General features: G+C 41.1%; 7 protein-coding genes across 15 annotated transcripts; 3 read left to right on the forward strand and 4 right to left on the reverse strand.

Annotated features, from left to right (window-relative positions):
* The first annotated feature begins 17,323 nt into the window (after nucleotides 1-17,323).
* On the forward strand, nucleotides 17,324-188,064 carry Dbp80 (putative ATP-dependent RNA helicase Dbp80). Of its 4 annotated transcripts, none has more exons than XM_041776432.2 (11): nucleotides 17,324-17,446; nucleotides 17,506-17,585; nucleotides 36,966-37,097; nucleotides 37,177-37,372; nucleotides 56,105-56,219; nucleotides 56,281-56,458; nucleotides 84,938-85,039; nucleotides 151,185-151,320; nucleotides 162,627-162,789; nucleotides 162,851-162,964; nucleotides 187,940-188,064. In XM_041776432.2, the coding sequence occupies exons 1-11, from the start codon at nucleotides 17,399-17,401 to the stop codon at nucleotides 188,047-188,049; spliced, it is 1,374 nt and encodes a 457-aa protein (XP_041632366.1). In that variant the 5' UTR covers nucleotides 17,324-17,398; the 3' UTR covers nucleotides 188,050-188,064. The 4 variants fall into 4 exon arrangements, with proteins under 4 accessions (XP_041632366.1, XP_041632365.1, XP_070141004.1 ...); XM_041776431.2 differs by lacking the exon at nucleotides 187,940-188,064 and adding an exon at nucleotides 174,233-174,459; XM_070284903.1 differs by lacking the exons at nucleotides 84,938-85,039; nucleotides 187,940-188,064 and adding an exon at nucleotides 174,233-174,459.
* LOC138928265 (uncharacterized) lies at nucleotides 44,610-58,895 on the reverse strand. Of its 2 annotated transcripts, none has more exons than XM_070284906.1 (5): nucleotides 58,273-58,895; nucleotides 57,706-58,204; nucleotides 57,328-57,644; nucleotides 44,917-45,195; nucleotides 44,610-44,866 (listed from the first exon to the last, which is right to left on the reverse strand). In XM_070284906.1, the coding sequence occupies exons 2-3, from the start codon at nucleotides 57,764-57,766 to the stop codon at nucleotides 57,391-57,393; spliced, it is 315 nt and encodes a 104-aa protein (XP_070141007.1). In that variant the 5' UTR covers nucleotides 57,767-58,204; nucleotides 58,273-58,895; the 3' UTR covers nucleotides 44,610-44,866; nucleotides 44,917-45,195; nucleotides 57,328-57,390. The 2 variants fall into 2 exon arrangements, with proteins under 2 accessions (XP_070141007.1, XP_070141006.1); XM_070284905.1 differs by having other exon boundaries at nucleotides 57,020-57,644.
* LOC138928395 (uncharacterized) lies at nucleotides 80,252-82,358 on the reverse strand. The gene is made up of 3 exons (XM_070285466.1): nucleotides 82,163-82,358; nucleotides 81,547-82,048; nucleotides 80,252-81,471 (listed from the first exon to the last, which is right to left on the reverse strand). The coding sequence occupies exons 1-3, from the start codon at nucleotides 82,217-82,219 to the stop codon at nucleotides 80,630-80,632; spliced, it is 1,401 nt and encodes a 466-aa protein (XP_070141567.1). The 5' UTR covers nucleotides 82,220-82,358; the 3' UTR covers nucleotides 80,252-80,629.
* On the reverse strand, nucleotides 115,553-117,361 carry LOC138928651 (putative leucine-rich repeat-containing protein DDB_G0290503). Its single transcript, XM_070286017.1, has 2 exons — nucleotides 115,757-117,361; nucleotides 115,553-115,701 (listed from the first exon to the last, which is right to left on the reverse strand). The coding sequence occupies exons 1-2, from the start codon at nucleotides 117,221-117,223 to the stop codon at nucleotides 115,690-115,692; spliced, it is 1,479 nt and encodes a 492-aa protein (XP_070142118.1). The 5' UTR covers nucleotides 117,224-117,361; the 3' UTR covers nucleotides 115,553-115,689.
* A 30,250-nt stretch (nucleotides 188,065-218,314) lies between the features above and the next one.
* Nucleotides 218,315-275,017, forward strand: LOC108071213 (transcription elongation factor 1 homolog). Of its 5 annotated transcripts, XM_070284864.1 has the most exons (3): nucleotides 218,317-218,527; nucleotides 219,638-219,804; nucleotides 219,921-220,570. In XM_070284864.1, exons 1-3 carry the CDS (start codon nucleotides 218,412-218,414, stop codon nucleotides 219,968-219,970), a joined length of 333 nt encoding a protein of 110 aa, XP_070140965.1. In that variant the 5' UTR covers nucleotides 218,317-218,411; the 3' UTR covers nucleotides 219,971-220,570. The 5 variants fall into 5 exon arrangements, with proteins under 5 accessions (XP_070140964.1, XP_070140965.1, XP_070140967.1 ...); XM_070284863.1 differs by having other exon boundaries at nucleotides 218,315-218,527; nucleotides 219,638-220,036; XM_070284866.1 differs by lacking the exons at nucleotides 219,638-219,804; nucleotides 219,921-220,570 and adding an exon at nucleotides 274,762-275,017 and having other exon boundaries at nucleotides 218,325-218,527.
* LOC138928259 (uncharacterized) lies at nucleotides 236,959-253,307 on the forward strand. Its single transcript, XM_070284862.1, has 2 exons — nucleotides 236,959-237,230; nucleotides 237,297-253,307. Exon 2 carries the CDS (start codon nucleotides 244,228-244,230, stop codon nucleotides 244,627-244,629), a length of 402 nt encoding a protein of 133 aa, XP_070140963.1. The 5' UTR covers nucleotides 236,959-237,230; nucleotides 237,297-244,227; the 3' UTR covers nucleotides 244,630-253,307.
* Nucleotides 275,018-276,860: 1,843 nt separating the features above from the next.
* On the reverse strand, nucleotides 276,861-282,240 carry LOC121502749 (uncharacterized). Its single transcript, XM_070285504.1, has 2 exons — nucleotides 281,572-282,240; nucleotides 276,861-281,489 (listed from the first exon to the last, which is right to left on the reverse strand). The coding sequence occupies exons 1-2, from the start codon at nucleotides 282,238-282,240 to the stop codon at nucleotides 276,861-276,863; spliced, it is 5,298 nt and encodes a 1,765-aa protein (XP_070141605.1).
* Nucleotides 282,241-288,358: the final 6,118 nt, after the last annotated feature.

Here is a 288,358-nt window from a genome sequence, read left to right on the forward strand (position 1 = left end):
TATATTATTTTTATGTACGTGAACTGATTAATGAATTGATTTATTACCAATTGCTCCTAGACATTGGGGAAATCCAATTTGTTCAAAGCCCCTGACACACTCCTCAACTTTTTCGAGAACTAATAGTCAGGGGACATGAATTCACCGGCAAACTCGACAATGACAGCCCGGCAAAATTCATGGAGTATTTTGCACACAGTGTTTTGTGCAACACGGAATAACCTTCCAATGGAACGATACTCCGAGGATGATCCCAAGGTGTACAAGGCGAAAGCAATTCTCTTCTCCAAAGAAATTGCAGTTCGCCAGTTGGTATCCTTCTTTCGGAGAACTTCTAGGCGATCCACCAAAAAGGAAAAGGTACGCTTCTCCATCCGAAAGCTCTCTTTAAAGAACTCATCGTTGTTTTCCGGTACATCCTTCTCCCAAAATGTTCCGAATCGCTTCTATTTAATATACAAACCATATTTAATCTGTATTTAATTAAAGTTTGGTAGCACCTACCACCATCCACACTCTTCGTGGCATTTGCTCTTCGGTAAAGTAAAGTTCAAAAAGAGCTTCCATGTCGTCGTCGTCATTTACATTTAGCGACATGAAAACCTGTCGCAATCTAAGATTTTGCTGTTGTACAACAGCCAAAATAGTTGGTAACTGCTCCATTTCAATTTTGCGACAGCCAATTCGACAGCCTTTGTTTACGTTTTCATGAGCCACAGCTGATCGATCAGCTGTTCGGATGGTGAATGTGCTTTGACGGTGTGTGGGAACACGAGTTTCACTTTTTTTTTTTTAAATCCCAAACGTTCCTCACAAATGTGCTGTGTGGGAAGACATTATTATACTGTTTATATTAAATAGTAACAATTGGGGACATATTGGGGAAAGAGTATACAGAAAAAACAACTAATTTTGGCATGCAATCGATTTTGACGAATTAATAAAGAATTATAGATGTTTGACCAATTAATAAACAAATATAATTAATTCTACTCAAAAAGTTTTTGTCAGTGTATTTTCTTTGCTCGAACATTCTGTGTGACGCGTGGCTGTGACGCTGGGGGTTGTTGTTGTTTTTTTTTCTGGCTGAGCTGCTACCCAAACCGTTAGATTATGTGCCTGTCTCTGTTTTAAGTGACACCGACTGCAATATGCCCTGTTCTTATCTCAGTAGATGAATTTATATTCATTCGAATGCATACATATATAACGGAGAAGGAGTATTTTCGGGTTCTGCCATATTCGATAGCCTCGTCAGTCCCGATCGCGCCAAGAGTCAAATTCAAATGTGTCCTCATTTCACAATACCACGTCTTTTATGGTAGGTAGGTAGGTATAAGTGGTGAGGCGGCCCTGGCCGCCTCCAATTAGAGCTGAGCTCCGTTTTGATCCACACCCTCGATTAGAGCTGAGCTCCGTTTTGATCCACACCCTCGATTTGCTGTTGTCTGCGCCCTTCTTAGTACCAGCCCGTGTCATTCAGGTAAGCTAGGATGGCCGCTACTGGCTGCCTTCCAACTTCCCCTAGTGACTCGAGTTGGTGTGCTCCGAAGTGTCGGGCTCTTTGTCTGTTGAGTGCCGGGCAGTGGCACAACAGGTGCTCTGGTGTCTCCTGCTCGCTTGGTTCTTTGCAGCTTCTGCATTGTGTGTTGTAGGGTAGACCCATCTTAGAGGCTTGCGTGCCTACTGGCCAGTGGCCTGTGATGGTTGCTGTTACCCTCCTGATGTCCTTTTTGCCCTTGGATATCAGTTCTGCGGTTCGCTTCTTATTGAATTCTGGCCAGCATAATTTCGATCTTCTGTGCTCTGCCTTCGTCGACCATTCCTTGCTGGCTAGTTGTTTGAAATGGTCGTGAATTTCCGTCTGGACTGAGTTCAGGGAGATCTGGATGTCTGTTGTTGCCGCGTGTTCTTCTGACCCTTTTCTGGCTTTTATACTCTTGCCACTCTTCGATTCTCTGTCCCTTTCTCTCTTGGGCGATCGGGCCTCACTCATCGGCCACGCCACTCTTTAAGAGAGCTGGCAATGCCGTCGCGCTACGAATACAGCAGCAAGGAATACCCAGAATCCATGTCTTACCAGGAACCAATGTCGCAGCTGCGTATACTCAGCGACAACCAAAAGTAAGCGCCAAATATCGTTAGCGTTCATGGAATTCAAACTCTTCTGAGAACTGCGACATAATGAAGCCAACAGCCAGACGGAAAGGAATTTTGGGTCGCAGGAGGTTGGACCGGTTGGACCGGTTGGGTTGAGTTGGGCTTTGGATGAGATCGTATCGATCTGTTCCAGGAGCTGGGCGGCACACCGTTCGTAAATAAAATAGGAGTAGTCGTATTTTTCCTTAAGAGTAGGCAAGGTGTCCTCCGCGCCCTCTAAGCCAGTTGAAGAAGCCATTCTAAATATTTTTTACAAAAATGTACTATAAATATATATTACAAAATAATTAAAAGGTCGAAGTTGGATTGGGAATTTAAGAACCAATTTATTTATTATTTCAAAAATATTTATTACTTTGTGGAAAATTATATTTTTCCGGTATGGAATTTAAATCGGGAATGTTTGAATTAATTTAATAATTCCGGCCAGCAGCGAAAATACGGTCACACTAATGAGGATATGGAAGCACACTTGGATTTCTAACTTAAAGCCTAGTACTCTGATGACGAAAATCCGCTGTATAAATTAATACAGCGGAATCGCTATTTATTTGGCTCGGTAACCAGTGTGACCAAAAAATTAAAGGAAAAGCCATGAAACGCCATGAAAATGTACCTTTTATAGCGTTTAAGGCTTTTCTTTGGTCACACTGGACAGCTGTTTGTAAACAAATATTCAAAGAAAATATTTAATATATTAATAAATGTAAAAAGGGAAGTGGTCGAAGCAGGCGGAGAGCTTCGAACTGACAGCAGCTAAGTAGGAACAGGGAGAGATATATTCATTGTGTTTTGTGAAGTTCAGCAGTTCGGTTGAAAATTCAGTAGATACGACAGCAGAGAGAATAATAACGAAAGCTGAAAATTAAAAAAAGCAGAAAAGACGCAAAACTTGCAATAATCAAAATAAATATAATTTAACAAAATAATAAAGAACAAGCTAAGAGGGGCTATCAACCCATCTTACATAAATATGGCATTAAAATATCCTTTGTGGGTTAAATTTCATATTATGGGCTTCGCCTTGACAGCCCCTATCAATGCCACCTTTTTCCTTCAACTTTCAAATTAAATCAAATTAATTTTTTTTACAGCACGATATCGGCAGTTTACTGTCGTGATCTGGCAACGCCATTCAATTTGCACAGGCATCACTTTCGTCGTCAGAGTACCGGAAAAATCGACGAGGCACAAATTTCTTCTTCTTCCCTTTTTCACACAGTTTTTTTTATATGAAGTTTGGCCGTTATAACACGTGTTACAGCGGTTGACCGGTGCTGTGTTTCGGAAGCAATGCGTGTGTTACTATGTTTGTGCATTAGCCGTATGCCAATGCAGAATAGCGGAGATAACGAGAGGCGGAAAAATTGCCAAATATCGGAACATCGACTTGCAAACGATTATGTATGTTTTTATAATTTCAGTCAGAAGTTTGCAACGCAGTGAAGGAGACGTTTCCGACCCTATAAAGTATATATATTCTTGATCAGCATCAATAGCCGAGTCGATCTAGCCATGTCCGTCTGTCCGTCCGTCTGTCCGTCTGTCCGTTTCTACGCAAACTAGTCCCTCAGTTTTAAAGTTATCTGAATAAAACTTTGCATATAGTCTTCTATATACTCTCACTGCTATATATGTCGGAACGGGCCGGATCGGACGACTATATCATATAGCTGCCATACAAATGTTCGATAAATTTTTGGAAAAAAACTTATAGCTTGGCTGTTTTTCAATATTATTCCACCATTTTTGGGATATAGCCTTTTTTTATTATTCCAGAATTTTTGTAAAAATTTTATGAAAATCGGACCACTATATCTTATAGCTGCCATAGGAACGATCGGGAAATTAATCGACAAAATTATAACTTCGTTGTTTTTCAACGTATTTTAATCTTCTTTGACACATGAGCTTCTGGTATTATTTCAAAATTTTGGTATAAATTTTATGAAAATCGGACGACTATATCTTATAGCTGCCATAGGAACGATAGGGAAAGTAATAGAAAAAATTATAACTTCGTTGTTTTTCAACGTATTTCCATCTACTCTGAGATATGAGCTTTACTTATTATTATAGAATTTTGGTATAAATTTCATAAAAATCGGACAACTATATCTTATAGCTGCCATAGAAGCGATCGGTAAATGTATAAAATATATAAAGCTGGGAATGTAAAACTGTAACTGTCAAACTGTAAACATAATAAGTATAGGTAAAATGTTATGAAACTCTGTTTGGTGTTTGTTTTCGGCATTATAATTTATAATATAAATATGAAAACAAATCTGCAAGGGTATACAAACTTCGGCGTGCCGAAGTTAGCTTCCTTTCTTGTTTTTTTTTATACCCTTGCAGGGTATTATAATTTCAGTCAGAAGTTTGCAACGCAGTGAAGGAGACGTTTCCGACCCTATAAAGTATATATATTCTTGATCAGCATCAACAGCCGAGTCGATCTACCCATGTCCGTCTGTCCGTCCGTCTGTCCGTCTGTCCGTTTCTACGCAAACTAGTCCCTCAGTTTTAAAGCTATCTGAATGAAACTTTGCATATAGTCTTCTATATACTCTCACTGCTATATATGTCGGAACGGGCCGGATCGGACGACTATATCATATAGCTGCCATACAAATGTTCGATAAATTTTTGGAAAAAAACTTATAGCTTGGCTGTTTTTCAATATTATTCCACCATTTTTGGGATATAGCCTTTTTTTATTATTCCAGAATTTTTGTAAAAATTTTATGAAAATCGGACCACTATATCTTATAGCTGCCATAGGAACGATCGGGAAATTAATCGACAAAATTATAACTTCGTTGTTTTTCAACGTATTTTAATCTTCTTTGACACATGAGCTTCTGGTATTATTTCAAAATTTTGGTATAAATTTTATGAAAATCGGACGACTATATCTTATAGCTGCCATAGGAACGATAGGGAAAGTAATAGAAAAAATTATAACTTCGTTGTTTTTCAACGTATTTCCATCTACTCTGAGATATGAGCTTTACTTATTATTATAGAATTTTGGTATAAATTTCATAAAAATCGGACAACTATATCTTATAGCTGCCATAGAAGCGATCGGTAAATGTATAAAATATATAAAGCTGGGAATGTAAAACTGTAACTGTCAAACTGTAAACATAATAAGTATAGGTAAAATGTTATGAAACTCTGTTTGGTGTTTGTTTTCGGCATTATAATTTATAATATAAATATGAAAACAAATCTGCAAGGGTATACAAACTTCGGCGTGCCGAAGTTAGCTTCCTTTCTTGTTTTTTTTTATACCCTTGCAGGGTATTATAATTTCAGTCAGAAGTTTGCAACGCAGTGAAGGAGACGTTTCCGACCCTATAAAGTATATATATTCTTGATCAGCATCAACAGCCGAGTCGATCTACCCATGTCCGTCTGTCCGTCCGTCTGTCCGTCTGTCCGTTTCTACGCAAACTAGTCCCTCAGTTTTAAAGCTATCTGAATGAAACTTTGCATATAGTCTTCTATATACTCTCACTGCTATATATGTCGGAACGGGCCGGATCGGACGACTATATCATATAGCTGCCATACAAATGTTCGATAAATTTTTGGAAAAAAACTTATAGCTTGGCTGTTTTTCAATATTATTCCACCATTTTTGGGATATAGCCTTTTTTTATTATTCCAGAATTTTTGTAAAAATTTTATGAAAATCGGACCACTATATCTTATAGCTGCCATAGGAACGATCGGGAAATTAATCGACAAAATTATAACTTCGTTGTTTTTCAACGTATTTTAATCTTCTTTGACACATGAGCTTCTGGTATTATTTCAAAATTTTGGTATAAATTTTATGAAAATCGGACGACTATATCTTATAGCTGCCATAGGAACGATAGGGAAAGTAATAGAAAAAATTATAACTTCGTTGTTTTTCAACGTATTTCCATCTACTCTGAGATATGAGCTTTACTTATTATTATAGAATTTTGGTATAAATTTCATAAAAATCGGACAACTATATCTTATAGCTGCCATAGAAGCGATCGGTAAATGTATAAAATATATAAAGCTGGGAATGTAAAACTGTAACTGTCAAACTGTAAACATAATAAGTATAGGTAAAATGTTATGAAACTCTGTTTGGTGTTTGTTTTCGGCATTATAATTTATAATATAAATATGAAAACAAATCTGCAAGGGTATACAAACTTCGGCGTGCCGAAGTTAGCTTCCTTTCTTGTTTTTTTTTATACCCTTGCAGGGTATTATAATTTCAGTCAGAAGTTTGCAACGCAGTGAAGGAGACGTTTCCGACCCTATAAAGTATATATATTCTTGATCAGCATCAACAGCCGAGTCGATCTACCCATGTCCGTCTGTCCGTCCGTCTGTCCGTCTGTCCGTTTCTACGCAAACTAGTCCCTCAGTTTTAAAGCTATCTGAATGAAACTTTGCATATAGTCTTCTATATACTCTCACTGCTATATATGTCGGAACGGGCCGGATCGGACGACTATATCATATAGCTGCCATACAAAGGTTCGATAAATTTTTAGAAAAAAAATTATAACTTGGCTGTTTTTCAATATTATTCCATCATTTTTGAGATATGGCCATTTTATATTATTCCAGAATTTTGATAAGAATTTTATGAAAATCGGACCACTATATCTTATAGCTGCCATAGGAACGATCGGGAAATTAATCGAAAAAAATTATAACTTCGTTGTTTTTCAACGTATTTTAATCTACTTTGAGACATGAGCTTCTGGTATTATTTCAGAATTTTGGTATAAATTTTATGAAATTCCGACGACTATATCTTATAGCTGCCATAGGAACGATAGGGAAAGTTATAGAAAAAATTATAACTTCGTTGTTTTTCAACTTACTTTCATCTACTCTGAGATATGAGCTTTACTTATTATTATAGAATTTTTGTATAAATTTTATGAAAATCGGACAACTATATCATTTAGCTGCCATAGAAGCGATCCGTAGATGTTGAGAAAATGTAAAGCTGGGAATGTATAACTGTAACTGTCAAACTGTAAACATAATAAGTATAGGTAAAATGTTATGAAACTCTGTTTAGTGTCTGTTTTCGGCATTATAATTTATAATATAAATATGAAAACCAATCTGCAAGGGTATACAAACTTCGGCGTGCCGAAGTTAGCTTCCTTTCTTGTTTTGTATTCAATTTATTAATTATTGATTATAACATAATAACAATGTGTAGTAACGATAGATGTTACTCATCCTCTCTCGCGGGCGAGACCATGGCCCTCACTGTGCGGTACGGCCGCAAAGCATTGCTTCGCACAGTGGCAGGCCGCTTAGCTCATCCGCTCGTTCCTGCCCCTCTCCAAAAGCCTAAGTGACTTCTTCACCTTCGCCGCGAATTTCGCCGTCGCTTCCCACGTCCTTGGGCTCTCCAGCATTTGCGGCACCAGCGTGCCTACACCGATCTCCGCTCCTGCTACCGCCTCCAGCGCTACCCTTTCTTCGGCGAACCGGCGGCACTCGAAGACGACGTGGCGCGCATCCTCTTGTACGCCGGATCCGCACTCCGGACTGCCATCCTCGTTCTCGTGGCCGAACCTCTTGAGATAGCTACGGAAGCAGCCGTGCCCGCTCAGCAGCTGGGTCAGGTAGAAATCCACCTGCCCGTGCATTCTCTCCATCCAGGCCTCAATATTGGGGATCGGGCTGTGCGTCCATCTCCCTTTGGACGAGGCATCCAATCTGGTTTGCCAGCTCCCGTAGCTCGTTCGTCTAGCCGCCATTTTTGCCCCGGACTTCGCGGTGCGATCAGGTCCATAGTGCCCGCGGAGCGCGTTGCGCAGCTCGACTGCTTAGGTCCTCTGGTGTTAAGGAGTATCCGCGAGAGGCTTCCTGCCGTCTTGCTGGCCTTCTTATGCGCGTACTCCAAGTGCTCCTTGAACGATAGAACGGGTGTCGATCAGAACGCCGAGGTATTTTATTGCCCTCTGCGATCTGATCACGGCTCCGCCAACTCGGATCTCGGCCGTTTCCACGATCTTCCGACTCGATATCAGGACTGCCTCCGTCTTTTGCCCCGCTAGCTCCAGGCCCGCACTCGCGAGCCACGATTCTATCGATTTGATCGTATCGTTTGCCAGAGCTTCTGCTGCGGTGCGCTCCTTAGCGACTACGACCACCGCTACGTCGTCAGGGAAGCCCACAACGGTCGTGCCACTGGGCATTGGGAGCCGCAGGACGCCGTCGTACATGGTATTCCAGAGCAGGGGTCCCAGCACGGAGCCCTGAGGGACTCCGGCGGAGACTTCATATGCTCTGGAACCCATATCCGTGACCACTGTGAGCACTCTCTCACTGAAATAGCTTCGTGCTATCCTCATGAGGTACCCTGGGATATTTAGGGCGGCGAGGGACTCCAACGTTCGGTTCCAGTTCGCGGTGTTGAAAGCGTTCCTTATGTCTAGCGTTACCACTAGACAGTAGCTTTTGGAGCCGCCTTTCCACCTCTTACCAGCGATAGCCGATTCGGCTATTCTCGTCACCGCCTCGATGGCGTCCAGCGTTGACTTCCCCTTCCTAAACCCAAACTGGTTTGGGGAGAGACCACCGCGGTGCACCGGCCTCCTCGATGGCAGCAGTCAGTCTGGCTGAAATGATCCGCACGAATACCTTTCCAGTGGTGTCGGTGTGGCAGATGGGCCTATACGAGGATGGCTCCCCCTGCGGCTTGCCCGGCTTGGCGAGTAGCAGTAGTTTCTGCCTCTTCCACCACTCCGGAAAGGTCCCCTCCTCCAAGCACTTGGAGTACAGGGTGGCGAACGCCCTCTGGTGTAATGCGATGGACAGCTTCAACGCTCTGTTAGGTACAGCGTCCGGCCCCGGCGCCTTCTTGGGGGGCACGCTGTTACCCATCTGGATCACCTCCGCTTCCGAGACTTCGCAGGCGTCGTTTGGGAGACGCTCCGCACTGGGCTCCATGGTCACCGGAGATCCTGTTGGGAAAAGCGCCCGCACGATGCCGTCCAAGGCTTCGGGGTCCGATGGAGCTGTACTACCGGCTCTCAGCCCTTTGACTACCATCCCATACGCTCCGCCCCAGGGGTCGTCCTCCGCCTGGTCGCAGAGTTGCAGGAAACGGTCCCTCTTAGCGTCCTTTATGGCCGTCTTGAGGGCCTTCCTCGCCGTCCTGTAGGCCTCGCTAAGCTCTGCGACTCGTGAGGTGCCGCACGCAAGGGTCAGCTACCCCTGGGCTCGAAGGCAGGTGCTCCTGAGGTCGCCGATCACGTCGCTCCACCAGTACACTGGCCTATGGTTCCTCCGGAACGAGCCTGTCTGTCGCATGCTCTGGTCAAAGGCATGCTCCAGGGTTGTTGCGATGCGGTTCGCCGTCTCGTTGGCTCCACCCGTCACTTCGGCCGCCATGCCGTCCAGCGCGTTTGTGAGCGCCTGCGTGCACAGCGTGTCTGGCCGGTAGGCTTTGCTGGGCCGCAGTGCTGCACGGGTATCTTCCGCGAGACTTCCCACTGAGCATAGGATAGCCTCGTGATCGCTCCCGGTGTATGCGTCGCAGATTCCCCATCTAGCGGTTTGGGAAATTGCTCCGCTCACATATGTCAAGTCGATGATGGAGGCGGCTCCTGCTCTGACGAACGTGTGCCGCTCACCGTCATTAAGGAGGACGACGTCCGTCGATGCAAACGCCTCGAGAACCGCGCGTCCTCTGGCGTTGGTCGAGACGGATCCCCATTCTTGGACCCAGGCGTTGAAGTCGCCTCCGACTATGACTTTGAGCCTCCCACGAAGATCGGGGCTTAGGTCGTCCAGGATCCTACTGAACACCTCTAGTGGGAGACTAGGCGCCAAGTAGCAGCTACAGATGCAGTAGCCGCCAACTTTCGCCCGGACGAATCCGTCTGCTGCCAGGATGTTGGATATGCGCAGCCGCCTGTCCCGCGGACCTCGCCGCGCCGTCTGACTTCCTTTGCATTCGAGCATGGCAGGCTGAAGACCGCCGTTTTAGATTCCCCGTACCCGGGGCGGAGGCTTCGTATTATCACTGTTCCGTCGCTTAGCTGGTATTGCTCAGCAAGGGAGGTACGAATCTGCCTCTCCGTCGTGATCGCGTCGAGGTTACGTATCTCGAAGATTATGTATGTATGTACATATGTATGTAATTGCAATTACTTAGGTGGAGTTCAGCTCAGGATAGAGAAAGGGAGTAAATAAACAAATATATTTGTACGAATTAAATAAAATTATAATTGTAGTAGGTGCGGAACGTTATTGTTGTATGTATGTAGTTATATTGTTGTAAATTTGTAAATATAAGTTTCGGAGTGAAGTGGACTGTATTTGTAGTATGTAGGTAATGTAATAAATGCCAGCGGGAACACAGTAAACGAGAAGGAATTAAGAATAATTCGGGATTGGAAAGTTTTACTGGAGCTTAGGCATTTATTTGAACAACATTTCCGGAATTTCGTAACCCGTATTTCTTTTCTAGAAATTACTTGGAGATAATTTCTAGGATTGGGGAAATTTCAATGTTGACAGCGATTGTAGTCTTGTGGAGTGGACTGAATTGAATATGTATGTAAATGTAAATAAATGCTAGCGAACGAAACGGAATTGAGAACTATTCTGAATTAAATTCTCACTGTGGCTATTGCATTTATTTAAACACACAATTTGGATTTCGGCACAGAAATTTGAAACAAAAATCCGTCTGGCCCCCGCGAGGGGGCCGGCTTTAAGCTGAAATGCACTCGAAATAAGAACACGTAGACTGTTCGGGGTTTTACGCGACGTGCGTCGGGATGTTCATTTAGTCGTAGGTAAAATCGAAAACCGGCATGCTTTAAAAAAATTCATTTATTTATAAATCGATTTTTAGAAAATCAATATTTTTTTAAAATTCAATAATTGATTAAAACCGAAAGTAATGTTAATTGGTTTTAATTTTTAAATATATATATAATATGTAAAGAACATATTATCTATCGATATTTGTATTTAAATTTATAGGTGTTTTCTCCTTGTATATGACATCGGAAATATTTTTTTTTTTTTTTTTTTTTTATGCTTTGCTTTTATTTATTGAATCTTCTCATTTATGAGACTAACAATAAGTGTATCAAATCTTACAATACTACCTAACTAGCAGTCATGAGACTGGTACAGAGTAGATGGCCCTGAGTAATTATGGCTGGGTTGGATGGTCGTTACGTAGTAGGCGGCTTCTTCTGGAGACTCGTATCAAGTCCCTTGCTAAAGGATTTGGATGGGTGGAGAGTTTTTCCTTGTAGGACGCTTTTTGTTTTTCTATTTCGTTCTTAACTGCAGGAATGCCGAGATCCCTGTGGATGTTTTCGTTGCGAATATACCATGGTGCCCCAGTGATAGTTCTCAGGATTTTTGATTGGGCGCGCTGTATGATGTCTAGATTGGTACTGCACGCGTTCCCCCAGAGCTGGGAGCCATACGTCCATATTGGCTTTAGTGTGGAGTTGTAGAGCAGGACCTTGTAGTCCAGACACAGGGGCGATCGGGAGTTTATGAGCCAGTGGAGGCTGCTGGCTTTTATTTTTAGATGAAGTTTCTTGCATTCAATATGTCTTCGCCATGTTAGGCGTCTGTCCAGGTGGACGCCCAGGTACGTTACCACGTTGACTTCGGGGATCAGTGTGCTGTTCAGGTAGAGCGGGGGGCATGTTTGTCTGTTGAGGGTGAACGTTATGTGCTTACACTTTTGTTCATTTATTTTAATACGCCAATCAGATAGCCACTTCTCGACTACCTTGAGGTGGTTGGCGAGCTGGGCTGTTGCACGGACTGGGCATCTGGAACGGCTGAGGATCGCAGTGTCATCAGCGAAAGTGGATAATGTTAGCTGGTCGCTTGTGGGGATATCCGCTGTGTATAGAACAAATAGGGTAGGCCCAAGTGCACTTCCTTGTGGGACTCCAGCTTCGATTGAATAGGTGCCGGATGTTGTTGCGTTGCACCTCACTGCGAAGACTCTGTTGTAGAGATACGACTCAAGTAATTTGTGTGTGTATACCGGCAAGAGTGTTTTTATTTTGTGCATGAGGCCGTTGAGCCAGACGCGGTCGAATGCTTGAGAAACGTCGAGAAATATCGCGCTGCAATATTCTCGATGCTCGAAGGCTGTGCGAATTTCTGATGTTATTCTGCTAACTTGCTCGATAGTTCCATGTTTTTCTCTGAAGCCAAATTGATGAGCTGGGATAATATTGTGAGCTCCCAGATAAGGGATTATGCGCTTTAGTAGGCATTTTTCAAATAACTTGGACAAGCATGATAGTAGACTTATTGGTCGGTAAGATGACGGAATCGTGTGGTCTTTTCCGGGCTTCGGTATCATTATAATTATAGATTTTTTCCATTTCGTTGGGTAATGGCCGAGACTTATGATCCCATTGAAGATTTTACAGATGACCTCAATAGCACAATTCGGAAGTTCAATTATCATTTTTTGAGTTATTAGGTCAACGCCGGGAGCCTTTTTCGGCTTCAGTTCCCTGATGACCTTCGTTATCTCGTTCGGACGAAATGATTCTGGAGTAGATTCCGTTTCAGTGTGGATTTGCGGTAGATCAAATGGATTTGCAGCAGGGTTCGGCTGGAAAACGCCCTGGAGATGTGAGGCAAAAGTTTCGGCTCTGTCTTTGTCGCTGCGGGCCCAGCAACCAGATGACTTTCTTATCGGGGTGATGGTTTCAGCCGGTGAGCTTAAATTTGGGTGAGCTCTCCATAAGGGATGCTTTGTGCTGGTTGGCGAGAGTTTTTCAATATATCTTAATTGTGCTTTTTCGGCATCTTGCTTCAGGGCCCGGCTTAGTTTGCGTGTGGCTTCATTTAGACGTTGCTTTGTGCTTGGCGATCTATTGGTTTGCCACGCCCGTCGCAGACGCCTCTTTTCTTGGATAAGCTGTTCAATTTGCTGGTTCGTTTTGAATTTGATTTTTTGCACATCCGTCTGTTGTGGTGTTGAGATTCTGGCTGCAGTCACAAGTACCTCTTCCAGTGCGGAGGTGGAGGAGTCGATGTCGGTTTCAGTATTGAGCTGGGGGGCTAGCTCAATGTGGGAACTCACAAACTTTTTGTATTTCATCCAATTGGTTCTGTGCGACGTCAGCCTATAGGGGCGATCCGTAGATTCTGGGCTTTGAAGGAGGGTTATCAACAGCGGCGAGTGATCTGAAGAAAGGTCTGGAAGGGCCTTGGCGTTTATTAGATTGCGTGGGATGTTTTTTGTCACCGCGAAGTCAATTAGATCGGGTATCTTTCTGGGGTCTGCTGGCCAATATGTGGGGCTACCAGGGGAAACGTAGTCCAGCTTATTTCTCACATTGATGAGAGCGTTGTACAGTTGTCTTCCCTTGGGGGTCACGAGGCGGGATCCCCAATGCGTATGCTTGGCGTTGTAATCTCCTGCAGCTATAAATCGATCTCCAAGTGAGTTGTAAAAATCCATGAATTGACCTTCAGAGATTGTAAAGCGAGGTGGGCAGTAGACAGCAGCAATGCAAAGGTTGCCGTTACCTGACTGCACTTTTATGGACGTAGCTTGCAGGTAATTTGTTGCAAACCTTTGGTGGAAGTGGTGTTTGATGCGTTCTCTGATAAGGATGCCAGTCCCGCCGTGGGCTTTACCATCTGGATGATCTGTGCGGTAGAAGGTATAACCTCTTATATGAAAGTTGTATCTGCTTGTGAGGTGCGTTTCAACCAATAGCATGGCGTCGATGTGGTTTTCGTTTAGAAATTGTGTTAGTTCAAGTTTATGCCGTGAGACGCCGTTGGCATTCCACGTGGATATACGTAGATTGGACATTGATTATTTTGACTGTTGTGCTACGAGCAGCTGTATCACCATATTCTGATTCTGGACGAGCGTTTGCATGGTCGTTTTCATAAATGACATGAGTTCCATCATGCTTTGTTGCATGGTCACCATCATGGATTCCATGTTGTTTTGTGGCTTCTCTGGGGCCTGCTGAGCATTTACTGAGTTTGAGGGGAGTGGATTTTGCATACCTGTCCGTAGAGCTTCGGCGTAGGAGATGCCCGTGGGGGCATTTAGCGGACCAAAAGAAGATCTGGCTGCTTTGGCAAAAAATACATCTGGAGTAGTTTTTGAATTAAAATACACATTTTGTGTATTTTGTTGGCGTGTAGCTGTCGCTCTTCGCATGCGACTCTTCAGCTCCTTGTAGACCTCACAGCCTCTGTAGTTAGCTGTATGGTTTCCTCCGCAGTTTCCACATTTTTTCGTGTTGGGGTCTTCTTTGTTCGCAGGGCAGTGTGCGGAGTTGTGGAAGTCTCCACAGACTACGCAGACTGACCGAAGGGTGCAGTATGTCCTTGTATGACCATACTCCTGGCAGTTTGTGCATTGCACAGGACCGTTGCGTTTGTGAGGTTCTTCCACGGTGATTCTTCGATGCAGTAGGAACTGCAACTTGTAGATCGGGTGAACTTCATTCTTCTTTAGGGCTTTACTGTCTGGCTCAAGTTCGACTTTGAAAAGAGGTTGCGGCTTTTTGTTTTTGTTGATAATGTTGCTAACATTCTTGGCAAAGAAACCCTTGCCTTTCAGGGCTTCTAGTATCTCGGAGGGGGCGACATCTGGTTCAATTCCTTTCAGCACTACTTGCAGTCCCTTGCTGCTTTTTAGTTGGTAGGTGTAAAAGCTCTTTTTTGCTTCCTGCAGGTAATTAGACACAGCTCGAAAGTGTTCTTCTGTTTTGGTTTGAACTTTGGTTTCGCAGATGTTCCCTTTAATAATCGGAACAACATGAAAGTTTCCGTCCCCGACCACCGCAACAATTTTGTTGACCAGGGCGTTTGAACTTTTCTCCCTTATATATATAGGTGGGGGCTTTGGCTGTTTTTGAGTCTCCTGCTCCAGCTCTGCTTCATTATTCTCACCAGCTGCTAGCGGAGAAAATTTGTTGGTGTTGTTTGGGTCGTAGCTTTTGGTGACACGGTTGATCTTAGGCTTGTTACCAACCGTGTTATGGGGGCTAAGCTTACGCTTAATTTGGATGTAGCGATCCATGCCAGTCTGTATGGCCGGAACCGCTTGTTGCTTATCGGAGCTCACGGTTTTTGTTACCATTGTATTTTGCGCTGCGGCCGTTGGCACCGATTTCGCAATATTGGTCGTTGGTTTAGTTGTTGCTGTTGCTTTTGATGCGTTTGCAGAAATTGCAGCTCTGCTTGTTGTTGGTGCGTCTTCCATCGAAGCCGCTGGTGGTGGGGTTTGGCATTGGGAGCTCCAAGATGTAGGAGCTGGAATAAGTAGGGCGGGAGAGCAAGAGCGCGCTCTCGTGCCGTCGGCGGTCAGTAGAGCCGGGTTGGGCTTGGTAGACGTTTTTTCTGCTTCGATATCGCGAGTTGAGAAATAAGAGAAAACACCGTTTCTTTGGTTTACAGAGGTTCTACGCTCATTCTTTTGATCGCCGCTCATTATTTTGAGCTTGTTACGCGTGGCACCATATAAATGAACTTTGCAGCTCAAAAACACGTCTCACGCACTAGTGTCCGTATGTCATACGCACTGTAGGGCTTGGCCTAGCTGACAGTACGTAGTTTAGAGTTCCGAATTTACTTTTTCACCATGAAAAAACACTTCGAGAATAAACCCCGCGTAGCGGTCGTCCGTAAGCACGTCTGCACTCGATGAAGGTCGAATGCGAAAGTTGAAATATATATCGGAAATATAACTCCTAATAAATTAACTATTATTGATTTCTAAATTATTACAATTAAAAATAATAAATCGAAAATGTTCAATTTTTGTATTTGATACGGTCTTCCCACATAGCGCATCTGTGAGGAACGTTTGGGATTTTTCGCAGATGCGAAAAGTCCACAGAGCGTCAAAATGCATCTGGCATCCGAACAGCTGCTCGATCAGCTGTGGCTCATGAAAACGTAAACAAAGGCTGTCGAATTGGCAGATGTAAATTTGAAATGGAGTAATTACCAACTATTTTGGCTGTTGTACAACAGCAAAAGATTGCACAGATTGCGTCAGAATTTATCCGCAATAAATTTAAATGAATTAAATGACAAGGAATTTTAGTTTTTCTAATGATTTTTCTCTAACAAAGAGCAAATTCACCGGAGAGTATCTATAGGTGGTATAGGCATCCAAAATCTTTAAAATAAGGTAGAGGCAGGCAGTTTATATTAAATAGTAACAATTGGAGACATATTGGGGCAAGAATATACAGAAAAAACGCCAACAACTATTTTGGGCATGTTTGTAGCTTTGGCGCCACGTTTTAAATTCCATATCTCATTTGTTCCTCGCAAGTTTGTTTACATTTTCGTAGTGAATGGTCAAATTAAGAAGAAGAATCAGAGTTGCACCTAAAAACTATCGCCTAACTATCGCCAAAAAAACAGTGGAAAGATTTTAACGAGTTCTAACGGCGGTCCATTTGGGAAAATTCGGAACGGCAAAACCATATGGACCGTTTGTTCAACGGACGGTAGATGCGCTTTGACGGTGTGTGGGAAGACCCTATAAGTTATAGGGTCTTCCCACACACCGTCAAAGCGCATCTGGCATCCGTTGAACAAACGGTCCATAAGGTTTTGCCGTTCCGAATTTTCTCAATTGGACCTGCATCAAAGCGCATCTAAATGTAACGACCGTTTGTTTGGCGATAGTTAGGCGATAGTTTTTCGGTGCAACTCTGAAAATTTGACCATCACTACGAAAGTGTATACACACTTGGCGAGAAACAAATGAGATTTGGAATTTAATATGTGGCGCCAAAGCTACAAGCATGCCCAAAAACTCTTTTGTGTTTTCCGTTATATTCATGCTTGCTTATTTAGTGTAATCTGCTGTTAGAAAACCCAAATAGATGATAAACTATTTATTTTACTCCCATATCAGCGCTTCAGCCATCTTTGCTTACGTGTTAAGTGTGACACAGCTGATCGATCATCTGTAATCGAATGTCGGATGCAAATGTACCTCTATGGAACACAATTTTCACATCTTCGAAATTTCCCAACTGTTTCATTTAGATGACAGTATTAGTCGTATGGAGAATACCCTAAATAATATGTCATTTAAAGAATATATCGATATATATTTTTCATATTAAAACACTTACATCCCTATGTAAACGTGGTCACTCTAAACATTTTTCCGGTGTTTCTTGGATGCCCTCATCTAGTAAAATATAACATGGCAGATTGGGTTAAAAAAGCTGAAGACCAGGAAGTTTCAAAGCTGGTATTAATTATTAGATTCACAATTTTATAAAACCTAATGATTTGTAATATATATATTAGGTCAACCAACTAAACATAGATGGTATCCTTCCAGAAAAATCTGGTTCTAATAGTGATGGAAATGAGCCCGATGTTGCAGAGTAAGTTTTTTATAAACCTTTTAAAAAGTTGGTCTTACGCACAATTTAGTATACATATGTACACTTGCTCTCATATCTCTGCGTACAGGGCAATAAAAAATCATAACATTGACTTTAATGTCAAATAACTCTGCAAATATTTTGCACTGCGAATCAAAAATTGGTTCAATCTATTAGTCATTCAATTGACGTCGCCTCCTTATTTTTGCAGAATTATGAGCCTAGCGGTTTTCTTATAATGACCATTTTACCCAAACCCATTTAAAAATAGCAGTCTCAAAAGTTTGCGTACAGCAAAGAATATCGCCATTTATTTACTGATTAGTAACTTGTCGGGTAGCCTTTAGTCTTCAAAACTTCCCTCAGACGTTTAGGCATCGATTCCACTAGTTTTCTTATATCCTCTGCTGTTATTTTCTGCCATTCCTCTAAGATTACAGCCTTTAGCATAGGTTCGGATGTAATGATGCGTTTCCGTATAGGACGCTCCAAAAGATCCCACAAATGTTCGATTGGATTCAAGTCTGGTGATTATGGAGGAATTCGCAACTGTTTTTTTGTATTATACAGAAGCCAAAGCTTGATATTGTGGGTAGTGTGTTTCGGGTCATTATCTTGTTGAAAAATAAAATCCCCTTCCAGACCTAACCGTCTATCACTTTCAACCAAATTAGCCTTCAGTATGTCAATATAGGCCCTATGGTCCATAATTGAGTCTATAAAGGAAAGATTTTCAACGCCGTTGGCCGCCATACATCCCCATATCACAACTTTGCCTCCTCCATGTTTTACGGTAGGCATTAAAGTTTGCTTTTCAAGACAGTACCACTCTTCCGCCACACTAATTTTTTTCCCTTAATGCCGAAAATGCAGAACTTGCTTTTGTCCGAAAAAAAGACTTTATTCCAAAACTCGGATGGCTTCGTTATGTGGTCATTTGCAAAATCCAATCGCTTTTTCTTATTAGTTTCGGAAATATATGCTTTCCTTCTGGCCACGCGGCTTTTATATCCACCTTTTTTTATTGCCCGTCGTATGGTATTATCTGATACGGTTTTGGAAAACCATTCCTCACCTTTCAATTTAAGCTTGTGCGCTGTTAATTTTGGATTGTTCTGGACTAGTTGGAGAATTTTTTATTTTTCTCTTTTCATTAACTTGCTTGGACGGCCAGATCTGGGCGCTGATAAGATAGATCCCGACTTTGCGTAATTGGTAAAAACTCTTTGAACAGATGAGTGCGATCTGCCAATGGTTTTTCCAATCTTCCTGTAGCTTTTGCCTTTAAGATGCAGTTTAAGTATGATTTTTCTTTCGTAAGCGCATATCTGCTTTCCCTTAGACACCATAGTGACAAATGCATATATTACCCATTAAAAATTGATTAATCAAAGAATCAAAGCGAACTTTAAACAAAAATATAATTGCATTGGACATTAAAAGACGATCTTCTTTGCTGTACGCAAACTTTTGAGACTGCTATTTTTAAAGGGGTTTGGGTAAAATGGTAATTATAAGAAAACCGCTAGGCTCACAATTCTGCAAATATAAAGAGTAGACGTCAATTGAATGACTAATAGATTGAACCAATTTTTGATTCGCAGTGCAAAATATTTGCAGAGTTATTTGACATTAAAGTCAATGTTATGATTTTTTATTGCCCTGTACGCAGAGATACCTCAGGGAAATAAGTATATGTGCATTAAAATTTTTTGAAAAAAAAAACATAAAATATTGATATTAGGTTTTTGATTAAATTTATTTATATTGCTGGGAAACATATTAACAAAAAAATAACAATATAGTTTTCGTAAACGTTTTGTTTAACTTTAAATTAAATAAAGAATATTCATTTCATATGAAATAAGTATATGTGCAAATTGGGATTATTCTGTTATTGATAGCGAGTAAGCTAAGAAGTGTGATCTAAAAATATTTTTTAGTCAGCGGAACGTAAGTAAAATATATTTTTTATCCTTGTATAATAAAATAATTAATATTAAGTTTAATTTAACGGTAGAATGCCCGTGGTTTACATTTGTCAAAGGACGATCGCGGCATGATCAAAGGACTTGCTGAATCTGGCCAGACCATTTCTTATATTGTTGCCAGATTAAATAGGCACAGGAATAAAATTAGTAACTTCCTTAAAAATCCGGAAAGTTATGGAAAAATAAAGCGAAGTGGCAGGCCCACTGAAATCGACGAGCGGTGCAAGGACGAATTCGGCATCTAGCTGTTCAAGACAACAAGTCTTGCATGGAGATAAAAGGTCAACTGAATCTTGAGATATCCAAACGACGTATAAAAAAAATTTTAAACCAAAAAAAAATGGTTACATATGGTTCACGCGACCCTATACCAAGGCTTTTAAAGCGCCACATAACCGCTCGTCCACAATTCGCTGAGCAATACAAATTTTGGTAGGAGTTTAAAAAAGTTTTATTTTAATTAAAATTAAATTTTTTCCGTCCGAAAATAAAACTTTTTTAAACTCCTTCGACCAAAATTTGTATTGCTCATCGAATTGTGGACGAGCGGTTATGTGGCGCTTTAAAAGCCTTGGTATAGGGTCGCGTGAACCATATGTAACCATTTTTTTTTTTGGTTTAAAATTTTTTTTATACGTCGTTTGGATATCTCAAGATTCAGTTGACCTTTTATCTCCATGCAAGACTTGTTGTCTTGAACAGCTAGATGCCGAATTCGTCCTTGCACCGCTCGTCGATTTCAGTGGGCCTGCCACTTCGCTTTATTTTTCCATAACTTTCCGGATTTTTAAGGAAGTTACTAATTTTATTCCTGTGCCTATTTAATCTGGCAACAATATAAGAAATGGTCTGGCCAGATTCAGCAAGTCCTTTGATCATGCCGCGATCGTCCTTTGACAAATGTAAACCACGGGCATTCTACCGTTAAATTAAACTTAATATTAATTATTTTATTATACAAGGATAAAAAATATATTTTACTTACGTTCCGCTGACTAAAAAATATTTTTAGATCACACTTCTTAGCTTACTCGCTATTAATAACAGAATAATCCCAATTTGCACATATACTTATTTCATATGAAATGAATATTCTTTATTTAATTTAAAGTTAAACAAAACGTTTACGAAAACTATATTGTTATTTTTTTGTTAATATGTTTCCCAGAAATATAAATAAATTTAATCAAAAACCTAATATCAATATTTTATGTTTTTTTTTTCAAAAAATGTTAATGCACATATACTTATTTCCCTGAGGTATGAGAGCAAGTGTATGTACATGGAAACAAAAAAATTGTATAAATCTGTACGTACATACGTACAAATGTACACTTGCTCTCATATCTCTGCGTACCGGACAATAAAAAATCATAACATTGATTTTAACGTAAAATAACTGCTAATATTTTGCACTGCGAATCAAAAATTGGTTCATTCTATTAGTCATTCTATTGACGTCGCCTCTTTATTTTTGCAAAATTATGAGCCTAGCGGTTTTTTAATAATGACTATTTTACTATGATTGTATCATGCCCCAGCGTCGCGAAGCGTCGCACCCACGCGACACACAGAATGTGCGAGCCGAGAAAATACACTGACAAAAACTTTTTGAGTAGATCAATATCTTCAGCCTTTTTTACGTGCATTTATGTCCGCCTAAGAAAAACGACTGCAAAAAAAGTCCAATCTTTTTTCTTTAGTGCAGAAGTCAACGCCAGCCGCACAGGTCCCTTTAAAATTGTTCTTGTTTTTGGGACGATGTGCGAGTTCGGGTCGCTTGTGTTTTGTTGTTGCAAACTCGGGATCGCGGCGATGGGCTCGCTACCTGCGCCAAAGGTCAGTGTGGTTGTTTTTGTATATCTTCACGGTTCGCTGGTCGCGAGCACTGCACTTGTGCGTCTGCAATTGTGCGACATGCTGGCGCCTCCGAAAAAAGATAACGGTTTGAGCAGCGTGAGCAAATTGAGCCACTGCGTGCCCATCGCTGTTTTAAAACTTAATTTTAACGATTGCCCATCTCTTAAAAATTAATATAAACCAGCGATGGGCACGAGATCTAACGGTTTGAGCAGCAGCTCGCTGAAAAAAAAAAACAAGAACAACCCCCAGCGTCGCGAAGCGTCGCACCCACGCGACACACAGAATGTGCGAGCCGAGAAAATACACTGACAAAAACTTTTTGAGTAGATCAATATCTTCAGACATTTTTGCGTGCATTTATGTCCGCCTAAGAAAAACGACTGCAAAAAAAATCCAATCTTTTTTCTTTAGTGCAGAAGTCAACGCCAGCCGCGCAGGTCCCTTTAAAATTGTTCTTGTTTTTGGGACGATGTGCGAGTTCGGGTCGCTTGTGTTTTGTTGTTGCAAACTCGGGATCGCGGCGATGGGCTCGCTACCTGCGCCAAAGGTCAGTGTGGTTGTTTTTGTAAATCTTCACGGTTCGCTGGTCGCGAGCACTGCACTTGTGCGTCTGCAATTGTGCGACATGCTGGCGCCTCCGAAAAATGATAACGGTTTGAGCAGCGTGAGCAAATTGAGCCTCTGCGTGCCCATCGCTGATATAAACGATTGCCCATCTCTTAAAAATTATTTTTTTCGATTGCCCACTCCTTAAAACTTAATTTTTTCGATTGCCCATCTCTTAAAAATTAAAATAAAGGATTGCCCATCTTTTAAAAATTAATTTTAAAGATTGCCCATCCTTTAAAAATCAATTTAAACGATTGCCCACTCCTTAAAACTTAATTTTTTCGATTGCCCATCTCTTAAAAATTATTTTTTTCGATTGCCCACTCCTTAAAACTTAATTTTTTCGATTGCCCATCTCTTAAAAATTAATTTTGAGGATTGCCCATCTTTTAAAAATTAATTTTAAAGATTGCCCATCCTTTAAAAATCAATGTAAACGATTGCCCATCTCTTAAAAATTATTTTTTTCGAATGACCATGTTTTAAAAATTAATTTTACAATTGCCTTCCGTTTAAAAATAAATATTTTTAGGAAAATAGTTTTCCCACCTGATAAATTTTTACTTTACCATCCCATCCCTTAAAAATAAATATTAAAAATAAACGTTTGCCCATCTCTTAAATCTAAATACTAAAAATGTACACCTGTTGTGTTAAAATATCGCTTAACGAAATATAAACCTTTTAACATTAGTATGAATTATACTATAAAATGTTTAAAAAATCATGTTTGGACATGATTAAAATTTCTACCTGCTATAAATACGCTTTTCAACATTTTTACGATTGTAATTTTCGTTTATCTAATTATGCACCTACAATCATTCAACTACTTCCGCATAATATCATAAGGCAGGTGTCGGAACGAGACAGCTATACCGGGAAGAACCAGGAAAAAAACAAGCGCCGCTGTTAAAAACAGGAGCCAGACGGAGTGGCGCGCGATCTCAAAACTCAAGATCTAGGAATTTTTGTGGTTTACCCCGCCTCTCTGACGCCAAATTTCAGTGGCATTGTTTTTGTAAATCTTCACGGATCGCTGAACGCCTGTATTATAAGGAGGCGCCAGCATGTCGGCCTTGACGTCCACGCACATTTTTTCAATTCGCGGAACTGTACAAAATACAGGCAGAGGCGCCAGCAAGTCCTCTCAGAAATTCGTTACTTGCGATCCGTGAAGATTTACAAAAACAATGCCACTGAAATTTGGCGTCAGAGAGGCGGGGTAAACCACAAAAATTCCTAGATCTTGAGTTTTGAGATCGCGCGCCACTCCGTCTGGCTCCTGTTTTTAACAGCGGCGCTTGTTTTTTTCCTGGTTCTTCCCGGTATAGCTGTCTCGTTCCGACACCTGCCTTATGATATTATGCGGAAGTAGTTGAATGATTGTAGGTGCATAATTAGATAAACGAAAATTACAATCGTAAAAATGTTGAAAAGCGTATTTATAGCAGGTAGAAATTTTAATCATGTCCAAACATGATTTTTTAAACATTTTATAGTATAATTCATACTAATGTTAAAAGGTTTATATTTCGTTAAGCGATATTTTAACACAACAGGTGTACATTTTTAGTATTTAGATTTAAGAGATGGGCAAACGTTTATTTTTAATATTTATTTTTAAGGGATGGGATGGTAAAGTGAAAATTTATCAGGTGGGAAAACTATTTTCCTAAAAATATTTATTTTTAAACGGAAGGCAATTGTAAAATTAATTTTTAAAACATGGTCATTCGAAAAAAATAATTTTTAAGAGATGGGCAATCGTTTACATTGATTTTTAAAGGATGGGCAATCTTTAAAATTAATTTTTAAAAGATGGGCAATCCTTTATTTTAATTTTTAAGAGATGGGCAATCGAAAAAATTAAGTTTTAAGGAGTGGGCAATCGAAAAAAATAATTTTTAAGAGATGGGCAATCGTTTATATTAATTTTTAAGAGATGGGCAATCGTTAAAATTAAGTTTTAAAAGATGGGCAATCGAAAAAATTAGTTTTTTAAAGGATGGGCAATCATTAAAATTAAGTTTTAAAAGATGGGCAATCGAAAAAATTAATTTTTAAAGGATGGGCAATCGAAAAAATTAGTTTTTAAGGGATGGGCAATCATTAAAATTAAGTTTTAAAAGATGGGCAATCAAAAAAATTAATTTTTAAAGGATGGGCAATCGAAAAAATTAGTTTTTAAAGAATGGGCAATCGTTTAAATTGATTTTTAAGGGGTGGGCAATCCTCAAAATTAATTTTTAAAAGATGGGAAATCCTTTAAATTAATTTTTAAAGGATGGGCAATCGAAAAAATTAGTTTTTAAAGGATGGGCAATCATTAAAATTAAGTTTTAAAATATGGGCAATCGTTTAAATTGATTTTTAAAGGATGGGCAATCCTCAAAATTAATTTTTAAAAGATGGGCAATCCTTTAAATTAATTTTTAAAGGATGGGCTATCATTAAAATTAAGTATTAAAAGATGGGCAATCGAAAAAATTAGTTTTTAAAGGATGGGCAATCCTCAAAATTAATTTTTAAAAGATGGGCAATCCTTTAACTTAATTTTTAAAGGATGGGCAATCGAAAAAATTAGTTTTTAAAGGATGGGCAATCCTCAAAATTAATTTTTAAGAGATGGGCAACCGTTTAAATTGATTTTTAAAGGATGGGCAATCCTCAAAATTAATTTTTAAGAGATGGGCAATCGTTTAAATTGATTTTTAAAGGATGGGCAATCCTCAAAATTAAACAATCGAAAAAATTAAGTTTTAAGGAGTGGGCAATCGAAAAAAATAATTTTTTAGAGATGGGCAATCGTTTATATTAATTTTTAAGAGATAGCCAATCGTTAAAATTAAGGTTCAAATGATGGGCAATCGAAAAAATTAGTTTTTTAAAGGATGGGCAATCATTAAAATTAAGTTTTAAAAGATGGGCAATCGAAAAAATTAATTTTTAAAGGATGGGCAATCGAAAAAATTAGTTTTTAAAGGATGGGCAATCGAAAAAATTAGTTTTTAAAGGATGGGCAATCGTTAAAATTAAGTTTTAAGGGGTGGGCAATCGAAAAAAAATCATTTTTAAAGGATGGGCAATCGAAAAAATTAATTTTTAAAAGATGGGCAATCGAAAAAATTAAGTTTTAAAGGATGGGCAATCCTTTAAATTAATTTTTAAGGGGTGGGCAAACGTTTATTTCTAATAATATTCAGTTTTCGGAGGTGGGCAATGCATTATTTCTTTGGTAAAACGGACCAAATTTTTAAAGTGTCATATCTTCTAAAGTTGAAAAAATTTCAAAATTCTAAAGGGTGGGCAAACGAAGTTATTGCGATTTCCATTTTAAAATTTTGAAAAAAGTCAAATTTTTGAAGTTCGAAAATTTTCGAACTTTTTCGAATTTTCATATCTTCAAAACTGGACGTGGGCAAAAAAAACTAATTGGTGGGCAAACATGGGCAACCGATGGGAAAACGTTTCCAGCTTTCAAATTTCGAAAAAAAAAATTTTCCGAACCTGGCTTCTCTGAGCTCTCTGCTGTTATTTTCTGTCATTCCTCTAATATTACAGCCTTTAGCATAGGTTTGGATGTAATGATGCGTTTCCGTATACGACGCTCCAAAAGATCCCGCAAATGTTTGATTGAATTCAAGTCTGGTGATTGTGGAGGAGTTTGCAACTGTTTTTTTGTATTATACAGAAGCCAAAGCTTGACATTGTGGGCAGTGTGTTTCGGGTTATTATATTGTTGAAAAATAAAGTCCCCTTCCAGACCTAACCTTCTATCACTTTCAACCAAAATAGCTTTCAGTATCTCAATATAGGCCTTATGGTCCATAATTGAGCCAATAAAGGAAAGATTTTCGCCTCCTCTATGTTTTACGGTAGGCAATAAGTTTTGCTTTTCCAAGGCAGTACCACTCTTCCGCCACACCAATTTTATATCCTTAATGCCGAAAATGCACAACTTGCTTTCGTCCGAAAAAATATCTGATACGGTTTTGGACTTCCAGTTTAAGCTCCTGCGCTGTTAATCTTGGATTGTTCTGGACTAGTTGGAGAATTTTTGATTTTTTTCTTTTCGTTAACTTGCTTGGGCGGCCAGATCTGGGCGCTGACAAGATACAGTGGATCGCAGCTTATTTCGTGCAGTCAAGAAACGAAAATTTAAAACGTCCCTGTGGCTAAACGATTGAAGATAATCCAAATATTTAAACGCAGTACTTTTAGTCCTTGTACTAACATTTATACTGAACAAAGACATTTTCCTAATTATAAAAACGATTTAATATTTAAACAAAAACAAATTTGAGGGCTTTTTTCACGCCGCAGCTTATTTTGTGCACTTCGTTTGATTCAACTTATTTTTATTAATTTAATATAAACAATTTTATGTGACCTCTTATCTTATTCTGAATACCTTTCAGATGATGTTTCAATTGAAATAACTAGTTTTTTTTTAGGTTTCTAGATTAATTTTGATCAATTCCTCTAAGGCACTACTTTTTTGATCATTTTGGTCAAACATTTTAATTTTTGGGATGGCTAGTCCAATATTTGCCAAAAATTTTAAATAATGATTATGTCTGGGTAACATTGATGTTGTTTTTTTGTCGTTAGGACCGTTTTGTGTGAGCTAAAGTTTCCGAATGTCCGATAAGTAGTAGGGACCGCTGCACTAATAGTTCTGCAAACTATCCCGTGTGACCACGTTTTCTACATTTTGAAAGAAGTTAACCTTTTATATTGAAGGGAACATATTGGTATCCGAGATCCTGCCAAAAAAAATTTGGTTTCCTACTCTACAAGAAGCCATTTAGGCCCAAATAAGACACGATCGCCGCCTTGCTTCAGAGTAGCTTGCAAGTGTTTGGTTTATTAGCTCAATATTGGGTCTCCGCCAATAATTTTGACTGTCATCAGGATTAAATTAGTTAAACTTTTACTCGTTGGTAAAGATAAAAACATTCCAAAAGAAAATCGGCCGAATTATAAGCTCCTATGAAAAATTTTGAAGTTGCTACTGTGCTGGTTTCCTTATAAATGACTCTTTTCATACTACTAGAGCATTAAAGATATATTTGTGCAACAAGATGCGCATTAAATCGGCACTACACTTGTTCCTTATTTCGTGCTCTACTTATATAACTAATTTGACAGACGTTTGTTAATGATTTCCCTTTATTTTTGGTCCATAAAATGAATCTAATATTCACTGAAAAGTGTATTCGGCGCATTACGGCCCTTATGTTTGGCCCAATCTTCACGGACAAACGATTAATTTATGTTTTTATATATGTGCGATTTAAGAATAACATTTTAGTAGTATCACGGTGATTTTTTTCCTGTCTTAAATTGAAAGAGAACTAATTATCGTATTTTAATAGATATTCGCGATCCTATTTTACTTATTTCCCCATAGCTTCATATTTTAATGTGATCAGGCCAAGAAACTTTTAAAATATACAAAAGCTACCAATACCAAAGCCAAATTAAAAAAAAATTAAAAATTAAGCCAAAAATTCATTGTTTCTTACATTTTAACTAGCTGCACGAAATAAGCTGCGGCGTGGAAAAAGGTCATAAATTTGTTTTTTTTTAATATTATTGTTTGTTCTTATTAATGGGGAAGATATATTTTTTTTAATTAAAAATGTAGGATATCTGATTCAAAACACTGCATTTAAATTTTTTCGATATCTCTAATGGTATAGCAGCAGTGACGATTTAGACTTTAGTTTCTTGACTGCACGAAATAAGCTGCGATCCACTGTAGATCCCGACTTTGCGTAATTGGTAAAAACTCTTTGAACAGATGAGTGCGATCTGCCAATGGTTTTTCCAATCTCCCTGTAGCTTTTGCCTTAAAGATGCAGTTTAAGTATGATTTTTCTTTCGTCAGAGCAAATCTCCTTTTCCTTAGACTCCATAGTGACAATTGCTGGAAACGCTGAAATAGGATGCCCCACCCGCTGTATTCCCCAGATGTCGCTCCTTCTGACTTCTACCTACTTCATTCGATGACACACGGCCTAGCAGGTCAACATTTTTATTCGTTCGAAGAATTGGAAAAATGGATTGATTCAAAACAGGACTCCTTTTTTCGAGCCGGGATCCGAAAATTGCCGGAAAGATGGGAGAAAGTTGTCCCTGACAATACTTTTAATAATACATCTGTAAGCACTTTTTCGCAATAAAGCTTCTAATTTTGGGAAAAAAGCTGCGGACGCAAAGTTGAACACCCAATATTACCCATTAAAAATTTATTAACCAAAGACAAAGCAAAGTTTGAACAAAAATAGAATTGCATTGGACATTAAAGGACGATCTTCTTTGCTTTACGCAAACTTTTGAGACTGCTATTTTTAAAGGGGTTTGGGAAAAATGGTCATTATAAGAAAACAGCTAGGCTTATAATTCTGCAAAAATAAAGAGGCGACGTCAATTGAATGACTAACAAAGCAAAGTTTGAACAAAAATAGAATTGCATTGGACATTAAAGGACGATCTTCTTTGCTTTACGCAAACTTTTGAGATTGCTATTTTTAAAGGGGTTTGGGAAAAATGGTCATTATAAGAAAACAGCTAGGCTTATAATTCTGCAAAAATAAAGAGGCGACGTCAATTGAATGACTAATAGAATGAACCAATATTTGATTCGCAGTGCAAAATATTAAAAATAATTTTTTTTTAAATACAATGCGATTAAGATAATTGCAAATGTAAATTGTGTTTCATTCACTTCAATCAATTTAAAGTAACATACATATTTGATTTATAAATAATTATTACCCACTAACATTCTGCAGTCCTTTTGGGGAATATTCAGCACGTAGTGAGTGAGTTTCCGTTGCGCTCTTTGCACATGATTTTTGATATTCTGCAGGTCTGGAGCGTTCTTAGGGAGACTCGCCAGTCCGACGCCTTCCTTTGCAAATCCGTCTGCGGTCTCGTTACCGTCCATACCTTGGTGGCTGGGAACCCAATAGACTCCCTGCTTGCCAGTACATTTTTCGAACTGACCGCTGATGATTGGATGGATCTTATTGCCGCTTGACCGCCTCATAAGGACGGTTCATGCTCTACGCAAGCTCTGCTGCTTTCCTGATGCCGAATACTCCAGCCTGGAATATACTGCAATGGCTTGGTAGCTTATACGACAGCCTCATTTCAGGGTCTGAACAGTATATGCCCGCTCCAACTCCTCCATCCATCTTGTGGAGCTGTCGGGGTATATATTGAGGTATTGAGCGTGGTCCTGGCCTGACTTCCAGTCATATGGTCCCATGAATACTGTTGTGTTTACATCCAGACTCGTGTTTTTTTTGGGGGCCAATTTTTGTGGGATCCATTGCGGCACCTTGTATATCTTGGTGAAGAGATTGAGCTAAGTCCTATCCGTCTTGATATTGAGTCCTACCTTTTCCGCCCACTCACATATCTCCCTGAGCGTTATTTCTAAGATCGAGCTGAGGGTCGATGGACAGACTCCAGTGATAATTATGCTTATGTCATCCGCGTAAGCTGTCTTTGGTGCTTTCCTCTCGAATCTCTTGATTATGTCGTCTACCACCAGATTCCATAGAAGGGGCGATAGGACTCAACATGAAGGCGGTGCCCCAATCTGATGGTACCCACCGGCAACCCAGAAGATTTCATATCCACAGGTTGATGGCGAGGAGCGCGTTGGTCGCTTCTTGGCGATCCATTATTGCGTCCGTGTTAACGTTGTTGAATGCCCCAGATATGTCCACAAACACTCCGAGTGCATATTCCTTATTTTGTAGGGCTCTCTCAATGGAGAGGGTCTCTAGGGACTTTTCTATGTTTCCCGCAGATTCAATTATGCCCGGATTCAATTATGCCCGCAGATTCAATTATGCTATACTTAAGATAATTGAAAGAACAAAGTCTAAGAGTGACTCACTGTCGTTTATGTCGGAGCTGCCCCATAGGCAGTGGTGCGAGTTGGCGTCTGCACCCACGAGCAGTTGCTGGTCCTTCGGTGGGGCCGTCCTCTTGTGTGCCATGCTACCAAAAGGCGCTTTTTTCCGTGAGGTCATCAGAGCTGTAATGGGACTTGTACCCTTCCGTACAAGTACGGCGGTTCTATTCCTGCTTACCGTTGCACTATGGTTTTTTTTCGCGTTTTTTTTTGGCATAAAGTCAATTTTTTTATTTTTATGTATCTTAAAATTTTTTTTATTTTTAATTTTTAAACACCGTAGATAGATAAAAAAATATGTAACTTTAACATATGGAGCAACACTGGCCAGCTGGCCAGCTGTTAAAGTCAGCCGATTATGTAGCAGTTGTTTTGTATGAAATTGGCGCGAAAAATTGTGCGACTTTGATAGTTTGTTGTGGCAAAAGTTTACGAAGAAGTTAAATGAATAAATATGGAAAACGATTGTCCAGGTATTTAAAACTAAAGTTTACCAATGTTTCTGTCGTTGTTATGTGTTTTTGTCCAATTGTACCGTCTTTTGTTTACGTGTATTTTTAGAACGAGCTTAACAAGTGTAGCTGTGTTTCGTGGATCAGTACTTTTGCATGGCAAAGAGTTGCAAAAAGTTGTAAATGAGAAACTATTAACCAAAGTGTGCAGATTAATGAGAAACTAACCGTTTTTGTCCGAATCCACACGTTTTCGAAAAAATCAAAATTTTCTAGTACCATATCAGTATGGTTTTTTTCCGTTTTTTTTTTGCTATAAACTCCAATTTTAGGCCTATTGTATTGAAATTTCGTTTGAATACCTTTTTTAAGCTCCCAAGAAGACATACCAAGTTTCAAATGATTTGGGGCACTATTTCATATAGCTGCTATATAACAGATCTGGCCGATTCGCCCAAAAAAGTTTTTTTGTTAAAATATAACCAAATCATTTGAAACTTGGTAGGTCATCTTGGGAGCTTAAAAAATGTATACAAACCAAATTTCAAAGCAATAGCTTGAAAAACAAAAAAGTTGGTGCAAATCGGCCAGATGGGTTATATGGCAGCTATATGAAATAGTGCCCCAAATCATTTGAAACTTGGTAGGTCATCATAGAAGCTTAAAAAATGTATACAAACCAAATTTCAGATCAATAGGTTCAAAATTAGAGTTTATGCCAAAAAAAAAACGCGAAAAAAACCATAGTGCGTTGGTGGATGGAGCATATTGTAATTTGCGGACTTCAGGCCGACGATGGCATTGCTTGAGGCTCTTGGACCAAAGCTATGTCGGCGGATCCTTGCTCCAAGGTATCCTGTGGGACGACAGATGTAACCCTAAGAACATTAGAAAGTTTATTTTTAAAAAGAATCTTTTACGTCCTGTCATTTAGATAACATGGTATCCAATTAAGAAGATCCATCGGAAATCCCATTAAATCGAGTTTCTGAACAAGAAGAGAATGGTTAACAGAGTCGAATGCTTTACTGAAATCAGTATAGATTACATTTATCTGGAAGTTATTTCGGTAGCCCTTTATAATGAAGGAAGTGAGCTCGAAAAGATTGGTTGTTATTGATCTTCTTTAAATAAAACCATGTTGACATAGAGAAATAATGACCTACAAAGGTGCTGCAAATGAGGAGTAATGACATTTTCGAACAGTTTTGTGATGGCCGACAATTTTTCCTATATACAGCTGTGTTCGATGAAATAGCAGTGCGACAGAGGAAAAACTTACATTTTTTGCATATTCCTTTTTGTTAGTTGATCTATTGAACTTTTTTTTGTAAAAGGGAACATAACGATAAGAATCGAGAAAAAATTCCGTTAGATTTGCTCTATTTTTATGATTTATTGGTATTTTTCACACATACAGCAGTTTATAAATTTCTTACGAAGAAAATGCCGAAATTTCTTTTTATCTTGTGAAAAATGAGTTTAATTAAGGTCGTTAATATAGTTTATACGATAATACACCTTTACAACGAAAAAAAAATATTTTAGTGGGTGCAGGACCTCACTGATCCATGAGAGAAAGGGATGAGATTATTTAGCCTAGAAAGAAGGGCAAAACATATAAAGAAACTCCAAGTCCTTCATATTGTTCTTTTAAAATAGTTTATAATCCCATAAACTATGAATCGAACCCAAAAAAAACCGAGGTGGAATTCGCAAAACTACAATTTTAGAGGCTCGACGCGTACTTCGCTTTAGCAAAGCTAGTCCTTTTGCTTCCTCTAGGGATATAAGAGAGGGAATTGGCATATGAATCAGTTATGTGACTATTCGTCGGGGACTTATTAAAAAAAAATTTTAGATTCGCGAAGTCCATGGAAGATGTCACTGCTAGGTTAAATGCATATCAAGGCCAGATTGGAGTTCGCCAATAGCCACTTGAACTGCCACTATTCAAATGGCGTAATATCCATTGGACAAATGAATCCAAACTGGTTTTATTTGGTGGAATAGGACAAGACAATATGTTCGGCGACCTCCAAATACTTAGTACCACCCAAACCATACACTGAAGACAGTAAAGCACGGTGGCTTAAAAATAATGGTATGGGTATACTTTTCATACAACGTTGTAGGTCCCGTATATATGATCGATGGGATCATAGACCATTATGTTTATGTCCAAATATTAAAAACTGTCTTGCATCCGTATCCTGAGGAAAATATGCCATTAATTCGGACATTTCAGCAGGACAGTGACCCTAATCATACCAGCAAGGTGGCCAAGGAGTGGGTTCCTAAAGAAAAAGTGGATGCAATGCCATGGCCTGCACAGTATCCGGATATAAATCCGATCGAAAACTTATGGGGGACATCAAGGGCTACGTATTATAGAAGTTTCCGACTTCTAAGCCGCAGCTTTGACAATTTGTGCAGGAGGAATGCGGCCATATTCCCCTTAAGCTTTGCTAAGGCTTGGTGGACTCCATGCCACCCAGGTATGAGGCTGTAATAGCTTCTAAAGGCTACTTAACAAAATATTAGATCATAGTCAATTAGTATTTCAGAAGAAATAGGTTTCATATACGATTTTTTTAAATTTACGAAGAATTTTAGTTTTTGACTGCTATTTCAATGAACAGCGTAATATAGACCTTTTTTTTGTTGTTTTTAGCTATATCTTCTAAAAGGTTTATGTTACTTAAATTAAATGATTGTGGTATTGTTAATAATTAAATACACTAAGCCTTTATGAAACATTTTTTTTATGAAAATAGTGTTTGTAACAGTATTTTCCAATCTTAAACGTGCAGCTCGTGGGCACTGCTATGAACACAGGTGTATATATATATATATATACATATATATATGTGTGTATATAGTATATAGGGTAGGGTGGGGCAAATCCGACCTAATAATGGTTTTGGCTATAAAATTATTATTTTATATCGGATCAAGTCGTTATATATACCAAATTAAAGGTTAAACTTTTGCGCAACTTTCTATGCATAGCATTTTATTCATACCTTTGAAAAATTTTGAGATACAAGCGTTTTACGAAAAAGTTCATTTTTGCTATTTTCAAAAATGATAATGTAAACCCGACCGCCTATGTTTTTGGTTGATTTAGTACAGATTTAACCTAAATATAGGTTTAGCAATGATAAATCAATCAATGTTATGTTATATAATGGTAATAAAAGACAATAGAATTAAAAAAATGAAAATAGCAAAATAATTAATCAGTATCATCTGATTCGCTGCTCAAATAGCTTGCTGGCGTTATTTTGGTTCGAGTTGAACATCTGGTTGCCTGCGATGTTGATGGTTTTGGTGTGATTGATTAAAAAACATTCAAAATTTAAAAAACATTCAAAATTAAATGAAGTAGGCGGTCGGATTTACCCCACTATTTAGAGGTCAGATTTGCCCCACCACGTAATTTTTCATAACAACGCAATTAAACAAAAATTATGAAAAAAAATTAACCAAACTTATATGCACTTTGTAGGACTTTATTCAAAGAATCTAAATCCACTTACCTTTTTCATGCGATCACTTTGACAAAAAGAAATATCCTGCAGTGCACAAAAATAAATGTCAAAATTGTCAAAACAAACTTGTTGTCGTTTGAGCATCTCAATGTTGACGAATAAAATGCTGTCATGCCACCATTTTGATTGTTTTCGATGCTCTCGAAAACAGGCAAGTGCTGTAAAGAAATTCGTACATGGTCGGAACTTCCTATTTATTGGAACCATCTTTCCGCTATTCAGTTGGTCTCCAAAAGACTTTCGGATAGTGACTATTTAGTAGATCTTGGGATTTTAGCATCGCAGGGGCTATTTGGTCCCTAAATAATTTCGCATAATTATCACCACAACATATCATGATTTTATTGCTGGCTTGTTTGACATTTCGCTGTCCCAAGTCAACCATATACGAAATTTTATAGAGCGCTTGCTTGATCTTTGTTTTGTCTCTGATCCGGCAAGAGTTAGATTAGCTAGCGTGGCAACCCTGAAGCAACCCGAAGATCCCTATCATGCTACTGTCGATGTGACTATTGACAGAGAGAGACTGTTTTACTGATTATATCTGATAGTCCAGCCCAAAAAGTCCTCTGCTTTCAGAAGACGGGCTTCGTACGGCTGAATAATTTTATAATTGATTATAATTGGTCTGATCTATGCATATGCACTGACATGGCTAAAGCCGTGGATATTCTTTACAGTGCTATGAATTTATTCGTCAACATCGAATAAGCTTCCTTGGTCTACTAATGAGGTGAGTTGCCTCAAAAACAAAAAATACAATTTGTATGATAAATATAAACGTAGCGGTTCTCAGACTGTCCTATCCAGCTATTTATCAGCTCTGTCAATTTTTAACGTGCAGAACGCGCAGTGTTACGGTAATTATTATTATTATAATTATTTAACTTGTTGCAGGGCCCAGTTTTTTGAGGATCCAAAACAGTTTTCTTATTTTGTTAAAACTAAACGTGAACTCATTACTCATCCTTGTTCGCTCTCTTTTGAAAACTCAACAGTAGATTAACAATTGGATGTGGAAATTGCCGATCTGTTTGTTTAGTTTTTCAAACAACTTACTCAAACTGAACACAATCAAATCAAACTTATTTTTACATCATCTCCAAATCGAACCAAAATTCAGTCCTACCTTAAATGAATGCTCTTTTCATCTGCATCGTGTTAAGCCATTTTATTTTGCCAGGTCCCGACGGAATACTTGGCTGTGGGCTTAGGCATTATGCCGACGCCCTGTGCAATCCCCTTCTGAAAATGTTTACCTTATCCCTAGAAACCTGCCACTTTTTCTTTATAAGGAAGGAATCATTTGTTATTCTTCTCCACAAAAAAGGGAGCAAATTGAAGGCCAACAATTTTAGAGGAGTCTCTGAGTAGTCGGCCATCCCAAAATTTTTCGAAAATGTCATTACTCCCTATTTGCTGTGTAGGTCATTATTTCTCTATGTCAACATGGTTTTATTTAAAGAAGATCAATAACAACCAATCTTTTCGAGCTGACTTCCTTTATTATAAAGGGCTACCGAAATAACTTCCAGATAGGTGTAATCTATACTGATTTCAGTAAAGCATTAGACTCTTAACTATTCTCTTCTTGGTCAGAAACTCGATTTAATAAGATTTTCTATTGATCTTCTTAGATGGATCTCAAATTATCTGAATGGGAGGACACAAAAGGCCCTTTATAAAAACAACTTATCTAATGTTCTTAGGGTGTCCTGTTTTACGACCTGCCCAAAGATCTAACCAACTTAACCAACAATAAACAGATCTTAGTATGTTAATTTTCAAACATGGTGCCGAGTAAACTTAAACTGTTCTAAATGCAGGCTAATGACATTATCTCTCAATATATATATAATTATATATAATTATATTTACAATATACAGGCTTACATCAAAGCTTCACATTTTTCTTTACCGATCGTCCGATTTTCATAAAATTTAAACCGAAAATATGAAATAATAGAAAATGGTTGTCTCAGAGTAGATAAATGTATGTTAAATGCAACATATTATCTAGTTTTAAGTTATAATTTTTATCGTAAGAATTACATATTACTTATACAATTTCATATTTTGGAACACATTTGTCGTTTGTTAGTATTCTAGCTATGACACATCATTTAATATTAATAAAATTAAAATTAAACGTTAAAAATCATTAAAACCAAATATATGTTATGTGGCAACGACTGCGTCTCGACGGAGCGCTAATCTGCGTTTGTTATGGTTCAGGGCATATAAATATAGAATATGTAAATTCCAGTCAAATTGGTAAATTGGTCACACATTTTAATGAGAAAATATTTTTATGGTTATCGATCGCAGACTTAATTGTCGGCTAACATTACTCTTAGAAAACATAACTTTTGTACAATTTCGTCAAGAAGATAATTGCTCGCAGCTGCCGCCAGCCATCTATTGATAAGATTGCATCTGGACGCTGCCCATCTACCTAAATAAACTCGGGAAACTCGCGATACCCGGGTCACGCAGGTCCGCGCACACATGTGTGATTACGGGTCATAAACAAGGATCCCGCGATCGGTCACGTTCTTCACACCATTTGCATGCAGACGTCACAGGAATTAGTTATCTAAGTAGTTCCCATGGCTGTATCCAGCTGTTTATATTTTTATAGGATAAACCCATGTAACCCAAAAGTAGACCTAAGTAAATACCCTTTGACCCGAAAACATGTATATAAACCCCATGCAGTATCCAATAAAATCAGTACGAAAAGAACTCTTTGCGTATTCACTTCTCCGCAGCCCAATTTGTATTGTACTTATTGCGGCGACCATTGCCACTGGTACTGAACCTGAGGCACGCAACTAAAACCTATTTCAGCATTAGGATTTATCCTGAATCCGCACAACTTTAATGAACAGATTTAAAAACATAACGAATAAAACCATAAGGAAATAAGTAAATAAATAAAGAACAATATATATATTTTTTTTGTCTTTCAGTCCAGCAGAAACCAGTTTGCTTATTAAAATTTTAGGAAAAGGATTGGTAAACACAAAGTTGTCTCTTGACATTCAGCAAAAGAACCCAAATTCACCTTTGCACTCCGTTAAAACATTTGAAGCCCTCCACTTGTAAGTAAATATAATTTATTGCCTTAAATTTACACGTACTATATATAAATTTACATTATTCTTATAATTTTGATTATAGGAAGCCAGAGCTTTTAAAGGGCATTTACGCCATGGGATTTAACACACCTTCTAAAATTCAAGAAACGGCGTTACCAACATTACTTGCGGATCCCCCTCAAAATATGATTGCACAAAGTCAGTCCGGTACAGGGAAAACAGCTGCATTTGTCTTGGCTATGCTTAGCAGAGTTAATGTTAATTTGAATTATCCACAGGTACTTATTTAATAAGAAACCAGAAAACGCAGTCTGCAGATTTAAGTAAGATTGGATTAGAAACATGAGTGTTGTTAGACAATAAAGTAAAGTTGGACAATATGCTATCTTGCTCTTGCTCGCAGTAGTACCATATATGTCCTTTAACTTAATACAAAATACTTTCGTTTCCGGAATTCTAGAAGTAGACCACATTCGTCACATCACCGTTAGTCGATCACAATTTTTGTATAATTTATTTATCGACACGCTCTAAAAACCCTAATTCCTAATCTCCATAACCTATACAGGTAATATATGAATCTCTGTAAAGCTCTTTAATCTAATCTTAAATCTAATTTGTTTAAACTACTAAAGACATATCAGTCTCAAACAATATTTTATATATATATCAATTAGTTTTATTTTACTTTATTTTATTACTTTATGTATATAAAATTCCTCTGACACGCTATAAGCAAACATAATCCCATATCTTGACTTTCAAAGTCGTTTTTTTTTGCGGATTTCCCTAACCTGTTCTAGTGTTCACATCCGAAAAATTCTTACGGATTCGTATTTCCCTCTGTTAAGTTTCTGTTGATTTCCGAGAGAAACGCTCGAAAACTTTACGACTGCCATTGGGCCGGCGGATTCCAATCCGCAAAAAAAATTAATTTTTTTTTTAATATAATGCGATTAAGATAATTGCATGTATATTTGTGTTTCATTCTCTGATGTTTTGCGTTCTTAGGGAGACAAGGACGTTTTCTGCTCTTTCACTAGCCAGTCCGACGCCTTCCTTTGCAGGTCCGCCTACGGTCTCGTTACCGTCCATGCCTTGGTGGCTGGGAACCCAATAGACTCCCTGCTTGCCAGTACATTTTTTGAACTGACCGCTGATGATTGGATGGATCTTATCGCCGCTTGACCTCATAAGGACGGTTTATGCTCTACGCAAGCTCTGCTGCTTTCCTGATGCCGAATACTCCAGCCTGGAATATACTGCAATGGCTTGGTAGCTTATATGACAGCCTCATTTCAGGGTCTGAACAGTATATGCCCGCTCCAACTCCTCCATCCATCTTGTGGAGCCGTCGGTGTATATATTGAGGTATTGAGCATGGTCCTGGCCTGACTTCCAGTCATATGGTCTCATGAATACTGTTGGGTTTACATCCAGGCACGTTCTGGGTATCATGTAGTCAGATGTACTACTCATGTCTCGACCAATTGAACTGTGGCCAAATCGTTGTAGCGACCAGTTTCCTGATGCAACCAGACGTTGTGCCGCCTTTCCTGCAGTCATTTGCGCTTGGATATTTAGGGGATATATACCGATTATGGTTTCGAGTGCTTTGGTGGGGGTTGACCTCAGGGCCCTGATATGCAGAGCAGTGCCTGCCGCTGGGTTCTCTCCATAAGCTTATTATAAGTTTTCTTCTCCATGGCTTTGCCACCATACTAAGACTCCATACAGCAGAGTCGGACGCACCACCGATATGTAGACCCAATGCAATAGAGAGGATGAGAGGCCCCATGTGCTGCTAAGCATCTTCTTGGATTCATATAACGCAATGGTGGCCTTTTTTACCCTCTCTACTACATTGGCCTTCCACGTCAGTTTGCTGTCAAGTACAATGCCGAGGTTTTTGACTTGTGTTTTCGGGGGCCAATTTTTGGGGGATCCATTGCGGCACCTTGTATATCTTGGTGAAGAGATTGAGCTAAGTCCTATCCGTCTTGATATTGAGTCCTACCTTTTCCGCCCACTCACATATCTCCCTGAGCGTTGTTTCTAAGATCGAGCTGAGGGTCGATGGACAGACTCCCGTGATAATTATGCTTATGTCATCCGCGTAAGCTGTCTTTGGTGCTTTCCTCTCGAATCTTTTGATTATGTCGTCTACCACCAGATTCCATAGAAGGGGCGATAGGACTCAACATGAAGGCGGTGCCCCAATCTGATGGTACCCACCGGCAACCCAGAAGATTTCATATCCACAGGTTGATGGCGAGGAGCGCGGATTCAATTATGCCCGCAGATTCAATTATGCTATACTTAAGATAATTGAAAGAACAAAGCTGCCCCATAGGCAGTGGTGCGCGTTGGCGTCTGCACCCACGAGCAGTTGCTGGTCCTTCGGTGGGGCCGTCCTCTTGTGTGCCATGCTACCAAAAGGCGCTTTTTTCCGTGAGGTCATCAGAGCTGTAATGGGACTTGTACCCTTCCGTACAAGTACGGCGGTTCTATTCCTGCTTACCGTTGGTGGATGGAGCATATTGTAATTTGCGGACTTCAGTCCGACGATGGCATTGCTTGAGGCTCCTGGACCAAAGCTATGTCGGTGGATCCTTGCTCCATGACTATGTGGAGTTCCACCCACGCGACCTTGCTCTTATGGATGTTGAGCTGCAGCACCCTGAGTGTCATTGGTACTGGGCTCACCTCTGCGGTCAGGTCACCGTCCTCTCCTTCGTCGCATTCATCCAGCGTCATTCCCTGGGCGGCGTCCACAATGGTTTCCAGACCTAGGTCCTTCTCCTTTGAGGCGCAGGTACTCGCGACCCATTCCCCACGCCATCTTCCCGTATCTGGGATAGAGGATGTCCTCTGCCTCTTTGTTTATCTGGAGGACTGCACTTTGCCCCCCCTCCTTTGGTGATGGGGCCGAACCTTCCAGTCCGCGGTTGGTATGTCCAGATTCTGACGCTGCAGCAGCTTCAGCGCCCGGTCGCCTTGGATTGCGATAGGGAAGAGTACCTTCACCTTTGGAATGGATGCGAATAGCTCCCTGTCCACCACCTCCAGCTTGGCCGCCTCCAACTGGTAGCCGAGGGGCGCAGCCGTGTGACGTACGGCACGAATCGCGAACTAGATAGACGGGTTAGAATGAAAATTAGACTACGGTGCTACACTACGAGCTAACTCTACAAGTAATAAAGTTTTTAATATAGAAGGGTTATCACTACGAATAATAATAACAGAGAGGCGGTTGTAATCCGTAAATAAAACCCTAAAGGGTTCATGTGCTTCAAACTCCCGCCTACAATGATTTATTACTAAGGGGATATGGGTTCTAGATGTTAGACGTGGAACGTGGGCAGCCTAGGAGATAGGGGCTCTCAACATCACCGTTTATTAAGTTGTTAAGAAATACGAGGCCAAGCATCGTTCTACGGTTAGCTAGGGAGGTTAAAGTAATTAATAGAAGTCTACTAGAATAGGACGGTACCCTCTCATCAGCATACCAGGGTAGTCCACGGAGGGCGAAAAGTAAAAAGTTCTTTTGTACAGATTCAATACGGTTAATATGGACTCCGAATTGAGGACTCCAGACGCATGAACCATACTCCAATATAGGGCGTACTAACGAAGTAAAAAAGGTCTTCGTTATATAAGGAAAATCGAATTCCTTCGACCACCTTTTAATAAAACCGAGCATCAGAGTTCGCTGCGAGGAAGGATATAGATTGGGTTTACGTTTAGTATTAACAAAGTTATAAAACTGTTTCGGGTCTTGCGTGAACTGAACCTTACAGCGAGTTAAATAACTTTTATAACACTGCGCGTTTAGCACGGTAAAATTCGACCGAGCAATAAGATATCTTGAATGAACATTAGGAGAACCGGTACGTTTATAACGATTATAAAGCCTAGACTTAACCAAGGTGGTTTACTAGAAACCGACGGATAGATTAACGGAACACACGATGCAAAGAACGCATTCCACGGCGGACGCCATGTCAGTGCACATATAAAGATCAGACCAATTAAATTCAGATATTAAGATATCTAGCCTTTGAAAGTTTTCTTTACGAAAGCAGCGAACTTTAGTGGCTGAGCGACTCAGATCAGGTTTGGTCTTTAAGGGGGGACATCTGAGTAACTGGCCAAAAAAAAAACGATTTTCAAGAATTTTTTTTGGCCAAATGAAAAAAGCAAATCGAAAAATTTTAAAGTAGGTTTTATAATGTTATATGTGAAGTACAAAATACATTTTTTTGGAATAAATCGAAAACAAAATGGCGGCTGTGCAGCATTTCTTCGTAGGCCCTATTTTTTTGAAAGGGGTCCATGGCCGGAAACCTAACGTCCTTAATTTTTGATCTAGAACAAAAAATTAAATTTTGTTAGTTTCTGTATCTCAACCGCTATCGACACACGTAGGATTTTTTCGATATTTTGATTTTTAGCAAAATGGTGAGTGATTAATTAAAATGTTTAATTTTCATGAAAAAAAAAACGTCACAAAATTGTTGATAAAAAAAAAAGTAAGCAAAAAAAAAAAATATCTACGTGTGTCGATAGCCATAGGTATTTTGAATATACTGTCAAAATTTCAGATAGATCGGTTAAGATTTGTTCGAGTTAGGTTTCCGGCCAACTCAAAAAAAGTGGTTTTGAGAAAAACGCGTTTAAAGTTTTAAAATCGTATATATTTACATGAGAGGCATCGCCGCAGAATGGAAAATTTCGACACTTAGACACATTTGCCGGACTCTATCTTTTGGTATGTTATTTTTAAGACCCTAAAGAATTTAAGCAAAAAAAAAATTTTTCGATTTTTAAAAAAAGTAACTCAGATGTCCCCCCTTAAGACAGTCCCCAAATCGATGGTCACTTCGAAAGTAGGATGGTAAGGGTCTTCAGGAAGCGTCAATGGATCAACTCTTGTTTAGTTTACACCTACAGAATCGGAGACGAAACACAGATCTAGTAAGCGATTTAAAGAATTTAAGACATGGTTAACTTGGGACAAAGAAATGTCGAGCAAGCCATCGATGACGTTCCATCTGATGACCAACGAGCTCCAGGTATATTGAAGTCTTCTAGAGGTATTAGTTGGTACTATCTGAAAACATGTTGGAAACAGCCTGAATTGCCGAAAGGTGTTTCAAATAAATAGGCTCTTCAGCAGATGAGAATTACACCTACAGAATCGGAGACGAAACACAGATCTAGTAAGCGATTTAAAGAATTTAAGACATGGTTAACTTGGGACAAAGAAATGTCGAGCAAGCCATCGATGACGTTCCATCTGATGACCAACGAGCTCCAGGTATATTGAAGTCTTCTAGAGGTATTAGTTGGTACTATCTGAAAACATGTTGGAAACAGCCTGAATTGCCGAAAGGTGTTTCAAATAAATAGGCTCTTCAGCAGATGAGAATCAGAGAATCTCCGGCTTTAACCAGGTTTCGGTAAACACAATCACCTGGGATGCAAACGAAAAACAATCTAGTATTCTGATAGGAAAGTAGGAGGGAGGTATTTGGTTTTTTCGGCACTGCCGTGACGCCCGCAGTCACTGTGGTTTGTGCCGGCCGTGAAGGTCGTTTTTTCTTTATTTTTACCTGGTACTCCTTGACTACAGCGTGCTCGGGCCAGAAGTCACCAGAACAAATTGTGTCAAAAAGATCGAGGGAGACACTTATCTTAAACGATGGATGTCTCTGGGGTATGAGAAATTAAATTTTTCGACTTTCAAATTTTTGGCCTGTTTTTTGCTCAGTATATGAGCTAGTACATCTTCCGATGTGAGGTCAGGGGCAAGCCGAGATACAAATATTGTTTTTAATGGTGGAATAGCGGCGATGGTGTTTGGTAACGCAGCATTACCGACTTCAGCCAGTGGTCCGGCCCTGAGATTTGCTGAGATTTTTTTTTGAAGTTTGCTGTGTCAGAGATTGAGACACCGCAGCGGACTCAAATGATAAAACTGGCGGAGCTGCTGCCATTTCTATCCCGGCACATTCGATTGCCGAAACTTTAGCCGTTCCCGATCTTAACACCATTGGAGTTGGTGTCGGTGTTGGGGGCAGTGTGACAAATCTTTGGTTGCTGGGGTTCGCCCAGTTTTAGCCGACCAGCAGCCGATTTTTTGCGCTTTGGCGACTTACTTAACAGCTTCATCCCGTTAAATTGAGCGTCCAGCGCTGTGAACAGGTCACTCCCGGCAGGCATGCCAACAGTAACGTATACCATTCTTGGAAGAAATTACGTCAGCGATACGGCCCGTTAAGTCCAGACACTTAGCGTGTACAACCGCATCGCAAAGACAATAAAGGCTGGGCTGATCTGCCAAAACTTCTTTTTGGCAGCCTTTAATAGCGCAAACAATATTTGACACCATTTTACACAACCTTCAACCACGGTGCACAGATAAGCAGTACCGAAAAAAAACAAGAGAGAAAAAACGAAAGCTTGGAACCGCTTAAGTGCAGCTAGAAGCAAATAACCGGGACAGCACAAAGAGGGGACAAGGTGATTAATAAAAAATTTATATCAATTAAACAATTAGACACATGCACATGCACTCGTGTAGCAGAACGGCAAAACCCCGGTGGTTTTAAATGTCTAAAAAACACAAAAATTTTGGAGCGTAAAACAAAAACACGACCGTCCGCTATAAAAGCTTAGAATATAGTACGCCTTTATCTTATAGCTGCCATAGGAACATCGGAAAATTTGTAAAAAAAATTAAAACTTCGTTGTTTTTCAACGTATTTTTCATCTACTTTGAGATATGCGCTTTTGATATTATTTCAGATAAATAATTAAAATAATTAAATAATTAAAAATATATATATAAGAGAAAATATTTAAAAGTTGTATATAGCATAAATAAAAGGCACATATCTCAGAGTAGATGAAAATACGTTGAAAAACAACGAAGTTATAATTTTTTTCCTAAAAATGTATCGAACATTTGTATGGCAGCTATATGATATAGTCGTCCGATATAACATTGAAAGTATATAGAAGACTATATGCAAAGTTTCATTCAGATAGTTTTAAAACGGACGAACAGACGGACAGACGGACATGGCTAGATCGACTCGGTTGTTGATGCTGATCAAGAATATAGGGTCGGAAATGTCTCCTTCACTGCGTTGCAAACTTCTGAATTATAATACCCAGCAAGGGTATTAAAATGTAATAAAACTTTGTTTTGTGGGTCTTTCAGCATTTATATTTATAATGTTTATTATGTTAGATATTTAAATCTAAAATAGTTGTGTGCTTTGGTATATTTCATTTTTATTTTTTTTCTATTTATTTGACCAAATTGATTCTTAATGATCCAATTGCAAACTGCAAGGGTATAAAAACTTCGGGGTGCCGAAGTTAGCTTCCTTTTTTTTATAAATAATTATTTACCTTTCATATAACAATTGAAAAAAATAAATTATTCTAAACACTTTTAATAAAATAAAATAAATTAAATTTATTATTACAGAAGGTTTTTGATGAATATACATATGTGCCAAACATTTCTTATGTTAAAATTATAGATTTCATAGGATTACAGTTTGAGATAGAAAATATTATAGTAAGGCTTGAACATTCTCCGGCCGTGGAAAAATGTATTCTGAATTGGTAGCGGTGCCACCTTTCAGATCGTACGCCGGAACACTCCTTTGGCTGTCCGTATATCGACCATGCGAACCCTTTTGTCTTCTCCAACAATAGATTTGACGAAGGCTCCAATTGCCCAAAGTTCAGGTGGACTGTTGTATGTATGTTATACATTGGTATCTGGATAGATACGATAACTTACTATCATCCACTGCTGGTTCTAGAAGTGCCTTAAGAGTTGATACATTGCCCAGGGGTGATCGCCTCCCCGACGTTTGGATACTCGGAATGACCAGCAATTGGCCGAGAATTCAATATCGCTTCGGCCTCGACAGTAACAGTCTGCAGTCTTGATCAAAAGGTTCAGGAGCCCACCGAAATGTGGCGCTTTTGGAGAGATAAAGCAAAATTCGACTCCAGAACACATAGCTGAACGTCTCAGTTTGTCGCATTATCACAACAGATGCGACGAGAGCGGCCACTGCGAAAAACAAAACGCTTTAACGAAAGAATAAACGTATTAGTAGAATGGTCTGAGAGAAGCTCTAAGTGGACCGCCTTTGATGAAAACAAACGTAAATTCCCAAATACCTTTTGTATGGCACCTTCCTGCGGATTCAATACGACGTAAAAATTGGGCCACACAAATCAAGTTTCTTAGTGTTTAGGTACCCTCTTGCTCTCCCCCCCCTCGCTCTTCCGAATACTTCGATCGGCCACTGCCGATCTCCCGCTCTCGCTTTAGCGAAGTAAAGCGGGCGGGAGCCCGGTCTTTTGCGTAAGATAGAGTTAGTTCTGTGTGCAGGTATAGATATAACTCCCTTCGCGGGGTATGTTGGCTTCATGCCGTGTGTGTGTAGTGTGAGTGTGAGAGTTCTGGCAGGGCGCCGTGTGTGTAAGGTGGCTTCATGCCTTAACTCTATACTTATTCTACTATTTACATATATACAGCTGTGTTCACTGAAATAGCAGTGCCCACGACCTGCACGTTTAGATTGGAAAATACTGTTACAAACACTATTCATCATCGACCTAACTGTCATAGCGTGTGGACGTGTTTCATTTTTGTGCTCCTCAAAAAAAAAGTAAAAAAAAAAAAAAAAAAAAAAAAATTTTTTTTTTTTTTTTTATAAAAAATATTTTCGGTCTTCCGTTGAAAATTTGTTTTCCAAAATAGCGTCTTGTGAGTGTGTTTTGGGTCAACTTCGTGTACATCTGCCTCTCGCTTTGCGCTAGCGCAAGCGGGAGGGTTAATAATGGATAATTCTTTTAAACTTAAAGATATGCGTAAGATTTCCTCTGCAGGCCCGGGCGAAGCTCAAAGCGACTTGTCTACCTTCTTAGACAGATTGGTAGATTCCAATGCCACCAATAAAAGTTCTCCTGCTGAGGTGTCAAGCTCTTCGGAATCAGATTTTGACATTAAAGCAAATGTGGCTGCTGTTCAAAAAAAAATGAGGGATGCTTTAAACTGCCCTGTGAAAAAATTTAATGCTCTCTATGCCTCTCATTCTGAGATTGAAGCTAATCTTTCAGCTGAGAAACCAACCACCTCCCGTAAGGCAAGGGAGAAGGCTTCCCTCGTTAACGCTGCTACAAAGCAAGCAAGTAAGAAGAACCAGCTCCCGAGTAAGGCGCTGACTAAATTGGACGCAGCTCAAGCTCTGGATGTAATTAAGTCCTCAGCACTCCCTCTGTGGAGAGGAGCCGCTCCTGGGGGACTCATTCAAAACCCCCAGCCGAGCTGGCAAACTGTCCCGGGCAGGCCTTCCTTCAAGAGGCGTGCTCCTGGAGCTGATCTATTATCCAGGAAGTTGAAAATCAGTAAACCCCAGATGGCGAATCGGTTCTCCCCCCTTTCTTCGTCAGACCTCGCACTGGATATGGATTGTGAGGATGAGGACGTCGTTGTGGAGGAGACTTCCTCTATGGCTGAACAAGTGGCTGCTGCTGCTCAGCCCCCTGCTACCACCATCTACAAACCGAGGCCGATCACTGTTCCCAATGTGAATAACATTGTAGAAATGGAGAAGGTGCTCCTGCAGGAGATTGAGGAAGATGGTTTTGAGCTGCGCACTGCCCGCTCTGGAGACTTGCGCATATATGCCAAGGACTCCACCACCCACAGAGCCATTACCCGGCTCCTGTCTGCTAACAATGTCATCTACACGCATTTTTGCTTGAAAGAGGACAGGAGCTTCCGTTTAGTCCTCAAAAACCTGGCTGCTACTACACCGCAGAGCCTTATTATTCAGGAATTTACAAAATTGGGGCATACAGTTGTGAATCTCTACAACCCCCCGTCTAGAACAAGAAGCTCTGGAACTCAAGAAAAATCATCGGACCAGGCGAGGCAGAACTGCTGGTTTGTGGACCTTAAGCAGGCCCCTAATAATAAAGAAGCGCTATTGATTGCTAAGATTGGCAGGCAGAGGGTTACAGCTGAATTAAAAAGGGATAGCAACAGGCTGAAACAATGCTTTCGATGCTTCGGATTTAATCACACCAAGAACTATTGCCTTAAACCACCAGTCTGCGGAAGGTGTGGAGACAGTCACTGGACGGGCTCTGAGGCCTGTAAGGCAGTCATCGCAGCGGATCTCTGCTGTGCTAACTGCGGAGAAGGCCATGCGGCATATGACAAAAAATGCCGTATCTTTGCATCTTTGCTTAAGAGAGTCCTCCCCAGAGAGAATTTGCCATTTAACAACTCAGGGAGAGGTGCCCGCAGACGTGATACTGCAATACCGTCGGCAATGCTTCAACCAGGGTTGTCGTATGCCCAACGGACGAGAGCCCAGCAGCAACAACCAGCCGCGCATACGGCCGCCTTTGAACTTCCTCCTGGATTCAGGCAGGCAAGCTATAACCTGCAGGACGACTTCCCAGTGCTAGGAAGCCGAGGCAGGTCTCATAATACTACAGCGCCACCCAACCCAGACTCTGATTGGGACATGACGAGGATAGTGACCATGCTTACCAGCCTCAAGGCCACTGTGGACCAATTGGCTTCCTCCTTAGCTACGATATCTCTTGTTGTAAGAGAGCTGAAAAGAGGAATGCCAACTATCCATGGGGACCCTTAAAGTGGGTATATGGAATGCCAGAAGTCTCCTTGCTAATCGAGAGGAGCTTCTGGTGTACCTCTCAAGACATAGCATTGACATTATGCTTGTGTCTGAGACCTTCCTTAAACACGGAGTATTCTTCAACATTCCTGGGTACTTCCTCCATAGAGCTGACTTCCCTGGTGCTGTAACCAGAGGTGGAGCTGCGATTTTGGTCAGAAGTGGACTGACCTACTTTCAGCACAACCCGATACGCCTGGGATTGGCACAGATGGCGATGATCACTCTCAACTCGCCTTTTGGAGATCTGGATGTGGCAGCGGTCTACCTTCCCCCTCGCCCCACCTGGACATGTGATGGATTTGAGGCTCTGCTTAACCTTTGTGGAGATAAAGCCATCTTAGGAGGAGACTTCAACGCCAAGCACCGCAACTGGGGCAACTTCCGAGCTGACAGGCGAGGCACAATGCTGGTTGAGGCCCTGGATAACACGAACACACAAATCCTGGCCACTGGCAGACCTACGTGCTTTCCCTGCAACGGCAGAACCCCTTCTGCTCTGGATTTCGCCCTACTTAAAGGACTCCATGGACGTCGGCTGACTATTAATGAATCCTTTGAGCTTAGCTCGGATCATATCCCACTCATAGTCAACCTACACCTGCCAGGAAGCGCTTATGTGCCAAGAAGGACGCTCCTGCCCCCCGGATCTGACGTCAGGATGTTTAAAAGAACCTTGGAGGACTCAATACACCTGCATATGGAGATCAACACAGCCAATGACGTAGACGACGCCACCACCCTCCTGGACTCCAAAATCAAGGCTGCAGCAGAGCTCGCCGCGCCTCCGGAAGGAAACAGTCGCATGGTGCCCCGCGCTTCTCTGCCACCGGACATCAGGGCCTTGATTGACCTAAAACACAGGCTCCGGAGGGAATATGCAAGGACGCACGAAGCCAGGGTGTTGCGAGTGTACCGCAGGCTTGCTCACCGCGTCAGGAGGATGCTGCAACAGCTGCGACAGGAGCGCATGGACAGGGAGCTGGAGGAGGCTACACCAAACAAGGACACTGACTACGCGCTGTGGAAGCTTGCGGGCAAGAACAAGCGACAAGCTACCCCTAAGTTCCCTGTCAAAAAAGCTGACGGAAACTGGGCGAGGACACCTTTGGACCGAGCGGAAGCCTTCGCGGAAAGTCTCGAGGAACGCTTTACCCCGTTTGCCACATCCTCAAAGGACAGGACGGAAAAGGTCCGAGCATCTCTGGAGACACCACACCAAATGTCGCCTCCCATCGCACCGATCCTGCTCACGGAAGTGCAGGCCAGGATCAGGAAGCTGAAGAACCGGAAGTCGCCAGGAGCGGATGGCATTTCCAGTAGAGTTGCTAAACTCCTTCCGGTCAAGGCACTTCTCTTCCTGGTCCTAGTCTACAATGCCGCACTGCGACTTGGACACTTCCCGGCCTCATGGAAGAACGCAAACGTGGTGATGCTGCACAAGAAGGGGAAGCCCTGCAACGATGTGGCTAGTTACAGGCCAATCAGTCTCCTTCCCACGTTCGCTAAGGTGTTTGAGAGGTGTCTTCTGGATAGGATGCTGCGATTACCCCAGATCATTGAGGCAATACCGAAGCATCAATTCGGTTTCCTCAAAGGCCATGGCACCCCAGAACAGCTCCACCGAGTTGTTGACTTCATTGTCGAGGGGTTCCAAAGGAAGCAGTATGTTGTGGCTGCTTTCCTGGACATCCAGCAGGCCTTTGACAGGGTCTGGCATGAAGGACTCCTGTCCAAAATCAAGAAACTCCTGCCACCACAGCTATATGAGGTTATCTGTAGCTACCTCATGGACAGGAGCTTTCAAGTGGTCCAGGACGGAGTGGCCTCTACCACCAGGAGGATTCGAGCTGGAGTCCCACAAGGAAGCGTGCTGGGGCCCACGCTTTACAACCTCTTCGCCCACGACGCGCCGCTGCACCTAAGCTCAACGAGCACGTGTGCTGCCACGTACGCGGATGACACCGCAATACTGGCCAGGTCAAGCTGCATCTACAGTGCGACGGACAAACTCCAGTTGCTTCTAAAGAAGTTTGAAAACTGGGCTTGTAGATGGAATGTGGCCATCAACACTGATAAGTGTGCGGTGGTCATGTTCACCCTGCGGAGAGGCACTTGCCCTGGTGTCTTTCTGCACGGTCAGCTCCTGCCACAACTTGTGGAGCACACGTACCTGGGTTTGACGCTGGATAAGAAGCTGACATATGCGTCGCACATCAAGCAGGTCAGAGCCAAACTCCAAAACACGGCCAGGCGTATTAGCTGGCTTACTGGTCCGAAATCGAAGTTGAGCCTGGCATACAAGACCCGCTTATACCAGTCCCTGCTTGCTCCAATATGGAAGTATGGAGTGGCGGTTTATGGCACTGCAGCCAGAACCCACCTACAGAAAATACAGGCGTTCCAATCTCGGTTCCTGAGGCGCATCTCAGGCGCTGAGTGGTATCTTCGAAACCTCGACATAAGAAGAGAGCTACGCGTCCCTGCTGTGGGAGACGCCATTAATACCATTGCTGCCCGACACCGAGCCAGGCTGACTGGACATCCCAACCCGCTGGCCAGAGCGCTGCCTACTACGAGAGGAAGACGTCGACTGAAGAGGACCACTATCCGGGAGCTGCCAACCCGGCAAATAAACTGATTTAAATTGTATTGTTATTGTTCCTTTATCTCTACTACATGTTAATTGTTATTTGATACTAGTAGAATTGTTATTGTTGCAGCCAAGACTAAAGAAACCAATAAAACTTTTAAAAAAAAAAAAAAAAAAAAAAAAAAAAAAAAAAAAAAAAAAAAAAAACAAACACTATTTTCATAAAAAAAATGTTTCATAAAGGCTTAGTGTATTTAATTATTAACAATACCACAATCATTTAATTTAAGTAACATAAACCTTTTAGAAGATATAGCTAAAAACAACAAAAAAAGGTCTATATTACGCTGTTCATTGAAATAGCAGTCAAAAACTAAAATTCTTCGTAAATTTAAAAAAATCGTATATGAAACCTATTTCTTCTGAAATACTAATTGACTATGACCTAATATTTTGTTAAGTAGCCTTTAGAAGCTATTACAGCCTCATACCTGGGTGGCATGGAGTCCACCAAGCCTTAGCAAAGCTTAAGGGGAATATGGCAGCATTCCTCCTGCACAAATTGTCAAAGCTGCGGCTTAGAAGTCGGAAACTTCTATAATACGTAGCCCTTGATGTCCCCCATAAGTTTTCGATCGGATTTATATCCGGATACTGTGCAGGCCATGGCATTGCATCCACTTTTTCTTTAGGAACCCACTCCTTGGCCACCTTGCTGGTATGATTAGGGTCACTGTCCTGCTGAAATGTCCGAATTAATGGCATATTTTCCTCAGGATACGGATGCAAGACAGTTTTTAATATTTGGACATAAACATAATGGTCTATGATCCCATCGATCATATATACGGGACCTACAACGTTGTATGAAAAGTATACCCATACCATTATTTTTAAGCCACCGTGCTTTACTGTCTTCAGTGTATGGTTTGGGTGGTACTAAGTATTTGGAGGTCGCCGAACATATTGTCTTGTCCTATTCCACCAAATAAAACCAGTTTGGATTCATTTGTCCAATGGATATTACGCCATTTGAATAGTGGCAGTTCAAGTGGCTATTGGCGAACTCCAATCTGGCCTTGATATGCATTTAACCTAGCAGTGACATCTTCCATGGACTTCGCGAATCTAAAATTTTTTTTAATAAGTCCCCGACGAATAGTCACATAACTGATTCATATGCCAATTCCCTCTCTTATATCCCTAGAGGAAGCAAAAGGACTAGCTTTGCTAAAGCGAAGTACGCGTCGAGCCTCTAAAATTGTAGTTTTGCGAATTCCACCTCGGTTTTTTTTGGGTTCGATTCATAGTTTATGGGATTATAAACTATTTTAAAAGAACAATATGAAGGACTTGGAGTTTCTTTATATGTTTTGCCCTTTTTCTAGGCTAAATAATCTCATCCCTTTCTCTCATGGATCAGTGAGGTCCTGCACCCACTAAAATATTTTTTTTCGTTGTAAAGGTGTATTATCGTATAAACTATATTAACGACCTTAATTAAACTCATTTTTCACAAGATAAAAAGAAATTTCGGCAAGAAATTTATAAACTGCTGTATGTGTGAAAAATACCAATAAATCATAAAAATAGAGCAAATCTAACGGAATTTTTTCTCGATTCTTATCTTTATGTTCCCTTTTACAAAAAAAAGTTCAATAGATCAACTAACAAAAAGGAATATGCAAAAAAAACGTAAGTTTTTCCTCTGTCGCACTGCTATTTCATCGAACACAGCTGTATATAGGAAAAATTGTCGGCCATCACAAAACTGTTCGAAAATGTCATTACTCCTCATTTGCAGCACCTTTGTAGGTCATTATTTCTCTATGTCAACATGGTTTTATTTAAAGAAGATCAATTACAACCAATCTTTTCGAGCTCACTTCCTTCATTATAAAGGGCTACCGAAATAACTTCCAGATAAATGTAATCTATACTGATTTCAGTAAAGCATTCGACTCTGTTAACCATTCTCTTCTTGTTCGAAAACTCGATTTAAGGGGGTATCCTGAATTAGGAGGCCAAAAATTAGTTGTTTTTCGCGATTTTTTTTGAAGGTAAAGAAACGACCAAGCTTCTTGCAATTTTTGGTATATTTTTATACATATTTAAAGTGCTTAAATAAATAAATAAAAAAAAGAAAATATTTTAAAATGGCGGACCTATAAGTAGTTCACTGAAGCGCCTCGTCACAGCAGTCCCTAATTGGCGGGAAATGTGCAGCTCGTAATTTTTGTCTGAAACAAAAAATTCAAAAAAATTTTCAATTTTTATAAGTGCATTTTCTATTTGAACTAAGAAAAAACGGAGAAAATCGTGAAATCGGAACTTTTATTCAGGTTTAAAAAAAAATGAATTTTTCGGGATAAAATATTGACTTTAACATGCTGTAAAAAATATAAAAAAGTGGTTTTCAACAACCGTTTCATTTAGAAGAGAATTTAATTCTAAAGAGAATAAGCCTTTATTCGTTTCAATCGGTCAATAAGTTTTTTTGTTCGTAAAAATGAAAAGTGGAGAAAACGCGCTTCAAAGTTCGCCCAAGCGCTCGCAAACCTGCTCGGCGCTCCTTTGCTTTCATCTCTATCTTCGAAAATACTTCGAATTGGCTTCTGAAATTTTTGTGGTATATATATATCGATTTAAGCAATAAAAAAAAAAAATCGATTTTTTTGACCTTGTAATTCAGGATACCCCCTTAATGAGATTTCCGATTGATCTTCTTAATTGGATCTCATGTTATCTAAATGACAGGACGTAAAAGATTATCTTTAAAAATGTTCTTAGGGTTACATCTGGCGTCCCGCAAGGGAGTCATTTGGGTCCCCTATTGTTTACATTATTTATCAACGATCTGCTCAAAGTTTTGACCAACTCCAGACTACTTCTGCAACATAAGCTGCAGTTTCTAGCTGCAGCCCGGGCTTGGAAGGCACTTGAATAGAGAGACTGCAGAGCTTGGTGGAATGAGCGGCTACTGTCTCATTGAGACCGGAAACTCGGGTCTGAAGTAGCTTGAATGGTGGGTTGATTTGATTGCACAACCTTTCCGTAATGAAGGTTGCCTTGGAACCAGAGTCGATCAAGGCTCGCGCTTGGAAACTGCGCCCTAGATGGCAAAGCTTTAGGGAAACCATATAAACTAGGAGGCAATCCCACGCCTTGATTTGAATAGAGGACATCTCTAAGGCTGTCAAGCAACTTTGGACGGTGCCTTGCAGCTCTTTTAGAGCGACTTCAGACTTTGAGGGACAGCCTGAATGTTGAATAGAATTTTCAACTGGCTGTTGACCAATAGTCGCCGGTTCTCGAAGCGGCCGTTTATTTTAATTTTACATAAGTATAGACAAAATAAAATTTTAAAATATAGTTGTACAACAATTTAAAATATGCTACGAAATTATTAAAATTTAACTTGTTCTAAGTATTATTGAAGACTATTTTAATTTATTTTAAAATCTCTTAAAAGGGGCGTTACGAAAGGCGTGGTCCAATAAACAAAAAAATTTTTTGGAAATTCAATTACAATTAAATGTTGAAAGTTTTAATCGTCTCTAAAATATTCAAAGAATTAGACTTCATGCCTAAAAATAAAAGACCATTTGCCCAAAGCTTTAAGGGGGTCTTCTCATTCAAAAGCCGTTTTTTGGACCCTTTTTAAAAAAATTCTTATTTGAAAACGCAACGAATAATTGAAAACTTTTTTATTTATTGTATTAAAAAATGTTCAAAGTAAATAAAAAAATTTTTTTTACCTCGATACGAGGGTTGTTCAAAGAGTAATAAAACTTCAAACTTGGTGGTGGAAAAAAAAGGTATCGTCCTGGCGGCCACGATTCAGGGTCTCCAGAGCGTCCGAAATGAAAAATAAAAACGGGCTTATAATAAGAATAGATGTCATTTTCGGGTGACGGAACAGATTTTTTTTTTAAATTTTTTTAAACAAAATGGCGGCCATTCAAAAAAAAATTTCGATTTCGGCCTTTTTTTTATTTGTAGTTTAGTGTAAAAAAAAAAATATAAAAAAAAATATACAAAAATTTGTTCCGTCACCCGAGAATGGTGACAATTCTGCGTTGATTCCACTTTGTTTCATGAAAATCGGTTCAGTTGAATTGGAGATATCATGGCCGCCAGTTCGAAAAACGTGGCTTCGAGATAAACGCGTTTAAAGTTTGAAAAAAGCCCATTTTGCGAAGACCTTGCTTCACAAAAAAGGCTGTATCTTCTAAAGTATTTCGAATTTCTAAAAATCCTTTTGGGGACATATACAGACCATCCCAAGCTATGAATAAATGCAAAAAAAAATCGAAAAAAAAAAGTTGCCCAATGAGAAGACCCCCTTAAGGAAGCGGAACGGAAGGCGTGGTCAAACTGCAATAAAAGGCATATCTGAAAAGTTTCAAGCCTCTATTTTCAAAATTAGAATTTATGCCAAAAAGAAATCGATTTTTGGCCCATAGTGCAATGTACAAATAAAAACTTTAGACATACACACATACCAGGTGTGTTAGTTGAAGTTTGCCGGTTTTTTCGATAAAGAAAACACTCAATTTTCAAGAGAATGTGAAAAATTTGTTATTTAAAGTATTGACCATTGGCTTCTACACATTTCGCCTATCTTTCAGGCAAATTATGGATACCATTCTAAAACAACTTTTTTTCTTACGAGGCAAACCATTCGACGAGCCATTTTTCGACTTCTTCAAAATTGGCGAAGTGCTGCTCTGCCAGTGAGTGTCCCATCGATGCAAAAAGGTGATAGTCGGACAGGGCGAGGTCTGGAGAGTACAGCGGGGGCGATAATATTTCCCAATCAAGTCCTTTCAGTGTGTCCTTCGTCAGTTTAGCGGTATGAGTCGGCGCGTTGTCATGTTGCAAGATAACTTTGCCATGTTTTCGGGCCCATTCGGCCGTTTTTCGATCAACGCATTATTCAAATTGATAATTTGTCGTCGGTAGCGATACTTTTTAACAATTTGACCAAGGTTTTAATAACTCGAATTTCACGACAACACATGGGTCCCGCAAATTCGATTTACTTGGAACAAAACTCGACATACTCACTGAGGTAAAAAAGTATGATGTTTTTATTTTGACGGAATGCGACTTGTGTATTTCTTTAGGTTAATGTCAACAGAAAAAAATGACACATATTCCGAATGATACAAATGTATATAGTACTGCTAGCGGCATCAACAGTAAAACCGGCAAACTTCAACTAACACCCCTGGTATATATATGTACGTATGCATGCCCATGTATAATATATTTTCTGCCTCCATAATATTTGTACGCCCTTACAACTACAGTCCAGTTACCGGGGTTCCACTGTACAACATATATTTTCTGCCTCCAATATAGAAACAAAAATTAATACAAATTCAAATAAATAACTTTAAAAAAAATCGAAAACCCAATACTAATCCACATAAGGGTGCGAAAGTGTTTTTGTTTTCTCGACTCTTCGACTAGCAACCGCAGCGGCCTGGTTGTTTTTCCATTGTTGTTGTTTTCGCTTACATATGTATGCATTCCCGCCTACTACGTAACGACCTTCCAGTCTACATGACTGTTATTTATCCCGATCTTACTAATCTCTTAGTTCTTGTCTAATAGTAAAGTTAATATAATTAAATAATAATTAAATATTATATTTTTTTAAGGTTTTGTGTTTATCTCCAACGTATGAATTAGCCATACAGACGGGGGAAGTAGCGGCCCGGATGGGACAGTTTTGTCCAGAAATAAAACTTCGATTTGCTGTTCGCGGAGAAGAAGGTTTTTCCTTTAATTTTATCTAACATTCAATGGTTCAACACATAAAATTGTTTACTTTCAGTTGACCGCAATAAAAAAATAACGGAACATATTCTTATTGGAACGCCAGGAAAAATGTTAGATTGGGGATTAAAATTCCGTCTTTTTAAAATGGACAAAGTATCGGTTTTTGTATTAGATGAAGCGGATGTTATGATAGCCACACAAGGCCATCACGATCAATGTATAAGAATTCACAAGTACGTATATCTTTAATGTTTTATATAGTTGTTGTTTTGTTTTGCCCTTTAACCGTTATCTTTTTGCCTTTGGGTATAGTTGTGGATGCTCAATAATAAACTGAAAATGCGAGACCATTTTACCTAATTCTTGCGTTTTTCAAGGTACTCAAGTTTTTTATCCTTTTGTTAACGGAGCGGAGGGGACTTTGATGCCTGGCAGATCATAAACTATTGCCTGTTAGCTAGATAGACTGAGCGGGTGCATTGTGAAAATGAACAATTTCTGTAATGTTGTTTACGGTGTGTTATTGGTAGACATATACGGAAATTATGATAAACTAGTGGACCCGGCGAACTTTATCTCGCCCCAACTTCGACTGATTAAAACAAATTAAATTGAGACGTTCCGTTTCTACTTTGACGTACATGTCGAAACAGTACTGTTGAAACATCATCAATCGATACGCATAAAAATTCATAGAGCTGACCTTATTCCTATCTTCTCCTAAAAATTTTAGGCTAAAATTTGAATTCAAAATTAGTTGAGAATCAAAAAGAAGTGATGACTTTTAAACAAACCTGTCGTTGGATGGTCAAATTTTTTTGACTTGAAATCTGTGGAGAGCGATCTGATAAACAATATTTTTTGTTTTGTTATCCGGTGTAAAAATAAATAATGATGACGGCTTTCCCACACGCGAACAGGCTACGTATAGCTGGCCATGTGAAAAATATGGATATTCTAGATTTATCCCGCAGACTTCCAACGATTGGCCTTGCGATTTATTGATGGTCATCGCAAATGCCAATCGAACTGGGAACTGAATCGTCTTGAATTGGAATGGAAGATCTGTTGGAATAATAGGAATTCGTGGGATAAGAACTACCTCTCCTTTAAATTTGCCCTTGCATATGGCGCGGACTTCCAACATAAGTAGCTGGGAGATTGGTCAAACAACCGATGTTGGCCGCGTGTCCTTCAGTAGCGATAGCGTCACGCAAGTGAATGTACTCGTCTGACCGAACTTCGACTGATTAAAACGAATGAAATTGAGACGTTCCGTTATTACATTGACGTACATGTCGACACAGTACTGTTGAAACAAACGGTGGTATCTTAACAGATGATTGTCAACATCTAGTCGAATCATCAATCGATACGCATCAAAATTCATAGAGTTGACCTTCTTATTCGTTTCTTCTCCTAGAATTTGAATTCAAACTTAGTTGTAGAATCAAAAAGAAGTGATGACTTGTAAACAAACCTGTCGTTGGATTGACCATCTTTATGTTGAAGTGATACCCATCTTCTCCACGACAGAACATTAACGGATATTGAAGAGCATCATGTGACCGATGAGTCTCATAAACTCGGTGCACTTGGCCATTATCCCGACGGTTAAAAACAATATCGCGTTATTCCACATTCTCGCCAACAATCACCACTGCGTGTTCATTGATAGTGGGAGCGTTAAATTGTCTTGCATGGCTACCAGTGGGTCTTTTGTCAGCGCTGATAATGATTTTGTGTTCGTCATAATGCATTATATCCAATCCAGTTTTGAACAATCTGACCAATTCATTATGCTCATAGAGAAGATTTTGCAATTGTTCGATAATTTCACGTTAAGTTTCAGTAAAAATTGCACAGCGGTGATTTAGTTCAACTGCCGAATCACCAATGAAATAGATCTGAAGGAATTTAAGATCTTTGTTTTGTGGTGATAACAAAGCGCCCGCTCGGTGGTGAATTTGCCCATGAATCTGAATGTTGGAATGCAATTTCGAAAAAATGTGAGTTGTTAATTTTGATAATAAAGAGACGCCATTACCTTATAACTTGGATTGTAGCCTGATCGATGAAAAACCTCGACTCCAAATGACGTAATTGGAAAGCATCCGTTATATTTTTGTGCAAGCTTTAGGAAACTGTTTGATTGGGCTGAATTTCTATATAGTAGCGAATACAATGGCCCTGGTGGATGAGCCAAAACGGGCAATTTAATTTTGCCACCTGCACAGCATAAGCCGGGGGTTTCCAACCGAAACTTCAGTGCATTGCAATCCTAGACAATGAACCAATAACAACGCAGGTAAGATCCTTGTAGGATGTTTCAGGATTGTATGCGAATGCAGCACGATTCAAGTTTTCATTTGCGGCTCGTCTTTCTCTATTATTATGTCGGGCTTGAGGTGATCTTTGTGGAGCGAGAAGCTGTGACATTTGGGCACGTATCGATGCATTTATTTCTGTACGTTCCTCTTGCGTCCGACTATTACGGGAATTCTGAATACTTATTGCATTGCGTGAACGCCGTCCAAGTCTTGATCGTCTAACAGCAGGCATTACTTACAATTGGTAATGCTTCGTTAGCTCGATTTGTTTGTTTAAATATTTTTTTACTGAGTTCATTGATACACAATTTCAACGCAGCTATGATCTTTGTAGGGTGTTTCAGAATTTTACATACAACAGTGTGTCCATCTGTTGAGCCGCTAGCGACTTTTCCGGAAGGACTTCCCAAAATTTTCTTACCTTCTTACCTTCTTCTGACAATTACAAACAACTGAAAAAAATTTGAGCCAAATCGGCCCAGCCATTAGTAACATTTTTTGTCTCCATTTTTATATATATAGATATTCCCGAATACATATAAATATTTCCGCGGCTAAACAGGAATATTTAATTTTCTTATGGTTCCAACAGTTAGTTGGCTGAAAAGTAAATCTTCTTTATATTCATTAATTTTGTTTAATGGCTTGTTTTAAACCAAATGGAAAGCAGATATTATTACAATGATATTAGCTTAGTGCCAACCGTGCATGCGTATAACATTTACATAACTTTGCTATTTCTTAAAATAGACAGATTACGAAACAATTTTTTCTAGTTCGATTTTAAAAAACCATTTTTAATTTTACCAAAGTATTATACGACTCAAGTTTCTTCGACAGATTTTTAATTAAATTGAATCGATTAAATTGTAAACTGCAAGGGTATACAATCTTTTGGTTACCTAAGTTTGTAAATTTATTGATTGATTTAACTAATTACTTAATTGATTGAAAGTTTGTATTTCTATACCCTTGCAGGGTATTATAATTTCAGTCAGAAGTTTGCAACGCAGTGAAGGAGACCTTTCCGACCCTATAAAGTATATATATTCTTGATCAGCATTAACAGCCGAGTCGATCTAGCCATGTCCGTCTGTGCGTCCGTCCGTCTGTGCGTTTCTACGCAAACTAATCCCTCAGTTTAAAGCAATCTGAGTGAAACTTTGCATAAAGTCGTCTATATACTCTCACTCATCACATCGGACGACTATATCATATACATAGCTGCCATACAAATGATCGACCAATTTTTAGAAAATTATAAAAACGATTTAGTATTTAAACAAAAACAAATTTGAGGGCTTTTTTTCATTCCGCAGCTTATTTCGTGCACTTCGTTTGATTCAACTTATTTTTATTAATTTAATATAAACAATTTTATGTGACCTCTTATCTTATTCTGAATACCTTTCAGATGATGTTTCAATTGAAATAACTAGTTTTTTTTGGGTTTCTAGATCAATTTTGATCAATTCCTCTAAGGCACTACTTTTTTGATCATTTTGGTCAAACATTTTAATTTTTGGGATGGCTAGTCCAATATTTGCCAAAAATTTTAAATAATGATTATGTCTGGGTAACATGATGTTGTTTTTTTGTCGTTAGGACCGTTTTGTGTGAAAGTTTCCGAATGTCCGATAAGTAGTAGGGGCCGCTGCACTAATAGTTCTGCAAACTATCCCGTATGACCACGTTTTCTACATTTTGAAAGAAGTTAACCTTTTATATTGAAGGGAACATATTGGTATCCAAGATCCTGCTAAAAAAAATTCCTACTCTACAAGAAGCCATTTAGGCCCAAATAAGACACGATCGCCGCCTTGCTTCAGAGTAGCTTGCAAGTGTTTGGTTTATTAGCTCAATATTGGGTCTCCGCCAATAATTTTGACTGTCATCAGGATTAAATTAGTTAAACTTTTACTCCCTGGTAAAGATAAAAACATTCCAAAGGAAAATCGGCCGAATTATAAGCTCCTATGAAAAATTTTGAAGTTGCTACTGTGCTGGTTTCCTTATAAATGACTCTTTTCATACTACTAGAGCATTAAAGATATATTTGTGCAACAAGAGGCGCATTAAATCGGCACTACACTTGTTCCTTATTTCGTGCTCTACCTATATAACTAATTTGACAGACGTTTGTTAATGATTTCCCTTTATTTTTGGTCCATATAATGAATCTAATGTTCACTGAAAAGTGTATTCGGCGCATTACGGCCCTTATGTTTGGCCCAATCTTCACGGACAAACGATTAATTTATGTTTTTATATATGTGCGATTTAAGAATAACATTTTAGTAGTATCACGGTGATTTTTTTCCTGTCTTAAATTGAAAGAGAACTAATTATCGTATTTTAATAGATATTCGCGATCCTATTTTACTTATTTCCCCATAGCTTCATATTTTAATGTGATCAGGCCAAGAAACTTTTAAAATATACAAAAGCTACCAATACCAAAGCCAAATTAAAAAAAAAATTAAAAATTAAGCCAAAAATTCATTGTTTCTTACATTTTAACTAGCTGCACGAAATAAGCTGCGGCGTGGAAAAAGGTCATAAATTTGTTTTTTTTTAATATTATTGTTTGTTCTTATTAATGGGGAAGATATATTTTTTTTAATTAAAAATGTAGGATATCTGATTCAAAACACTGCATTTAAATTTTTTCGATATCTCTAATGGTATAGCAGCAGTGACGATTTTGACTTTAGTTTCTTGACTGCACGAAATAAGCTGCGATCCACTGTATACTTTATAGGGTCGGAAACGTCTCCTTTACTGCGTTGCAAACTTCTGACTGAAATTATAATTCCCTGCAAGGGTATAAAAATTATAAATTATAATTATAAATTATATATATGTCGGGGAACGAATAGTCTCCTCAGCCATCGTTGAGCTAGTTAGTTCCGTTCGTCTTCGCCGTCTCCAAGAGAATGTGTATCACGCCACTTTTCCTTTTTACCCTTTCACCTTTTTCTAACTTTCACTCAAACGACAATCCTAGGCAATGTCTACCTGTCTCTCTCTCTCTTGCGACAGACGAACGGACCTCACTCAGTAACAGACTGTCTTCTGTCCTTGTCCTGTTACATGCTCAACTGCCTGCGCGCCCGCGACACCTGTCAAGCTAACAGGACTCAAATATCAGAGAATGCCGAATTATTCTGTTGCCATGACAACAAGCATTCCAGGGCTCATTCCTTAGCATGACTAAGACGTTTTTCACTTACACAACTTACTCGCCGACATATATCAGTTATATAACTTTTGAGATATGGGCATTTTGTATTATTTCAGATATTCTGCTTTAATTTTATGAAAATCAGACGACTATATCTTATAGCTGCCATAGAAACGATCGGTAGATGTAGAGAAAATACATAGCTGAGAATGTAAAAGGTGATTCTTAATGATCCAATTGCAATCTGCAAGGCTATACAAACTTCGGCGTGCCAAAGTTAGCTTCCTTTCGTGTTGTATGTAAAATATTATTTCAATTCCATACATATCGGCGAAAGCTTTGCTCTTAGTCGGACGTGTTCCCCTTCGCTCTACCACTAACCATACAACATATAGACTGGTCATTTCATACAACGAAAATGGAACCAAAAATTTCTTAGCGACAGGCCCCAGAGACTTCGTGTGCGTCCGAAGCGACAGGCCCCGTAGCTTCGTGTGCGCTCTGGTTTTTCGCTCTCTCATTCTTATGCTCGCACACTGGTTGCAAGAGTTCAGTCGCAGAGTGGCGCATATTCAGAAGGCTGCTCTGCGCTTGAGCTCTTCTTTATATGTATGCGTGTTCATGCATTCACGTACACGGGTGCATGTGTGCGATCAATATTTGGTCTTTTGCTACTTTTCGCGCTAGGTACCCTAACAATATGGGTACTATTGGGTTAATAATAAAAATAAGAATGTTACATGTTATAATATATTTCTTACTTTTGCACCAATAAATCATTTAAAAAAAATTTATAATAATAATATATTTCTTAATGTTTCAGCATACATTTCATATATGTTTACAAATTCAAATCACCCGCACTGCAATATGCCCTGTTCCTATCTCAGTAGATGAATTTTTATTCATTCGAATACATATGTATGACGACGATCCAGCATCGGAGTCCTCAACTGGACTTTCGGCGAAACGTTTCCTGGCGCGTGGCATGATTCCTCAAATTTTCAACCAATCTGCTTGCCACTCAAAAACGCTGTGTCATTCATTTTCAACTCCTTTTTACCTTGCAACACACACGCAGGTGTGGTGAGTTCTCAGAAAACAATATCCGTCTCTTTCATACCCACGCCCAGGCTACGTTGGCAAAACAGTGTATGCCTCGCACGAAAGAACAGAGAAGCAATAATAAATTAAACAAGTGTGTACCCACAAAAATCGTTATAATTTGAATTAACAAAATAATCTGCGACACGGCCTTCCTGACATATCTCACGTCCTCGTGAGTCTATAACATAACGGTTTTACAAATTCATTCTCTTATCTTCATTCAAGTTCAAGCGGGTTTCGCATAATACCTTCTTTTTCATTACATTTTCTTAGATCATTTCAGAATCAGAATCGAAAAAAATTATTTCAAAGTTTTCTCCTAGACTTCTTATTTCTTACTTTTAAACAACTTATGCCATGAGATCCGGATTACCACCAACTTAAGTCCAAACAATTCATTCGTTTTCAAACATCATGCCAACCACAAGCACACAGTCATCCACAAGATAAACTGGCCAGTCAATTATTGAGTTAGTTTAGCCCACAGCTTATATCCTGACAAACCGGCCATCTGAAATAGCTCGCAATTTAGTCCACAGGCCGGCCAAATAACCATTGATCGAACGTTACCAAAATTTCAGCCTTCCTGCAACAAATGGCGAACCACATAACTCGGGCACCCACCTGCACAGAAAGTTCTGAAACCTGGAACTTATTCGAGCGTGTCATGACACGTCTTCATTCTACTTCAAAATCACAGCCCTCACTGGCTTGATCTGTGGCACCTTTATCACCACCTTCATCATTCAATTCCGTGGTCTCTTCATCACCACCTTCATCATTCCGTGGTCTCTCCATCACCACCTTCATCATCCAATTCCGTGGTCTCTTCATCACCACCATCAATTCCTTCATCCAATTCCGTGGTAATCCCCTTCTCAGGCATACGTCTCAATCATTATTATTTAATTCCTCAAGTCTATACCGATTTCCTAATATTTCTGTTACTTAAAACGGTTCTCTTCCTAATTTTTTTTTTTTTTCATTAAACATAAGCGCGCTTGATGTAATTTGTTACGCCGATGCCCCTACTCAAAATTTCGCAACCAATCGGAGCGTCGTACTTGATATGAACTACGTAGAACTACGTAAAATAAGACTTCAAAAGAACGCTCACAAATCAAAACATTGTTGTTGTTGTTTATTGTTTTTAATAATCTCGAGAACACAGTCTCTTCGATGAGCGGACACCCGGAGTCGAAGTAAAATTGGAACGACTCACCAAACTGCAGCAACGTTCCTATGGGTCAAGTACGGTGCATCTGTTCACATCTTTGATTGTATTGCTCGTGACCAGTGAACGCTTCTGACGATCCGGGCATACCGTAGAAACATGTCCAGATTTTCCACATTTATAACAGATCACGGATGATAGATCTTTTGCTCCTTTATATCCAGATTGTTGATTACGGGGCTGCTCCAAATGAGTTGTCTCTTTGTTAAAGCGACATTCCGCCTTCTTGTGGCCGGGTTTGCCACAGTTGTAACACGTGATGTGAGGCATAGCTCTGTCTCTTTTTCCTTCTGGTGCCGATACGTTGTCACTCGAATGGGGTCTCTGTCCGGCGTCAAACGAAAAGGCTTTGAGTTCCTGATGCAGCTCATTTCGGCTTTTGATGTCCGTCGTAAAAACCAAACGGCGCAACCGTGTATCTATGCCAGCTGCATGTGCCAACGTGACGGATACTGCAATCTGCTCGACGCTGAGCGACTTCCAGCGGGCCATTAGTGAGGTGACCATTCTGCTCCCATATAACGACAGGCACTCTCCTTCAGTTGGGCGTGCGTTTAGCAAATTCATAACAGTCGCGGCCAAAGTCTCAGTTCCGGAAAAATATTGCAAAAATAATTCTCGAAACTGCGTCCATGTAATGCCGGGAAAACATGTCTGCGAGAGCCAGTGAGATGCGGTGCCCTCCAATGATTTGCTGAGGGCCATTACAAGAGCGCTTCAGACAATATGTAGTCGACTGTTGAACACCAGGACATCGCGTCTGATCCTGCCCGATCAGGGTTGAACTTTGGCAGCACAATGGTTTTTGCGTCTTTTGGTTCATTTCGAGAGCACTGTACTTGTTTTATTAACTCGACGAAATTACGGTTTTGCAGCTCCAGAATTGTTAGAAGATTTGCATCATTGGCTGGAGGCGGAGGTAATCCCACTTCTGATGACGACGATCCAGCATCGGAGTCCTCAACTGGACTTTCGGCGAAACGTTTCCTGGCGCGTGGCATGATTCCTCAAATTTTCAACCAATCTGCTTGCCACTCAAAAACGCTATGTCATTAATTTTCAACTCCTTTTTACCTTGCAACACACACGCAGGTGTGGTGAGTTCTCAGAAAACAATATCCGTCTCTTTCATACCCACGCCCAGGCTACGTTGGCAAAACAGTGTATGCCTCGCACGAAAGAACAGAGAAGCAATAATAAATTAAACAAGTGTGTATCCACAAAAATCGTTATAATTTGAATTAACAAAATAATCTGCGACATGTACATATATGCAACACCTTTCACTGCTGCCCCTGCTTTGATATGTAAACAAATATGAAATGAATGCTGAAACATTAAGAAATATATTATAACATATAACATTCCTATTTTTATCATTAACCCAATAGTGATTATGCCATATTGCTGGGGTACCTAGCGCGAAAAGTAGCAAAAGACGAAATATTCTTGCTGGGCCGAAATGAAACGATCGCATACATGCACCCGTGTACGTGAATGCATGAACACGCATACATGTAAAGGCCTGCCGCTTACAGGGGGCCCGTCGCTAACAGCTAAAATCTAACAAGGGGCCTGTCGCTAACAGCAAACAGCAAACAGGTCGCTAAGAAATTTTTGTGTCCATTTTCGTTGTATGAAATGACTAGTCTATATGTTGTATGGTTAGTGGTATTACGTCGATCCTGTTGGTTGTAATCGGCGATTCCCTTTTGGATTAACGAAAAAAGCCTAATTTTTAGACTGTTCCCGACATTGCTCTCCTGCCTATCGTTGGCGCCCGCGGCTGCCGCTCTGCTAGCCTCAAGGATGCTCGCGTGAAGAAGCTTCATTTTGGCAAACAGCTCCCTCGTAGTTATGGTGATGTGACGCGTCGTCTTGTCCATCATTTTTGTGGAGACTTCCTGCAGCAGTTTCCCCAGCTTCTGGAGATCCTGCAGGCTGGCCGGCGTAGTTCTTTGCGAGCTAGTCAAGCTCGCAGGATCACGCGTCCTCTTGGGGGCGGCGTAGAGCTTGACCTGGGGCTCCGCCCATCTTCTAGGGTTTCCAGTACTGTAGGCGATCGGGAAAGCTTGCTGGGGTTTTCATCTTTCTCCATGGCCGGCTTGTCGGTCCGCGCGGGACTCCCACGCTGGCCAAGGATTTCCCTTTGGCTCTACGACGGGGGTTATACCGCCCCTTCTCGGTCCCCGACGTCCCTTGTTCGGGACACCGCTGTGCCTCTGTCGCTAACTATGCGTAACGGATTACCAAAATATGTAGCTTTTCAGGCAAGTCAAAACTTCTTCGACACCAGTGCTACAAGTTGGGTAGAGCCACACATACTTTGAAAAGCAATTTTCTACGACAAGGATATGATTGTATCGCGTGGTCGTCATCTCCATTGGCCCAGCGTGATCGATGTGTTATGTGACGAATGGTAGTTTACCTGTGTCAATAGGGGTTAAACACGCTTCCCTTTTCCCTGCTTTGGCATTTATGATTATGCATCTGATGCAGCTTTCGACTATTCGATTTGTTTTTTTTTTTCAACTTGTGAATAAAGTAGTATTTTTCGATGAGATCCTGTGCCTTTTTAGATGACAAATGTCAAATGCGTTTTGAATTATTTCATTTTCCATTGCCGAAGGTACAAGTAGATCACGATTTGGGTCTTTGAAAAGAACGTCGTTTAGGATGTAGAATTCCTGGTAAGCATCCTTTTCCACAAGACTCCTAACTGCTTGAGTGCACTCATCCTTAACTTGAGCTTCCTTTAGACTATGGGTTGCAGATTCCGATAAGAAGTAAAACGAAGCTCGGCTCAGAGCATCAGTATGTTTCATTTTCGTCCCTGAACGATGCTTAATATTGTAGTTGAAGTCCTGTAAATACAACGCCCACCGTGCTACGCGAAGAGGAACTTCCTTCTTGTTTATTGTCATCTTAAATGCGTTACAATCGGTAACAATTGTGAACTTAATGCCCAAAACATTAACACGCCACTTGACTAGAGCTCCAATAATAGCCAACACTTCCAGATCGTACGAATCGTATTTTTCCTCAAATGGTGAAGTCTTGCGGCTCATGTATTGAATTGAACGAAAGGAACTGTCTTCTCGATCTTTCTACAATAAAACAGCGCCAAAACCGTGCTTAGAAGCATCTGTGTGGATTTTATTTTGTAAATTTCAATTATACAGCTTCAGGACTGCTTCACTGATGAGAGCAGTCTTCAGGTTTTCAAACGCCAATCGTTGTTTCTCTCCGAATTCATACTTAAAATCACCTCTCAGCAAATCCGACAAGGGCCTGGCAATGGAAGCGTTTTCATTAATGAATTTTCGAAATTAGGACGTCAGACCTAGTAATCTCTGTATACCTTTCTTGTCTCGCGGTTCGAGAAATTCTTTCACCGCTTGTATTTTCTCGGGACCTGAAGTGATAGTTCCACTCTGAATTATGTAGCCAAGAAATTGTACTCTGTTGCTCAGTATTTAGCATTTACTCCAGTTGATACGCAAACCGTTTCCAGAAGCGACATCTAACACATCTTTCATCTTAGCAAGTCCTTCTTTAATGTCCTGGCTGTGTTTAATTACGTCGTCCATGTAAACAACGCACTATGGGGCGAACGACCACCTTATCTGGCATAAACCCATTTTTTAAATGTTGTTAAAATACTTTTTTTTTAACCGGAATGTATTCTTATAACATTAATCTAACATGTTACATATCCAAAAAATTAACATTGACGCGCTCTGTTAAGTTATTCGCTGTTAAAGTTAGCTGTTAATGCAACGAGAAGCGAGCGCTGTTAAATCGCGTTTGTATTCTGCAGATTTTAAATGCTAAAAAAATGCAAAAAATCTAAATAAAATGCAAATTTTTTGATGCAATCTCATTCATGGTGCTTCGTAATATATGTTAGCGGAATTTAACTCCAGAAATGTAATATGGTGCCCCCGTAATCTTGTATAATTTGTAACCCTTATAAATTATATAAAATTTAAGTGTAGTCCAATATTAAAATTGAGTTATACAGGCCTGCTCCGGTAATCGTAAAATTTTTTCGATTTCGTTTTGGGCGAAAACGAACCGTTTTCGTTTTTAGCTGCTCCGGTTTTCGGCAAATTTCTGCTATCGGAATGTTTCAATTTCTCATCGTTTCTTACTGCTCAAGCAGCTAACTTGTGTTTTTGGTAAAAAGCAAACAACGTAAAGTACTGCCTATTATATTTACAATTGCCCTTTTTCTAAGCCAGAAAAAGGCAAAAACGGTAGAGTTAAGCAAATCTATGCACCTAAGATGCTGCCACACTTTTCACAGTTTTAATTCCGGTGGTCTCAAATAATTATTTGGTTAATTTGGACCATTTAAGTAATCACATTAAATAGCATTAATTATAAACAACCATTTTGGCGGTCCTTTAAAGTTATTAATGATTTCATTTATAAATTTCTAAGTATTTTTAACTGGCTGTTCCGTTTCACCAACAGTATGGCAACCTTGGCGATAACTTTTTGCGGTGAACTTATCGACCTATCGCCAAAACGAGAAAACTGGTTAAACACGGCAAAAATTTTGTTGTCCAATCAGAGGTAGGGTCAGAAATAAATTTTTTTTTAAATAACTACGAGCCAGAATGATCTTGTGGTGGTGTGGTATAAACATCAATAGACCACTGAGTAAACTATTTTTTTCCTTTTGTAAATAAGATCTGATTTCATATAAAAAAAGCCATTTACATTTCATTCCGGCCAGAAAAAGGTGCCCGTTTTTCAAATCGAAAAAATCTTTCGTTTTCGATTACCGGAGCACCAATTTCTCGTTTTCAAAAACGAAAACGAAGAAATCTTGCCGTTTTCGATTACTGGAGCAGGCCTGATAAAGTGAGTCCAGCACAGTCCACCTCTAAAATTGGATATATATTGTAGATTTGGTAATTCTTGTTATATTCTGTGAGTATCAAGGTGCACTTTTGCGCACTTTCTCTGAAATTTAAATTTAAAGATGATAACCTTACATCTAAAAAATATCGAGTTTTTTACCCTTTAGAACGTTTAAATGACCAAAATTGGTAAAGATATTGCAATTTTTATTCATGTTATAATAAATCTGTATACATTCAAGTCATATTACAGAAAACTAGGTTGTTTCATTTAAGTTTTTTTGAATAAGAGGCTGCAGAATCTTAGAGTACTGCATATGCTTGGTCGCCTGCCCAAGCAAACGAAAAATTATGTGATTTGACTTAAAAAAAATATATTTAGAAGACAATTTTTACATATTTGTTTTATTATGCAATACTTATTTATTATACATAGAAAATAGCAAAAAAAAAAATTTTTTTTAGCACGGAAAAAAAAATTTTAATCCTTAAAAAAAGGCGAGACCACGCCCATTTTTAGTAAAATATTTTCCTTTTTTATATTAAACTTGATTCAAAAAACAGAACTTAAAAATTTTAACTCGTCTTAAAGTTATTAATTAATGCCACAAAAAGTGGTCGTTCGCCCCATAGTGCAACTATAACATTGCACAGTGGTCGGGCCCATAGGCCAAAAATAAAAAAAATTGATTTTGAGCTATCCAAGCGAAACCTGGTTTTTCTATCAGCTGATTGTCCAAAGTTTACCATGCAATACGGTCTGCTTGGAATTTCTAACGGGACTTTCTGAAAATAGATTGACAAAAGCGTTTTTGTATTCATGCACTTTTAATTTGTCAGCAGTTGAGTGCACAGACCAAATTTAAAAATTTAAAATATAATATAAAACGCTGTTAAACCAAAAACAATTGGACTGGATATGGTAGATAAAGGTATATACTTTATTTGTACAAAAAAATATATATATAATTTGTGTTTCGTGTAAATCTTTGCTAAAAAAGTGCGTCTTTTTAGTTCGTATATGTTGTGTTTACGTAAAGTTTTAAGTATTTTCCTCCCGTTGCCCCCAAATGAAATTTATTTGCCGTCATTAACTGATATTTAAAGATTATAAAAATGTTTACTTCAGCTGCGGCTACCTGCGGCTGCAAATTTGCCATTACAAAACAAATTACCCTACTTTTTTAGCCAATAATCCGGGTTGTAATAGAAAATCGGGAAAAAATTTTAAAAATAAAAACGTCACCTGAGTATCTTGGAGCACTTATCCTTTAGTGAATACAATAAATTTTTTTGATATCTGATGTTTTTGTGGACAGTTAGGATAGGATGTACACCGAAAATAAACTTTTTTTGTGGGGACTCAGGAGATTCGCTATTACTCGTAAGCATGTAAATATTTTTTAATACAAAAATTAAAAAAAAATTGTTCAAATGTTGTGTTATTATATGGTATTTAATTCATTAAGATAATTTTAGCCGTTTCGTCACAACATTTTTTTGAAAAGTAGTGAGTTTTGCATCCAATTAACCTTAAGCTGTGTATTTTTGTTGCTGGACAAATTAAATACACAATATATAAGTGAATATTTTTTTTTTACTTTTGGGCACTTATATTTCACATACGTTCTCATTAAGAGATCAAAAATTAAAAAATTAAAGTTAGGTCTTGGAAAAAAATAATTTTATAATAATGTATTGGAGCCATAAGATATAGAGATCCGATTTTAACCAAATTTAGTAAGAATGCATAAACCTTTACTAAACATATAATCTGTGAAATTGGTTAAGATATCTTGAAAAACAAAAAAGTTTTTCATATTAAGTATTACTTTTTAACAGATTGTTCCTATGGCAGCTATATGATATAGTCGAGCAATATGGACAATTTTTTGTGGATATACTTAAAACATTTTTTTAGATTTTTGGTGAAAGTTTCATAGCGATAGCACATCTAGAAGTATTTATGGCCGCGGCTCCATACAAGCTCGACCACTGTGCATTGGTAGCGATAGGTACAATCTTCTTGTGTTTCTTTGATACCAAAACTAATGGCGCATATTCCGAGGCATTCGGTTGAATAATCTTCTCATCACTCCTTAACTTGATTGTCCACTGTTTTCTGGTCACAGACAGGTAAACGCCTTGGATGCTGATAAACAGGTATTTCGTCCTTCAGAATGATTTTCATTTGTATTGGTGCGTTTACATTGCGTTCGGCTACATACTTCTCAATCAAATTCTTGATCTCGGCCATATGCGATTGATTTAAATGCGACAAATCAACTTGACCTGAAACAATGGTGCCTTCCTTAGTAACTTTCATGTCCACTATGTCAGTTCTGCTCAAAATAGAGTCAAAACCTATGTTTTCTTCCAGAACTACGGGGAACTCTACCTCCATTTCGATGTTGTCTATTTCAACTGGTAGGATAACACTTCCGATCGTCAATACCTGACTCTTGCTTATTCCAGTCAAGCATTTCTCTCTTCCAGTGAGAAGTTTGCTGCCTAGCTTGAGAAAGTCGCTACAGATTCAATTTCCGAATCGCCGTTTTCATCATCATCAATATTGAAGTGAGCAAGAAGCTTATCCTGTAATTCGCACTTCCTACCGGTGGTAACTAAATTCAACTCTCCTAGCTTGCGCGAAAATCGTCACATATATTTCTTTTTTAGACATTTATTATGCAACTTAAACAATTTGTAACAACAATTTGCTCACATTATAACAATTTTTATTAGCAATGTGTGTATTAAATCTAAGTTAATCTAAGTTAATAACTTAACATCTTGTATTGCCATTTTTATACCCTTGCAGGGTAATTTAATTTCAGTCAGAAGTTTGCAACGCAGTGAAGGAGACCTTTCCGACCCTATAAAGTATATATATTCTTGATCAGCATCAACAGCCGAGTCGATCTAGCCATGTCCGTCTGTGCGTCCGTCCGTCCGTCCGTTTCTACGCAAACTAGTCCCACAGTTTTAAAGCTATCTGAATGAAACTTTGCATATAGTCTTCTATATACTCTCACTGCTATATATGTCGGAACGGGCCGGATCGGACGACTATATCATATAGTGGGATCGATAAATTCTTAGAAAAAAAATGTAAACTTGGCTGTTTTTTAATATTTTTGCATCATTTTTGAGATATGGCCATTTTATATTATTCCAGAATTTTGGTTAGGTTAGGTTAGGTTAGACCGGACGGCCTTCGAGGGGCCACATATAGGCCAATATGGCCCATAGTTATCCGGGGAAACTCCTGGATGGACCTAGAGACTATTTATGCGGTTCCTTGAATATCACCTTGAATATCAAGGTGTTTTTCGCTAAGGCAAGGAGTTCACCTGGCTTTCTCCTGGAGGCCTCTTCTAGCGATGCCAGAACTGGAGAGCTTAGGTATCTCATTCTTGCCGTCGTTAGGGCCGGACATTTGCAAATGAGATGCTCCAAGGTTTCGATTGCCTCGGATTCATCACATTTCCGGCATTTGGCGTTGTCGATAATACCCAGCTTGACTGCATGTGCAGCAGACAGAATGTAAGAATACCCACTAACATTCTGCAGTCCTTCCGCGAAAGATGCAGCACGTAGGGGGTGAGTTTCTCGTTGTGCTCTTTGCACATGATTTTTGATATTCTGCAGGTTGCGGAATTACTCCTCCACCTGCTTTTTGCTCTTGCGTCAGCCCGTCTCTCTAGACCGCTTTGGAGCGTTCTTAGGGAAATAGGGACGTTTTCTGTTCTTTCACTCGCCAGTCCAACACCTTCCTTTGCATGTTCGTCCGCGGTTTCGTTACCGTCTATGCCTTGGTGGCTGGGAACCCAGTAGATCCTCACTGACTTAGTCGTGCTGAGGCTATCTAGTGACTCCCTGCTTGCCAGTACATTTTTGGAACTGACCGCTGATGATTGCATGGACCTTATCGCCGCTTGACTGTCTACGAACAAATTGACCGCCTCATGTGGACGGTTTATGCTCTGCGCAAACTCTGCTGCTTTCCTGATGGCGAATACTTCCGCCTGGAATATACTGCAGTAGCTTGGTAGCTTATACGACAGCCTCATTTCAGAGTCTGAACAGTATATACCCGCTCCAACTCCTCCTTCCATCTTGGAGCCGTCGGTGTATATATTGAGGTGTTGAGCAGAGTCCTGGCCTGACTTCAAGTCATTTGGTCCCATGAATACTGTTGTGTTTACATCCGGGCACGTTCTGGGTATCATGTAGTCAGATGTACTGCTCATGTGTCGACCAATTGAACTGTGCCCGAAACCTTGTAGCGAACAGTTTCCTGATGCAACCAGACGTTGTGCCGCCTTTCCTGCTGTCAGTTGCGCTTGGATATCGAGCGCTTTGGTGGGGGTTGACCTCAGCGCCCCTGATATGCAGAGCAATGCCTGCCGCTGGGTTCTCTCCATAAGCTTATTATACGTTTTCTTCTTCGTGGCTTGCCACCACACTAAGACTCCATACAGCAGAGTCGGACGCACCACCGATATGTAGACCCAATGCATTAGAGCAGGTGAGAGGCCCCATGTGCTGCTAAGCATCTTCTTGGATGCATATAGCGCTATGGTGGCCTTTTTTCTCCTCTCTACTACATTGGCTCTCCACGTCAGCTTGCTGTCAAGTACAATGCCGACGTATTTGACTTGTGTTTTCGGGGTCAGCCCGGTTTTGTTAATTTTCGGGGGGATCCATTGCGGCACCTTGTATCTCTTGGTGAAGAGAATAAGGTCCGTCTTATCCGCATTGATATTGAGTTCATGATCGAGCTGAGGGTCGATGGACAGTCTCCCGAGATAATTATGCTTATGTCATCCGCATAAGTTGTTATCTTTGGTGCTTTCCTCTCGAATCTCTTGATTAGGTCGTCTACCACCAGATTCCATATGAGGGGCGACAGAACCCCACCTTGCGGCGTGCCTCTGTGCGCTCCTCTCACCATGGAAGCGGTGCCCCAATTTGATTGTACCCGCCGGCAACTTAGAAGATTTTTTATCCACAAGTTGATAGCGGGGGTCGAGTTGGTCGCTTCTAGGCGATCCATTATTGCGTCCGTGCTAACGTTGTTGAATGCCCCGGATATGTCCACGAACACTCCAAGTGCATACTCCTTATTGTTTAGGGCTCTCTCAATGGTGGCTACCAACGAATGTAGTGCCGTCTCCACTGATTTCCCCTTCGTGTAGGCGTGCTGGTTGGTCGACAGTTGTCTCCCTACATCGCTCCTGATGTATAGGTCCAGCAGCTTTTCCAGCGTTTTAAGTAGGATTGAATTGAGGCTTATCGGTCTGTAATCCTTGGGGCTCACGTGGCTGCACTTTCCTGCTTTGGGCAGGAAGACAATCCGAGAGGTCCTCCATTGGATAGGGATATAGCCCGTGCTTAAACAAGCTGTATATATTGCGTGGAGCCATGGGGTGATCACCTCCTTGGTCACCTGCTTTTATCCTCGCAAAGGAGTCTATAGCCCAGCGGATTCTACCAGAGGATATTAAACCTTTTGGGAGATGCTCTACTCCAGTTGCTAGGTCCTGGTGCTTATTTGCATCGGGTACCTCAGTGCATCCTGGGAAATGCGCGTGCATTAGTGCTGTTAGGGCCTCTTCGCTGCCCTCAGTCCACTGTTCGTCGTCGCGTTTGAGCTGACTCTGTATGGTTGGCTGCTTCGATAGCAGCTTCCGGAGTCTAGCTGTTTCCGGGGCAGTCTCTATATTGGAGCAGAAGTTTTTCCATGAGTTTCCTTGCGGCTTGCGTATTTCCTTCTTGTAGTCCCTAAGTAGGACTTTGTATTCCTCATTGATGGTGTCATCTTTCGCCTGCATGGCGATTTTTAAGAATTCTTTACGTTTGTTGCGTCGGAGTGAAACGTCCTTATTCCACCAGGGTGGCCTGGTCCTCTTTCCCGTGTCCGATATAGGGCATGATGCGTGGTACGCATCCAGCAGTTCTTTGGAGAGGGTCTCTAGGGACTTTTCTATGTCTTCCGCGGATTCTACTGTGCCCGGAGAGATCGCGAGCCGTGTCACGATAGTCTCCTTGAACTTTCCCCAGTTAGTATTCCGGGGGTTCCTGAAGACTGATTGTTTTGGAGAGTGTTCGAATGCGTATTGGAACCGTATGTACTTATGATCTGAGAAGGATTGTCTCTCAAGGACTCTCCATTCTGATACCAAAGTACCTTGTCCCCTTACCAGAGTAAGATCTAGCACGTTTGAGGAGGTGGGACCTACATAGGTGTGTTCCTCCCCCAAGTTTGCTATACTCAGGTTGGTTGAGAGTATAAAATCTTAGAGGGACTCACCTCTGTCGTTTACCCAGTCCCATACGCCCATACGCAGTGGTGCGCGTTGGCGTCTGCACCCACGAGCAGTTGCTGGTCCTTCGGGCTGGCTTCTACCAAGCTCATGAGTTCTTCTGGTGGGGCCGTTCTGACGTGTGCCATGTAGCAGGAAGCTACCAAAAGGCGCTTTTTCCCGCTCTTTGGCATCACCACGGTCAGGTCATCAGAGCTGTAGTGAGACATAAGGTTAGCGTATAGACCCTTCCGTACAAGTACGGCGGTTCTATTCCTGCTTACCGTTGGTGGATGGAGCAAATTGTAATTTGCGGACTTCAGTCCGGCGATGGCATTGCCTGAGGCGATCCATAGCTCCTGGACCAAAGCTATGTCAGCGGATCCTTGCTCCATGGCTATGAGGAGTTCCGCCGACGCGACCTTGCTCTTATGGAGGTTGAGCTGCAGCACCCTGAGTGTCATGGGTACTGGCCTCACCTCCATACGACGGGTTGACTACTACGGTCAGGTCACCGTCCTCTCCTTCGTCGTACTCATCCAGCGTCATTTCCCGGTCGGCATCCACGATGGTTTCCAGACCTAGGTCCTTCTCCACCACATCTGCCTTCAGGGTGTGAGCAACCTTATCCCCGGAGTGGCACTTTTTGAGGCGCAGGTATACGCTACCCATGCCCCACGCCATCTTCCCGTATTTGGGATAAAGGATGTCCTCTGCCTCCTTGTTTATCTGGAGGACTGCACTTTGCCCCCCCTCTTTGGGTGATGGGGCCGCAACGTGCAGAACCTTCCAGTCCGCGGTTGGGATATCCGGGTTCTGACGCTGCAGCAGCTTCAGCGCCCGGTCCGCTTGGATTGCGATGGGGAAGAGTACCTTCGCTTTTGGAGTGGATGGGATTAGCTCCCGGTCCACCACCTCTAGCTTGGCTCCCTCCCACAGCGCCTCCAACTGGCAGACCGCTTGCGTCAGCCACTTTCTCGTCGAGTCATCATGCACTTTAGGATTTTGACCCCATTTAGCCACCCAGCGCCATCGAAGGTGGGCATGGGAGCTTCGGGATCATCCTCCATCCGTGCGTACAATGACTCAACGAGCCGCGCATGCACCATCTTCCACTGCGCCTCGGTCATTTTGTCGGCTTCATCGCTTCTGTCAATGAGGGCCACGATCAGGTGTCGTTTGTTCACCTCACTGACTTTTGCGGTTTTTTCGGCTTTTTCGCCATTTGAGAAGGGCCTGCCTCCTGCCTCCTGCCCGCGTTGCCGCTTGCTCCCCGGTGCGTCCATAGAGGCACTTTCGGTTGAGCGTTGCCTTTTGTTGGTAAGCGAGACGCTTTGCCACCTTGTTGGAAAATCCGCGAGTCGAACTCATATGGGGGAGTTTGGCGAAGTGAAGCCTCCCCTCAGCGATTTTCTCGTCAGCCCAGGTAAGCTTTGCCTTCTCCTCTGGGGATAGGGCGGCTTTTTTCTGGAGCCGATCCTGGATGCGGCCTTGGCCTTCATACCCTCGCTTGACCGCTTTGGGAGCTGGTGGGCAGCCTTGTACAGCGCCTTGGCCTTCATACCCTCGCTTTGGGCCGTCCCTGCGCTGGGAGCTGGTTTTGGTGAGTGGAGAAGCTGCACGCTCTCAAGGTCCGAGTCTGTATCGACTATGGCACGTGAGCGGCTCAACTTCCCCAGCGTAGTTTTTTCGGCAGTAGCGTTGCAACTGACATGACCTGCTCCCGTCACATCAGAGGTGTAACCGCTGGCGACACGCAAAGAGGATTGCTCCCCCCCGTGCCCGCCGGTGGTAGCGGTCACCCCTTCCACCGACGTTTGGGCTGACATCCCAGCCCTGGTTTCTTCCTTTAAGGGGGTCTTCTCATTCAAAACCAGTTTTTTGGACCCTTTTTAAAAAAATTCTTATTTGAAAACGCAAAGAATAATTGAAAACTTTTTTTATTTATTGTATTAAAAAATGTTCAAAGTAAATAAAAAAATTTTTTTTACCTCGATACGAGGGTTGTTCAAAGAGTAATAAAACTTCAAACTTGGTGGTGGAAAAAAAAGGTATCGTCCTGGCGGCCACGATTCAGGGTCTCCAGAGCGTCCGAAATGAAAAATAAAAACGGGCTTATAATAAGAATAGATGTCATTTTCGGGTGACGGAACAGATTTTTTTTTAAATTTTTTTAAACAAAATGGCGGCCATTCAAAAAAAAATTTCGATTTCGGCCTTTTTTTTATTTGTAGTTTAGTGTAAAAAAAAAAATATAAAAAAAAATATACAAAAATTTGTTCCGTCACCCGAGAATGGTGACAATTCTGCGTTGATTCCACTTTGTTTCATGAAAATCGGTTCAGTTGAATTGGAGATATCATGGCCGCCAGTTCGAAAAACGTGGCTTCGAGATAAACGCGTTTAAAGTTTGAAAAAAGCCCATTTTGCGAAGACCTTGCTTCACAAAAAAGGCTGTATCTTCTAAAGTATTTCGAATTTCTAAAAATCCTTTTGGGGACATATACAGACCATCCCAAGCTATGAATAAATGCAAAAAAAAAATCGAAATAAAAATATTGCACAATAAGAAGACCCCCTTAAACACTCCAGAATGATTTCCTTTTCAGGGGTACCACCCAAGTGGTACCACCCAAGTGCCTTCCGCCAGGAAGAATTTTGGTAAGAATTTTATGAAAATCGGACGACTATATCTTATAGCTGCCATAGGAACAATCAGGAAATTAATAGAAACTAAATTTTAACTTCTGTGCTTTTCGACGTATTTTCATCTACTCTTAGATGTGAGCTTTTTTTTTTTTTAATATTTTAGTGTTTTGGTATAAATTTCATAAAAATCGAACAACTATATCATATAGCTGCCATAGGAGCGGTTATCTTCCGAAGTTATCTTCCTTTCTTGTTGGATTATAATTATAACTATCTGTTTCTTCAGAAAATGTACTTATTGCATTACTTTGCATTTACTTTTTGTATAGCTTTACGGGCTACACGTCTAATTGGGCAGAAAAGTTTCCGCTCAATTTTAAAATTTTTTGTAGGATATGTTTAATTAAATTTGATTTTAAACATTATATTTAAATATATCTCTCCTTTGGCTCCAACTAGGGAGCTCTTCATAGTCCAGTTGCATCAGCTGGTCGTCGCTGGCTGGCTCGCTGATGCTCCTTCGTTGGGATAAGGGGCGGCCTGCCCCTCACACTTGTTGATTCAGCTGCAGATGTCCTGGGCCTATGGACTCAGGCGGTACCGGTGCCGGTCTTCTTCAAGCAGGTTGACCTGCAGAATGGACTCTCCAATGGTCCCGAGCAATCCTTGGGACAAGCTTTTTCTCTTTTGGAATTGGAGGTGTTATAATTTTTCCGTTAATTTGTTTAATTACACAGGAACACAAAATTAAACTTTGTGAAATTTCCACGAACCATTTCAAGTTTTCCATGATATTTGGGTGCTCCTGAGTAAAAGTCCCATACAAAATTATTTTCCATCACCTACAGGTTCCGCGGTATACCTAAGAATACAAAAAACCGATGTTTGACGACATTTTGAATTACGTGGCCTATATAATTGGACTTACCTTTATTATTTTCGGTGGGACCTACTCTCAATACATCACGGCACTACTAAAAAGTAGTCCCAATCGTGGACCATTGCCCATGTCTTTGGAATTCGACGCCAAAGTTGAAACTCCCAAAATTTTCAACATTTCTGTGATGAAAAAACAATTCTGAGAATTAAATCTTATATGGAACTAATTTTAAATATTCATTGAATCTATTGTTCATTGTATTCTTTAATTTCGGTTTAAAGCGTTTTCATGAGGACATTTTATTGGATTTATTAAACGAATAAAACCGCCTTTTAGGTTTGATTATCTACTACTATTTTCTGTCAAAATTCAAATAAGTCAAGGCAACCTATAGAATGCGAGTAAATATGTATCTTTTTATATATAATACTAGTAAGCCCGGCGAACTCCGTTACGCCACCTTCGGCAAATTATCCGTTTAATTGAGGTGCTCTTTGGTAAACCATATTTTTTGTGATGTGTTGTGGTTAATGGAATTATCTAGAGACCAAATAGCCCCTGGGATGCTAAAATCACCAATAACTACTAATTAAGTGGTCCCTACCCGAAATTCTTTTAAAAACCAACTGAATGGCGGAAATATGGTTTCACCAAATAGGAAGTTCCGACAATGGAGGAATATAGTCCGATCTAGCCGGTATACTGTGAACAGAGCTTTAAAAACTTCGGAGCTCAGAATCTCCGGCTTTAACCAGGTTTCTGTAAACACAACACTTGGGAAGCAAATGTGACACTATTATAATACAATTTAGGAAGCTTACTGCGAAAGTCTAGCATTTTGATTGGAGATACCAAGGAAGTTTGTTAGTTTTTTGGGACTCAATTGGAAGACGTAGAAGGCGCATTGGTCAAATCGGGCCTAGGAAGAGTAATTCCAACTGTCCTTTTTTTCTCTTTCTTTGCTTCGAATTCATTGACAATCACATGATTTGGTCAGTTTTGGTCAGAGCATAGTTTGTCAAAGAATTCCTCAGGAACATATATTTTGAAAGATGAAACTGTTTTGTTGGTGGTATTGCCATAAGGGGTTTTTTCAAGGCAGGCTGATTATCCCCCTTACCAATTTCGGCCGGTAGTCCGGGCCTGATACCCTGGTAGGGATCTGGGGTTCTGAGAGGACAACTGTTGGGACCCTCCAGTGGTCCACGTATATTTATCAACAGCATTCGCAAATAAAAACATTCATCATTTCTTGGATGCACAGTATAAATGCGACCTAGTGCATCAGTGGAAAACACCTGTGGCCAATCTGGAACTGGGGTTCCTTGTTTTCGACGTTGGAATTTCTTTGATGATTGATTCCAAGTGAAATACTTGGGCATTTCAATGTACATCAGCGTCGCTGCGAATGGATCTGTTTCACACATTTCAAAGAAGCTAGTCAATGTGGTCGTTGGTGGTCTCTCAGCTCGTTGTGCCGCATTAGCCTCAGTGAAGTAAACTCTTTGGCCATTTTCCAAATGCACTGCTAAATGTACAACTGTGGGATATCTTTAATGAATTTGAAATGACAATAATCGCCACAGTGCTTCATTAGTACTGACGTATCTGCCAATTTGGAAGTTGCTGATTTCGTCATTCGCATTTTCCGACGCGATACCAAACACAGCCATGTCGCTGCCTTTTGTGACGTACTTGCACAAATATTTGATTGATTTGGCCGAATGACAACTCTCAACATTTGCATGTGTTTCGAAAATTCGTGATAGCAGCGGGCAATATGGTACAATAAATTCATTTCCGATTTCAATCTCTTGATTTTGAACTTTAACTATAATAGTTCAACCATTTTCCTCTTTTGAACGCCGACGATAAACTGGATATCCATCGTTCCCTGTGACTGTTGCAGTAACTAACGGTCGCGGATATCGTTTTGTGCATTTTCCATCAGCCATGCAAGGCGATAATGGATTTAATGCACCGCACTGTCCATGCACGATCTGTGTCGTCACAATGTCGTATAGATGGGGATCAGTGACTGGATCAGGAATTTCAGCTGATATTTTGTCATCCACTTCATTTGAATGTAATTTGTTAAGCAACCAAATTAGGATATGAGCATGCGGTAGTCCACGCTTCTGCCATTCCACCGAGTACATATAACAACGTGTGTCACCAAAAACTCGATACTTAGTAAGCACATCCATCATAACCTTGAGTTTTTGGTGAAATACTCTGGCGATTATGTCATGGCGATCCTGCGGTTTTTGGCCCGGTTCCAACTCACGTTCAATTTCCGTCCACTTCGGATTGCATGTAAACGTAATAAATAAATCTGGAGTTCCATAATTTCGCACGTACGTCATAGCGTCTTGAGCGTATTCATGCATGTGGCGTGGGCTTCCGATATAAGATGATGGAAGAATCGTCAGACGTCCAATATTCTGAACATCACCATCTGAATGAATAGCATCACGCAAGTGTATATAGTCCTCAGATCGTAACTTTGCCTGATTGAATCGGATGAACGCTAAACGTTCGGTCTCGACTTTGACATACATGTCGACAGCGAATTGCTGAAACAGCCGACGGCACTTTAGAATGACATTCTCCTCATTTGTACGAATCATCATACGATACGCATAGTAATTCATTGCGCTTATTTTTTTATTCATTGATACGCCTGAAAATGCACAATTAAATGAATTGTTAATGGAAACCAATAACAATAATTTAAATAATTAGTAGAATATTGTACCTGTAATTGGATCGACCATCTTCAACGTGATGTCGTATCCTTCTTGCCCTTGCCAATAAATGATTGGATATTGTAACGCATCGTACAAACGGTGTGTCTCGTTTACTCGATGCATGATATTGCTTCTTCGCTGAACCACAATGTCTCGCGATTTAGTTGGATCGCCAACAATAATTGCAGCAACATCATTAACGGTGGGTGCATTGAATCTTCGCACATGTTCACCTGCTGGGGTACAATCCGCTCTTATGATAAATTTGTGCGTATCCGATGGCATTCGTTCCAATGCCGATTTGAACATATTAACCACAGCATTATTAGCGTGAAAAAATGCTTGCAACTGTTCAATAATTCGTCTCTTTAAGTGTCCTGTTCCCTGAATGTTGCAACGCACATTTAGCTGATCCACCATCGACGAAATGAAATATATTTGCAGAAATTGATGCGGTTCCTCTGTTGTTGGCACCAATGAACCATGCAAATGATATATTTGCCCTTGTATCTGTAATTGCAAACAATCATTTGTTGAAGAATCGTGTGATGGTGTAGTCCGTAGAGTATATGTTGTTATTATGTTGCAATTCTTTTTGTTTGTCTAAGTGATGGTAACTTTTACCTTGCAAGTCGGCATGAAGCCGCCTTCTCGAATGATATTAGCTCCAAAGGAAGTCATGCGAAAGCAGTTATTATATTCAAGGATGTGTTGAAGAAAATGGCTGGAATCTGGATCAGTTCCATCGAACAATGCTTTTAGTGGCTGTGGTGGTGTAAGTAATGGATCCAGTTTGACTTTTCCACTTGCGCAGCACAATCCAGCAGTTTCTCTTTTAAACTTTAACGCATTGCAATATCTCTGTAGTTCGCAGAGGGATCATATTGAAATGCCAAGCGATTGTATGATGCCAATGATCTTCGTGTGCACACGCGTCGTCTTAATCGGTCATATTCTCTTCTTGCATTTCGTCTTTCCTCGCTTAAGTTCTGTGAATACACTTGTTGCTGGATTGCATGCCTTGTGCGGAGACCGATGTTCGCACGTCGTGCTATAGGCATTTTCGACTATAGGCATAGCGGTTAATTTAACCTCTAATCCACATAATTTACACAGTTCAACTTACCACCCTAAATACAAATGCTGGTTTCCAATTGCACTGATATGAAACGAATAACTTATTTTACTCCAAATGAAACACAATTTCAATTTGTCATAAAATCAACTGAGTAAAGAATTAAGACATGCTATGTGTCAGTGTTGGCGCTTTATGCAAAAATGATTTTCCCGCTTTCTGTTGCAATTTTTCCTGAATTTTCTTTACTGCATAAAATCACAAATTCCGAGACCTTTCCAACGAATGCAAAACCGTGGAAATCGGTTCGTGCGTTCTGGAGTTAATTGATCCCCGCAGAAAACTCGACTTATTTTTATATAATAGATAAATTTAGATTTTTTACTCGCATTCTATAGGTTGCCTTGACTTATTTTAATTTTGACAGAAAATAGTAGTAGATAATCAAACCAAAAAGGCGGTTTTATTCGTTTAATAAATCCAATAAAATGTCCTCATGAAAACGCTTTAAACCGAAATTAAAGAATACAATGAACAATAGATTCAATGAATATTTAAAATTAGTTCCATATAAGATTTAATTCTCAGAATTGTTTTTTCATCACAGAAATGTTGAAAATTTTGGGAGTTTCAACTTTGGCGTCGAATTCCAAAGACATGGGCAATGGTCCACGATTGGGACTATTTTTTAGTAGTGCCGTGATGTATTGAGAGTAGGTCCCACCGAAAATAATAAAGGTAAGTCCGATTATATAGGCCACGTAATTCAAAATGTCGGCAAACATTGGTTTTTTGTATTCTTGGGTATACCGCCGAACCTGTAGGTGATGGAAAATAATTTTGTATGGGACTTTTACTCAGGAGCACCCAAATATCATGGAAAACTTGAAATGGTTCGGGGAAATTTTTGGCTGTGTACCTGTGTTATTACTGAGTGAGCTGGAGCCTTGGGCTTTATTTTTACAAGGCTTGATTTAAGAAAATCAAGTTCTTGCAATTTTTGGTCTGTTGCCCACCAGGGGGGTGGCGGTTGATTTGTAAATAATAGCCACTTAATCTGTGCTACTCTTTTATTAATTTTATTCTTCACGCCCCCTCTTTTTGCCATGGCTCCATCTCTGCTCACTCAGATTTTATTGCTCCATTTTTCCATTCTTAAATTGTCTCCTTATCCAGTTTTTCTGTTCTGCCTTTCCAGGTTAGCTTTTGCACTTGTTGGCTTACAGGTATCTCTGTAGTCACGGTCGCCATGATGTAATGTTGAGTCGCCATGTAGTATATTAATTGTTCCACCAATTAAAAGACATCAAGGTGTATTGGTTTAGTTTAATTCTTTATTAATTTGGAATGAGCAATGGTGACGCTCCAACGATTATATTGTCTCTGGCTTTGCATTATTCCTTTAATTCTAAGTAAGGCTAAGTCTCGTCGCTGCACTGCCTACAGACGGCGGCAGTGGGACGGCTATGTATATGCTTATGTATATAGGCTATGCTCTTTTAAGCGGGAGCGCGAGGTATATGCACATGTGGTCCGTTCGTGTTACAATTATGCCGACGCTAGCACTTTCTGTGTGCGATCATAGCAAATGCGCTTACACGTTCAAAATGTTGCTCTCCAGCGTTGCTTCGTTTGACAAACTCCCAAATAGCACGGCCAGTTCCCTCCAGTTGTACTTTCACCACAAGTCGCAATTCTTGTTCAGTTGTAATTGTGTGTGAAAACGCACATCATCACTCTCCAATTGTCTGGCATTTGATGTTTGGGTTAAATCCCGGTTGAGTCCCAAAATTGTAGGAATTTAATATTTAATGCAATTTTTTATTTAAAGATTTGGTTTTACAAAGTTTTTTCTTTTAGTTTTTCAGGAGCTCTTCTTTTACAACTTCTTCTTTTCTCTCTTGGCAGTCTAGTGATGACAAAACATGACTTCTCTGTTCTGAATTCTCCATATTCTAACTATCGAGTAGTATTTTAATATCATTTTGATGTTGTATTGCCAGATAGCTTAAACAGCTTCGAGTGTGCCGCGAAGGAAACGCGCCTGTTTTAAATCCTACACAAATAATGAAGTTGCTGTAAGTTACTGTAGTAATGCTAACCGCTGGATCTCTGAGACTGATATTTACAGGAGTACCCTTCCGGCTTATAGTTAAGGAGTTCATTCTGATATTTTCAGCCTGTTTCTACGCAGCTAACATGCATATGTATTTTGCGGTCTTTCGCTGGGTTACTCCAGCTAGTCTAATTATAATATAGTCTTATAACTCAATTTGTAATATTATGGTATTATTATTTGGAATATGTTTTTTTTTTTTTTACAGAATGCTAAGCCCAGAATGCCAGATGTTGTTTTTTTCTGCAACTTACGATAAGGAAGTAATGGACTTCGCCCGTCTCATAGTTAGCGAACCTACTATAATAAGGTATTACTTATTACTTCAATATCAGCCTTAATCTACAATATAACAAGAAAGGAAGCTAACTTCGGCACGCCGAAGTTTGTATACCCTTGCAGATATTATTTCATTACATTTTAGCTATACTTATTATGTTTACAGTTTGACAGTTACAGTTTTGCATTCCCAGCTTTACATTTTCTCTACATCTACCGATCGTTTCTATGGCAGCTATAAGATATAGTCGTCCGATTTTCATGAAACGTTTATCGAAATTCTGAAATAATATAAAATGGCCATACCTAAAAAATTGTGCAAAAATGTTGGAAAACAGCCAAGTTATACTTTTTTTTCTAAAAATTTATCGAACATTTGTATGGCAGCTATATGATATAGTCATCCGATCCGGCCCGTTCCGACATATATATCAGTGAGAGTATATAGAAGACTATATGCAAAGTTTCATTCAGATAGCTTTAAAACTGAGGGACTAGTTTGCGTAAAAACGGACAGACGGACGGACATGGCTAGATCGACTCGGCTGTTGATGCTCATCAAGAATATATATACTTTATAGGGTCGGAAAGGTCTCCTTCACTGCGTTGCAAACTTCTGACTGAAATTATAATACCCTGCAAGGGTATAAAAATAAGTTATTATAATAAGGTATTACTTATTGCTTCAATATCAGCCTTAAGGGGGGATATAACATACATGTAAACTGTCCAAATTTAGACATTTTTCGTGAATTTTTTAATGTAGGAAATAGTCAAGCTATCTTAAAACTTTAGATATATGGTAGTTAAAAGTAGAATCGGAGATGATAAAAAAATGTTGTTATAAACAATATTTTACAAAATGGCGGACCTATGGAAAACATGCCGCAGCGTCTCAAGCTTTGAGTTTCCCGGCTATGGACACGATAGAGCACGTAATTTGAACCTTCTATTCGAACCTAAAAAACCAAAAAGAAATTATAATCAAAATATTAAATTTAGTTTTGAAGGGGAAAATGCTATTTTCAGGGAATCAGATTTCACTTCCCACCCTCTTAAAAAATAGTAATACTAATTTTTATACTTCCCATGTAGGTTCAAATAGAAGATAATTTCATGCTGATCATAATAATTTTTGATCCACTCCGATATGTTACATAGTTTTTTGTGAATCGTGTCCAAAGCATAGGTAAAAATTCAAAAATTAGAAGCTGAGAAAAAGACGTTTAAAGTTTTTGATGCGCCCACGTTAACACTTGTATAAATTATATTTAGATTGGTTACTACCTGTTTCCCGATCGCCTGTGAAGGCAATGGTAATAAAGGAGACGAGTTTGGTTTCAATTCTGTTTATTGATCTTGACCCGCTAGGGTAAGATATGAAATTATTGTTACAGTGGTTTATTAAATTGCACAGCTACGGCTGTGGAGTTATGATTCTAAACTAAACTAAAGGTCTACGGCGGCCGCGGCTTGTAGTCTTTGGGTAGCCGCAGCGCTGCCGCCAAGATGCCTGGTCAGCACTTGGTATCCGGCGCATGTCGATCATGCGCCGCCCGAATGTTCCCGGCACCGTTGGTAAAGTGCCGGGTCAGCAACTTGTTGCCGGGCGACGGACTCCAGGCAATTGCCCTCGGAGTGCTTGGTCACCAGATTCGCCGTTGCGCGTTTTGGCCACCGGATGCGGCCTGCAACTCCGCGAATTTGCCGTATGGGAAATGGATGTGTTAACTATTCCCCCTTTTAAGTGGTCGCCGTCCCGGTGACCTTCAGCTTCTACGTCGCCAAGGATTCCAGAGACTGCATGGCTATTGGTTTTAAGATGGCAGTATCCAAGCCAGACAGTGGAGCACAGCAGAAGGGCGGCGAGTAGTGCGAAAGCGTAGTTAATGAAGGAGCCCATGGTAAGCTTATCCCGAAGTGTTCCGATGTGCTGGAGGTTCGTCAAGCTTAGTGCGTGGAGGAGTGGTAGACTTAGTCGATTTTGGTGTGTCGTGACGTTGACCACAGTCATGCCTGATACGGCGGGCTTCTTCATCGAGTTCCCCAGCTGGTTAACGTACCAGGTTCCGTTGAGGCTCACTCGGTCCGAAAATGTCACCAAGTAAGTTCCGGTTATTCTCTGGTCCCGACCTTGGTCATCGGTTACAGTCACGTTGGCCTCATTTACAATGATAGTGCCGTGGTCCACCATGGTAATTGGGTCAAGGTGGCCTGGCAGTGTGGAGCAATGTGCAACGGCTCCAGATATCAGTTGCTGAGCACACGTGTCGTCTTGCAGCTCCTTGCAGAAGGTGGCACCGACTGTTGTCTTGCAGTGTCCGATATTTAGGTTTCGTTCGGGGCATTCGGCGACCAAGTTTCCTTTCTCGAGGTCCAAGATTTTATTATGGTGCTGGACCGGGTAGACCGTAATTTGCTTACATGTAAACTTAGGTTTAGGGAATTTAATGAGGAAGTGGAGGATGTCTGGGGTTTGAAAAACACTAATACTAGATACTTCTAATAACTCTATTAAGCTAACATTAATAGGCTGCATGTCTTTAAATTCGCCAATGTCGGAGTTATCAAGGATTGCTGGACTTACAATGTTTAACTTTGCTAGGGTTAGGCCCATTAATATGTTTTCCAAATCTGTGATGACGATTCTGTTTTTTGCTAAGATGATTTCCAAAAGGTGTGTTTCTTTATCTGACTCGAATTTCTGGATTTGATTCATCGCGTTAGCGAGTTCGTTTAGACGTTCTTGAAACTTGATATTTAGCTCTGTCTGTCCCTCGTCCGCTTTCATTAATGTTTCCTGATTGAATTTTACTTGCTCCCAATCATTGAAGTCGGGAGTGCCCGCAACAACCTTTAAGGCTGTCCCGAGTATGTTGAGACTCCTAGCAGCCCTATGATGGAACTTAAGGGTAACTACCAACTTGCGAATATGTCCGAGGTCCGTCTTTATTACCGGCATCCGGTGGTCGTCAGTGAATGTCTTAGTTAGTGTCTCCGTCTGGTCAGCGTAGTCTTCGTATGACGTCATGTTAGTCGCGTGCTGTAAGTACCCATAGGACTCCCACACTATGATGTTACCGTCTTCTATTGGTATGTAGTCTGTGTTCGTATAGTCATTTAGTCTTATAGTCGCGTCCGTCCTAACAGCCGTTAGTGTCAGAAATAGGAACCTAAAAAGTATAGAAAATGCGAAAATTAGGTTGGAGAGTCTAGCGAAGATGGTTAACGCAGGTTGTCCTTATGGACCACTCTCCCTTTAATTAGGACCGTTGTCCCCAGGTCCGCTTCAACAACCTCTTCTGAACAAAGTGGTGAGAGCTTGTTACCTAGGCGTCTGTTCGTTTTCAAAAAAACTTTCTCGCCGACCTGATAGTTTTTGTAAGTCCTGTCTTTGTTTACCTGGTCTAGGCTTCTTTCTTGTGCCTGTTGGATTTTCCTGTTAATTTCCCTCTCGAATTCTACAGGTTTCGAATGAATTACCTCCATTGGTTTCCTGTTGGTTACCGAGTGGATTGAGCTATTGTATTTATTTGTTGCAAGGAGAATTAGTTCGACCGTATCGTTTAGGTTGCTTCCAAGCTTCAGGCATCTGGCTATTTCCGCCAGGGTGCTATGAAACCTCTCTACCTGCCCATTTGAGGTGCTATGCAGAGGTGGAGCGTTTGAGACTGTTATGTTGAAATGGTTCAAAAGAAAAGACTTGATGGTTTCTGAATTTAGTGACTTTTCATTGTCACAGTAAACTGTTTTGGTTTTGGGAAAAAAATTTATTATGTGTAGTAGAGGAGCTTTAATATCCACAATAGCCCTTGATGCGATCTTCTGCACTGTAGCGAACTTTGAGAATTTATCGACGCATGTAAGAAAAAGTGTCCCGTCCGTTGAGAAAATGTCTATGTGTAGGATTTCTCTTACGGAAGAAGGGATGGGTGTTACCGCTACTGCCTGCTTGGATGGATGGCGTTTGCAGTTACTTCTGTTGCTAACCGCAGCATTTTCGGGAAGAAATAATCCCTCAGGATTTGTTTAACATTTTCCTGTGCCGCTCGGTGAGCCCTGTTGTGCTCTGTTACAACTATTTCCCTTTGTTCTGTTACGTCCGTTATGTCTTGTACAAAGCTCTTCGCATACTTGAAGGAAGTGCTAGGGAATAATTCAACTAGTTGATGTTGAATGAACGCTAGGATCGGTAATGAGCAATGTATTGCATTTACTACCTCCGCATTCACAGCATCTTGTAGGGCTTCTAGTAGGTTGTCGCGATTTTGTATTCTGATCACGTGCCTTACTTTGCTCTTAAACAAGATGAACGTATCTACCGAGAAACCGTTTCCTTCTTCAATTATTATTTGATTCCGGAAGCAGTTTACGGGATTGTCGGTTGAGTCGATCGTGTAAGTTAGCGACTGTTCGCTATGTACTGTTGCTATGTCAGATTCTTGCCCGTCTTGGAGGGCGTTTATGTTCTGGCGGGACAGTGCGTCCGCCACGAGGTTTTCCTTCCCTGGCTTGTAAACTAGTGTTGCGCCATGGTCATCGATAATCCCTTTCCAGCGTTTCAGCTTTGCATTAGGATTTTTATCGGAGACGGCGAAGGTTAGTGGCTGATGGTCAGTGAAGATTTTCAAGCCTTTTACCCCGTAGAGGTAATTTCGGAGACTTTTTAATGCCCATGCAATAGCGAGGAGTTCCCGCTCATTGGTCGCATAATTTTTTTCACAATCACGCAGGGCGCGTGATATCATGGTGATTGGACGGCCGTCTTGAGATAGCACTGCCCCTAGACCAAAGCCTGACGCATCCGTCGTTAGATCGAATGGCCTCTTAAAGTCTGGGTATGAGAGGAGAACGTCTTCTGATGCTAAGATTTCTCTCAGTCTGTCAAAAGATTCTCTTTGCTCATTTGTCAAATTTATGTCAATTTTTCTTGACTGGTATTTACTGGCCTTTCCATTTTCCCCTTTCAGAATATTTGTCAAGGGTCTTGCGATTGTCGCAAAGTTTTATATGAAGCACCTGTAGTAGCTTGCTAACCCTAGGAATGACCTGAGGTCGAAGAGCGATTTGGGTGGGGGAAATTCCTTTATGGCTTTTACCTTTTCAGGTGATGTTTTAAGCCCCCCCTGTGACACGATAAATCCCAAGTATTCAACGCTCTTTTTAAAGAACTTTGACTTTTCTTGGGATACCCTCATGCCTGCCTCCAAAAGTTTATTGAGTACCCAATCTACATCTTTTACATGGTCCTCTTTCGTTTTGGAGAATATTATGACGTCATCTACATAAACGTAGCATATTTTAGAGATTCCATCTCTTAGCACGTCATCAATGGCCCTTTGGAAAATGCTAGGGGCATTTTTTAGTCCGAATGGCAACCTACAGAATTCGTATTTGCCATTGTTTATGGAGAAAGCAGTTTTTTCTCTATCCCTTTCCGCCAATTCTATTTGGTGGAATCCGGATTTTAGGTCGAGTGTTGTAAAAAATTGGGACTCGCCTATGTTTGACAGTATTGTCGAGATCGATACCCTATCCCTAGTATCTATCGTCCACGGTTTTCTGGTTTAGCTTTCTGAAGTCGATGACTAATCGCTTCTTTTTTACCCCGTTTTGGTCTGTGCCCTTTTTGTCCACGACCCACGTAGGGTTGTTATATGGGGATCTGGATGGTCTGATTACGCCGTCCGCGAGAAGTTGTTTAACCTCTGCATTGACGAATTCAGTTACACCCATGGGGTGAGGGTATGACTTGGAGTATACTGGCTCCCCGTCAGTTTTGATTGTAGCAATAGTGTTTATATTAAAAGGTAGAGCTTCGTCTGTGTCGGCGAAGGCTCCATGATTTTTTACAATCATTTTATCGAAAGTGGCTTTAATTGCCACGGGGACGTCCTCGTCATCGATTTTAATGAAGTTGACGTTTTTTGCTTTAGTAAACTGGATACTTTCGTTTCCGTTACTTGTCCGCAAGACATTGTTGGTAAAATCCAGTGTCGCATTCACTTGTTTAAGCAAGTCGAGTCCGATAATACCGTCGAGGTCTTTGAGGTTCTTTAAGATAAAAAAGGGTGTCTTTACGTTGAACACCGAAACTAGACATTTTTTGTCGATTTTAGTAGAGCCATGGATTGACTTTACTGTAAAAGGTTTCTCCGCTTCCACGACGCCTTTCAGCCCCGGGAGTGGAGTAATAAAGTTTTTAGAGGTACCCGTATCCAATAATATTCTTATTTCTTTTCCTGCCACCTTACGGGTAATATAGGGGAGCAGGGACTTTACCCTAAAAAATTGCAGGAGTCCTCTGCTTCTAGGTCGTCTTCTATCTCAGTGGCAGAAGCTTGAGCGACTGAGTTGTAGTCCTCATTGTCGGATTCTTGTTCCGGCAAGAAGTTTATCTTTTGTGGGAATCGATTCGACTGCCCTTTTTGCCAAGTTGTAGGTTGCCTGAACCGAGAGGAAGTGTCAACTTCCATCGGCTCTGGTGCTGGCTGTTTATTATCTGCGTTATTACGCGGTTTTTGCCGGGATGAACCACTTTGGTTATTATCCCTCTGGGTTCGGACAAAGTGAGGATTCTTTTTTATTGCCCCCGAATTTTGGTTTTGTTCATAACTTCTCCAGCTCGTTTTGCGCTGGTTGTTTGGTCTGAACGATTTTTCCTCTGTGTGCTGAGCAAAGCTGGCTGCGAAGATGGTTCTTTCGTTGCTCGATTCAGCTTCTTGCGCTAGCGCTAATGCTGACGGCAAATCTCGCGGCTGTGCCGGGAAGACTGCTATCTTCAATGATTTTTTCAAGCCAGAGACAAACGCGTGTAGGGCGTCCTCCCTGTGCTGCTCATTTAGGACGGCCGCTGCGGCTGCGTCATGGGTCATGATGGTTTTGTTTGTTAGAAGTGTTAACTTGCGCTCAATTTCATCATAGTATTTAAGAAGGGGCAGTTCCCCCTGTCTGGACAAGCTTAATTCTTGCTTAATTACATGCGTCGGAGTTTTGTCCGCGTATGTGAAGTCTAAACGTGCCAATATGGCATTGAAATTAAACACTGTGTTGAATGGAGATAGGGCGGCAGCTGCCGGGCCGGTTATTTTATTTTTTATTATTCCCACGGCCTGATAATGGCGGCTGCTGCCTTCATAGTTTTCGAAAACTTTATATGCTGCACAGGCAGCTTGTCTCCAGGCAACGTAATTTTCCTGCTTCCCATCAAATGTTGGGACCGACTTCACCATGTCGAGTGGTTCGTCGCAAAATACCTCTCCTGGCTTAAGCTCAATTTCGGTATATGTTTTGATTTTTGGGTTATTGTCCCGAACTCTCAATGAGTCCAACTCCTGTTGGACAAGGGCTAATCTATCCTCGAATAATTTTTGCTGCCTTTGAAGTGCGTCCTGTATGGCCGCCTCCATGGCAGTGATTTGGACTTGCTGCATGAGCAAGACCTGTTCTTGTGCTTCTCTGCTGGTCGACTGACCCGCTTCAGAGTGAGCGTTTCGTCTTGCCTCCATTCTTCTATTATATTCTTCGAGAACTTCCTCGTCTGAAGGAATTTCCTCGTCTGACAGTTCCTTACTCATAAATCTGTTTTTTTATTCCCACCCTCCAAGTGCTGAAAGAATGAAAAATGTAGAACGATTTATCGTTCGCCCAACCTCCAATTCCTGTAAGAGTATTTGATATGCGTAAAGGTCGGAAGTTTCAAGAATGTCTTTTTTTTTTTGTTAATTTTCTAAAAACTGTATCGTCTTCACAGTTGGATTTTTATAAATTGAAATTTTAAATCCTGATTTATTAATTATTGTTTTAATAAGAAAAAAACGAGTCCACTGTATTATTTTGTACATATGGAATTTTTAGGTTTCGAGGAAATATCCCCGATTTATTTATTTTGAATTTAATTTTAATTAAATAAAATTAGTTAATTTCCTTAAACTTCGGTAAAATATTCCCGACTTTATTTATTTTTAATTTTACTTGGGACAAATAGAACTATGCCCACTGTAATGGCGACTGAGCTCGATTTTAATTGGCGGAGACAAGAAGCCTACTCACATTTCTTATATTTATTCGCCGTCGTCGCTGTCGCTGCGGTCGTCGCTGCTACCGTCGCTGCTGCCGTCGGTGTTTTTTTGTTGTCGGGCTATGCAGAATGGCTCTGCCCGTGATGATTTTATTTATTTAATTTTTATTTTGGCTATGCTGCCAAGTTTGTTGATTTTTTCTTTGGCTATGCTCCGGGCTCTGCCAAGTCGTCGTTGTTGCCGTCGGTGTTTTTTGCTGCTGGGCTATGCGGAATGGCTCTGCCCCTGATGATTTGATTTATTTAATTAACAAAAATTTTTTTTTAAATTAATTTTTTATTTATTTTGGCTATGCTGCCAAATTTGTCAATTTTTTATTTTGGCTATGCTCCGGGCTCTGCCAATTTCTGAATTATTTTTTCCACAATAACTGTTTTTCGACTTTTTATTTGTCGATTTATCGCACTATTGCCACTGTTCGTCGCAATTTATATTTGTTAAGTTTTCCTTCTTTTTTTTTTTATTCACTGCACAAGTTTTGTAACTTTTCACAAAGTAATTCACTGTTTCCGCGCGAGTGTTTCTTTTTTTTTTTTTTTCGGCTAACTTCTTTTAAGCGCGGTCGTGAGATCGGTTATGCTGGGCGCCAATTATATTTAGATTGGTTACAACCTGTTTCCCGATCGCCTGTGAAGGCAATGGTAATAAAGGAGACGAGTTTGGTTTCAATTCTGTTTATTGATCTTGACCCGCTAGGGTAAGATGAAATTATTGTTACAGTGGTTTATTAAATTGCACAGCTACGGCTGTGGAGTTATGATTCTAAACTAAACTAAAGGTCTACGGCGGCCGCGGCTTGTAGTCTTTGGGTAGCCGCAGCGCTGCCGCCAAGATGCCTGGTCAGCACTTGGTATCCGGCGCATGTCGATCATGCGCCGCCCGAATGTTCCCGGCACCGTTGGTAAAGTGCCGGGTCAGCAACTTGTTGCCGGGCGACGGACTCCAGGCAATTGCCCTCGGAGTGCTTGGTCACCAGATTCGCCGTTGCGCGTGTTGGCCACCGGATGCGGCCTGCAACTCCGCGAATTTGCCTTATGGGAAATGGATGTGTTAACTTATACCTTGAGTGCATACTTGATTTGAGGCATTTAACGTTGGAATTCGGTAACGAAACTTACACAGTATATTCTTTAAGTAATAAACTATTTTTTAAACAAAAAAAAAAAAAAAATTGCCAAAAAATGTTGGTTTACATGTAATCTACTTAATCTCTATATAATCACTCATAATCTACTATATAAAAATAAGTTGGGTTTTCCACGGTTTATCGTTCGTTGGAAAGGTATCGGGCTCCGTGAGTTGTGTAGCAAAGAAAATTCAGGAAAATGTCAACAGAAAAGCGGGAAAATAATTTTTCGCATACAGCACCTCTCACCTCTCTCTCTGATCTATTATTCATTTCCTAACATTTTAATTGGAAACCATCAAATCAATCACGTGTTCTGTGAAAATTTTTATCTAATTTCAACAGCAGGTATTTGTCTTTAAGGTGGTAAGTTAAAGTGTGTAAATTATATAGTTCAAAATGGCTAGAGCACGACGTGCGAACATTGGCCGCCGCACAAGACATGCAAGCCAGCAAGAAGTGCACTCACAGAACTTAAGCGAAGAAAGTCTCAATATAATAAGAGAAAATGCCCGATTGAGACAACGCGTGTGCACACGAAGATCATTGGTATCACACAATTGCTTGGCATTCCAATTTGATCCCACTGCGTATTACAGTGATGATGAAAATTTAGATATTGGACCTATGACGACTATATGCCGATATTGCAATGCGTAAAAGTTCAAAAGAGAAACGGCTGGATTGTGCTGCGCAAGTGGAAGAGTCAAACTGGATGCATTACTCACACCACAACAGCTACTAAAACCGTTGTTCTATGGAAGTGATCCAGATTCCACCCATTTTGTTCACACCATTCTTGAATACAATAACTGCTTCGGCATGACTTCTTTTGGAGCTAATATCTTTCGAACAGGCTGACTTGCAAGGTAATAGATACAACATACAAAACCAATTATTTTTCACCAATGATTGTTTGCAATTACAGATACAGATGCAGATGAACCGCATCAATTTCTGCAAATATATTTCATTTCGTCGATAGAGGATCAGCCGAATGTGCGGTGCAATATACAGAGAACACAACAGTTAAAGAGACGAATTATTAAACAGTTGCTTTTTTTCACGCTAATGTTTAATACGTTCAAAAAATCATTGAAACAAATGCCATCGGATACGCACAAATTTGTCATAAGAGCGGATTGCATCCCAGCTGGTGAACATGTGCGAAGAATTAATGCACCCATTGTTAATAATCTTCCTGCAATTATTGTTGGCGATCCAACTAAATTGCGGGATATTGTCGTTCAGCGAAGAAGCAATATGCTGAAGGATCCTCGACGAAATAAAAACATCTGTGGTGGCTTGATGATATTGTTGGCAGGCGATTTCAGGCAGATGATGCCAGTAAATTGAATGCTTGCCTGAAGGCATCACCTTTATGGAATAACGTAAAAACCTTATCGCTTACCACTAAAATAAGAGTTCAACTTCAAAATGATCAAGGTGCGGCACAATTTTCCAAACAATTGTTCGCTGTTGGAAATGGACAAGTCCCATTTGATGCGACATCTGGATTAATTACTCCTACCAACGTCTATTGCGGATTTGTAGACTCTCTATTAGCTCTTATTGAAAATGTTTTCCCAAACATAAGTGAGAATTATCAGAATTTTGCTTGGTTAAGGGGGGACATCTGAGTAACTTTTTTTAAAAATAATAATGTGTCTAAGTGTCGAAATTTTCCATTCTGCGGCGATGCCTCTCATGTAAATATATACGATTTTAAAACTTTAAACGCGTTTTTCTCAAAACCACTTTTTTTGAGTTGGCCGGAAACCTAACTCGAACAAATCTTAACCGATCGATCTGAAATTTTGACAGTATATTTAAAATACCTATGGCTATCGACACACGTAGATTTTTTTTTTTTTGCTTACTTTTTTTTTATCAACAATTTTGTGACGTTTTTTTACATGAAAATTGAACATTTTATTTAATCACTCACCGTTTTGCTAAAAATCAAAATATCGAAAAAATCCTACGTGTGTCGATAGCGGTTGAAATACAGAAAGTAACAAAATTTGATTTTTTGTTCTAGATCAAAAATTAAGGACGTTAGATTTCCGGCCATGGACCCCTTTCAAAAAAATAGGGCCTACGAAGAAATGCTGCACAGCCGCCATTTTGTTTTCGATTTATTCCAAAAAATGTATTTTGTACTTCACATATAACATTATAAAACCTACTTTAAAATTTTTCGATTTGCTTTTTCATTTGGCAAAAAAAAATTCTTGAAAATCGGTTTTTTTTTGGCCAGTTACTCAGATGTCCCCCCTTAAATCAACGAGCAATTCTTGCCGCAAAGAATAATGATGTACACGCACTGAATTTCACCATTCAATCAAAATTTGCGATTTGGTGGCATACAAATTTTTTGGCATTTAAAACCACCGGTGCACAGTAGCGCCTTTTCTCATTTAGCGTTGCAAAAATCATAACTTTTGAACCAAATGAGATAACTAAATAATTTAAACGGCATTGGACAGGTAATTGTTGTAAAATTTATATATGTACTGCATAATGTGCCACGCCCACAAATAGGGTATTTTATAGGGTATCAAAGAGAAAAAATAATTTTTTTTCTATGAAAACGAATTTTTAAAAACAAAAGATTGTTAATTTTTTTGCTTTATTTTTATTTAATTTATAAAATAAAAATATTTTGAACACTGAAAATTTTTTTTTTTTTTTTTTTTTACAATTTTTTTTAGTATTTTTTAATTTTTGGTTAATTTTGACTACTTATTACTAAATATATGCTTATATTTGAGGAATTTCTAATAGACTAAGCATTTCTGGACTATAATCACTTGATTCTATCTCTTTTCGTGATTTTACATGCCGTAGAGATGCAATAAATGGGTCAGATGATGCAGCCAACATGTTGAACAGGTCCTCATTTTGCATCAGTCTTGATGACTTGTATTTCTTATAGAATTTATTCAGCGACTCCTGAGCTTCTTCCGAAAGTTCTCCAATAGGCAAAGATTGATATTCAATTATATCTTTACCATGTTCCAAAATTTTGTGGACTGTCGGGGTCAATCTTTTATGTGGATACTTCTGAGCCAAAAGTGAAGCTGTGATGGAAGCATATTCCCCATATTTTACGGAATCAATTTTCTCCTTGCAATTGAGTACATTCAAGATCGTACCCAATCTTTGAATGATTTCCTCGTCAACTCCAACATGGCAATTTTCAAAAAATCTCCGAGAAGTATTTCCATCCCGGTTTTCATATCCCGGTTTTGGGTCTTTTAAAGGGTTACATCATGCACGTGTTATACCTGTGCATCTTTGTAAATATGTCCCAAATTCATGTTATGCAATTTTTAGGTAAGACATTTTTTACCTAGTACAACCCAAAACTATTTTGTAAACAACAAAATGGTCTACCTGTTTTTTAAAAGTACTCTTTTTGCCCCTTTGGAAGTATAATCAGGTATAAATATGAAATCTAGTACAGCCCAAAACTATTTTGTAAACAACAAAATGGTCTACCTCTTTTTAAAAGTACTCTTTTTGCCCCTTTGGAAGTATAATCAGGTATAAATATGAAACCTCCAAACCCATTTTAAAAGGTACGTTTTGTCCTTCAATACAGAAAACATAAACAGATTGAAAGTATTTGGGATGCAAAACAGTTGCGCGCTAAATTTGGTATATAGTATATACCGTGTAAGTGGCGGTTATGATATTTTGGTATATTTTACCCTGAGTTGTTTTGGTTTTTTGCGTTGCATTTCCGCAGACGCAGCTCGACGCAGCCGATGAAAGTTAATTCTGATCCAGGAAAGATCCACGGAGTTTGTAGTCATAGTGTAGTCAGTGGCCGGCATTGGCGTCAAAAGATATAGACTACTTTAGGCAGAAAAAGGTGAAAAAAATGGACACCTGGCAGGTAGCGATTTACCTGTAGAAGCCCAAACCAAAGTGTCGTTTTTTTTAGGTTCTTTAAGGGGGTCTTCTCATTGGGCAACTTTTTTTTTTCGATTTTTTTTTTTTTGCATTTATTTATAGCTTGGGATGGTGTGTATATGTCCCCAAAAGGATTTTTAGAAATTCGAAATACTTTAGAAGATACAGCCTTTTTTGTGAAGCAAGATCTATGCAAAATGAGCTTTTTTCAAACTTCAAACGCGTTTATCTCGAAACCACGTTTTTCGAACTGGCGGCCATGATATCTCCAGTTCAACTGAACCGATTTTCATGAAACAAAGTGCAATCGACGCAGAATTGTCACCATTTTCGGCTGACGGAACAGATTTTTTTTTAAATTTTTTTTTCTATTTTTTTTTTACACTAAACTACAAAAAAAACGCCCGAAATCGAAATTTTTTTTTTGAATGGCCGCCATTTTGTTTAAAAAATTTTTTAAAAAAATCTGTTCCGTCAGCCGAAAATGACATCTATTCTGATTATAACCCCGTTTTTATTTTTCATTTCGGACGCTCTGGAAACCCTGAATCATGGCCGCCAGGACGACACCTTTTTTTTCGACCACCAAGTTTGAAGTCTCATTACTCTTTGAACAACCCTCGTATCGAGGCAAGAACAACTTTTTTAGTTACTTTGAACATTTTTGAATACAATAAATAAAAAAAGTTTTCAATTATTCTTTGCGTTTTCAAATAAGAATTTTTTTAAAAAGGGTCCAAAAAACAGCTTTTGAATGAGAAGACCCCCTTAATAGTTTATGAATGTATCTATCATTTAAAGTTAAAACCATGACCATTGGTTTTATGGTTTTTTTTTTAATATTACCTGAAAGTCGACCAATTTACAAATTTTTTTTGTATGATGCAAAAAACGAAACAAAGTTCAACTTTAAGTGCTCATAACTTCTACAAAAAAAAATAAAAAAAATAAAAAAAAAATTAAAATTGATTTTATTGCAGATTCTGAATCCTTGTTAAATTTCCTGTCGAATAAGTATGGTTTTTGCGAACATGACTTTTTTGATTTTTGCAACGCTAATTGTTCGAGAGGCGCTACTGTGCGGTGTCCAGATTTAATTTTTAAAATACAATTCCCAACTTTGCGTTCTGCTACGCGAGTGCATGTGTCTTTCAGTGTTAAGTTATTATTTATTATTTATTTATTAATCACCTTTAGTTTTTGCGTTTTCTTGTCCCCTCTTTGTGCTGTCCCGTTTATTTGCTTCTAGCTACACTTAAGGGGTTACATACAGTTGTGATGATAAAAAAAATCGACTTTTTTTATTGCATATTCTTCAAGTATATACTATTGAAAATACTCTCACAAAAATTCATAAAGATCGGAGCTTTAGAACCGAAGTTGTAGCTATTTATAGCGCACGACCTGCACGTCGGCCGGAACAAACTTGAAACTTTAAACGCGATTATCTCAGAATCGTTTTTTTTCGAAGTTACCTTTGCGGTGGACACGATAACTAAAAAACTATTAATACGATCAACACCAAATTTTGACCACTTATTTTTTATAACAATAGCTAGTCCTCTAACGAAGAATTTTTTATTTTTTTTTAAAACTTTTTTTTTTAGAGCATAAAAATCAAAAATCTTATACCTTAAAAAAGGAAATTTTTTGTTAAAACCGTCGCCATTTTTTTTTTAATCAAAATTTTTACAAATCCATGGTCTAGAGGACTAGGCAATACAATATACTAACGAAATTTTTTTGAATTGTTGACTTCGGAAGAACCGTTCTCGGGATATGATGTCCACCGCAAGTCACCATCGAAAAAAAGACGATCTTGGAATTCGGCCATAACATTTTTAATATTTAATATTTTTTTATAAAAAAATTTTATAAAGTACCTAGAAACATGTACGAAACAACGTCGGCAAAACATTTTTGATAAATATTTTTTATGATGTCAAAAAAAAATCGACAAAATTGCATTTTTTTGCGCGGTACAACTGTATATAACCCCTTAAGCGGTTCCAAGCTTTCGTTTGTTCTCTGCTCACCCACGCTTACGCTCCCGCTCTCTTGTTTTTTTTTTTCGTACAGCTTATCTGTGCACCGTGGTTGAAGGTTGTGTAAAATGGTGTCAAATATTGTTTGCGCTATTAAATGCTGCCAAAAAGAAGTTTTGGCAGATCAGCCCAGCCTGTATTGCTGGCTTTGCGATGCGGTCGTACACGCTAAGTGTATGGACTTAACGGGCCGTATCGCTGAAGTAATTTCTGCCAAGAATGGCATACTTTACTGTTGCCATGCCTGCCGGGAGTGACCTGTTCACAGCGCTGGACGCTCAATTTAACGGGATGAAGCTGTTAAGTGAGTCGCCAAAGCGCAAAAAATCAGCACACCCCCTCGGCCAACCCCCGGCCCCAACACCAACTCCAATGGTGTTGAGATTGGGATGGATGTGCCGGGATGAAAATGGCAGCAGCTCCGCCAGTCATATCCGTTTAGTCCGCTGCGGTGTCTCATCCTTTTAACTAATAGAATCATGCATCAGTTAAAAACAAATATGGAAATGTAAAAATGTGTGTTGATTACCGTGGATTGAATAAGCTATGGATAATTTTCCGCTACCTCTTATTGAAAACTGTTTAGAATACCTTGAAGGTAAATCAGTGTTCTCAGTTATAGACCTTAAAAGTGGCTTTCACAACATAGGTATTAAAGCAGGATCCGTAAAATATACCGCCTTCGTGACCTCGGACGGGCACTTTGAATAGAAAAATGGTCCGGCTGTTTTCCAAAGATTTATTTTCGACGCCTTGAGAGACTTTGTAAGAAACCGACAGATTGTTTTTTATATGGATGATATTATTTTAGCATCATACTTCGTAGAATAGCATAAAAAGATATTAGCTAGGTTGTTAAATCGACTCGTTGAGTTTAACCTTGAGGTAAATTTAAAGAAAAGTAGTTTCCTGCAGAAGATATATATATAGATTACCTAGGTTATGATGTTAATGTTCAAGGAATAAGTTAACTGCTATAAAACAGTATCCAGAATCAATTAATAGCAAGACGTTACATTCCTGTCTCGGTATATTTTCTTATTTTAGGAAGTTCGTTCCAAACTTCTCGCGTGTAGCAAAGCCTTTGACCGACCTTCTTAAAAAAGGGGGACCGTTTTCCATGTCGGATTCGGAAAAAAGCATTCCTTCAGTTAAGGACAGAGTTATCGAGTCCTCCCGTCCTATCAATCTGCAATCCGCAGTATGAAACTGAATTGCACACGGACGCAAGTTCCCACGGGTTTGGAGCTGTTTTGATGCAGCGACAGCCGAATAAGAAACTACACCCTGTTTTCTTCTACTCGAGAAAGGCCACTGCAGCCGAATTTCGCTATCACAGTTTTGAACTCGAAACCTTGGCAATCATACACGCCTTGCGCCGTTTCCGAATATACTTTGAGCATAAACCTTTGCTGATAGTAACCGACTGCAGCTCCTTGGTTCAAACCTTGAGTAAGAAGTCTATAAATCCCCGAATTGCCTGTTGGTCCCTTTAGTTGAAAAGTTTTAATTATTCGATAGCCCATAGGCTGGGGTCGAACATGGCCCATGTAGATGCGCTGAGTAGGCACACAGAGCTGGTGACAGACGTTGAAGGAATTTCTGATCCGGGTCCGATTCCGTCAAGAGATGTTGTTCCTTTTGGACGTTGTAGCCCTATTATTTCTGTTAAGTCTTCTGGTCCTACTGCACCTTGTTTTACTGTTGAACCTGGTAAACCTTGTGAACCTTGTAAACCTTTTGAACCTTGTAAACCTTGTAAACCTATTGAACTTTGTAAGCCGTGTGAAACTTCTAAATCTTGTAGATCTTCGGGCTCTTGTGAACCTAGGAAACATGAGGTTGAAGAGATTGAGGGAATTGTAGGTGCATCCCCTTACGATATTGGTTTACTTTTGGAGATCGAACAGATAAGAGATCCGGAAATCTGTAGTGTGCGAGAGAAGGTGGAGATTAATGAAACTGAGCGAAGGATAGTAAGAAACTGTGTATGTACATATGTGCCGAGTCGAATGCAAGAATATTTAATTAGAAAATTCCATGAAAAGTTGGGCCATTTTTCGACAGATAAGTGTGTGAATAAACTGGTTTCCTGGTATAAAAAGTAAGGTTGATCCATTTTTAAAAAACTGTTTGCTGTGCATTCTACATTCAGTCCCAAAAAGTATTCACAATAGAACGCTTCATAGTATACCTAAAGCACCGGTCCCGTTTGATGCAATCCATATTGAACATCTAGATCCCCTTCCGTCTATTAACTAAAAGAGAAAGTACTTGTTGGTTTTTATTGATGCGTTCACAAAGTTTGTTAAATTATATCCTGTCAATTCCACCAGTACTAGGGAAGTCAACTGCTCTTTAGAAAAATATTTCGAATAGTATAGCCGGCCTCGCTGAATCATTTCCGATAGAGGCACATGTTTCACTTCTTTTGAGTTATGGCGAGTGTAACAGACTTGATCCACATTAATTTATTAAATGACGAACATCGTCCAACAAGTTCAATAAAGACATTCGGTTGGTTTTTTTGTGACGGAACATACTGACACGCTTTTTTCGTCTCGGACAACTGTAACTCCTGTGATACCTCAATATGATGAGAACTAGGCCACTCGTATCAGGTCCATTTCCCCATTAAGTACGCTTCAAACCCCCTAATTCTTGTCGCCACAGCTCCTGAAGCAAGATTTTTGCTCTTGTGATCAACGGACACAATAACCCCAAAGGGTCAAAAAAACGAGCTGTGACGGACAAAATGTTGTGTTTCGTGGGAGGTAAGGATTGAAACTATAATGAAATGCATCATACTGAGGGTTCCACCTCATTCCAAGCGTCTTAACAGACTCAGAGGTCTGATTAGTCATCAAACTTGGATGATTTCACTTCCAACTCGTCCAAACTGTTCGCTCCTGTGAGCACATCGTCAACGTAAAAGTCGCTTGAGGTTACCTCTCATGCCACCGGATGTGAATTAGCGTAAATTTTTGATAGCTCAAAGGGACAACGGATGGCCAAGAATGGAGCAAAGGCTGTCCCATGAGTAACAGTGTTAAGACGAAAGGTTTGAAGAGCTTGAGTCAATTTTTCCCTCCACAAAATGAGTTAAAAATTTCGGTCTTAGTTAGCAACGTTAACTTGCCTATACATCTTTGATATATCAGCTGTCAAGGCATATTCGTTCAATCGAAATCTTGCGAGAATAGCGTAAAGCTCCCTCTGAATAGTTGAACCCACCATTAAAGTCTCATTTAATGAGATCGAGGTTGACGTTTTACTTGACGCATCAGAATCAACTCCCAACTTTGTGGTGTTACTATCAACGCTCATGACACATTGATGTGGAATGTAATAGTGTTGTCCTGGAGGAGGCGTTGGAGGCAGTGACATATGTCCAAGGTTAAGATACTCTCTTATAAACTCGTGATACATGTCTTGCAACTCGCTATTCGCAAGTCTGCGCTCTAACGAAAGAAATATGCGTCTTGCCGTTTCGAAGAATAAGCCTAGAACACTTGGATTTGTCTTAAATGGCAGCTTCACCTCAAAACGACCTGACGAAAGTCTTTTAACTGTGTGCTTGCAAGCAACTTGTTCAGCTGTGTAAACAGCCTTCGATTTCTCTGGGACTTGTTCCAATTCCCAAAATCGTTCCACAAGAGTGTCGAGAGAACTTATATTTTCACTGATACTGACGCTGCCTACTCGAGATTGACTCGATAGGCGTTGAGTGTTCTTTCCCGACACAATCCATCCTAATAATATTTTCTGAAGCGAAGGATGGTCGGAACCCAATTTTATTTGGCCTACGCTTAGAAGTTCAAAAAAGGATTTTGCGCCAATCAGCAAATCCACTTTTGCGGGCTTCTGAAAACGAGGGTCTGCCAATTCAATGTTTGCAGGAATTTTCCATTGGGCATAATTGACTTCATAGTAAGGCTGATATGATGAAATTGACCTTACACCCAAAAATCGGTCGCGAAACTATGAGCATTGACGCGAGAGTGAATTGACGCTCTACCGAATCGTTCTTCCCGACCGTAGTGATATTCAAATATGACTCCTCCCTATGTAACCGCAAACGTTGTGCTAAATCTTCGGCCATAAAGTTTACTTGCAACCCCAAATCTAAAAGAGCTCGTCCTAATTGAAACTGTCCGAATCTATCCCGCACCTTAACGACGGCATTGGCAAGAATCACTTGGTCGCTACTTGCAACATGACATGAGTGGGCTTGATTTGAATGATCAAACGCTACAGGAAACGACTGTGATTGCACTTGAGGACCTGATCCCGAAGCTACAGGTTGCTGCTCTAGCCCATATCTGTGAAGAAGTGTGTTATGAGGCTTAGAGCACACGCGACACTTTGTTGCTTTGCATTTTTTAACTGGATGACCAGGATTTAAACAATTTATGCACAGCCGATTATGTTTCGTAAAATCAAAACGCTGAATCACGGACAGAGCCATAAAGGCTTGGCAACTACCTAAATTATGATTCGTCGCTGAACAATAATATTGACACTTCGAATCAGGTTTGTGATTTGTTTTTGTGCATGAGAATGACGATTTCGAGTATCGCTTATTCGAACCTTGGCTAGGCTTCCCTTTACTTTTAGTTGATTCCTCAGCAGCTAAATGCTGGTATCACCGATTCAAATGAAACGCACAATCAGACCATGTTGGCAACTTATTGTAATCTAGCTGCTCCTCAAATCGGGATTTTGTCGTATGATCTACCTTGGACATACAGCTGTGTTCACTGAAATAGCAGTGCGGCAGAGGAACAACTTCAAAACGTTTTTTGTACATATTCCTTTTTGCAAGCTGATCTATTGCACATTGTTTTTGTAAAATGGAACATAAAGATAAGAATCGAGAAAAAATTCCGTTAGATTTGCTCTATTTTTATGTTTTATTGATCATTTTTCCCATATGCAGCTCGTTTTGGCCGATCACTGAAATAGCAGTTTTTTATTTTCTTTCGCAAAAAGTGCCGAAATTTCTTTTAATTTTGTAAAAAATGAGTTTAATTACGGTCGTTATTATAGTTTATACTATAATACACCTTTACAACGCAAAAAAAAATATTTTTGTGGGCGCAGGACCTCACTGCTCCATGAGAGAAAGGTATCAGATTACTTAGCCTAGAAAGAAGGGCAAAACATGTAAAGAGACTCCAAATCTTTCAAATTGTAATTTTAAAATAGTTTATAAATCATAAAATATGAACCGAACCCAAAAAACCGAGGTACGATTCGCAAAACCACAATTGTACAGGCTCGACGCGTACTTCGCTTCAGCAAAGCTCGTCCTTTTGCATCCTCTACGGATATATGAGCGGGAATTGGCATGGGAATCAGTCATGGGACCATTCGCCGGGGACTTATTGAATAAATTCTAGATTCGCGAAGTCCGTGGAAAATGTCACTGCTTGGTTAAAGGCATATCAAGGCCAGATTGGAGTTCGCCAATAGCCACTTGAACAGCCACTATTCAAATGTCGTAATATCCTTTGGACAAATGACTCCAAACTGGTTTTATTTGGTGGAATAGGACAAGTCAATATGTCCGTCGACCTCCAAATACATAGTACCCACCAAACCATACGCTGAAGACAGTAAAGCACGGTGGCCTAAAAATCATGGTATGGGTATACTTTTCATACAACGTTTTAGGTCCCGTATATATGATCTGTCGGATCAAAGACCATTATGTTTATGTCCAAATATTAAAAACTGTCTTGCAGCCGCATCCTGATGAAAATATGCCATTAATTTGGACATTTCAGCAGTACAGTGACCCTAATCATACCATCAAGGTGGCCAAGGAGTGGGTTTTTAATGAAAAAGTGGATGCAATGCCATGGCCTGCACAGTCCCCGGATATAAATCCGATCGAAAACTTATGGGGGACATCAAGGGCTGCGTATTAAAGAAGTTTCCGACTTCTAAGCCACAGCTTTGGCAATTTGTGAAGGAGGAATGAGGCCATAATCCCCTCAAGCGTTGCTAAGACTTGGTGGACTCCTTGCCACCCAGGTATAAGGCTATGATAGCTTCTAAAGGCTATTTAACAAAATATTAGATCATAGTCAATTAGAATTTAAGAAGAAATAGGTTTCTTATACGATATTTTTAAATTTATGAAAGTTATTAATTTATAAATTCAAATGCACACCAAATTTTATTTGGGTTATATAAGGGTTAATAATGCCAAAACCAAACGCTGAAATTAAACACCAAGTTGAATTTAATTTGACAAATAAACTGTCCCAAAATATTTAAGTGGATCCTACACAGGTTAAAGATGCCCACAAGCACCCCCAAAGCCAGAAACTGTATCACAATTTTTTCAGGCCGTATATTTTAAAGAAACCGAATTAATGTGTTATTAATTTAATTTCACTGTCGAGTTTTTCAGGAATTTTATTTTGTATACTTTTTGAGAGCCACTGCCAGAGTATATGCTGTCGAAATTAAGAGATATGCCACTATGTATGGTTTGAAATTTCTGTTCGTTGGGCATGATTTCCAGCACTTTCCTTTTTCCAAAATTGATCCAATCCGAAATATAAAAAAAAAATGGAACAAGTGCCGAGACAACGAAAATTCACTATTTTGTTCGTTTTTCCGACGCGATAATCGAAAAGCTAGTCGTAGTTCCTATTTCGGGCGCCAAAATGAAAGTCCGTCAGAGTTTTCCGGACCAACTATTCGAAAAAAAAGGCGACTAGCGACTAGCGGCCTAGCTGGGGAATTTCCACTGCCGAGGGGAAGAAGAAGAGACGAAGAGAACGCTGCAGTCGTACAGAAGTTTATTGCGCTGGCGAATCCAGCAGTTCCATGTTTCAATCGCAGAAGTTCGGACTCGAAAGTCAGCTCGGAGAAGTTCGGATTCGAAAGTCAGTAAAGATCGGGCTCGAAAGTCAACAGAGGTTCGGACTCAAGAGTCAGCAGAAAAGATTCTGACTCGAAAGTCAGCAGAGAGATTCTAACTACGATCTATTAAGGGGTTATATACAGTTGTACCGTGCAAAAATATGAAGTTTTGTCGATTTTTTTTTGACACCATAAAGAATATTTATTAAAAATGTTTTACCGACATTGTTTAGTACATCTTTCTGGGTACTTATTAAAATTTTTTTTATAAAAAAATATTAACTAATAAAAAAGTTATGGCCGAATTCAAATACCCTCTTTTTCCGATAGTGACTTGCGGTGGACATCATATCCCGAGAACGGTTCATCAGAAATCAAAAATTCAAAAACATTTCGTTAGTATATTGAATTGTCTAGTCCGTGAACGAAGGATTTGTAAAAATTTTGATTTAAAAAAAAAATGGCGACGATTTTAACAAAAAATGTCATTTTTAAGGGGTAAAATTTTCGGTTTTTATGCTCTAAAAAAGGAAGTTTTCAAAAAAATTGAAAATCCTTCGTTCACAGACTAGTTTTTGTGATAATAAATAAGTAGTCAAAATTTTGTGTCGATCGGATTACTAGTTTTTTAGTAATCGTGTCCACCGCAAAGGTAACTTCGAAAAAAAAAAACGATTCTGAGATAATCGCGTTTAAAGTTTCAAGTTTGTTCCGGCCGACGTGCAGGTCGTGCGCTATAAATAGCTACAACTTCGGTTCTAATGCTCCGATCGTTATGAATTTTTGTAAGAGTATTCTCAACAGTGTATACTTTAAGAATATGCAATAAAAAAAAAACGATTTTTTCGACTATCACAACTGTATATAACCCTTTAATAGGAACCTGAGTTCCTAAAAAGTGATTTCGCGGCTAACTACTGGGGAGGTTAACTCGACCCAATCGCAGTCGGCTGCTAAGTGAATTATCCAGGGCCGTAACCCGCTTTATATAGGCCCTGGCGAGGCTTCAGTGTGCCCAGAGTCTTATGCGGGATTTGCCTCCGTTCGGTCCAGTATGACCCAGGAAAGCCGAGTGTTCAGAAGATAGTTCCGGCATAGTACGCAGGATTTTGTGGGAGATTTTGAAAAATCTAGGAGGTAATAGAGAATTGGCGAGTTTCCAGATCTTCTCGGGGATAACGGAGGCACAAGTGATCCCTATTTTCACTCTGGGGCGTCGACTATACACTGATCTTCAACGTACTCGGATTTCCGGTCACTCATGTGCTTATTGGTCTGAATAAGCGGGGACTTTCAATTCGATTTTCCGTGGTTCCGGCACCAAATCCGGATCGATTGTGCCTCCAAATGGCCGTGGAGTTAGAGAGACCTTTTGGCGGGTGGATATTAGCAATTAAGAAAATTTATTGAAAACTGAGTAATCTAAAAGACTCAAGAATATTTAAAATGATTTTACAAAAATTAACTAAAAATCGTATACTACATATAAATAAATACATTTGTATCCTTTTAAGACTTTCCCAGGTACCATTTGTCAGCAGAGTATAGTCGCAGCTCCGATGCAGAGTAGCGCCTCTCGAACAAAAATAGGAAAAGTCATGATCGCAAAACCGCTTTAAACCATACGTATCCGACATGAAAAATAAAATTCAAAGTTGAAATTGTTTTCGGTGTAGGCGTCATAGAACAAAAAACAAAAAAAACTACACTGACAGGTACATTTATTAGCTCTGATGCCAATTAAAAAAAAGGGAAGTTTTTTTTGGGCTTCTACAGGTAAATCGCTACCTGCCAGGTGTCCATTATTTTCACCTTTTTTTTGGCTAAAGTGGTCTATAATTTCTGAAGCTGGGCAAAGCTGGCAATTACACTATAACTACGCACTGCGTGTATCTTTCCTGAATCAGAATCAGGTTTCATCGGCTTCGCAAAAAAAAGCGGTTTTCTGGAATTTTTTTTTGGCCAAAAGCCAATCGAAAATTTTTAAAGTAAGTTTTAGTTAGATGTAAAATACAAAATAAATTTTTTTTAATAAATCGAAAACAAAATGGCGGCTGTGCAGCATTTCTTCGTAGGCCCTTTTTTGTTGAAGGGGGTCCGTGACCGGATACCTAACGTCCTTAATTTTTGATCTAGAACAAAAAATCAAGTTTTGTTAGTTTCTATACATCAACAGCTATCGACAGACGTAGGATTTTTTTTCGATATATTGATTTTTTGCAAAATGGTGAGTGATTAAAAAAATATTTAATTTTCACGATTATTTCGTGAAAATTAATAACGTCACAAAATAGTTAATAAAAAAAGTAAGCAAAAAAAAATCCTACGTGTGTCGATAGACAACAAAGGTATTTTGAATATACTGTCAAAATTTCAGATCGATCGGTTAAGATTTGTTCGAGTTAGGTTTCCGGCCAACTCAAAAAACGTGGTTTTGAGAAAAACGCGTTTAAAGTTTTAAAATCGTATATATGTATATACATGTGAGGCATCGCCGCAGAATGGAAAATTTCGACACTTAGACACTTTTGCCGGACTCTATCTTTTGGTATGTTATTTTTAAGACCCTAAAGAATTGTTTAAGCGAAAAAACAAATTTTCGATTTTTTAAAAAAGTAACTCAGATGTCCCCCCTTAAACTTATGTTTTAAAAAATTTAAAAGACGAATTGGAGGGCGTCGCACATTATGCAGTACATATGGTATATAAATACTAAAACAATTACCAGACAAAAGCCATTTAAATTATTCGATTATTTTATTTGGTTCAGGAGTTAGGATTTTTGCATCGAAAAATGCGAAAAGGTGCTACTGTGCGATAGTGCACACAGTTAAGGCAGATGACAGAGTCATTTATTTATTTACACGTTATTTTACTTTCTTTTAAATTTAATCAAAACTAAATTTGTAAATGCCATGTATTAGATATCCAACTTATAAATACTTCCTGTTAGTTTTTCTATTAATTTGACCAGAATTAATCAATTCTGAATGATCCAATTGCAAACTGCAAAAGTTAACTAACTTCGGCGTGACATCTTTTCTTGTTTAAGATTATGTCCAATATGTCTAATTACCCGATGTCCACTAAGCTTGTCTTATGACTCGAATCAGAGAATAATACCTTTCGTTCCGCGTCTTTATTTGAGAATAGCGAGGGCTGGGAAGAAATATTGCTACAATGTGGAGATCCACAGAGGTTTAAAGTTCTACACTTTATACAAATTGTGGCATATCCACGAAGATTACAAGGATAAAGAATAAGGTATTTTGACAATTGGGGTCTTTCTACGGCTCGGCACACAAGTCTTGGGAAACATCAGCTTAGAAAGTCACACCCGCGAAATAACGAGACGCAAGAATTCAGAGAAAAAAAAGTAACAAAAAGAAATGATATATACAAGCCATACACAAGTGCCTATAAATTAAAATAATTAAATATTCAAAATAATTTAGTAATATTTCCACTACTATATAGCCATTAAGTCAGCTTCTTGTACTAAGTTATGGGTGCCTAATTTTTTTCTCATGCAGGTGCCCTAAGTTTGTTAATATGAAATTTTAAAAGTATATGATGCATATTTTCGATTTAAAAAACGTAAACTCCAAAATAGTTGTACTTTGTAGATAAAAACTAATTTTAAAGTCGGATTACGTCAACTGGAGTAGAAATTTGTTATTGCAACAACTTTGCACAATTTTCGTGCATATCTACGCAAATTCAAAATATTTTATTAGTTTTAGGACAACTCAGGAGAGTGGGGGATAGGTGAACCATGGGGATAGATGAACCATTGCAAATATTTCACCTTCTGTCAAGATTTTGTGAGCCATCTATATGTGTGTTGCTTACTTAGTCGATATCCTAACCTCACACCCACGCACAGTCGCGTCAAACGATTGTTGTCGTTTTTATCGCTAATCGAAGTTTGTATTCGCCGTTTGCAGCTTCATTTGTGACCTAACGTTTTCTTGGAAAAATTTTATCGTGCTTCGCCAGTGGCATTAAACTTCATAAAATTGTATTTTATCGTAAGTAGACGCAAATTATGATATTTCCACGAATAGCTCACGCAGTTTAAATAATTCATGTTTTCTTCAAATCACTTCTAATTGGCTAATGACTTGTGGGGATACATGAACCAGTACTTGTGGGGATACAGGAACCACCTTTCCAAATTTGATTTTCTAAATTTTCCATCGCAGGCTGCCAAAATGGTGAGAAAACTACAAACTAAATATCAAATCAGGTTTTGAAAAGAGTGGAGTTTTTTCCTTCAACCCACAAAAGTTTTCTGCATCTGACTTTCTTGGGAGTGATTACACTAACAGAGACATGAACACAGAAAACACTCACAATCAAAATTCTCAACAAATGGCAATCGTACAAGATGAAAATGTACTCCTGAACACTCCTGCGAGGAACAATAACTCAGTCGAGTCCGCAATGTCTCCCAATATTGACCTGGATGATGTTCCTTTGGCGATCAGAATGCGTGGGTTCTTTCCAGGAAAATCGCCAGAGGACTTACGAGGGTACCCAAAGGCTAAACCACGAAAACAGACGACTCGGGGAAGAAAACGAGGAAGGAGTATCATTGCTTCAGACTCACCGCAGAAAAATTGATCGCGGAAAAACACAATCAGATAACTCAAGAAACCCTTCGAAAAAAGAAAGAATAAAAACAAAAATAAGAATAAATAGCAATATTGTAATGTTTTAATTTATGCTGTAAAGGTGCAATGTTTATATTCGAACAGAAAGAAGGCATGCACAAAGAAAAAAATTACACTTTTTTATACAATTGTAGTTTTGTGTTATCCTGATAGGTGGTTCAACTATCCACTGTAGCAGCAATATTGACGACCGTTCTGCTTCAGATCACTCGCAAGACTGTTCTTTTTATTCTTCACTTCTCTTTTTGTGTATCCTGTATATCACAGATTATCTTAGTCTGTGTGTGTACATTTGCTTAGGGCTAAAAGTGTATGTATGTGTATAAATGCTTAGGGCTACTATAAAAGTGTATGTACAAACTTATGCTTAGGGCTACTATAAAAGTGTATGTACAAACTTATGCTTAGGGCTACTACAACTCGGCCGTCCTGACCGACAAGGATCTCCTGATCCTGGTTTAGTTTTGAGTTACATTATTTTCTTTTGGTTTTGCTTCTAGTATTATACACTTTGACTACCTTATCACTACAGTGACTATCCTTTTTACTCCAAACGTTTTTATTTTCTTTAACAATTTTTCTTTCATTTGTTTCTAAGTTAGTGTTTTTATTTGGCTTATTTACTATGTGGTTTTCTACTACTTCATTCGCCTCATCAAACATATCATTTGTATTCCTTTCAATAACTCGTTCATTTGTATTTTCATTTTCTTCCCTTTCATTAGTTTCTTCATTTTCCATTTCATTTGTATCCTCATCTTCAATTTCATTTGTATCTTCATCTTCAACTTCATTTGTATCCTCATCTTCAACTTCATTTGTATCTTCATCTTCAGCTTCATTTGTATCTTCATCTTCAACTTCATTTGTATCTTCATCTTCAACCTCATTTGTATCCTCATCTTCAACCTCATCTTCAACTTTCGACCAACCAAACCATGGCTTTATATTAGCTGCAGCCCAAACACCAGTGTATGGAATTCTAGATTGTTGAAATCCGTCGACATCTTTAACTACGTAGCGATCATTTCCTAGACATTTTACTACTTCAAAAGGTCCTTTAAACTTCGGGACAAGCTTCTTTGAAGCCCCCGTATGACAATCAAAATTTTTTACTACAACGTAGTCTCCCTGCTTATATAGTGTTGCCTTCAGCCGTTTGCTGTTTTTTGTTGATTCATTATAATTTTGTAATTGGGCTTCTCTTTCTTGGGCATTCTCCCTAATACTTTCAATTGTTCTTCCTTCCTTTTGTCCTTCCTGTAAATTTTCTCTAAGGCAGTCAACTAAACTCCCTCTCTGTCCGACTCCGAATAACATTACACTTGGATGTTGATTAATCATTCTATGAACTGTATTATTTATGGCAAACTCAATTTCCTCTAGAATCTTTTCAAAACCCCAATTCGGTTCTGAGCTTAACAATTTCGCAAGCATCGGGCCTATACTTCGATTTATCCGCTCTACCTGTCCATTAGCCTCGGGTGAACCTGTTGCTATTTGTGTATGAGTTATATTGCGATGCCTTAGAAAAGCTGAAAATTCTGAGGAGGTAAAACATGAACCTCGATCAGATACTATACTTTTGGGGATACTATATGATCTAAAATAGTTTCCCAACGCTGCAATCGCTTCAGTTGACTTTGTGGTTTTTGTAGAATATAATCTAACGAACTTTGTGCAGCTATCAACAATCACTAAAATATGTCTGGACTTCTTATCTTTTGTATTAACTGGTCCTAAATGATCAATATGTACCTGTTCAAACGGTTTTGTAGGTTTTTGAGTATTGTGTAAATAGCCTTCGTGCTTGCCTTTAGCTGTAAATACAATGCATTCTAAACAATTTTTGATATGCTGTCCTATCTTTTGCTTTAATTTAGGGAACCAGTAGGTCTTCAAAATAACTTCCAGAACTTTGTCGATACCAACGTGTCCAAGACCATTGTGGTATTTAAAAAGTACATGCGTTTCCATATCTTTTGGAACGTAAAACAATAAAGAATCATGATATTTCCTATAAATGATTCCATTTCGCATCTCATACAGTTTGTGTTCATTTCTTTCTAGTAAGTTCCTCAAGCTGACTATATTCTCATCTTTGTTTTGGCATATAATCAGATTTTCTTCAAACGAATTTGTATCTACTACCATAATGTTAGTGCATCTACTAAGAGCGTCCACGTGCTGCATTCTTGCTCCAGACCTGTGTTCTAGCCTATAATCATAGTTTTCTAGCTCTAGAGCCCAACGTGCTATTCTAGGATTTATCTCCTTTTTTGTTAACGTGAGTGTCAGAGAATTGCAATCTGTGACAATTTTAAAACTTTTTTCGTGCAAATATACTCTAAATCGTTTGAGCGAATAAATTATTGCCAACGTTTCCAACTCGAAACTGTGATACCTCGACTCAGCATCTGTCGTACGCTTAGAGAAATAAAATACCGGGTGAAAACGCCCATCCCTTTTCTTTTGCATTAATATCGACCCAAAACCAATCGAACTCGCATCGCAGTGCAGTTCGATTTCATCTGTTGGGCTGTACAAAGCAAGTATTGGTGAGTCTATCAATTTTTCTTTTAGAATTTCAAACGTCTTTAGCTCCAATTCCCCAAACCGAAAATTTTCCTTCTCTCTCGTAACATCGTATAAAGGCTTCGCCACAATTGAAAAGTCTTTGATAAACCTGCGAAAGTAGGAACAAAGTCCTAAAAAGCTTTGTACCTCACTAGTTTTTGTCGGGATTGGAAAATTTTTAACAGCGGATATGCCTTTACCATCAGCTTTGATGCCAAATCCATTAATTTTATACCCTAGATATTTAACTTCCGTTTGAAAAAACTCACACTTACTAAGCCTCAATTCTAAATTATTACTTACTAGTCTGTCAAACACCTCATTTAAAATTTTCAGATGGCTCTTTACGTCTTTCGTTGCTATCATTATGTCATCTAAGTAAACAATAACCTTTCCTTCTCTAATTAGGTCACTAAAGACTTTATTAATAAACCTCTGAAACGTAGATGGTGCGTTTTTCAGCCCAAAAGGCATTCTTAGAAACTCAAACTGGCCAAGAGGTGTCGTGAACGAAGTGAACTTCACCGATTCCTCTTGCATAAAAACATGGTAGAATCCATTCTTTAGGTCTAGCTTAGTGAACCATTTTTTATCTGTCATTTGATCTAAGAGGTCATCTATCAATGGAATGGGATAACTGTCCTTTGCTGTTAATTTATTTAATTTTCTAAAGTCAATACACATTCTAATTTCGCCAGATGCCTTCTTCACTAGTACAATTGGCGACACAAACTCAGACTCGCTTGGTCTAATATATCCCTTGGCAATATACTCATCCAAAATCTTTTGCAATTCATTTTTCTCAGCATACGAAAGGCGTCTGGGGCTACAGCTAAACGGTTTCACGTCATTGATCGTTATTTTCATTTCGCATTTTGTTTCTGGCATAGTTGGTCGAACAGCCCCGATATAACATTTGTGAAACATATTTTCGAAAAGAACTTTATCACATGCATTTAAATTTACCCCTACATTAACGTTTTCATTATTATTTTCATACTCAATCATGCAAATTTTTGCTAGAAAATCATCATCACTATCAAATCTAATCATGTCATTCGAGCTATTTATAATCATACTTTCGTTTGTACTTTCATTTGTTGAAGTAATCTCATCTTCATTCCAGACGATGTCAGCGCCACTCGCATTTAAAAAATCTCTACCCAAGATAACTTTTCTATTCATTGAATCGTTCTCAACAACTAGCTTTTCAAGTTTTATTCTTTTATTATAAATTGTAATGAAAACAAAAATTTTTCCAATGATAATTAATTTGCTGAAGTTTAAACCAAAATACGTGGCTGGTGGCGCTGACTTCAAAATAACGCTAGCCGGAACACAATTTTTCTTCATAAAGCTGATCGGGCTCCCTGAGTCTAAGAGGCATTCTATAAAAAAAGGTTCATTAAAACTACCCTCTATTTCCATACTTAAATATCTTACATAATCATCTCTGCGAGTGGCTGGGGACGACGTCTTCTTGTTTTCTTCACAGGCCGCAGCAAGGTGACCCATTTTTCCGCACACAAAACAGGCTCCAACTTCTCTTTTAGGTTTGCGGCAATCTGAGGCGATATGTCCCAAACAATTGCAATTGTAGCAGCGGAAAACTGGCTTCTCGATTTTTCCTGAATTATTAGTAGCCCCTCCAGATCTTGGAGCTACTAAATTAACATGCTGTAAGGCTGACAGCAGGGCATCCTTCTCCTGGAAACCCATCATGTTGGCGCTTGTGCGTATTTGACGATCGGGTATACCGTGGATGATGTAATCAATTAACTCGCACTCCGGCATTTCTAATCCATTTGACAGTGTTACTTTAGTATTAAAGTAAGAAGTGAACGATTCGTTTGTTTGCCATTTGCGTGCTTCGAGCTTCTTGCGCAGTGTAATGGCACTCTCTTTTGGTAGAAAAGCTTTCTCCATCGATGCCAATAGGGTATCAACCTTCTCATTTGCAAGCTCAGGCTTTGAGTACACCCAGGCTTGCGCATCACCTTTAACTTTGCTAAATATTAGCGACCGTAACTTATTCTCCGTTAATCCATACGTCATTTTTAATACGTTTATATGTGTGCGCCAAACACTAACATTTGTGTGGCCGTCGAAATCTGGCAACATTTCCTTTATGCTTTGAAAAGGAATTTCATCATCTTTTGTAACTTTGCACGATGTCTCTCTCTCGCTTACTCTCTCAGACGCTCTCAATAAATCGTTCTCCCTCCGCAGTAGCTCTCTCTCAAAATTCATCAGCTCCAATTCTCTGGCCATTAATTTTAATTTCTCCTTCTGGAAAGCATTTTCGATCGCCAATTTTTGTTGAATGTCGTTCAAAAAATACAATTGCTTTCCGTCCTTTGCATTCTCTTCATTGTCCTGCATTTCTTCAGATTTTTCTAGATTTTTCTGCACGTTTTTAGCTGCTCTTTTTAATTCTGCTTTCCCTTGTCCTTCGTTTACATCAGCTTCCTTATGCTCCTCATTTGGCTCGTCGTTTGCATCTTCCTCTGATTCTCCACCTTCATCGTAGTTTGCCATCTCATTTGATTCTTCTTCTCCGTCGTTTGCCATTTCATTTGGTTCTTCCCCTCGTTCGCTCATCGTCGCTTCGTTCGGTTCTTCCTCTCGTTCGTTTATGTCTGTTTCTGGAATATTCTGTGCATTCGCCTTTTCGTTTGATTTATTGTCTAATTCTGAAACATTCTCTGCATTCGCCGATTCGTTTAAATTTGGTTGTCTCTTTTTGTTGGAACATGTTTCGTTTGGCATACTCGGACATTTTCCGCGAAAATGCACTTCACTCAACCTTGCTGCCAACGTACTTTTACTGCCGTGAGTGGCCAAGTTAAGGGCCGAACACCAATTGCGCAGTTGGTTAATCGAAAAATCATTTGCGTTAACCGGATCCATTATAGAGTTAGTTTTTGATATAAAATCTTGCAGGAATGGCTTTTGGCACGAGGTTTTGTGCCCACTTCTGATATTGTTGCAGCAATAATGACGACCGTTCTGCTTCAGATCACTCGCAAGACTGTTCTTTTTATTCTTCACTTCTCTTTTTGTGTATCCTGTATATCACAGATTATCTTAGTCTGTGTGTGTACATTTGCTTAGGGCTAAAAGTGTATGTATGTGTATAAATGCTTAGGGCTACTATAAAAGTGTATGTACAAACTTATGCTTAGGGCTACTATAAAAGTGTATGTACAAACTTATGCTTAGGGCTACTACACCACATAGGGTGGTTCAGGTATCCCCACCCGTGGGGAGACAAAATTTTGGAAAGCAAATAAACTTTACAAAACAAAAGATAGTATTTTTGCATAATACTCAATATTCCAAGGAATGTGGGCTCTTTTAGATTTCTATATACGCAGACCCTTACGTCGAATAGTTCAGTCATAATAATGTTTATAAAAAAAAGTGGTTCACCTATCCCCACTCTCCCCTACATGTAAACCAACATATATTGTTATTTTTTATGCCCTTGCAGGGTATTACAATTTCAGTCAGAAGTTTGCAACGCAGCGAAGGAGACGTTTCCGACCCTATAAAGTATATATATTCTTGATCAGCATCAACAGCCGAGTCGATATAGCCATGTCCGTCTGTCCGTCTGTCCATCTGTCCGTTTCTACGCAAACTAGTCCCTCAGTTTTAAAGCTATCTGAATGAAACTTTGCATATAGTCTTCTATATACTCTCACTGCTATATATGTCGGAACGGGCCGGATCGGACGACTATATCATATAGCTGCCATACAAATGTTCGATAAATTTTTAACATTTTTGCACCATTTTTGAGATATGGTCTTTTTTTATTATTTCAGAATTTTGGTAAAAATTTTATGAAAATCGGACCCCTATATCTTATAGCTGCCATAGGAACGATCGGGAAATTAATAGGAAAAAAAATTATAACTTCGTTGTTTTTCAACGTATTTTACTTATTATTATAGAATTTTGGTATACATTAATGAAAATCGGACAACTATATCATATAGCTGCCATAGAAGCGATCCGTAGATGTAGAGAAAATGTAAAGCTGGGAATGTATAATTGTAACTGTCAAACTTTAAACATAATAAGTATAGGTAAAATGTTATGAAACTCTGTTTAGTGTCTGTTTTCGGCATTATAATTTATAATATAAATCTAAAAACCAATCTGCAAGGGTATACAAACTTCGGCGTACCGAAGTTAGCTTCCTTTCTTGTTTTTTATAAACTTGCTCCTGCTGTCTTTCTCTCCCCTGCTCTTATTCATTCTGCGTAGCTGCACTTTCAGTCTTGCTCTCTTTTAGAGTTTGGTACAGTGGTAAATCTTTAATTTGTTGTTTGTCTGCTTTCTAAAAACATGCAAAAAGGGTTTTAAAATAGATTCGATAACCGCATTATGACATTGACGCATTAATTAGAGACTTCATTAAAGATTTGACAGCGCTATAGCGTTTTACACAAGTGCGAGCAAGACGACTATATGGCACTCAAATGCATTAGAACAATGCATTAGCTACTTCATTGCCGCGAAAATCGATGGATCTACTTAAAATATACTCGATAACAAAATAGGGTTTTAATGAAGAAAATTGTAATTGAAAAATGTATTAGCCAGTTCATTAGAGCGCGAAAATCAAAGTGGTCTCGCAATGAGAATTTTAATTTTATATAATTTCGCTGGTTTTTAAACTGAAAAAATATTAGAAAATAAGGAAAAATATATGTTTTGCGGTGGCAAAAATTAATTTAAATATATTTTTTTTTGGTAATAATTAACAAAATTGCACGGATTATAGGTTAAAAACATAAATTGAAAGGTTTTTCGCAGTCATTTATGCGTGAATACTTCGACGTAGAATTCAGAAATTCATAATAATACGCCACAAATGGCGGCCATTTTTATTGTTTACATTTTTCGATCGGTGTGACCGTAGTCGTGGTACCAAAATAATCCAAGCGAAATTACACATATAGTTGTCTCTTTCAAGGTTCTAATGAAGTAGCTTATTAATGAAAACTGCATTACAATGTCATAGCCCCATAACCGGATTTGTCTAGTGAGTAACCGTTCCCCCGGTGCTATTCAATTTGTCCCCTGGCGGGTCTCAAATATCGACCCCACAGACTCCCGTTGTTTTAACCGCCCTGGGTTTTAGGCATGGACCACCGGCCGAAATCAGCATGGTAGAAAGTTAGTCTACCTACGAAACAGCTCTCGCAAAACCAGAGCCCATAATTTAAAAATAAAGGTGCAACATTTTTAATTTTGTTATGCCAAGGATGTTTTATCTTTTAAAATACATGAACCGATATCTCTGACCAATTCTGGCCAAAGAATGTTGTTGTCAAAGAGAAAAGGAGGCCTGTAGGAATAAGTCTCCCCAAGCCTGATCATACCACTGCATCCTCCTCCCAAAAAATTAATCAACTCCCTCTGGATTTCCAAACAAATTGAAAGAGGCTTACTTTGTAAGCTTCCTTAATTGTATTTAGATAGTCTTTCGTTCGCTTCCCAGGTTATGATGTTAAAAGAAACAAATTGCCTAAACTTTCGATTTATTGGAATCATCTTTCTTTGTAGTTCTTGGTGATTTTGAAAAGTGTATTAAGGTGTTATATACCTTTTTGAGCGGAAAAATTGAGGGAACTTTCGATTTTTTTTCAGGTGTGTAGCAATTATTTTATGACACTGAAGTTATTATTTATTGATAGTACATGTTTTTATCGAAACAACAAGCGTTTGTTCTTAAAAAAATATAAATAATTTACGAAGTTATGGCAATTCTCTCGGAACCCTTTTTGTTATATAGCGGCTTGCGGTGATCACGATGGAAGTCCAGCAGGTCAACAGAAATAAAAAAACCAACAAATTTTTATTAGTATTGTATTATTTCCAGTTCGTGAACGATTATTTTCAAGAATATTTGGTTTTTTCTGCATACAGTAACGATTTTTCCAAAAAGTTGATTTTTCGAGTTCTAAAAATTTTATCAAAAAATTCTGATCTGCAAAATCAAATTTGGCACATAGAAACTGAATCGTTTACGAACTCGGCACAATCATTACGAATAATTAAAAAAAAAAAAAAAATGAAGACGATCGATCAAATAGTTCTTGTGCAATCGCGGTCACAGCAAAGGCGACTTTGAGATAATCGCATTCAAAGTTTTACGTTGAGTATATGCAGCCGTGACGAACCGCGGTCAAAACGCTGTTTTCCTATCGAACTATTATTCGAATCTCTATGAAAAGTTGCGAAAATGTTCTCTAGGGGATATACTTTAGGATTCAGCAAAAAATTGTTTTTCGTTTTTTTAAAAAAAAAAAAAAGGTATATAACCCCTTAACATCCCAAGCCTATCTGCTCCGCAGATAATTCCACAAATACACGACAGAATACTTGGCTGTGTTCTTAGGTATTGTACCGACGCCCTGTGCCATCCCCTTCTGAAATTGTACCTTATCCCTAGAAACCTCCCACTTTCCCCTTATAAAGAAGGAATCATTTGTTATTCCTCTCCACAAAAAAGTTAGCAACTATAGAGGTATCTCTAAGTTGTTTGATATGCCAAAACTTTTCGAAAATGTCGGAAATCATTTGTAGCACCTGTGTGGATCAATTATTTTTCTATGTCATGATTTTATTAGGCGAAGATAAACAACTTATCTTTTGAAGCTCCCTTCCCCTATTATAAGGGCTTTGATAATAACTTTCCGACAGATGTAATCTATACTGATTTCTGTATAGCAATCGATTTTGTTCACCATTCTCTTGTTGTTTGGAATGCCGATTTAAAGGGATTTCCATTTGATTTTCTTAGATGGATCTGAAGTTATCTGAATGGCAGGACGCAAAAGGTCGGCTTTAAAAATAGTTTATCTGGTGATTCCAAGGTTACCTCCCGATAGGGATCCATTTGGGTCCCTTTTATTTTAGATTATTTATTAAAGACCTGCCTTAAGTTATGACTATTTGCTTAATGTTAACTGTTCACACATGAACATGTAAATAGATAAGATGCATCTGTTAAGCATTAAATCTCTGCCGCAGTGCACTGTACTGGTCTACCTTTAAGTACAACCGCCACTTGGGCCTGTGTAATACAAGCAACCCGAAATATGACCTCCTGTGAGCGGTCTGGGTTTTTTCAAGATATGTGCTATCGGGTTGACTGTGTGCACCCTTATCGCACTTAGAATATTTCTCACGATCGGGAACTGTCCGATACGTGGGTCTAAAAGTAGCTATATAAGCTAAGATTTGAATAAAATAAAATCAGTTTGAAATATTAACTCAACAAATGAAGACGTGTTCTTATTTGGGCGCTAATCATTTTGGTCAATCGAGCATTCGAAGCATTTTTACTTCGATAACTCTGCAGTTTCCCCCTCTATGGTAAGGGACTCAGAGAAAGGCCAGCTCCTTTAAGCAAAACAATGTTACACTTGCAGCTAAAGGTAGCAAATTTTTTTTTTTTTTTTTTTTTTTTTTTTTTTTTTTTTTTTTGTAGGCTTTGCTTTATTTATTGAATCTTCTCATTTATGAGACTAACAATAAGTGTATCAAATCTTACAGTACTACCTAACTAGCAGTCATGAGACTGGTACAGAGTAAATGGCCCTGACTAATTATGGCTGGGTTGGATGGTCGTTACATAGTAGGCGGCTTCTTCTGGAAACTCGTATTAAGTCCCTTGCTAAAGGATTTGGATGGGTGGAGAGTTTTTCCTTGTAGGACGCTTTTTGTTTTTCTATTTCGTTCTTAACTGCAGGAATGCCGAGATCCCTGTGGATGTGATCGTTGCGAATATACCATGGTGCCCCAGTGATAGTTCTCAGGATTTTTGATTGGGCGCGCTGTATGATGTCTAGATTGGTACTGCACGCGTTCCCCCAGAGCTGGGAGCCATACGTCCATATTGGCTTTAGTGTGGAGTTGTAGAGCAGGACCTTGTAGTCCAGACACAGGGGCGATCGGGAGTTTATGAGCCAGTGGAGGCTGCTGGCTTTTAGTTTTAGATGAAGTTTCTTGCATTCAATGTGTCTTCGCCATGTTAGGCGTCTGTCCAGGTGGACGCCCAGGTACGTTACCACGTTGACTTCGGGGATCAGTGTGCTGTTCAGGTAGAGCGGGGTGCATGTTTGTCTGTTGAGAGTGAACGTTATGTGCTTACACTTTTGTTCATTTATTTTGATACGCCAGTCAGATAGCCACTTCTCGACTACCTTGCGGTGGTTGGCGAGCTGGGCTGTTGCACGGACTGGGCATCTGGAACGGCTGAGGATCGCAGTGTCATCAGCGAAAGTGGATAATGTTAGCTGGTCGCTTGTGGGGATATCCGCTATGTATAGAACAAATAGGGTAGGCCCAAGTGTGCTTCCTTGTGGGACTCCAGCTTCGATTGAATAGGTGCCGGATGTTGTTGCGTTGCACCTCACTGCGAAGACTCTGTTGTAGAGATATGACTCAAGTAATTTGTGTGTGTATACCGGCAAAAGTGTTTTTATTTTGTGCATGAGGCCGTTGAGCCAGACGCGGTCGAATGCTTGAGAAACGTCGAGAAATATCGCGCTGCAATATTCTCGATGCTCGAAAGCTGTGCGAATTTCTGATGTAATTCTGTTAACTTGCTCGATAGTTCCATGTTTTTCTCTGAAGCCAAATTGATGAGCTGGGATGATGTTGTGAGCTCTCAGATAAGGAATTATGCGCTTTAGTCGGCATTTTTCGGTAAGATGACGGAATCGTGTGGTCTTTTCCGGGCTTTGGTATCATTATAATTATAGATTTTTTCTATTTAGTTGGGTAATGGCCGAGACTTATGATCCCATTGAAGATTTTACAGATGACCTCAATAGCACAATTCGAAAGTTCAATTATCATTTTTTGAGTTATTAGGTCATCGCCGGGAGCCTTCTTCGGCTTCAGTTCCCTGATGACCTTCGTGATCTCGTTCGGACGAAATGCTGTTGGAGTAGATTCCGTTTCAGTTTGGTTTTGCGGTTTTGTTCAAATGGATGTGCAGCCGGGTTCGGCTGGAAAACGCCCTGGAGATGTGAGGCAAAAGTTTCGGCTCTGTCTTTGTCGCTGCGGGCCCAACAACCAGATGATTTTCTAATCGGGGTAATGGTTTCAGTCGGAGAGCTTAAGTTTGGGTGAGCTCTCCATAAGGGATGCTTTGTGCTGGTTGGTGAAAGTTTCTCAATATATTTTAATTGTTTATTTTCGGCATCTTGCTTCAGGGCCCGGCTTAGTTTGCGTGTGGCTACATTTAGACGTTGCTTTGAGTATGGCGATCTATTGTTTTGCCACGCCCGTCGCAGACGCCTCTTTTCTTGGATAAGCTGTTCAATCTGCTGGTTCGTTTTGAATTTGATTTTTTGCACATCCTTCTGTTGTGGTGTTGATATCCTGGCTGCAGTCACAAGTACCTCTTCCAGAGCGGAGTTGGTGGAGTCGATGTCGGCTTCAGTATTGAGCTGGGGGGCTAGCTCTATGTGGGAACTCACATACTTTTTGTATTTCATCCAATTTGTTCTGTGCGACGTCAACCTGTGAGAGCGATCCGTAGTTTCTGGGCTTTGAAGGAGGGTTATCAACAGCGGCGAGTGATCTGAAGAAAGGTCCGGAAGGGCCTTGGCTTTTATTAGATTGCGTGGGATGTTTTTTGTCACCGCAAAGTCGATTAGATCAGGTATCCTTCTGGGGTCTGCTGGCCAATAGGTGGGGCTACCAGGGGAAACGTAGTCCAGTTTATTTCTCACATTGATGAGAGCGTTATACAGTTGTCTTCCCTTGGGGGTCACGAGGCGGGATCCCCAATGCGTGTGCTTGGCGTTGTACTCTCCTGCAGCTATGAAACGATCTCCAAGTGAGTTGTAAAAGTCCATGAATTGGCCTTCAGAGATTGTAAAGCGAGGTGGGCAGTAGACAGCAGCAATGCAAAGGTTGCCGTTACCTGACTGCACTTTAATGGACGTAGCTTACAAGTAATTTGTTGCAAACCTTTGGTGGAAGTGGTGTTTGATGCGTTCTCTGATAAGGATGCCGGTCCCGCCGTGGGCTTTACCATCTGGATGATCTGTGCGGTGGAAGGTATAACCTCTTATATGAAAGTTGTATCTGCTTGTGAGGTGCGTTTCAACCAGTAGCATGGCGTCGATGTGATTTTCGTTTAGAAATTGTGTTAGTTCAAGTTTATTCCGTGAGACGCCGTTGGCATTCCACGTGGATATACGTAGATTGGACATTGATTATTTTGACTGTTGTGCTACAAGCAACTGTATCACCATATTCTGATTCTGGACAAGCGTTTGCATGGTCGTTTTCATAAATGACATGAGTTCCATCATACTTTGCTGCATGGTCACCATCATGGATTCCAGGTTGTTTTGTGACTGCCCTGGGGCCTGCTGAGCGTTTACCGAGTTTGAGGGGGGAGGATTTTGCATACCTGTTCGTAGAGCTTCAGCGTAGGAGATGACCGTGGGGGCACTTAGCGGATCAAAAGAGGATCTGGCTGCTTTGGCAAAAAATACATCTGGAGTAGTTTTTGAATTATAATACACATTTTGTGTATTTTGTTGGCGTGTAGCTGTTGCTCGTCGCATGCGACTCTTCAGCTCCTTGTAGACCACGCAGCCTCTGTAGTTAGCTGTGTGATTTCCTCCACAGTTTCCGCATTTTTTCTTGTTTGGGTCTTCTTTGTTCGCAGGGCAGTGTGCGGAGTTGTGGAAGTCTCCACAGACTACGCAGACTGACCGAAGGGTGCAATATGTCATTGTATGTCCATACTCCTGGCAATTTGTGCATTGCACAGGACCGTTGCGTTTGTGCGGTTCTTCCACGGTGATTCTTCGATGCAATAGGAACTGCAACCTGTAGATCGGGTGAACTTCATTCTTCTTCATGGTTTTACTTTCTGGCTCCAGTTCGACTTTGAAAAGTGGTTGCGGCTTTTTGTTTTTATTTATAATGTTGCTGACATTCTTGGCAAGGAAACCCTTGCCTTTCAGGGCTTCCACTATCTCAGAGGGCGCGACGTCTGGTTCAATTCCTTTTAACACGACTTGCAGTCCCTTGCTGCTTTTAAGTTGGTAGGTGTAAAAATTCTTTTTGGATTCTTCCAGGTATTTAGACACAGCCCGGAAGTGTTCTTCTGTTTTGGTTTGAATTTTTGTTTCGCAAATGTTCCCTTTAATAAGCGGAACAACATGAAAGTTTCCGTCCCCGACCACCGCAACAATTTTGTTGACCAGGGCGTTTGAGTTTTTCTCCCTAATATAAATGGGTGGGGGCTTTGGCTGTTTTTGAGTCTCCTGCTCCGGCTCTGCTTGGTTATTCTCATCAGCCGCTAGCGGAGAAAATTTGTTGGTGTTGTTCGGGTCGTAGCTTTTGGTGACACGGTTGATCTTGGGCTTGTTACCAACCGTGTTATGTGGGCTAAGCTTACGCTTAATTTGGATGTAGCGATCCATGCCAGTCTGTATGGCCGGAACCGCTTGTTGCTTTTCGGAGTTCACGATTTTTGTTACCATTGAATTTGGCGATGCGGCCGTTGGTACCGATTTCGCAATATTGGTAGTTGGTTTAGTTGTTGCTGTTGCTTTTTCTACGTTTGCAGAAATTGCAGATCTGCTTGTTGTTGGTGCGTCTTCCATAGAAGCCGGTGGTGGTGGGGTTTGGCATTGGGAGCTCCAAAATGTAGGAGCTGGAATGAGTAGGGCGGGTGAGCAAGAGCGCGCTCTTGTGCCGTCGCACAGTAGCGCCTCTCGAACAATTAGCGTTGCAAAAATCGAAAAAGTCATGTTCGCAAAAACGATTTTAACCATACTTATTCGACAGAAAATTTTCCAAGGATTCAGAATCAGCAATAAAATCTATTTTAAGATTTTTTTTGTAGAAGATATGAGCATTCAAAGTTGAACTTTCATTCGTTTTTTGCATCATACCAAAAAAACTGGTAAAATGGTCGATCTTCAGGTATTATTACACAAAAACCATAAAACCAACGGTCATGGTTTTTACTTTAAATGATAGATACATTCATAAACTGTTAATTAACCCAACAAAAACGGCACTTTGGTTTGGGCTTGTACAGGTAAATCGCTACCTGCCAGGTGTCCATTTTTTTCACCTTTTTCTGCCTAAAGTAGTCTATAACTTCTGAAGCCGATGAAAGCCACCGACTACACTATGTCTACAAGTTACGTCGATCTTTCCTGGACCAGAATTAACTTTCATCGGCTGCGTCGAGCTGCGTCTGCGAAAATGCAACGACATAAACCAAAGCTACTCTTGGTGAAATATACCAAAATACCGACACAATTTCGTACATTCCAAGAAATATACTAACTGTAGCGCGTGGCGGTTACACTTTGAAATAAAAAAAAAAAATTTTTTTCAGTTTTCAAATTATTTTTATTTGAGCAAATACATAAAAATAAACATAAAAAATTAAATAAAAAATATTTTTTAAAAATTGTTTTCATTGAAAAAAAATTATTTTTTCACTTTGATCCCCTTTAAAAACGCGTATTTGTGAGCGTGGTACTTTATGCAGTACATATATACATTTTATAACAATTACCTGTCCAATGCCGTTTAAATTATTCGATTACCTTATTTGGTTCAAAAGATATGATTTTTGCAACGCTAAATGAGAAAAGGCGCTACTGTGCGTCGGCGGTTAGTAGAGCCGGGTTGGGCTTTGTAGACGTTTTTTCTGCTTCGTTATCGCGAGTTGAGAAATAAGAGAAAACACCGTTTCTATGGTTTACAGAGGTTCTACGCTCATTCTTTTGATCGCCGCTCATTATTTTGAGCTTGTTACGCGTGGCACCATATAAATGAAATTTGCAGCTCAAAAACACGTCTCACGCACTAGTATCCGTATGTCATACGCACTGTTGGGCTTGGCCTAACTGACAGTACGTAGTTTAGAGTTCCGAATTTACTTTTTTACCATGAAACACTACAAGAATGAACCCGGCGTAGCGGTTGTCCGTAGGCACGTCTGCACTCGATGAAGGTCGAATGCGAAATAAGTTACTCTTGTTTCTCCCTCAATGGTAAGGAACATAGTATAAAATAAAAGCAAAAGGATAAAAAAGAGTCCTTATTGTTTAAAACATTTTTCCAATAAAAAAAAATATTGGTAAAAAAAAAAAACAAACAATTGTGGTCGAGAAATCGGCAAAATAAAAATAAATAATTATCAAAAATATTTATTGTGAGCGTTTTTTCGAGGCCTGAAACATCGAAAAGTCGCGGTAGTGACAAAAAATTTAAAAAAAATAATAAATGAATATAAAAACCCTATCGTGACAAAAAATAAACCGACTCCTTCAAGTGAAGTGAAGTGCAAAATCAAACATACAGACTCCTCCAAAAGTGCCAAAGAACAAAAAAAAAATTAAAAAACAAAGACACCTCCAAGAAGAAAAAACAACACAAAAATCAAAAACAACAAGCCGAAACCAGACGTATAGAAGGAAGGAGGACCGCAACGAAAACAACAACATCAACATTAAAGACGACAACGACAGCAGCAACAACAGTAGCAGCGATTACAAATAAATCTGCAACAACAACTACAGCGGCAGCGACGACCGAGGACAAGGAGCAGCTAAGTCTAATTACAAAATTTTTTTTAATATCTATATATACACAGATACATATAAGTATATACATAGAAGTTAAAGAATTAGGAGAAACCCTATTATTAAAAAAAAAAAAAAATAATAATAATAATTAGATATATATATATTTTTCTTGAACGCAAAAAAAAATAACAATGTTGATGATGTCAGGTTTTAAGGCGATAAAAGAAAAAATTGAGGAAGTGTTTAAAAAGGCAGAAAAGGAGGCAGAGAAAAAAACAGAACAAAAAAAGATAGATCTAGCACTAGAGCAACTAGAGAATTATTTACTCTTCTTGCAATTCAGGAGGATAAGGTAAAAACGTTTGACATTAGGATCAAAAAAATTAATGTTTATTGGCATAGACTGATTAATTTAAAATAAGTCACCCATATTGATGTCACCGATAGGGCATATGATACTAGATTCAATGAAATCGAATTCGACATCGCAACATTAATAAGCGATATGAATATGAAAACCCAGGAAGTTGTGCCGAGAAAAGTAGATATGGCAAATCACAAAATTGATGATTTGCCAACATTACCAAAAATACAGGTCCCAACGTTCTTTGGAGATTGGGACTATTTTATGAGCTCTTCAATGAGCTCATTCATTTAAGGGAGGATTTAAGTCCGACCTTAAAATTTAATTACCTCAAGATCTCAGTAAAGGGAGAAGCCAGAAATGTGGTTTCTCACTTGTTATTGGGGTCTGGGGATAATTATGAAGCCGCTTGAGAAAGTGAATCTCGACTCAACAAGGCAATTAAGGATGTTTATTGACTCTATTCACATGATAAAATTAAAGGCACAAGTTTCCGATGAGGTTGATTTAATCTTTGCACAAATAATTTTAAAGAAATTTAATAAAGAGGCTCTGCAGCTTTATGAAAGCCATACAAAGAAACCAAAGAAAATTCAATTATTATCCGATGTTGGAGGGGGGCGGCTTTAAGCTGAAATGCACTCGAAATAAGAACACGTAGAACTTTCGGGTTTTTACGCGACGTGCGTCAGATGTCTTTATTAAATCGTAGGTAAATCGGTACTAAATATACAAAGGAAACTAATGCTGGGGAGAGCGGATTGGAAGCTTTAGGACTGGAAGTCCGGAGCAAGAGGGAGAGACAAGGAGAGCGTACGGGATCACACTGCCTCCCGAAATGGAGCGCCTTTCTGGCGTGAACATCCGATGTAATTGAATTCTTAGAGCAGCGATTAAGTTTAATAAGCTCTGTTCAGGATGAAAATCCTGTTAAAGTAAATAATGTTAGGAAAAAAGTTTTCACTAGCAATTGTCCCATTTGCAAAGGTTTGGGACACACAGTGGCACAGTGCCAAACATTTAGAGCATTAAATCCATCAGAAAGGATGGAAAAAATTAAAAAGGACAAATTATGCTTTAAATGTTTTAATCACGGACATCATATAAAATGTCTAAGCAATATATCGTGTTCGAGTTGCAAGGGATATCACAATAGCATTCTGCACATAGCACAATATAAAAAAAAAACAGAAAAAGTAAATACGCTAAGGACATCGGATCAAGCCATATTAGCTACGGCTAGGGTTCAAATAAAGAACTCAAAAGGAAATTACGAAAACTTTAGAGCTTTGATTGACACAGAGTTACAAAGCACAATTATATCAGAAGAATCTGCGCAGGTTCTAAATTTAAAAAAAAATCGATCTCAAACAGAGATAAGTGTCTTCTACTGCAAAGTGCATCTCCAAGCACAAAGTCGTAATTTCCATTAAAAATTCTCAAAAAAATTTAATAACTGAAGCAATTATACTCCCAAAGCTTATGAAGGCTCTTCCAGTCAATGTAGTTAAAGTTGACAAAGAACAATGGAAGAAAAATAAGTTAGCTGACCCCGAATTTGATAAGCCTGGTCGTATTGACCTAATCATTGGAGCAGACTTCTATACTCACATTATACAGAATGGAGTTATAAGAATAGACGGGCTCCTTCGGCAAAAAACTCTTTTCGGGTGGATTGTTTATGGGTGTAAAAAATCCAAAGGAAACAAAACAATTGTAGCAACAACAATCGAGCTAAAAGATTTAGATCGATATTGGGAGGTTGAAGAGGAAGACAGAAATGATATCGAGTCTGAAATATGCGAAAGTAAAATTATTAAAAGTACTATAAAAGATTCAGATGGACGATACATTGTGTCAATTCCATTTAAGGAAATTTTCACCAAAAAAACAAGCTAAAGTGCGATTTATGAATTTGGAGAAAAAGTTAAAAAGAAATAAAAATCTTAAGGTTGACTATGCTAATTTCATGAAAGAATACATGGACTTAGGACATATGGTTGAAGTGCAAGATGAAGGTAAATATTTTTTACCGCACCAGGCTGTGATAAAAGACTCCGGCCTGACAACCAAATTAAGAGTAGTTTTTGATGCTTCAGCAAAAACTACAAACAATAAAAGTTTGAACGATATAATGTGGGTAGGTCCACGAGTTCAAAAAGATATTTTTGACATTATTGTTAAGTGGAGAAAGTGGGAATGTGTGGTTTCGGTGGATATTGAAAAAAATGTACCGTCAGATAAAAATAAATGATGATGATCAAAAATATCAATATATATTATGGAGAAATTCTCCAGAAGAAAAAATAAAAAGTTATAAGTTGATAACAGTCACTTACGGTACTGCATCCGCACCATATTTGGCTACCAGAGTCTCGGTAGATATTGCAGAAAAATGTGAGAACCAGAAAATCAGTGAAATAATTAGGAATGATTTCTATATGGATGACCTAATGACTAGAGCTGATTCGGTAGAAGAAGCCAATAAATTAATAAAACTGGTTTCACAAGAATTGGAGAACGTGGGGTTCAATTTGAGAAAATGGATTTCCAACGATCTCAAAATATTAACCACTGTAGAAGACACATGAGATAAGCTGGAGAAGGATAGGATTGATTGGCATTTTATCCCCCCGGCAGGACCTCACTTCGGAGGTATTTGGAAAGCTGGGGTGAAATCAATGAAATACCATTTAAAGCGACTAAAGTCCGTTGATAATAGAGAGGTTGACCCCCAGTAAAAAAAGGCAAACTAGAGCCACATGAAGAATGTCCAAGCTAGGCTTTTATCATGGCAATGCTTATATTTATATTGAGTTGTCAATTGTCCAACGCATTGCCAAATAAAGGAAAACCGAAATACTCAATAGAGAGTATAAATAAAACCTCGGCAATATACTTAGATCCAATGGGCGACGTTGAAATCGTGGCCTCGTCTTGGAACTTGGTAATTTACTATAATATGGACGTTCATTTCGAAATGTTGAGAAAGGGTAAACAATTAATACCAAAAATGAGAGTTGTTTGCGAGAAGCTTTATGGGTTTGAAGATCAGTGTCTCTTAGTTCAAGATAACACAAAAAGACAGATCTCAGACTTAGAAGAGAATAACAAACTCTTTATGTCCCAAAGTAAACCTAGAAATAGGAGAGCTCCTTTTGGCTTTATGGGATCTCTTTATCACATATTATTTGGAATAATGGATGAGGATGATAGAGAAGCAATGGAAAATAATATGAGAAAATTTGGTTAGCAATCAGCAGAGTCTTAACGAATTAGGCAAAAAACAAACGTCAATAGTCGACTCTACAGCTAATATATTAAAAAGTACGACAGATGAAACTTTAAGGGCATGAATAAGAGGATCGACAATATGACTGCTGTGCTAAAGGAATCGTATTATGTATACAACGAATCGATTAATTTCTTCATGATCTCCAAGCAATTAACCAAAATAATAGATGATTGCGAAAAAGATACAATCCGGAATCATAGGCCTATTAATTGACATCAATCATGGTAGACTTTATACTAACATGCTAAAACCCAGTCAGTTAAAACTAGAAATTTCCAAAATAAAAGACTTGTTGTCAGAGAATTTAGTTTTGCCAGGAAAAAGGACAGGTACTGCGTTAAAGGAAATTTATACGTTGCTAACAGCTAGAGGACTTTTCGTTGATAGGAAGTTGATTATTAATGCAAAAATACCATTGATTGGTAGGCATGCTTCCGTGTTTTATAGAATCGTTCCTGTGCCACTTAAAATTGACGAACGCATGATAATAGTACATCTCGAGTCCCAATATTTAGTCTACAATTTCGAACTATATGCTTATCATCTAATGGCAGAATCCACTCTTAATAAGTGCCAAAGGTGGCAATCAAATAAAAGAGTTTGTGATGGAAGCTGGCCTTGGAAAGGTGCCAACGATAACAGTTGTGAGATTACTCCTCTTAAACCAAACAGGGCTTCAAATTGTAGGTATAAATCAATTATTGAGAATAATTCAAATATAATGACACAATCTTCACGCAATTAAAAGGCATGCCCATGGGATCCCCCGCGTCACCAATCATCGCTGACATTGTGATGGAAGAACTTCTAGACAAAGCAATCAACAAGCTTGACGTACGACCAAGGATCCTGACAAAATATATAGACTACCTATTCGCGATTGTTAAAGACACTGAAATTCAAAGAACACTTGACACACTAAATTCGTACCACAAGAACATCAAATTTACAATAGAATAAGAAGAAGACGCAAAACTACCCTATCTAGACTCAATAATCAACAGACGAGGAAACGAAATAAAATTAAAATGGTATAAGAAACCAACTGCGTCAGGACGAATAAGTAACTACCATTCTAGACACCCAAAAACCATGATCATTAATACAGCAATCGGCTGTATCAGACGGATGATAAACATATCGGACGATAAATACCACGACGAAATAAAAACTGAAATTAAAACAATACTGCGAGATAACGACTTTCCGAACAAAATCATCAAGACTCTTTTAAAGAAACACAACAATTAACAACAAAAAACAATCAGAACAGCCAAAAACTTATATGTCCACTATATATGTACCAGAACTGTCCGAAAGATTGTCAAAATCAAACTGCTACAACAAAGACGGAATAATGTTAGCCCACAAACCAACAAACACGTTAAAAGACTTTTTTAATAAAACGAAATCAAGATTCCGTGCAACGGTACCGACAACAAACCATGCAACAACATATACATAGGCACAACAAAATTAAAATTAAAAACAAGAATAGCCCAACACAAATCTGACTACAAACTACGACACCACACTTACATCAAAAAAAAACAGCACTCATGGCCCACTGTGCGACAAGCAGTCACTCTCCGAACTTAGAGGAGACAACGATACTGCAACAAGAACAACACTACAAGAAGCGGTATACTCTGGAGATGCTACACATAATCAACACTCCGACAAACATACGATTGAATTACAAGACTGACACTGAAAACTGCGCTCACATATACAGACACTTAATTAAAAGAAAAACAGTACAAAACTCAACGTCGAACAGAGCGGACGTGTAAAATAATGTAGGTCAAAAAAGTTATGTTTTTTATTGTAAATTTTATGTAGATTAATTGTTTAACATTGTTATAGTTGCCCTGAAGACGGTTGACGTTAGTTCAACCGAAATATATCGGACCAAACTGAATAAAAAGCTTTTTATTTATTTTGATACTCCACCCCCCTCCCTGACCACAAGCCGGCTCAACAACATATAAACCAAGGAAAGACCGCCAAAAACCACAATTGGCCAATATTATTATAATAATATTGATTGTGTATTTTGCGAGGAAAATAAAAATACGAAGGCAATTGCAAGTCATAGCTATTCCCAGTAATATACTAAATGTTTAAGATAAAGAAAAATTGTTAAGTCTAAGAAAAATTAAGAAAAATAATTCAAAATAAAAATGAAAAGAAATAAAATTGTACATGTATTAAGCCATGATACGGAGGCCTTTGTAACATGTCAGTTGTAAAATTAATTATATCGAATGAAACAAAATAAATAGAGTCCACTTACTTTTTATTGCAACTAATTTAAATGTACCCCGAATCTTGCTGGCCCTTGGCAGAATGTTCACTCATGAACATGTAAATAGATAAGATGCATCTGTTAAGCATTAAATCTCTGCCGCAGTGCACTGTACCTGTCTATCTTTAAGTACAACCGCCACTTGGGCCTGTGTAATACAAGCATCCCGAAATATGACCTCCTAATGGAAAGCCAGGGGGCAGACCAGCAGTTACAAATAGAAGAGATCATCACCATGGAAAGAATCCATTGGGCGATAGATTCCTTCGACAAATATAAAAGCCCGGGACCGGACGGAATCATACCAGCAATGCTACAAACAACGAAAGCAAGCACGGGAAGAATGTCCAAGCTAGGCTTTTATCATGGCAATGCTTATATTTATATTGAGTTGTCAATTGTCCAACGCATTGCCAAATAAAGGAAAACCGAAATACTCAATAGAGAGTATAAATAAAATCTCGGCAATATACTTAGATCCAATGGGCGACGTTGAAATCGTGGCCTCGTCTTGGAACTTGGTAATTTACTATAATATGGACGTTCATTTCGAAATGTTGAGAAAGGGTAAACAATTAATACCAAAAATGAGAGTTGTTTGCGAGAAGCTTTATGGGTTTGAAGATCAGTGTCTCTTAGTTCAAGATAACACAAAAAGACAGATCTCAGACTTAGAAGAGAATAACAAACTCTTTATGTCCCAAAGTAAACCTAGAAATAGGAGAGCTCCTTTTGGCTTTATGGGATCTCTTTATCACATATTATTTGGAATAATGGATGAGGATGATAGAGAAGCAATGGAAAATAATATGAGAAAATTTGGTTAGCAATCAGCAGAGTCTTAACGAATTAGGCAAAAAACAAACGTCAATAGTCGACTCTACAGCTAATATATTAAAAAGTACGACAGATGAAACTTTAAGGGCATGAATAAGAGGATCGACAATATGACTGCTGTGCTAAAGGAATCGTATTATGTATACAACGAATCGATTAATTTCTTCATGATCTCCAAGCAATTAACCAAAATAATAGATGATTGCGAAAAAGATACAATCCGGAATCATAGGCCTATTAATTGACATCAATCATGGTAGACTTTATACTAACATGCTAAAACCCAGTCAGTTAAAACTAGAAATTTCCAAAATAAAAGACTTGTTGTCAGAGAATTTAGTTTTGCCAGGAAAAAGGACAGGTACTGCGTTAAAGGAAATTTATACGTTGCTAACAGCTAGAGGACTTTTCGTTGATAGGAAGTTGATTATTAATGCAAAAATACCATTGATTGGTAGGCATGCTTCCGTGTTTTATAGAATCGTTCCTGTGCCACTTAAAATTGACGAACGCATGATAATAGTACATCTCGAGTCCCAATATTTAGTCTACAATTTCGAACTATATGCTTATCATCTAATGGCAGAATCCACTCTTAATAAGTGCCAAAGGTGGCAATCAAATAAAAGAGTTTGTGATGGAAGCTGGCCTTGGAAAGGTGCCAACGATAACAGTTGTGAGATTACTCCTCTTAAACCAAACAGGGCTTCAAATTGTAGGTATAAATCAATTATTGAGAATAATTCAAATATAATGACACAATCTTCACGCAATTAAAAGGCATGCCCATGGGATCCCCCGCGTCACCAATCATCGCTGACATTGTGATGGAAGAACTTCTAGACAAAGCAATCAACAAGCTTGACGTACGACCAAGGATCCTGACAAAATATATAGACTACCTATTCGCGATTGTTAAAGACACTGAAATTCAAAGAACACTTGACACACTAAATTCGTACCACAAGAACATCAAATTTACAATAGAATAAGAAGAAGACGCAAAACTACCCTATCTAGACTCAATAATCAACAGACGAGGAAACGAAATAAAATTAAAATGGTATAAGAAACCAACTGCGTCAGGACGAATAAGTAACTACCATTCTAGACACCCAAAAACCATGATCATTAATACAGCAATCGGCTGTATCAGACGGATGATAAACATATCGGACGATAAATACCACGACGAAATAAAAACTGAAATTAAAACAATACTGCGAGATAACGACTTTCCGAACAAAATCATCAAGACTCTTTTAAAGAAACACAACAATTAACAACAAAAAACAATCAGAACAGCCAAAAACTTATATGTCCACTATATATGTACCAGAACTGTCCGAAAGATTGTCAAAATCAAACTGCTACAACAAAGACGGAATAATGTTAGCCCACAAACCAACAAACACGTTAAAAGACTTTTTTAATAAAACGAAATCAAGATTCCGTGCAACGGTACCGACAACAAACCATGCAACAACATATACATAGGCACAACAAAATTAAAATTAAAAACAAGAATAGCCCAACACAAATCTGACTACAAACTACGACACCACACTTACATCAAAAAAAAACAGCACTCATGGCCCACTGTGCGACAAGCAGTCACTCTCCGAACTTAGAGGAGACAACGATACTGCAACAAGAACAACACTACAAGAAGCGGTATACTCTGGAGATGCTACACATAATCAACACTCCGACAAACATACGATTGAATTACAAGACTGACACTGAAAACTGCGCTCACATATACAGACACTTAATTAAAAGAAAAACAGTACAAAACTCAACGTCGAACAGAGCGGACGTGTAAAATAATGTAGGTCAAAAAAGTTATGTTTTTTATTGTAAATTTTATGTAGATTAATTGTTTAACATTGTTATAGTTGCCCTGAAGACGGTTGACGTTAGTTCAACCGAAATATATCGGACCAAACTGAATAAAAAGCTTTTTATTTATTTTGATACTCCACCCCCCTCCCTGACCACAAGCCGGCTCAACAACATATAAACCAAGGAAAGACCGCCAAAAACCACAATTGGCCAATATTATTATAATAATATTGATTGTGTATTTTGCGAGGAAAATAAAAATACGAAGGCAATTGCAAGCCATAGCTATTCCCAGTAATATACTAAATGTTTAAGATAAAGAAAAATTGTTAAGTCTAAGAAAAATTAAGAAAAATAATTCAAAATAAAAATGAAAAGAAATAAAATTGTACATGTATTAAGCCATGATACGGAGGCCTTTGTAACATGTCAGTTGTAAAATTAATTATATCGAATGAAACAAAATAAATAGAGTCCACTTACTTTTTATTGCAACTAATTTAAATGTACCCCGAATCTTGCTGGCCCTTGGCAGAATGTTCACTCATGAACATGTAAATAGATAAGATGCATCTGTTAAGCATTAAATCTCTGCCGCAGTGCACTGTACCTGTCTATCTTTAAGTACAACCGCCACTTGGGCCTGTGTAATACAAGCATCCCGAAATATGACCTCCTAATGGAAAGCCAGGGGGCAGACCAGCAGTTACAAATAGAAGAGATCATCACCATGGAAAGAATCCATTGGGCGATAGATTCCTTCGACAAATATAAAAGCCCGGGTCCGGACGGAATCATACCAGCAATGCTACAAACAACGAAAGCAAGCACGGGAAAATGGCTGCAAGCAATCTTCCAGGCATGCATTAAAACAGCACACATACCACTTCCATGGAAGGAAAGGATCATTGATATCCACATCAGAGAAAGAACGGAGAAAAACCTGTCCAATGCGCAACATGCGTACAGGAAAGGCCGTTCCACTGAAACAGCACTACACGAGGTAGTGCGATACATAAAAAAAGGCTCTACTTTTTAAAAACTACTCCATGGCCACCTTCCTGGACATAGAAGGAGCCTTTAATAACGTAAATGCGGATTCCATCCTGAGCTCTTTATATAGGAGTAGAAGGAGGCATCAGGGCATGGATTGGCGCAATGCTGACGAGCAGGAGGATAACAGCCGAACTGAGTGGCACTAATCACACAAGATTTGTGAAAAGGGGCACACCTCAGGGCGAGTCCTGTCCCCACTGCTCTGGCTGATAAACATGGACGACATACTAAGAACACTAAATAGCGAAGGAATAAAAGTGGTAGCATACGCAGACGACGTAGTCCTACTCACTTCAGGACCATTCCCCGACGTCATCAGCGAACTAATGACAAGGGCACTCACGAAACTCAATGCGTGGGCAAAATCCTGCGGATTGGGCATAAATCCAAGTAAAACGGAACTAATGCTCTTCACTAGGAGAACTAAAGTCCCCAGCTTCACAAAGCCAAAGATAGATGGCATAGAACTAGAGATATCACAGCAGGCAAAGTATCTGGGAGTGATACTGGGTGCGAAACTCTTATGGAAAGAAAACATTAACGAGAAAGTCAAGAAAGCAAGCATAGCATTCTATTCCTCCAGGAAGATGTTCGGAAAGAACTGGGGCATCCACCCCAGGATAATAATATGGCTTTACACAGCGGTGGTAAGACCCATACTCACATACGGAGCACTAGTATGGTGGCCAGCATTAACTAGGTCATACAACGTACAGAAACTAACAAGGATACAGAGATCGGCATGCGCAGGAGCCACGGGAGCACTGAGATCATGCCCCGCAGCGGCGCTGAACGCCATCCTGAACATAATACCGATAGAGCATTTCATCAGGAACAGTGCAGCACAAAGTGCGGTACGACTAAAGGCTAGCCAAAGCTGGAAAGACTACCACACCGGACACTGCAGGATTCTGAACGAGATAAACTATCGGACGACAGTAGACACAGACTACATGACAACCGAACTGCGATTTGGTAACACATACACCACCATATACCCTACACGGGAAGACTGGAAGAGAGGAGAGTAACCGAACCGGATGAAGTATCACTCTACACCGACGGCTCAAAGATGAGCGGCGTGGTAGGGGCCGGAATCTACGCCGAAAGCTGGAAGGTGGAGGAATACTTCCACCTCCCAGAGTCAGCGACGGTTTTCCAGGCGGAGGTTCTCGCGATACTGAAAGCTGCCGAACTGTCGCAAATTAATTAGTCTTGAACATTTTTTGAATGGTCGCTGTTCTTTTCAGCTTCTGAAGTTCAAAGAAGTTTCTGGCTGCACATTTTTATGTTAAAATCGCTAAAATATCATAAGAACTTATTGATGTAAAGAATGATAAAACACACTAGCGATAGCAAAATAAAGTTGTTATCGGATTGTACTACTGTAGGCAAAAAGTTGTTTGTAGAATATAAATTTTCCTGAATCATCCCCATTTCATCCCCTTCAAAGTAATCCCCTCCCCTCTTATGCCAACGTTTTTTTTAATTCCTCGAAACAGGCCAAATAGTCCCTTTCCGGTATAGCCATGAGCGCCCTCGTCGTTTTCGCTTTTATCTCCTCAATCGGCTTGAAACGCGTTCCCAGGTGTGGTCTCTTGAGCTTTGGGAAAACCAGAAGACACACGGAGCCAAATCAGGAGAATACGGTGCTTGCGGAACGATATGCGTCGAATTCTTGGCGAAATGGTCACGAAGAACGAGTGCATTATGCGACGGTGCATTATCGTGATTTGAGATTTGACTTTTCGTATCCCCAAATGGTCTTTCAAAATGGCTTTCACAGATCCTTCTGATATTCCGATCATATCAGTAAGGTCTCTTACAGTCAACCGACGATTTTTGAGCACTAATTCATCTGTTGACGTCGATGGTCGTCCGGAGCGCTCCAAGTATCTTGTCTGCAAACTAAATTATATTACTCCGGTAAACCAAGAAAGACGAAATTTTTTTACTCTAGGGTATACTAAAAAGCTTAATAATTTTGGAACAATCTTTTATGGACTTATTAGCCTTCATATTAATAACAAGGTTCGTTAAGAACGTGTTTAGTTAATAAACCACAAAACATTAGAAAAAAAAGGCCAAACTACCTATTAGATTGATAGCTCGCTCTGTCAGGTATTTAGTAGTCAATCTTACTTTGGATTTGAAAATGTGGTACTCGTTGGATCCTGCAACTTAATAGCGCTCAGTCTGACTAAAAAATATTTCAACAAATCTGTTATACAATTCTGCCATGGCTTTTATCAAATTCTGGCATTAATAAGGCTATCATTAAATGTCGAAGGATTATTGAAAAAATGTCCCCCCTTTTTTGGAAGAAATTATCATTCCTCTCCACAAAAATGGTAGCAAATCGAACGCCAGCAACTATACAGAAAGCTCTGGTTGTCGGCTTTTCCTAAACTTTTCGAGAATGTAACCACTCCTCACTTGCAGCACTTATGCAGATTTGTAATTTCTCAATGTAAGCATGGATATATGAAGCGAAGATAGACCACTACAAATCTCCTGGAACTTACTTCTTTCGTTATTATGGATTTCCAACGTAACTTCCAATCCGATGTAACTTACACAGATTTCAGTAAAGCTTTTGACTCGATTAATCATTCTCTTCTTGTAAGGAAGCATAACTTAGTTGGGTTTCCTTTCTATCTTCTTAAAAGGATTTTTAGTTATTTGAGTGACAGAACTCAAAAAGAACCATGTGACCAGGGCATTAATTATAAGTATTTTTATACTCGGGCTAATACACTGGGCTAATTTTTTTAAATAAATAAATAAATGTTCTGTTTAAAAATGCTTTATTCAAATTCCTCTGTGTCACATCTGGAGTCCCACAAGGTAGCCACCTCGGCCCACTGCTATTTACTTTTTTTATCAATGACCTCCCGCTGGTTCTAACGAACTCTAGAGTACTTATGTACGCTGATGACGTTAAGATATGCGTGCAGTATAAGAACAGTCAGACCTGCTATCAGGTCTTAATAACTTTCAAATATGGTGTCGTGCTAACTTCTTACATCTCTATATCTCCAATTGCACTCTGAGGACATGTGTCACCCCCCATTTTCCCACTTATACGCTTAATGATTGCTCTCTGGAAAGAACAACTCTTGTTGACGATTTGGGTGTTCGCCTAGGTCCTAAACTTTCGTTCTCTGAACATATTTATTGTTTTTTAACGTATTTTCATTTACTCTGAGATATGAGCTTTTTTTATTATTTCAGAATTTTGGTATAAGTTTGATGAAAAGCGGACGACTATATCGACGACTGCTATAGAAACGATCGATAAATGTAGAGAAAATGTAAGATTGGGAATGTAAAACTGTAACTGTCTAATGTAGAATGTAATGAAACACATGTACATATGATACTAGCAGATCCGACCCGCTTTGCTGGGCCCGAACTAATTATAGTTGACCCGGCAAACACTGTTTTGTCATGTATATTATTTGTAGGAAACAATAGGAAAACAATGAGCATATTACAGAGTTGTCAGTAAATAAAATATTAAACCTTGAACAGTAATGTTTATATATAAAAATCTCCTGTCACTATGTTTGTTCGCTATAGACTCCTAAACCGCTTCCTCTGCTTGTTCAATAAAATTATACTGACACCGAGTCGTTACGCGCTCTTTACAATTGCCCATAAAATATATTTTGTGGTACACCTGGCCTTGTATTTTGAATGTAGTTTCAGAATTACGTCCATCGGATGCAAGATAACAAATTTTAGTGGCCCCAAATGACGTCATTTGGAAGCAAGAATTAAATTTGCGTATTTTACGCAAAAATAATTTTGAGTCATTTGAATTTCCAGCAAGAAGGGTTAATAAAGGTTCTGGTGGAGCAGGTAGAGAGCACGACTTTTCCTGATGCGCAGCACATACCGGCAGTTTCATTCCGAAATTTAAACGCCTGACAATATTGACATACTTTGTCCTTTCCACCGATAGCAATTTTTGAATGCGCAGAGTAGTTAATATCTGGTGCATATTCAAAAGCAAGACGAACGGATGGTGTACGAACTAATGAGCGACTGTTCCGGTAGATTGCAGATTGGTTTTGATGTTAATATTATAGATTTAAATGCTGAAAACACACACAAAACAGAGTTTCATTACATTTTACCTATACTTATTATGTTTACAGTTTGACAGTTACAGTTTTACAATCCCAGCTTTACATTTTCTCTACATTTACCGATCGTTTATATGGCAGCTATATGATATAGTTGTCCGATTTTCATAAAATTTTTACCAAAATTCTGAAATAATAAAAAAGCTTATATCTAAAAGTAGATAAGAATATGTTGAAAAACAACGAAGCTATAATTTTTTTCCTATTCATTTGCCGATCGTTCCTATGGCAGCTATAAGATATAGTCGTCCGACATTCATAAAATTTTTACCAAAATTCTGAAATAATATAAAATGGCTGTATCTCAAAAATGATGCAAAAATATTGAAAAACAGCAAAGTTATAATTTTTTTTCTAAAAATTTATACAAATGGGAGCTATATGATATAGTCGTCCGATCCGGCCCGTTCCGACATATATAGCAGTGAGAGTATATAGAAGACAAAGTTTCATTCAGATAGCTTTAAAACTGAGGGACTAGTTTGCGTAGAAACGGACAGACGGACGGACAGACGGACATGGCTAGATCGACTCGGCTGTTGATGCTGATCAAGAATATATATACTTTATAGGGTCGGAAACGTCTCCTTCACTGCGTTGCAAACTTCTGACTGAAATTATAATACCCTGCAAGGGTATAAAAATGTACAATCCATAAATAAATAAGGAATAAATTACATCGGATTTTTACTAGGAAGGGGGGGATTTACAGGAATTTTCTATAGGTTTTCATCTGGGATTCCTGGCGGATTCCGCTAGCGAATCCCGCGGGATTCCGCGACGATTTTGTCGGGATTCCTCAACGATTCCCGCGAGCCATTCCCGCGGGATTCCTCGACGATTCCTGCAGGATTCGAGGTTGAAATTCCCGGGGACTGTCCCGGGGGATTGGTGCGGATTCCTGGCGGAATTTCGAGATCCTTGCCAGGAGTACCCTATCTATGAAAGTTCCTCGCCGCGTTGTATGGGCGGTCCCGCGGAATTCCGAGGGAACTTATCCCGGTGCCCGGAGGAATCCTTGGGGAATCCGGGAGGAATGGAACTGAAGGGTATATATATTATATAAATTATATTTAGATTGGTTACTACCTGTTTCCCGATCGCCTGTGAAGGCAATGGTAATAAAGGAGACGAGTTTGGTTTCAATTCTATTTATTGATCTTGACCCGCTAGGGTAAGATATGAAATTATTGTTACAGTGGTTTATTAAATTGCACAGCTACGGCTGTGGAGTTATGATTCTAAACTAAACTAAAGGTCTACGGCGGCCGCGGCTTGTAGTCTTTGGGTAGCCGCAGCGCTGCCGCCAAGATGCCTGGTCAGCACTTGGTATCCGGCGCATGTCGATCATGCGCCGCCCGAATGTTCCCGGCACCGTTGGTAAAGTGCCGGGTCAGCAACTTGTTGCCGGGCGACGGACTCCAGGCAATTGCCCTCGGAGTGCTTGGTCACCAGATTCGCCGTTGCGCGTGTTGGCCACCGGATGCGGCCTGCAACTCCGCGAATTTGCCTTATGGGAAATGGATGTGTTAACTATTCCCCCTTTTAAGTGGTCGCCGTCCCGGTGACCTTCAGCTTCTACGTCGCCAAGGATTCCAGAGACTGCATGGCTATTGGTTTTAAGATGGCAGTATCCAAGCCAGACAGTGGAGCACAGCAGAAGGGCGGCGAGTAGTGCGAAAGCGTAGTTAATGAAGGAGCCCATGGTAAGCTTATCCCGAAGTGTTCCGATGTGCTGGAGGTTCGTCAAGCTTAGTGCGTGGAGGAGTGGTAGACTTAGTCGATTTTGGTGTGTCGTGACGTTGACCACAGTCATGGCTGATACGGCGGGCTTCTTCATCGAGTTCCCCAGCTGGTTAACGTACCAGGTTCCGTTGAGGCTCACTCGGTCCGAAAATGTCACCAAGTAAGTTCCGGTTATTCTCTGGTCCCGACCTTGGTCATCGGTTACAGTCACGTTGGCCTCATTTACAATGATAGTGCCGTGGTCCACCATGGTAATTGGGTCAAGGTGGCCTGGCAGTGTGGAACAATGTGCAACGGCTCCAGATATCAGTTGCTGAGCACACGTGTCGTCTTGCAGCTCCTTGCAGAAGGTGGCACCGACTGTTGTCTTGCAGTGTCCGATATTTAGGTTTCGTTCGGGGCATTCGGCGACCAAGTTTCCTTTCTCGAGGTCCAAGATTTTATTATGGTGCTGGACCGGGTAGACCGTAATTTGCTTACATGTAAACTTAGGTTTAGGGAATTTAATGAGGAAGTGGAGGATGTCTGGGGTTTGAAAAACACTAATACTAGATACTTCTAATAACTCTATTAAGCTAACATTAATAGGCTGCTTGTCTTTAAATTCGCCAATGTCGGAGTTATCAAGGATTGCTGGACTTACAATGTTTAACTTTGCTAGGGTTAGGCCCATTAATATGTTTTCCAAATCTGTGATGACGATTCTGTTTTTTGCTAAGATGATTTCCAAAAGGTGTGTTTCTTTATCTGACTCGAATTTCTGGATTTGATTCATCGCGTTAGCGAGTTCGTTTAGACGTTCTTGAAACTTGATATTTAGCTCTGTCTGTCCCTCGTCCGCTTTCATTAATGTTTCCTGATTGAATTTTACTTGCTCCCAATCATTGAAGTCGGGAGTGCCCGCAACAACCTTTAAGGCTGTCCCGAGTATGTTGAGACTCCTAGCAGCCCTATGGTGGAACTTAAGGGTAACTACCAACTTGCGAATATGTCCGAGGTCCGTCTTTATTACCGGTATCCGGTGGTCGTCAGTGAATGTCTTAGTTAGTGTCTCCGTCTGGTCAGCGTAGTCTTCGTATGACGTCATGTTAGTCGCGTGCTGTAAGTACCCATAGGACTCCCACACTATGATGTTACCGTCTTCTATTGGTATGTAGTCTGCGTTCGTATAGTCATTTAGTCTTATAGTCGCGTCCGTCCTAACAGCCGTTAGTGTCAGAAATAGGATGTACTTTATTAACCTAAAAAGTATAGAAAATGCGAAAATTAGGTTGGAGAGTCTAGCGAAGATGGTTAACGCAGGTTGTCCTTATGGACCACTCTCCCTTTAATTAGGACCGTTGTCCCCAGGTCCGCTTCAACAACCTCTTCTGAACAAAGTGGTGAGAGCTTGTTACCTAGGCGTCTGTTCGTTTTCAAAAAAACTTTCTCGCCGACCTGATAGTTTTTGTAAGTCCTGTCTTTGTTTACCTGGTCTAGGCTTCTTTCTTGCGCCTGTTGGATTTTCCTGTTAATTTCCCTCTCGAATTCTACAGGTTTCGAATGAATTACCTCCATTGGTTTCCTGTTGGTTACCGAGTGGATTGAGCTATTGTATTTATTTGTTGCAAGGAGAATTAGTTCGACCGTATCGTTTAGGTTGCTTCCAAGCTTCAGGCATCTGGCTATTTCTGCCAGGGTGCTATGAAACCTCTCTACCTGCCCATTTGAGGTGCTATGCAGAGGTGGAGCGTTTGAGACTGTTATGTTGAAATGGTTCAAAAGAAAAGACTTGATGGTTTCTGAATTTAGTGACTTTTCATTGTCACAGTAAACTGTTTTGGTTTTGGGGAAAAAATTTATTATGTGTAGTAGAGGAGCTTTAATATCCACAATAGCCCTTGATGCGATCTTCTGCACTGTAGCGAACTTTGAGAATTTGTCGACGCATGTAAGAAAAAGTGTCCCGTCCGTTGAGAAAATGTCTATGTGTAGGATTTCTCCTACGGAAGAAGGAATGGGTGTTACCGCTACTGCCTGCTTGGATGGATGGCGTTTGTATTTTGCCATGGAGCAGGTTTTACAGTTTGCAGTTACTTCTGTTGCTAACCGCAGCATTTTCGGGAAGAAATAATCCCTCAGGATTGGTTTAACATTTTCCTGTGCCGCTCGGTGAGCCCTGTTGTGCTCTGTTACAACTATTTCCCTTTGTTCCGTTACGTCCGTTATGTCTTGTACAAAGCTCTTCGCATACTTGAAGGAAGTGCTAGGGAATAATTCAACTAGTTGATGTTGAATGAACGCTAGGATCGGTAATGAGCAATGTATTGCATTTACTACCTCCGCATTCACAGCATCTTGTAGGGCTTCTAGTAGGTTGTCGCGATTTTGTATTCTGATCACGTGCCTTACTTTGCTCTTAAACAAGATGAACGTATCTACCGAGAAACCGTTTCCTTCTTCAATTATTATTTGATTCCGGAAGCAGTTTACGGGATTGTCGGTTGAGTCGATCGTGTAAGTTAGCGACTGTTCGCTATGTACTGTTGCTATGTCAGATTCTTGCCCGTCTTGGAGGGCGTTTATGTTCTGGCGGGACAGTGCGTCCGCCACGAGGTTTTCCTTCCCTGGCTTGTAAACTAGTGTTGCGCCATGGTCATCGATAATCCCTTTCCAGCGTTTCAGCTTTGCATTAGGATTTTTATCGGAGACGGCGAAGGTTAGTGGCTGATGGTCAGTGAAGATTTTCAAGCCTTTTACCCCGTAGAGGTAATTTCGGAGACTTTTTAATGCCCATACAATAGCGAGGAGTTCCCGCTCATTGGTCGCATAATTTTTTTCACAATCACGCAGGGCGCGTGATATCATGGTGATTGGACGGCCGTCTTGAGATAGCACTGCCCCTAGACCAAAGCCTGACGCATCCGTCGTTAGATCGAATGGCCTCTTAAAGTCTGGGTATGAGAGGAGAACGTCTTCTGATGCTAAGATTTCTCTCAGTCTGTCAAAAGATTCTCTTTGCTCATTTGTCAAATTTATGTCAATTTTTCTTGACTGGTATTTACTGGCCTTTCCATTTTCCCCTTTCAGAATATTTGTATTCAACGCTCTTTTTAAAGAACTTTGACTTTTCTTGGGATACCCTCATGCCTGCCTCCAAAAGTTTATTGAGTACCCAATCTACATCTTTTACATGGTCCTCTTTCGTTTTGGAGAATATTATGACGTCATCTACATAAACGTAGCATATTTTAGAGATTCCATCTCTTAGCACGTCATCAATGGCCCTTTGGAAAATGCTAGGGGCATTTTTTAGTCCGAATGGCAACCTACAGAATTCGTATTTGCCATTGTTTATGGAGAAAGCAGTTTTTTCTCTATCCCTTTCCGCCAATTCTATTTGGTGGAATCCGGATTTTAGGTCGAGTGTTGTAAAAAATTGGGACTCGCCTATGTTTGACAGTATTGTCGAGATCGATACCCTATCCCTAGTATCTATCGTCCACGGTTTTCTGGTTTAGCTTTCTGAAGTCGATGACTAATCGCTTCTTTTTTACCCCGTTTTGGTCTGTGCCCTTTTTGTCCACGACCCACGTAGGGTTGTTATATGGGGATCTGGATGGTCTGATTACGCCGTCCGCGAGAAGTTGTTTAACCTCTGCATTGACGAATTCAGTTACACCCATGGGGTGAGGGTATGACTTGGAGTATACTGGCTCCCCGTCAGTTTTGATTGTAGCAATAGTGTTTATATTAAAAGGTAGAGCTTCGTCTGTGTCGGCGAAGGCTCCATGATTTTTTACAATCATTTTATCGAAAGTGGCTTTAATTGCCACGGGGACGTCCTCGTCATCGATTTTAATGAAGTTGACGTTTTTTGCTTTAGTAAACTGGATACTTTCGTTTCCGTTACTTGTCCGCAAGACATTGTTGGTAAAATCCAGTGTCGCATTCACTTGTTTAAGCAAGTCGAGTCCGATAATACCGTCGAGGTCTTTGAGGTTCTTTAAGATAAAAAAGGGTGTCTTTACGTTGAACACCGAAACTAGACATTTTTTGTCGATTTTAGTAGAGCCATGGATTGACTTTACTGTAAAAGGTTTCTCCGCTTCCACGACGCCTTTCAGCCCCGGGAGTGGAGTAATAAAGTTTTTAGAGGTACCCGTATCCAATAATATTCTTATTTCTTTTCCTGCCACCTTACGGGTAATATAGGGGAGCAGGGACTTTACCCTAAAAAATTGCAGGAGTCTTCTGCTTCTAGGTCGTCTTCTATCTCAGTGGCAGAAGCTTGAGCGACTGAGTTGTAGTCCTCATTGTCGGATTCTTGTTCCGGCAAGAAGTTTATCTTTTGTGGGAATCGATTCGACTGCCCTTTTTGCCAAGTTGTAGGTTGCCTGAACCGAGAGGAAGTGTCAACTTCCATCGGCTCTGGTGCTGGCTGTTTATTATCTGCGTTATTACGCGGTTTTTGCCGGGATGAACCACTTTGGTTATTATCCCTCTGGGTTCGGACAAAGTGAGGATTCTTTTTTATTGCCCCCGAATTTTGGTTTTGTTCATAACTTCTCCAGCTCGTTTGTCGCTGGTTGTTTGGTCTGAACGATTTTTCCTCTGTGTGCCGAGCAAAGCTGGCTGCGAAGATGGTTCTTTCGTTGCTCGATTCAGCTTCTTGCGCTAGCGCTAATGCTGACGGCAAATCTCGCGGCTGTGCCGGGAAGACTGCTATCTTCAATGATTTTTTCAAGCCAGAGACAAACGCGTGTAGGGCGTCCTCCCTGTGCTGCTCATTTAGGACGGCCGCTGCGGCTGCGTCATGGGTCATGATGGTTTTGTTTGTTAGAAGTGTTAACTTGCGCTCAATTTCATCATAGTATTTAAGAAGGGGCAGTTCCCCCTGTCTGGACAAGCTTAATTCTTGCTTAATTACATGCGTCGGAGTTTTGTCCGCGTATGTGAAGTCTAAACGTGCCAATATGGCATTGAAATTAAACACTGTGTTGAATGAAGATAGGGCGGCAGCTGCCGGGCCGGTTATTTTATTTTTTATTATTCCCACGGCCTGATAATGGCGGCTGCTGCCTTCATAGTTTTCGAAAACTTTATATGCTGCACAGGCAGCTTGTCTCCAGGCAACGTAATTTTCCTGCTTCCCATCAAATGTTGGGACCGACTTCACCATGTCGAGTGGTTCGTCGCAAAATACCTCTCCTGGCTTAAGCTCAATTTCGGTATATGTTTTGATTTTTGGGTTATTGTCCCGAACTCTCAATGAGTCCAACTCCTGTTGGACAAGGGCTAATCTATCCTCGAATAATTTTTGCTGCCTTTGAAGTGCGTCCTGTATGGCCGCCTCCATGGCAGTGATTTGGACTTGCTGCATGAGCAAGACCTGTTCTTGTGCTTCTCTGCTGGTCGACTGACCCGCTTCAGAGTGAGCGTTTCGTCTTGCCTCCATTCTTCTATTATATTCTTCAAGAACTTCCTCGTCTGAAGGAATTTCCTCGTCTGACAGTTCCTTACTCATAAATCTGTGTTTTTATTCCCACCCTCCAAGTGCTGAAAGAATGAAAAATGTAGAACGATTTATCGTTCGCCCAACCTCCAATTCCTGTAAGAGTATTTGATATGCGTAAAGGTCGGAAGTTTCAAGAATGTCTTTTTTTTGTTGTTAATTTTCTAAAAACTGTATCGTCTTCACAGTTGGATTTTTATAAATTGAAAATTTTAAATCCTGATTTATTAATTAGTGTTTTAATAAGAAAAAACGAGTCCACTGTATTATTTTGTACGTATGGAATTTTTAGGTTTCGAGGAAATATCCCCGATTTATTTATTTTGAATTTAATTTTAATTAAATAAAATTAGTTAATTTCCTTAAACTTCGGTAAAATATTCCCGATTTTATTTATTTTTAATTTTACTTGGGACAAATAGAACTATGCCCACTGTAATGGCAACTGAGCTCGATTTTAATTGGCGGAGACAAGAAGCCTACTCACATTTCTTATATTTATTCGCCGTCGTCGCTGTCGCTGCGGTCGTCGCTGCTACCGTCGCTGCTTGTCGTCGCTGCTGCCGTCGGTGTTTTTTTTTGCTGTCGGGCTATGCAGAATGGCTCTGCCCGTGATGATTTTATTTATTTAATTTTTATTTTGGCTATGCTGCCAAGTTTGTTGATTTTTTCTTTGGCTATGCTCCGGGCTCTGCCAAGTCGTCGTTGTTGCCGTCGGTGTTTTTTGCTGCTGGGCTATGCGGAATGGCTCTGCCCCTGATGATTTGATTTATTTAATTAAAAAAATTTTTTTTAATTAATTTTTTATTTATTTTGGCTATGCTGCCAAATTTGTCAATTTTTTATTTTGGCTATGCTCCGGGCTCTGCCAATTTCTGAATTATTTTTTCCACAATAACTGTTTTTCGACTTTTTATTTGTCGATTTATCGCACTATTGCCACTGTTCGTCGCAATTTATATTTGTTAAGTTTTCCTTCTTTTTTTTTTTATTCACTGCACAAGTTTTGTAACTTTTCACAAAGTAATTCACTGCTTCCGCGCGAGTGTTTCTTTTTTTTTTTTTTTTTTCGGCTAACTTCTTTTAAGCGCGGTCGTGAGATCGGTTACGCTGGGCGCCAATTATATTTAGATTGGTTACTACCTGTTTCCCGATCGCCTGTGAAGGCAATGGTAATAAAGGAGACGAGTTTGGTTTCAATTCTATTTATTGATCTTGACCCGCTAGGGTAAGATATAAAATTATTGTTACAGTGGTTTATTAAATTGCACAGCTACGGCTGTGGAGTTATGATTCTAAACTAAACTAAAGGTCTACGGCGGCCGCGGCTTGTAGTCTTTGGGTAGCCGCAGCGCTGCCGCCAAGATGCCTGGTCAGCACTTGGTATCCGGCGCATGTCGATCATGCGCCGCCCGAATGTTCCCGGCACCGTTGGTCAGCAACTTGTTGCCGGGCGACGGACTCCGGGCAATTGCCCTCGGAGTGCTTGGTCACCAGATTCGCCGTTGCGCGTGTTGGCCACCGGATGCGGCCTGCAACTCCGCGAATTTGCCTTATGGGAAATGGATGTGTTAACTTATATATATATATAATATATCCCTTTTAATTTTAGCCATTAATTTAACCAGAATGGATCTATTCTTCATGATCCAGTTGCAACCTGCAAGGATATACAAACTTCGGCATGGCGAAGTAAGCTTCCTTTCTTGTTTTTAACATGTAAAACGCAGAACACTAGTGAATAGCGCGTGCCAAGGTATGTCCGACCAAGGCACTGCCTTGAAATTAGAACCACTTAATGCCGTTATCATACATAAAAATTTAAACTGTGCCTATAAGACATTTTTAATATTATCTAATATGCCTAAGTATCCCAACATTTTTTTATTTCATTTATACTTTATAAACTTCGCTTAAAGGTTTCCAAACATGCCGCGAAGCAACTGACTGAAAAAGGATTTCATAACTTAAGGGAAGCTCCTAATTCACTGTTCTCTTATTTGACTGAAAATAATTATGTTAAAAATATGTTATAAAAGAACACGAAAGAATAACAGAGAGCTGTTCAGAAAAGACGGGAACTTTTGACAAACAGAAATTGATTATCCATGTACTTTTAAAATTCTGCATAACCCCTTTATGACACAAAACATTATACCATCTTATTTCAGATTAATGCGTGAGGAAGAGTCACTCGATAACATAAAACAATATTATGTTAAATGCAAGAATGAAGATGGAAAATATAATGCAATCCAAAATGTATATGGTTGCATTAGCATTGGCCAAGCAATTATATTTTGTCATGTAAGTATTCCTTTTCTAAGGAAGCTCATTTTTGAAAGTCTAAATTTGTAGATTTGTTGATTTTCCGATAACTTTCTCAGGTTTAGTAACAAGATTGAAAGTGCCTGATAAGATTCAAAATAATTAAAAGAATATTTTTATTTTTTATGAACAAATCGTTCTCAATAAAAGAAAATATATATTAGTCGAGCTGAGGGAAGTTTTATGTGTAATTTAATATTTAACCCTCTAATACCCAAGAGTGCCTCTAGACACTTATTATATAATTTGTATTATCTAGGAGCCTTTTAATTATTTTAATTATACTTGTCAATTCACAATAAACATGTGATCTTATGAGTGAGTAGAAGGTTTCAAAGCTCTCTTAAGCTTTATAACGGGACTTTTTTCGTCTTGTTTACATGCATCATACATTTGCGCGCAAAAATGTTGGTGTGGTTCGTATAGTGTTTTTTTGTTTATGAATAAAAGTGAAATAACTTCAAAAACAGCTAAATAAAAATTATTGTTCTTGAAGGTAAGATATTAAATAATCCAAATCAAGTTGCATATTTGCCACTTTATACAAATTGTGCGTTGCAGCGGTGAAATTGTGATAAGGCACTTGTTCGATTTACAAGAAAACTACAATTAGTACACACTTGTTGATGCCATTTTTGAAATTAAAAGCTACATTTACCCAAAAAAAAAAAATATTCGACTTCGTTTTTTTTCATATATAATATATAATATCAAACACGCCTCTGCTTAGATTTGTTCTTATATGTATGTATAAAGCTTACGTACATTTTTTTCTCTTAACATAGCTTACAGATTTATTATTGTACTATATTACTTATCATGATTTGCAATTTAATTAAATTTATTATTCTTACATTTTTGTTTAAATTTTATATAGTTAAATAAGATTCTAAATTAACATTTGAATTAATCTAAGCAATTTATTCATTTTTATTAAACTGGCCTTACAATGTATTCAATTTTTTTGTTTCAATTCCTCTGGCCTTACAACCTTTCCCTAAAAACGACGTCTTTATTGTCTATCATTTGTTGTTAATGCAGAAGATACTTCTTCACTTTCCATTTGTGACGCCTGTAGGCGCACAATATATCTTATAAGGAAGAAATAGAATAAAATAGAACCACTTAGGGACATAAGAAATGGATTGGCGATATTAGGAAGATAATTTGAATTAAATGCGCGCGCGCGCCACTTATCGTGAAGGAGGGTCACACTGGACCGAATGGAGGCTGGCCACACTATTCGGGGAAAATCCCGCACAGGACTCTGGCCACACTGAAGCCACGCCAGGGCCTATATATAGAGGACCACGGCCCTGGAGTAATGACTTAGCAGCCGACTGCGATTGGGTCGAGTTAACCTCCCCAGTAGTTAGCAGCGAAGTCACGGGAACTCAGGTTCCTATTTATAAATCGTAGTTACTGCCGACTTTCGAGTCCGATTCTCTCTGCTGACTTGCGAGTCCACAATACAGCCGACTTTCGAGTCCACAATACTGCCGACTTTCGAGTCCGATTCTCTCTGCTGACTTGCGAGTCCAATCTCTGCCGACTTTCGAGTCCGAGTCTCTCGGCTGACTTGCGAGTCCGAAACACTGCCGACTTTCGAGTCTTATTCTCTCTGCTGACTTGCGAGTCCAAAATACTGCCGACTTCAGAGTCCCATTCTCTCTGCTGACTTTCGAGTCCGAATCTGCAGACTTTCGAGTCCAAACGTCTTCGAGCAGACTTTCGAGTCCGAACTTCTCCGAGCTGACTTTCGAGTCCAACAAACGGCGCTGACCCGACTGTCGAGTCCGACAACTACAGGATTCGGTTGACTTTCGAGTCCGAACGCATTCTCTCGTGGAGGACTTTCGAGTCCGAACGCATTCGCTATTGGGTGGCTTTCAAGGCCCATACCCTGGCGGGACTATCGGCACCCCCCTATCGGACAGCCGCACTCGGGACGAGGAGGACGAATCGGAACTACGGCGTACCCCCAGAATCGAGATCCGGCATGAAATTATTGAAATTGTACCTTTTAAGTAAATAAACATTAAGATACATTTACAGCATAATCCTCTAGCGTTCTACTCTGGGACGGGGTCGGAATCTCTTACAGCAACCACGCCTGAACCAAATAAATATATCTGCACAGACCCTGAACGTCCCGCTGACTACCCGTGGACGACAGGACGTTACAGATTGGCGCCCGAACAGGTTGAAGTGGTTGCAAGAGATCGACACCAAGAGTAATGGCTAGCAGGCAGATTTAAGAAAGTGGCAGCAAGACCGTGAGCCAGAGCAACGACCACAAGGAAACGGTCGAGGATTGTAATAGCTGGACGGACTCAAAGCTAAGAGATACAATCATGGAGTGGAAGAGAAGCGTGGAGATCCTGGATCAAGTGAGGAGCTGGGAAATACGAAAATAACCCGCTTATATACGTCTTCCTGGTACCGTATGGCTTGCGCCAAAGATGCCAATATTTGGACACTCTAAGAACTATTGCGTCCAGGACCCTATTTGTGGTAAATGTAGTGGTCCTCATATGACTGGATCTGCTTTATGCACTAGTAACGTAAGCTTATGTATTAACTGCGGTGGCGACCATGTTTCGTTTGACAAAAGCTGCCCTGTCAGACTGTAAAAAATGAAGATCCTTAAACCAAGACCCAGGCTTCCGTTGACTAGTTCTCCGGTCTCAAGAAAACAGGCTCATAGTTCTCCACGAGAATTTATTTCAGCTGAGGCGTTAAGAACTAATATTTCTTATGCAGATATTGCTCGTTCTAACACTATTCATAGCAGGGCACGTGATGCTATTGGTATATCAACATCGGATCAATCCCTTAATAACAAATTCTTCGCGCTAGACGATTCCATTCGTGCCATTAATAACAGAATGGACCAACTTTTCAAGCTTGTACAAGAAACCGTAGAAGCCAACAAAGCATTTAGAGAACTTGTTCAGGTTCTTATTTCACGTATTCCGAAATGACCTCATCAAGCTTAAAAATCGGATTGTGGAATGCTCGTGGATTAATGAGAGGCTCTGAGGAGCTTCGAATATTCCTCAGTATTCATGATATAGACATAATGCTAGTCACTGAAACACTTATGCGTGAGGAAAGGCGCATTTTCCTTCCTGGATATCTCACATATTTTGCCATTCACCCCAGTGGCAACAGCAGAGGTGGCTCTGCAATCATCATTAAATCTAGTTTAAGTCATAGTCCTCTCCCTCCTACCGCTAGCAATGATAGACAGATAGCGAGTGTGCTTCTGCACACTTCTGATGGAACAGTCACTGTAGCTGCTATATATCTTCCACCAGCAGAAAGTTGGACGCAATCTAGCTTTATATCCATGTTCGCCACCTTGGGTAATAAATTTATTGCTGGTGGCGATTTTAATGCCAAACATGCATGGTGGGGCAACTCAAGAGCCTGTACTAAAGGTAAACGCTTGCAAGAAGTCATCGCAAATGGGCATTACCAGGTTCTGGCTACGGGCGAACCTACGTTCTACTCCTACAATTCCCTATTAATTCCATCAGCGCTTGACTTTTTCGTTACCAATGGATTTGCTTCAGGCAGACTTCACGTACGTGCTCTACATGAACTCTCGTCGGATCATGTACCTATCTTGGCTGAACTGTCCTCCACGCCGTTGTGGAAACCTCATCGCCCACGACTACTTGCCCATAATGCTAACATCAACATTTTTAAATCCCATCTGAAATCATCATCAGAAATCGACATGGAGTAGTGGGTCCTAGACCTCCCCAACTCCCTCCCAGAATTTTAGCGCTGCTTGGACTTAAACGAAGAGTTCGTAGTGAACATGCTAGAACAGGAGATCCTCGTATACAACAGATCCACAGAAGACTTGCCAATCGCTTGCAAAGGTTCTTGCTCGTAGAAAACAGACGCAAATAGACAACTTTTTGGAAGACCTGGGTCCTGATATGAGTGCAAATTACTCGCTTTGGCGTGTCATGAAACGATTCAAAACTCAGTCCTCCCCAAAGTCAGCAATCAGAAATCAGGCTGGGGGCTGGTGTCGCACTAGCTTAGAAAAAGCTGAAGTGTTTGCTGATAACCTTGAGCAGCGTTATAAGCCCTTTGATTATGCCCCTGATAGTTTGTGTCTTCAAGTGGAAGCGTATTTGGAGTCGCCGTTTCAAATGTGCCTTCCTGCTAGAAGTTTAGAAGTTGGATACTTTCCGAAAGTTTGGAAATCGGCCAGCATAATCATGGTTCCCTAGCCTGGAAAACCGCCGCACAGTAGCGCCCCTCGAACAATTAGCGTTGCAAAAATCAAAAAAGTCATGTTCGCAAAAACGATTTTAACCATACTTATTCGAAAGGAAATTTAACAAGGATTCAGAATCTGCAATAAAATCAATTTTAAGATTTTTTTTGTAGAAGTTATGAGCATTTAAAGTTGAACTTTGTTTCGTTTTTTGCATCATACAAAAAAACATGTGTAAATTGGTCGACTTTCAGGTAATATTACAAAAAAACCATGAAACCAATGGTCATGGTTTTTACTTTAAATGATAGATACATTCATAAACTATTAAAGAACCTAAAAAAAACGACACTTTGGTTTGGGCTTCTACAGGTAAATCGCTACCTGCCAGGTGTCAATTTTTTCACCTTTTTCTGCCTAAAGTAGTCTATATCTTCTGACGCCAATGAAAGCCACTAACTACACTATGACTACAAGTTCCGTGGATCTTTCCTGGATCAGAATTAACTTTCATCGGCTGCGTCGAGCTGCGTCTGCGGAAATGCAACGCAAAAAACCAAAACAACTCAGGGTAAAATATACCAAAATACCGACACAATTTCATACATTTCAAGAAATATACTAACTGTAGCGCGTGGCGGTTACACTTCGAATTAAACAAAAAATTTTTTTTTCAGTTTTCAAATTATTTTTATTTGAGCAAATACATAAAAATAAACAAAAAATTAAATAAAAATTTTATTTTAAAAATTGTTTTCATTGAAAAAAAATTATTTTTTCACTTTGATACCCTTTAAAAAGGCGTATTTGTGGGCGTGGTACTTTATCCAGTACATATATACATTTTACAACAATTACCTGTCCAATGCCGTTTAAATTATTCGAATACCTTATTTGGTTCAAAAGATATGATTTTTGCAACGCTAAATGAGAAAAGGCGCTACTGTGCGCCGTCAGAAGTGGATTCATACAGGCCTATCAGCCTTCTCCCATCTCTGGGTAAAATTATGGAGAGGCTGGTTCTAAACAGGCTTCTCTCTTGCGAGGAAGTTTCTAGTGCGATCCCATAATTTCAATTTTGTTTCCGCCTGCAACACGGAGCGGTATATATTAAAGATTTATATATGTAATTAATCTACGCTTTAATACCTTTCGTTTGATGTATATATTGTGGTTATTGCATGTGCACAAATATGTACATGAACATAAGTGCATATAATAAAAAATTCACCGTTTCACAAACAAACATGAATACTAAGATAATTACCCAGGAATTTCTTGTCAGTTGGTCTTTAATCAATATGGGTCGTAAACGACCCACGTAATTGTCCACGTAATTGTCCGCGATTTTTTTATTTTCAAGGTATTTTAGTATCCTTGTTTGTTTGGGGAATGTAATAAGCATTACGTATACGCATATTTTTATGCATAAGCAATAACCACAATATATACATCAAACGAAAGGTATTGAAGCGTAGATTAATTACATATATAAATCTTTAAGATATACCGCTCCGTTGGAAAGTTATTGCGATTCAATTTTTATTTTCAATTTTTAAAATAAAAATTGGAGAATAATTATTATTTTCAATTTTTAAAATAAAAATTGGAAAATAATTTTAATTTTCAATTATTATTTTAAAAATTGAAAATAACTGTTATAACTCAACTTTTATATACAAATTGAAAAATAATAATTATTCTACAACTTTTTTATAAAACTTGAATAATAGGAATTAATTTCCTATTTTTTCTATATAATTGTAAAATAACTCTTATTTCATAATTTGTACTATAAAAATTATAACTGTTACGATCCCTGGGTATAAATCAAGAGTCAAGACAATTGAAGCTGGAGTTCCGCAAGGAAGTGTTCTAGGTCCTACTCTGTATTCGGTCTTTGCTTCGGACATGCCTAGTCACTCACCAGTAACTGAAGTCGCGGAAGATGATTTACTAATAGCTACGTACGCTGATGACACTGCTGTGCTAGTGAAAAGTACTAGTATTTTGGCTGCTTCATTTGGTTTACAGGAGTATCTGGATGCCTACCAAGAATGGGCTATTAACTGGAATGTGCGCATCAATGCGGACAAATGTGCGAATGTGACTTTCACCAACCGTGCAGCTAGCTGTCCTGGGGTCAGTCTTAATGGTAGAGTCATTGGTCACCATAGAGCCTATAAATACCTTGGCGTTACCTTGGACCGTAAACTTACATTCGGCAGGCATGTTGCGAACATTCAGCATGCTTTTAAGGCTAAGGTTTCCCGGATGGCATGGCTCCTGGCACCCCGCAACAAACTATCGCTTTACTCCAAGGTCATGATATACACACCTGATCATATTAATAGGTACATACACAAATTATTTAATTTTAGATGGTTTTTTCGTACTTTAAGTGTTGACATCTTTAAAATTTTCGGTTATTTGTTATGGTCAATATCTGGCCACACTGTGACAAAGAGGTGAACGAGGGGAATCCCCGAATATCAAAGCTTTTCTATAAATTGTGAGTCAACCACACATTTCGCCTGATCATAATAATAGGTACAGTCTCCGTTTCTCATAAATAACAAGTGAATAATTTTGTAATCAGTGATTTTTTGGCAACTTAAGGTAAATTTCATATAGCTACTATCAATTAAGAGAATTAAATATTTATTTTTTTTTAGAAAAAATGGGTCGAAATTCTCATTGTACTAAAGAAGAAGCTCGATTGGTTCTTAGTCTGAGAAAAGATGGCAAATCTTTACGAGCTATTGCCAAATTAATGAAAAGGTCCCATAATTTTGTTAAAAATGCATTAGAAAGGAAACCAAGACAGGAATCCCGTGGAAGGCCAAAAAAAACAACGGAAACGCTTGACCACTACATAGTATCTTTAAGCAAAAAGGACCCATTTAAGTCATCGAAGGCTAATGCAGCAGATATTGGGAATTCAGTTAGTGCTCCAACTATCCGAAGACGACTACAAGATGCCAACCTACCAGGAAGAATTGCCAGAAAGGTTCCACTTATGCGCAAAAAAAATATCACCATGAGGCAAACTTTGCAAGGGACCACAAAGACTGGGTAGGATGCATCGGGGAGAAAAAGTGGAGAAACATTTTATGGAGCGATGAAACCAAGATAAATTTATTTGGGAATGATTGTGAAAGGAATGTTCGACGCCCTAATGGAAAGGAATTTCATCCACGGTTTACAAAGAAAACAATCAAACATGGAGGTGGTAATATAATGGTATGGGGTTGCTTCTCCTGGTATGGCGTAGGTCCAATTTATCAGACTACGAACAGAATGACTGCTGAAGAATACAAATCCATATTGGAAACAGTTATGGTACCATATGCTGAAGAAAATATGCCATTACGTTGGGTATTTCAGCAAGACAATGATCCAAAGCATACATCAAGGCTTTTATCTAAATTCTTTGAGGACCAAAAAGTTGACGTTCTGAAGTGGCCAAGCCAATCCCCCGACCTAAACGCCATAGAAAACTTGTGGGGAGACTTAAAAAAGAAATTGGCAAAGTATTCATTTTCAAATAAAGCACAATTATGGGATGGTGTCCAAAAATTGTGGTATGAGACACCAGTAGAAACCTGCCAGGCTCTTATTAAAAGTATGCCAAACAGAATAGCAGTAGTGACCAAAAATGGAGGTGGATACACTGGATACTAAGTTAGTAAATACAAATTTAGAAAAAAAAAACGCAAAATATATATTTAAATTTATTTTTCTCAGGGCACATAATCATTATAAGTAAAAAAATAAAAATCAACCATTAATGATTATCTATTGATTTTAAAATATTTCGCTTGCCATCATTGCATTCGACCTTCATCGAGTGCAGACGTGCTTACGGACGACCGCTACGCGGGGTTTATTCTCGAAGTGTTTTTTCATGGTGAAAAAGTAAATTCGGAACTCTACACTACGTACTGTCAGCTAGGCCAAGCCCTACAGTGCGTATGACATACGGACACTAGTGCGTGAGACGTGTTTTTGAGCTGCAAAGTTCATTTATATGGTGCCACGCGAAATAAGCTCAAAATAATGAGCGGCGATCAAAAGAATGAGCGTAGAACCTCTATAAACCAAAGAAACGGTTGCTTCACCTATTTCTCAACTCGCGATATCGAAGCAGAAAAAACGTCTACCAAGCCCAACCCGGCTCTACTGACCGCCGATGGCACGAGAGCGCGCTCTTGCTCCCCCGCCCTACTCATTCCAGCTCCTACATCTCGGAGCTCCCAATGCCAAACCCCACCACCATCGGCTTCGATGGAAGACGCACCAACAACAAGCAGAGCTGCAATTTCTGCAAACGCAGCAAAAGCAACAGCAACAACTAAACCAGCGACCAATATTGCGAAATCGGTGCCAACGGACGCAGCGCCAAATTCAATGGTAACAAAAACCGTGAACTCCGATAAGCAACAAGCGGTCCCGGCTATACAGACTGGCATGGATCGCTACATCCAAATTAAGCGTAAGCTTAGCCCACATAACACGGTTGGTAACAAGCCTAAGATCAACCGTGTCACCAAAAGCTACGACCCAAACAACACCAACAAATTTTCTCCGCTAGCAGCTGATGAGAATAACCAAGCAGAGCCGGAGCAGGAGACCCAAAAACAACCAAAGCCCCCACCCATTTATATTAGGGAGAAAAACTCAAACGGTCAACAAAATTGTTGCGCTGGTCGGGGACGGAAACTTTCACATTGTTCCGCTTATTAAAGGGAACATTTGCGAAACAAAAATTCAAACCAAAACAGAAGAACACTTTCGGGCTGTGTCAAAATACCTGGAAGATTCCAAAAAGAATTTTTACACCTACCAACTGAAAAGCAGCAAAGGACTGCAAGTCGTGTTAAAAGGAATTGAACCAGACGTCGCCCCCTCTGAGATAGTGGAAGCCCTGAAAGACAAGGGTTTCCTTGCCAAGAACGTCAGCAACATTATAAATAAAAACAAAAAGCCGCAACCACTATTCAAAGTCGAACTGGAGCCAGAAAGTAAAACTCTGAAGAAGAATGAAGTTCACCCGATCTACAAGTTGCAGTTCCTGTTGCATCGAAGAATCACCGTTGAAGAACCACACAAACGCAACAAATTGCCAGGAGTATGGACATACGAGGACATACTGCACCCTTCGGTCAGTCTGCGTAGTCTGTGGAGACTTCCACAATTCTGCACACTGCCCTGCGAACAAAGAAGACCCAAAATCGAAAAAATGCGGAAACTGTGGAGAAAATCACACAGCTAACTACAGAGGCTGCGTGGTCTACAAGGAGCTGAAGAGTCGCATGCGACGAGCAACAGCTACACGCCAACAAAATACACAAAATGTGTATTATAATTCAAAAACTACTCCAGATCTCTACAACAGAGTCTTCGCAGTGAGGTGCAACGCAACAACATCCGGCACCTATTCAATCGAAGCTGGAGTCCCACAAGGAAGTGCACTTGGGCCTACCCTATTTGTTCTATACACAGCGGATATCCCCACAAGCGACCAGCTAACATTATCCACTTTCGCTGATGACACTGCGATCCTCAGCCGTTCCAGATGCCCAGTCCGTGCAACAGCCCAGCTCGCCAACCACCTCAAGGTAGTCGAGAAGTGGCTATCTGACTGGCGTATCAAAATAAATGAATAAAAGTGTAAGCACATAACGTTCACTCTCAACAGACAAACATGCCCCCCGCTCTACCTGAACAGCACACTGATCCCCGAAGTCAACGTGGTAACGTACCTGGGCGTCCACCTGGACAGACGCCTAACATGGCGAAGACACATTGAATGCAAGAAAATCCATCTAAAACTAAAAGCCAGCAGCCTCCACTGGCTCATAAACTCCCGATCGCCCCTGTGTCTGGACTACAAGGTCCTGCTCTACAACTCCACACTGAAGCCAATATGGACGTATGGCTCCCAGCTCTGGGGAAAAAAAAAAAAAAAAATTATTTACTTCATCGCTCAAAGAATAATAATTATTATTTTAAGCGAAAAAAATTCGATCAAAAAATAATGATCATTTTTTGAGCGATATTTTTTCGCTCAGAATTTCGCTCAATGTGTAATAACTTTTGGCTCAGAGGAGTCTTCGAAAATTTTTTTACATGCTTCAATGAATCGATTCGTACGTTTTTGATTCATAGAAGCATGTACAAATTTTTTCGAAGACCCCTCTGAGAAAAAAGTTATTACACATTGAGCGAAATTCTGAGCGAAAAAATATATGATTAAGCATCATCACAAGATGGGCAAGATGGAGTCTTATAACTCGACAACAAAGTGGTTGAAAGAATTTCAAACCAAAATTTGGAATAAATACAATAACGAAGTCTAAACGCGATTTATTAGTTGATCATATTAAAGTGGACATTGGTACACGGGTGTACGCCAAGAAACTAATAAATAATCTGATTTAAAAAAGATCATCACTGGAAAATTCATGAGGGAAAAAGTCCTAATCCCATGAATTCTGACGATTCTAAATGATTTTTTATCCCAATCCAAAAGAATTCAGTACCCCATTCTATTGCGATGATAAGCCTTATTGTTTGTCTATGGGGTTAATACGCATTGTACTTTTTGGCTTTTTGTCAGTGCGTTGCCTGACAAGCTGTCTTCGTTGTTTTTTAGGATCCTAAATCGAAATACATTGTTTGTTGTCCCTCTTTCTACTAACTTCAATTTGTAAACTGATTGTCTGCATTTATTGAAAAAGATATTCGTGTTACGTAATCACGCTCTACGTTCACATAACAAATCGATACATTTTCACGAGCTTATTCATCACCAGAAATGCAGTACAACAAATATCATACAGATATACCACCTCACATTCACTGTTATCCTTGAGTTTATCTAGAATTAGAACGAGATTAAGTTGGCTGGATTCAATAATAAAAATGTAAATACAAACTTCCAAGTAAAACTATATTTTCATTATTAACTGCTAACAATAATAAATTTTAAAGGCCGAAACTGATGCATGCGTAATAAGAACCATTTATCTGTATTTTTCAGACAAGAAGGACAGCGGCTTGGCTTGCAGCCAAAATGACATCTGATGGTCATTCGGTAGCGGTCCTGTCCGGAGATTTAACCGTTGAGCAAAGACTAGCTGTTTTAGATCGATTTCGTTCCGGCCTTGAAAAAGTACTTATAACTACAAATGTGTTATCAAGAGGTATTTAACATTTTCTATAATCGAAAATTAAAAAAATTATATATTTTCTTTTGGTTTTTAGGTATTGACATAGAGCAAGTTACAATTGTGGTTAACTTCGATTTACCAGTGGATGTTCGTGGCAACGCTGACTGCGAAACATACTTACATCGAATTGGGCGTACCGGGCGATTTGGTAAGATGAGTTAACACTTTAATTTTTAGACAAAGTATGCTAGTTCCGTCAAATCGACGCTATTGCCCGTACTTTAAAAGGATAAAAATGTTTCGTTAACCTTGCATTTGCAATGTGACTAAAACCGTTTCTTAACTTTGAACATTATTAGAAATGTATGAAGCAGTCTTGTACCACAAGAAATAAACTTATCTTTTGGAAGCCTAATTTTCTTTTATAGATTTGTATACCCTTGCAGGGTATTATAATTTGAATCAGAAGTTTGCAACGCAGTGAAGGACATTTCCGATATAATCGATTAAAAAAAAAAGAAAGGAAGCTAACTTCGGCACGCCGATGTTTGTTTACCCTTGCAGATTGCAATTGGATCATTAAGAATTAAGTTTTGAAGCTTTTTTTTTTTTGAATTTTAGAAAAAAAAATTATGACTTGGCTGTTTTTCAACATTTTTGCATCATTTTTGATGTTTGGCCATTTTATGGTATATTATTTCAGATTTTCGTTTTTAATTTCATGATGGATCATTGGATGGAAAATCTTAAAGCTGCCATACAAACGATTGGGAAATTAATAGAAAAAAAATTAGAACTTCGTTGTTTTTCAACGTATTTTGATTTACTCTGAGGTATAAGCTTATTTTATTATTTCAAAATTTTGGTATACATTTTATTAAAATCGGACAACTATATTATATAGCTGCCATACAAACGATTGGTAAATGTAGAGAAAATGTAAACTGTAAACATAATAAGTATAGGTAAAATGTAATAAAATAATATCTGCAAGGTATACAAACTTTGGCGTGCCGAAGTTAGCTTGATTTCTTGTTATATCAGGTTGTCTGGTAATGACATACCGGTTTCTTTATTGATTTTTGACGACGATATTAACATAGTTAGCATTGTCCGATTTTAGTGCTTTATGTACCGTTGTCTTCGATGATTTTCTGCCATTTTGATGGTAACTTCTCCTAAAGCAGTCCTTGTCCCTACTGGCAAAAAACTCAGCGATTCGATTTTCACAATCCTCCCTTGAACTCAATTTTTGTCCATCGAAAAAATTTTGCATGGCCAAAAACGGATGGTAATCGCTTGGGGCAATGTCCGGACTATAAGGTGGATGCATTAACACTTCCCAACAAAGCTCCCGTAGCTTGTGACGCGACACCAAAGATGTATGGGGCCTAGCGTTGTCATGATTGAACACAACGCCCTTACGATTCACCATGGCTGGCCGCTTCTGTTCAAGTGCAATTTTCAATCTCTCCAGTTGTTCACAGTAGAGGTCAGAATTGATGGTTTGGCCATAGGGCAACACTTCATAATGGATAATTAATTCCTCTGATATCCCACCATACACTCAGCAACACCTTCTTAGCCGTCAGTCCTGGCTTTGCCACCGTTTGAGACGACTCACCGTGCTTCGACTAGGATCTTTTACGCTTTATGTTGTCATATGTGATCCACTTTTCATCACCAGTGTCTAACCGATCCAGAAAAGAGTCGAATTTGTTACGGTGCAACAAAGATTCGCAGATTGATACACGGTTGAAAAGGGCTTTTTGGGATAACTTATGAGGCATCCTTACATCGAGCTTTTTGTTAAATTTTTTGACTTTAAATGCCTATGGACTGTTTCCGTGCTTAGTTGCAGCTCCTCTGCGATGGTTCATGACGATCTCGATCCACTATTTCCATGATTTTATCCGTATCAACGGTCACTGGTCGTCAGGAAGGCTTGGGTGTTTCGGTATCAAAATTGCCACTTCAGAATCGCCTAAACAACTGTTCGGCGATTTGAATCGAAAGTTTGTTATCTCCTAAGACATCAATAATCTGTCGGCGAGATTCCGCAGCAGTTTTTCCCTGTGCGAAATAAATTTTAAAACTGCCCGAATTTCTGCGTTTGTGAACTCCATTTCAATCGATTATAACTTTTTAACGTGGAAGCTCATGTAAACAATCTATATATCATTTTAAAGGTGATACCAATACCTTTCAAACGAGATACTACGTTGCCATGTACGATTATATTTGACTTCACAAGCGAAGTGCGAAATTTTAATGTATAAACCGGTATGTCATTACCAAACAGCCTAATATTAGATATTTATATCTAAAATATAGTTTTTTTTTGCGATTAAACAATCTTTTTTTTTTTAATTTTATAAAAATCAAAATATCATATGCTATGCACAAAAATAAACATTATATATTTCCTTTTATTTTGTTATATTTGATTAGAATGGATCGATTCTTAATGATCCAATTGCAAACTGCAAGGGTACAGCTGTGTTCACTGAAATAGCAGTGCCCCACGACCTGCACGTTTAAGATTGGAAAATACTATTACAAACACTATTTTCATACAATTTTTTTTCATAAAGGCTTAGTGTATTTAATTATTAACAATACCACAATCATTTAATTTAGGTAACATAAACCTTTTAGAAGATATAGCTAATAACAACAAAAAAGATCTATATTATGCCGTTCATTGTTGAAATAGCAGTGAAAAACTAAAATTCTTTATAAATTTAAAAATATCGTATAAGAAACCTATTTCTTCTTAAATTCTAATTGACTATGATCTAATATTTTGTTAAATAGCCTTTAGAAGCTATCATAGCCTCATACCTGGGTGGCAAGGAGTCCACCAAGTCTTAGCAACGCTTGAGAGGAATATGGCCTCATTCCTCCTGCACAAATTGCCGAAGCTGCGGCTTAGAAGTCGGAAACTTCTTTAATACGTAACCCTAGATGTACCCCATAAGTTTTCGATCGAATTTATATCCGGGGACTGTGCAGGCCATGGCATTGCATTCACTTTTTCATTAAGAACCCACTCCTTGGCCACCTTGCTGGTATGATTAGGGTCACTGTACTGCTGAAATGTCCAAATTAATGGCATATTTTCCTCAGGATACGGCTGAAAGACAGTTTTTAATATTTGGACATAAACATAATGGTCTTTGATCCCACCGATATATACGGGACCTACAACGTTGTATGAAAAGTATACCCATACCATGATTTTAAGGCCACCGTGCTTTACTGTCTTCAGCGTGTGGTTTGGGTGGTACTTTGTATTTGGAGGTCGACGGACATATTGTCTTGTCCTATTCCACCAAATAAAACCAGTTTGGAGTCATTTGTCCAAAGGATATTACGCCATTTGAATACTGGCAGTTCAAGTGGCTATTGGCGAACTCGGATCTTTAACCAAGCAGTGTCATTTTCCATGGACTTCGCGAATCTAAAATTTATTCAATAAGTCCCCGGCAAATGGTCCCATGACTGATTCCCATCCCAATTCCCGCTCATATATCCCTAGAGGATGCAAAAGGACGAGCTTTGCTGAAGCGAAGTACGCGTCGAGCCTGTACAATTGTGGTTTTGCGAATCGTACCTCGGTTTTTTGGGTTCGGTTCATATTTTATGATTTATAAACTATTTTAAAATTACAATTTGAAAGATTTGGAGTCTCTTTACATGTTTTGCCCTTCTTTTTAGGATAAGTTATCTAATACCTTTCTCTCATGGAGCAGTGAGGTCCTGCGCCCACTAATATCATTTTTTTTGCGTTGTAAAGGTGTATTATAGTATAAACTATAATAAGTTCCTTAATTTAACTCATTTTTTACAAAATTAATAGAAATTTCGGCACTTTTTGCAAAAGAAATTCAAAAACTGCTATTTCAGTGAACGGTCAAATCGAGCTGCATATATGAAAATATATCAATAAAACATAAAAATAGAGCAAATCTAACGGAATTTTTTCTCGATTCTTATCTTTATGTTCCATTTTACAAAAACAATGTGCAATAGATCAGCTAGCAAAAAGGAATATGTACAAAAAAACGTCTTGAAGTTGTTCCTCTGTCGCACTGCTATTTCAGTGAACACAGCTGTATATAAACTTCGGCGTGCCGATCTTTACTTTCTTTCTTGCTTGTCCTATATATTACGTATGCTATAGTTATAAATTTTTAGATATTACGAAGTTTTTAATATTGATTACCCACTCCTGTGATTAGAAAAACCAGCAGACAATCCCAGTTGTCAGCGGATATCTGGGAATGTGCTAGCGGTGTCAAACTCCTGAATCGTAGACTGTAAATCCTTTACCGCATGACCAGATTCTTGGGATATGGAGCTTAAGTTAAACAGGAGCTTGATTAAAAGTCGTTTATTTTGGAAACGATCTTGAAGCGCTTCCCACGCCTAGGAGAGCCCGTCATTAGTAAGAGGGGATTTGGATAGAATGGCTTTTGACTCACCGCTTGTTTTCATGAGAAGATGAAACAGCTTCTCGACCGGTGTCAGCCTAATTTAGTTGACATATATATTCCGGGGGTTCCTGAAGACTGATTGTTTTGGAGAGTGTTCGAATGCGTATTGGAACCGTATGTACTTATGATCTGAGAAGGATTGTCTCTCAAGGACTCTCCATTCTGATACCAAAGTACCTTGTCCCCTTACCAGAGTAAGATCTAGCACGTTTGAGGAGGTGGGACCTACATAGGTGTGTTCCTCCCCCAAGTTTGCTATACTCAGGTTGGTTGAGAGTATAAAATCTTAGAGGGACTCACCTCTGTCGTTTACCCAGTCCCATACGCCCATACGCAGTGGTGCGCGTTGGCGTCTGCACCCACGAGCAGTTGCTGGTCCTTCGGGCTGGCTTCTACCAAGCTCATGAGTTCTTCTGGTGGGGCCGTTCTGACGTGTGCCATGTAGCAGGAAGCTACCAAAAGGCGCTTTTTCCCGCTCTTTGGCATCACCACGGTCAGGTCATCAGAGCTGTAGTGAGACATAAGGTTAGCGTATAGACCCTTCCGTACAAGTACGGCGGTTCTATTCCTGCTTACCGTTGGTGGATGGAGCAAATTGTAATTTGCGGACTTCAGTCCGGCGATGGCATTGCCTGAGGCGATCCATAGCTCCTGGACCAAAGCTATGTCAGCGGATCCTTGCTCCATGGCTATGAGGAGTTCCGCCGACGCGACCTTGCTCTTATGGAGGTTGAGCTGCAGCACCCTGAGTGTCATGGGTACTGGCCTCACCTCCATACGACGGGTTGACTACTACGGTCAGGTCACCGTCCTCTCCTTCGTCGGACTCATCCAGCGTCATTTCCCGGTCGGCATCCACGATGGTTTCCAGACCTAGGTCCTTAGGGTGTGAGCATCCTTGTCCCCGGGATGGCGCTTTTTGAGGCGCAGGTACGCGCTACCCACCCCCCACTCCCACGCCATCTTCCCATATCTGGGATAGAGGATGTCCTCTGCTTTATTGTTTATCTGGAGGACTGCACTTTGCCCCCCTCCTTGGGTGATAGGGACGCAACGTGCAGAGCCTTCCAGTCCGCGGTTGGTATATCCGGATTCTGATTGCGATGGGGAAGAGTACCTTCGCTTTTGGAGTGGATGGGATTAGCTCCCGGTCCACCACCTCTAGCTTGGCTCCCTCCCACAGCGCCTCCAACTGGCAGGCCGCTTGCGTCAGCCACTTTCTCGTCGGGTCATCCATGCAGTTTAGGATTCAGACCCTATTTAGCCACCCAGCGCCATCGAAGGTGGGCATGGGAGTTTCGGGATCTTCCTCCATCCGTATACTTCTGTCAATGAGGGCCACGATCAAGTGTCATTCGGTCACCTCACTGACTTTTGCGGTCTTTTTGGGCTTTTCGCCATTAGAAGAGGGCCTGCCTCCTTAGGCCCAAGTTGCCGCTTCCTCCGCGGTTCGTCCATACAGGCGCTTTCGGCTGAGCGTTGCTTTTTGTTGGCAAGCGTCTCTTCCACCTTGTTGGCGAAGCCGCCCGTCGATCTCATGTGGGGGAGTTTGGCGAAGTGAAGCCTCCCCTCAGCGATCTTCTCCTCAGCGATCTTCTCCTCAGCCCAGGTAAGCTTTACCTTCTCCTCTGGGGATAGGGCGGCTTTTTCATGAAGCCGATCCTGGATGCGGAGGTCAGCCTTGTACAGCGCCTTGGCCTTCATTCCCTCGCTAGACCGCTTTGGCCCGTCCCTGCCCTGAGAGCTGGTGGCTGGTTTCGGTGAGTGGAGAAGGCTTTTGTAACGTCCTGTCGTCCACAGGTAGTCAGCGGGACGTCCAGGGTCTGTGCAGATATATTTATTTGGTTCAGGCGTGGTTGCTGTAAGAGATTCCGACCCCGTCCCAGAGTAGAACGCTAGAGGATTATGCCGTAAATGTATCTTAATGTTTATTTACTTAAAAGGTACAATTTCAATAATTTCATGCCGGATCTCGATTCTGGGGGTACGCCGTAGTTCCGATTCGTCCTCCTCGTCCCGAGTGCGGCTGTCCGATAGGGGGGCGCCGATAGTCCCGCCAGGGTATGGGCCTTGAAAGCCATCCACAAGCGAATGCGTTCGGACTCGAAAGTCAACCGAACCCAGTAGTTGTCGGACTCGACAGTCGGCTCAGCGCCGTTTGTTGGACTCGAAAGTCAGCTCGAAGACGTTTGGACTCGAAAGTCTGCAGATTCGGACTCGAAAGTCAGCAGAGAGAATCGGACTCTGAAGTCGGCAGTATTTTGGACTCGCAAGTCAGCAGAGAGAATCAGACTCGAAAGTCGGCAGTGTTTCGGACTCGCAAGTCAGCCGAGGAGACTCGGACTCGACAGTTGGCAGAGATTGGACTCGCAAGTCAGCAGAGAGAATCGGACTCGAAAGTCGGCAGTATTGTGGACTCGAAAGTCGGCTGTATTGTGGACTCGCAAGTCAGCAGAGAGAATCGGACTCGCAAGTCAGCCGAGAGACTCGGACTCGAAAGTCAGCAGAGATCCTAACTACGATTTATAAATAGGAACCTAAGTTCCCAAAAAGTGACTTCGCTGCTAACTACTGGGGAGGTTAACTCGACCCAATCGCAGTCGGCTGCTAAGTCATTACTCCAGGGCCGTGGTCCGCTTTATATAGGCCCTGGCGAGGCTTCAGTGTGGCCAGAGTCCTGTGCGGGATTTTCCCCGAATAGTGTGGCCAGCCTCCGTTCGGTCCATTGTGACCCTCCTTCACGATCAGTGGCGCGCGCGCGCATTCAATTCAAATTATCTCCATAATGTTGCCAATCCATTTCTTATGTCCCTAAGTGTTTCTATTTTATTCTATCGCATATATATTGTGCGCCTACAGGTGTCACACTCCCCTCCAGGCATTGTTGGTTCACCATGTCGGATTCCTCTAGTTCCTCGGTAACCTCCTTCCCAACGGCTGCCCTAATGCACACCTCGGCCTCTCCACCTTCCAGTGTGTACCATTGGGCAGAAACCGCCTGGCCTGTGTGCCCGCTCGGTTTCATGCCGTCTCACAGCAGTCGATGGTTTTGGGGTCTATTTTAAAAGGCCCCCCGTCGGACTCCATGCAGATCTCTGGGTCGAGTCTGTGTTGTGGTTGATCGAAACTTTCTGCTTCGATCATCTCGACTACCTCTGCCATTTTGAGAAAATCGGGAAGTGTTTTGAACCCCGATCTTCTCGTGTACAGTTTTATTTGGCTTCGGCAATTCAGATATATGCGGTTCAACTTTTCCTCCGCCGTATACTCCGCAAAACTCATCATTTCCATCAGCTGCATTGCGAACCCTCTCGCTGATTCGGTCTCTCCTTGCCTCCGATGCTGGATTTGCTCCTTGAGTTCCTCCTGATACCTCCGCGGTAAGAAGTACTCCACCAGCTCTCCCGTCACTTTCTCCCAACTGTCCAATTTATTTGGTGTGCAGCTCCACCAATCGTTCGCCGCGCCTTCCAGGATGAAGGGCATAGTTTGCACCAACTGGTCGTGCCCGATGCCGTATCCAGTCGCCCAACCTTCCAGCTTCCGGATAAACTCCAGCGGGTTGGTCCTCCCATCGTATCGTATTTCCCAGCTCATCATTTGATCCAGGATCTCCACGCTTCTCTTCCACTCCATGATTGTATCTCTTAGCTTTGCGTCCGTCCAGCTATTACAATCCTCGACTATTTCCTTGTGGTCGTTGCTCTGGCTCACGGTCTTGCTGCCTCTTTCTTAAATCTGCCTGCTAGCCATTACTCTTGGTGTCGATCTCTTGCAACCACTTCAACCTGTTCGGGCGCCAATCTGTAACGTCCTGTCGTCCACGGGTAGTCAGCGGGACGTCCAGGGTCTGTGCAGTTATATTTATTTGGTTCAGGCGTGGTTGCTGTAAGAGATTCCGACCCCGTCCCAGAGTAGAACGCTAGAGGATTATGCCGTAAATGTATCTTAATGTTTATTTACTTAAAAGGTACAATTTCAATAATTTCATGCCGGATCTCGATTCTGGGGGTACGCCGTAGTTCCGATTCGTCCTCCTCGTCCCGAGTGCGGCTGTCCGATAGGGGGTGCCGATAGTCCCGCCTTGAAAGCCACCCAATAGCGAATGCGTTCGGACTCGAAAGTCCTCCACGAGAGAATGCGTTCGGACTCGGAAGTCAACCGAACCCAGTAGTTGTCGGACTCGACAGTCGGCTCAGCGCCGTTTGTTGGACTCGAAAGTCTTCTCGAAGACGTTTGGACTCGAAAGTCTGCAGATTCGGACTCGAAAGTCAGCAGAGAGAATGGGACTCTGAAGTCGGCAGTATTTTGGACTCGCAAGTCAGCAGAGAGAATAAGACTCGAAAGTCGGCAGTGTTTCGGACTCGCAAGTCAGCCGAGAGACTCGGACTCGAAAGTCGGCAGAGATTGGACTCGCAAGTCAGCAGAGAGAATCGGACTCGAAAGTCGGCAGTATTGTGGACTCGAAAGTCGGCAGTATTGTGGACTCGAAAGTCGGCAGTATTGTGGACTCGCAAGTCAGCAGAGAGAATCGGACTCGAAAGTCGGCAGTGTTTCGGACTCGCAAGTCAGCCGAGAGACTCGGACTCGAAAGTCAGCAGAGATCCTAACTACGATTTATAAATAGGAACCTGAGTTCCCAAAAAGTGACTTCGCTGCTAACTACTGGGGAGGTTAACTCGACCCAATCGCAGTCGGCTGCTAAGTCATTACTCCAGGGCCGTGGTCCGCTTTATATAGGCCCTGGCGAGGCTTCAGTGTGGCCAGAGTCCTGTGCGAGATTTTCCCCGAATAGTGTGGCCAGCCTCCGTTCGGTACAGTGTGACCCTCCTTCACGATCAGTGGCGCTCGCGCGCATTCAATTCAAATTATCTCCATAATGTTGCCAATCCATTTCTTATGTCCCTAAGTGTTTCTATTTTATTCTATCGCATATATATTGTGCGCCTACAGGCGTCACATTTTCTTTCTTCTCTTTGGAGACCTCAAGGTCCGAGTCTGTATCGACTATGGCACGTGAGCGATTCAACTTTCCCTGCGTAGTTTTTTCGGCAGTAGCGTTGCAACTGACATGACCTGCTCCCGTCACGTCAGAAGTGTAACCGCTGGCGACACGCAAAGAGGATTGCTCCCCCGCGTGCCCGCCGGTGGTAGCGGTCACCCCTTCCACCGACGTTTGGGCTGACATCCCAGCCATGGTTTCATCATTTAAACTCTTCAGAATGGTTTATTTTTCAGGGGTACCGCCCACTTGCGTTCTATGCCGTCCGCCAGGCACCTCCAGCCATGGCTCACTTCCTTCGGCTTTTTAGGGCAGAAGAAGTTGAACCGTAGCCTTGTCTAGACACCGTATTATCGCAGACGGAGCAAGCAGCGATTCATTACCTGTATCCGGGTTAATACAGTGCCCATTTCCCAGTCGGCGCCCTTGGAGATGGTTCAGATGGAGGATTTTTGCTTGACTAATTAACGGATATTAATCAACAAATTATGGTATCAAAAGCTTGATAATTCAAAATAGCCATGCTAACTTGATACACATTCTTAATTATAATGGTTGATTCCAAATGGACATCATTCATTGGGCAGACATTAGCAAAGAACAAAGATCTAATCAAATCCATTGAATGGGTAATAAATAAAAATGAAGCTACTACTATATAATAAAAATTAAATTTCCTTGGACGTTGCAGGATTACCAACGAAAAATTGGAGCAAGGTGGCCTCCGTAGTAGGCATTCTTCGAAATATAAACAAACTGTGTCATTAGAAGGAACATTTATGTGTAGCATGTTTACGGGTTAGCAGACAATCCGCTTATTTGTTCGTGTACCTGATTTTGTTAATGTTAATTCTGTGCAAAACGGGCGACTTTTCAAAAAATTATTTTTGGTGCGAAACGGCTAAAGTTAGCTTAATGAATTAAATACTATATAATAACACAACATTTGAACGATGTTTGATAAATTTTGTATTGGAAAATATTTAGAGGTAGAGAAGTAATAGGAAATTTCCCGAGTCGCCTCAAAAAAAAAATTGGTTTGCGGTGTTAAGATTAGTTAGTTAGTTAGGTTGTAACTGTCCACAAAATCATCCGATCTAAAGAAATTATACCTCATTCGTTAATAGATAAGTGTCTGGAGGTACTCGTGTGGCATTTTTATTTTTACAAATTTTCACGATTTTTAATAAACATTTTAAGTCGAAACCCCGATTTCTTACTAAAAAATTAAGTTAATTTGTTAAATTAAAAATATAATAAAATTAAAAATTGAAAAAGCTCGACGTGAGTACTTGTAGAATTACCTAAAGAAGTTATGTTTCAAATTTCAAACGGATTGGTTCAGTAGATTTTGAGTTATCGTGTACACCGATTTTCAAAATTTGTAACGTGATGCTCATGCATTGAACACTAACCGACCTTCGTTAAAGTCTGCATAACTTCGTCAAATTTCCTATGATCGATGTAAAACTTGGACAACAATATTCTTAAGATATTGAGCCTATAAAATAAAAAATTTTAAAAAAATATGCAGGCATATGTTGGTTACTATGCGTTACTTTTCTCTCAATTTTTTAGGTGTCTGAACTATGACTTCTTTCTATTGCAGTAGGTATATAAGTCTGAAAAGACTAGATCAGACGATTATTGCTATTGAAACGATCACATAATTTCAAGAAAAATCATTAAAAAAGCTTCAGTCGAGTTTGATTGATTGTCATCGGCATCTTCCCAAGTCTTTAAACAACCGATCAGATACATTTTTTTTTTATAATGAAAAAATTAATATGATCAACGATCTTTAGAGTTTTCTCATTTTAAATCTAACCATACATAGATCGAGACTCGAGTAAACATTTGACCGAAATGAATATAATTTCAAACTTGGGTATACCGAAGAAACATTTTATTTTTGTTTCTTAATATTTTTTATTATTAATACTAATACGTTTTGGTTTTTGTATTTTATTTATAGGAAAGTCTGGAATCGCTATAAATCTTATAGATGGAGAAAAAAGTATGAGCGTATGCTCTGCTATTGAAAAACATTTTAAAAAAGAAATAAAAATTCTCAATACTGACAGTGCCGACGACATTGAAAAAATTGGAAGCTAAGCGAGCAACTTTTACAGTTACTATTCACATTTTATACTATTGTATAAAATCACATCATATAATAAAATCATACAATACTTCATTTAAGCATTTATTGTATTTATTCGTGTAAAGTGCAATCGGGGCTATCGATAGTTGCCGACGTGCCTGGCAGTCGATAAGTGGGCAACAGTCTCGGAGGTACATCCCTAGGGTAAGGAAGAAGTCACTAGCGCGGAAAAGAACAATGATGGGGTGGTACGGAAAAAAATCAAAGTCGTATAAATTGGAATCCAGAGCCAGAGTAGTCGTCAGCCGGAGTAGTCGTCGAGGGATCAAGTCCAAGCATAAAAATCGTCAATCGTCGATCAAGTAGCAGTAATAGAGGATGACAATAAATAACCCGGACAAACATTTTTGATCATAATTTTAAGGAACTGTATCTGAGAAAAAATGCAGATACACAACTATTAAATAGCTATTGTGTTAACATATATTCAGCCGGTTTCGAAGTGACTTCCTTGGGCTGCGATGCAGAGCCCTAAACGTTTCTGGAAATTTAGCGCAATGGGCCACAGGTCTTCTTCCGATAATCGATCCCATTCTTGGAGCAATGATTGCTTCAGCGCCTCCAAACTTATGCGGCGTTTAGCACATGCCCTGGACTCCAAATAGACCACACACTGTAGTCCATCGGATTAAGATCTGGCGAGTAAGGTGGCCATTCACTGGATATGATAAAGTCCGAAAAATTGGCTTTGCACCAGTCCTGAGTCAATTTGGCTCTATGGGCTGGCGCTGAATCCTGTTGAAACGTCCCCTCCGTATCACCGAAGTGCTGCTGGGCCCAAGGAAGCACAACAGTTTCCAAAATGTCCCGGCGCACAGTAGCGCCTTTTCTCATTTAGCGTTGCAAAAATCATATCTTTTGAACCAAATAAGGTAATCGAATAATTTAAACGGCATTAGACAGGTAATTGCTGTAAAATGTATATATGTACTGCATAATGTACCACGCCCACAAATACGCCTTTTTAAAGTGTATCAAAGTGAAAAAATATTTTTTTTTCAATGAAAACAATTTTTAAAAAATATTTTTTATTTAATTTTTTATGTTTATTTTTATGTATTTGCTCAAATAAAAATAATTTGAAAACTGTAAAAAAAAAATTTTTTTAATTCAAAGTGTAACCGCCACGCGCTACAGTTAGTATATTTCTTGGAATGTATGAAATTGTGTCGGTATTTTGGTATATTTCACCCTGAGTAGTTTTGGTTTATGTCGTTGCATTTTCGCAGACGCAGCTCGACCGACGCAGCCGATGAAAGTTATATAAAGAAGTTATAGACTACTTTAGGCAGAAAAAGGTGAAAAAAATGGACACCTGCCAGGTAGCGATTTACCTGTACAAGACCAAACCAAAGTGTCGTTTTTTTTGGGTTAATAAATATATTGAAATAATACGCTTAATTGTTACTCCAACCCTTCCCAGACCAATCACAAACAAATTATATATTTTCACTTTATGATGTTTGATATTTTAGTTGATTATTGTTTTATTTCTTACGCACACACGACCAGCCACGTTCAAGATCAAAAAGGAAAGAGAAAGAGGTCAAGCCAGTGTGGCCGTACATTCCTCATACAAAAATACTTTTATGGTAATTTTTGTTTAACATGGCATTAGGGGATTTTGCTATGTTATATCCAACACGCCCCCTCAAAAATTACGTTATATTACTATTACATATATATAAAATAAAATTATTTTTCATTTAATGTGACTGGTGTGTCTTCTGGGGAGTATTACATAATTGATCCAGCATTTGCTGCGAGGATTGGGGAAACCCAGATAAAACCCAATCAGATCAATATCCTTAATATAATTTGTATATATACTTAAATTAATATTTGTGACTTCAATATATATCCTTTTTTTTTTTTTTTTGTTTTAGAAATTAGGTAATTTTAGGAATAATGATATAAGAATAAAATATTAAAATTTAAATAAGGAACTTCAGTTTCATAAATATCATATTTGACAAATGAAATTTAAATTTTTAGGAAAGAACATAAATAGTATATCAACAAAATTTTTTTTTTTTTTCTTTCTTCATCTTAGTTGTACATAAAATTAGTTCTCGTTGTTTCTTAATTGTTGTTCAAAAAAATTTAGTTCTTGTTTCTTCATCGTTGTTCAAGAAATTAGTTCTCGTTATTTCTTCATCGTCGTTGTTCAAAATAATTTTGTTCTCGTTGTTTCTTCGTAGTTGTTGTTTAAAAATTTGTTCTCGTTGTTTCTTTATCGTTGTTGTTGTTGAAATTAGTCTTCTTGGTGTAATCCCAATTCTCCTCTTATTTCCACAAATCTTCCAGGAGGTAATGGTTTAGTGAAGAGATCTGCCAGCTGTTTTTCTGAAGAAATATACTCAATAGAAATAATATTATTCTCTTTTTGCTCTCTCGAAAAATGATACTTAATATCAATATGTTTTGATCTCTTATGACAAGAGCGATTGCTGGCTATGCTAATACAACCCTGGTTATCTTCATATATTTTTATTGGTTTGTCAAGTTTTATGTTTATGCTTTCTGAGAGTGACTTAAGCCATAAAGCTTCTCTTACAGCTTCAAACAAGGCCATGTATTCTGCTTCAGTGGATGAAGCTGCTACAGAATTCTGCCTCTTTGTATTCCAACAAATTAAATTTGAATTAAACATTTTAAAAAGATAACCAGTTGTACTTTTTCTGTCATTTTCATTTCCTCCCCAGTCTGAGTCAACATAGCCAGCAAATATATGTTCATAATTTAAATTTTTCTTAAAAATTAACTTCATATTAATATTTCCTTTGAAATATCTTAAAACTCTTTTTAGACAATGCCATAGTTCTATATTATTTTTGTTGGTATATCTACTTAAGATATTAATGGCAGTGGCTATATCAGGACGCGTACAAAGCATTATGTACATTAGACTACCAATAAGATTACGACTCGGAGCCTCATGTTTATTGTCAGAATCCAACGATTCATAATCCAGCTTACTCGGGAGCGGAGTATTTACTGATTTGCATTCTTCCATATTGAATTTACTTAACACCTTTTTAATGTAAGCAGACTGACTTAAAGATATCTCATCTTGGCCTATCTCTATTTTCATACCAATAAAGTATCGTATTTCGCCCAAATCAGTCATTCTAAATTTCTCAATTTGCATACATTTTCATAATTGCAAACAATTCCTTGAGGGACTTTCATGTATATTTCTTCTTTCAGTGTTCCATTAAGAAAAGCAGTTTTGACATCCATGTGATGTATATTAAAATCATACTGGTTTGCAATGGATAAAATAAATCGAAAACTAGAAATTCTAGCAACAGGAGCGAACGTTTCATCATAATCTATTTGATATCTTTGTGTAAAACCACGTGCAACTAATCTTGCTTTATGTCTAACTGGATTTCCCATTTCATCATGCTTTAAAGTAAATACCCACTTACAGTCTACAATATTCTTATTTTGTGGTCTCTTAACAATAGTCCATGTCTTATTTAATTCATGAGCAGAAAGTTCGACCTTAATGGCTTCTTCCCATAACGACTTATCTTTTCTACTTTGCATCTCATCAAATGAACTAGGCACTTCGTTAAAAACAGTAAGTGCATTCATTATAAAACTATTTAGATTTATTTCATCTTCATTATAGGATATGGATGGTTTATTTTTTAATCTATCGCTTCTTCTAGTTACCTCTTCAGTAACTTTATTAGCGATTTCGTTTGTTGACATTTTTCTAGGCTGTTTATCTTCCTTACTCTCATTCAGGAAACTGTCTTTATCACTATCCTTACTTTCATTCAGGATTTCTCGATCAAAACATTCCATACTCTCATTCTGGAAATTCTCATTCTCGTAATCCTTACTCTCATTCAGGATTTCTTTTTCACAACATTCCATACTCTCATTCTGGAAATTATATTCAACACCTTCCTTACTTTCATTCAGGAGATTACTTTCCTTACTCTCTTTCAGGAATATAATATTCTCATTGCCCTTACTATCATTCAGGATTTCACTTTTGGCAGCTCTAGAGTTAACCATATTTGTCTCATCTACAATTACATCTCTAGCAACCATGAATTTTTCATTTTCAATATCCCATAATTTTAAACAATTTGGTTCGTATCCGACAAATATAGTTTTAAACGATTTATCTTCAAACTTCTGTTTTCTAATTTTATTGTGTACATACACAGTCGAGCCAAATACTTTTAAATATTTCAAAATCGGCTTTCTATTATGCCACATCTCATAAGGAGTTGTTGCACGATCTATAAGTGCCCTACTTGGAATTCTGTTTATTATATACGTTGCTGTCAACACAGCTTCACCCCAAAAAGATTTATCTAGTTTTGCACCGTTCACCATGGCACGAGCCTTTTCAGTAATTGTTCTGATCATTCGTTCTGAAACTCCATTTAACTGTGGAGTATGTGGTACAGTTAAATGGTAACTTATTCCTTTCTGAACACAGAACTCACGCATGTCACTAGACAAATATTCCCTACCATTGTCAATGTATAGATTAACAATTTTAAGATTAAAGTGTGCTTCGCTTTTGCCACAAAATCTTTAAACATATTAAACACATCCGATTTATGTTTTATTAAGTAAGTGACACAATAATGAGTAAACTGGTCTACAAAAATTACATAGTAATTTTTATCGTCAATAGTTGTTGGAGTTATCGGACCACAGACATCAGAATGAATAACATAAAGAGCTCTATTTATATGCTCTTTATTTTTATATTTATCAAAACGTAATCTTGCTTGTCTCCCATTCAAACAAGCTTCACATATATCGTCGGTAGGATTAACACTATCAAGAAGATTATTATCACTAAATAAATTGTTTCTTTTTATTTCTAACATTTTCCCTTTGCTTACATGTCCCAGCCTTTCATGCCATAAGAATTTATATAAAATTCTTATTTCTTTATTAATTTTATATGCTTTAAATTCAATTACTGGCATATCGTACGCACCTGAGTTTTCAGCAATTGTGACACCACTTTTAATCAGCTTCACTCCATTCTCGCCAAACACAACCGTTACTCCAGCCTCTTGGAGCCTTTTTACAGAGATCAAATTTTCTGCAACTTCTCCGCAGTAGAGTACATCTTCCAGCGTTATCTGGTATTCACTTTCCAGGCGGACGATTCCACGCTTTGTTGCAAATATATACTCTCCATGTTTGGCAACGGCAATCTTAATTGGAGTTTCCAGATCAGCATGGTCCACAAATAATGCCTCATCGTTTATAAGGTGGTCACTCGCACCCGAGTCAAGGATAAAGTTCACGTTCGCGTTTAATTTACTTTGAATTTTATTTACACTTCTTAACATGAACGCGAAACCTGGCGTGGTCGTTGCAGTGTGCGCTTGCTTATTATTTTCTTTATTATTTTCATTATTTATTTGTTTTTTATAGCCATAACAATCCCTTTTTAGGTGTCCTAATTTTCCACAGTGGTGGCATTTTGGTGTTATTTGGTTTTTGTTTCATATTATATGGTTTGCGATTATTGTTATTTGTGTTATAATTTTTTGTTTTAAATGTATATTTATTTTCGCTCTTAAATTGGTTTTTGTAGTTATTTTTGAAATTATTTCTAGCCTCAACCTGCATAACCTTTTTGCTTGTGTCGTTGATAGCATTTTTAATTTTTACCTCATGGTCGAGTAAACGATTCTTCACAAAAGCTAATGTAATATTTTCTTCTGAAAGGGTCTCTATAGCTGTTATTACCCCGTCATATGAAGCCGGCAATGTGAGCAGTAAATGCGAAACTCTATCCATTTCGTCTATCTTTGCCCCTGACGCTAATAATTCGCCAATTAGTTCATCAAAAATGATGAAATGGTTCACTAGTGCCATCTCACTCTTGAGTTTGAGCGACAACAACCGTTTGCGCACGGATAATTGCGACGCGAGACTTTTTCTTTCGTACACAGAATCTAGACTTCTGAGAATTTCGCGCGCTGTGTTGTTGTTTGTTGCGAAATTGAGAAAAGAGTCGCCCAAATGCTCTATCAATGTGCTTTTAGCACTCCTTTCTGACTTAACCCAACTTTCATCTGTTTCATCAGGAATTTCGTCATCAATCACTTTTAATATGTCTTGTTCAGCAAGAAGTGCCCGAATCCTAAATTTCCACACAGAATATTTGTCGCCGTCGAACGGTTTGATGTTTCGCTTAGTTTTGTCCATATTGTATATATATTATCACGTGTGTGTGTCTCAAATTCGGATTTCCAAGAAAAACTTTTATTCACTTGAATTCTGTCTAATAAAGGTAGTCTGGGCCCATAACCTATTGAAATAATACGCTTAATTGTTACTCCAACCCTTCCCAGACCAATCACAAACAAATTATATATTTTCACTTTATGATGTTTGATATTTTAGTTGATTATTGTTTTATTTCTTACGCACACACGACCAGCCACGTTCAAGATCAAAAAGGAAAGAGAAAGAGGTCAAGCCAGTGTGGCCGTACATTCCTCATACAAAAATACTTTTATGGTAATTTTTGTTTAACATGGCATTAGGGGATTTTGCTATGTTATATCCAACAAAATAGTTATGAATGTATCTATCATTTAAAGTAAAAACCATGACCATTTGGTTTTATGGTTTTTGTGTAATAATACCTGAAAGTCGACCAATTTACCCATTTTTTTTGGTATGATGCAAAAAACGAAAGAAAGTTCAACTTTGAATGGTCATATCTTCTAAAAAAAAAATCTTAAAATAGATTTTATTGCAGATTCTGAATCTTTGGGAAATTTTCTGTCGAATAAGTATGGTTAAAATCGTTTTTGCGAACATGACTTTTTCGATTTTTGCAACGCTAATTGTTCGAGAGGCGCTACTGTGCGGCGGTACACTTCCTGATTGATTTTGACCCCTTGATCGATGAAAATAAGGGGTGTTTTGCCGGTGGCGCATATTCCTCCCCAAACCATTAAAGACTGCTCACATTGACGGCGCTCGATTATTGCAGAGGTACCTGGAGCTTCAGCCGACCAGCTTCCGTTATTTTGGTGATTGTGCGCCTGTTCGATGGTGAATATCTTCTCGTCTGTGAAGGGAACACGCTCCCATTTTTGACCTGCGGCCCGACACTTTAGCTGACGGCATCTTTAGAGTTTCACGCGTTTATTGTCATCCGTAAGAAGGTGCACTTTTTGGAGCTTGTAGGGCTTGAGATTAAGTTCATTTTTTGCAATCAACCGAATACTTTCTCGATTCACTCCGATTTTGCGGGCTATTTTTCTGACCGAGACTGCAATTCCGAGTGATCCGCTTTTTCACGATCTGGCGAATTCTGGAAGTTTTAGCGGTGCATGGTCTGCCTCGTTCGGGACGGTCACCTTCATGGCCAAGCTCATTAAATCGCCGGATAGCGTCAGAGACCGTTTGGTGATTTCCTTGTTGAAACAGTTTTAAAATTGCACAACGCACAGTGCACAGTGGTTGGGCTTGTATGAAGACGCGGCCAAAAATACTTCTAGTTGATGTATCGTTACGAAATTAATACCAAAAATCAAGAAAAATGTTATAAGTATGTCCACAAAAAATTGGCCATATCGCACGTCTATATCATATAGCTGCCATAGGAACAATCTGTTAAAAATTAACATTTAGTATGAAAAACTTTTTTGTTTTTCAAAATATGTAAACCAAATTCACAGATTATATGTTTGGCGTATGTTTATATATTCTTAGCAAATTTGGTTTAAATCGGATATCTATATCTTATAGCGCCCATACAAAATTTTAATAAAATCATTGTTTTCCAAGGCCTAACTTTAATTATTTAACTCTTAATGAGAACATTGGTGAAATATAAGTGCCGAAAAATAATTTAAAAATTATTAACTTATATATTGCGTATTTTATTGGTCTAGCAACAAATGTACACAGCTTTAGTGGGGTAGGGGAGGGTAAGATTAATTCGGTGTAAAACTGCCCACTTAAAAAAAAATGTTTTGGCGAAACGGCTAGAGTTAGCTTAATGAATTAAATACCATATAATGAAACAACATTTGGACTTTTTTTTTAAATTTTTGTATTAAAAAATATTTACAGGCCTACGATAAAAAGCGAATCTCCTGAGTCCCCAACCCCGATTTTTAACTAAAAAATTAAGTTAATTTGTTTAAAAAAAATAGAATAAAAAAATATGAATTAAAAAAAGCTTTACCTGAGTACCTGTAGAATTATTTATAGAACATATGTTCCAAATTTCAAATCCATTGGTAATGTAGATTTCGAATTATCGTGTACACCGATATTCCAAATGGCATTTTTCAGGAGAGCGCTTTAAACTTTGTGATACTCATACATCGAACACCAAACGACCTCCGTTCAACTACCCATACCTTCGTTAATTTTGTAACAAGAAAGGAAGCTAACTTCGGCACGCCGAAGTTTGTATACCCTTGCAGATATTATTTCATTAAATTTTACCTATACTTATTGTTTAGAGTTTGACAGTTACAGTTTTACATTCCCAGTTTTACATTTTCTCTACATCTACCGATCGGTTTATATGGCAGCTATATGATATAGTTGTCCGATTTTCATAAAATTTATACAAAAATTCAGAAATAGTATAAAATTGCTATATCTAAAAAATTATGCAAAAATATTTAAAAACAGCAAAGTTATAATTATTTTTCTAAAAATTGATCGAACATTTGTATGGCAGCTTTATGATATAGTAGTCCGATCCGGCCTGTTCCGACATATATAGCAGCGAGAGTATATAGAAGACTATATGCAAAGTTTCATTCAGATAGCTTTAAAACTGAGAGACTAGTTTGCGTAGAAACGGACAGACGGACAGACAGACGGACAGACGGACAGACGGACGGACAGACGGACATGGCTAGATCGACTCGGCTGTTGATGCTGATCAAGAATATATATACTTTATAGGGTCGGAAAGGTCTCCTTCACTGCGTTGCAAACTTCTGACTGAAATTATAATACCCTACAAGGGTATAAAAACTAAAAAAAAAATATTAGTATTTTTAAGATTATAGGCGAATATGCAAATATATGCAGCTAGACTTAACATTTGTATTACCTTAAAACATTGACAAATACCCTGATAACACTTATAAAGGGGGGATCGGGGGGCAATATATCTAAAAATCTACTTAAACAGACAAAATGACGATCACAATATACTGAAAATTCGTATTAATTAAAAAAAATAATAACAGATACTAAATAAATCAAATTAATTTCAGTAAAAGAACTTATTAAAGTAAATACATTCAACTTTAAAATCCTTTTCAAATAATGGAAATCGGAGATAATTTTAAAGTCAGATTTGATGTGCCGCAAAACCACTTTAACGTCGCTGTCCTGTTAAATTGAACAATTGTTAACGCATTCTATTCTATTTTTAGAAAGTACCGTTAGAATTCCAGGAAAAACTGGTTTGCCAATGCAAAATTTGGGCAATTTAGAGCTGATTTGCTTACATTTTGACTTAATATTTTTAGATGGATTTTTTGATTTTTGGCCTATGGACGCAACCACTGTGCAGTGGTTCGGCTTGTATGGAGCTGCGGCCATAATTACTTCTAGATGTGCTATCGCTATGAAACTTTCACCAAAAATCTAAAAAAATGGTTTAAGTATATCCAAAAATTGGCCATATTGCTCGTCTATATCATATAGCTGTCATAGGAACAATCTGTTAAAAATCAACATTTAGTATGAAAAACTTTTTTGTTTTTCAAAATATCTTAACCAATTATACAGATTATATGTTTGGTACAGGTTTATATATTCCTACCAACTTTGGTTAAAATCAGATCTCTATATCTTATAGCTCCCATACAAAATTTTTATTAAATTAATTTTTTTCCAAGACCTAAGTTTAAATTTTTAATTTTGATCTCTTAATGAGAACGTTGCACAGTAGCGCCTCTCGAACAATTAGCGTTGCAAAAATCGAAAAAGTCATGTTCGCAAAAACAATTTTAACCACACTTATTCGACAGAAAATTTCCCAAGGATCTAGAATCTGCAATAAAATCTATTTTAAGATTTTTTTTGTAGAAGATATGACCATTCAAAGTTGAACTTTCTTTCGTTTTTTGCATCATACAAAAAAAAATGGGTAAATTGGTCGACTTTCAGGTAATATTACACAAAAACCATAAAACCAATGGTCATGGTTTTTACTTTAAATGATAGATACATTCATAAACTGTTAATTAACCCAAAAAAACGGCACTTTGGATTGGGCTTGCACAGGTAAATCGCTACCTTCCAGGTGTCCATTTTTTTCACCTTTTTCTGCCTAAAGTAGTCTATAACTTCTGAAGCCGATGAAAGCCACCGACTACACTATGTCTACAAGTTACGTGGATCGTTCCTGGACCAGAATTAACTTTCATCGGCTGCGTCGAGCTACTCATGATGAAATATGGGCATTTCCACAGAAATGTCAACCGAGGCCAAAAAGCTAAAACTTCTCTAAAATGATTTTTTTCCAACATAGTAACATTAGGAAAAGGTCAATTGATTAAATTTGAAGGGTTTTATCATATTCTAAAACAAATTTCGAAATATTCGAATGCATATTCGCGCAAACACGATTTTTCATTATTTTGATGAAAAACATCATAAAAATGGGCCTGTTTTCTTTTGATAATTACATCCAAACCGTGGCATTATGCTTTGACTGTTGTTTACTAACATCACAAGAAGAATGCAAATAGTCGAAATAAAATGGATATATGCTCTTCTAATTTACTTAAATAGTAAAAAATTACATGCAAAGTATGATGATAAAAACTATCGCGTGCGACAACTTATTAAAATTAAATAAAAAATAAACTACGCTAAATTTCTGATTGTAAAAAAAAGCATATGAAAATGACATTATCGGATAACATTTTAAAATTTGTTACATTAAAATATTCCCATCCGTTTCGCTAAAATCAGTGTTTAAACAGCTCGCCGCATAAAGTGACTTCTATTTTTGTCGCGTGCGAACCCTTAATTTTTTTTTAAATATCTTAAATTTGAGCATACACTCAAAATCAACACTAACACCAATTATAGACCTAGGTAAGAGCTATAAGTTAATATTTTTAAAAGAAATAAAAATAAAATGTACCATACTTTTTTTTTGCTTTGAATGCGTACGAATGTCGCGTGCGACACCATGGAAATGCCCATATACCAAAATACCAACACAATTTCATACATTCCAAGAAATATACTAACTGTAGCGCGTGGCGGTTACACTTTGAATTAAAAAAATTTTTTTTTTTCAGTTTTCAAATTATTTTTATTTGAGCAAATACATAAAAATAAACATATAAAATTAAATAAAAAATATTTTTTAAAAATTGTTTTCATTGAAAAAAAATTATTTTTTCACTTTGATACCCTTTAAAAATGCGTATTTGTGGGCGTGGTACATTATGCAGTACATATATACATTTTACAGCAATTACCTGTCTAATGCCGTTTAAATTATTCGATTACCTTATTTGGTTCAAAAGATATGATTTTTGCAACGCTAAATGAGAAAAGGCGCTACTGTGCGTTGGTGCCCAAAAGTAAAAAAAAACAAGAAAGGAAGCTAACTTCGGAACGCCGAAGTTTGTATACCCTTGCAGATTGGTTTTCATATTTATATTATAAATTATAATGCCGAAAACAGACACTAAACAGAGTATCATAACAATTTACCTATACTTATTATGTTTACCGGTTGACAGTTACAGTTATACATTCCCAGCTTTACATTTTCTCTACATCTACGGATCGATTCTATGGCAGCTATATGATATAGTTGTCCGATTTTCATAATATTGTTACCAAAATTCTGAAATAATACTAAAAGCTCATGTCTCAAAGTAGATGAAAATACGTTGAAATACAACGAAGTTATAATTTCTTCTATTACTTTCCCTATCGTTCCTATGGCAGCTATAAGATACAGTCGTCCGATTTTCATAAAATTTATACCAAAATTCTGAAATAATACCAGAAGCTCATGTCTCAAAGTAGATTAAAATACGTTGAAAAACAACGAAGTTATAATTTTTTTGATTAATTTCCCGATCGTTCCTATGGCAGCTATAAGATATAGTGGTCCAATTTTCATTTAATTTTTACCAAAATTCTGGAATAATATAAAATGGCTATATTTTAAAAATGATGGAATAATATCGAAAAACAGCCAAGTTATAATTTTTTTTCTAAAAATTTATCGAACATTTGTATGACAGCTATATGATATAGTCGTCGTATATAGCAGTGAGAGTATATAGAAGACTATATGCAAAGTTTCATTCAGATAGCTTTAAAACTGAGGGACTAGTTTGCGTAGAAACGGACAGACGGACGGACAGACGGACGGACAGACGGACGGACAGACGGACATGGCTAGATCGACTCGGCTGTTGATACTGATCAAGAATATATATACTTTATAGGGTCGGAATCGTCTCCTTCACTGCGTTGCAAACTTCTGACTGAAATTATAATGCCCTGCAAGGGTATAAAAATATTCACTTATATATTGTGTATTTAATTTGTCCAGCAACAAACGTACACAGCTTAACGGGGGGTAAAGTTAATTCGGTGCAAAACTGCCTACTTTTCAAAAAAAATGTTGTGACGAAACGGCTAAAATTAGCGTATTGAATTAAATACCATATAATAACACAACATTTAACAATTTTTTTTTTTAATTTTTGTTTAAAAAAATATTTACATGCTTACGAGTAATAGCGAATCTCCTAAGTCCCCACAAAAAAAGTTTGTTTTCGGTGTACATCCTATCGTAACTGTCCACAAAAACATCCGATATCAAACAAATTTATTGCATTCACTAAAGGATACGTGCCCCGAGGTACTCAGATGAGGTTTTTATTTTTAACATTTTTTCCCGATTTTTTATAACAACCCGGATTATTGGCAAAATTTGACCTTAAAAAAATAAGAAGTCGTGTTAGCATATTAACGATTACAAATACATCCGCAACATTCCGCACCTAACTTTTAACGATTTAAAATCTTAAAACTCTGATAAATATATAAAAAATCCTTATTTGGAATCGTGTGGGATCACAACTAAAACTTTAGGTAAACAAATTTGAGACACACAAAACAGGTACAAACAAATAAGTTTCACATATCAAGTTAGATTTTATTAATTTTATATCAAGTTAGTATAAATTAATTTCATAAAGTAAAATAAATACCTTGAGCTTCAAAATCCATTTTAAATAATATATATTTATCAACTTGAACAGTTACCAGTCAGATTTAAAGTGCGCTTTTGCTTCGAAATATTTCACCACAGCTCCGATGCGCTGTTGAAATGAACACGTGTTCATGCTTTTGATTCTATTTTAGAATGTACCGTTGGGTTTCCAGCGAAAACCGGTTTGCAAATTGGTAGATTGGACATTTTAGAGACAAACTGTGTAAATTTAATTGAAATATTTTCAAATCGGTTTTTTTTATTTTTAGCCTCTGACGGAACCACTGTGCAACGATTGTTAGACATCCCGAAACAAATATCAAATTCATGGAAATCACAAAATTTGTCCGGGTTATTTATTGCCACCCTGTACCAGTAAAAGCCAATCCCGCTTATTTCATCATCCCATCCTTTTCGGAGTATATTTTGTGTATTCATCATTAATAACACAGGTACACAGCCAAAAATTTCCACGAACCATTTCAAGTTTTCCATGATATTTGGGTGCTCCTGAGTAAAAGTCCCATACAAAATTATTTTCCATCACCTACAGGTTCCGCGGTATACCTAAGAATACAAAAAACCGATGTTTGCCGACATTTTGAATTACGTGGCCTATATAATTGGACTTACCTTTATTATTTTCGGTAGGACCTACTCTCAATACATCACGGCACTACTAAAAAATAGTCCCAATCGTGGACCATTGCCCATGTCTTTGGAATTCGACGCCAAAGTTGAAACTCCCAAAATTTTCAACATTTCTGTGATGAAAAAACAATTCTGAGAATTAAATATTATATGGAACTAATTTTAAATATTCATTGAATCTATTGTTCATTGTATTCTTTAATTTCGGTTTAAAGCGTTTTCATGACAACATTTTATTGGATTTATTAAACGAATAAAACCGCTTTTTTGGTTTGATTATCTACTACTATTTTCGGTCCTGTGGTCGTGCCGGTTAAAGCGTTGGTCGGCAATATTAATGAGTGGATCGATCCCTGGCAATAACGGTGTTTTTTGTAGTAATGTGTTTTTTTGTTATTAATAATTCATATTTTTTATATTCTTTTATTTATTACATGATTTAAAAAAGTTTTCAGTCTTAAGAACTTTTATTAAACAAAAATGTTCCTTCGCTATGGGCTTATAAATTCAAAACATTTAAAATCTTTATAATTATATTTTATTATCAGTTTATTGGACTGTATCTAATTTAAAACATTAATCTAACACAATAATTAAACACATAAAACGAAAACAAATTCATACAACATGTAATTTTTAAAAACACCTACATATATCCACAATTCGTTGGAAATTGGAAAAAAAAACAAACAAAAAAAATACGAAACATCTTAAGTCTAAACAGGATTTGAACCCATGCACTTTAGTTTGGCAGTCCGATGCCTTAGCCACTAGACCAACCAGCAAGCAGGCCTCGGGGTGCCCAGATTCGAAGTAGAATCGAACCATGCGGGTTCCACGGGGAAAATGCTGGTTCTACCGCTGCACATTGGGCCAAAACCTAAAAAATTCGTGTTAATATATCAAAATTGTTACAATTATTTTAAGCTAAGAAATGTCCCTAGACATCAAAAATATTTAATTGGTATTTTATTGTCCAGCCATTGTCTTCCAACAGCCCTTGAAAGTCAACTGTTTTTGCCACGTAGTGCGTGCAAGCTTGCTGATTATACAAGTTTCTTAACTTTGACGTTCTCGTATTTTTAAACAGTTTGACCAATTAAAATACCTTAAAATGGAAAATGTTTCACATGGTATGCAGAAAATATCTGTATAAGTGTTTAATTATATGTGCTTTTGTTTTGTCGTTTTTAATGAAATACGTTAACATTAGTTTTGTTGATTCTAACCTTAAAATATTTGTGTTTCGTGGAGCATATCTAGCAAGATACAACAGGATTCAAATAACAGCTTATGTTGTAGTATGTGTTATTATGTGTATGTTCAGATAGCATTTAAATAATTTGCGGGAATTTGCGGGGGGTTTGATATTTCAACAGATGCGAGCAAGGTTGCAATTCGTCGAGGTGACTTACTGGAAGTTTGGCTGGATAATAATCGAGGAAAAATAGCCGAGTGAACAATTTAACTGACGTATTTCACCGAGCTTTGGATTCATCTGATCCTTACTTATCAAGCATCGCTCAAAAAATGAGTTCAAAATCACACTCATTGCCAAGTGAAGTTATTGCACTTTTAGCTTCTCCAAAACCAGAAGATGCAGCCCAAGTATATAATGTTAAAGACGACCTTACAAGTATACCATATTTAGATTTTTATTTAGAAGAAGAACGTTTATATTAATACCAGTTTATGTACTTATTTTTAGGTTTTCGTTTATAAAGCTATGTTATAATATGCAATAATATTAAATAAAAAAATGTTTTAAAAATTGTGGATAAAGCAAATGAAGAAAAAAAGAGAACAACATTAATATGAATTTTATATGAATATACTGCAGATCTATTATGTGGGCGGCAGGGAAGGAAAGGTGGCAGTGTAAAAAAAAAAAAACGAAATTCACAAATAATACATATATGCAGCAAATTCTCCAAGTTTAAACTTTCTAGCTTTAAAATTACGGTTGTGGCCAAAATAAGGGCATTTCAGCCCAATGTGCGCTGGAACCCGCCATATGACACATTTATTTGTATAAGATGTCCGCTCTATATAGTTCTACTCTTTGGTTGCACACTTAAATAAAATTAGCCTCCAATTGTATAAAAAAAAAAGATTATTAATAATTTATAATTTATAATTAAATAAATAAATAAAAAAAATTCAAACTACAGCCCAAATATTATAAAAAGTTTTCAAAAAAGTCTTGTGGTATTTTTATTGAATTTTCAATTGTTCATAAAATTGGTTATAATAATGTGATTTAAGTCAAATATGCGCCGATGATTTATAAGAAGCTCGCTTCCCTATTAGCAAAAAACTTGGAGAGCCAATTCTCACAGGACTCTCTTGTGTCCAACTTCCGACTACCAAGCTCGTTCGCCATGGACAGAAATAGGTGGTAATCACTTGGTGCGAGATCCGGACTATACGATGGATACAAAATAACCTCCAATCCGAGCTCCCAGAGCTTCTGGCGCGTCACCAAAGATGTGTGTGGCCTGGCGTTGTCCTGATGGAAGACAATTCGACCTCTTTTGATCAAAGATGGCCTCTTCTGCATGAGTGCTGCACTTAAACGGTCCAGTTGTTGGCAGTACAGGGTCGAATTGAGCGTTTGGCCATAGGGGAGCAGCTCATAGTGATTCCCTGCCAATCGCACTAAACACACAGAAGAACCTTTCTGGCCGTCAATCCAGGCTTGGCCACCGTTTGTGCTTCACGTTTTCGTAAGTGACCCACTTTTCATCTCTAGTCATGATCCGCTTCAAAAACGGGTTTCAAAAACGGGATTTTGTTGCGATTCAGAAGCGATTCGCATGCATCCACACGGTCAAAAATGTTTTTTTGCGTCAAGTCGTGTGGCACCCATACATCGAGCTTCTTTTTTAATCCAAGCTTTTTCAAATGGTGTACAACAGTTTGATGACTCATGCCCAGCTCTTGGCCAATGCTACGGCTGCTATTAGGCCGGTCTCTTTTGATCAATTCAGCGATTTTATCGCAACTTTCGACGATAGGCCTTCTGGAGCGTGGCGCATCTTCGACCACCTCTGCACCAGAACGAAAACGTTGAAACCATCGTCGTTCGGTGGAAATGGAAGCTGTATCGTCCATAAACTGCAACAATTTTTTTGGCAGCGTGAGATGCATTTTTGCCTTTATCGTAGTAGTACTGTATAATATGCCTATTTTCTCCTTATTTTGCTCCATGCAACGTTATAACTCACGAACGACAAGAACAAACAACAATAAATCAAACACGTGTTAGCGCGTGAAAAGATCTTTCCAAAAAGAACCGATGCGACGAATAAAATTAGAACAACGCGCTTGCAAAGACACCTAGCGAAAATACCGCAAGCCTTTTTTTTTTTTAATAGGCTTTGCTTTTAGTTATTGAATCTTCTCATTTATGAGACTAACAATAAGTGTATCAAATCTTACAATACTACCAACTAGCAGTCATGAGACTGGTACAGAGTAAATGGCCCTGACTAATTATGGCTGGGTTGGATGGTCGTTACGTAGTAGGCGGCTTCTTCTGGAAACTCGTATCAAGTCCCTTGCTAAAGAATTTGGATGGGTGGAGAGGTTTTCCTTGTAGGATGCTTTTTGTTTTTCTATTTCGGTCTTAACTGCAGGAATGCCGAGATCCCTGTGGATGTGTTCGTTGCGAATATACCATGGTGCCCCAGTGATAGTTCTCAGGATTTTTGATTGGGCGCGCTGTATGATGTCTAGATTGGTACTGCACGCGTTCCCCCAGAGCTGGGAGCCATACGTCCATATTGGCTTCAGTGTGGAATTGTAGAGCAGGACCTTGTAGTCCAGACACCGGGGCGATCGGTAGTTTATGAGCCAGTGGAGGCTGCTGGCTTTTAGTTTTAGATGAATTTTCTTGCATTCAATGTGTCTACGCCATGTTAGGCGTCTGTCCAGGTGGACGCCCAGGTACGTTACCACGTTGACTTCGGGGATCTGCGTGCTGTTCAGGTGGAGCGGAGGGCATGTTTGTCTGTTGAGAGTGAAAGTTATGTGCTTACACTTTTGTTCATTTATTTTAATACGCCAATCAGATAGCCACTTCTCGACTACCTTGAGGTGGTTGGCGAGCTGGGTTGTTGCCCGGACTGGACATCTGGAACGGCTGAGGATCGCAGTGTCGTCAGCGAAAGTGGATAGTGCTAGCTGGTCGCTTGTGGGGATATCCGCTGTGTATAGGACAAATAGGGTAGGCCCAAGTGCGCTTCCTTGTGGAACTCCGGCTTCGATTGAATAGGTGCCGGATGTTGTTGCGTTGCACCTCACTGCGAAGACTCTGTTGTAGAGATACGACTCAAGTAATTTGTGTGTGTATGCCGGCAAGAGTGTTTTAATTTTGTGCATGAGGCCATTGAGCCAGACGCGGTCGAATGCTTGAGAAACGTCTAGAAATATTGCGCTGCAATATTCTCGATGTTCGAAGGCTGTGCGAATTTCTGATGTTATTCTGTTAACTTCCTCTATGGTAGGTAGGTATAAGTGGTGAGGCAGCCCTGGCCGCCTCCAATTAGAGCAGAGCTCCGTTTTAATCCACACCCTCGATTTGTTGTTGTCTGCGCCCTACTTAGTACCAGCCCGTGTCATTCAGGTAAGCTAGGATGTAAGCCTTCCAATTTCCCCTAGTGACTCGAGTTGGTGTGCTCCGAAGTGTCGGGCTCTTTGTTTGTTGAGTGCCGGGCAGTGGCACAGCAGATGCTCTGGTGTCTCCTGCTCGCTTGGTTCCTTGCAGCTTCTGCATTGTGGGTTGTAGGGTAGACCCATCTTACAGGCTTGCGTGCCTATTGGCTGATGTCCTTTTTGCTCTTGGAGATCAGTTCTGCGGTTCTCTTCCTATTGAATTCTGGCCAGCATAGTTTCGATCTTCTGTGCTCTGCCTTCGTCGACCATTCCTTGCTGGCTAGTTGTTTGAAATAGTCATGAATTTCCGTCTGGACTGAGTTCAGGGAGATCTGTATGTCTGTTGTTGTTGAGTGTTCTTCTGACCCTTTTCTGGCCAGCTCGTCTGCTTTCTCGTTTCCGTCTATGTCATTGTGTCCGGGTACCCAGGCTATTTGTACCCTGTTGTCTTCTGCTAGTCTGTTTAGTGCCCCTTTACATTTGGCCACTAGTTTTGAATTCGTCCGTGCTTGTGCGAGGGATTTGATCGCCGCCTGGCTGTCTGAGTATATCCTCACCTTGGTATTCCGGGGGCCTCGGTCTAGCGAAAGTTCGGCAGCTTTCAGTATCGCGAGAACCTCCGCCTGGAAAACGGTCGCTGACTCTGGGAGGTGGAAGTATTCCTCCACCTTCCAGCTCTCGGCGTAGATTCCGGCCCCTACTCCGTCGCTCATCTTTGAGCCGTCGGTGTAGAGTGATACTTCGTCCGGTTCGGTTACTCTCCCTCTCTTCCAGTCTTCCCTTGTAGGGTATATAGTGGTGTATGTGTTACCGAATCGCAGTTCGGTTGTCATGTAGTCTGTGTCTACTGTCGTCCGATAGTTTATCTCGTTCAGAATCCTGCAGTGCCCGGTGTGGTAGTCTTTCCAGCTTTGGCTAGCCTTAAGTCGTACCGCACCTTGTGCTGCAGTGTTCCTGATGAAATGCTCTATCGGTATTATGTTCAGGATGGCGTTCAGCGCCGCCGCGGGCATGATCTCAGTGCTCCTGTGGCTCCTGCGCATGCCGATCTCTGTATCCTTGTTAGTTTCTGTACGTTGTATGCCCTAGTTAATGCTGGCCACCGTACTAGTGCTCCGTATGTGAGTATGGGTCTTACCACCGCTGTGTAAAGCCATATTATTATCCTGGGGTGGATGCCCCAGTTCTTTCCGAACATCTTCCTGCAGGAATAGAATGCTATGCTTGCTTTCTTGACTCTCTCGTTGATGTTTTGTTTCCATGACAGTTTCGCATCCAGTATCACTCCCAGATACTTTGCCTGCTGTGATATCTCTAGTTCTATGCCATCTATCTTTGGCTTAGTGAAGCTAGGGACCTTAGTTCTTCTAGTGAAGAGCATTAGTTCCGTTTTACTTGGATTTATGCCCAATCCGCAGGTTTTTGCCCATGTATTGAGTTTAGTAAGTGCCCTTGTCATTAGTTCGCTGATGACGTCGGGGAATGGTCCTGAAGTGAGTAGGACTACGTCGTCTGCGTATGCTACCACTTTTACTCCTTCGCTATTTAGTGTTCTTAGTACGTCATCCATGTTTATCAGCCAGAGCAGTGGGGACAGGACTCCCCCCTGAGGTTTGCCCCTCTTCACAAATCTTGTGTGATGAGTGCCACTCAGTTCGGCTGTTATCCTCCTGCTCGTCAGCATTGCGCCAATCCATGCCCTGATGCCTCCCTCTACTCCTATACCGCTGAGGGAACTCAGAATGGAATCCGCATTGACGTTATTAAAGGCTCCTTCTATGTCCAGGAAGGTGGCCATGGCGTAGTTTTTGAAAAGTAGAGCCTTTTCTATGTATCGCACTACCTCGTGTAATGCTGTTTCCGTGGATCGGCCTTTTTCCCGTGCTTGCTTTTGTTGTTTGTAGCATTGCCGGTATTACTCCGTCTGGGCCCGGGCTTTTGTATTTGTCGAAGGAATCTATCGCCCAATGGATTCTTTCCATGGTGATGATCTCTTCTACTTTTAGCTGCTGGTCTGCCCCCTGGCTTTCCATTAATCTAGGTTCTTCTTTTTGGTTTCCTGGGAAATGCGTATTCAACTTCCTCTATAGTTCCATGCTTTTCTCTGAAGCCAAATTGATGAGCTGGGATGATGTTGTGAGCTCCCAGATAAGGAATTATGGACAAGCATGATAGTAGACTTATTGGTCAGTAGGATGATGGAATCGTGTGGTCTTTTCCGGGCTTCGGTATCATTATAATTATAGATTTTTTCCATTTAGTTGGGTAATGGCCGAGACTTATGATCCCATTGAAGATTTTACAGATGACCTCAATAGCACAATTCGGAAGTTCAATTATCATTTTTTGAGTTATTAGGTCATCGCCTGGAGCCTTTTTCGGCTTCAGTTCCCTGATGACCTTCGTGATCTCGTTCGGACGAAATGATGTTGGAGTAGATTCCGTTTCAGTTTGGTGTTGCGGTAGTTCCATCCATTTGATGTGCTGCAGGGTTCGGCTGGAAAACGCCCTGGAGATGTGAGGCAAAAGTTTCGGCTCTGTCTTTGTCGCTGCGGGCCCAACAACCAGATGATTTTCTAATCGGGGTAATGGTTTCAGTCGGAGAGCTTAAGTTTGGGTGAGCTCTCCATAAGGGATGCTTTTTGCTGGTTGGCGAGAGTTTCTCAATATATCTTAATTGTGCATTTTCGGCATCTTGCTTCAGGGCCCGTGTGGCTTCATTTAGACGTTGCTTTGAGCATGGCGATCTATTGTTTTGCCACGCCAGTCGCAGACGCCTCTTTTCTTGGATAAGCTGTTCAATCTGCTGGTTCGTTTTGAATTTGATTTTTTGCACATCCTTCTGTTGTGGTGTTGATATCCTGGAAGAAAGGTCCGGAAGGGCCTTGGCGTTTATTAGAATACGTGGGTTGTGGCTCTGCTGGGTTATTCTCATCATCTGCTAGCGGAGAAAATTTGTTGGTGTTGTTTGGGTCGTAGCTTTTGGTGACACGGTTGATCTTAGGCTTGTTACCAACCGAGTTATGTGGGCTGAGCTTACGCTTAATCTGGATGTAGTGATCCATGCCAGTCTGTATGGCCGGAACCGCTTGTTGCTTATCGGAGCTCACGGTTTTTGTTACCATTGAATTTGGCGGTGCGGCCGTTGGCATCGATTTCGCAATATTGGTCGTTGGTTTAGTTGTTGCTGTTGCTTTTGCTGCGTTTGCAGAAATTGCAGCTCTGCTTGTTGTTGGTGCGTCTTCCATAGAAGCCGGTGGTGGTGGGGTTTGGCATTGGGAGCTCCAAGATGTTGGAGCTGGAGTGAGTAGGGCGGGTAAGCAAGAGCGCGCTCTCGTGCCGTCGGCGGTCAGTAGAGCCGGGTTGGGCTTGGTAGACGTTTTTTCTGCGTCGATATCGCGAGTTGAGAAATAAGAGAAACAACCGTTTCTTTGGTTTACTGAGGTTCTACGGTCATTCTTTTGATCGCCGCTCATTATTTTGAGCTTGTTACGCGTGGCACCATATAAATGAACTATGCAGCTCAAAAACACGTCTCACGCACTAGTGTCCGTATGTCATACGCACTGTTGGGCTTGGCCTAACTGACAGTACGAATTTACTTTTTTACCATGAAAAACACTACAAGAATGAACCCTTAATAGACCTTAAAAAGGCTCCCACATCCATATGTCCGAATAAAACAAGATGATTCAATATTTAATAATAGGGTCTTCCTACAGAGCGTCAACCGCATTCACCGTCCGCTGAACAAACTGCCCATAAAGTTTTGCCGTTCCGAAATTTAAATTTAACCATCGTTTGTTGGCGATAGTTAGGCGGCAGTTTTTCGGTGTAACTCTGATTTATTCTTCTTAACAGTGAAAATTTTACCATTCACTTCGAAAACGTAAACAAAGTTGGCGAGGAACAATTGAAAAATGAAATTTAAAATGTGGTACCAAAGCTACAAACATGTCCAAAATAGTTCTTGGTGTTTTTCTGTATATCCAATACCAGCTATACACACCCTTTCAGGGCATTTACTCTTTGTTAGATAAAAATCATTAGAGAAACTCAAATAAATAACTCAAAATTGATAAACTAATCATTTTACTCTCATATCGGCCGCTTCAGCCGCTGCCATATCCTTCTCTACGACCACAAGCGCCACGTGGTCGGCAAAGCCGACTATGGTGGTGTTCGCAGTTAGCGGAAGGTTTAGTACTCCGTTGTACATCTTATTCCAGAGCAGGGGTCCCAGGACGGAGACCTGCGGGACTCCGGCTGAGACCTTGTGCGTTCTGGTGCCCATGAAGATGTCCAGGATGCGAGTCCTCTCGCTGATATAGCTACGGGATAATCCTTAGTAGGTAACTGGGGATGTTGAAGGCTTCCAGAGCCTCCAGTGTCCGCCTCCAGTCCGCAAAATTAAAAGCGTTCCGGACGTCTAGTGTTACCACCAGGCAGTATCTCGTCCTCCGAGACCGGGCATATCTCCAAGGACACGCTGCTCACATGGAAGTTGAACGGTTGTCCAGTCGAAAATAGCACCCGGACTATGTCTTCGAAGGCACCGGGTCAGATCGCGCCCTGGTGCCAGCGCTCACGCGTTTCACCATTTTTTGGTATGCCCCGTATCATGGGTCCTTCTCGAATTCGCGCATAGCTTAAGGAAGCACTCTCTCTTGCTGGTCCTTATCGCTTTCTTTAGGGCCGCCCTTACGATTCTATACGCCTCGCTGGGGTTAGTAAGTTTGGAGAGCCGCGCGCTCTTTGGAATTGCCTTCTAGCTCGGAGGCAAGAGGAGCGAAGGTTTGTGATGTCATCGCTCCACCAGTACACCGGAGTTTGATGCATTTGAAACGACTTCCGTTGCTGCAAGCTGGCGGTGCATACTATCTCGACCGCGTCCGCCAGTTTGAGCGCTGCCTCGTTAGCACTGTCTGCTTGAGAACGCTTGGACGTTGAACGTGTCCTGCCGGTACGCCTTACTTGCGCTAGGCGGATGACATTGCTGAGCTCATCGATGATGTTGCTGAACGCCTCCAGGCTGGGGCTCGGTGTCAGGTAGAAACTGTACACCGACAATCCACCTACTCTTCCGCGAACGAAACCATCCGCAGATCTGACGTCACACAAGTGAGAGGGTTCCCTTCCACACATCCATATGGCAGCCTTTCCGGAGCGGTCCGCTGTCCATCCGTGTGTGCTAGCAGCCTTGTACGGCTACGTTTAGGTCGCGCACTGACTGCTTCAGCAGATCCTGCGCTGCCCTGCATTGATTCAGGTTCAACTGGATCAGTTTCATGGCGCGTTACGAGGACCGGCGCCACTTCTGCTGGAGCTCCTGGACGGTCGCTTTTGCTGCCTGCCTGGTGCCTCGTCTCCTTCTTGCCGGAAGCAGCGCAAAGGAAGCTTTTCTGCTCGTTGGGGTACTTTGCGGCTTTGTGTCTACTCTCCCCGCATCTTATGCAGCACCCACTCCGGTCAGTCGTGCTTCTGCAGTTTGAGACACCGATAGCACCTTGGGGGGCCCGTCCTCTCCCTGATCGTACAGGCTTTGCGCAGTGAACCTCTTTTGAGCACCGCCTTGGCCAGGAAGCACGGGAGGCTAATTACTGCCTTTTGGGACTCGCATATCCAGGGCGGAGGCTCCGCACCTTTGACCTTGGCCCCATCTTCCTTGGTTGGGTCGTCCAACTCTCGGATCTCGAGTACCGACACCTTTGAGTCCTCTGACATGGCCCGAACCTCCGCCGAGTCGCCAAGCACCTGCGCTATGCTCGTTCGCATTGCCTCTCTCTCTCAGCGCTTTCCTTTGCCATTTCTAATAAAAGGTTGCCGTTTGTGGTGCGTCTAACCTTTTTAACGCAGTTACTTAGGCCTGAAAGCTGGCTGTCGTCCCCTCTGGTGACCATGGCCAGGATATCACTGTATGTTTTCCCTTTTGCGGCTAGGATGACTGCGTCCGGACGGAACCGATGGGGAGCCTCGTTTTTCTTTCGTCGCTTTTTCCTCGTGAAGGTTCTCCAGGCGCTTCCCTCGGCTTCTGAGCCTCCAGTCCCTGGACCGATTGGCCGTGGCGGGTTGGGTGCCCTGGGCTTGGGCGCGCTGGCCACGGGAGACCCTCTGGCGGAGATTTTTTCCTGTCCAGTAGCTCCAGCCGGCGTGGGGGTGCGCTGATGATTCTTCGCGCTCGCGCTGGCCGCCCTTGCTTGCGGTTTCTCAGTGGTGGTCGGGGCTCTCTGCGACTCCGTCTGCGTTGCGCCGTCCTTGCTCCAGACCTAGGGGGTCTGCTGCACTGCGTCCCATTTCTAATTGCTCCGGGCCCCGGTCACGGATTTCATGCCGATCCCGCTCCCTCGAACCGAGGATCAGGAGCAGCAGCCCTAAAAGCTATGCTACTTCCTGCATCGGTGCGGCACATATGCATGCTGCAGCGGGCAGCTATCGTCTGCAGCGATGGTTGGCGCTCCAGCGCCACCTGCAGGTCGGACCCGCTCAGCGCCACCTGGTGGCGGCGAGGAGTTGCCAGACCGGTGCGAAACTGGGAGCTACCCAGCACTAGGTCACAGCTGATCTTTGCATTAGCTGGGGTGACTGGAATATGCAGCGGAGGCAGCCACATTAGCCGTGGGAGCAAAAATTACACTGGAGGAGGCAACAACAATGAGGCAAGAAACTGTTAGGAATGCTCTCACCACTCTCTCCGCTCACGCCGCCGTCCCGAATCGATGGATTTAAAGATCGGATATACCAGGTCCTCCGTGGACAACCGAGGCTTGCCGGCCTGCACCCAGGTTTGTTAGGGGGCATGTCACAACCCGCACACAGCGCCGTACTCGGCGACTTTCGCGTATGTGTGCTCAAGCGCAAGCACCAAAAAATTTCATTTTTATATGTTATGCTGGTGACCGCTTGTTAGGTAGAAATATATATATATATATTTATATTTATGCCATAGCTTGCAAATAACTATTAACAGTTTTTTCCCCTACGCTCTACTCGTACGAGAAAAAAATTGTTTAACGTTAGCTGTCTGATGCGACTGACGCTCACTCAGAGCGATTTTTAAAAGACCGATTCACTGAAAAGGTCGGCGCAAATGATATTTTACGGGAATATGTTTTTTTGGACGTTACATTTTCTTAAAATTTTTATCCAGAATGAAACAAATAATGAAGTGTTCTTTTAATTCTTTTATTCAGAATTAAGTTTAATAATTAACAATGCGTTTAGGTTGTCCGAATTAATTGAACTACGTCATTCACTTAATATGAAATGCAATGCTGATAAGGACTTTCAACCGACACTTGAGTAGCCATTTACATTTTTTAAGCATTCAAAATCTCCAGAATAAAAACGCGATTTAACAGCGCTCGCTTCTCGTTGCATTAACAGCTAACTTTAAAAGCAAATAACTTTGTAACGTTTCAGATTAATGTTCTTAGAATAGATTCCGCTTAATGAAAACTTACAACTTTTAAAAATGGGTTTATGCCAGAAAACGTGGTCGTTCGCCCCATAGTGCAATGTTAAAATAAATGCTTCTCTATTATTATTATTATTTTTTATATACACACATGAATCTAGAATATTTTTCTGCAACATTTAAGTTGCCCTAATATGAAACCCTCGAACCAAGCAAACCTTGTACTGAGAGAAATAAATCAAACCCATACACGTAGACAAATGTTAAAATAAATGCCTCTCTATTATTTGGCATACACCTATAAACTTTAAAGCTGGCCAACGCAAAAATATATGTATTTCGTAATCCGATACTTGTCCAGGCCCAGGCTCAGCCAGCCAAATAATTTAGCACGGCAGCAAGTGCTGATGGAGGAACTTTCGATCCATGGTGGCGACCGTTTCGGCGAGTGCCGGCTGTGATCTCACCTGGCGGATGCCTATGGTAGGTTATAGTTAGAAGATTTTGCCCTAGAAAAAGTCCCCATAATCGATTCCTCTCGGTCTCCTCGTGGCGAGTGCCGTGAGCCAGACCCAATACGCGCTACCGCCGACCCCTTTCGCTCTTCTGCAAATACCAAAATAAAGTCGTTTCTTACTTAGTAGCTCGGTGGCTGACACTCTTCATCTGACGTTAGCCCATCGTTCGTCGAAGACCCATGTCCCAATCTTTATAAATTTTCTGTAAAGAGATCCTGGCGTACCTGAGCTTTACTCCAGCCTTAGAACTACCTTACAGAACACGAAATAAATCATTAATTATTGTTCGATTAAATAATAATTTGTTTACATTTTATTAATTAATACTTAATAATATTTGTAATTGTTTGTTTTTTTTATTCATTATTAGTTAATAATAATTTTTTTATGTTTATTAATTATTGATTAATACAAACAATTTAAAGCGTTAGTTTGACCGTATTCACATTCCACACGAAGCATCCTTTGCTCAAGTCAACCGACAACCGCTGATCCGTAGAGTCCGAATTCGAGCATGCCCACGGGAGACGACAAGAAGACCCGTATGACACCATTAATCGGTTTGGACAGGTCCCGATCCGCGTCTCCGCGGCCGTCTCACCTAACTCCAGGAGAGATTTTCCCCTGCCATGTGCCGAGTCCATCGGGACCAAATCGGGGCCTGTGGGAAAGGTGTAGAAGATCTATAAATGCTGCTCCGGTCTTCTTTCCGTGTCCGCCAACAGTACCGCCACCTCGATAGTACTCGAATCCAAATACAACAACTGTTACTCCGCCTATTCGAGGTGTGTTGTCCAGCTTGAGGACATACTTGACAAGGTCGCCTCCCAGGCCACCCAGGCTTCCGTCAGTGTCCAACCACTTCCTTCTACGGGTTGTCGCCTGCCATCAGTAGACACCGAGGTCTTCACCGGCGATTATGATCGGTGGCCCACTTTCAGGAACCTTTTGATGGCGATTTACATTAATAATTCCAGACTCACGCCAGTTGAGAGGTTGTTTTACCTACTTTCAAAGACGAGTGGCGATGCCATTGCAATCGTTTCAAAGGCCCATCTGACCAACGAGGGTTTCAACCAGCATGGAGACGCCTTTCCGACCGCTTTGAAAATAAACGGTTGTTAGTCAACAGTCAACTGAAGATCCTTTTTACCATTCAGGCTGTTCCTCAAGAATCCGGAGTCGCTCTAAGAAAGCTGCAAGACACCATTAAGTCAGGCCAGCATTTTCCACCAAGGTCATCAAATGCGTAGGCTCAATGCGTATGTTGCTAGAGTGGATCCAATACCGAAAAGGTGCAGCGAGACTTTACTTGTGCCCATTCCTGCTTTATGTGCCACAGCCGGCATCATACTTTGCTGCACCGCGACAATCCTGTTATTACAGTTCCAAGACCCTCAGTTCCATATAGTCCACGACCCGCGCCCATTGCGAGAAGCGCCGCAGCCTCCGACGACCACTCAAATGTGCAAGTGTGTTTTGCGTCAGCATCCAAAGCTGTCCTGCTCGGCACGGCGAGTATTGATATCTGCCATCTTAGCCGCAACTTTCAAGCTCGAGCTCTGATTGATTCAGGTTCTGAAGCAACCTTTGTTCATTTTCTTCAAACTTCCATTCCAGCAAGTTCAGACCCAAGTTTCCTGTCTCAATGAGACTGTTGCCGTTCAAGCCACCAAGCTCTGCAATTTTTCAATTCGCGGTCCCTCCAGATTTGGGCTGAAGTTAGAAACGACTGCTTACGTTCTTCCTCAACTAGTCGGAAAACTTACATCATATCCAGTTCCTAGAGATCTCCTAAAGGAGCTTCCTGATCTTCCCTTAGCGGATCCAGCGTTCTTCGAGAGTTCTGAAATCCACGTCCTGATTAGAGCTGACGTTCTTCCGTCTGTGCTTCTGGGGTGTTCGAAAAATAAGCAAGAGACGATCTTCGGATGGGTCCTCACAGACCCAGTGCCTACAACAGCCACGAGCGGCGTGTCTGTGTTCTCGACACGAATTTCAGTTTCGTCAAACGGTTCGCCGGACAAATTCCTTGCCACTCGCAGTGCTGCTGTCCTGGAAGGCAGACGTACCCGAGGTACGCAGTCCTACCGTTGCCGAGTCTACAGCAGAATCCACCCGCTCCGGAAATGCCAACAGTTCTGCGCTGATAAGGGGCTCTATGCGGCTCTCGGCTACCGCTATTGTTCCAACTGTTTGGCCCACGAACTTTCCGAGGGAACTTGCCGCAACGGTGACCGATGCAAGACGTGCAATCAGCACCACCACACTCTCCTGCATCCGCATGACCATCAAGAGTATCCACTCCGCTCGCAGCATTGGCCACCTCCATACTTCTATTTCGCACATTATCGACCAATACTCATCTCTATGTTATACTTTTTCATCCAGATCACATACGAGGGCTTCACTTCAACACACCGCGATCGTTCTTGAAAGCAGACGTACCCGAGGTACTTAGTCCTACCGTTGTCGAGTCTGCCAAAGTCTATCCGCTACGGAAAGTTCGATGTCTTCTATCGCTGGGTGCCGGAAAAGCTTCGACGACTTAGTGCACAGTGATGCAAACTGTTCACGGCATCCGACGCCTCCCAATCATCGTTAAGCAAGCTCCTATAAAAAATCATGTGCAAAGAGCACAACGAGAAACTCACTCACTACATGCTGCATCTTCCGCGGAAGGACTACTTACCGACAACGCCAAATGCCGAAAATGCTAGAAGATGCCTCCAGGAGGAAGCCAGGTGAACTCCTAGCCTAGCGAAGAACACCTTGATCTTCAAGGATCTCAAAACACGCATAAAACGTCTCTAGGTCCATCCAGGAATTTCTCCGGATAGCTAGGGGACATATTGGCCTATGCGTGGCCCCGCGAGGACCGTCGATATTAACCTAACCTAACCTATTTATTTATGGGTCGACGCTGGACTGGGAATTTAGGAACCAATCAGACTCGTTATAATTATTTTTGGAATAATATTTACTTTTTGAAAAATTGTATTTTTTCCTATAGAATATAAACGGAAATGTTTGAATTAATTTCATAATTCCGGTCAGCAGCGAAAATACGGTCATACTAATGCGGATATGGAAGCGCAATTGGCCTTCTAACTTAATTCGTTAGTTGGAATTTTAATAAAAATATAATTTAATAATTATTTTGTCTGGAATTATTTGATTGACCGGTGCTGTATTTCGGATGCAATGCGTGTGTTACTATGTTTGTGCATTAGCCCGTATCCAATGCAGAAAAGCGGAGATAACGAGATGCGGAAAAATTGCCAAATATCGGAACGTCAACTTGCAAACGATTATGTATGCATGTACATATGTAATTACAATTACTTAGGTGGAGCTCAGCACAGGATTAAGCAAGGGAGTAAAAAATAAATATATGTACGAATTAAGTTGGCGTTGCGGTGCCGTGGATTTTGGGCATACATACATATATTAATTTATAGGAGCTGTGGACTATAATTGTAGCACATATGCAGTACGTTTTGGAATGATCATTTGTTTGGTTAATCTTTATATATTTATATATTTATATATTTATATATTTGTGGCAAATATGTATTTTGGAGTGAAGGGGACTGTATTTGTAGTATGTATGTAATGTAATACGGTCTTCCCACACAGCGCATCTGTGAGGAACGTTTGGGATTTTTCGCAGATGCGAAACTCGTGTTCCCACAGAGCTGCGTCAAAGTGCATCTGGCATCCGAACAGCTGATTGATTAGCTGTGGCTCATGAAAACGTAAACAAAGGCTGTCGACTTGGCTGTTGCAAATTTGAAATGGAGCATTTACCAACTATTTTGGCTGTTGTACAACAGCAAAAGCACAGATTGCGTCAGATTTTATCCGCACTAACTTAAAATGAATTGGATGACGAGGAATTTGAGTCTCTGTTGTGAAGATTCACATTTTTGCTTATTCATTCATATTCATGATTCACATTTTGCTTATATGTACATAGTTAGGATTAAGTAAATAGTTTATAGTTTATATACTGCAGTAGTTGTAAGAGACAAAATCTGAAGTTAAATAATTTAAGTTAGCCCTATGTGGCAACCCAAAACTATCGAATAAGTTAAGAGGATAGTTGAGGTTCCCGCCAAAGCCAGGACACCAACCACGATCACGCCATGGAAAATACCAAGAATAAATCCCCGATAAAATCCCACTGGGAAGGTTTCCTGGGAACAAGACCAACAGCCACACTGACTTCCGGGACGTAGATTTTTGCACGCGGCGAGAGAAGTTCAGAATTTTTGCAAAGCGGAGAAAACGACGAGGGAAAATAAACTAAGTCCAAAATTCAATCGACGCGTGGTCAGGAAGTGAAATCAATCAACCAACGAGATATCGAAACACTGGCTTCGGCAAGCAGGGTGAGCATAACGAGTGCGACAGGGACAGATAGGGATTAGAAAAGAAAAGTCCAGAAAATAAAAGTAAAAGTAACTCGAAATCAAAGTGTTAGAATTATTTGTGCAAGTATAAAGCCTCCGATCGTGCCATCTGTGAGTATTCCGGGCATGTGCGCAGTAGTTTTTCTGACAGGATTAGCCGCGCCGATGCCGTCTGCGAGTATTCCGGGCATTTGCGCAGTAGTTAGGACTGGCCGTAATACCTACGATTTTGCTGTCTGTGAGTATTCCGCGCATTTTCGTTGTAGGATTTGCTTACCAGAAATAGCCGCGACAGTGCCGTCTGCGAGTATCCCGGGCATTTGCGCATTAGTTAGGGCTGGCAGTATTACCTCCGATTTTGCTGTCTGTGAATATTCCGGGCATTTTCGTAGTAGGTTTCGCTGGTCAGAAATAGTTGCGACAGTGCGGTCGGCGAGTATTCCGGGCCTGTGACAATATTTGTGGCCACCAGTATTACCTCCGTTAATGCCGACCGTGAGTACTCCGGGCATTTTCGTAGAAGGATTTCTGGGCAGGATTGGCCGCGACAGCGCCGGCCGTGAGTATTTCGGGCACCCGCATAAAGCTTGTACCACCAGGGCTAGCTATGATAGGGTCAGAGCGTAGCCATACATATGCGTTATAGATTCTCATATTCATATATATTTTCTTCCATAAGCGTCCGTCGCGGCATAGCTAACGGTACGCGACTCGGTGACCCGAGTAAGAGTTTTCCCCAAATAGAATATTTTGAAACCCCTCCTCAACTGTCTCAAAGATAAATAAATTTATCTGATGAGGACTCTGGGCGGACTGAGACGCCGACCCCAGCAAAACGCATCCTTACAGATCGGCGCCCGAGCAGGGACTAGTTGAAGAAATTTAGGGGAAAATTCCAACCATCGTGGCCTAAAGAACCACTGGATCATTTTATTCTCTACCACTGAGAAAATTTCTGTCAAGGGGAAAATACACAGAGAAAAATTCTGGGAGAAATTTTGTTACATTTTGTTGTTGAGAAGAAATTTCTAATGCATTGAGAGAAACGTTAAATCGAAAAATTCGGAATCAGCAAGATAAATAAAATATATCCGAAAACACGAAAAGAATTTTTAATGGGAAAATACTAACAAAAGTAGTAGTAATAGTAGTAACAGTAGTGAAAAACAGGGCTCTACCTAACCTCTGAGATTGCACGCTCATAATACCCATAGTAAGCAGAGAACCACGAGAAGCAACGTGATCGCGCCGCCATCGGGTATATAACAACGAGAACTCATCGCAATCGGGACAGTCGTTCGTGAGAGCTCAAGCAGTCAACATCGGTCAAGACCAGCAAACAGCAAGAACATTTTTTTTTATCGTGAGCATCGTGCAAAACAAGTACAGTCGTTCGTCGCCGAAGAATAAAACCGCGTGCATTGTGCAATTAAAAATCGTGAACCACGTGCACCATACAGATAAAAATTAATTAATTAAACATTCGCGGCTGGCATTTCAAACGGAAAACAATACAGTAGTCCGTGGTCATATTTAAGAAAATATTTTTTTCTTCGTGCCATCGTCGAGAATTTAAACGTCACATGATCCGAACCGCGTTGTGAGGAGTCGTTCGACTTCCCACAAATACTGGCGGCCAACTACAACGGCAACCGCGCCAGCCGCCGACAACAAAAACAGCTCCCGCAGCCAACAACAACAGCAGAGTCAACGTCAGCCGAACCATAACAACAGCGCCAGCAGCGAATATCAACAGCGCCAGCAGCGAATATCAACAGCGTCAGCAGCGAACAACAACAGCGTCAGCAGCGCCCAAAAACAACAACAACGGCGGTCAGGAGCCGGCAGCGACAACAACAGTAGCCGACGGCAATAACAACTGCCGCCAACGCTCATGGAGAGCCGCCGCAGCTAGCAGCGAAATCAAAACAAACCGGCAAACGCCCAAATTATTCTCGCTTTGTAAACTAAGTTTTTGTAAATAATTTTGTATAATACTTTAATCACTTCGCACTTTGTAAACATAAGCTTTGTATATAATCATTTTCTATTGTTTTTGTAAAATAAGCTCTGTATATTTAAGCAGCCAAGTTTCGCACTATAATCATCTTCTAGTTGTACAGAATTTAAGCGTAGTCAAGAATTAGTAGTTATCTTTGGTTCCCCGTTCTCCCATCTCTAGATCGCGCACACACACACACACACACACCTACACTCGGAGAGCAGAGAGAGTTATTCACCACGAACAAGTGGCCCCCGAAAATTGGCACGCGCCAACGGGAGAGAGCGAGAGGGAAGCTGATGCACCGAAATGCAAGAGCAATGGAAAATTACCAGCGCGGCCGAAAATTTGGCAAAGCCGCGTGGCTGGATTTACTTTGGCGAACGTGATGAAAACGAGCAGACGTGCGAGCGGTCGACGGTGTTTCGACGGTGACAATTTTATAACCCGAGACCAGCCAGGAGGTGGTGCTCGAAGTAGCGGCGATCAGTGCTAGCGACGGCAGCCAGTGGAGTTGCGGGAAAATTAAGGTGGCCAAGGAGGCACCTTTTGGAAGCGGACGGAGGCGAGGACGTGGCGGAACATCAGCCACAGGCAAGCGTGTGTGTGTGCGGAAAACGGAGACGGGTGAGTGCATAGGGAGAACCGCATTCTGGCCAGCGAGACTCATGTGCAGATAGAAATTTCTCGACGGCCAAGATGCGGTTTTCACTAGAGTAGGCTAGAAATAATGCCCCCAAAAACTTAACCTAAAATCCCTGCGAAGAAAACTTGTCAAATTAAATAAAACAAATGAAAGCTAAAAAAAATCTGAGAATACAAATCTATTAAATAAAAGAGACAATGAAAACTGAAATTAATTAAAATAAACTCGTACGTATTTACATTTCGGTTCTTGCGGGGAATGGCTGAGTTTCGCCTACACTGGGAGAAATTTTACTCCAAACTTTAATAATAAAAATTTAAGAAAATTCTATTTAAATATATTTTTGCTCTCGCGGAAAATCTAACCACTGACCGCCACTTCCGAGAGGCCGTACGCTGCCCACACTGGAAAAATAAATGCAGAGAAATTTAAAATGAGGAAAAATTAAATAAATTCAAGAAAAGCTCTCTTAAGTATAATTTTCGGCTCAAATCGAGTCCAGCTCGCGGGGAACGACCCAAGATCACGTTGGCCATGACTCACGTAGAATATTTTCCCAAAAATGCCTAGATTTTAGGCCATAAACTGCCCTAGGAAGCGGTGGTCCCCATAATCGACCCCCCTCTCGGTCTCCTTATAGCGATTGCTATGGGCTCGACCCAAAACGTGCTCCGCCGATTATTTCGCTCTATTGCAGAGACCGGACAAGCCATTTCTCTGGCTTCGTATCCCGGTAACTGACAACTACCATCTCATGTCAGTTTGCCGTCCGTCAAAACACTTTGTCCCACATCTTTATAAATTTTTCTGATAAAGAGGACCTTGGACGTGACTGAGATCTACCCCAGCCGTCGAACTTCCTTACAGCGTGTATACCCTCAAGTAATGGGTGTCAAGTGGATCTTATATCGTCGGAAACAGGAACTCGAGACCCTGACCGCCGCGTTCGGTTTAAGAAGCGTTGGAGCCGTAGAGGAATTACGCCAACGACTCGTCGAATTTTCGAGACAGGAGGATCTGTCGCCAGAAACGCAAGGACAATTGGCGAAAATGGAAACGGCATACGGGAATGCCGTTACTCCTGATCAAAAACAGCCGCTTACCGTCATGGTCGAACCCAAGAGCGAAAAAGTATTGGGCGACTGCAGGAGTCACACCCTCCAGCTACCACGGACCAGTTCGGCTCCTAATTTGGTGTCGCTGCTACAATCAGACGGACGTGGTAGCGCGCGACCTGAGGGCACCTCTTGTGCCACATTGGTGGACAAGATGGCCCGATGGGGGCTTACTTTTGATGGATCTGGCGACCCACTCCGATTTATGGAACATATTGAAGAAAGAGCAGCCTCGTATCAGGTCGATCTAAGGACCCTACCCCAGGCAATGCCAGTGCTCCTAGCCGGAAGGGCAGAGAGCTGGTTCCGAACGAGCAGACTGCAGGGCACGACATGGATAACTTTTAAGAAGGAGTTTCTGGAATTTTTCTTACCACCACGGTACTTCCAAAGGCTGGGAGATCAGATACGGACGCATACACAGCGACCAGGTGAGCTGTTCAAATTCTACTTGATCGATCTCCGCATACTCATGCAACGAGCGGGATACACCATGGCGCTAGAACTGGAGCGCGTGTACGAAAATATGTTGCCTGAGTACCAACTGTACACACGGCGTCAGGATTTTCACACGCTAGCCGAGCTGACACAGCTAGTAGTAAACTTCGAGATCATAAGAAGTCGAGGACAAGGATACCAAATGGGTAGTCAAGAGCGCGACGGATTTAATGCACCCCACCGAGGAACTACAGGTGGCCCGATAGGTGCACGAACACCCTCAAGCCCGGAGGGGCCGAACGGGCCAGGTGCCGAGATACAGCATGGGACCATAATGCCGGAATCAGAAGCCCCGATCAACGCGCTCAACGCCTGCAGGAACTGTGGGGAGAGTGGCCATTTCCAAAGGGAATGCCGACAGCCACAAGTTTTATTCTGCTTGGACTGCGGCAGACGTGGCCTTCGCACAGTGGAATGCTGCCGCAGATCGGGAAACGGCTACGGGCCTCGAGCAGGCGGGGATCGCCCGAGGAACCCGAGAACAATTGCAATTGGATTCGAGGGCGGAATTAACCTGCAACGAGGAAAACCCGGGAATTTCAGCGAGGAACGACGTACCGAACGAAGAGTGCATGGCTGCACCTTCTGGAATCCTGCGAAGCGACGAGGAAAACCCGGGAATTTCAGCGAGGAACGACGCACCGAACGAAGAGTGCGTGGCTGCTCCTTCTGGAATCCTGCGAAGCGACGAGGAAAACCCGGGAATTTCAGCGAGGAACGACGCACCGAACGAGGAGTGCGTGGCTGCTCCTTCTGGAATCCTGCGAAGCATTAAGGAAAACCCGGAGATGTCGGCGAGGAACGACGCACCGAACGAGGAGTGCGTGGCTGATTCCCTCGGAATATCCAGGAACAACGAGGACAGACGGAACCGAAACCGCCACGCAGACCCGATGGTAAGGGAGGCCCAACCTAGTTGGACTTCGGCCTTGCCTACCAGCAGCCAGACCGCTCGACAAGATAATCTTTTTCGGCAAGGGCCAGAGGCATCTCTGCCAACCAGGAAAGTCCGGTTTCGAGAACCAATTGTGGAAAACGAATACGGCGTCAGGCCTGACGAATCAACATCAACGGACCTCCAAAGGGAGGAAAGCCTAGCCAGCAACGACACCAACCCGAGCTTGACAGCGGCACCGGACGCCATGGATCCGAGGGTGAGTGCTTTTCTGCAGACCGAATTAGATAAGTTTGACCATCTGGTGGGCGCATCTAATATCGCGGAACATCATATCATTATAAGGGATGATACAAATCCAGCAATGCAAGCAGTTATAAACAAACAAGTAGATGAACTATTGCGGGATGGGCGGATCGAGCCATCAAAAAGCCCTCATAGTGCACAAATAGTACTAGTCGGGAAAAAGACAGGCGATATCCGAATGTGCGTGGATTATCGGCAACTGAACGCGCGATCAATTTCCGACGCGTACCCCCTACCCAGAATTCATCACATTCTGGAACGCTTACGGAACGCTCGGTTCATTTCAAATCTCGACCTTAAGAGTGGATACTGGCAAATTCCGGTCGCGCCTGCCAGTCGGGATACACCGCTTTTACCGTCCCGGGACGAGGCCTCTTCCATTGGAAGGTGATGCCATTCGGGTTACATTCAGCTCCCGCGACGTTTCAAAGAGCTCTCGATAGCGTCATAGGTCCGAAGTTAGAACCCTCAGACTTCGCATACTTAGATGACACCATTGTTATCGGCACGACTCTCGACGAACACCTCGAAAACCTGCGCAAAGTATTTAGACGACTCAGGCAAGCTAATCTGAAGCTCAACCGAGACAAATGTAGTTTCTTTCAGCGGAGTCAAAAATACCTGGGGCACGTGATAAGCGAGTCAGGGATCCACACTGACCCTGATAAGATCGCCGCGATTCGCAAATTACAACCGGCTACGAATGTCCGTGAATTACGACGCTGCCTCGGTGTCGCGTCGTGGTACCGCCGTTTCGTCCCGAACTTTGCAGCCATCGTAGAGCCGATATCCACACTCCTCCGGAAAGGTAGGAAATGGAGTTGGGACACGGAACAGGAGCAAGCTTTCGAGACTCTGAAAACCCGACTCATCGAAGCCCCAGAACTTGCGTGCCCTGACTTTACGCAGAAATTTTCCCTGCAAACCGACGCTAGCGATCACTGGTTAGGAGCAGTCCTACTACTAAGCATCGACGGGGTAGAACGAATCATAGCTTATGCCAGTCGACGATTAACCTGAGCCGAGGAAAATTACTCAGTAACAGAAAAGGAGTGCCTTCCGATCGTATGGGCCATTCGAAAAATGCGTTGCTTCCTTGAAGGGTATCGGTTCAAAGTCGTGACGGACCACCTGGCTCTAAAATGGCTAAACTCAATCGACAACCCGAGCGGGCGAATCGCCAGATGTGCACTCGAACTACAACAATATCAGTTCGACGTTCAATATCGACGAGGGAAATTTAACATAGTAGCCGACGCCCTTTCCCGTCAGCCCTTGGACACGGTACAACAAGCCAACGTAGAGCCATCCCAATGCAAATGAGTGCGCAAGATGATGCTTCAAGTAACTCAGGAACCGGAAAAATTCCCAGACTACCGGATCGAAGGAGGTCAGCTGTACCGGATGACGGGGAATCACCCCCTAGGAGGAAGACCAGATCCCGTGGAAGCTATGCGTTGGCCAGGAGTACCGCCAACGAGTCCTACAGGAGTGCCATGATCATCCGACAGCTGGACATCTCGGGACACGGAAAACCGGCAAGCGCGTAGCGCAAAAGTATTACTGGCCAGGACTTTTAAGGGAAGTCACAAAGTACGTACGACGGTGCCCCACCTGCCAAAAATACAAGGTAAGCCAACTTAAACCCGCCGGCCAGATGTCAACACGCCAAGTCGAAGAACCGTTCAGGGTAGTATGTGCGGACTTCATGGGCCCCTTTCCACGTTCTCGTCATGGAAATACCATGCTACTGGTATTTTTGGATGCATTCACTAAATGGGTAGAATTAGTCCCACTCCGGAAAGCGACGACACCCCATCTTGAACGATCGTTCCGGAATCGGAATTAAAACGTTCTGCAACAACCTTGGGATGGAACTTCAGCACACAGCTCCCTACACTCCACAACAAAACCCAACGGAGAGGGCAAACAGGACCATAAAAAACGATGCTGGCCCTGTACTTGGATGGAGCTGAACAAAACACCTGGGACGAGCTACTCCCCGAACTCTCGCTGGCCATAAACTCAAGAGTTTCGGACACCACAGGGTTCAGCCCCGCCTTCATCATGCAAGGGAGGGAACCGAGACTACCCAATACCTTGTTCGATCAAGCCACGCCGACTCACAGGTCGAATCAGCACCACCAGGAAAGAAGGCGGAACAGATGCAGGAATTGTTCCGGATCGTCCATGACAACAGCGAGCGAGCATCCAACGAACAAAGACGGCACTACAATCTCAGACGCCGGGAATGGCGATCAGCCGTGGGATCGCTGGCACTCCTCCGCCGCCACGTACTATCCAAGGATTCACCGCAAAGCTGGCGGCCAAATACGATGGACCATACAAGGTTCACAAGTTTTTGTCTCCTAATCTTTTACAATTACAGGTGCCTGGGAGTCGACGACGACGCACAGCCGGACTAGGTAACGTAAAGGAATACCATTACGAGGATATCGACGACGACGAGCCACCCGCTGCCGCGGAGGGGACCAAGTCTTGAGAAAAGGGGGCCACTTGCTGGTAGTTGCGACTACCCAACGTCCCTCCCCATCAAGGGGGAAATCAGTGACTGGCCACTCAAAACTTTCCTTTTCTTTCTTATTTACTATTATCACTAAAACCTTGTTAGAATAAGAAAATACGAGTTACGTAGGAAGAAGCTAGGTTTAGTTTAGTCATTCGCATTTAAGTTATACTAAGTTTCTTAACCCGCAGTGCCATGAGTTCAAGAGACCCGAGACGCCCAGTGACGGGCACCGTAGGCGAAGACGAAGACGTGGAAATGCAAGAGGTACTGAAACAATCGATGCAAGACCTACTGAGCGATCCACTGTGGGAGCCAGACCACCTGATCCTGGAGGCTGAGGCCACCTGGAGGACGTCCTCGACCTCTGCGTCCCACCAGGGGACCCGCTGGGAAGCATAGGCGATGGAACCAGACGGCAGATTTGGGGCCCGAACCCGCCGCGGCAGCGGTCTCCTGCTGGCCAACTGCAGAACGCCGCAGTACCACCTAGCTCCAGCGAAACATCCAGCGGGACATCAAGCGGCGCCATCCCAGGCAGTTCGGGCGGATCCTCGCGTGACGCTTTGTTACCCGGATCTAGCGGATCCTCTTGCGACGCGCTGCTACCCAGCTCGGGTGGTTCCTCTCTCGACGCCACACTGCCCAGCGCAGACAGGTCTGGCAGGGACGCCATGCTGCCCTCCATCAGGGGAGTGGCCAGGACGACCGTCGAGATGCCCAACCTACAACCACGGTACGAAGACATCTCCAGTGCCGACGAAACAGAAACCACGGCCCGGTCGTTCGCCACAGCGCATAGGGGTTCCGAAGCAGGAACCCGGCTGTCCAGCGCCACCACGGATGAGGTCATAGAGGTATCGGATTCCGACGACCGAAGCACGCCCCTGTGGAGGGAGATATAACCACGGCCAGAGACTCCACCGCCATCTTACCAGGAACTGTTCGTGCCAGGCCCCTACGAAAGCCCCCGCACCATGGCCAAGAAGCACCTGCCAGTATTCCGCGCAGTTTCGTAGTAGGTTTCGCTTGCCAGAATTAGCCGCGACTGTGCATTTGCGCATTAGTTAGGGCTGGCAGTATTACCTCCGATTTTGCTGTCTGTGAGTATTCCGGGCATTTTCGTAGTAGGTTTCGCTTGCCAGAATTAGCCGCGACTGTGTCGTCTGCGAGGGCATTTGCGCATTAGTTGGGGCTGGCAGTATTACCTCCGATTTTGCTGTCTGTGAGTATTCCGGGAATTTTCGTAGTTGGTTTCGCTGGTCAGAATTAGCTGCGACAGTGCGGTCGGCGAGATACCCCTCCTCAACTGTCTCAAAGATAAAAAAATTTATCTGATGAGGACTCTGGGCGGACTGAGACGCCGACCCCAGCAAAACGCATCCTTATAGGGTCTTCCCACACAACATTAAAGCACATTCAACATCCGTTGAACAAACGCTCCATAAGGTTTTGCCGTTCCGAATTTTCCCAAATGGACCGGCGTTAGTTCAACATTAAAATCTAACCACGGTTTTTTTGGCGATAGTTAGGCGATAGTTTTTCGGTGCAACTCTGATTCTTCTTCTTAAGGGGTTATATACCTTTTTTTTTTCAAAAAAACGAAACATTTTTTTTTTGCTGAATCCTAAAGTATATCCCCTAGAGAACATTTTCCAAAATTTTCATAGAGATCCGAATAATAGTTCGATAGGAAAACAGCGTTTTGAGGCGCGGTTCGTCACGGCTGCATATACTCAACGTAAAACTTTGAATGCGATTATCTCAAAGTCGTATTTTTCCAAAAGTGCCTTTGCGGTGACCGCGATTGCACAAGAACTATTTGATCGATCTTCTTCATTTTTTTTTTTTAAATTATTCGTAATGATTGTGCCGAGTTCGTGAACGATTCAGTTTTGCAGATTGCATTTTGATTTTGCAGATCAGAATTTTTTAATAAAATTTTTAGGACTCGAAAAATCAACTTTTTGGAAAAATCGTTACTGTATGCAGAAAAAACCAAATATTCTTGAAAATAATCGTTCACGAACTGGATATAATACTATACTAATAGAAATTGTTTGGTTTTTTTTATTTCAGTTGACCTGCTGGACTTCCATCGTGGTCACCGCAAGCCGCTATAAAAAAAAAAGGGTTCCGAGAGAATTGTTATAACTTCGTTAATTATTTATATTTTTTCAAGAACAAACGCTTGTTGTTTCGGTAAAAACATGTACTATCAATAAATAATACCTTCAGTGTCATAAAATAATTGCTACACACCTGAAAAAAAAATCGAAAGTTCCCTCAATTTTTTCGCGGCCAAAAATACTTCTAGTTGATGTATCGTTACGAAATTTATACCAAAAATCAAGAAAAATGTTATAAGTATGTCCACAAAAAATGGACCATATAGCACGTCTATATCATATAGCTGCCATAGGAACAATCTGTAAAAAATTAACATTTAGTATGAAAAACTTTTTTGTTTTTCAAAATATCTAAACCAAATTCAAATTATATGTTTGGCGTATGTTTATATATTCTTAGCAAATTTGGTTTAAATCGGATATCTATATCTTATAGCGCCCATACAAAATTTTAATAAAATCATTGTTTTCCAAGACCTACATTTAATTTTTTAAACTCTTAATGAGAACATTGGTGAAATATAAGTGCCGAAAAATAATTAAAAAATTATTAACTTATATATTGCGTATTTTATTGGTCTAGTAACAAATGTACACAGCTTTAGTGGGGGGGGGGAGGGTAAGATTAATTCGGTGCAAAACTGCCCACTTAAAAAAAAATGTTTTGGCGAAACGGCTAGAGTTAGCTTAATGAATTAAATACCATATAATGAAATAACATTTGGACTTTTTTTTTAATTTTTGTATTAAAAAAAAAATATTTACAGGCTTACGATAAAAAGCGAATCTCCTGAGTCCCCAAACCCGATTTTTAACTAAAAAATTAAGTTAATTTGTTTAAAAAAATAGAATAAAAAAAAAATAAATTAAAAAAAGCTTTACCTGAGTACCCGTAGAATTAGTTAAAGAACATATGTTCCAAATTTCAAATCCATTGGTAATGTAGATTTCGAATTATCGTGTACACCGATATTTCAAATGGCTTTTTTCAGGAGAGCGCTTTAAACTTTGTGATACTCATACATCGAACATACATCTGCTTTCGTGTCACTCTATCGAAATCTGCGCCCTCCAACGCAAATTTGTTCATAAAGCAGCTGTAAAAATATAAATTATTATAAGTATATACATAAGTATTAAAAAACATACGAAAAATATACATACCTTTGACGGATGACGTAATAAGCATCTCTCGAATGGACATTTTGGACTCTGTCCCAAACCAGGACCATTGGCGCGCCACTTCGTCGGAAATTAAGTCTCGCCAGCATAAATAAATATAAATCTAGTCAATATTAGTTGATTAGTAAGAGATTGTACACATTAATCAATTTAAATTTAACACTTACCGTTGAAAACACGTGCGTCTTGTAAAAAACTGTTCACTCACGTCCGCACAACTCGCCGGTCAAAAGGAAAAGAGTCGCAACGGGATAAATTCCACAAACCAAAAGAGTTAAAAGATGATTCAATAATATTTGCCTCTCGCTCATTTGCAGCGAAATAACAAAAAACAGGCAAGCGACAAAAGAAGTAAGGAGAAGAACCGTTCATCGAGTTCTAGAAATTTCGTTGACGACAAGATTTTTAACGCGTGCAGTGCGTTTTATTGTCCGTTAGCGGGACATTTGCGGCATTTGCACGGGTCCCAGTGTTCGCCCGTTTCAGTATCCGTTTTCGTTTCAGGTTTCGACAATTAGGCAAACCTATTGCGGTAAGTCCGCTATTTGGCCGCCCACTGTACGTTTCAGTGTCCGTTAGCAATACGTTTTCGGCATATTCACGAGCAACGCCACACGGTTTGCTTTTCGTCCGTTTGCGCGTCCGTTTTTGAGCATTCCCCGAACCTAATGCGGAAACTCCGATTCTTTGTTCGCATTTAATATTTTTAGCGGACATTTCTCGGATCCATCCGCACCGAGACCGCTCTTTGCCTGCTGGGAAAGAGCGAATGCCCCGATGAGTGTGTATAGGTGGTATAGGCTTCCCAAATCTATAAAATAAAGTAGAGGTAGGCGTTTTATATTAAATAGTAGCAATTGGGGACACTTTGGGGCAAGAATATACAAAAAAAAAAAAACGCCAACAACTATTTTGGGCATGCTTGTAGCTTTGGTGCCACATTTTAAATTCCTAATTTCATTTGTTCCTCGCCAAGTATGTATACACTTTCGCAGTGTTGGTCAAATTAAGAAGAAGAAATCAGAGTTGCACCGAAAAACTATCGCCTAACTATCGCCAAACAAACGGTCGTTAGATTTTGAGGCAAGAATATACAGAAAACACTAACAACTATTTTTGACATGTTTGTAGCTTTGGCACCACATTTAAAATTTTTTTTTCCATTGTTCTTCGCCAAATTTGTTTACATTTTCGTAGTGAATGGTCACTAAGAAATCAGAGTTGCACTGAAAAACTATCGCCTAACTATCGCCAACAAACCGTGGTTAGATTTAGATGCACTCTAACCGCGGACCAACATGAGAAAATTCGGAACGGCATAACCTTATGGACCGTTTGTTCAACGGCCGGTGTGTGGGAAGTCCCTATAACAGTGAATAATTTAAAATTCACTATGAAAATGTAAACAAAGATAGCGATGAACAATTGAAATCATTTAGATTAAGTGCGGATAAAATCCTACGCATTGCTACTGTTAAACAGCCGAAATAGTTCATAAACTCTTCCAAATCGGCCTGTTCAGCCATCTATGTTTACGGGTTAGAAGGGGCACTGCGAAAAATCCCAACTGTTTCACAAAGATGGACTATATGGGAAGACAACATATTGGAAAACTGTATTTGTATATATATTTAAATATTAAAAATGTAATCTTAGTGTGAACGGGGCATTAAGTTATTAATTATATCAATTTTCTGCTATCTTGACTAATTACATTGAGTTCTTTTTATTTTTTAATAAGCGACGTTGTTTTCCCGGCTGAAGTCATTCAATTTATAGAACGAACTATGGGTAGAAGGAAGTCAAAAAGGAAACCACCGCCAAAAAGAAAAAACATTGAACCCCTTGACCAACAATTTAACTGCCCGTTCTGCAACCATGAAAAATCGTGTGAAGTTAAAATGTAAAATGTTTTTTTTTTGTTTAGTGTAATATTTGATTATTCTATACGATACATTATTTTCATACATACTACATATTGCATGATACGTACATACATAAGTAATTTAATAGAAATTATTTATTATGTCTCGACTACCTAATTATATTCAGATGTATGTATATATGTACAATGTACATTGTAAGTACATGTACATATAACATATGTACATACATACAGTGGATCGCAGCTTATTTCGTGAAGTCAAGAAAATTAAATTTCAAACGTCCTTGTGGCTAAACGATTGAAGATAATCCAAATATTTAAACGCAGTACTTTTAGTCCTTGTACTAACATTTATACTGAACAAAGACAATTTGGTAAAAATTTCATGAAAATCGGACGACTATATCATATAGCTGCCATAGGAACGATCAGGAAATTAATAGAAAAAAAAATTATAGCTTCGTTGTTTTTCAACGTATTTTTATCTACTCTGAGAAATAAGCTTATTTTGTTATTCTAGAATTTTGGTATAAATTTCATTAAAATCGGACAACTATATCATAAAGCTGCCATATAAACCGATCGGTAGATGTAGAGAAAATGTAAAACTGGGAATATAAAACTGTAACTGTCAAACTGTAAACATAATAAGTATAGGTAAAATGTTATGAAACTCTGTTTAGTGTCTGTTTTCTGCATTATAATTTATAATATAAATATGAAAACCAATCTGGAAGGGTATATAAACTTCGGCGTGCCGAAGTTAGCTTCCTTTCTTGTTATTAATTTAATATAAACAATTTTGTGTGACCTCTTATCTCATTCTGAATACCTTTCAGAAGATATGTCAATTAAATTAACTAGTTGTTTTTAGGTTTCTAGATTAATTTTAATCAATTCCCCTAAGGCACTACTTTGTGATAATTTTGGTCAAAAATCTTAATTTTTGGGATGGCTAGTCTAATATTTGCTAAAAATTTTAAGGGGTGGGTAAGGTTAATTCGGTGCAAAAATGCCCACTTTTCAATAATATGTTGTGGCGATAACGTTAGCTTAACGAATTAAATACAATGTAATAACACAACATTTGAACATTTTTTGATAAATTTTGTATTGAAAAATATTTAGAGGTAGAGGAGTTATAGGGGAAAAAAGTTGGTTTGCGGTGTACATCCTAACAGTCCACAGCAGCGATGGGCACGAGATCCAACGGTTTGAGCAGCAGCTCGCTGAAAAAAAAAAACAACAACAACCCCCAGCGTTGCTACGCGTCGCAGCCACGCGCCACACAGAATGTGAGTACACTGACAAAAACTTTTTGAGTAGATCAATATCTTCAGCCATTTTTGCGTGCATTCATGTCCGCCTAAGAAAAACGAGTGTAAAAGAAATCCAAACGTTTTTTCTTTAGTGCAGAAGTCAACGCCAGCCGCGGAATGCTGGCCCGCCGAAAAAAGTTAACGGTTTAAGCAGAGTGAGCAAGTTGAGCCACGGCGTGCCCATTGCTGGTCCACAGAATCATACGATCTAAAAAAAATATACCACATTCGTTAAAGGATAAGTGTCCCGAGGTATTCACAAAGCGTTTTTATTTTTAAAAATTTTTCCCGATTTTGTATCAAAATTTGAAGTCAAAATCCCGATTTTTGACTCCAAAAATTAGTTAATTTGTTAAATAATAAATATAACAAAATTAAAAATTAAAAAAAGCTCGACGTGAGTACCTGTAGATTTATCTAAAGAAGTTATGTTCCAAATTTCAAACCGATTGGTTCAGTAGATTTTGAGTTATCGTGTACACCGATTTTTAAAATGGCATTTTTCAGGAGAGCGCTTTAAACTTTGTGATTCTCATGCATTGAACACCAACCGACCTTCGTTCAACTCCGCATAACTTCGTCAATTTTACTATGATCAATGTAAAAGTTGGACACAATATTCTTTCAAAATCAAAAATAAAAAAAAATTTACGAAAAAAAAAAATTAAATAAATGTTTGGTTTCTAGCTCAATATTAGGTCTCCGCCAATAATTTTAGTTAAACTTTTACCCATCAGACAAAGACCGTTCTCAGTGTGGATTGATACGAGAAATGTCAAATACAAATTATGAAATAAGAGTTATTTTACAATTATATAGAAAAAATAGGAAATTAATTCTTATTATTCAAGTTTTATAAAAAAGTTGTATAATAAATCTTATTTTTCAATTTGTATATAAAAGTTGAGTTATAACAATTATTTGCAATTTTTAAAATAATAATTGAAAATTAAAATTATTCTCCAATTTTTATTTTTAAAAATTGAAAATAAAAATTGAATCGCAATAACTTTTCAACGGAGCGGTATATCTTAAAGATTGACATATATAATTAATCTACGCTTCAATACCTTTCATTTGATGTATATATTGTGGTTATTGCATGTGTACAAATATGTACAGCTGTGTTCACTGAAATAGCAGTGCGACAGAGGAACAACTTCAAAACGTTTTTTTGTACATATTCCTTTTTGCAAGCTGATCTATTACACATTGTTTTTGTAAAATGGAACATAAAGATAAGAATCGAGAAAAAATTCCGTTAGATTTGCTCTATTTTTATGTTTTATTGATATTTTTTCACATATGCAGCTCGTTTTGGCCGATCACTGAAATAGCAGTTTTTAATTTTCTTTCGCAAAAAGTGACGAAATTTCTTTTAATTTTGTAAAAAATGAGTTTAATTATGGTCGTTATTATAGTTTATACTATAATACACCTTTACAACGGAAAAAAATTATTTTAGTGGGCGCAGGACCTCACTGCTCCATGAGAGAAAGGTATCAGATTACTTAGCCTAGAAAGAAGGGCAAACCATGTAAAGAGACTCCAAATCTTTCAAATTGTTCTTTTAAAATAGTTTATAAATCATAAAATATGAACCGAACCCAAAAAAACCGAGGTACGATTCGCAAAACCACAATTGTACAGGCTCGACGCGTACTTCGCTTCAGCAAAGCTCGTCCTTTTGCATCCTCTAGGGATATATGAGCAGGAATTGGCATGGGAATCAGTCATGGGACCATTCGCCGGGGACTTATTGAATCAATTTTAGATTCGCGAAGTCCATGGAAAATGTCACTGCTTGGTTAAAGTCATATCAAGGCCAAATTGGAGTTCGCCAATAGCCACTTGAACTGCCACTATTCAAATGGCGTAATATCCTTTGGACAAATGAGTCCAAACTGGTTTTATTTGGTGGAATAGGACAAGACAATATGTCCGTCGAACTCCAAATACATAGTACCCCCCAAACCATACGCTGAAGACAGTAAAACACGGTGGCCTAAAAGTCATGGTATGGGTATACTTTTCATACAACGTTATAGGTTCCGTATATATGATCTGCGGGATCAAAGACCATTATGTTTATGTCTAAATATTAAAAACTGTCTTGCAGCCGTATCCTGAGGAAAATATGCCATTAATTTGGACATTTCAGCAGTACAGTGACCCTAATCATACCAGCAAGTTAGCCAAGGAGTGGGTTCTTAATGAAAAAGTGGATGCAATGCCATGGCCTGCACAGTCCCCGGATATAAATCCGATCGAAAACTTATGGAGGACATCAAGGGCTACGTATTAAAGAAGTTTCCGACTTCTAAGATGCAGCTTTGGCAATTTGTGCAGGAGGAATGAGGCCATATTCCCCTCAAGCGTTGCTAAGACTTGGTGGACTCCATGCCACCCAGGTATGAGGCTATGATAGCTTCTAAAGGCTATTTAACAAAATATAAGATCATAGTCAATTAGAATTTAAGAAGAAATAGGTTTCTTATACGATATTTTTAAATTTATGAAGAATTTTAGTTTTTCACTGCTATTTCAATGATCTTCTAAAAGGTTTATGTTACCTAAATTAAATGATTGTGGTGTTGTTAATAATTAAATACACTAAGCCCTTATGAAAAAAAATTTTATGAAAATAGTGTTTGTAACAGTATTTTCCAATCTTAAACGTCGTGGGGCACTGCTATTTCAGTGAACACAGCTGTACATGTACATAAGTGTATATAATAAAAAATTCACCGTTTAACAAACAAACATGAATACTGAGATAATTTCCCTGGAATTTCTTGAACTGAAATTGGCGGAAATGGAAATTAATAGATACTCTCCCAAGTCACTAGACCCAAATGTGAACATAATGGAGTATTGGGAGAGTAAAAAATACACTTACATGCCCTTATACTCTGGCTAAGGTTGTTCATTGTGTTCCTGCTACGGAGGTTTCTGTAGAAAGAGCCTTTTCGGCGCTGAAGCTAGTGGTATCTGACTTAAGGTGCAAGCTTTCCTCTGACTCGATTAAAAAACTGATGATTTTAAATTTAAATAAAATGGGAAATAAAAAAAATAATATATATATATATATATAATAAAAACCAACGAATAAGGAACAAACAACTACACTCTCTGAAAAAAAACGTTAAAATGTTAAATTGACCGGTGCTGTTGCCAAGGTATTTTAGTATCCTTGTTTATTTGGGGAATGTAATAAGAATTACGTATAGTACGCATATTTTTATGCATATGCAATAACCACAATATATACATCAAACGAAAGGTATTGAAGCATAGATTAATTATATATGTCAATCTTTAAGATATACCGCTCCGTTAAAAGGTTATTGCGATTCAATTTTTATTTTCAATTTTTAAAATAAAAATTGACACGTAACTATTATTTTCAATTTTTATACCCTTGCAGGGTATTATAATTTCAGTCAGAAGTTTGCAACGCAGTGAAGGAGACGTTTCCGACCCTATAAAGTATATATATTCTTGATCAGCATCAACAGCCGAGTCGATCTAGCCATGTCCGTCTGTCCGTCCGTCTGTCCGTTTCTACGCAAACTAGTCCCTCAGTTTTAAAGCTATCTAAATGAAACTTTGCATATAGTCTTCTATATACTCTCACTGCTATATATGTCGGAACGGGCCGGATCGGACGACTATATCATATAGCTGCCATACAAATGTTCGATAAATTTTTAGAAAAAAAATTATAACTTTGCTGTTTTTAAACATTTTTGCATCATTTTTTAGATATGGCCATTTTATATTATTTCTGAATTTTGATAAAAATTTTATAAAAATCGGACGACTATATCTTATAGCTGCCATAGAAACGATCGGGAAATTAATAGGAAACAAATTATAACTTCGTTGTTTTTCAACGTATTTTCATCTACTCTAAAATATAAGCTTATTTTATTATTCTAGAATTTTGGTATACATTTCATGAAAATCGGACAAATATATCATATAGTTGGCATAGGAGCGATTGGTAGATGTAGAGAAAATGTAAAGGTGTGAATGTAAAACTGTAACTGTCAAACTGTAAACATAATAAGTATAGGTGAAATGTAATGAAATAATATCTGCAAGGGTATACAAACTTCGGCGTGCCGAAGTTAGCTTCCTTTCTTGTTAAAAATAAAAATTGGAGAATAATTTTAATTTGCAATTATTATTTTAAAAATTGCAAATAATTGTTATAACTCAACTTTTATATACAAATTAAAAAAATAATAATTATTATACAACTTTTTGTTAAAATTTAAAAATAAGAGTTAAAGCGCAATCCAAAAATAAAAATTGGTTATAAAAGTTTATTTTATTTTTGAGAACTCCTTCAAAAATTATGGTATACCTAAATATTTTATCTTTCCAGCTCAATTTTTTGGTAGTAACTTTTATTTTGCTCATAACTCTTATTTGCAATCCCTGCTTACAGCAATAGTTTTGCCTAATTGTCGAAATCTGACCCGCAAACGAATACTGAAACGGGCGAACACTGGACCATTACAATTCTATCATGATCCTATTAGCATGAAGAGAGCCATTTAAAAGGAATCCAACACAGTAGTCTAAAGTTTTCATTGGAGCTTATAATTCGGCTGATTTTCTTTTGGAATGTTTTTATCTTTACCAACGAGTACAAGATTAACTAATTTAATCCTGATGGTAGTCAAAATTATTGGCGGAGAACCAATATTAAGCTAGAAACCAAACACTTGCCAGCTACTGTGAAGCAAGGCGTCGATCGTGTCTGGCCTTAATGGAGTAGGAAACCAAATTTATTTGGCAGGATATGGGAAACCAATACGTTCTTTTCAATATAAAAGATGAACACGTTGCAAAATGTAGAAAGCGTGGTCATCCGGGATAGTTTTCCAAACTACTAGTGCAACGGCCCCTACTATTTATCGGACATTCGGAAGCTTTAGCTCATACAAAACGGTCCTAATGACAAAAAATTGTAGTGCCTTAGGGGAATTGATTTAAATGAATCTAGAAACCTAAAAAAACTATTTAATTTAATTGACAAATCTTCTGAAAGGTATTCAGAATAAGACAAGAGGTCACACAAAATTGTTTATAATAAATCAATAAACATAAAAACAAGGTGCACGAAATAAGCTGCGGCATGCAAAAATCCCTCAAAATTGTTTTCGTTTAATTACAAGGACTAAAAGTACTGCGTTAAAATTTTTGGATTATCTTCAAACGTTCAATAGGAACGTTTTAAATTTTCGTTTTTTGACTGCACGAAATAAGCTGCGATTTCGAATTTCATACATGTTTTCTTTGTATTACCAAAAGGCGTAGCGGAAATTAATCCTAAATCATTTTAAAAATGGAAAAAGTTGTTAAAATGTATACATAAGTTGGTTAACCTAAGTCCTAGTGCTGTTTAGTAAATCATCCAACGGTTCAATCAGGAAAATCGGGAGGCAGACAAAGGCTTCGGCCATGGTGCTCTAAACCAAATTTTTATTAAGGGGGTCTTTCTCATTCAAACCCCGTTTTTTGGACCCTTTTTAAAAAAATTCTTATTTGAAAACGCAACGAATAATTGAAAACTTTTTTTATTTATTGTATTCAAAAATGTTCAAAGTAACTAAAAAAGTTGTTCTTGCCTCGATACGAGGGTTGTTCAAAGAGTAATGAGACTTCAAACTTGGTAGTCGAAAAAAAGGGTGTCGTCCTGGCGGCCACGATTCAGGGTCTCCAGAGCGTCCGAAATGAAAAAAAAAACGGGGTTATAATCAGAATTGATGTCATTTTCGGGTGACGGAACAGATTTTTTTTTTAATTTTTAAAACAAAATGGCGGCCATTCAAAAAAAAAATTCTCGATTTCAGGCTTTTTTTTGTAGATTAGTGTAAAAAAAAAATAGAAAAAAAAATTAAAAAAAAATCTGTTCTGTCACCCGAGAATGGTGACAATTCTGCGTCGATGCCACTTTGTTTCATGAAAATCGGTTCAGTTGAACTGGAGATATCATGGCCGCCAGTTCGAAAAACGTGGTTTCGAGATAAACGCGTTTGATGTTTGAAAAAAGCTCATTTTGCAAAGAACTTGCTTCACAAAAAAGGCTGTATCTTCTAAAGTAATTCGAATTTCTAAAAATCCTTTTGGGGACATATACACACCATCCCAAGCTATAAATAAATGCAAAAAAAAAATCGAAAAAAAAGTTGCCCAATGAGAAGACCCCCTTAAGTATTCTGTGGAGACCCCCTTAAGTATTCTGTGGAAACCGCTGCTTATTGCGAGAAAACAATTTTAAAAGTAAAGTTACCATAAACCAGAAAAATTCGAAGTGCAGGTTTAAATTGGCCAAGAATCATATAATTCATTAGCTATCGTTCTGAAATTAAGTTATTTTTACAGACGAGTCCTAATTCAACATTTATGACGCCGGACGAAGTGCAGTATTTTTAAAAATAACCCATTTCAGACCTCCACTACAAGAACCTAAAGTCAAGCACTGTGGCGGTAGTAGCATGGTTGATCTGGAACTGTCCTCACGTGGTTTATGCTCTTGCCAATTCACCACACCTTATCGTCATTGAGTATTTGTGGGCAATTTTGGATCTGGGCATCCGCAAGAGGCCGATGTCTAATGAAAATGATCCCAAACAGCCCCTTGGAAAAGTGGGCCAAGATTGCAAAGGAGACCTCAGTATAGTCGGTTTCTTTAATTAAAACTCGCTTACAGGATTTCATTAAATAAAATAAAGAAAAAAATATTAAGTTTAGTAACAATCGAAATATCTAAGATAAACTTCCATGCACGAAATAAGCTGTGAAATGAAAATATCCAATACCTTAAAGATTTTGTTTTTAGCGTTCTGTAGTGGAATTCAAAAATAATTAAGTGCTTTAATAAATGCTTAAACCTATCTCGAATAGTTTTGAATTTAAAACTTACCTCTTCACGAAATAAGCTGTCAGCCACTGTATGTATGTACATACATACATATGTATATACAGTGACGCACTTAACTGTTGGCACAGTTCTAAAGATGAACTTTAAAAGTCATTACTAGGCGTATGCAGCATTTAAACAAACCAAATTATTTGTATACCTTTCGGAGTGCCGAAGTTACCTCCCTTTCTTGTTTGAAATGTTATTACTATACAACAACCAAAATTTCATTTGTGTTCAACATAAACTTTTTAAGTTATAAACAAAAAATAAAAGACAAATGGCAATGAGAAAAGTGTACGTAAATATAGTATTTGGGTTACCATGAGCAGCAACAGGCAGTTAGCCTGTATTCGTGGGCATCGAAGCCACCAAATTATCCTGCTCCTGAATCTTTATCTTAGCCCACTCCTCCTGTAGCCTCTGTTTAAGGATAGGAATACTACTTATTGCGGCGATTCGACCTTTCAGCTCCAAAATTCTCCATACGTGATCTACAATATTTAAATGTGGACTTCATTGTGGTGAAAATTCTCCTAAATTCTCCATACGTGATCTACAATATTTAAATGTGGACTTCATTGTGGTGAAAATATTTTCTGGCGACCATAATAACCCAGCCAATCCTTCACAATCTGCGCCGTGCGCTGAGAAGCATTATACTGTTGGAAGATCCATTTCGTATCGAGGCATAATATGTCCAAATATGCTCTCCAATTATGTTTTGATATGGTCTTTCACTCAACACGATTATATAACCCTCGAAGACTAAAATTCCTACTCCCGAAGCTGTAACTTCTACAGACACTATGAAACTTCACTCCACAGAGTTCACTCCAATGTGTTTTTAAAGGGCTGGTATTTTAAACAATAACACTCTTTCATAAACTTTAAGCTAATTGCCGATCTTTCAATTGTAAAACACATAAAAAAATAATAGGTTAAAATTAATCTTAGGAACATTTCCTTCATTTTTGGTATGCTGACAATCTTTAGATCCGACTATTTATTCGAACCGATTTTAAGGCGCAACCGAATAATATTTTATATAACTAAAATATTTATTTAAAAGTCAAGGTAAACTTTAGTTAATTCCATTGTGCAATATTCAGATAATTATGTAAAATGAATATTTGATATTTACATAATCGACTAGTATTTTAAAATATTTAGTTTCCGGACTTACGGGTCTGAATCCGCCAGCCAAATGGCAAAAGGAAATCCGTAAATAATGTAAACAATAAGGTGCCCAAATAGCTTCATTGCCGGGCGCCACAAGTAACATAGAAAACCGATTATTTTTAAAAAGGACCTTTTTGCGTTCTACCAATCAGTTAACTTGAGATCAATCAAAAACTCCATTAAATTAAACAAGGAGTGAATGGTGAATGGTAGTTGTTTTTGATATTAGCCTATTAAACCCCACTAAGAAAAAACTGCTCTTCACACGTGCTGTGCAAATGTGTAGCCTTGAACACTTTTTGGATGGCTGATTTGCTACCTTTTTTGTGAATAGAAGTAATGGGTATCTAGTTCAGGCATGGCCAATCGACACCTTCAGTACTGTTGGGGATAGTCACATCGATAGTAGAAAACAAACTGACTTTCACCGGATAAAGCAAGCGCTAAAGCGAAATTCCTTACGTAAATGTTTGACTTGTGAACAAGCCAGCAATAAAATAATGTTTGTGTTGTAGTTAGAAAAGTAGTTGAGGAATTATTTAAGCGCCAAATAGGCAAAGGTATGTTAAAAAGACCTAAAACTACTAAAGGAAAGAAAAGTAGTTGACTAAGAATGTCTGTAGGAAACTTCAGTTGGAAAGGAAAGGTGGTTCTAATAAATGGCAAATTCGGAATATAGAGGAATGTAGAAACATCTCATAAAAGTTGAACTAAAATTATCTGATAGCATCACACAAACAATTTGTCGTAATTGCTTTGCTAGAGAGTTCCTAAATTTCCATTTTTGGATCGCCAGTTACTTACTTTTTAATTTAATATCACAACTAGTATACATTGATCTATTATTTATTTGTTTGCCCTTGTAGGTTGTTATAAAACTTTAATATACTGCAAGAGAACACAAATAAAGTGGAAAGGGTAATATTCAGTACTCACAAAGTTTATATACTTGTTCTTGATAACATCGAGAGCAAAGTCGATTTATTTATATCTGTCGGGCAAACTATCCCAGTAGTTTTTCTTTTTTTTCTATTGCGGGCAATATAATACATACGACGAATAATGAATATATATAGATATATCTATAATGACCATATCATCTTTTAATTTCTATTGCAACTTGCATATTGCATAAGTTGAAAAATGACAATAAAATAATTAATCCTCGTTGATTTTTAACATATGAATATCTACTATTACTTAACAAACAGGAAATTGTTCAAACAAGTAACCTATAATTGGTTTGTGTTTTCAAACTGCAAGTGAATACAAAATATGGTAATCTAAAATATTTTGTTAGGCTTTGGAAAAAGTTTAAAAATTAGTATATATTATATATTTATCTTATTTTAATTCTATTTTATATTTCAGGGACAAGGGCAGGAACACAGCAAAAATAACATGCCGAGTGTGTTTGGAAGATTTCCAAACTGGAATAAACTTTCTTTCAGAACCCATTGATGTTTACAACGATTGGGTCGATGCCTGCGAAACTGCAAATTAAATATAAGTAGTTTATAGAATTCTTAGCTAACATATAATTAAGTCAATTAAAATATAAAATTTAAACTTCATACGCAAAATTATTCTAAGCCCGTACAATTAAGAATTATGGTTTTTAAATTGGGGATAACGGAAGGACAGTAGGGTTTTCTTTTGGATACTTCCAAAACACGGGGACATCGGCAAACTGCCGAAGAGGTAAACATGCAAAATTGTGACATTGATGGGGAACCCCAGCGACTCGACTTATTTAACTTAATAAGCTTTAGATACATTTTTCATTAATCATGAAAAAAAAAATAGATTTCGAATTTTTCACCGGTGTACTATGGTCCAGATTAGGTTTTTTTTTTCGCATAAAGTCGATTTTTCTATGTTAATATATCGTTGTTTTTCTTATTTTAACCTTATAGTAAATACATTATAAAAATTTTAATTAAGGGGGGGGTAAGGTATTTAATTTTTTTTTTCGTAAATTTTTTTTTATTTTTTATTTTTAAAGTTTAACATCTTAAGAATATTGTGTCCAAGTTTTACATCGATCAGAACGAAATTGACGAAGTTATGCAGAGTTGAACGAAGGTCGGTTGGTGTTCAATGCATGAGAATCACAAAGTTTAAAGCGCTCTCCTGAAAAATTCAATTTTTTAAATCGGTGTACACGATTACAGAAAAACTACTGGACCGATCGATTTGAAATTTGGCACACACATTCTTTAACTAATTCCTCAGGTATTCACGTCGGCCTTTTTTTAATTTTTAATTTTTATATATTTTTAAATTAAGAAATAACGTTTTTTTTTTAGTCAAAAATCGGGTTTTTGACTTTCAAATTTCCTAAAAAATCACAAAAAAACTAAAAAAAAAAAACGCTTCGTGAATACCTCGGGACACTTATCCTTTAACGAATGAGGTATAATTTTTTTAGATCGGATGATCCTGTGGACTGTTAGGATGTACACCGCAAAACAACTTTTTTTGGAGGCGAGTCTGGAGATTCCCTATAACTTCTTTACCTCTAAATATTTTTCAATACAAAATTTATCAAAAATTATTCAAATGTTGTGTTATTATATGGTATTTAATTCATTAAGCTAACTTTAGCCGTTCCGCCACAATAATTTTTTGAAAAGTGGCGTTTTTTGCACCGAATTAACCTTACCCCCCCCTTAAAAGCTTTAAAAGCGCCACCAAAGCTTTTTAAGGGTCCATTCTGGATAGTTGTGTACAAAAAAGGGAATTTTAAGGAACTTTTTGTGGTATAGGTACTTCAAACTTTTCAAGTATATTCATGATAGTTTAAAGATGATTTTGTAAAAATTTCAAAAATTTTGAAGCATATCGTGAAGCAGGACACAGGGCGACATAAGCCAATGCGCGAAAAAATAACCCCTCTGGTGATTGTTCTACAGGTCGTAAAAATCGTCTGAAACAAAAAATTCTAAAATGTTCTTGTTTAGTATGAGTTTGGTTATGGAATATACTACCTTTATCGAAATAAAATACAAAAAAACAAACTGGCGGCGCACAGTAGCGCCTTTTCTCATTTCGTGTTGCAAAAATCATAACTTTTGAACCAAATGAGATAACTAAATAATTTAAACGGCATTGGACAGGTAATTGTTGTAAAATTTATATATGTACTGCATAATGTGCCACGCCCACAAATAGGGTATTTTATAGGGTATCTAAGAGAAAAAATAATTTTTTTTCTATGAAAACGAATTTTTAAAAACAAAAGATTGTTAATTTTTTTGCTTTATTTTTATTTAATTTATAAAATAAAAATATTTTGAACACTGAATTTTTTTTTTTTTTTTGTACAATTTTTTGTAGTATTTTTAAATTTTTGTTTAATTTTGACTACTTATTACTAAATATATGCTTATATTTGAGGAATTTCTAATAGACTAAGCATTTCTGGACTATAATCACTTGATTCAATCTCTTTTCGTGATTTTACATGCCGTAGAGATGCAATAAATGGGTCAGATGATGCAGCCAACATGTTGAACAGGTCCTCATTTTGCATCAGTCTTGATGACTTGTATTTCTTATAGAATTTATTCAGCGACTCCTGAGCTTCTTCCGAAAGTTCTCCAATAGGCAAAGATTGATATTCAATTATATCTTTACCATGTTCCAAAATTTTGTGGACTGTCGGGGTCAATCTTTTATGTGGATACTTCTGAGCCAAAAGTGAAGCTGTGATGGAAGCATATTCCCCATATTTTACGGAATCAATTTTCTCCTTGCAATTGAGTACATTCAAGATCGTACCCAATCTTTGAATGATTTCCTCGTCAACTCCAGTGATTTCTGCCGCAACATGGCAATTTTCAAAAAATCTCCGAGAAGTATTTCCATCGTTTGAGTTTCCATATCCCGGTTTTGGGTCTTTTAAAGGGTTACATCATGCACGTGTTATACCTGTGCATCTTTGTAAATATGTCCCAAATTCATGTTATGCAATTTTTAGGTAAGACATTTTTTACCTAGTACAACCCAAAACTATTTTGTAAACAACAAAATGGTCTACCTGTTTTTAAAAGTACTCTTTTTGCCCCTTTGGAAGTATAATCAGGTATAAATATTAAACCTAGTACAGCCCAAAACTATTTTGTAAACAACAAAATGGTCTACCTCTTTTTAAAAGTACTCTTTTTGCCCCTTTGGAAGTATAATCAGGTATAAATATGAAACCTCCAAACCCATTTTAAAATGTACGTTTTGTCCTTCAATACAGAAAACATAAACAGATTGAAAGTATTTGGGATGCAAAACAGTTGCGCGCTAAATTTGGTATATAGTATATACCGTGTAAGTGGCGGTTATGGTATTTTGGTATATTTTACCCTGAGTTGTTTTGGTTTTTTGCATTGCATTTCCGCAGACGCAGCCGATGAAAGTTAATTCTGATCCAGGAAAGATCCACGGAACTTGTAGTCATAGTGTAGTCAGTGGCCGGCATTGGCGTCAAAAGATATAGACTACTTTAGGCAGAAAAAGGTGAAAAAAATGGACACCTGGCAGGTAGCGATTTACCTGTAGAAGCCCAAACCAAAGTGTCGTTTTTTTTAGGTTCTTTAATAGTTTATGAATGTATCTATCATTTAAAGTAAAAACCATGACCATTGGTTTTATGGTTTTTTTGTAATATTACCTGAAAGTCGACCAATTTACACATTTTTTTGTATGATGCAAAAAACGAAACAAAGTTCAACTTTAAATGCTCATAACTTCTACAAAAAAATCTTAAAATTGATTTTATTGCAGATTCTGAATCCTTGTTAAATTTCCGTTTTTGCGAACATGACTTTTTCGATTTTTGCAACGCTAATTGTTCGAGAGGCGCTACTGTGCGGCGTTTAAAAAATAAATTTCGTTTTTACTGAAAATTTTCGTCACTTTTTGGTCGATAAAAAATCCTATAAGTAAGCTATCTATATAATGGTTCCATTCCATGGACAATTCAATTACGCGTTTTTGAAAAAAAAAATGTTAAAAATTGACTGAGATATGACGGTCGCCTGCTCCAAAAATGTCGTTTCCCAGAAATCGCGTTTAAAGTTTGATGTACGCTCTGTACTTTGTGGGAGTCAAGCCGATTGGCAACGCTAAAATAAACTTTCTGGTTACATATTTAGCAACGAACCAGATTAACAAACTATCGGTCCTGCCAAAAAGTAGTTTCGATACTCCTTTTCATAAAATGCCTAAATAATCCCCTAAAAACGGACTATCGTAGCTGTGGTCACTCTTGATTTGAGCATTTCCGTTCTCTTTTCTGGATGGCGTGATCGAGTGCAGTTCAACTTCTCTGCAAAGCTAAATTTTAATCCGCGTGCATCGAGACAAAAAGTTACATTTTTCCCAAAGTGAATACTGCCATTGCCTAGCTCAATTTCTGCTTTAATTATTGCGGGTAAGCTTTCGAGTGCGTTTTAACGCTAGTGCCTAATAAAGTGATTCCCGAAAATAGTGCTTGCCGCCCGTACCACGTTCCAAGAATTGAAGATTTCTGTGGAACTCTGATTGTCAGCGCAGCCCTAGCCTGACTGCATTGTTCCGCCCTTGACTTCCGACCACGTGTAGTGGAACCTCACTGACGCCATCGATCGCAGCCAGATTCATTCATATCTGCGAGCAAACGGAGCGTTCGCCGCGCACAGCGGGAAGCTGTGCTTTCCTCCTCTCTGCTACTAGAAGAGCGCAGATCGGAGCACCCCGAGTTGGTGTCGCACTTTTTCTTCTTCTTCATTGGAAGCAGGGAGCAGCTCTTCGTACACCCGACTCTTCTTCTTCTGCCGCACACACAGAGTGGTGTGCCGCCCCTTGCCGCACACACATCGAGTTAGTGTGCCCCCGTTGCCGCACACACAGGCTTCTTCGTGCACGAGGCACCATTTTGCATTCGACTTGTGCGTGCCACACGACCGAACAAGAATTTGCTTGTTCCAGACGCCGCTTGCGTAGCCGCGCTAAAGCAACCGCGACACGATCGAACGTGTTAATTCTTGAGTATCAGTAGCTTAGTGTTGAACTTATGTAAACTTGCTAAGGTATATTTACTTATAATTACTTTTGATTCCGATTTAGCTTATTTTGTGGAAATCGGACAAATATATATATGTGATTTTCCTCCATTTAAATTAAGATCTACAAACTTTCTCTCAACCCGACATAGGATCTCATTCGGCTCTTCCCACTACATTCCAGGGAGGCAAGATAAAAACCCGTTCAGCTTCTCGAAACGCAGCTAAACAGAGTGTAGGGTATGTTCAAAATTCCTTGCAGGAGGTTCGTATCGAGGACAACTCAGATTCGAGGGTGGTAACAGAAGACCGCGTAGAACAACTAATTCAGAATTCAATGCAGGCCTTTCAAGCTAACATTCTTCAATCAATGACAGAACAAATAACTATGGCATTCACTCAATTGTATAGAGCCACATGTGCCAATAACGGACAGACTAATTTCGCTCGAGACGGTTCCGAGACCAACTCAGATCAAAATAATATTTCGCGAACTAGGAATTTACCAGATTTTCGCAGCGATCGAAGTGATCTATCCTTGGATCGACCAGACAGAATTTCAAATATTAGGAAGGAATGTCAACGACACGAAGAATTCTTTCGTAATACTCGGACAAAGCCAATTCAATATCCTAACACTAGCAAACGTTATATAAACGCAAGTCTTCAGAAGGACGATTACGAAGTTCAGTCTGAAGAAGAACCTGATGTTGAGGACAAAATTAATGCTGTTATGACTTCAGCGGAAATTAAGTGCTGGAACTGTGACGAAACATGCCACATGTACCATGATTGCCTTAAATCCCGCCGTATTTTCTGTTATGGTTGCGGTACACCGGAGGTGTATAAACCCAACTGCGCAAATTGTAAATCGGCCTTAAAAACGTCAAACAGGACATTCGTTGTGTAAAGAAAACGAATGTTTGCCATTAGCCTTAAAACCAGACTTGCTGATGGCTGAAAACAAATCGTGACCTTCACGATTAAAATTCCCCTGACTTACAACATAATTAAAACAAATTCAAATTCTTAATAGTTACTTCCCTAAAGTTAAGCGTAATATTCGGGAGAGATTTCTGGTATACGTTTGGAATTTCTATTAGGCAATCAGCTGTGATCAGCAAAATCAACTTTGAATAAAAATCAACACTAAAGTATGTTGCGAAATGAAATCTTTCCATGCTTTGGTGTACCCGAACAGTCGTGAGGATAACGGAACTCAATTTAAAACCCGTGATTTCTCTGACTCTCTTTCGAAATATGACGTTCGTCATAATTGGCCAGTCAACTTATCTCTTCGAGGACTTGAATGGCAAAGAACTTGGAAAACTCCATGCGAAGGACATATGGTAACAGCTTTGACTCCTTTTTCAGTTTTTATTCTTAGTCACAGGGACTAAAAATTAAATCTGTGGTTGTGGGAATCGTAGCTGTGGTCACTCTTGATTTGAGCATTTCCGTTCTCTTTTCTGGATGGCGTGATCGAGTGCAGTTCAACTTCTCTGCAAAGCTAAATTTTAATCCGCGTGCATCGAGACAAAAAGTAACATTTTTCCCAAAGTGAATACTGCCATTGCCTAGCTCAATTTCTGCTTTAATTATTGCGGGTAAGCTTTCGAGTGCGTTTTAACGCTAGTGCCTAATAAAGTGATTCCCGAAAATAGTGCTTGCCGCCCGTACCACGTTCCAAGAATTGAAGATTTCTGTGGAACTCTGATTGTCAGCGCAGCCCTAGCCTGACTGCATTGTTCCGCCCTTGACTTTCGACCACGTGTAGTGGAAACCTCACTGACGCCATCGATCGCAGCCAGATTCATTCATATCTGCGTGCAAACGGAGTGTTCGCCGCGCACAGCGGGAGGCTGTGCTTTCCCCCTCTCTGCTGCTAGAAGAGCGCAGATCGGAGCACCCCGAGTTGGTGCCGCACTTTTTCTTCTTCTTCATTGGAAGCAGGGAGCAGCTCTTCGTACACCCGACTCTTCTTCTTCTGCCGCACACACAGAGTGGTGTGCCGCCCCTTGCCGCACACACATCGAGTTAGTGTGCCCCCGTTGCCGCACACACAGGCTTCTTCGTGCACGAGGCACCATTTTGCATTCGACTTGTGCGTGCCACACGACCGAACAAGAATTTGCTTGTTCCAGACGCCGCTTGCGTAGCCGCGCTAAAGCAACCGCGACACGATCGAACGTGTTAATTCTTGAGTATCAGTAGCTTAGTGTTGAACTTATGTAAACTTGCTAAGGTATATTTACTTATAATTACTTTTGATTCCGATTTAGCTTATTTTGTGGAAATCGGACAAATATATATATGTGATTTTCCTCCATTTAAATTAAGATCTACAGCTACTCATCATAGTCATCATGCCTGCTGACATCGATGGATATTGCGTAAGTACGGCATAGCCGTGAAATAAATAATACCTATCTGAACATATATACTCGCCAGATTCCACAGTAAATAGTAAGATAACCTCAAGATATTAACTTTTAACGTAAATATTTCTACTTTAGTCTGATCAAAAGAGGTTATAAGTTTTGAATATCGGATTATTGCCAATTGTTCACGCCAGAAAGGCGCTCAATTTCGGGAGGCAGTGTGATCCCGAACGCTTTCCTTTAAGGGGGGACATCTGAGTAACTTTTTTTAAAAATCGAAAAATTTTTATTTTTGCTTAAAAAATACTTTAGGGTCTAAAAAATAACATATCAAAAGATAGAGTCCGGCAAAAGTTTCTAAGTGTCGAAATTTTCTATTATGCGGCGATGCCTCACATGTAATCATATACGATTTTAAAAAAAACTTCAAAATTCAAATAAGTCAAGGCAACCTATAGAATGCGAGTAAATATGTATCTATTTATATATAATATAAATATAGATTTTTTACTCGCATTCTATAGGTTGCCTTGACTTATTTGAAATTTGACAGCAAATAGGAGTAGATAATCAAACCAAAAAAGCGGTTTTATTCGTTTAATAAATCCAATAAAATGTCCTCATGAAAACGCTTTAAACCAAAATTAAAGAATACAATGAACAATAGATTCAATGAATATTTAAAATTAGTTCCATATAAGATTTAATTCTCAGAATTGTTTTTTCATCACAGAAATGTTGAAAATTTTGGGAGTTTCAACTTTGGCGTCGAATTCCAAAGACATGGGCAATGGTCCACGATTGGGACTATTTTTTAGTAGTGCCGTGATGTATTGAGAGTAGGTCCTACCGAAAATAATAAAGGTAAGTCCAATTATATAGGCCACGTAATTCAAAATGTCGGCAAACATCGGTTTTTTGTATTCTTAGGTATACCGCGGAACCTGTAGGTGATGGAAAATAATTTTGTATGGGACTTTTACTCAGGAGCACCCAAATATCATGGAAAACTGGAAATGGTTCGTGGAAATTTCACAAAGTTTAATTTTGTGTTCCTGTGTTATTATATAAATTCGGAAAGATGTCGGTTATTTTGAGAAATTTTTTCATTATATTTGCATATCTGTATCGCTTGGTATTCAATGTCACCAACAATTCATAAAATATTGGTTCATGCTCAGGAAAAATTCCTGCAGTAAATCCAACCAATTTCACAGTTTAAGTGGCCCAACCCAAAATCATGGGTTGATTTTACTGTAAACAACAGTATAACGACGTAACGCGTTACGTCTTAAGACTGCTGTACAGTAAATTCAACCACGACCTTGCCGTAAAAAGGCCCCAACCTACGAAAATTATGAAATGCAGTATTTTACAGTCTTCAAGGCCAACAACAAAATACACATATCATTTGGAACTTAAGGGGGGATATACAAACATGTAAACGGTAAAAATTTAGGCATTTTTTGTTAATTTTTTTAATGTAGGAAATAGACAAGCAATCTTTGTGAAACTTTGAAGATAGTTAAAAGTAGAATCGTGGATGATCAAATAATTTTATTATAAACAATATTTTACAAAATAGCGGACCTATGGAAAATATGGCACAGCGCCTCGAGCTTTGAGTTTCCCGGCTGTGGACATGATAGAGCGCGTAATTTGTGTTGGAAATCCTCAAACACAAAGTTTTTGTATTCATTACACCTTTACCTTCTATTTGAACCTAAAAAACCATTTTTATTGCTTCCATTTAGGTTCAAATAGATAATTTTATGCTGATCATAATAATTTTTGTTTCACTCCGATAAGTTACATAGTTTTTTGTGAATCGTCTCCATAGCATAGGTAAAATCGCAACAAATTTTAAGCTGAGAAAAAAACGTTTAAAGTTTTTGATGCGCCCACGTTAACACTTGAATACCTTGCGTGCATACTTGATTTGAGGCACTTAAAGTTGGAATTCGATAATGAAACTTACACAGTACAATCTTTAAGTAATACATTTTTTTTTTAACTAAAAAAAAAGTTTGCCCAAAACTTTAATTGGGAGTCCATATTAACCGTATTGAATCTGTACAAAATAACTTTTTACTTTTCGCCCTCCGTGGCCTACCCTGGGATGCTGGTGAGAGACTACCATCGTATTCTAGTAACCTTCTATTAATTAACTTACCCTCGCTAGCTAACCGTAGAACTATGCTTGGTGTCGTATTCCTTAAAAACCTAATAAAGGTGATGTTGAGAGCCCCTTTCTTTTAGGGCAGCTCAATTTCCACGTTCCTCGACTAACATATCCCATATCCCCTTAGTAATAAATCACTGTAGGCGGGAGTTTGAAGCACATGAACCCTATGCTAGGGTTTTATGTAAGGATTACAACCGCCTCTCTGATATTATTATTCGTAGTGATAGCCCTTCTCTACTGAAAACTGTAATACTTGTTGAGTTAGCTCGTAGTGTTGCACCGTAGTCTAATTTTTCATGCGTTTTTATTTATTTATCGTAGTTATTATATAGTTACATTATAATTCCCGCGGAAGCGGGACCCCGCGCGAAATAAATTTGACTCTACCAACAAATTTTACAACGAATTCAAATACACTTCTTGATGTCTTCTTTATCAGCAATACTGACAGGATTCTTCTATACGACCAGGCCTCAGTGCCGGCTTTCTCAAATCATTACCTAATATATATGACGTACGAATTTAACCCTAACTCTACTGACCAAACAATATTCTATAGGGACTTTAGGAACATTGACCTTTAAATTCTAAGTCATGAATTGGATGCTTATGATTGGAACATTATGTACAATTTAAGTGACGTAAACTCCAAATTGCATCATTTAACGAACTGCATTGACTCAATGTACGAAAGGTTTGTGCTACTTAAGCAATAGGTTTTTAAAGCCAAAGGCAATCCGTGGTTCAACAATAGTATTGCTGTAATGATTAATCGACGCGATATTGCCTATAGACGATGGAAAAGATACAAAATAGCAAGTTACTATGATGAACTTAAGTCTTTGAGAATGACTGCCAATTTAATGATTGCCAATGCAACGAGCAATTATTTCGCTTAAAAATTCACTAGTACAATGAAAATCAAACAAAAATGGAGGGAACTTAAAATGTTGGGAATCGGAAAATCATACCACAATAGCAAATTAGACATAGACCCCAATGATCTCAACAGAAAATTCTTGCAATCAAACGTACCTGAAACATTCAGTTACCCTTATTTGGACATGACTGTGAATAATATCTGTGATAATAGCTTTAGTTTTATGTGTGTTTCCCCGTTTGATGTTCTAAAATCAGTCCTTTCAGCAAAATCGAGTGCTGTTGGGCTTGACAACGTTCATCCGACTTTTATAAAAATTATATTGCCAAAGACTTTGACTATGTCTAGTTTCCCTATCTGCTGGAAATCAGCCAAAATTGTTCCTGTCCCAAAAACTAACGGCGAATATAGGTCGATATCCATACTACCATTTTTATCCAAAGTCATTAAGCAATTATTGGCCTAACAGATCAACTGCTTTTTGAGACAAAACTCCCTAATGTGCAATAACCAATCTGAGAGCATTAGACAAGAACTTGAAACAAACATGTGACATTATTAACTCTTTTGGACTTTTGCAAAGCCTTTGCACGGTTAACCACGAAATTTTATGTACGAAGCTTTCAAAAATCTTCTCATTCGCGGACTCTGCTTTAAAATTAATTTCGTCATATTTATATGACAGATCGCAAGCTGTGATCGCTGACACTGGACCCTCTCACGCTATGATATCGACGCGAGGTGTACCTCAAGGCTCTGTTCTTGGTCCACTTCTGTTTTCTATGAACGACCTCCCGAATGTATTAACCAATGGTAATCTTCATATGTATGCTGACGATGTTCAAATGTATGTTTAGTTGTCCTGTTGCTAGAATTTTTGACTGTGTAGATGTATGCAACCTTGAATTGTCAAATATTAGTAAGTGGGCAAACATGAATGGATCAGTCAACATGTAAATGTTTAATTGTAAGTAAAAGATCGTCAAATTGTCCAAATCTTCCTAGTCTTCGGTTTAATAACGCCTGTATTGAGTATGTAGAGCAAGTTGTTAACCTAGGTATTACTATGACTAATAACCTATCATGGAGCGCACATGTTATAAGGGTATCTGTGAAAATATACGGCCTACTTAGGCAGCTCTATATGATGCAAAAGTACCTATCGACTGATTTGCGGCTTATGATAGCAAAGGCGTATCTCATACCTTCCCTAAGTTATGGGATAGAAATTTTCGGGAACTGTGATGCTGCCTCCCAACAACAAAGATACATATTCAATATTAAACGAGGTGATTCCCCATTACGGGAATGGCCAATAGCATATACGGACTTAACTTTAAACTTTGGAGCAATACCAGAAATTTTATTCATTTGCGTAAGGTAATAAATACCAAAGAATTAAAATTTGGAACATCAGCATGAACTAATAATCTAATTATTGTCGTCATTAGCTTACATCTTCTGAACGTCACTCTATGCGCTTGTAGAATGAACTTCCTCAAAGCAATAAGTACCACACCGCAATTTAATAATAATTAGTTAAAAAAAATCGATTTTTTTTTTTAATTTTTTGTTAGTTATAAGTGTCTAGAATATTATACTAAATGGGCAAATCGAAATACGTAACAGCAAAGAGTATAGAATTATTTAGAGCGGACACAGTGTCGTATGGCGGGTTCCAGCGATAGAACCCGCATTTTCCCCGTGGAACCCGCTGGGCTCGATTCTACTTCGAATCTGGGCACCCCGAGGCCTGCTTGCCGGTTGGTCTAGTGGCTAAGGCATCCGACTGCCCCCTGAAGTGCATGGGTTCAAATCCTGGTTAGACTTAAGGTTTTTTTGTCTTCTTTTTGTTTGTTTTTTTTTTCTTTAGAAGTGTTACCATATGTTTGACAGATTTGTGGGTATTTATAGGTGTTTTTAAAATATTACATGTTGTATGAATTTGTTTTCGTTTTATGTTTTTAATTATTGTGTTAGATTAATGTTTTAAATTAAAAACAGTCGAATAAGGTTAGGTTAGGTTAGACCGGACGGCCCTCGAGGGGCCACACATAGGCCAATATGGTCCATAGCTATCCGGGGAAACTCCTGGATGGACCTAGAGACTATTTATGCGGGTTTCGAGATCCTTGAATATCAAGGCGTTTTTCGCAAAGGCAAGGAGTTCGCCTGGCTTCCTCCTGGAGGCATCTTCTAGCGATGCCAGAACTGAAGAGCCATTCTCATTCCATTCTCTCATTCTTGCCCTCGTTAGGGCCGGACATTTGCAAATGAGATGCTCCAAGGTTTCGATTGCCTCGGATTCATCACATTTTCGGCATTTGGCGTTGTTGGTAATACCCAGCTTGACTGCATGTGCAGCAGACAGGCAGTGACCTGTAAGAATACCCACTAACATTCTGCAGTCCTTCCGCGGAAGGTACAGCACGTAGGGGGTAAGTTTCTCGTTGTGCTCTTTGCACATGATTTTTGATATTCTGCAGGTTCCGGAATTACTCCTCCACCTGCTTTTTGCGCTTGCGTCAGCCCGTCTCTCTAGCTCGCTTTGGAGCGTTCTTAAAGAGATAGGGACGTTTTCTGTTCTTTCACTGGCCAGTCCAACGCCTTCCTTTGCAAGTTCGTCCGCGGTTTCGTTACCATCTATGCCTTGGTGGCTGGGAACCCAGTAGATCCTCACTGATTTAGTCGTGCTCAGGCTATCTAGTGACTCCCAGCTTGCCAGTACATTTTTGGAACTGACCGCTGATGATTGCATGGATCTTATCGCCGTTTGACTGTCTACAAACAAATTGACCGCGTCATGTGGACGGTTTATGCTCTGCGCAAGCTCTGCTGCTTTCCTGATGGCGAATACTTCCGCCTGGAATATACTGCAGTAGCTTGGTAGCTTATACGACAGCCTCTTTTCAGAGTCTGAACAGTATATGCCCGCTCTAACTCCTCGTTCCATCTTGGAGCCGTCGGTGTATATATTGAGGTATTGGGCATGGTCTCCTGGCCTGACTTCCAGTCATTTGGTCCCATGAATACTGTTGTGTTTACATCCGGGCACGTTCTAGGTATCATGTAGTCAGATGTACTGCTCATGTCTCGACCAATTGAACTGTGGCCGAAACCTTGTAGCGACCAGTTTCCTGATGCAACCAGACGTTGTGCCGCCTTTCCTGCTGTCGCGCTTGGATATCTAGGGGATATATGCCGATTATGGTTTCGAGTGCTTTGGTGGGGGTTGACCTCAGCGCCCCTGATATGCAGAGCAGTGCCTGCCGCTGGGTTCTCTCCATAAGCTTATTATACGTTTTCTTCTCAGTGGCTTGTCGCCACACTAAGACTCCATACAGCAGAGTCGGACGCACCACCGATATGTAGACCCAATGCATTAGAGCGGGTGAGAGGCCCCATGTGCTGCTAAGCATCTTCTTGGATGCATATAGCGCTATGGTGGCCTTTTTTACCCTCTCTACTACATTGGTCTTCCACGTCAGCTTGCTGTCAAGTACAATGCCGAGGTATTTGACTTGTGTTTTCGGGGTCAGCCTGGTTTTGTTAATTTTCGGGGGGATCAATTGCGGCCTCTTGGTGAAGAGAATAAGGTCCGTCTTATCCGCATTGATATTGAGTCCTACCTTCTCCGCCCACTCACATATCTCCCTGAGTGTTGTTTCCATGATCGAGCTGAGGGTCGATGGACAGACTCCCGAGATAATTATGCTTATGTCATCCGCATAAGCTGTTATCTTTGGTGCTTTCCTCTCGAATCTCCTGATTAGGTCGTCTACCACCAGATTCCATAGGAGGGGCAACATTAAATCCTTAGTAATATACAAATAACAACAAACAGAAAAGAACGAAGACTGCAAATTGTTTGATTGAAGGCTGCTTTGATTTACGGTGTAGAGGGCCTTGGTCGCGCGGTACCGCCGCTAGGCATTGCTTCGCGCGAGGTACGGGCCACCTACTCTGCACGCATCCTTCTCTCCGTCTCCAGAGTTCTCAGCGTTTTCATGACGCTTGCCACAAAAGTGGCAGTCGCGTCCCAGGCCTTCTGGCTGCCAAGCATAGTGGGGACCAGATTGTCAGCTCCGATGGCAGCGCCCACAACTTCCTCCAGTGCCAGCCGCTCGTGGTGAAAACGATGGCATTCGAAAAGAACGTGGTGCGCGTTCTCTTCGACTCCGGTCCCGCATTCCGGGCAGTGGTCCTCTGGGTCGTGGCCGAAACGTTTTAGGTAGCTCCGAAAACAACCGTGCCCACTGAGCGCCTGTGTCAGGTAGAAGTCTACCTCGCCGTGCTTTCGGGTGATCCAGCTTTGGATATCAGGGATCAAGCGGTGAGTCCAACGGCCCTTTGTGGAACTGTCCCACCGGGACTGCCACCGGGCGATACTACTGCTTCTGGCGCTGCTCCTGGCCTCACGCCTCGCCGAAGAGTTTCCCGGCTCGCGTGAGAGGCGGGCTTCCTGGGCTTCTCGAACCAGCTCACATATCGGCACCTGCCCCGCTATGACTAGGGCCGCGTCGTCGGAGACAGTCCGGAAGGCGCACGCTACTCTTAGAGCGCATAGGCGGTACACCCCTTCTACACCCCTCACATAGCTCCTGACTTTCACAGCCTCCGCCCAGGCTGGGGCTGCATAGAGGAGTTGCGACGTGACGACGCTCATGAGCAGCTTCCTCTTGCACTGCTTGGGCCCCCTGGTGTTCAGCAGGATCCTGGAGAGGGACCTTGCGGTTTCGCTGGCCTTTTTATGAACATACTCTAGGTGTTCTCTGTAGCAGAGGCGTGTGTCCAGGATGACGCCCAGGTACCTCAGTGCGCGCTGGGAGGTGATTGGAAGTCCACCTACCCGGATCTCCGCCGTTTCCACTCGCTTCCTGCTGGAGATCAGGACTGCCTCGGTCTTGTGCGAGGCCAGTTCGAGGCCGGCGACTGCAAGCCAGGACTCAACCGCACGGATCGCGCTATTTGCCGCCATCTCCGCATCTGCCAGCTCCTTCGTCACTACCACCAGCGCCACGTCGTCGGCAAAGCCAACGATAGTGGTGTTCGAGGATAGCGGGAGGTTTAGCACCCCGTTATACATCGTGTTCCAGAGCAGCGGTCCCAGAACGGAGCCCTGCGGGACTCCGGCTGAGACCTCGTGCGTTCTGGTACCCTGGGACGTGTCCACGATGAGACTCCTCTCGCTGAGGTAGCTGCGGACTATCCTCAGCAGGTAGCCTGGGATGCTGAAGGCTTCCAGAGCCTCCAGTGTCCGCCTCCAGTCCGCAGAGTTGAATGCGTTCCGAATGTCAAGAGTAACAACCAGGCAGTATTCCTTGGCGCCTTTTTTCCATCTCGCGCCAGCGATAGCGTTCGCGGCCAGGTTTGTGACCGTTTCAATGGCATCCAGGGTCGATCTCCTCTTCCGGAAGCCGAACTGGTTTGGCGCGAGCCCACCAGCGCGCTCTATCGCTGCCTCCAGCCTTAAAACAATCATCTTCTCAAATACCTTCCCAATCGTATCCAGCAGACAGATGGGTCTGTAAGAAGATGCCTCGCCCGCTGGCTTCCCCGGTTTCGGGAGAAGAAGAAGCTTCTGGCGCTTCCATCTCACTGGGAACGAGCCTTCCGCCAGGCACTTGTTGAACAAATCGGCGATCGCTTTGGCGTGCAGTGTGAGCAGCAGTTTGGTCGCCCTGTTAGGGATTGAATCAGGGCCAGGCGCCTTCTTGTTTTTGAGCGTCCTCGCTGACACTAAGATCTCCTGCTCCGAGACCGGGCATATCTCCATGGGCTCCCTGCTCACATGGAAGTTGAGCGGTTGCCCAGTCGGAAATAGCACCCGGACTATGCCTTCGAGAGCCTCAGGGTCCGTTGGCGCCTTGCTGCCAGCGCTCACTCGCTTTACGACTTTCTGGTAGGCCCCGCCCCATGGGTCCTTCTCAACGTCGTCGCATAGCTTAAGAAAGCACTCTCTCTTACTGGACTTTATCGCCTTCTTTAGGGCCGCCCTTGCGGTCCTGTAAGCCTCGCTGCGGGCTGGTAAGTTCGGAGAGCCGCGCGCTCTCTGGACTTTCCTCCTGGCTCGGAGGCAAGAGGAGCGGAGGTTTGCGATGTCATCGCTCCACCAGTACACCGGTGCGTGATGCTTCCGGAAAGATTTCCGCTTCTGCATACTTGCATTGCATGCACGCTCGACCGCGGCCGCCAGTTTGAGCGCAGCATCGTTAGCGCTGTCCGTTTCGTCTGTGGCTAGGCCCGCTAAGCGCTCGAGAACGCTTGGGCGTTGAGAGTGTCTTGCCGATATGCCTTATTTGCGCTGGGCGGGATCGTCCTGCTCGGTGAGTTCTCGCCGAGGGAGACGAGGATGGCCTCATGATCGCTGGCTGTATAGATCTCGCTGATCCTCCACCTGGCTAGGCAGGCTAGTGCACTGCTAGCGTAAGTGAGGTCTATAACGGACCCTGCTCCCGCTCTGTTGAAGGTATGCTGAGTACCCTCATTCAGCAGAGCAATATCCAGGGAGGCGAAGGCCTCCAGGATGATGCGGCCTCTGGCGTTGGTTGAGGGCGCCCCCCAATCCTGGGCCCAAGCGTTGAAGTCGCCGCCCACTAGTGTGTTGCTCCGTCCGCGGATGTCATCGCTGAGCTCGTCGATGATGCTGCTGAAGGCCTCCAGTGTGAGGCTTGGTGCCAGGTAGCAGCTGTACACCCACACCCCGCCTACTCTACCGCGAACGAAGCCATCCGCCGATCTGACGTCGGACATGTGAGCGGGTTCCCGCCCGCACATCCACAGCGCAGCTTTGCCAGTCCGGTCCATGGCCCAACCATGTGTGCTTGCAGCCTTGTATGGCTCGCTGAGCACCGCCACATCCACGTCCAGGTCGCGCACCGTCTGCATTAGCAGATCATGCGCTGCCCTGCAGTGATTCAGGTTCAGCTGAATCAACTGCATGGCGCGTTACGGGGGAAGGCGCCACTGCTACTGGAGCTCCTGGTCGGGCAGCTTTTGCTGCCTGCCTGGTGCCTCGTCTCCTTCTTGCCGGAAGCAGCGCAGAGGAAGCATTTCGCCTCGTTGGGGCACTTAGCGGCTTTGTGTCCCCTCTCCCCGCATTTTATGCAGCAGCCGCTCCGGTCGGTCGCGCTTCTGCAGTTTGCGGCCAGGTGGCCAGCCTCGAGACACCGGTAGCATCTTGGGGGGCCTGTCCTCTCCCTGATCGTGCAGGAAGTCCAGCCTATGCGTAGAGAACCTCTCTTAAGCACCGCCTTTGCCAGGGGGCACGGGAGGCTAATTACTGCCGTCTGTGACTCGGCATAGCCAGGGCGGAGGCTTCGCACTTTGACCTTGGCCCCATCCAAGCTGAATTGCTCCGCGATCGCGGCCACAATCTCGGGCTCTTTGGCTAGGGCGTCCAGCTCTCGGATCTCGAGCACAGAGACCTTTGAGTCCTCTGACATCGCCCGAACCTCCGCCGTTTCACCAAGCACCTGCGCTATGCTCGTTCGCATTGACGCTGCGCTCTCAGCGCTATTCTTCGCCACCTCTAGCAGAAGGTTTCCGTTGGTGGTTCGTCTAACCTTTTTGACGCTATTACCCAGGCCTGCAAGCTGGCTGTCGTCCCTTCTGGTGACCATGGCCAGGATTTCACTGTATGTCTTCCCTTTCGCAGCTATAATGACTGCGTCCGGGCGGGATCGATGAGGAGCCTCGAGTTTCTTGCGCCGCTTTTTCCTCGTGTAGGTTTTCCAGGCGCCTCCCTCGGCTTCTGGGCCTTCAGTCGCTGGGCCGGTTGGCTGCGGCGGGTTGGGTGCCCTGGATTTGGGCGCGCTGGCCACGGGTGTCCCTCTTGCGGAAGTTTTCCCCTGCTTAGCAGCTTCAGCCGGCGTGGGGGCGCGCCGCAGGTTCTTCGCGCTCGAGTTGGCCGCCGTTACTTGCGATTTCTCTGTAGTGGTGGTCGGGGCTCGCCGCGCCTCCGTCTGTGTTGCGCCGTCCTTGCTCCAGACCTTGGGCGTCTGCTGTGCTGCGTCCCGCCTCTGAGTGCTCTCAATCTTGTTCCCGCCCTGGGAACAGTTGTGGCATGCTACTGCAGTTTCGGGTCGGTCCGTCTCCTCAGGTTTCCGAGCAGAGTTGAGCCACTCCCCTATGTCGGCTTGCAGGTCCTTCACCCTCGCCAGCTTGGTCTTCATAACCAAGGTTATGTGTCGGACCTGCTTGTTATTGATGTCGTCGAGGACATCATCCAGGATCTTTCCCAGCTCCGCAATGTTTTTGAGACACTGGGATTCCCTGCATCTCTTAGGTGGCGTATCTCGCTGAGAGCCTGCTGGGCTGGCGGCGTCCCGTGCCCTTTTGGGAGTTTGGGAGTCCGCATTCTCTCCTGCTGTCGGTACCGGAGCCTTGCTCGCTGGGAGGAGCGGGGATCTTAGAACCCTGCTGCTCCTTCTAAAGGCCATTGGACCGTCATCTTTCTCGTCGTCTTGGCTTGGCGTATTAACTACCGTGGCGGCCAAGTCAGCCACCGCCACGTCAGTGCTTGGGGGAATGTTTTTTAGGGCCTCCAGAATCCTTGCCCTGGCCGCGGGTTCTCCCGCGGGTGGATTTCCACATGTGTGGCTGCCACCTGGAGTATTCTCGTTTTGCGAAGACATTCCAATTTTGTTTGCATTTTGGCCCAATGCAAGGGCTGCATTTTATACCTCCTGCCAGGTATGTTTAACTGCCGGCCAATGTGGCTCAGACGCAGACCAGGTAGCCGCCCAATGTGGGTCAGACGCTGCCTGGGTTTGGGAGATTTGATGCAGCTAGAGCCTGCTGCCAGGTTTGTTCTTCTGCCGGCCAATGTGGCGCAGACGCAGATCACATAGCCGCCCATTATGGGACAGACGCTACGTGGAGGAGTGTGGAGGAAAGGCGAGTGCACTTATGGGGTCCCTCGATGGTCAGGGGTTTCCCCGAGACTTAGCAGGTGGGGGTTATACCGCCCCTGCTCGGTCGCCAGAGCCCCGATTTTAAAGGTGGACCGCAGAGCGGAGGGGTTGGCTGATGGTCGGCTCCTTGACCTTTACCACCATTTAATCCCCTGTGCGGGTCTTGATCACGAGTTCCGTGATGAGCAGCAGCCCTAAAAGGTATGCTACCTCCTGGATCGGTGTTTGGCATGTACGTGCTGTAGCATGCAGCTTTCGTCAGCTAAGGTTGGCGCACTAGCGCCAACTGCTGGGTGGATCCTCTCAGCGCCACCTGGCGGCGGCGATGGGTTGCCAGACCGGTGCAGAACTGGGGGCTACCCAACACTGGATCGCAGCTGATCTGTCCATCAGCTGGCGTGACTGGCATGTGCTGCGGGGGCAGCCACATTTGCCGTGGAAGGAATATTGCACTGGACTGGAGGAGGCAACAACAATGGGGCAAGAAACTGGAAGGAATGCTCTCACCACTCTCTCCGCTCTCGCCGCCGGCCCAAATCACAGGATTTGTAATTCGGATTTACTTGGTCATCCGTGGACATCCAAGGCTTGCCGCTGCAGGTGAGTGTTCCCCACTGCCTCACTCGTCCGGCCTGCACCCAGGTTCGTTGGGGACATGCCGCAGCTCACACACAACGCGGATTACGCGGGAGCGCCTCCGCGGTGCATCCGTACTCGGCAACTTCACTTTCACTCCCCATAGGAGGGGCGACAGAACCTGTGCGCTCCTCTCACCATGGAAGCGGTGCCCCAATCTGATTGTACCCGCCGGCAACTTAGTAAATTTTTTATCCACAAGTTGATAGCGAGGACGAGTTGGTCGCTTCTAGGCGATCCATTATTGCGTCCGTGCTAACGTTGTTGAATGCCCCAGATATGTCCACGTACACTCCAAGTGCATACTCCTTATTTTTTAGGGCTCTCTCAATGGTGGCTACCAACGAATGTAGTGCCGTCTCCACTGATTTCCCCTTCGTGTAGGCGTGCTGGTTGGTCGACAGTTGTCTCCCTACATCGTTCCTGATGTATAGGTCCAGCAGATTTTCCAGCGTTTTAAGTAGGAATGAGGTGAGGCTTATCGGTCTGTAATCTTTGGGGCTCACGTGGCTGCACTTTCTTGCTTTGGGCAGGAAGACAATCCGAGAGGTCCTCCATTGGATAGGAATATAGCCCGCGCTTAAACAAGCTGTATATATTGCGTGGAGCCATGGGGTGATCACCTCCTTGGTCACCTGCAGCATGGCTGGGAATATTCCATCTAGTCCATATGCTTTTATCCTCGCAAAGGAGTCTATAGCCCAGCGGATTCTACCAGAGGATATTAAACCTTTTGGGAGATGCTCTTCTCCAGTTGCTAGGTCCTGGTGCTTATTTGCAACGGGTACCTCAGTGCATCCTGGGAAATGCGCATGCATCAATGCTGTTAGGGCCTCTTCGCTGCCCTCAGTCCACTGTCCGTCGTCGCGTTTGAGCTGACTCTGTATGGTTGGCTGCTTCGATAGCAGCTTCCGGAGTCTAGCCGTTTCCGGGGCAGTCTCTATATTGGAGCAGAAGTTTCTCCATGAGTTTCTCTGCGCCTTGCGTATTTCCTTCTTGTAGTCCCTAAGCAGGACTTTGTATTCCTCATTGATGATGTCATCTTTCGCCTGCTTGGCGATTTTGAAGAATTCTTTGAGTTTGTTGCGTCGGAGTGAAAGGTCCTTATTCCACCAGGGTGGCCTGGTCCTCTTTCTCGTGTCCGATATAGGGCATGATGCGTGGTACGCATCCAGCAGTTTTTTGGAGAGGGTCTCTAGGGACTTTTCTATATCTTCCGCGGAGAGATCGCGAGCCGTGTCGCGATAGTCTCCTTGAACTTTCCTCAGTTAGTATTCCGGGGGTTCCTGAAGACTGATTGTTTTGGAGAGTGTTCGAATGCGTATTGGAACCGTATGTACTTATGATCTGAGAAGGATGGTCTCTCTAGGACTCTCCATTCTGATAGCAAAGTACCTTGTCCCCTTACAAGAGTAAGATCAAGCACGTTTGAGGAGGTGGGACCTACATAGGTGTCTTCCTCCCCCACGTTTGCTATACTCAGGTTGGTTGAGAGTATAAAGTCTAAGAGGGACTCACCTCTGTCGTTTATGTCGGGGCTCCCCCATACGCAGTGGTGCGTCTGCACCCACGAGCAGTTGCTGGTCCTTCGGGCTGGCTTCTACCAAGCTCATGAGTTCTTCTGGTGGGGACGTCCTGTCGTGTGCCATGTAGCAGGAAGCTACCAAAAGGCGCTTTTTTCCGCTCTCTAGCATCACCACGGTCAGGTCATCAGAGCTGTAGTGAGACATAAGGTTAGCGTATAGACCCTTCCGTACAAGTACGGTGGTTCTATTCCTGCTTACCGTTGGTGGATGGAGCAAATTGTAATTTGCGGACTTCAGTCCGGCGATGGCATTGCCTGAGGCGATCCATGGCTCCTGCACCAAACCTATGTCGGCGGATCCTTGCCCCATGGCTATGAGGAGGTCCGCCGACGCGACCTTGGTCTTATGGAGGTTGAGCTGCAGCACCCTGAGTGGCATGGGTACTGGCCTCACCTCCATACGACGGGTTGACTACTACGGTCAGGTCACCGTCCTCTCCTTCGTCGGACTCATCCAGCGTCATTTCCCGGTCGGCATCCACGATGGTTTCCAGACCTAGGTCCTTCTCCACCACATCTGCCTTCAGGGTGTGAGCAACCTTATCCCCGGGGTGGCGCTTTTTGAGGCGCAGGTGTACGCTACCCATGCCCCACGCCGTCTTCCCGTATCTGGGATAAAGGATGTTTTCTGCCTCCTTGTTTATCTGGAGCACTGCACTTTGCCCCCCCTCCTTGGGTGATGGGGCGCTTCGTGGTGGGCATGGGAGCTTCGGGATCATCCTCCATCCGTGTGTACAATGACTCAACGAGCCGCGCATGCACCATCTTCCACTGCGCCTCGGTCATTTTGCCGGCTTCATCGCTTCTGTCAATGAGGGCCACGATCAAGTGTCGTTTGGTGACCTCACTGACTTTTGCGGTTTTTTTAGCCTTTTTCGCCATTTGGGGATGGCCTGCCTTCTTAGGCCCGCGTTGCCGCTTGCTCCCCGGTGCGTCCATAGAGGCGCTTTCGGTTGAGCGTTGCCTTTTGTTGGCAAGCGTCTCTTCCACCTTGTTGGCGAATCCGCCAGTCGACCCAATGTGGGGGAGTTTGGCGAAGTGAAGCCTCCCCTCAGCGATTTTCTCCTCAGCCCAGGTAAGCTTTGCCTTCTCCTCTGGGGATAGGGCGGCTTTTTTCTGGAGCCGATCCTGGATGCGGAGGGCAGCCTTGTACAGCGCCTTGGCCTTTATTCCCTCGCTTGACCGCTTTGGCCCGTCCCTGCGCTGGGAGCTGGTGCCAGGTTTCGGTGAGTGGAGAAGCTGCACGCTCTCAAGGTCCGAGTCTGTATCGACTATGGCACGTGAGCGGCTCAACTTTCCCTGCGTAGTTTTTTCGGCAATAGCGTTGCAACTGACATGACCTGCTCCCGTCACATCAGAGGTGTAACCGCTGCATTACCGTGTCCGGGCTAATATAGTGCCCATTGCCCAGCCGGCCCCCTCGGGGAGGGTTCAGATGGAGGATTTTTGCCAGTCGAATAAACTGATATTAAAATATAATTACATATATTTAAAATGTTTTGATTTTATAAGCCCATAGCAAAGAAACATTTTTGTTTAAAAAAAGTTCATAAGTTTCAAATTTTTTTTAATTAATGTAATAAATAAAATAATATACAAAAATATGAATTATTAAAAGCAAAAAAACACGATACTATAAGACCGTCATTGTCAGGGATTGGTCCACTTATCTTAATTGCCGACCAACGTGTTAAGCGGCACGATCATAGGACCGATTAAAAGTGTGATGCACAAAAACCAATATGAATTTGAAATTCATGAATTGAATTCTCGCTCTAGCAAAGCCAAAATGAAATTTCGTCTCGAAATGTGTTGCCGCGTTCACGCACACATACACACAAATCTCACTTACACTTATGCATTGTGTGCGTAATAAACAAAATCTAAAAATAGAACAAGCAAATCATTCCCCGTTTCCCTTCGCCGACAAGCGTAAAGCAAGCAAAGCATGCCAGATGATATAGTTCTATACTCTTTGGTAATAGTTTAAAAGTTATGAGCCTCCGAGCCGGCCGACTTAAAGGAGGTACAGAGCAAACATAAAACGTTAAACGCGATTTCTGTTTTTTTTTTTAATTACTCGTAATGAAGGTGTCCATGGAATAGACTACAATTACACTGATAGCTTATACATTGGATTTTTAATAAAGAAAAAGTGAAAAAATTTTTTACGAAAACGAAAAAAAAAATTTTGAATCACCGCCATTTTTTTATTTTGTACTAAATTTTGATAATTCTAGTCTATTCCATAACAACATTCATACTAAACAAGAACATCTTTGAATTTTTTGTATCAGTCGATTTTTACGATTACTGCAGGACGGTAGCCAGAGGGGTTCCTTTTTTGGGCATGGGCTTACGTCGCACTGTGTCCTGCTTCAGGACATGCTCTAAAATTTTTGAAAATTTGTGCTAAATCATTTCTAACCTCCTTTGTAAACAAAAAAAAAATCCTAAAGATTGCCTATTTTTTGGCACAACTAACCAGAATGGACCCTTAATAAAGTTTTATAAAAATGAAAACATAAACTAGACATAATAAAATAAATGTTCATTGTTAACATAATGACATGCAAATTGTTAGAATAAGAAATACATGTATTACAAGCTTGTGTAGCTTTAAGAAAGATATGATAATTTAAAAAATTAACCCGTTGTGACTATCCCACTAATTAATAAGTTTTTAACATGTAGCGTTAGGAATATATTTACCAATAAATTAAATTAAATTAAATTAAGGAAATAATATATAATTGTTTTAAATCAACTATCAATCAGTTTGCAGGGGCGGCAAGCGTGGTCGCATTGTTCAAATTTTTTGTACACTGTAGCGCCTGATGCAGCGCGGAGGTTCAGATACTTCCCTGGCGCCATCTTGGGAGTATCAGCGAGGCTCCGAGCTTTCGCGATGCAGAGATGCTCAGCGGTGTGGGGCGATTTCTGATGGATCTTGGCAGTCGAGCAGTATAGTCAGTTCGGTGCAATTAACTTAGAATTGAAAAGACGAAGAGAACAACGCGAGTGAAATATACTTTTTTTTTGCTGTTCAATTCGCGTTGCTGCTGCCAAGGCAGAAATAATTAAGCCTAGCGCTGAGTTCCCCTTGGGTGAGTTAGAGAAGAAGTGAAAGAAAAATGTTGGCAGTGGGACTAAGTGCGAAAATTTTATTTAGGCTTGGCGCTTAATAAAAGCCCAAAAACCAACAATTTTCGGCGTGGAAGTAGAGCTAATTGGATGCAGATCAGCAGCTTCAAGCAGCATCCAGCCTACCGCTATAGTCGACTAAGCAGCAGCAGTTTCTAAGAAGATCAGCGGCCGCAGCAGCCCCGTAACCCCCTCTTCGTCTAGGAACAGATAAGCTCATCTTATATGTTTCGCTTTTCTCGCGCATAACCAGGAAAGCATAAGGCATTGTCAAAAAGTTTACAAAAACAATTTACTCGTCCACATGAGAGATTAAAAGGGCATTGTCCAAAAATCACAAAAACAATTTGCGTGTCCACATGAAAAATTAAAAGGGGCAAAGCGAAAGGCGATATATCCGCCAGAATAGACGTTATCTCCTCTCCGTATTCCTCTCGGAGGCCCGCCGAAGGGGCAGAAGACAATAATTGTTAGTTTCGAGCGAAGGCGCACTTACGATCGACGGTAAAAATGACCGCCAATTGTTTTTGTTTGTTTTTGATGTGTTTTTACTCGGCCTAAAATGATTGGCCTGACGTTTTGTTTCTCGGACAGTGGTTGTAAAACTGCCTGAATGGTTATGTGCAGATATATCTTTTTCCCTTCCACAGCTAGCCTCGACGAAAGCGCTTTCATCGGTGGAAAACTGTTTTAAGTGTGGTGAGCGAGAAATGTTAAAATAAATACAAAAATTTGATTGTCTTTTATTTAATACAAATTCTGCGAACAAATGATTTAATCTATAATCAATTGCCCCAAAACTTAATCTAATAACCCCACTGTGCGCAGCATAAAAGCTTGGAGCTAACAAAAAAATCAAACCCAAAAACATAACACATAAATATTGCACTTCAAGACCCCACAAATATGAAAGAGAATAAATAAAATGAAACGTTTAAAATTTGTAATATTTCTTTCTTGAGAACCCAATTCCTTCTTTCGATTTCTTTTGTTCTATGTGTCACGCAAAGTTAGTTAGCCATATATGTGTCGCCAAGGGATAATTCCTAACGTTATAAATTTAAAGTTTAAGAGAATCGCACGTGAATAACCTAATTTTTGTCCACATTTACCTATATTTTAAGTTTTATTATATTATTTACACTGGTATTTATAATGTTTTTAGTTCGTGATAAATAATATTTATAATGTTTTAAAAACCTTAATTTGTTTTCCTCCATCAGCATGCCAACCACGTAAGCGGTTTTAATTTGTAAAAGGGGTCGTCAACAATAAGTAAACTATTTTTGGTGCAGATGACCATAGGAAGGGAGGGCAAATATAAACCTCAAAACACCTGAGGATTTAAATCTTTTTGTATGTAGTAATGTGAGAGTCCGTCTGTCCGTGTATGTGATTTTGGTTGTCCCTTCTCCCCCTTCTCGTCGCGGCACTCAAAATTAATAGATATTGTTGGCAAAAGGCACCGTCGAAGAGCAGGCAAGACCTCCACCTCCTTAGCCGACGAGCATAGCCGTGCAAATTCGCGTGCGCCTGCATCTTCGGAACAACATCAAGCCTGCATCATTACATTAATTAATTTTAACATCAATATAATTAATAATTAATTTTAATAAGTAATTTTAACTGGGCCACGGATAATTTAGGAATTAGGAAGACAAAAATCTACTCTATAAACAAATTTTTCGGAAACTCATACACTAAATTAAACTAGACGCATAGGAATACCGGGCCAAATAAAATGATCAGTAATTTTTACCGGGCCACGGATAGTTTTTTTTTTTTTTTTTTTTTTTTTTTTTTTTAGGCTTTGCTTTTATTTATTGAATCTTCTCATTTATGAGACTAACAATAAGTGTATCAAATCTTACAATACTACCTAACTAGCAGTCATGAGACTGGTACAGAGTAAATGGCCCTGAATAATTATGGCTGGGTTGGATGGTCGTTACGTAGTAGGCGGCTTCTTCTGGAAACTTTTATCAAGTCCCTTGCTAAAGGATTTGGATGGGTGGAGAGTTTTTCCTTGTAGGACGCTTTTTGTTTTTCTATTTCGTTCTTAACTGCAGGAATGCCGAGATCCCTGTGGATGTTTTCGTTGCGAATATACCATGGTGCCCCAGTGATAGTTCTCAGGATTTTTGATTGGGCGCGCTGTATGATGTCTAGACTGGTACTGCACGCGTTCCCCCAGAGCTGGGAGCCATACGTCCATATTGGCTTTAGTGTGGAGTTGTAGAGCAGGACCTTGTAGTCCAGACACAGGGGCGATCGGGAGTTTATGAGCCAGTGGAGGCTGCTGGCTTTTAGTTTTAGATGAAGTTTCTTGCATTCAATATGTCTTCGCCATGTTAGGCGTCTGTCCAGGTGGACGCCCAGGTACGTTACCACGTTGACTTCGGGGATCAGTGTGCTGTTCAGGTAGAGCGGGGGGCTTGTTTGTCTGTTGAGGGTGAACGTTATGTGCTTACACTTTTGTTCATTTATTTTAATACGCCAATCAGATAGCCACTTCTCGACTACCTTGAGGTGGTTGGCGAGCTGGGCTGTTGCACGGACTGGGCATCTGGAACGGCTGAGGATCGCAGTGTCATCAGCGAAAGTGGATAATGTTAGCTGGTCGCTTGTGGGGATATCCGCTGTGTATAGAACAAATAGGGTAGGCCCAAGTGCACTTCCTTGTGGGACTCCAGCTTCGATTGAATAGGTGCCGGATGTTGTTGCGTTGCACCTCACTGCGAAGACTCTGTTGTAGAGATACGACTCAAGTAATTTGTGTGTGTATACCGGCAAGAGTGTTTTTATTTTGTGCATGAGGCCGTTGAGCCAGACGCGGTCGAATGCTTGAGAAACGTCGAGAAATATCGCGCTGCAATATTCTCGATGCTCGAAGGCTGTGCGAATTTCTGATGTTATTCTGTTAACTTGCTCGATAGTTCCATGTTTTTCTCTGAAGCCAAATTGATGAGCTGGGATAATGTTGTGAGCTCCCAGATAAGGGATTATGCGCTTTAGTAGGCATTTTTCAAATAATTTGGACAAGCATGATAGTAGACTTATTGGTCGGTAAGATGACGGAATCGTGTGGTCTTTTCCGGGCTTCGGTATCATTATAATTATAGATTTTTTCCATTTTGTTGGGTAATGGCCGAGACTTATGATCCCATTGAAGATTTTACAGATGACCTCAATAGCACAATTCGGAAGTTCAATTATCATTTTTTGAGTTATTGAGGCCACGGATAGTTGAGTCTATAAAAATTAGCGAAGCACATCTCGCTAATCAGTTGTATAGGAATTCAGTTCGATGTTTCTTTTATAAAATGAGTCGACTGACCACGGCTGATGGCGAAATTAATATGCCGCTCATAAATGAAGGGTGCGCAAAAGCAGCGAGGTTTCAAGGCCAAGGCGCATTGTTGTTGTGCTAGGGAGCGAGATGACAAAGCAGAGGCTGCGATAGCATCACGCTTATCAGAAAGCATAGCTCCCGAGTAGCAGCAGCATAATTTTTTTTCTCTCTCTCTCTCTCATTTGCATATAATTTGTGTTTGTCAAAAACAAAGCTTTATCGGGAACGGCTGCTTGGTTAGATGGCAGTAATTAATGCTTATACATTTCCGTTTATTAATTAAAAAAAAAAAAAAAAAAAAATATTGATTGAAAGTATTTATTTATTCATTATTTATTTATATATTCATTGTTTACGCCAGGAGGCCCCTGCTCCCCCTCTGGCCACCGAGCGTCCAAAAGCTTAAGCGCTCCCAGCTTAGCAACGCTCGCCCGCTCTCCGCTCCTCGGTATTACCGATCGCACGCTCCCGTGTTCCCGATCGTCGCTCGCTTCTAGGGACGGCTACGCCGCTCTAGTTCACTGTTCTCCCGCTCTCCCGCTCTCGCGCCGTTAAGCTGGGCTTCTCGGCCGGCTTAGGCTAAGCTAAGTTTAGTTCCAAATTGAATGCGAAAATATATGTATGCTACGGGCACTCCGCCGATGTCATTTTTCGACCCCCGAATTTCTGGACCTTTTTTCTGCGTTTTTGTGCTTCGTGGGACAAACTACATACATACATATGTATTTATATTCGCTGCCCGTCCATACAGGAATTAAATTACAATAACAAACAAAATAACCAAGATTAAATATTCAAGTGCAAGTGTTTATTTCTCCAAATCTGCACAACCGCCCAGCAGACGTGTTGTTTTTGTCGCGGTTCTTTGGGTTACGTTTTTGTTCTCTCTCCTGAGCCTCACTTATGCACTGCTTTGCCGACGGTATAGCCCAGTGAGTTTTTCCCAAGTCAAAGCCAAGGTTTATTTTTAATTCCGCCTTTCCGGCTCCGTATTAATTACGTGCAAATACTTAAATAATTCACATTAATTATTTCCGACATTAATAATTAATTAATAATTTTTGTTATCACGGATTATAATTAATAAATTAATTTTCCAATTTAGACAAGCTCCACTTCCGAGCCACGGAATATATATAGACATCTCTGCTTCCTACTCCACCACGATCACGGACAGTACGGTCTACGTTCTGGTTCCCGACTCTGTTTTCCACTTCGAATCAGGCATCCTTCGCTCAGGTCAGTCGACAACCGCTGATCCGCCGAGTCCCAAATTGAGTTTGTCTACGGGAAACAACAAAAAGCCACTGCCAACCCAAGGGCAAAAAGCGACAAGTCCGTCGATTCTGGTCCCGTTCCTTCGCCAAGACTCACTCAGTCGGTTTCCAAAATGGCTCAAAATGCCATAGACATCGCCCTGCGAAAGTTCATTTCGACGACAGCCCGTGTTAGCCAATTCGAAGCTAACATCCACATTCCGAGCGCTCCTGACACGGAGAGATTTTCCCCTGCCAGTCCATCGGGACCAAATCCGTGCCCTGTGGGACAAGGTGGAGAAAAGCTACGAAAGCTGCTCCGATCTTCTTTCCGTGTCCTCCGACAGTACAGCCACTGCCACTGAGCTTGAATCCAAGTACAGTGAGTGCTACTCCGTATATTCGAGATGTCTTGTACGGCTGCAGGAAATTATCGACAAGGCCGCCCCCAGTCCATTCAGGCTTCCGCCCCTGCGCCCACACCCCCGTCCATGGGTTGTCGATTGCCACCAGTGGACACCGAGGTCTTCACAGGCGATTATCTTCGGTGGCCCACCTTCCGGGACCTCTTCACGGCGATTTACATTAATAATTCCCGACTTACGCCTGTGGAGAGGTTATTCCACCTACTTTCGAAGACAAGCGGCGATGCTCATGCCATCGTTTCAAAGGCCCCTCTGACCAACGAGGGTTTCGTCTCAGCATGGAGCAGCCTTTCCGACCGCTTCGAAAATAAGCGCTTGTTAGTCAACAGTCAGTTAAAGATTCTTTTTAACATCCAGGCTGTTCCTCAAGAATCCGGAGTCGCTCTAAAAGAGCTCCAAGGCACAATTCAAAGCTGTTTGACCGCGTTACAAATGTCCTCCATTGAAGTCGAGGCGTGGGACTGCCTTCTTGTGTATATGGTCTCCTCGAAGCTTCCCAAGATTACGCTTTCCTTGTGGGAGCAATCAATTCACAATAAGGCCGAAATTCCAACCTGGCGTGAGTTGGACGCGTTTCTGACCGAGCGCCATCGCACTTTGGAGGCCATCGACGACGTCAGGCCTAGCGGCTCTGGGCATTTTCCGCCAAGGTCAGCAAATTCCAATCCCCCGGTGCGCAGGCTCAATTCATACGAAGCTAGGGTGGCTCCAACACCGAGAAGGTGTAACCTATGTTCCAGAGAAGACCACCCTATCCGTATATGTCCGCTTTTCCTAGACATGAATGTCAATGAGCGGACAGACTTCATCCGAAGAAAGCAACTCTGCTTGAATTGTTTTTCGCGAGGGCACCAGCAACGGGACTGTACTAGTGCCCATTCCTGCTTTACGTGTCACAGCCGGCATCATACTCTGCTGCACCGCGACAACCCTGCGGCTACCGTTCCAAGACCCTCCGCTCCATCTAGTCCTCGACCTGCACCCATCCAAAGGGTTTCCTCGTTCTCCACACGAGTGACCACTTCTGCCGATTCCTCCAATTACTGGGCGTTCAGCAGGCGTTCCCGAGGTATTTTATCCTACCAATGCCGAGTCTGCCAAGGGAACCATCCGCTCCGGAAGTGCCAACAGTTCCTCAAACTCTGCGCTGAGAAGAGGCTCCGAGCGGTTCTCGACCACCGCTATTGTTCCAACTGTTTGGCCCACGAACATTCCGAGGGAACCTGCCGCAGCGGTGACCGATGCAAGACGTGCAATCAGCACCACCACACTCTCCTGCATCCGCATGACCGTCCAGAGCATCCACTCCGCTCGCAGCATCGGTCACCCCCATACTTCTAGTTCGCATTCACTTGACCATCACTCATCTCCATGTCATCTTCTTTCATCCAGATCACATACGAGGGCTTCATTTCCACACACCGCGATCGCTCTGGAAGGCAGACGTACTCGAGGTTCTTAGTCCTACCATTGCCGAGTCTGCCAACGTTCGTCCGCTACGGAAAGTTCGACGTCTTCTAGCGCACAGTGATGCGTCCTGGTCACAGCATTCGACGCCTCCGCCTTGTTCAGCAAGCTCCTTGCGACAAGCTCCCGCCTCTCCATGGCAATCATCCGCCTCTCCTTGGCACTCATCCGTCCTTCATCGCTCCTCGTCGCTTCAGCATCAACGATCTACGCGGCGCTCTGACGCCCCTCCATACCATCGTCCTGTACGGGTTTATTGCAACCCGAGTGATTGCAAGGGGGGGGAGAATGTTTACGCCAGGAGGCCCCTGCTCCCCCTCTGGCCACCGAGCGTCCAAAAGCTTAAGCGCTCCCAGCTTAGCAACGCTCGCCCGCTCTCCGCTCCTCGGTATTACCGATCGCACGCTCCCGTGTTCCCGATCGTCGCTCGCTTCTAGGGACGGCTACGCCGCTCTAGTTCACTGTTCTTCCGCTCTCCCGCTCTCGCGCCGTTAAGCTGGGCTTCTCGGCCGGCTTAGGCTAAGCTAAGTTTAGTTCAAAATTGAATGCGAAAATATATGTATGCTACGGGCACTCCGCCGATGTCATTTTTCGACCCCCGAATTTCTGGACCTTTTTTCTGCGTTTTTGTGCTTCGTGGGATAAACTTTTATTGATCCTTTTGCGGAGGATTTACAAGCCACCCCACTCCTAAACATTCATATTCTTATTTGTTTATAAAAATATTTATTTAAAATTTGTCGTCTAATTTTTACCGTATAAAACAGTCATGCCCAGCCCATAGCTCTTTGTGCTCGCATTGCTTTTGTAATTGCTCTTTGGCATAGGCAAAGAAATCGCCGTATACATGCACGCCTCACTCCATAAGCAAAGCAGATTACACAAACAATTTTGCGAATTCTCTTCATTCTCCACGTCTTCGTTGATCTCGGCAACAACACTTTCATAGGCTTCACCGTTATCTCGCTTGTCCGAATGTAAATTGTTGTTGGATCGCCGAAAAAAGTACATCGCGAAAAATCAGTTGTATTTGCGTGCGGGCAAGATGTTTGATATTGCAGAATCTAATTTTCTATTTTGTAAAAATTGCTATTGTGAGCCCCAATGCATTGTTAAAATGTATTTTCATGTATTTTTATTACTTTCGATATCTCAATTTGAATCTACTTTAATTTTTTCAGTGCAGAAATTTGAAGTAAAAAAAAACGTTTGCGTAAATGTATTTGTGTATTGGTGCGTTGCTCTGCCATAAGCAACGTTTGGGCACCCCTGGTATAAAACGAGCGAATATTCTCTCTCAAAGTTGAGCGACTAGCATAGGAGTATAGGCGAGACAGCATCAGCGGCTGCAGATCTGAAGGTCGTTGACCCTTTGTTAGATAAGAACTCTCTTCAAGAAGTGAATGTAGGTCAGTGCCGAAGCGAAGATAGTCGATCAGCTGTTCGCCTGTCTGCGGTCGTTGACCGCGGCTGCAGCTAAAGAGTAGCTTATTGCGGAAGAAATTAATGCAGGCCAGTGCCGAAACGAAGAGAGTCGATCAGCTGTTCGCCTGACTGAGGTCGTTGACCGCGGCTGCCGCTAAAGGGAAGTTTATTGCGAGAGGAGTCATTGAGGCAGGTCGGGAAACAAAGAGAGAGGATCAGCTGCTTAGTTTGTGCTCGCTCATTGAGAGCAAGCTGCTCTGTGTTTATCTTTGTTTACCTTTTAAGATATTCGTTAGATTTAGTGATTTTGTTTACAGTTCGTTGTTTAGATATTTTTCGTTTTGCTTAAGTTTAAGGAGTTCTGGCGGGGAAAGAAATGGCTGATTCCGATAGGGATGAGGTTTAAGTTTAAGGAGTTCTGGCGGGGAAAGAAATGGCTGATTCCGATAGGGATGAGGTTGGGCCCGAGGCAGAGTGCCCGTTATGTAGAAAACCTTTGGCCACGGGCACGGTATTTAAAACAAAATGTAACCACGAGTTTCACAAGAACTGCTTGGCAAGTCACTCGAAAACTAATCGTGAGTGCCCCACTTGTGGAACAATTTGTTTTATATTGCCTGCGACTACACCAGCGGCAAAGAAGCCAGCGGGCGGAGACACGGCAGGACCTTCAGGCAGCCGAGAAAATATGTCTTCATTCGAAGTTGGAAGCATAGTAGCTCAGGCCATGCAGGGAATGAGAAACGAAATCTTAACCGAATTGTCCCAGCAGATGGCACAGCTAATACAAACCAATCTTGCTGCATATTTGCCAAAAAACACTCCGACTCCTGTCGATCAAAATGTAGGACAGTTTCCAAGTACTGATCAAACATTAGGAGGACAGAATTTTGGGCTGGCATGGCAGGATCCAGGCACAGCTCATAGGCGCGACTCAAATGGTTCGCATGCCAGATTGACTCCGGAAAGCATAGGGTCTGATCTGATGTATTGGCCGGATAAAGTAGGAAACATTATCAATAGCTGGAAGTTGCGCTTCAATGGTAACCGAGACGGAATAAGCGTGGACAATTTCATTTATCGCGTCGAGGTTCTGACAAAGCAAACTTTGGGAGGATTGTTTTCAGTTCTGTGCAACAATGCAAGTATCCTATTCGAGGGAAAAGCCAGGGAGTTTTACTGGCGTTTTCATAAGTCGACGCGAGAGTGCACCTGGGATTTACATTGTCAAGCGTTGCGGAAGCAATTCCGAGATACTCGGACGGACGTAGATATCTGGGAGGCCATTAGGGACCGTAAACAAAAGGAAAAGGAAAGTTTCGACTCGTTCTCGGATGGGCTAGAGACACCTATGTTGGAAAGGTCTACGGTGGAAATCCTTCGCCGGAATTTAAGGCCGAAAATACGACATGAGTTGCTAAATGTGGAAATAGGCTCAGTCGATCAGTTGAGGGAAAGTTGCAGAAAACGGGAAAGTTTTCTGGAGAATGTCAGGAAGAAATATACCTATCAAAAGGTTGTGCCTTTCAAGAAGCAGGTAGCCGCTGACGCCATCGAATTTTCCGATATTGAGGAGGTGGAAGAAGTCGGGGCCGTGGCATTAATTTGTTGGAACTGCCGGAAGGAGGGACATCAATATCACGATTGTGATGGCAAGCGCAGAATCTTTTGCTACGGCTGCGGAGCCCCTAACATCTAAGCTTGCGCTAGGTGTTTAAAAAACCCGAAGGGGGACACGCAGCCTCGTCAACAGTCGGGTCCCCATCGTCCTCGTCCGACGAAGCCCGATGCAAAGCCTTAAGCACAAGTTCAGATATTCCAGCTCCAAAAGATAGCCAGGCCGAGCCAAGTGACGACTCAAATCGCCACCAACAGAATTTAAACGAATCCAGATTAGAGAAATTAAAGACACAAAAGTGAATCGCGCAATGCCAAGCGTTTAAGAAAGTACCAGAGAGCCGTAAAATTAGTTAACGCTATAAGATATAAATCTGCAGATAATCGCCCTTATGCTGAAGCAGAAATCTTGGGTCGCCAGATTATGGGTCTGTTAGACACGGGAGCTGCAATCAGCCTAATAGGAGAAAGCTTGGCCGAACAAATTATTAAAAGCAGAGTTCCATTTAAAAAAGGAGGATCTTCGGTCAGCACGGCTGATGGCAAGAGTCAGGAGGTCATAGGCCGAATAAAGGTCCCCATCCGTTACAACGACCAAAACAAACCCATGAATTTATATATAATTCCATCTCTTAAACAGGATTTAATTTATTGCCACTAGAAATTGTAGAAATCAACTCCGATTCTCGCGAATTGTCAGCTTAGCAGAATGAAAAGTTGCAAGCGGTAATACAAAAATTTTCATCTTTTGCTATTGTTGGGTTGGGAAAAACTTCTAAATTGTCACACTCCATAGATATCGGAGACGCCAAGCCAGTGAAACAGAGGCATTTCCCAGTCTCGCCGGCTGTAGAAAAGCTTCTATACGATGAGGTGGATCGGATGTTAAAGCTGGGAGTAATAGAGGAATCCGATAGCGCCTGGTCGTCTCCGGTAGTGTTGGTCCAGAAGCCGGGTAAAGTTAGGCTTTGTTTAGATAGTCGCAAGTTAAACGCGGTTACCCGGAAGGACGCTTATCCGCTCCCGCAAATAGATGGGATTTTGGGCCGCCTCCCCAAGGCAGTGCATATTTAAAGTCTTGATCTTAAGGACGCCTATTGGCAAATTCCACTCGAGTTGGAATCCAGGGATAAGGCTGCCTTTACCATACCAGGCAGGCCATTATATCATTACAGGGTAATGCCTTTTGGTCTTACGCCATGACCATGACACGCCTCATGGACAAAGTTATTCCGGCAGAGTTGCGAAATGAGGTGTTTGTGTATCATGACGATTTGCTGATCGTGTCAGACAGTTTCGAGTCGCATATGAAGGTACTCGGGATTGTCGCTGGCCATATAAAGGCGGCAGGTTTAACCTTAAATATTGAAAAAAGCAAATTTTGTCGAAAATCTGTAAAATATTTGGGTCACATCGTTGGTGAGGGTGTTATTCGGACGGATCCGGAAAAGATTTCCGCGATGAAAGAATTCCCGTTGCCCAAGTCATTGAAAAGCCTTCGGAGATTCCTCGGCACCGAAAGTTTGTGGTTGTGGTTGGTACCGAAAGTTTGTGGAAAACTTCGCATCAGTGGCAGCTCCGCTGACAGATCTGCTTCAACCAAAGCAATGATTCATAATGACACAGGAAGCAGAGAAAGCCTTTGAGAATTTAAAGCAGAAGTTGTGCTCAGCTCCGGTGCTTCAGTCCCGATTTCTCGAAGCCGTTCTACATGCATTGCGATGCAAGCAACACTGGTGTAGGAGGAGTGCTAGTGCAGAAAACTTCGGATGGAGATGAGTATCCCATAGCCTTTGTTTCTAAGAAGCTAAACAAAGCGCAGAGGAATTATTCTGTAACGGAGCAGGAACTCTTGGCAGTTTTAGTTTGCATTAAAAGGTTTAGAGCATACATTGAAGGACACCAATTCACAGTGATCACAGATCATGCTTCTTTAAAGTGGCTGATGTCGCAGACTGATGTAGTATGCACACATATCGAATACGCACTGTACCCAGAGTACTTAAAAAGTGCGCACTGTAATACAATTTTGCAGTGTATACACAATTCAAAGTCCCGGTATTAAACCATGAGTGGCCGAAATATGAACCGATCGCTAAGGCTTAGCCTGCACTCGGAAAGTACTAGTGTCGGCATATTTGCATCGAATGGACTACACGCGCATACCCCCTCGCGCCTCCACTTGTGAGCGCATAGCCAATGTACATAAGTACATTTCCTTATACATAAGAATACATATCCATAGCCGTCTCTCTGCCGCTGCCTGCGAGCAGCGCAGCTACGAGACCTAGCTTATATTATAACTTAAGGAATACTGTAAGATTATTAACTCTTTGAGCTCTGGAGCGGCACCATTGCCGCACCAATTTAAAAACCCAAATAAAAACTAATAATAAAAATATAAAACTAAAATACCAAGTCTTATCCTTTGGAGGAAATGTGTATGGCGGATTAATCATATTTCACTGATCTGCATTCCAGATTGGCTCGTTGGGCATTACAACTTCAGGGATTCGATTTTAAAATAGAGCACCGAAGCGGAAGACTGAATGTCGTTCCCGACGCTTTGTCTAGGGTGAATGAGGAAAATGTAGATGCTTTAAATGACGACCAGAATTTAATGGTGGATTTAAATTCAGCAGGGCCTGGCAAAAATCCTCCATCTGAACCCTCCCCGAGGGTGCCGGCTGGGCAATGGGCACTATATTAGCCCGGACACTGGTAATGCATTGCTGCTTGCCCCGTCCGCGATAATACAGTGTCTAGCAAAGGCCGCGGTTCAACTCCTTCTGCCCTAAAAAGCCTAAGGAAGTGAGCCGTTAGCCATGGGTGGAGGTGCCTGGCGGAAGGCATAAAACGCAAGTGGGTGCGTACCCCTGAAAAAGAAACCATTCTGGAGGGTTTAAATGATGAAACCAGGGCTGGGATGTCAGCCCAAACGTCGGTGGAAGGGGTGACCGCTACCACCGGCGGGCACGGGGGGGAGCAATCCTCTCTGCGTGTCGCCAGCGGTTACACCTCTGATGTGACGGGAGCAGGTCATGTCAGTTGCAACGCTATTGCCGAAAAAACTACGCAGGGAAAGTTGAGCCGCTCACGTGCCATAGTCGATACAGACTCGGACCTTGAGAGCGTGCAGCTTCTCCACTCACCGAAACCTGGCACCAGCTCCCAGCGCAGGGACGGGCCAAAGCGGTCAAGCGAGGGAATAAAGGCTAAGGCGCTGTACAAGGCTGCCCTCCGCATCCAGGATCGGCTCCAGAAAAAAGCCGCCCTATCCCCAGAGGAGAAGGCAAAGCTTACCTGGGCTGAGGAGAAAATCGCTGAGGGAGGCTTCACTTCGCCAAACTCCCCCACATTGGGTCGACTGGCGGATTCGCCAACAAGGTGGAAGAGACCCTTGCCAACAAAAGGCAACGCTCAACCGAAAGCGCCTCTATGGACGCACCGGGGAGCAAGCGGCAACGCGGGCCTAAGGAGGCAGGCCATCCCCAAATGGCGAAAAAGCCTAAAAAACCGCAAAAGTCAGTGAGGTCAGCAAACGACACTTGATCGTGGCCCTCATTGACAGAAGTGATGAAGCCGGCAAAATGACCGAGGCGCAGTGGAAGATGGTGCATGCGCGGCTCGTTGAGTCATTGTACACACGGATGGAGGATGATCCCGAAGCTCCCATGCCCACCTTCGATGGCGCTGGGTGGCTAAATGGGGTCAAAATCCTAAAGTGCATGGATGACCGACGAGAAAGTGGCTGACGCAAGCGGTCTGCCAGTTGGAGGCGCTGTGGGAGGGAGCCAAGCTAGAGGTGGTGGACCGGGAGCTATCCACTCCAAAAGCGAAGGTACTCTTCCCCATCGCAATCCAAGCGGACCGGGCGCTGAAGCTGCTGCAGCGTCAGAACCCGGATATCCCAACCGCGGACTGGAAGGTTCTGCACGTTGCGGCCCCATCACCCAAGGAGGGGGGGCAATGTGCAGTGCTCCAGATAAACAAGGAGGCAGAGGACATCCTTTATCCCAGATACGGGAAGATGGCGTGGGGCATGGGTAGCGTATACCTGCGCCTCAAAAAGCGCCACCCCGGGGATAAGGTTGCTCACACCCTGAAGGCAGATGTGGTGGAGAAGGACCTAGGTCTGGAAACCATCGTGGATGCCGACCGGGAAATGACGCTGGATGAGTCCGACGAAGGAGAGGACGGTGACCTGACCGTAGTAGTCAGCCCGTCGTATGGAGGTGAGCCCAGTACCCATGACACTCAGGGTGCTGCAGCTCAACCTCCATAAGACCAAGGTCGCGTCGGCGGAACTCCTCATAGCCATGGAGCAAGGATCCGCCGACATAGGTTTGGTCCAGGAGCCATGGATCGCCTCAGGCAATGCCATCGCCGGACTGAAGTCCGCAAATTACAATTTGCTCCATCCACCAACGGTAAGCAGGAATAGAACCACCGTACTTGTACGGAAGGGTCTACACGCTAACCTTATGCCTCATTACAGCTCTGATGACCTGACCGTGGTGATGCTAGAGAGCGGGAAAAAGCGAAGTAGCTTCCTGCTACATGGCACACGACAGGACGGCCCCACCAGAAGAACTCATGAGCTTGGTAGAAGCCAGCCCGAAGGACCAGCAACTGCTCGTGGGTGCAGACGCACCACTGCGTATGGGGGAGCCCCGACATAAACGACAGAGGTGAGTCCCTCTTAGACTTTATACTCTCAACCAACCTGAGTATAGCAAACGTGGGGGAGGAACACACCTATGTAGGTCCCACCTCCTCAAACGTGCTTGATCTTACTCTTGTAAGGGGACAAGGTACTTTGCTATCAGAATGGAGAGTCCTCCAGAGACCATCCTTCTCAGATCATAAGTACATACGGTTCCAATACGAATTCGAACACTCTCCAAAACAATCAGTCTTCAGGAACCCCCGGAATACTAACTGAGGAAAGTTCAAGGAGACTATCGCGACACGGCTCGCGATCTCTCCGGGCATAGTTGAATCCGCGGAAGACATAGAAAAGTCCCTAGAGACCCTCTCCAAAGAACTGCTGGATGCGTACCACGCATCATGCCCTATATCGGACACGAGAAAGAGGACCAGGCCACCCTGGTGGAATAAGGACCTTTCACTCCGACGCAACAAACTTAAAGAATTCTTCAATATCGCCAAGCAGGCGAAAGATGACATCATCAATGAGGAATACAAAGTCCTACTTAGGTACTACAAGAAGGAAATACGCAAGGCGCAGAGAAACTCATGGAGAAACTTCTGCTCCAATATAGAGACTGCCCAGGAAACAGCTAGACTCCGGAGGCTGCTATCAAAGCAGCCAACCATACAGAGTCAGCTCAAACGCGACAACGGACAGTGGACTGAGGGCAGCGAAGAGGCCCTAACAGCACTAATACACGCGCATTTCCCAGGATGCACTGAGGTACCCGTTGCAAATAAGCACCAGGACCTAGCAACTGGAGAAGAGCATCTCCCAAAAGATCTAATATTCTCTAGTAGAATCCACTGGGCTATAGACTCCTTTGAGAGGATAAAAGCACCAGGACCATATGGAATATTCCCAGCCATGCTGCAGGTGACCAAGGAGGTGATCACCCCATGGCTTTACGCAATATATACAGCTTGTTTAAGCACGGGCTATATCCCTATCCAATGGAGGACCTCTCGGATTGTCTTCCTGCCCAAAGCAGGAAAGTGCAGCCACGTGAGCCCCAAGGATTACAGACCGATAAGCCTCACCTCATTCCTACTTAAAACGCTGGAAAATCTGCTGGACCTATACATCAGGAACGATGTAGGGAGACAACTGTCCACCAACCAGCACGCCTACACGAAGGGGAAATCAGTGGAGACGGCACTACATTCGTTGGTAGCCACCATTGAGAGAGCCCTAAACAATAAGGAGTATGCACTTGGAGTGTTCGTGGACATATCCGGGGCATTCAACAACGTTAGCACGGACGTAATAATGGATCGCCTAGAAGCGACCAACTCGTCCCCCACTATCAACTTGTGGATAAAAAATTTACTAAGTTGCCGGCGGGTACAATCAGATTGGGGCACCGCTTCCATGGTGAGAGGAGCGCACAGAGGCACGCCGCAAGGTGGGGTTCTGTCGCCCCTCCTATGGAATCTGGTGGTAGACGACCTAATCAAGAGATTCGAGAGGAAAACACCAAAGATAACAGCTTATGCGGATGACATAAGCATAATTATCTCGGGAGTCTGTCCATCGACCCTCAGCTCGATCATGGAAACAACACTCAGGGAGATATGTGAGTGGGCGGAGAAGGTAGGACTCAATATCAATGCGGATAAGACGGACCTTATTCTCTTCACCAAGAGATACAAGGCCGCAATGGATCCCCCCGAGCATTAACAATACCAGGCTGACCCCGAAAACACAAGTCAAATACCTCGGCATTGTACTTGACAGCAAGCTGACGTGGAAGACCAATGTAGTAGAGAGGGTAAAAAAGGCCACCATAGCGCTATATGCATCCAAGAAGATGCTTAGCAGCACTTGGGGATTCTCACCCGCTCTAATGCATTGGGTCTACATATCGGTGGTGCGTCCGACTCTGCTGTATGGAGTCTTAGTGTGGCGACAAGCCACGGAGAAGAAAACGTATAATAAGCTTATGGAGAGAACCCAGCGGCAGGCACTGCTCTGCATATCAGGGGCGCTGAGGTCAACCCCCACCAAAGCACTCGAAACCATAATCGGCATATATCCCCTAGATATCCAAGCGCAACTGACAGCAGGAAAGGCGGCACAACGTCTGGTTGCATCAGTAAACTGGTCGCTACAAGGTTTCGGGCACAGTTCAATTGGTCGAGACATGAGCAGTACATCTGACTACATGATACCTAGAACGTGCCCGGATGTAAACACAACAGTATTCATGGGACCAAATGACTGGAAGTCAGGCCAGGACTATGCCCAATACCTAAATATATACACCGACGGCTCCAAGATGGAAGGAGGAGTTGGAGCGGGCATATACTGTTCAGACCCTGAAAAGAGGCTGTCGTATAAGCTACCAAGCTACTGCTGTATATTCCAGGCGGAAGTATTCGCCATCAGGAAAGCAGCAGAGTTTGCGCAGAGGATAAACCGTCCACATGAGGCGGTCAATTTGTTTGTAGACAGTCAAACGGCGATAAGATCCATGCAATCATCAGCGGTCAGTTCCAAAAATGTACTGGCAAGCAGGGAGTCACTAGATAGCCTGAGCACGACTAAGTCAGTGAGGATCTACTGGGTTCCCAGCCACCAAGGCATAGACGGTAACGAAACCGCGGACGAACTTGCAAAGGAAGGCGTTGGACTGGCGAGTGAAAGAACAGAAAACGTCCCTATCTCCCTAAGAACGCTCCAAAGCGAGCTAGAGAGACGGGCTGACGCAAGCGCAAAAATCAGGTGGAGGAGTAATTCCGCAACCTGCAGAATATCAAAAATCATGTGCAAAGAACACAACGAGAAACTCACCCACTACGTGCTGCATCTTCCTCGGAAGGACTGCAGAATGTTAGTGGGTATTCTTACAGGTCACTGCCTGTCTGCTGCACGTGCAGTCAAGCTGGGTATTACCGACAACGCCAAATGCCGGAAATGTGATGAATCGAAACCTTGGAGCATCTCATTTGCAAATGTCCGGCCCTAACGAGGGCAAGAATGAGATACCTAGGCTCTCCAGTTCTGGCATCGCTAGAAGATGCCTCCAGAATAAAGCCAGGTGAACTCCTTGCCTTTGCGAAAAACACCTCAATATTCAAGGATCTCGAAACCCGCATAAATAGTCTCTAGGTCCATCCAGGAGTTTCCCCGGACAGCTATGAGCCATATTGGCCAGAATATTTAAGGTTTCGAGAGGGAATCGAGGCAAACTTGGAGAAGCTGCCCGATCTTAAATTGGTGAATGATCTAGTCTATAAACGGATGGAGCATTGCACAGGGGAAGCAATTCACGACCGGTTCAGTTGGAAGTTGTGGATCCCGCAAAACTTGGTCAATGACGTGCTAAGAAATGCACATGACCATCCTTTGGCATCGCATGGTGGAATCCACAAGACCCTGGAGCGCGTAAGGCGATATTACTATTGGCCGAGTCTAGTGAAGGATGTCAAGGCTTACGTTTTGGGATGTGAAATTTGCAAGGGAACTAAAGCTCCGAATATATTCCAGAGACCACCTCTGGGCAAGGCTCCGGAATCCGATAAATTCTTTCAAAGGTTATATGTGGACTTTTTAGGTCCCTATCCCCGCTCTAGAAGTGGCCATGTAGGTATCTTTATCGTCTTGGATCTTTACACTAAGTTTGTATTCTTGAAGGCGATAAAGAAGCCAACGGCAGACGTCGTCACCAATTATATGGAGCAGGAAGTATTCCATACATTTGGATTCCCGGAGACGGTCACATCTGACAATGGGTCGCAATTGAAATCGGATATTTTTCAAGATATTCTCAGGAAGCACAAAATTGTTCACATTCTCACGGCGGTGTACTCACCGCAGGCAAATGCTTCTGAGCGAGTTAACCGGTCAGTGATTGCTGCAATTAGGTCGTACGTTCGTCCGGATCAAAAGGACTGGGACGAACAACTAAGCAGCATTTGTTGTGCCCTGAGAACCATTCTTCAACAGGAGCGTCACCGTATTATGTGGTGTTTGGTCAGCAGTTTATGGGCTCTGGGGCTAGTTACAAATTGCTGAGGACCTTAGGACTGCTGGAGGACAAGGCCATGTTGTTCAATAAGGCAGACTCATTGGAGCTAGTGCGTGCTAAGGCTCGTGAGATACTGCAGAAACAAAAGAATTTTAAACAGAATTTTAAACAGAGTAACTTCCAGGCCGGGAATAATTTTAAGCTGGGTCCAGCCTTCGTAAAGGCGCGAATTCGCAGGAAACTTGGCAATTCGTACTATGAATTGGAAGATCTGCAGGGTCGGCTGGTTGGCAAATATCACGCCAAGGACATAAAGCAGTGAACGGCTGCCTCGGGCTTTGGTTGGTATCAATCTTGGGAGTCTGACCCCCAAGTTACTTCCCTGGCGCCATCTAGGGAGTATCAGCGAGGCTCCGAGCTTTCGCGATGCAGAGATGCTCAGCGGTGTTGGAGGGGCGAGTTCAGCTCGGAAGGGGGAAACGTCAGTTTTCGGCTGCGACCCGAAGGGGATCGAGTGATAGGCAGAGGGTTCCCGCTCGATTCGGGGCGACTCCAATTTCTGATAGATCTTGACAGTCGAGCAGTAATTAACAATGTTCGGTGTAATTAACTTAGAATTGAAAAGAAGAAGAGAACAACGCGAGTGAAGTATAATTTTTTTTTGCTGTTCATTTCGCGTTGCTGCTGCCAAGGCAGAAATAATTAAGCCTAGCGCTGAGTCCCCCTTGGGTGAGTTAGAGAAGAAGTGAAAGAAAAATGTTGGAAGTGGGACTAAGTGCGAAAATTTAATTTAGACTTGGCGCTTAATAAAAGCCCAAAAACCAAAAATTTTCGGCGAGGAAGTAGAGCTAATTGGATGCGGATCAGCAGCTTCAAGCAGCATCCAGCCTACCGCTATAGCAGCAGCGTCGACTAAGCAGCAGCGTCGACTAAGCAGCAGCAGTTTCCAAAAAGATCAGCGGCCGCAGCAGCCCCGTAACCCCCTCTTCGTCTAGGAACAGAGCAGCTCATCTTATATGTGTCGCTTTTCTCGCGCATAACCAGGAAAGCATAAGGCATTGTCAAAAAGATTACAAAAACAATTTACTCGTCCACATGAGAGATTAAAAGGGCATTGTCCAAAAATCACAAAAACAATTTGCGTGTCCACATGAAAAATTAAAAGGGGCAAAGCGAAAGGCGATATATCCGCCAGAATAGACGTTATCTCCTCTCCGTATTCTTCTCGGAGGCCCGCCGAAGGGGCAGAAGACAATAATTGTTAGTTTCGAGCGGAGGCGCGCTTACGATCGACGGCAAAAATGACCGCCAATTGCTCAGAAAAATTTTCGAATATTTTTATTTAATATTTTTATTGTTAAGTTTAGTGAAGAATGTACGGTGTGTAACTTATTCTCGGCCTAAATGTGAGTGCAAAAGGAAAAGTGAAGGAAAAGAAAGAGGATGGTAGAAAATTAATATGGCGACATGGATATGTAAGCCTTTCATTTTGAATTATTGTTTTAGTCGACCTTTCTTATAGTGAAGAAGTGAAGATCTTTTTAGTTGTGTTTTTGATGTATTTTTACTCGGCCTAAAATGATTGGCCTGACGTTTTGTTTCTCGGACAGTGGTTGTAAAACGGCCTGAATGGTTATGTGCAGATATATCTTTTTCCCTTCCACAGCTAGCCTCGACGAAAGCGCTTTCATCGGTGGAAAACTATTTTAAGTGTGGTGAGCGAGAAATGTTAAAATAAATACGAAAATTTGATTGTCTTTTATTTAAAACAAATTCTGCGAACAAATGATTTTTTTGTATTTTTTTTTTTTTTGGATTTGATTTTATTTGTCGTCCTGACGCTACAAGTTTAAAAAACTTATAAATTAGTGCGCTAGTCACACAGAGTTATACTAAATTCGGTTATAAAGCTTCAATCTAAGCAAAGTTTGTGCATAAGCTATTCTTTATCTAACAATTAAAATTTTATTATTATTATTATTATTATTATTATTATTTCATTTAACTTAATCCTAATACTAAGCCGCTGTAATTTAATTTAATTAATTTGGCCATTTTTAAATTGTGAGAGTACCTTTTCTTTAAATCGCGTAGTATTGCTAATATTTTTAATGTTGTTGGGTAGCTGATTCCATAATCTAATAGCATTAATAAAAAATTGTCTTTCGGATGTCAGTGATCTGGGTCTTATGCAAATTAGATTGTTTACTCTTCTAGACGCGGTAAATGTTAATTTTTTAAATAGGTATGCTGGTTTCTTCTTATATATTAATTTGTGAAGAAATGTCAATATTCTCATCTTTATCCATCCACTAAGTTCTACGTCAAAAATGTTGTAGGCATAACCCGACATGTTCCATTCGTGGTAAATTAAATATGTATCTTGCGATGCTATTATATACTATCTTTATTTTATTTTGACTAGTCGAATCACAATTCGAAAAAACTTCTCAACCATAGAATAAACACGGAACTAAACATGTTTTTGCTACTAACATACGAACATTTATAGGCAGGCAACCCTTAGTCACAGACAATGCTCTCAGCATTCCAAATATTTTTCCTATTGCCTTTGCAATGTGATCGTTCCATGTAAGAGTCCTGTTGAATATAAATCCAAGATGTACGGCTTTTTCGACATACTCTAATGGACTGATATTAATATGAAGAGGTTCTATATTGTCTAGCTTGATTTTTCTTTTGCTTCTTACGAGGCACTTAGATTTGGTTGGGTTAATGCCTAGTCCATTTTTGATTGCCCATTCATTTACTCGTGCAAGTTCACGGATACATACATCAATACATTCACTTATTCTATTTAAAGGACAACTCACAAACATTTGGACATGATAGAATTATAATTCTACTATGCATTTGGACATCATCGGCATACAGATGAACATTACAATCCGACAACACAGATGGAAGGTCATTTGCATACAGTGTAAACAACAGCGGATCAAGTACTGATCCATAATCAAGTACCATCCATAATCAATCAATTGCCCCAAAACTAAATCTAACAACCCCACTGTGCGCAGCATAAAAGCTTGGAGCTAACAAAAAAATCAAACCCAAAAATATAAAACATAAATATTGCACTTCAAGACCCCACAAATATGATAGAGAATAAATAAAATGAAACGTTTAAAAACTGTAATATTTGTTTCTTGAGAACCCAATTCCTTTATTCGATTTTGTTTAGGAGGGGGACGATCCTTTCCACTGAAGATCCGTAAAAAAGTAATTTCCACCGGCGCAGAGACAAAAGAACCCAGAAGCGAAAAAAGCAAAGTCGGGGGCGTCGTGGGAAATTCAGGCGATCAGCTTTATTCGGCTGCATACATGTTACTCAACTAAGCTTAAGCAAACGGCTGCGCTCCCGCCCGCTTACTTCGCTAAGCGAGAGCGAGAGAGCGGCAGCGGCCGATCCAAGTGGTTGGCAGCGCAGCCCGAAGCCCGCGCTCGAGAGTGCGAAAGCGCTCAGCGCTGCGGGAGAGCGAGCGCGGGAGAGCAAGAGGGCGAGAGCAAGAGGGCGAGAGCAGCCCGAGACCCGCGCTCGAGAGTGCGAAAGCGCTCAGCGCTGCGGGAGAGCGAGCGCGGGAGAGGAAGAGGGGCGCGAGCGGAAGGCTCAGCCGGCAGCGGTGGTACAATGGGCCGCGTACCTAAACATTCCGCCCCCCTTGCAATCACTCGGGTTGCAACAGGTCCGTGGACATTACGGCTGGTGACACGCGCCGGAGACGACCCAGCCGAAGACGGTGCTCTGGGCCACAGGGAGCCCTTCGTGGATCTTGAGGAACCCCGGTTGCATCACACGCGGATACATGTCCGCGCCCAGGACTACGGAGATCGTTGCTGGCAAGTAGAAGCGCTCGTCGGCTAGCATGACGTCCCGGAAGTGGGCGCGCACCGCCTCACTCAGCTCCCGGACGGGAGTGCGGATGCGCACGCGCGGCTCCACCTTGAAGATCACGTCGAGTTGGACCTCATTGTCGGCCTTGGACCCCACGGTAGCCGCACAAATCTGCTCTCCACCGACGCTGGTAGTTGGCAGCTTGAAGCACGCTGCAAGCGACGCGTCTATACAGCTCACAGGCGTGCATGGGTCAATGAGGGCCGCCGTGTCGACTGTCTTCGTCCCGGTCTGGGTGCGCACCAGCGCAGTCGGGAGGATGTTGACGCTGTGCCGCAAAGCGGCCGGCGGAACCTTGCTCAGGAGCGGCAGGCGAGGGCCGAGGAGCCACTGTAGACTGGCGTGGAGCGCCGGACGAGGGGCGATGAGCTGCCGAGGAACGCCGTGGAGCGGCGGCCGAGGGCCGCGGAGCGGCTGCAGACCGTCGTGGAGCGGCGGACGAGGGCCGCGGAGCGGCTGCAGACCGTCGTGGAGCGGCGGACGAGGGCCGCGGAGCGGCTGCAGAACGTCGTGGAGCGGCGGACGAGGGCCGCGGAGCGGTTGAAGAGCGCCGTAGAGAGGTAGACGAGAGCCGAGGAGCTGGAGAGCCCCGCGACCGGGACCGTCGCGCCTCCTGACGCGACTGGCGCGGATTCCGCGGCTCATCGGAGAGGTGCAGCAATGTGTGATGGTCCTGGCCGCACTTCTTACAGCGATCTCCCCGCTGACACCCTCCGTCAGAGTGCTCGTGGGCCAAGCAGTTGGGGCAGTACCGGTGACCGGTTGGCGACACTTCTTCAGCGGATGAATCTGGTTGCAGACTCGGCATCGGTAGGAATTGGAACCTCGCGAACATCTGCGCTCCAGTGCGATGGCGCTGCGTGGACGTGGAGACATCGTGCTGCTATTACTGTCGGAATAGGACGGAGATAAAAAAAATAATCGAAATAAGTCATAAGCACTCGCAAGTCGAGACACGAACAGGAGCTACGGAACGGCACATTGACATAGAACATTGAGGCCGGTGGCTATTGGGGACCGGCGAAAGCTTCCGTCGGAAGAAGGACGAGCTTCGCTATGGGACGCTTAATGAGTCCCCGCGCCGTGCGGATGTCGACCACACGGACATGACCATCGGCTCCGGGAAAGACCGCATCAATCCTGCCTAAACGCCACTCATTGGACGGAAGGTTGTCCTCCTTGACAACCACCATGTCCCCGAACTGAAGATCCCTTGCCGGGGCTCGCCACTTATTCCGCTTATGGAGTTCCTTCAGGTACTCCTCCTTCCATCGTAGACGAAATTGTTGATGGAGAGCCTTCAGATGTTGCCAGCGATTTATAATGGATGTGGTGACCCCCTTGATCTCGGGTTCAACCACGGCGAGGAGAGGGCCTCCAACTAGAAAGTGCCCAGGAGTAAGCGCCAACAAGTCGGCGGGGTCTTCGCACATTGGAGCGAGCGGACGCGAATTCAGGCACGCTTCGATTCTAGCCAGAAGGGTGGCAAGCTCTTCAAATGTGTACTTTCGCGTGACCGTAGACTTGTAAAACAAGGTTTTGAAGTTTTTTACGCCTGCTTCCCACAAGCCTCCCATGTGGGGTGCTCCCGGAGGAATGAACTGCCAGAGCAGCTGGTGGTGACTATAGGCCCCCGTCACAGCCTCTTTGAGAGCGTGGAGAAAGTCTCGGGAGAGTTGGGCAGCCGCCCCTACGAAAGTCTTTCCGTTATCCGACTGCACTTGACGAGAACATCCTCTTCGAGACACGAAACGGCCGAAAGCGGCGAGAAACTTTTCCGTAGTAAGGTCGGACGTAGGCTCTAAGTGAATGGCCTTAGTCGAGAAGCAAACGAACACCAACACATACCCCTTGGTGATGAGACAGGCTCGTCCCGTATAATTTTTGATGTCGAAGGGAGCAGCGTAGTCCATGCCGGTATATGCGAAAGGACGCGAGAAGGAGGTCCGTTCCTTTGGCAAGTCTCCCATGAGTTGCGTTTGCAACTTCCCTTTGTGGATGACGCAGACCTTGCACGAATATATGACCGACTTACCCAATTTCCTCACCCTCGGGATCCAGAACTTGGAACGGATCAGACGGATCATTGGCTGATTGCCGCCGTGCAGCGTTATTCGATGCGTAAAATGGACGATGAGTCGAGACAGATGGCAATCGTAAAGGAGGATAATGGGATGTCGCTTATCGTATTGGAGAAGCTCGGAAGTTGTAACCCGGCCGCATGCTCTCATGAGCCCATTCGAATCAAGGAACGGGTTCAAATTTTGAACCAGACTGGAGGTTGGAATTTGTCGCTTTTGGCTTAAACAGCCCATCTCAAGGACGAAGTGCCTGCGTTGCGTCACGGAAATAAGAAGTAACTCAGCTGACACGATTTCAGAAGCTGTTAAATGATCCTCTACCGACGACAGGAGCTTCCGCGAGCGCTGGATGAAGCGATGGACGTAGGGGAGAACTCGCAACGCCTTATCGAGTGTGGAAAAACGTTCAAGAATGTCTTCAGGCGGAACCTTCGCCACATGGACCTTGACTGCTCGCTTCTCGAGGTCAGTTATAGGGGAGACATCGCCGTGCAAGGGCCACTCGCTTCGGGGCCTTCGCAACCAGGCCGGCCCATGCCACCACAGTTGGCTGTCCGCGAGGTCTTGGAGCGCTACTCCCCGGCTGGCGAGATCTGCCGGGTTGTGCTCGGAGCGAACATGTGCCCACTTCTCCACTTCGGTAAACTGGGTGATCTTGGTCACCCGATTTGCCACGAACGTTGTCCAGTGACACGCCGGCTTATGCAACCAGGCGAGAACAATTGTAGAGTCCGTCCAACAGTGCAAGGCGGACGCAGGCCCGGGCATCTTCGGAAGGATGGCGGCCGCCATCTCGGACAAGAGCAAGGCTCCGCACAATTCGAGCCGCGGAAGCGACAACGTTTTTACTGGGGCCACACGCGTCCTTGCCGTCAGTAAGGTCACCTCTACCGTGGACCCAACCTCCACCCGGACGTAAATGGCGGCACCGTACGCCTTCTGGGATGCGTCGCAGAATCCATGATGCTCGATGCTCAAATGCGGTCGGAACGTGACCCATCGGGGAATACGAATATTGTCAAGTGCGGAGTAATTTTCCAGGAAGTCAATCCATCTTTGATACAAATCTTGAGGAAGAGTATCGTCCCACCCTAGATCCTGGAGCCAAATGTCCTGCATGAACATCTTTGCCCGGACAACGAAGGGGGCTAGCCAGCCTGCCGGATCAAAAAGTTTGGCAATTTGAGATAGGACCTGACGCTTGGTGAATGACGATTCCGAGACCAATTTTGGCGGAATGAAGAAAAACTCGTCGGACGTCGCTTTCCACCGCACGCCGAGAGTTTTAGCCGTGCTCTCAGAGTCGAGCTCCAGAAAATCGGAGTGAAGGAGATGGTCACTCGGGATGTTGGCCAAAATCGCCTTATCATTGGAGGTCCACTTTCTGAGTGGGAATCCCGCCGAACTCAGGGCACCCTGGAGCTCGCGGATAGCCACGTGCGCCTCAGTTCTGGAGTCGGCACCCGCGAGGACATCGTCGACGTACATAAACTGTCGAATGATCCGACTGGCCCGCGGATACCTCGACTCTTCGTCGTCGGCGAGCTGTTGCAGGACTCGGATCGCTAAGAAAGGGGCACAGTTGACTCCGAAGGTGACCGTTTTCAATTCGTAGTCACGGATTTCCCCCTCAGGATTGCGAAATAGAATGCGCTGAAACGGTGTATGGTTGGGGTCTACCCAAATCTGTCGATACATCTTCTCGATGTCGGCATTGAAAACGAACCTAAAGTATCGCCACTTTAGGATTTGAATTGTGAGGTCGGACTGTAACACCGGGCCCGCGTGGAGAATGTCGTTAAGGCTTGTCCCGTTTGCGGACGGGCTAGAGGCGTTGAAAACCACCCGCACCTTAGTGGTTGTGCTTTCGGGCTTGAGAACTGCATGATGCAGAAGGTAATAAGTAGCGGAACGGCTCTTCGGAGAAACTTCGGCCATGTGGCCTAAGTCGAGGTATTCTTGGATTACCGAGTCGTATCGGGCCTTGAGGGGAGGATCCCTTTTTAGGCGCTGTTCGTTACGCAGAAACTGAGCCAGAGCGAAGGATCTTGAAGATGAGAGCTCGGAACCACCATGCTCAGGGTCGCGCAAGGGGAGCGTCACAACGTACTTGCCACAACTGTCCCTGCGGGTAGTTCGGACAAAATTGCGTTCACAGACAGAATCAGACTCGGAGACGATCTGTGAGGGCCCTTCCTCTACTTCCCAAAATTTGGTGAGGAGCTGGTCCAGCGAGTCGTCGGAGCCGCAGGTGACCCGTGTAGAGAAGGCGGACACATTTCGGGGGGCATTCGGAGATATGGGACCTGTCAACACCCATCCAAAAATGGTTTCCTGGCCGAACAGAGAACCACAAATATTCGCCTTGGAGTTGCCTAGGAGGACTGACGGAAGAATGTCGGCTCCTATCAAGACATCGATGTGGGAGCTCTCAAAGAACTTGGGGTCCGCAAGAGGTATGTCAGGAAGCCCCTTCAGAAAGTCTGGTGGGACGGGGTACGAAGGCAGACTCCCGGCCAACTGCGGAAGGACATACGCTGCCGTTTCCAACTGCAGTCCGGGTCTGGAAGGCGCTCGAATGGAGAAATGGCAGAATTTCGTAGACTGAGCGGCAATGGTTTGGTTAAGGCCGGAGACTTGGGCTTGAATGGTCTTGAATGGCAGTTTCACGAGGTTGAATAGCCTCTCAGTAATAAATGTCGCCTCGGAACCAGAGTCAATCAAGGCACGCGCTTGGAAAGTGCACCCCAGATGGCAAATGTCGACGAGAGCGGTGCCCAACAGGACGGCCTTTGAGCCGGAAGCGAAGCACACTTGTACGTCAGAGTGATCTTCTGAAGTGCTCACGTTTCTCGGGGAATCCGCGGGCCGCGGCCTCGCTGGCGCAGACGGAGTCGGAGCGGTCGCGAATGGATTACCACGATGCAGGAGGGTGTGGTGACGGCTGTGACATGTGAAACAGCTATGGGCACTTGTACAGTCCCGCTGCTGGTGCCCTCGTGCGAAACAATTCAGGCAAAGCTGCTTCCTCTTGATGTAGTCGGAGCGACCATTCACATCCATTTCCAGGAAGCGCGGACATACACGAATAGGGTGGTTTTCCCTGGAGCAAAGATCGCACCCTCTTGGGGCTGGAGTCACTCGGGCCTCATACGAGTTGAGCCGGCGCGCAGGGGCGCTTGCAGGGGTCGATCGGGGGGGAACCTGCCCAGAACTGCTAGGCCTGATATCATCGATCGCCTCTAGAGTACGGTGACGCTCGGTCAAAAACGAGTTCAGCTCGTTCCAGGTCGGAATTTCGGCCTTGTTGTGTTGTTGCTCCCACATGGACAGTGTGGTTTTGGGAAGTTTTGTGGAAACCATGTATACCAGGAGACAATCCCAGGTTTCGACTTGGATGGAGGACATAGATAAGGCTGTTAGGCAACTCTGGATGGTGCCTTGCAGCTCTTTCAGAGCGGCTCCTGACTCTTGGGGGACTGCTGGAAGGTTGAATAGGATCTTCAACTGGCTGTTGACGAGCAACCGCCGATTTTCGAACCGTTCGGTGAGGCTCTGCCATGCGGAGATGAACCCTTAATTTGTAAGAGGGGCCTTCGACACAATGGCATGTGCATCGCCACTGGTCTTTGACAACAGGTGGAACAGCTTTTCCACCGGTGTGAGACGCGAATTCTGGATATAGATCGCCGTAAAAAGGTCTCGGAACGTTGGCCACCGAATATAGTCCCCAGTGAAGACTTCGGTGTCCACTGGTGGCAGACGACAACCCGTAGAAGGGGGTGGGGGGGCTACTGGCGGAAGCCTGTGTGGGTTGGAAGGCGGCCTTGTCAATTATGTCCTGCAGTTGAAACACACACTTCGAAAACACAGAATAGCAGTAGCTATACTTCGCTTCTAGCTCTGATGCAATGGTCGTAGGGTCGTCGGATTCGTAGCTTTTCTCAACCTTTTCCCACAGGGCCCGAATTTTGTCCCAGTGGACTTGGCACATGCCAGGGGGCAATCTGTCCGTGTCAGGGGCAGCCAGAGTGTGCAGGTTAGCCGCGAAGTGGCTAACACGGTCTGTGATGGCAATAAATTTCTTGAGGGCAATATCTATCGCCTTTTGAGCCATCTTGGACACGGATCGCGTAGATCTGGATGAGGTACTGGGGGCAGTGTCGAGTGCCTCTTGACCTTTTGCCCTTGGAGTGGCAGTGGCCGCCTTTGGCTTTAATTGATCAGGCCGCGGGGATCCGGACTGGGACCCTTCCAGAGTAATTGCTGGAATCAAAGGAGTCTGTTCCTCGTCTCCCGTGGGCATTCTTGAAATCGAATGGGTCGTGAATCAGTTGGTCGCCGCAGGAAATCCACACGGATTGCGAAGGAAAGACGACCCAACTCTGGTTCGCGGAAAGCCAGTGGACACAGCACCAGTGACAAGAAAAAATGTCAACGGCAAGCGAAAAGAAATTTCTCAGCGGAGAAGTTCGGCAACGAACCACAAATGATGGATGGGAAGCGATTGCAGCGATTGCTGCTGCTGGCCGAATTAGTGCTGAATGTCGGACCCGGGCTTTGGATTTTAGGAGTCAATTGTATATTTATATGTATATGTATATTCCGTGGTTCGGACGTGGAGCTCTTATGTAGAATTGGAAACTTTCTTTATTAATTATATTCCGTAATAAAGAGAGGAAAAAAGTAATTTTTAATATTGGAAATAATTTAACGTGAAGTATTTAATTACTGACACGTAATTACCACAGCGCCGAAAAGGCTGAATTAAAAAAATCACCCGCGTTGACTTGAAACAAAAAAAAAGAATTAATTTTTAGTGTTGGAAATAATGGATAAGAGTATTTAATTAATTGCACGTAACTACGCCGGCGCCGAAAAGGCGGAATTAAATAAAAAAAATACCCTTGGCGCTAGCTTGGAAAACGCACTGTATTATGCCGTCGGCACAGCCGTGCATAAGCTAGGCGCTTACGAGAGATAAAGGCACAGAAAACCGAAACAACAACAACACCAGCGCGGCTGATGCGGCGGTCAGCGCGGGAATCCGAAACTAACCGTAAATCGAAGTTTGGTTTTGCCGTCGGCAAAACACCGTATGAGCGAAGAGTTCAGGAGCGAGAACAAAGCGGAACGCAAAAAAAAAAACAACAACAAAAACGTCTGCTGCGGCGGTTGTGCGGATTTGGAGAAATAAACACTTGCACTTGAATTTCGAATCTTGGTTATTTTCGTTTGTTGGTTTTATTGTTATTTAATTCCTATATGGGCGGGCAGAAAATATAATGACATATGTATGTATGGAGTTGGATACGCATGCAAAAATATATGTATGTATATGGTTGGATGTATTTGCACAGTGGAACACCGCTAACGGCACTGCGGCGGCGTACAACAAAAATATATAGTTGAGGCAGAAAAATATTTATATATGGACAAGCAGAGCGGATTTGTGTGGGGGCATGTGTTGGATGCTTCGCCTTATGGTACAGTGGGAGCACGATGAGTGGACTGTATTTTAGAATTTGGCATATAAAAAAAACACTGCAGGCCGGTGAACTTTGCGTGGAGAAAAAAGACGAATGGCACACAAAAAAAATATAAATATATATTGACCCTCGGCGTATATGAATTGAGGTTTTTTTTGTTTTGTGTTTGATCTATTTTATTTGATCTATTTATTTCACCACACAAGTTCACTTTAGTTCGGCGGAGACGGACTTGCACAGAGTGTATGCATAAGTTTTCACACGGAAGTATGTATGTATGTTGATGCACATATGCCTTAACCGTTGGCAAGTGGAGCGGAGAAGCGAACGGAGAAAACGGCAGGCAATATGGCGATCACACAAAACGGAGACGGATTGAAAAAAAAATTGACGGGAGAAAAAATTCGGAATAAATGGATTTTTCCTCAGACTGCCGTCGTGTCGGAAAACTCGGATCTGGAGTTGACACAAAAAAAGGAAAAATTATCTTGCAGCAGTGTGAACGAAATTGAATGTTCGGACCACTGCTGAAGACCGGCAGAGAGAGGGCGATATAGGAGGCTCGTACTTATCTTGAGCGGAAGAAATCACCGGAGCTGCTGGCTGTGTTGCGGAAGGATATCCGTATCCGGCTCGAAGGACCAATGTTTAGGAGGGGGGCGATCCTTCCACTGAAGATCCTTGAAAAGTAGATTCCACCGACGCAGAGACCAGAAAAAACCCAGGAGAGAAGAAAAGTCGGGGGCGTCGTGGAGGCAAATCAATCGATGACGATCAGCTTTATTCGGCTGCATACATGTTACTCAACTAAGCTTAAGCAAACGGCTGCGCTCCCGCCCGCTTACTTCGCTAAGCGAGAGCGAGAGAGCGGCAGCGGCCGATCCAAGTGGTTGGCAGCGCAGCCCGAAGCCCGCGCTCGAGAGTGCGAAAGCGCTCAGCGCTGCGGGAGAGCGAGCGCGGGAGAGCAAGAGGGCGAGAGCAGCCCGAGGCCCGCGCTCGAGAGTGCGTAAAGTTTAAGAGAATCGCACGTGAATAACCTAATTTTTGTCCACATTTACCTATATTTTAAATTTTATTATATTATTTGTACTGGTATTTAGGGGAGAGTGGGGATAGGTGAACCACTTTTTTTTGTATTAACATTATTATGTCTGAACAATTCGACGTAAGGGTCTGCTGTATATAAAAATCTAAAAGCGCCCACATTCCTTGGAATAATAAGTATTATATAAGATCGTATTTTTATCTTTTGTTTTGTAAAGTTTATTTGATTTCCAAATTTAGTGTAGTGGTTCATCTATTCCCGTGGTTCACCTATCCCCACTCTCCCCTATAATGTTTTTAGTTCGTAATAAATAATATTTATAATGCTTTAAACAACCTTAATTTGTTTTCCTCCACCAGCATGCCAACCACGTAAGCGGTTTTAATTTGTAAAAGGGGTCGTCTCGTCGCGGCACGCAAAATTAATAGATATTGTTGGCAAAAGGCACTGTCGAAGAGCAGGCAAGACCTCCACCTCCTTAGCCGAAGAGCATAGCCGTGCACATTCGCGTGCGTCTGCATCTTCGCAACAACATCAAGCCTGAATCATTACAACACAAATTATTAATTTCATAACAATAAAATGTGCGAGGTTTGAACCATGTAGCTCAATTGTTCGACTTTATGGCAAAAAAAAAAAAAAAAAGGAATGTGGACCATGGTGCAGTGGTCGAGTAGACCAATTAGACATAGGCTCCGTTTTGGTCTACACCAGGACACGCTGTTTACAAAATGAGTATATATCAACGCGCAACGCATTCTTTGATACTGGAAGCCAAGCGAGTATCATGCGCCAATCAGTTGCTGACAAGATCGACGCAGATTGCCAGAATTACTCTATAAAAATTGTAGGCATCCACGAATCCTTACTGAAGCCATAGTTGTGAACATCGACATATCTGGAAAAATCGTTACAGCCAAAGTCCACATCGCAGACGACAATCTATTACAGGAAGACTTATTATGTTATTGGTCGACGAGCTATTAAAGCTAGACATTATAATTCCATCCACATCGGAGTACGCCAGCCAGGTGGTGCTCATTAAAAAACCGAACGGAAGACATTGACTTTGCATCGATTACCGCCGTCTGAATAAGCTGATCAAGAAGGAAAACTTTCCAGTACCGAATATTGAGGCTGCAAGAAGCAAAGCGTTTCAAATACTTTAAGTCGTTAGACTTGTATATTGGCTTTTATCAGATTGAAATGGAACTCGAGAGCAGATGCTGAACATGAACTCCATACAGATGCCAGCGCCGTTGGATTAGCCGTAGTTTTGATGCAGAGAGATGAGGATCAACTGAAGCCAATCGCATACTATAGCAGAGCCACTTCTAAGCCAGCGAAACAACGAACTAGAAGCCTTATCCGTTGTCGAGTCCCTGGCGCGATTTAAATAATTGAGTTATGGCAAGATGATCAAGGTTCTCACTGATTGCAACGCCTATACCAGAAGTTTGATATCGACATCGTTCATCGAGAGGTAGAGCGCCATTCGAAGATGCACATGAAATGGATACAGCATCCCTAAGGATTTTAAAAACAATTATTGATGAAGCTGGCTGGTTGTTTGCTATACAACTACAAGATGAAAAAATACAGAAAATTGTTGCTGATATGAAAACTGAGAAAAAATCTGAAAATGACGAGTATGTGATCGAGCAAGATTTTCTGTTTTTCAAATATGACAGCAATCTGCTATCGGTTGTACCAAAGCAGTTAAGATACGATATACTACACGAGTGCCACGATAAAGCCGGACACATGAGCACAAATAAAACCATCAGTCGGATTTTGAGTTTTTTTCGTTTTCCCCGAATGCGTAACTTAATTAAAAGCTATATAAAGTCCTGTGTGGGCTGCGCAATGTATAAAATACCAGGTGGACGAAAGTCAGTTCCACTACGATGACATCAAACCGATTCCCTCTTCCACCGTACACATGGATCACCAGGGACCTTTCCGAAGAGTTCAAAGCGAAACGAACATATCCTCCTACTTGTAGATGCTTTCACGAAATTCAGCATAGTTCGAGCAGTTAAAAGTACAGCAACTAAAGACGTCTTAGATGTGAAGCACATCCTTAACGCAGTCAGAACATAAAGAGCTAACTGTCATATAGAAAGGACAATCCGAATCATTTTGTCAAAGCTATTGCCTTCGAATGAAAATTCGAATCAGAGGTCTCAATTAATTTTTTTTATTTTATTTTATCAAGATTACACCTCGTATTAAATACTAAACATAATGTAATTTAACAAGCACTGACAGCTGTGGCTTTCGACTCGAATATTATTTATACATTAGCCGTATAATGCTCTCAAGTTTATGGCAACTGTCCAGGATGTGTTCAACGGAAAGGTTTTTTCCGCATAGTGGGCAGGCAGTTCGAGTTGTTCCGGTTAACAGGTGTTCGTGAGTGCATTGGGTGTGGCCGATTCTTAAGCGTGTGAAGGTGGCACATATTCGTCTCCCGAGGTATGGGGAGAAGTAAGTTTTTATGTAGCTGAGGTTTATATTAGAGTATCTGTGTCGGAAGAGTGACCGTGCAGCTTGCTTCATTTGGTTAAGATTACCTCGAATTAAATTTTAAATGTCCTTGGCGTATATAGGGTTGAAGGATAGGGTAGGGGCAGACCTCATGTGATTTGCTGCTTGTGTGCGTCTTCGTTACCAAGAATCCCCTTGTGACTGGGGACCCGGAAAAGAGTGATTTTATTCTGGTTTGCCGTCGAGATCTTCCTAATTTCCAATATGGTAGGGTCGCTGTGGTGCGTGTTTTTTTTAAAGCAGATATAGTCGAAAGGCTATCGGTGCAAATTACAAATTTTCGTCTGTTTTTAGAGGCGAAATGAAAGGCTTTGAGTATTGCAAATGCTTCGGCAGTGAATACTGAGTTATATGAGGGAAGAAGTCCTCCAGCGATAATTTTGTCCTCGCAGACGACAGCGAAGGACGTTGTTTCTGTCGATTTTGAGCGGTCTGTATATGACCAGATTTGTTTGCCGATCACTTCTTTTTCACAAAAAAATCGAGTCAGAAATACGGAACTTGAAGTTTCTGTTTTTGTTGAGACAGCCAGATTGGTGTTAATGTTTCCCTTTTTCGAGGACCAGATTGGTGGCGTTGTTATGATCTGATGTGCAAAAGCTGGCACATCGCCGAAGTTTTTGCTTAAATATAGCACACAAATCTTTTTTTAGAATGATGTTTGGTGTTGTATATAATTTTGGGATGAGATGCATGGTGCATTCTAATATACGATCAGATACGCTAGGTAGACCTGCTTCTTCCAAAATGCAACGAGTGGGAGAGGTGGGGAATGCATTGATGGCTCGCCGAACAGCTCCGTGGTAAGGTGGTTGTACTTTTCGTATGTGGGATTTTGCGCACCAACCGTAGATGTATTTTTGAGAGCATTAGGGCGCGGGAAATGTTTATGAGCGTATTGGTGTGTATACAGGTGTACTTGGAACTTACAAATTTGATAATGTTGAAGCGGGATTAAAGTTATTTTCTGAGATCTATACAATGGTGTTCAAAATTAAGCTTATACACAGTATTTTTAATTGATCTATACTTTTAATAACATTGTTTTTATATGTAACTAGCAGACCCGACCCGCTTTGCTGGGCCCGTACTAATTATAGTTGACCCGGCAAACACTGTTTTGTCATGCATATTATTTGTAGGAAACAATACGGAAACAATGAGCATATTACAGAGTTGTCAGTAAATAAAATATTAAACCTTCAACAGTAATCTTAATATATAAAAATCTCCTGTCACTATGTTTGTTCGCTATAGACTCCTAAACCGTTTCCTCTGCTTGTTCAATAAAATGATACTGGCATCGGGTCGTTACGCGCTCTTCACAATTGCCCATAAAA

The sequence above is a fragment of the Drosophila kikkawai genome, chromosome 3L (genome assembly GCF_030179895.1).
Source record: "Drosophila kikkawai strain 14028-0561.14 chromosome 3L, DkikHiC1v2, whole genome shotgun sequence".
In the NCBI taxonomy this organism is placed as follows: Eukaryota; Metazoa; Arthropoda; class Insecta; order Diptera; family Drosophilidae; genus Drosophila; species Drosophila kikkawai.

Bases quoted from the DNA above. Each gene is read 5' to 3' on its own strand.
- Dbp80 (XM_041776431.2), top strand. From the start codon at position 17,399: ATGGCAGATTGGGTTAAAAAAGCTGAAGACCAGGAAGTTTCAAAGCTG. The intron at 37,098-37,176 runs GTAAGTAAATAT...TTTTGATTATAG, and splicing joins ACATTTGAAGCCCTCCACTT to GAAGCCAGAGCTTTTAAAGG. The intron at 56,459-84,937 runs GTACGTATATCT...TTTTTTTTACAG, and splicing joins CAATGTATAAGAATTCACAA to AATGCTAAGCCCAGAATGCC.
- LOC138928265 (XM_070284906.1), bottom strand. From the start codon at position 57,766: ATGTTCTGTCGTGGAGAAGATGGGTATCACTTCAACATAAAGATGGTC. The intron at 57,645-57,705 runs GTTTGTTTACAA...TTCAAATTCTAG, and splicing joins GATGGTCAATCCAACGACAG to GAGAAGAAACGAATAAGAAG.
- LOC138928395 (XM_070285466.1), bottom strand. From the start codon at position 82,219: ATGACTTCCTTTGGAGCTAATATCATTCGAGAAGGCGGCTTCATGCCG. The intron at 82,049-82,162 runs GTAAAAGTTACC...TTGCAATTACAG, and splicing joins GCTTCATGCCGACTTGCAAG to ATACAAGGGCAAATATATCA. The intron at 81,472-81,546 runs GTACAATATTCT...GTGCATTTTCAG, and splicing joins GATGGTCGATCCAATTACAG to GCGTATCAATGAATAAAAAA.
- LOC138928651 (XM_070286017.1), bottom strand. From the start codon at position 117,223: ATGGATCCGGTTAACGCAAATGATTTTTCGATTAACCAACTGCGCAAT.
- LOC108071213 (XM_070284863.1), top strand. From the start codon at position 218,412: ATGGGTAGAAGGAAGTCAAAAAGGAAACCACCGCCAAAAAGAAAAAAC. The intron at 218,528-219,637 runs GTAAAATGTTTT...AAAAATATTTAG, and splicing joins AAATCGTGTGAAGTTAAAAT to AGGTAGAGGAGTTATAGGGG.
- LOC138928259 (XM_070284862.1), top strand. From the start codon at position 244,228: ATGACGCCCAGGTACCTCAGTGCGCGCTGGGAGGTGATTGGAAGTCCA.
- LOC121502749 (XM_070285504.1), bottom strand. From the start codon at position 282,240: ATGCCCACGGGAGACGAGGAACAGACTCCTTTGATTCCAGCAATTACT. The intron at 281,490-281,571 runs GTTGTCAAAGAC...TCCGCATGGCAG, and splicing joins GTGGAAAAGCTGTTCCACCT to AGCCTCACCGAACGGTTCGA.